General features: G+C 45.7%; 3 protein-coding genes across 5 annotated transcripts in view; all 3 read left to right on the top strand.

The window, feature by feature from the left end:
* Positions 1–106,917, top strand: part of Spata13 (spermatogenesis associated 13) — a 129,397-nt gene extending 22,480 nt beyond the window's left edge. The window contains exons 2-13 of one of the 3 annotated variants that reach the window (XM_057786343.1): positions 33,059–34,750; positions 47,321–47,683; positions 49,965–50,109; positions 89,971–90,107; positions 91,238–91,417; positions 91,739–91,924; positions 94,008–94,187; positions 95,626–95,858; positions 99,408–99,537; positions 101,478–101,850; positions 104,685–104,759; positions 106,367–106,917. In XM_057786343.1, coding sequence (XP_057642326.1) covers positions 33,200–34,750; positions 47,321–47,683; positions 49,965–50,109; positions 89,971–90,107; positions 91,238–91,417; positions 91,739–91,924; positions 94,008–94,187; positions 95,626–95,858; positions 99,408–99,537; positions 101,478–101,850; positions 104,685–104,759; positions 106,367–106,542 — 3,729 coding nt within the window. In that variant the 5' untranslated portion in view covers positions 33,059–33,199 and the 3' untranslated portion in view covers positions 106,543–106,917. Of the gene's footprint in view, positions 1–33,058; positions 34,751–47,320; positions 47,684–49,964; positions 50,110–77,225; positions 77,454–89,970; positions 90,108–91,237; positions 91,418–91,738; positions 91,925–94,007; positions 94,188–95,625; positions 95,859–99,407; positions 99,538–101,477; positions 101,851–104,684; positions 104,760–106,366 lie in introns of those variants that run through there. The other 2 variants (XM_057786344.1, XM_057786345.1) reach the window with 2 other exon arrangements.
* A 6,711-nt stretch (positions 106,918–113,628) lies between these two features.
* Positions 113,629–124,495, top strand: LOC130885097 (complement C1q and tumor necrosis factor-related protein 9). Its single transcript, XM_057786506.1, has 4 exons — positions 113,629–113,788; positions 118,808–118,994; positions 120,684–120,746; positions 123,535–124,495. The coding sequence occupies exons 2-4, from the start codon at positions 118,829–118,831 to the stop codon at positions 124,305–124,307; spliced, it is 1,002 nt and encodes a 333-aa protein (XP_057642489.1). The 5' UTR covers positions 113,629–113,788; positions 118,808–118,828; the 3' UTR covers positions 124,308–124,495.
* Positions 124,496–128,920: 4,425 nt separating this feature from the next.
* Mipep (mitochondrial intermediate peptidase) lies at positions 128,921–250,631 on the top strand. Its single transcript, XM_057786191.1, has 19 exons — positions 128,921–129,218; positions 131,546–131,719; positions 135,277–135,365; positions 136,922–137,008; positions 141,600–141,663; positions 145,718–145,900; positions 146,424–146,580; positions 151,139–151,187; positions 153,045–153,105; positions 158,189–158,241; positions 170,313–170,466; positions 171,831–171,908; positions 173,594–173,798; positions 175,053–175,162; positions 191,842–191,916; positions 195,903–196,022; positions 221,317–221,438; positions 224,280–224,353; positions 250,386–250,631. Exons 1-19 carry the CDS (start codon positions 129,033–129,035, stop codon positions 250,481–250,483), a joined length of 2,139 nt encoding a protein of 712 aa, XP_057642174.1. The 5' UTR covers positions 128,921–129,032; the 3' UTR covers positions 250,484–250,631.
* The last annotated feature ends 37,727 nt before the right edge of the window (positions 250,632–288,358 follow it).

Below are 288,358 nucleotides of genomic sequence, written 5' to 3'. Positions count from 1 at the left end.
TGCTGAAAATTAGGGATTGAGAACTGAAAGAGCTGAATGAAGTTATGACTTTTGTATTACCTCTGGAAATAATTGCTCCTTTAACTCAAAATCCATTAGTAGCCTAGGTATCATTTTTTGACATCATGATTATTAATGTCTTTTAACAAGCTCTCATTTCAGAAACATTCAGCAAATCACTGATTTTATTATAGTAGGCATGTTATTTTAGATATCAAATGATGTATTTGTTGAAGGTATCCAGTTGCCTTGGTTTAACTTAGAAGAATATATATATATATATATATATATATATATATGAGTTTTCTTTCATGACCCATGTATTAGTCCCAGTTCCTTGAAGAACAGAGTCTGCAGGTTGTATGCTTGTGTGGGCAGATAGGTGTGTATCCATCCTTATCTGGGGTTTTAAATGTTGGAATATTTTCATAAGCATAGTGAGATATGTCTTGGGGGTGGAACTCAAGCCTGAACGTCCAATTCAGTTCTGTTTGATAGACAGGTTGTACAATATAGCCCCAGAGTCATTTCAACCATTTTAATAATTTTATAACAAAGTTCATGATGTGGAATTCTGAACTGAGGTATGTATTAGTTTCTCTGTTGCTCGATAAAATGGCTGAGGCAGATTGCTTACAAAGAAAAAGGAGTTCACATAGTTGACAGTTGGGGAGGCTGAAAGTCCACACAGCTCAGGGCCTCTGGTGAGGCAGCATGGGCCATATCACCTCATGGTGGATCACCATGAGGGAAGCCAGAGAGACTGAGTGGGGCCAGGCCCAGGCTTTTAGAATGCTGCTTTCAGGAGAGCCAGCCCAGCTCCTGGGAGGAATTCCATAAGCCAGTGGTTCTCAACTTTAGTTTGCAACACCTGAGGTGGGGGTGGTGTGCAAATGTCCCGTTCACAGGGGTTGCATGTCAGATGTATATATTACAATTCATAACATTCATAACAGCAAAATTATCATTATACGGTAACAACAAAAGTAATTTTAGGGTTGTGGGTCACCGCAACAAGAGGAACTGTATTAAAGGGTCAGAGCGTTAGGGTGGCTGAGGACCCCTGACTTAAGCCCTCCTGAAGGCACAGCCCTCCTGGCCTTAGAAACTTTTCATCAGGCCCCACCTCTGAACGGTTCCACATCACCTCCAATCCCCCTACACTGGGAACAAGTTTCCAGCAAGGTGGGGAGGTGGCTGAAGGAGAGGCACTTATCTAAACTGTAACGTGATGCAGAGCTGTGTTCAAAAAGTTTCACATTGGGGGGTGTTTCTATTTCAGATTTACACATTCTGAAAACTCAGCAAGGTTGGGGAGTGTCAAGGAAGGAGAGAGAGAGACTGCGAAGTGCTGCTCAGCTTTGAAAAGTAAGCTTGTGGATTGTAGGGCCTCGGCAAGCTTAGAGTCAACAGGCTGGGTCAGTAGGCTGGGAGTCCTGGCTGCAGCTGATGTTTGAGCCTGGATACCAAAGGTAATGTCTTAGGGTTTCTGTTGCTGTGATGAAACACCATGACCAAAAAGCAAGCTGGGGAGGAAAAGGCTTATTTGGCTTACACTTCCATATTGCTGTTCATCAATGAAGGAAGTCAGGATAGGAACTCAAGTGGGGCAGGAACCTGGAGGCAGGAGCTGATGCAAGGGCCATGGAGGGGTGCATCTTACTGGCTTATCACTATGGCTTGCCTGCTCAGCCCGCTTTCTTATAGAACCCAGGACCACCAACTCAGGGATAACGCCACCTACAGTGGGCTGGGCCCTTCCCTTCAATAAATAATTGAGAAATTGCCTTACAGCTGGAGCTTATGGGGACCTTTTCATAACTGAGTTCCCTTCTTCCAGAAGACTCTAGCTTGTGTTACATTACCATACACCTAACCAGGACAGGTAATCTCAGGCTGAGTTCCCTGTGTTGAAGACTCTCAGGATTCCTCTTAAGGCCTCCCTCTGATTGGCCGAGGCCACTCACACCATCAAGGATAACCAGCTCTATTTAAAGTCTACAAACTTAACTGCCACTCACATTTTATCATGTCCTCAGCAGGGACATCTATCCAGGCTGGCATTGGACCAAGCAGGTGGGCACCCTGTTACCCTTTGCTCCTAGAGGAGGAGATGTGGACATTGCAAGCTATGCAAGGGCATGGTGTGGAGGACATCTTCCTTCATCTGCTGTGTGATGGAACTGGACAGAAGCAGGGAGTAGCTGCCAGGTGTGGGAATAGCACCAGGAGAAACAGATGCTGTGCCGGCAAATTGAAATTAGCCATACTCCACGCAAGTATTGTGACCTGTCAAAGAAACACAGTGGCTCATGCCACGCATGTGCTGGGGGCTGGTAAGTTGTCACAGAGAGAAGGATTTAGGTGAGGGAACAGTATCAAGGGTCTGGCAAAACCAATGCAGGAAACGTGAGGTTCCAGAACTGAATAAAACCAGAAGAGACTGGAGAGGTGGTTCAGGCAGAAAAGCGATTACCAGGCTGGGACCTGAGTTCTGTCCTCAGAACCAACATAAAAAGTTGTGTGCGGTGGCAATCCTAGCAGTTGGGAAGCTGAGAGAGAGGTAGATCTCCGGGCCAGTGAAGATCCTGTCTCAAAAAGAGTAATGGGGAGGGGAGGGGATTTGGGCTGGAGAGGTGGCTTAGTCGGTACAGTGCTAGCCGTATAAGCATGAAGACTGGCTTTTGCATCTCCAACACCAGATGAAAGCTGGGCACACTGGCGTATGTCTGTGAACCCCCAGATCGCATTGGCCAGCTAACCTAGCGGAATTTGTGTCCCAGGGTCAGTGAGAGATTGTCTTAAACGCTAAGGCAGAGAGTGCTGGGAGAAGACACTTAACAACTACTTCTGGCCTCCCTACAGATGTGCACCCCATATACATGTGCACACACCCCAGGAGCATAAACATAACACCTTGCCCCCCTTTACACACACAAAGATAGGTGGAGTTCCTCAGGAATGATATCCAAGGTTGTCCTCTGGCCCCCATAGGCACAGTAACCAGATATACATATGTGTGCCTGTAAACACCCCCACCCCACCCCCAGATACACACTACTCCCGGAATAGTATGCTGGGAGTGTGACCTCGTGGTTGAGGTTACCTAGCATACTTGAGGTTCTAGCTGGATCCCCAGCACTGGAAACAAAGCAAAACCACAATAAGCAAACTCTTCCAGTTATGTTGTCTGAGCCAAACTCCCAGCCCAAGTGACTCCACAATGACCTTGGGGTCTGAATCATGCTACCATGTCAGGCCTGGTGCTTTTAACCTTTCAAGATTTCTCAGCCTTCAGTCTTGAGGAGCTGAAAAAAGATAGTGATAATGCAGACTTGCTCGTTTTCTGCATGGAAAACACAAGCTTTAGAAGTGCTCTTCAGGGCCACAGTTTAGGGAGGAGAGCTGAAGCCAGTGAAACAGTCGGTGCATTGAGAAGAAAAAGGAAGACCAAGGAAGCCGAGTGCAGAGTTGGAGCTGGTAAAGCTAACAATCCATTGAGAAGAAAAAGGAAGACCCAGGAGGTTGAATGCAGAGCTGGACCTAGTGATGCCATCGACCCATTGAGAAGGAACAGGAAGACCAAAGGAGCTGAGCACATTTGGCTTTGGATATACTTGGGAAATGCTAATTGGCGCGTTCATGGAGAACCTGGTTACTTTTCTGTGCAGTCACTCGTACCATGCTGTTTAGTTAGTAGGGACTTAGTGGGGCTCAGTTGTGTGGGTGTAGGATTATGCAGACTGAGCAGCACTGCTGAAGAGACTTCTGTTCATCCTTCTGGAGGGGGCTGCTCCAGGGAACATTGGGTTGCATACAGTCTTCTTGACAGGAGGGACTTTTTCCAAGGTGGTGCCCCCTGTTCATCTGTTGTTATTAGACCCTGTACTGCCACCCACACAGCCAGCTCTCTTTGACTTACCAGGTCATTGCTGAAGGTCTTTGCTCTGCGGTTCCCAGCCCCTCTCGCCCATAGTCACTGTCCTTTGTCTCCACTCCTCTCTTTTCTGGAAGTCCAACGGGAGTGTGGGGTGCGGCTGCCTCACCAGGCCTGTATCTCCGAGGGCTTCGCATGACCGTTTGCCCGTTCAGATAGGAAAGCGATCGTGACTTACTCAGTGGTGTCTCCGTTTGCATAGCAGCAGCCATTGCTTGGGACATAGTCATCCTCTGCACCCTTGGCATTGTGGGTCTTTCCACCCTTCTCCCGAGTCTGCGTTGTGGAGGTGACACCTGCTATTCTAGCCCTCCTTTGGGCAGCCCCCCTTAAATATAGATGTCTCCCAGAACACTGGTCGTTTGTGTCTCTTCTGAGTCAAGACTTGAAATCCTGGTCGTTAGCATGTTTCAGGTGAAGGCCCTTGATGTTAACTTTAACTTCTACTGTTCCGTCCTCTCCCCAAGGCTAAGGCCCCTAAGAAGGGCACACTTAACCCAGACTCCAGAGCCTAGATATGGTCTCATCCGCTTCTAGTTATACTTGTGGGAAGGAGTGTCATGGAGAAAGAACTTCAGGATCTCCTAGAAGTCTTCCGTGTAGCTGAAACTAGCAGAAGGGATCCAGGGAACATGCGTTGCTCTCACACGTCAGTTTTTGTTTTGTTTTGTTTTTGTTGAGCAAAGCCTGCGTACTGTCCTTGCATGCAATGAGCACTCTGGAAGGTTTCTGAGAATTCCTGCAGGTAAGGGCTGGTGTGCAGGATGAAGAACTTGAGGACTGAGCTTTATCCAGGAAGGGACATTGGACATAATTCTGTGACATGGGCTGTCCAGAAAGACTTAGGACCTGGTAATGTAGACACTGGATGCGTAGACTGTAGAGTTGAAGCGTGGAATCAAGGTTGAGGAGAAGTAACCGAGCTCCGGGTAGAGAGTAACTTGGAGTGGACAGGAGGGAGTGGCCAAAAGACCTGCGTGTAGAGTGGGTGGAAAATGGGTGACTCAAGGGCAGGAAGATGGTTGACACACAGGCCTTTGTTGATTTGTGATAGTTTGTCAAGGCAGGGTTGTTGCTGCTGAGCTTGTTTTTCCTTTGTTATTGTGGTCTAGAAGTAATGCATCTTCAGTAATCACTTTAGATTTTCAGTTTGGTTGCTCTTTAGCCTGGTGTCATGTGGCCAGTTTTCTCTTTGCTGGGCTGCAAAAGCGGTCAGTCCCTCAATCATGAGGAAGAAGCGCTGATCCCTGCAGTGTTGTGTGCTTCAGAGTGGGCTGTCTAGTAGGGTCAGTGAAGGCAATACATTTTTAGCTTGGCATTTTTAACTTACGGTGGATTTTTTCAGGATACGTCCTCATGGTAAGTTGAGGAGTATTGGTGTTCTCGGGGCTGTAGGTATAGACAAAGATGGTGTGGAGAACTGCTTGTGTGTTGAAGAGAAAGCTTCTGCTGAACTTGGTGCTGCATGCTTCTAATCCCAGCACTCAGGAGACAGAAGCAGGTCAAGGCCAGCCTGGTCTACAGAACAAGTTCCTGGCCAGCCAGTACTACACAGAGAAACCTTGTCTTGAGGTGGGGGGGGGGGGGATACAAAAGAGAGAATGAGAGAAAGAAGGTTCTGTGTGGTTGGATTACAATGAAAGGGGTGAACCCTGGTGGAGATGTTCCCAGCTCAGAGGTGTCATTGCACCTGGAGCTGGGAATGAGATAGCGGCCACTCCAGCACATCGGTTCCTGCAAAAACAGAGTGCATTTGGATTCTCAAAATGGGCAGAGGAAACAAGATCAGGAATAGAGGAATAGCATGCAAATGAGAAGGCTCCACAGAGGTTGGTGCTTCAAGTGTCTAGAGAAGAACCAATAGCTATGACATCAGAGGTTTTTAGACAAGGCAGACTAGATTCTCTCTAAAGAGTCCATTTGGTTTGACACTTAGTAATGCATTGACAAAAATACCCCAGGCCTTCCAAGACTGAAGGGAACTAACTCAGTGATTCTGGCCACAAAGCTACTCATTGGCTAAACGATGATCCTTGGAGTTCTGCTGTGTGCCAGGCCCTGTGCTAGGGGTTGAAGCCGTTCTTTCAAACAGAACACTTATGGGGAGTTCCCAGGTAATGCACAGTAGGAAATGTGACCAGCAGTGTATGGTCAAGCTTCCTTGCAGGAATAGAACCCATGGCCTCTACATGTGTTGTATAATTATGTATTATAAAGGGATTTATTGAACAGTGGTGGTCTTCATGCTGGAGAGGTTGAGAACCGCAGTGGCTGCTCAGTCCAAGAAGTTGGGCTAGTTTGGTACTGAAGGCCTGGAGGCTTCTTGGACAGTCGCTGGTGTTGAACTCACTTTGAAAGGCCAAAGAGGCCAGAGTGTGAGGTTGGCGGAGCACAACAGCATTGGCAGGGGCACTGTGCGGAAGGCGTGGAGCTTGCTTCAAGGCCTGGCTGTCCTCTCTCATAGCTCTTTATCTGTCTTGTCCCCCAAACCATTGGACGGCATTGGCTACATTTGGGGCGTTTCTTTCCTCCCAGTTACTGTCTCTCATATCAGTCTTCTCTGAAAATACCTTCACAAACACACTGAGAAGTATGCTTCAGGAGACATCTCTCAATCCAGCCATGTTTACAGTCAAGACCAGCACCCCAACCCTACGATGGGGTGCTGATACCCTGTGATAAGTCTAAAAGGGAATTTGTTATAAGAACTCCAAAAACGCAGAAGACAGACCGGAGTTTGAAGAGTTTGTAAAAGAGACTCACCTCCCTCTCTTCAAGTCCCAGGTCCACTTTCCAATCTTTGAGTCCCAGGGCCAGTAGCACAGCCATCTGGACCTCAGTGGTCCTTTCTGCTCTACTGTGTGTGAACCCAGTAGCGGTGTCCAGAGACTTTGAAAGGCCTTTCGAACCAGAGATCCCAGACTCAAGTCTTCGGTGCTCCAGAAGGATGGTTAAATGTAAATTATGGAAGAAACTTGTCAATATATGCATTTTCAGATTTCTTACTAGAAATGTCCCAAACGACATCATTTAAAGTATTTGCCTGGAAGGGGACTGGGAGGAGGCATTGTTGGCTTGTTCATACAGCTAAATTAATGGAAACGTCTTTCTTGGGCCCTGTAAGAATGATATAGACATTGTAAGGGAACACTCCCCAGCTCTTTTCAGTACGGGGCACATGGTTGCAAGTGTGGAGAACCATTGGCAGCAAACTGCAGCTCACCGTGCAGAGAAACAAGATGGGGAGTTGCGATGGTGCTTTGTGTGTTCTTAGATGTGGTTCATATGAGGCTCCAGCCACTCCGTAGATAAGGATTAATGATTCTCCGTTCACCCTATTCAGATAGACTTTTGAAAGATGGTTTGTACAAGCCTGGGAGTTAACTAGTAACTGCATGGTGGGCTCCCTGAGGAATCTCACTGAAGCCCCTCCCCGCCGCCAGGGCTGACCTGATCCCTGCATTCATCTAGAAAGACAAGGATTTCCTTTAGCATGTGACACTGTGGCTGAACTGTTGTCCCTGGCAATTCCTAACCTGCTTTCTGCTACTTCATATGTGCATATTCTAGACATATCATACAAACAGAGTCATGAAGTGTGTGGCATTTTGCAGTTAGTGTCTTTTCTTTGGAATAATATTTTCTAGGTTCCTCTGTGAAGGATGTGGAGTACCTCCTATTTATAGAGGAAAATACTGTTTTATGGACAAATCCCAGAATTATTTACCCATCCATTGCTGATATTTGGTTTGTTTCTACCTTTTCATTGTTGTGGATATAATACTACTATAAACCTTGAAACACATGTTTTTGTGTCTTGTTAGATTTTCAGTTTTCTGGAGCCTGTCTTTAGAAGGGGAGTTGCTGGGTCACATGCTAACTATGTATTTGAGGACCTACCACTGTTTTCTCAAAGCGGCGGCACCATTTTCAATTCACATCACCAGGAGTAGGGAGCTCTGCCGTCTTCCAAGCCTGGCCAGCTCTTGGGGTTGTTGGGGATGATGTAGTTCGGCACCAGACTCTGTCGGGTGCTGGTCGTCTGTACGCGAGGTTTCATTTCCCTTTATCTGTCTCCCGAGTTACTGATTTTTTTGGCTTTACTTCAGTATCTCCTTTTACTACACTGGAAAAACGAGGGTGGAGAGAACAAGGGAGAACTCACACTGGTTAATGTAGATACATATTAACACTTGCTTACAAGTTATCAGAAAAGTCCGAGTGGGGAAAGGCTGAATTAATAACCTTAAGTAATGCTCCGGATTCATGGCTGACAAACCTGTAGGGCTGTAGGTGTATTCTTGGGTATTATGATAATACGTAAATTTTGTTTTCATTTGTGAATCTGTTAAAAATATAGCTGATATTTTACGTTCCACATTAGGTGGATGGCCGCTGTATGGGGAAAGCTGCAACTGCAGCTGCTAACACTGACACACCAAGAAACCTACTCAGGTCACAGCATGCAGTGCAGCGTTCAGAACATCTGGGGGGGGAGCATTTTCTATTAGCCTCTTATATCCGGCACATTGGGCGGGGTTGCCAGCTGGTACCTTGGTGTTGTTTCTGCAAAGTACCCAGCGAGGTCGATTAGAAGCAGGCACTCTCCCACAGGGCTCCAGACCTGACATAAAGTGGCCTGTTACAAGTAAGCAATGCTTTTAAGTGTTATTCTCCAGTCTTTGAGAACACACTGACACTTATATTGTCTGTTAAATTTAATACGCATATAGTAAGTACTATTTATTTTCGTATTAAAATCGTAACCTTCATAACATCTAATAGAAATAGCCGTTTCTTTCTCGAGCACATCACAAATGTTCTTCTTTGTGTAGAACAGATGTCTAGTGTTCTTTTCACGTTATCTGCTCACTTAATGCTTTGCAAGCCTTTGTTGATCCTGGCACTAGGCGTATCCAGATAGAAAGCTGTTGTTCCGCCCCTTGCAGAGCGTGCACGAAGCGCAAGGAAACAGCCCCGAGATGTGCTGCAGGAACTCCGTGCCCAGGAAACTGAACACACACAAGGATGCTTTGAGAGATCCGAAGGCAGGGTAATTGCAAATAAATCACTGGGGGTGACAGCTTTATAGGCAGCGGTTCTGACACTTCCTGTATGATGCTGGCCCAGATGCTCACTGACTCTGTCTCAATGTCACTAGGAATTGTGCATGGTAAGATCACACTGGGCATTTGTAGAACGAGGTGAGTTTTGAGAGACACTGTCGTGTGGTGAAGAAGTCAGATTTTGTTTTCCTACCGTGTGGTGGCCTTGGGTCCCTCTGTAGGTGTCTGTGACTTGGTGGACCTCATATATAGTGAAAGGTAACTGTAGTCGCAGTGGAACAGAAAATGTTTGGGTTGTTCCTGGTGTTTACATCTACAGAATTGATAAAACTGGATTGGTTTTTAAACATTTTTCATCTTTAGAAAAAAAAATTATGACTTATCTTTCTAGTCTTTAAAAATCATCCCTAACTGCTAAAACTATTTGTAACATTTGTATGATGAACAGGGAAAAATAACGGTGACGTAAACATTTTTGTCATCAAATGGTCTCAATAGAAATATTGCAAAGAAGGAAAGTGTGAGCTGACCAGTGGTGACTGAGAGGAGGACTTAACTGGCCAAAGTGCAGATTTCAAAATGTCACTGCATGGCTTCCCTGCAAGCATTTCGTGACCACGTGTCAGAGATTTACATAGATTAAGTTAACTCCTTAATGTGGATTCCACAGGATGTTAGCATTGGCTCCCAAGTCACTAAAGAGATTTATATATTCTGTTGGGAAATACTTGATAGAAATTGCCAATTTAGAAACAAAACTGGGTAATGTTCTTGTGGCTCTTATGGCAATCTTTCCTGAAGGGCAGAAGCTGTTGGCATCTCTAGTGGACAAAAAGGAAAATCCACAAATTAACTTGTAACCTGCCTAAATCACAGTGAATTAGCAAGTCAGAATAATGTGTGATCTCCTGGGGAGTGACACCAGCTTTGGGTAGATCAGCTCTACTGGCTCTGGTTTAGTGTTGGAAAATTAGCTGGCCATCCATCCACCCATCTATCGCCTGTGTTTTGGCTAATTTTAAAAATACATTATACATTAGAAGTAAAAAGTGGTCATTGATACCAACAGAATTCCTAGGAAGCTCAGAACTTCCACTGTTTCTTCAGTTCCCCCCCGGGGCAGAGTTTTCTCTTGGGCTGACATCCCCGAAAAACACATACAACTGGTTAGCCTTCATAGCCTTTGGGTTCTGTAGCCTCAGATTCAGCCAGCTGCAGATTGGAAATATTTGAGAAAAAGAACTATGAAGAACATTGACCTGACACCGATAGTTGAGAATGGTGATTCTGAGTGATTTGAAGTATACAGGACAGACAGCATGCCTGGCCTGATGCAAACGCTGTGCTAGTTGCCAGTAAGGGTTTACCATCTGTGGACTTCAGTACCAGGTGAGGGAGATGTCCGGAACCAGTCCCCCCAGATGTCCAGGTGGCTCAGTGTCTGCCTGGTGTGCACAAGGCCAGTGTTGAGTCCTGAGCCCTGCAGAACAGAACCCAGCTTTGTTCTTCCAGTCCCCCAGGGTCCCCTCTCCCCTTCTCTCCTCTCACCTCATTTGCCAGCTTCTCACTAGGAAACATAGCCATGGGAAGTTGTTATTGATTTATTTGGAGTGTCAATTTTTGTTGTTCTGGGCATCAAACCCGGCTTTGGACATGATGGGCAAGGACTCTACCCCTAAGATACATCTTCAGTCCTTTATTTTGACTTTTAAAGACAGGATATCACTGTGTAGCACAGGCTGTCCTCAAACTCAAGTGCTCTAGCCTCTGCCTCCTGAGTACCCATGTTTATACATTGTTTAGAAAGTTGGATTCTAGCAAAGTAGGAAGTGTGTGTGTGTGTGTGTGTGTGTGTGTGTGAAAGAGAGAGAAAAAGGGAGAGAGGGAGAGAGAGAGATTTATTTACAAATTTTAGACCCAGACAACACAGTCCACATGAGACTTTGACAGCTGTCTTGTTGAGCCTCCTTGGAGTTACTCTAGGGCTGCTGCTGCTCTTTTTCATTCTGCTGGCAGCCCATTATTGCTTTCCTAGGAAACGAGGGTTAGAATTGAAAACTGGACCGATGTCAGGCAAGCAGGTGAGGGCTGTTTTACACTCTGTTCTCATGCAAAAACCTGGGCAGTACTATGTGGGCCTGCCCCACATGCTGCCATTAGGATACAGGAACTAATGCAGGTTTTGGAATTCATCAAAGTTAAGTGAATTGCCAGTCACAGCAGCTCTCCAGTAATTACCAGAGGGCATCTGAGATGCCAGCCTCCTCCTCAGAGACTCAGTGCCTTTATGTTGTTTACAAAACGTTTTAATGTTTAGAGTATGTTTACATCTTTAGAATCACAAAATCTTACAGTTAGAAAAAAAGATCTCTGTAGTTTGCTGCACAGGTTGGTTTGTTAGAATCCATCCCACCCTTTGGCTCCACATTGGTCCCTCCGTCTTTAAGGTGGAAAGCCGAACCTTGCTGGACAGCATGTTTGTTTGTGAGCATCATTGACTGTTGGTTTTCAGTCACAGACTAAAACTGCCGTATCCTGACATTGATGTTGCCGGAGTGTACATCTCAATAAGAGCTCAGTCTCTCTTCCGGAGGAAACCATTGTACTTTGTCTACCCAGTGGCTGTAATTTGAAACCGAATGTTACGGTGGATGTGAGTGTCAAAACTGTTGTCCAAACCACTGTTGTGTCGGCCTTTGCTTCCTTTAAGCACTGGTGGCAGAGACGGAGGCAGGAGGATTTTGCGTTTAAGGCCAGGGTGAGCTACCTAGTAAGTTCCAGGCCAAGGAGGCAGGGGTGAGGGGAGAAACAGTAAATAAATAAAACAAATTATATTCTTGCTTGCTTGTTATTTTTTAAAGGCAAAGGTAAACGTAGAGATATCAAAGGGTGCAGGAGTCAAAGATTGTCGAGCCACTTATTTTCCCATTCTAAAAATATGTATCGTTACAACATGGATGAACTTCAGAAACACTGAGCCAAAGAGGGAGAGAACAAAGCCATGTGCTGTGCAGTCCAGAAGGTGCCTGTCCATGGAGACAGCAAGTAGCTCCGCTGTTGTCAGGGGCAGGAAGAGAAACCAGCTGAAGGGAGTAGGAGGAGACGGGAAAATAATAGATGCAGGATCTGAAGGAAGAGACCTGTCACCGTTTACCGTCGTTTGGTCTTCATCTCTTCGTGCACTCCATATTCATGGGAAGAAATTTCCGTGCAACCCGGGGGAGTGAGGTTCTCCCAAGAGATGTACACAGTGCGTCGTGCGTCCCTCTTTCTGGTAAAGCCGCTCACCTTGTTAGGGGTGGGGCTGGAGAAGGGAGGGGGAGGATACAACACAGGGGAGACACAGATTTGTGGAGGTGACTTTACCATCAAGATTCCAGAGGGGAACTTGGAGTTGCCAAGTGTCTTCTCCGTATCCTGAGCCCAGAATCGCCAGGACCACTTTGCAGAGGATGTGGCGTAAATCAGTGCCAGGACCGTTAGTCAAGCTGACGTCCTAGCTTTTCCCATACCTGTTCTCAGGATTTTACGCACAGTCTCACATGCTCAGGCTGAGCTTCGTCAAGTTTGTGTGTGTCATGGCTGACTCACTGGTCAAGGTTCTCTGGCTCCTGCATTGTTTTCCCTGAACCTGACTCTGTGTGCAGATTGCTGTGCGGGGTCTGAGGAGCATTGCGTGTGGATGAAGGATGAAGACTTCAGTGACACAGGCCACATTCTTACCTCATGACCAGTTCTGGAAAACAGGAAGTGGGGTAGGGAGATGGTGGGATGGCTCAGCAGGCAAAGGTACATGCTGCCAAGTCTGATGACCCAGGTTCAGTCCTGGGAACCCACTTGGTGTAAGGGTTATTTCTGGCTTCAAGTTCACTGTATGTACTGGTTCCGGGGCTGCACTTCTTTCTCTTAGACAGTATGTGAGAGAAGAAACCGGAAAGCAGTTCTTTATATTAGAAAGTTCATATGATTCAGAAGTTTGTGTTTTCGGTGCTGGGGGTGGAGCCATGGGCCTTGCACGCTCTCCTTGAGCTGTACCACAGCCTGAGACTTTCTGTCCTCATCCAAGTTCCATACAGTATTTACTGAGCTTCTCTTCGGTCAGACTCTGCAGTGTACGTCGCTGTGACTGGGGCTGACTGAGAGCCTGTCTTAGCAGTTTGCAGTCATACCGCGACTAGCCTTCTGTCGTGGGGAGTGTGTCCCGGGAATCCTGGCACATGTCATGGTTGAACGTGGGGTTCTCAGTACCAGGGTGGCAGCCAGAGAATTGCATTTCCCAAGACCGAAGCTCATAGGTGAGTTAGGATTACCAGGGATGCCGGCAGGGTTCAAGGTGAGGCAGACCACAGGGCTTGTCTGTGATAACAGCTAGCAGCAGTTACAGTCAATAAATAATACTGTTTAATCCTCACAGTGGGCCTCTGAGGTCTCTGTTGCTACCCCTGTTTAGCTGGTGGAAAAATTAAAGAAACAGCCTTCAGGAACATCCAAAATGAATTATGAATCCGATATAGTTTGGAAATTTTTAATAATAATTTAACTGGTAAGTTATTAAAACATTGTTTTGTGAGTTTTGTTTTAGGCAGACCCCGTAGTAAGGTCTGTTTAATGTAAGACACCGTTCTGAGCATTCTGCGGTGAGCGAGCCTTGGTCGTTCCGCTCACAACATTCCCCATTCCCATCTGCAGCTTCCTGGTTTTCCCAAACTGCGTCTCTGAATCTGGGAAACAGTGCATTCCCATTGTCCCCGCCCTTTCGTCTCTACACATTCGGTTCACTGGGTACTTCACGTAAGTGTACAATGTTTGCCTGTGTGGCTGTCTTATCTCTCCAAGCCACGCGGTTATCCATGCGTCAAAGTGCCTTTGCTTTCTTGGGATGAATGGCATTTTATTTTTAGTTTTGTCTGTCCGTCCGTCCGTCTGTCCGTCCATCCATCCATCCATCCATCCATGCACACTTGGGTCAAGTCTTTTGTTTGGTTATTACAAATTATGCTGCTGTAAACTCATGTCTACAGATGCCTGTTTTATCTCCTGTCCTCAGTTCATTTGGGAGTTTAGCTCCAGGAGAAGAATTGTGTTTGATTGTTTTTTGTTTTTGTTTTGTTTTGTTTTGAGGACCCTACAAAGTGGTCTTCATAGTGGCTATAACATTTCACATTCTCATCAGTGGTGCACAAGAATTCCAGCATTTCCATGTCTTCAACACTTAAAAAAATAGTAGTCATTGTAAATGGATGTGAGGTTGAAGGCGTCGGTGGTGTGTGTATATACGTACATACATACATACATACATAATACATACATGCAAGTCATATGAAAAGAATACATTTATGTGACTTTAAAGGTGAATCTCTGGTGCTGTAAGGGGGGTTTTCTCCTTCATAGCCCGAGGCAGTTTTAGTGGATTAAGAGAATACACTGGTCAGACTCCTTGGTGCAAATGGCAGCTCTAATCATTGCCTAGGATGTGATTTCAGGACTTAGAATTTTACCTCTGTAAAATGAAAGTGATAATACAGGATGTGGTAGCCTTACTTTTCTGTGTGACAAGTGACAAATCTAGTGCATGCTTGCAACTGCATAACACCGACCTGTTGTGTGGTGTGTGTGTGTGTGTGGTGTGTGTGTGTGTGTGTGTTTTCCACATCTGTGCTACATATCCCTATGGTAAAGTTTAATTTGTAACTAGGCACAGTTAGTTATTAACATTAATAAACATAACAATTACACCAATTACCGTCAGCATATTCTCTCTTACAGTCTTGTAGTAATCATGTTATGGTGTATCTGGTGAGCATCACTGTATCTCAGTATTGGGGTGCTGGTATCGCATATGACAAAGAAAGCTGTAAAATGTTTTCTTTAACTTAAGGCTTAGAAAAAAAGACAGCAAACATCAGGGTTGTCAAGCCCTGCGGTAAGAACTGATCCTCCATTTTCTACACGTGAAGTTACTAAGAGGGAGAGACTTCATCATGATTGCATACAGCTGAAACTGTAAAATTAAATGTCAGGCTAAGAAGGGGCCATTGCAGTTGTTTCTCTCTTTCTACCCATCCATCTGTCCGTCTGTCCCTCCCTCACCCCTTTCTCTGACAATCCATCTGTCTTACTATTGCAAAGTCTGTTTTTCCTGGTAGTCATATGAAAGGAGGGGGCTTATTGGCTTTGCAGAGGGGGATGCTGTGGAAGGGCAGGCAGTGGGAAAGTGGCAACCTTGTCTCTGTCAAAGCTGCCACAATTGTTTGAGTCTAAAATCTTTGTCCTCAGCCTGCAGGGAGGTGACTGTTGTCCTGTGAAGCTCAAAGTCACTGCATGTTTTCAGAATCAAAGACGTGGTACTGTCCCTCTGCAAATAGTGGGCAAGGCAACTGGATCCCAGGAAAGCATCCATCCTGCAGCAAGCAGGCGGACCCTCCAGGTTCCTCTTGGTTATGCATTGTGTTTCCCATATTGGCTGGAATGACTGTAGAATTGAGGTTGGAGTTAATTTCATCACCTCTAGTACTGCTAAGAAGCCAGTGAGCAAAACAAACAGAACCAGGGTCTAAGAGAGCTACTTTCCCTTCCTGTGGATGGTGACTCATGCTAGCTAATAAGTTATACTTTGGGAGACAGAAGCAGTAAGCAGTGTTGGGGCATCCCACATAAAGCTTCAATGGCCCGTAGGTTTAGCCCGACTTTCTTCTTTGTGGCAACCTGGTATCTCAGTGAGTCTTGACATAGGCCCTTGGTCAAAAGAAATACTGATGGTCCCACTACCTCTGTAGCTTTAATCAATTGTCTGGAAAAGGGCATTTCTAAGTGTAGAGAGAAAGGAAAATTAAGAACAAATTTGTTCAGAAATTATTGTGCATTTCCCTTTGAAGCCACTCCATTTGAAGAGGCTCCATCACTGAAGACTGGAGAATTGTAGTTTTCTTGTGGAACCTAAAGTTTGTTGACATACTTTCACCGAGGCACAGAGGTCCTGGAAATAAGATCATGAACTATATTTTCATTGCCTTTTTTGTTTTTGTTTGAGATGGTCTTACTCCATCACCCAGGTTGGCCTCTATCCTGTGATGCCTATCTTTCTGCAGCGTGAGTGCTGGGATCACTAGTGTGAACCATGTCTAGCATTTTTTTTTTTTGCCTTCTTGACAAGATTATCTTCTAGAGAGCATGTGACCTGTGACTTCTGGGGCCTTTGGCACCAACACAGCAGTGGGGACCATTGTGCTTAGTGGCCAATGTCGTTTGAGGAATCAGTTTGATGACCACAATATTACCCAGGATGGATATTGAAAACAGCCATCCTCTTGCTCTCTGAAGTGTCCTTTAGGCTTTTAGTCATCTCAGATGACCAGAGTGTAGGATTTTAGCTTCACTTTCTCTTTACTAAAAGGTGAGTGTGTTTTGATGGCCACACGCTTCAGGCGTGGATGTTGGGAGTTGGAGCAGCAGTCGCAGCCTAAGGTAACTTGACGAAGTAAAACCATGTGGTCTAGCAGCTAGTATCGGCACTGACACCATAGCCTGGGGGCTCCTCTCACCTGTGGGTCCCTGCGTGTTGGTTCATGCTGGGCTCCCTGCTTCAGGCTGCCTTTCTCTGCGTCCCTTCAGAGGTGGTCCTACGGCCACAGCATCAGTCTGCTCCTTCCGGTGCTGGTTGCTGTCTAAATGACAGAGCAACATGGGGGTCGGTGTCTCAGGTTTAGATAGCTGGTCAGTGTCAGGCCCAGGACATATCTGTGGCTACCTCCTGAGCACTCTCCTTGCAAGTTGTGAAAAACAATGCCTGCCCATCCGCCTACCCATCTATCTGTCCACCCACCCACTTACCTAAGTACCTACTTAGAATGGAGGTATGAGTTTTCCTGAGCTTTACTGATTAACAGTGAGCAAATCTACTGAGAGCTAGAGAGCTTGCTGATAGAGGGCTTGTTGGGTATGAGCAAGGCCTCCCCACTTCCTGCAAACCTCCAGCCCCTGGCGTTCACCATCCTGCTTTGAGTTGCCATGTGAGTGAGGTCTTGTAGGACTTGTCTTTCTCTCTGACACACTCCATCCATGTTCCCTGACCCATAGACACTTCAGTTGGTCTCGGATTCCTCCACCCGTTAGCACTTTGCTTGGGCTCACAGTCCCCGACCCGTAGGCACTCTGGTTGGTCCCACACTTCTCTACCTTTTAGCTCTTTGGCTGGTCCCACATCTTGGCTGTTTTGAGAAAGCAGTGAGCATGAGAGTGAAGACATACATCTCTTTAAAGAGCATCTCTTTACAGGTCTTTTGAGAGGTGGGCAGGAGAATGGCACCGTTGGTCTCCTGAGTTTTTTGAAGCACCTCCATACTCTTCTGTAAAAGCTATACCACCTTATCCTCCCAGCTGAGGCTCCTTTTCTTTATACATCCTTCTTAAGGTTTACTGTCTCTCAGAGTTTGAAGGTAGACTCCATGAGTGATGTGAAGAGTAGCTTCTAGTAGTTTTGATTTCTGATATTGAAAAGGTTTTTTTTTTTATAGATTTCTTGGCCATCTGTATCTCTTCCTTTAAAAAATATTTTTAATCTCATTTCTTTATTGTGTGTATGTGTGTGTGCATGTGCATGCATGCATGTGCTTACACATGTATACCATGGCATGCATAGGGAGGCAGAAGACAACTTTCCAGAGTTGGTTGTCTCCTTCTGCCATGTGGGTTCTGGAAGTTGAACTTAGGTCTGCAGCCTTGACTGAAGGCACATATGTGCTCTGAGCCACCTCGCTAGCCCACGTGTGTGTACTTTAGAGCACTATTAATCTGGTGTGGTGATGCACTCACATATCCTAGCCCTGAGAAAACAGAAGGATACTGAGTTCAAGACCAGCCTGGCTACAAGATGAGACCCTGATGAGACTGTGTCTCAAGAGAATAACAACAGATTAAAAAAGGAAAACTGTCTGTTCGGGTATTTTCCATTTTGAACTGTATTCACTTGGTAGCTATTGTAACCAATGAGTTGAACTCCATACAATTTTTTTCTTCCTTTCTCTTTCTGAAGCAGATCCCCTCTATGTGACTCCTCCTGTGCCATCCTCCAGATGCTGGGATTATAGGTGTGCCCCACACCTGACTGGGATTCCAGTTTTATGCTGAAGTCCTTTGTTTTCTTTTCGTCATGGAGACAGGGTCTCACCATGTAGATTTGTTTACCCTGGAACTCACTATGTAGACCATGTTGGCCTTGAACCCACAGAGATCTAGCTGCCTTTGTTCTGAGCACTGGGATCAGGACGTGTACCACCCTGCCAACCCCTTATGTTGAAATCTTTATTGATTGAAATGAGTTTGTGTATTCTATAGGGTTTGTTTTTTATTCTTTGGTGTGCAGTGTGCCGTTTTCCAACACCATTTTAATAAACAGCACTGTCTAGTCCCCATTTTTGGTGCTTTGTCAAGTATGCATGAGTGACTTAGTTTCTCCGCTCTCGTGATGGCTGGCGTTCATTGTCAACTTGACAGAATTTAGACTCACCTAGAAGCTCGACTACTAAGCGTGCCCATGCGAGATTGTCCTGATTACATTAATTGATGTGGGATAACCTATCTTAATTGTGGGTGAGATTATTCTCTGGCTGGGTCTCTGGATTGCGGAAGTGCAAAAAGGGAACGGAACAGGCCTGCATTCATCTCTCTGCTGATTGTGCATGGGTTGTGACTAGCTCTTGCTTTGGCTTCCCCTCCTGACACACTGTACCTTGACCTGGGAGCTGAAATAAACGTCCTACTGTGGGTTGCTAATGATTCTAATGCTTTGTCATAGCAACAGAGAAAGAAACTAGGGCAGCTCCCCACCCTGTGGTGCTGCTCGGTACGTCTGTTTCATGCCAGTATTATGATGTCTTAATTGTGATTTGAAATCAGGTAGTTTGATCTAAAAATAGCTTTGTCTATTCGGATTCCTTTTATGCTTGGTTGCATATGAATTTTCAGGTTTTCCCTCCATTGCTGTTGCAGAGATTATATGGACTATATAGATCACTTTGAGGAATATGAACATTTTTACTGTGTCAGTTTTTATAATAGTACTCTCATGTTTCTCCCATCTGTGTTCAACTCCTAGGTTAAATTTATTTTTAGTTTTTTTTGAAACTGCTCTTGCAAATAGGATATTTCTTGATTTCTCTATACATATAATTCATTATCTGCATATAACATATAGAAAGACTATTGATTTTCATATAGTGATTTCGTATACGGCAGCCCTGCAGTGATTATTCTTTCTAACAGTTTCAGCTGTAGTCTGTGTAGAGTTTTCTCTGCATGACATTGCAAGCCGGAATAATGCAACTTTTTTTCTGATTTTTTTTGAGACAGGTCCTCATATGACTTAGGTTGACCTGAACTCGCTATGTAGCCAAGGATGACCTTGAACTCCTGATTGTCTTGTTTCTAACCCCAAGTGTTGAGAGTGTAGATATGTACTGTCATGCCTGGCTGATTCATTAATTCTTATTGCTTGCCTAACTGTTTTAGGTAGGACTTTGATTATTATGTTGGCGTCGTAGAGCCTAGGCACTCTTGCCTTGTTCCTGGCCTCAGAGGGGTCGCTTGGTAGCTGTTAACTATTGAATTCATGGCTTGTTACACATGGCCTTTATAATGTTGGTGATTGATGTCTCGGATGACAAGTTTAATGTCATGTTTTTCTCATGAATGTTGCATTGCACTGAAGGCTTCCCTGCATATTGAGATGAACAGATGAATGTAAGATTATCCTGCACTTTGCTGAGGATCCATACTCACCCAGGGTATTGGCTTGCAGTTTTCTCCCAAGTCGGTATATTTAAAACTAGACTCTTTGCATGCCCCATCCCCTTCACTTGCATCCCAAAGGCCTCTGTGAGCCTGTGCACTACACCTTGGAACCTTGCCTGATGATAGACTCACTCCTGTCCCTGCCACGCTCTCGCTCTCTCTCTCTCTCTCTCTCTCTCTCTCTCTCTCTCTCTCTCACACACACACACACACACACACACACGTGTACACACTCAGGCATATGCACACGCATGCTCGTGTGCATGCACACACGCCTGCACACTCAGTCATATGCACACACATGCTCGTGTGCATATACATACACACACAATCCGGCTCAGGCCCTGTTGATGGCATCCCTTACCTCTAACTATGCTTTGACAGCCTTCAGTGCTGCTGTCCTATGACCTGCAGAGGTCATTGCTGCCTGACACTGTTGGATACTCCAGTGTCCTCTCCTTACCCACCTTCCTTCAGCTAGGGTCCGCTTCAGGCTGTTGGAGTTTGCAGTTGTCTGCTGTGACATCTGTGCAGATGAGGATGCTCACACTGTCCATACTGCCGGCATTACATATTCTTCCCCAGACACTCCGTAGTGGCTAGGATGGGTTTGCTGGCTGTTGTCCTCCTACCAGGCCTAATATCAGTATTGGTTCTAATGTCACATAGGCAAGGGAACCTAGCAAACATTTGGCATGTGATTGAGCAAGGACATGAACAACTGATATCTCACTTGAAGTTCGTTGTTGCTGAACAAGCAAGTCAGAGGAAGCTTACTTCAGCAGCACAGACAGTGCTCCTTCCTAAGCTGTTCCCTGGAGTGACAGCTGTCTTGGTTGTTACTGCAGGTGTCCTTACTGCCTATGGCCCTGAGCTGTTTATGTAACCACTCCAGGGGCTGCTGAGATAGCTGTCAGATCTCTCGATTCTCTTGCATCAGGACAGTTGGTCTAAGAGGGTCCATTGGGACCTAGAGACTGACTGCCATGTCATCCTAAGTCCTGAAGAGTGTGGAAAAGAAACAAGCCATCTAACTCTGATAATTTGGGGGTGAGGCAGATGATGCCAGGTTTTGTTTTTGTTTTTAATGAAATTTAAATATAATTCTATGGGCCACACTATCGGACATGTGTGCTTGTCCAGGTTGCCAGATATTGAACCAGTGAAAAGCCTGGCTTTGTCTGTTGGATGGGCAGGCAGAGGCTCAGGAAATTGCCACTTATGATCATTGCTCTTGGAGACTGCTGTCCTTTCGTTCAAAGAGGAACAACAGACAGCCATCAGCTCAATCCAGTTGGAGACAGCATGCACAGAAGATCTGGGCTGCAGGTTAGAGGAGCTAACATCACAGCAGTCTGACCTTTTCATGTGTGGGAGCCCACAACAGCACAGGAAAGTGCAGGCTCACCTCTGTATGTGGGCCTTTGTGGTTTTGCCTCTGTCTGTGATATTGAGGACAGATCCATAGTCTGAGAAATTGGGGAATGTGGCCACGTGTGTTAGGAAATCTGATGAGGGCTGAGAGCCCTAAGAGGATGCCAGAGACAAAGGTGCTGACTTAGTTACGGTTCTGTTGCTATGATGAGACACCATGACGGTGGCAACTCTTGTAAAGGAAAACACTTCATTGGGTTTGGCTTACAAGTGCAGCGGTTTCGTCAGTTAGCAACATGGCAGGAAGCATGGCAGTGCACAGGCAGATGTGGTGCTGGAGAAAGAGCCTAGAGTTCTAAGTCCACATCAGCAGGCAGTAGGAAGAGAGAGACACACTGGGCCCAGCTTGAGCATTTGAAACCTCAAAGCACAACCCCAGTGACACACCTCCAGCAAAGGCACACCCCTGATGCCACTCCCTAAGCATTCAAGTATGAATCTATTGGCCATTCTTACGCAGACTGCCACCCCTGCCACTTCAAGACTGTAAAGGGTCTCTGTCACACTGAGAAGAAAGAGGACATTGCTTCTCTTCCTTTCCATGTCTACTACCATTCTGACTTCTGCTGATCACGTCAGGTTCCTCTTTTTATAGAACAATGACAACTCACTTACTTTGGTGTATTACAAGTGAATAATTACCAAGAGATTAACCCTGTTACTATTAGTGTCTTAGTTTGGTTCTCTTTGGCTATGATATTATGGTAAAATACCTTGACAAACGCAACTTACTGGAGAAGGGGCTTATTTTGGCTCCCAGTCCATTATGGTGGAAGTTTGAGGATGTTGGTCACAATGCATACAGTCAGGAATGAGACAAGAGGATGGATGGTGATGCTGAGCCATCTCTGTCCTGTCTATGCAGTCTAGAACATCAGCCCAGGGAAAGCGGCCACCAGATGTAGGGTTGGTCTTCTCACTTAGTTAACATAACCCTCACAGGTGTGCTCCAGGGCTTGTTTCCCAGATGATGCTAAAGCCTGTAAGGTTGCAAATCATCATGATTAGAAAGTAGTCTAATTGCATTATGAATTTAGTCCAATTGGGGTGATAATATGAACATTTTGTGGTAAGGGGTATTTTAAAGTCTGAGCAATTTGACATATAGGTGTTTTGAATACGTATATTTCACAGTCTGATGACCTGAGTTTGGTTCCCAGAGCTCAGAGGGTGGAAGGAGAGATCTGTCTGTTGCAAGTCATCTTCTGGCCTCTGCCACGCGTTCACTGTCACAATGTACACACATGCACGCACGCACGCACACATGTGCATGCATGCATGCACACATACACACAATTAATTGGTTAAATATAAGAAAAGAAATAAGCAGTTCCTTTTTTGAAGGAAAGTAAGCAAGACACATCCGTAAGTGTGGATCTGGGTTCCTTGAGGGAGAGTCATGTGACTTAATACATGCGCAAGCTTTGATATTCCTTTTGTTTTTCTGACTACCTTTTATGGGAGTAGAATTCCTTTCCTGTGGTGGAATATAACACTGACAGTCTCCACCTCCCTTTCCTTTTCTTTACCTTGACGCAGAAGTGAAACATAAGTAGCAGTGGTCTTGCGGTTCCACCTTTGGACTAGCCCTGTAAGGTGAAATTTCCTCTCACAGTGCTGGGCAGTGGCAGCAGCCACCGCTTCCAGTCAGTTCCATGGCCATGAGAGGACATCCAGACCTCTGTGTCAAAGGATCATGTCAGTGGGATGCCACAGTGTAGCTGAGTCAGGAGCAAGCATGTCCTGCTTCATTAGGTGCCCATCAGAATGTTCTAGCTGCTGGATGCCAGTGCTGTCCCACCCAAGGAAGAGGGGTGTGTCCCTGTGCTGTTTGGGTGCCTCTAACAGGGCAAAGATGGGCAGTGTGGGCAAGGCACCGCGGATGGACAGTCTCAGATGAACAATAACAGAACCATAATGTGGAATCGAGCAGACACGGAGGCATGGGAAACATGCCCTTGCTGTGTTTACTAGAAGGTACTGGGATGGGGGAATGTTCTCTGGCAGGGTTTGGCCCTTCCTACTCATTATTGATTCATAGGATGTAGAGGAAAGAGCAGGTGCCCACCAAAGACAATGATGTGCCTTGGTCCATTGCCTGCCACTGTAACGGATACTGCAGGCCGGGAGATTATAAATGCTAAAGGTATATTCACCTCAGGCCAAGATGGAGGAGCAGCATCTAGACAATGAAGGCCTGAGTCAAGGGCTCTTGTCTGCATCCTAACATGGTGGGAGGCATCACATGGCAAGGGAGAAAGATGGAAGAATGCAAGGCCAAGTTTACACTCTCAGTGATAAGCTTACTTCCGTAGTTAGGGCCATTTATTCAGCAAGTCAGTCCATTTATGAGGGCATAGCCCTCGGTGTGTGATCAGTTCTCAGTCGCTTAGGCTGTTCCTCTGCGGGGTAAGTTGCTCTGTGAGGTTTGAAGGGCTCTACATTAGCAACTTCTCCTGCCACCGTGACAAGCCTGACAGAGGTGACTGAAGGGAGGGAGGATTGATTCTGGCTCACAGTCTCAAAGGATATAAGTCTGTCTTGGTCTAAGGAAGCCGTGACGGTAGGGCTGACTGCTGTCTCGGGTTGGAGCATGAGGCAGCAAATCATGTCACAGAGGCAGGCAAGAAGCAGGTATCATCTTCAAGACCTGCCCTCCACAACCCGTTTCTGCTTGTAAGACCACAGTCCCCAAAGCTCCGCAGAACACCATGCTGCCAACAGTGGATCAAGTGGGACATTTCACAGTCAGACCCTAATAGGGACATTGAAACCATAGCAACCCATGTAAGTGGTGTCCTTGATTGTTCACAGGGAGGACTCTGCATGCCTGGCACCTGGAATGGTGCCGGTACTGAGATACTCTAAGTAGCTAAACTCACTAGCAGCTCAGGGGCCCCTGTGGAAGCTACTGGCCGTGTGTCTTTATGGAGACAAAGTCTTGTGCTGCCTGTGAGTCCCTTTTTGTAGCACAGCTCTCCAAGGGGCAGACCCTGAGAGTTCTGTGTCAGTTTTCTTTCCTGTAACTTTCTCTTAATGGGGTGTTCCTTCTTTCCCAGTTTTCCCTGTGGTTGCGCCCCATTCGCTCTCTCAGTCAAAAAGATAAGAATGCCGCTTTCCCATTGGCTTCCAGGAGCTCTATGCTTGAACACAATGTCCCCAAGGAGGAGCTAGAGACCAGAAAGTGACCATAGATCTTCTTCTGCCCAACCAGGACATGTGGCAGGGGGAGGGGTGAGCTGCCAGGAGTTATGGGTGGCTGGTTCCCACTGGCTGTATTCATTGGTGTACCATTGCCCTCTGTCGTCAAGTGACTTCGGAAAGTCTGTGCCAAGAGTTGTGAAGGGCTCTGCTAGAAGACATGGAACCTGTCAGTTCCACCGGAGGAAGGCAGTTAGGCGTGACAACAGAAAGGGTCTTGGCTGTACAGTAGTGCTGGCATGGTGATCTGAGTTGCCGGGCTGCATAGCGGGAGCAGGGGTCTTTTCTTGATTCTGTCTTTTACAGTTGCAGAACATGTTGGAGGAGGGATAGCTTGTTTGTTCCCTGCTGCCTGGCTACCTTAGTCCCGAAATAATCACACAGAAACCATATTAATTAAATCACTGCTTGGCCCACTAGCTCTAACTTCTTATTGGCTAACTCTTACATATTAATTTAACCCATTTCTATTAATCTGTGTATTGCCACATGGCTGTGGCTTACCGGCTAAAGTTTCAATATGTCTGACTCTGGCCTCATCTCCATGATGTCTCTCTGACTCCGCCCAGCAAACAGCCTAACTTTCCCCACCTAGTTCTGTTCTGTCTTTGCCATAGGCTCAAAGCAGTTCTTTACTCATTAACCAATAAAAGCACCACTTAGACAGAAGGCCCTCCCATACCAAGAACACTTTGCTGTGATTGTCCCTGAACCATGGAGAAATAGCTTCCTTTACTCTTGGTCGAAAACCAAGCAGAGAGTCCATCTCTCGAACCGCAGACACAGAGACACAATTAGAACAAACAGCCAAGCCAAAACCCCTCAGAGATGTAAACGTGCTGGGGAAACACAGTGATGGTTCATGCTCCTATCAACAGTCATTCGTGTGTCCAGTCGAACTCTGGCTGGACTACTGTGCTGTTCCTCTTGGTCATTTCTGTGTCAGAGGCACCATCAGTCTGAGTGTGTGAGCCCACTGGCACATAGCCCCGGAGTCTGGCCACTCTGCCTCCAGCAAGTAGAGGTGTTGCTTCTGCTCCAGTGACCCTTCTAAGTGCCTCCAGGATGAAGGCCACCCATCTGGAAAAGCTCTCATTGCTCTGAGTGGTGGGACCAGGAGGCATAGGCACAGGCTTCACCGTGACATCTGTCTTGGCATTTGTGCAGGCCTTAGGTGGCCTTGGCTGGTAGCTGCTTCAGTTTTTTTGTTGTTGTTGTTGTTTTCCCCTGCTGTAAGGCAAGTGGAGAAACAGTGTGTAGCCTTGACAAGCCACTGGACAATTTTAGGGGACAGTTTTTCAAAATTATCTGAGGTGAAGGGGACAGAGCCAGGGCCTGTTCTGAGCTTTAGGGTTGGTACCCTGTGTGGCCAGCAAAGCACATACCCGCCTGCTTCTGTATCTCATGTCCACCTCTCTGAATCCCCTACTCCAGAGAGACAGCAGGGAGATTTTCTTTAGATCTAAAACTGACTTTTGAGCCGGGTGGTGGTGGCCCACACCTTTAATCCCAGCACTTGGGAGGCAGAGACAGGCGGATCTCTGTGAGTTCGAGGCCAGCCTGGTCTACAGAGTGAGTTCCTGGACAGCCAGGGCTACATAGTGAAACCCTGTCTAAAAACCAGAAACAAACAAACAAATAAACAACAAACAAACAAGCCTCCTCAAATCCATCTAAACCCTAACTTTTGAAATGCCCATTTTTTCCCATTCTTGCCATAAGAATGTCATTTAGCCCCATAACGTAGATAAGAAATACCTGGGGCCATGTCATACTTACATGAAATTTACACATTTTCCAAATGCACAATTATTCTGTCTTACCCAGTTACTCACAGTTTCATTTCTAACGCATAAACATTTAATTTCAATCATTGAATAGTTGGATAGTCACATGACTTTAGAAACCACCTGTCTTTACACTAGGGAGAATGCTGAGTCCCGGATCTACGGAAGGGACCTCCTTCCCTTCCTGAGCTGCTGGTGCATATGGGGTCCCATGAGCCTGGGAAGTAAACCACTTTGCCCCCTGGAATTAGAAACTCGAATGCATGTAGCTAGAGAAACATAGTAAATTGTGATAAAGTGAAAGAGTAGCTGTATTATATACGTCCAGTATAGATGGAATAACCTAAAATGCAATAAAAAATAAAATGAAACTTTTAGAAAGACACCCCCACCATGTAGGCACTTTCCTGTATGAAATACATTACTCATACGAGAGAAATACAACCAGTTCTCAAAATGTGAAATTTTAACTTCTGGCCTCTGACTTTGTTCTGAAAAGTGCTGAGACGACAGGAAGGTAAGAGCTCCGCTGTGGGAGAGGCACGTGCGCTTGTCCAGCCGGAACAAAGCGTCGCCATGGGCTTTTCATTCTCTGGGTCCCAAACTGAAATGAATTGCATGTGTTTGTGGTGAAGAACCATAATTAATGTTGTGAGATATTTAGAATTTTATTATTTATCTGAATGCATTTTAACTGCACATTTCTGCTTTTTCCCATTGCCAGCACAATCTATCTGTCTGTCTGTCTGTCTGTCTATCTATCTCTGTCTACCCACCCACCTACCTACCTACCTACCTGTCCATGGGGCCCATAGATGTGAGTTGTACTCCACCTTAACTAAAGATCAGAGAGCTTGAACTTATTTTTATTCTTTCAAAGTTGTTGGCAACAGGTGTGGCTGCAAACAAGATATCCTGATCTAGGGTGTGGTTACTTGGTATTTTGGACATTAAGACGGCCCATAGAGGCCGACTGCTGCACCCTCTCCACAGGTCAGAGAGTTCAAGTCTCTTCCTACCCCTTCATTTTAAACCAGGGAATGGCTGCCTACAGGATACTTGGTCTAAGATGTATTCGCTGCATATCCTGCTGAAAATATTAGAATGCTTAACTCAGGAAATAGTGGCTTGATGTCTCAAGTACTGAAGCAAATAATTGTTCTGGTTGTCCTTTGTGTCATGGTAAAGCAGTCTTTTGCCTCCTTCCCCCCGTTTTGAATTGGGGTGTATAAGCATATGGAAAATAAACGGGGATGGATTCAGTATTTACTGAGCTGCCCTCCTGGTTCTATCTTATGTCTCTGTGTTTCTTTCATATCTCTGTTCCTCCTACCTAATTTTTCTAACCCACAAACCCCTACCCTGGAATGTACAAACCTATTGAGACTGGACACCAACTCCTGTCTATCTTGGTGTTTTTGAGACAGCATCTCAGAATTTAGCCTAGGCTGGTCTAAAACTTGCTGTAAAACCTAGACTGGCCTCAGAGAGGGAGGAATAGCTATGTCAATAAAGTCAAGGCAAAGCACATGCCTCTTGAACAGGGCCGAAAGGCCTTTAGGTGTTTCCAACAGAGACGCCAGCACAGGGTTATGTGTATACAGTCGGGAATGGGGCAGATATGCTGCTGACCCCTAGGCTGGAGAAGAGAGGGGGTGGTCACTTGAACCCAAGAACTAAGAGCACCTGACAGGACCTGGGATATGATAGGACGGATGCCATCCACAGAGGTCCAAGGGCCTCCTTCCTCCCACGCTCAGGTCACCTCCCACAGTGAGTTCCCACTGACCAAACCTATCGGATGTCTTTAGTCATGGAAGTTAGGAACTGTGAGCCCCTGTGACCACAGCAGCGCTCACGGGAGAGCCATCTGAGAGTGGAAGAGGGCCAGCAGTGGGGAAGTCTGTGAGCTGGAGGTGTATACCTGAGGTGGAGAGCTCGCCTAGCTTGCACAGACCCGCAGGTTTTTGTTATTTATTTATTTAAAAATGAGCTCTATAAAACCTAAACAGAATGGAACCTGGCTGGGGTGAGGTCTGGAGTGCTACAGCCAACGACATGGTTTTCACTGACCACTCCACCTGCAGATCAGGAAGTACCTTAGTGACAGAGTGAAGGGGGAAGGGGGGAGCTGGATGCAAGATGGGCGGTAGCCAGGAGCCAAGCGTCCAGGAGAAAGGCGCCTCAGGCTAGTGATAAGGTAGCACGCTGTGCCACACTCCTGGAGCCAGGCAGGGATAGTCTCTGAGATTTGGTGACCACAGAGACCAGGGGAAGCAGTGGGGAGATTGTCTCCAGGTTCTGGTCAGTACGGGACAGTGCTGGACAAGATTCCAGGCCCACGACTGGCCTTGTGCTTCCCGCCCCCATCTAACAATCGAGACTCCTTAGATGCCGTTGAACCGTAAGTGCAGGGTGCTGTTTACATGCATGTAAGGGAAGTGCTTTCTTTAGCCCTTTTGTACTGCCAGCGTCTCTCCTCTTGTGCTTTGGGTAAGTAAAACAAGGATTGTTTGAACTCACAACTGCAATGCCACAACAGCCACTCTGATGGCTACTCAGTGACTCATGGGAGGGAAGGAAGGTGTTTGGCATGGGTAAGCCAGCCAGAGAGATGGTCTGTGCCCCAGCCAGGACAGAGAAGGGTGGTGTAAAATGCAAAGAAAAACCTATAAATTGTCTGCTTTTGGGATATTCCTTTTAACCACCTTTTGGTCACATTTGTGTGAACATAGCTGAAGATGTGGAAATGGATGGAGGGGTGGTGTTGCACTGTAGTGCTCATCCTCACTGGTTTTCTTTTTTATTTATTTATTTATTTATTTATTTATTTATTTATTTATTTATTAAAGATTTCTGCCTCCTCCCCGCCACCGCCTCCCATTTCCCTCCCCCTCCCCCAATCAAGTCCCCCTCCCTCATCATCACATAAGGGCATTAGATGTGCTCACGGGCAGTATCTGTAACCCAGAAAAGCCGGTCCCCACTTCTCCATTAACACTCCCGGTTCCAATGCATTTTCTACCAGTGTCGTGTTTTCTGCAATTTACATTTAGTCAGCGGGTTTTTTTTTTTTTAATCACTCATTTTCAAATTTCAGTTCTAATTTAAGTTTGCTGGCTACAGCTGCTTTTAGAGAATCCTCATTACAAGTGGGAAGAAATATTCCGCTGTAAAGTTCATTCACCCCGGAGTCCAGCTTGTGGGCCACTGGATTTCCCAATATTCCCATCTCACATTCTTTCTCGTAGCCTCTCTTCATAAGCCTCTCTGGCAGGGCTCCCATGATTGAGAAGGGCTGGTCATAAAGCCAGTAATTGAATTGCGGCCCTTGTTAGTTAATGGGGGTCAAGGCATCAGATCGAAATAATGCAACTTGGTGTGTTACTCAGAGATTCCAGGAAAGCTTTTATTTTTTCCTGTGATTTTCACTTTCCACTCTAAAGCGGTAAACAGCAGTGGCCTTGTTCAGCTCGCGCACAAACAGCGCATCGTCGTTCATCTTCTAAAGCTAAGCCCTCTACTGGCCTCACTGCAGAAGACTTTTAGAAAGTGCCCAGGCTGTTGCAAGTGTGCTATGGAGTCTGAATCTAAATTTACATATGTTTTAAAGTAAATACTTGACTAGTGTTGTAAAGACTTGCACATCTTCAATCTCGAAAACTACTGGTAGGCAGTGCCTGATGGTACTTCTTAGGTGGCCGAGGCTGGAGGATGGCTGTTCAGAGATAAACTTAGTGAGACCCTGGCAATAAATGGTAATAAAACAAATAGAAGCAAAACAGTATCAATGTGTTTGGGGGGTACTGGGATAGAGTTCAGTGGTGGAATGCTTGTCTAGTGTGCGTGAGGGAGGCTCTGATTTAATCACCAGTTAGAGCAAATAAGAGAAAACTCCCGCAGGCTATCATTGATGATCTGCCTCCTGACCAAGGAGGATGTCAGAAAAACTTGATACAGCTTCGTTTCAGGATACCCTGAGAAAGCTTAAGTGTGCAATTATACAGTTCTCACACCCAAAAGATACACAGATCTGTTCATATTCCTGGAGTCTCATTATGCTTTGGACATGTGGTGAGCCTCCAGCCCCGTGGAAGCACAAAACAAGCAATCTCCTTCACAGAGAAAGTGACCCCTGCAGCTGGCCTCAAAGAATTGGGTTTTCTATGCAGGGTATGTAGACCTATGGCCCCATTTCCCATGACTCCTAACACGTACTGCATTGGGCCACCCCTGCAGCTGCACCAATGTATCCAGTTTAGGACTTCCCCAACCTCAGCCTGAAAGCTGAGACCATTCACTTTGATTCACTGCCTCCCAGGCGGACTGTGTTCCCAGCTGCCCTGTGCTCATGCCCAGTCCCTCTCACCGTTTTGAATTCCTCATGGGGCCTGCCCTGCTGCTTGCCCCCAGCTGGGGATCATGACTTAATGAGTTGTTGATAGCTGGCTCTTGTTTTATAGGCGACAGCATGAGGCACAAGTTGCTGAGGTGGCTTCCTGGAGGTTGTGTGACAGTGGGTTTAGCATCTAGGCCTAGCCCCTGTGTCTTCTCAGGAGCATTTTCAAACTACCCAACACGCTTGCTTCTCTGTATCCCTTGAGACCTGAGGGTCCCCTTACCACAGGGTTTGTCCTGGAATAAAAAGGTCTTAGGGTGCCCTCTACTGGTGTCACTAACATCAGCCAAGCTATAAGGCGGGAATCCTGCTTTCCCTTGTGTGACCATTATTACTACTCAGTCTGCTGTCGGTTCTTGCCCTTGAAGGGACTTGGATACTTCACTATCTGGTTCATTTAGGATCCCGAGGGATGGAAATAAACATACTCCCCTGTTGCTGAGGATGGATGGATGAGCTAACAACTCTTGGCCCCTTTCAGACAGTTACAGATCTTACCTCCAGTTTCAGGGAGAGGATTCAAGACTCTGCTCTTGTGGCTTATTCAGATGCAACCCAGGGCTCCTCCTCACCCCCATGCTCTCACAGGCTCACCCCCTCCATTAGAATTCCCCACTGCAGAATGTACAGTAGGCCATCAGTATTCCTATCGGTAAAGGGCGGACAGTCAGAGTCAGTGGGGGCTCCCTTATCCCAGGCGGCATGGACCCTTTATCAGCTTTCCCTTGGCTCTCCCTCACAATCCTCCCTCACTGGGCACCATGCAGGGACCAAAAGGAAAAGAAAGTGGTGAAGTGGTGTGCAGGAGCAGGTAAAACATGCTGCCCTTCACGTACGATTAAGTTCAACTTGAAAGCGGTAAGCTAAATCAAACCTAACCTCGTTTCCTCAGCTGCCTTGACTGTATGTTGGAGGTAATGTCCTTGACTCGCATCTAAAAGCAGCTGGGATTTGATTTGTCAAGGTCGGGAGGGACTGGAATTGGAGGCAGATGCCCAGGGTGCAGATCCCAGCTGCGTCCCTGTCTCCCTATGCATTAGTTTAATGCAACCTTCAGAGAGGTTGGCTCAGGACCGCCAGACAAATGCTTCACCTGTCCATATGGCTCCATACAATTGTCTATACAGCAGAGTTCCTTCTGATGGCCTCAAACTTGTAAAGACCTCAGCATGGAGCCTGTCTCTGTGCTTGACCTTCATCAAAGGTCTAGAGACGGGATAAGCACTGTCTGAACTGCGTTCTTTTGTAGTTTCATAATCGGTCACTCAGTTATTAATTCATTTATTGGGAACAGAATGGCCATGGCATTTAAGCCATTCTGTGAAGGCCAAGAAAGTCTGAGCCAGACTTGTCTGATGGCAAAGGTTAAAGATGCAATGTTTTCACTTTGGGAAAATAGGTACTGCTGCAGAAAGGCACGGGCAGGGGCAATGGGCACGGGCAGGGGGAATGGGCACGGGCAGGGGGAATGGGAACGGGCAGGGGGAATGGGAACGAGCAGGGGGAATGGGCACGGGCAGGGGGAATGGGCACGGGCAGGGGGAATGGGCACGGGCAGGGGGAATGGGCACGGGCAGGGGCAATGGGCACGGGCAGGGGGAATGGGCACGGGCAGGGGCAATGGGCACGGACAGGGGGAATGGGCACGGGCAGGGGGAATGGGAATGGGCAGGGGGAATGGGAACGAGCAGGGGGAATGGGCACGGGCAGGGGGAATGGGCACGGGCAGGGGGAATGGGCACGGGCAGGGGGAATGGGCACAGTTGTGTTGTATAGGGGCTTGGATGTAAGAGGAAAGAAGGCATTTTATTCACATGTCTCTGAGTGTCTGATACTCCCATGAGTTTCTCCACATCACTTGAAGGACAGGTAGAGCTTTCTGGGTGTCGTCTGCACAGGCCCTTTCCTCGAGCTTCCCTGGCAAGGTGTGTTGGGCCACGAGTCCCTGTAACACCGTATGGCTCTCTCACTGGGATGCTAAAGTATGTTATAGCCTTCCTTAGACACTTGACCTCTGTCAGAATTCCCAGGAATCCGATAACCGGCTCCCTGTTCATTGCAGTGCTACCTTGCAGGCTGGTGTTTCAGCAGGCAGGCTTGGAAGTCACTGTGGGGTCAGTGTTTGATAATAAAAGATCCCTTCCAGCTCACACAGAGAACAAGGTCTCGCCATTTCCATGCCAGCATTCTCTCGGGATTTCAGGAGTCTGTTGAATGTTCATCCTTAGCTATCTATTTAATTCCTTATGTTAGGAATATATAGATTTGCATTCCTCCCATTCTTGCTGTGATGAAAAGTAAATTTTAAAGTAATTCTGAATTCATCAGTCTTGTCCTGGGCCATTCCTTTTTCTGCCATTAGCAATTGTTAGATTGAACGATCAGCCTCTGTAGAGGCGCCTCCTTGGGGACAATGGTTAAATGCAGGCTTTGTTTTGTGCTGCAGGCAGTAGCTGCGACTACGGATCCAGATGTACACAGCAGATGTGACAGCCAGGCTGGAGTCCTTGGAGATGAAGGTCTGGAGCTGGGACCTCTGGTCACGGGCGTGAATGGGGGTCTGAACCAGGCTGCCCACCCCAAGAACATGACAACAGCTCAGAATGGCCATGGGCAGGGTGCCACGGCCACTTGTTCAGTCTCCAACCTGAAGGCCCCCAAAATGGTGACATCCTCAGCATGTCAGAATGGAAGCTGCAAAAGCAGCCCAAGCAGCGACCCGGAAGCCGCGGAAACCAGGCTCAGCCCTTCCAAGCTGGTGCGTCTTTTCTCGGGGAATCGGAAGAGGATGAACGCCAACCCTGAGAGGCCCCGCTCGGTGGTCCTCGTGGGGAATTCTTCCACGTGGAATGCCCTGGCCTCCTTCCGTAAAATGGGATCTTTTAAAAGATTGAAATCCTCTGTCCTACAAGGAATTCAGAACCGGGAGGGGGGAGATGTTTCAAAGGAAGAACCAGCAGGAGACCCGGGAAGGGCTGCTCCCAATGGCACCATCGGCATCCTGGGAAAGGGCCTGGGCAGGTGCCCATCCTTGGTGCCTGCAGGGGATGGGACCGGGTCCGAATGCTCGGACCCTGAGGATACAGAGGATGCCTTCCAGAGGAGCACGCACCGCTCACGCAGCATTCGCAGAGCCTATGGCCTGGGCCGCATCAGCCTGCTGGACCTGGGGCGGCAGGCAGCACCGGAGCCCGCCCTGTGCGAGATCCACGTGAGCGACCCTGAGCCCATCCCTCTGCCGCGCAGAAGCAAGAGCATCGACAGCTTGAGCATCCTGAAAAGCTCCTTCAAGCGCAAGTCTGCGTCCAACCTCACGGAACTGATGGGCGACAGGCAGGTTCCCCCCAGGACCCTGAGCAGCTCATCCACTGACTCCGAGAAGCCAGGTGGCTCCCAGAGAAGGACCAGACGCTGGAGGAGCCCCATCAGGGCCAAGGACTTCGACCGGGTTTTAAGACTGGTGAGCACCGTCAAGGATGCAGCCTGGAAGAGGGAGGCCTCCAGGAGTATGGCTCCTAGCCCGGGCCCTGGCCCAGGGGATGTGAACCCGCCACTGGGGTCACGCAGCAGGCTACACGATGACTACTCGCGCCGCACCAGCAGCAGCGCGGAGCCAGATGCCAGGCGTGGTGACCCTTTATCCACACCCTGTATCCCTGCACCATGCGCGGCCACGCCCATCGTAGCTCAAGGACCCCACCTGGATGTGGACACTGCAGTCTTTCCCCTGGAAGCCAAAAGCACGCAGGCCCTGGGGAATGATGAACCTAGTGCCAGTAGCCCCTCACCAAGTCTCACAGACCCAGAGGGGTCGAGCCAAGCCTCCAGTGAGGCAACTGCTGGCAGCCAGCTTCCCTTGGACCCTGTACAGCTTCCCACCCCTCTGAGGCCCACCACGCCCAAACCCCAAAGCCCTCAGAGCCCAGGGAGTACTAAATGCCCTAGCCTAAGCGTGCTGTCCCTCAGCTCAGCAGACAGTGAAGAAAGGACTGAGGATGCTGCCCACAGGCAACCAGGACCAGTGTCCCTCCAGGATGCCGGACGAACCGCGTCTGGTGGTGAGGGAGGAGAAAGTAGTGACAGCTGTTTGCCCGCGACTCTCGATGGGGCCGCCAATCCGGAAGAGAGGAAGGAGGAGGTAAGGGTCCAGGTGGAGTCCCTCTGGTTGGTGCCAGTGTCAGGAGAGCTGCTTCTTAGTATTGCTCGGCCATTGTCCCAGAGATTTCCGAAGGCTACTGGTTCTGTCTGTGCCAAGTGATCACGTTGAATTTGCCGAGATGGAAGTTGTTAATTAATCTAGTTGTGGAGTACTTTCCCGTGCGCCTCTGTGGTAGGTGCTTACTTGGCAGGTACAAGGTCCCGGGTTTGATCCACAGCACCACACTTCCCCGAAAGGGAAACTTGAGCTCCCGTAAATTGAATTGCGAATGAATAGGATTCTTTAGTGTGGCGTTTACTTACTGAAGAGATGTTTGCTGAGTATCTGCGTGGGCTGCTAGGTTCTGGAGGTGAGGAATTAATGTGGCCCATTCCAGCATCTCAAAGTTCTCACACTTTGAAACAGTGTTATAACTCATATCATCTGTGTATTTTAAATTGTTGCCGTATCCTTTCCAACAGGGCCCTTGCAGATGCAGCTCTTTGTGATAGGGAACGTTACGTGTCTTGAGTCTTTTATTTCCTAGGAATGAGTTAGAAATGCGCAGCTCGGTACCTGTCAAGCCCAGGATGGTGCATCTTCCAAGAGATTTTAATATTGGCCATTGTGCGTATTTTTAGGGTAGAGCTCCAAGCAGCTCGCGGATCGAGTCAGCACACAGCTGTCAGTGTTCCTTTCACACCCTGTCAAGCATCTAGGCAATTTTACTTCACTGTGCAAATCTTACTTTATAAGAACACTCAGTAATATTTCCTTACATAGCTAAAGACAGAGTTGTGTCCATGTGTGTATATTGTAAATTGTTCTTGGCACATGTTCCTAAACTATGCTATAGCTGTGGATTGGTGCTTGGGATAGGGAGTTACCCCTTAGGAAATGTTCCCTCCTGCTAAGTCCTGGAGAGGGCCAGCGGATGAATGGTTGCACAGCTAGTTGGGTTTGCAAGCAGAAACCAGGGCAGCCTGTAGACTAGCTATTACAAATTTACTGAGATGAGGTCTTGCTCTGTAGCCCAAACTGGCCTCAAAGTCACAGTCCCAGGTGCTACCACACTTCCATACCTGGAAAATATCTATTTTTGACCTTTGCAGTCCAGAGACATCTAGATCTTAGAGCCTTCGGGAAAGGATGTAGAGAGTAAAATTACTACAGAGTGCTTGGGGAAGATCCAAACCAGATCTAAGGGCGCCCCATCAGCGGAAGTGTGGCTGTTCACTCTCTAGGCCCGAGGGCCAGGTTGCCTGTCAGAGCTGTTCAGTACTGAAGATGATTTGCTCATCTGCATACTTTAAAAAGAAGTGTGGATCCCTTGCAGGACACAGGCGGCCCTGGGAAGGAGTTCCAGCTCTGCTGACTTTGGGTTTTTATATTAGGCAAAGGCTTCATTCAATCCTGAGCATGCTTGTCAGTTTTGGATCTGTACCACAGAATGTTCTGGCCACTGGCTGCGTGTGGTTGCACACACGTGTAATCTCAGTGCCTGGGAGATAGAGGGAGGAGGGCTGTGACCCGACACCGCTCTGCTGTGTAGCATGGCGGCCTCAACAGAGAGTAGTATCTTGCTGGTGGTTGTGCTGGTTGAGACCAAAGATTTGGCAGTCCTATTGGACTCTGACAGGGGTTGCGTATCGTGTCAGAGACTGAGCACATCTCAAGATCGGAGGCAGAAAGAGAAGGGGTAAGTAAGACCACATAGTCCCCATCGAGGACATTCCCCAAGTGACCTCAGGACCTTCCACTAGGGTCTCCTAATACTTTTGCCCCAGAAACTGAGCTTTAGCTTTGGACCTTTGGAGGACATTGAACATCCAAATTGGCCTTTGTGAGACATCCTCAAGCAGACACCCCTGCCCCCATTTTCTGGAGGCCCACCACTCTAGTAAAGGATTTTCGTAAGTCTAGCAGGTTCTATATGTTAAAGGTAGGATTCTGAGGCTGAGGTAGATTGCTTCTTTCCTGTGCTGAGTGTGATCATCAGGACTATAAACCCAGCATGGTATCTCCTGCCCTGTAATCTCATCTCTTGAGAGGTAGAGACAGGAGAATCAGAAGTTTAAGGTAATCCTCAGTTACATGAAGCAAAGCAAAACAAAATTCAAAATAATTTGGGGAAAATTTTAAAATTTTTAAGTGTTTTAACCAGATTGCAATAAAAAGGAGCTGGGATCAGCAGGGGGTTGGAGGGGTGTCCGGCTATGCTGCTGTCATTTGCAAAACACAACCTCATCCTGCCACCTGGTGGCAAGTCTTGGTAAAGAACAGTGCTGGGTTCGTCATGACCCTAAAAATTATTCCTTGATTTAAAAATGCCATTCACACAGATCTGTAATCCCAGAGGGGCAGAGGCGGGGGGGGGGGGGATTTTGAGTTCGAGGCCAACCAGAGCTGCCTAGTAAGTTCTGTCTTAAAAACGTTCTGCCTTGAACACACGTTCAAGACCCAGGGCTGTCACTCTCTGGTAGAGTTCCTCCCCAGCACTCCAGACCGTGAGTTCCACCCTTGAACTTTGGAGATGGAGGCCTTCTGACATTTATTTGTTAACAGTGTTCCTCCTTCCGTAGAACAGTGCAGGATCCATAGTTCACGGTATTAGTATGGAATTTACAAAAGAAACACTGTCTTTCTGCCTGTCTACAGGGTAGAACCATTGACTATAAGTAATGAGTGCCAGCTCTGAGCCCTTCCCAGAGCTGGGGTGAATTTTTTGTAAATGCTTCTAGTTGATGGCATTCAGGTATCTTGGCAAACCGGGGAGTCTTGAACATCTCTGGGTCTCTGTTGTCCCTAAGTATGGAATAACCTGATAGAATTGCAGAAGCCACATAGTCTCTTATTTAAATGTTTACCTAACATCTTAACAGTTTCAAGATGATCATTTTAAGTATGTGTTTTGCCAACATGTATGTCTGTGTACCCTGTATGTGTCTGGTGTCTGAGGAGGCCTAAGGAGAATATTGGGTCTCCTGAAATGGGAGTTACAGATGGTTGTGAGTTGCCATATGGGTGCTGGGAATCGAACTGAGGTCCTTTGGTCCTCCAAAAGAGAAATAAGTTCTCTTAAACACTGAGCCATCTCTCCAGCCATGCTCCCTCAAATCTTTTTGTATATAACACTGCATTATACTTTGGCAAGAAGTTGAGAAATTCTTTCAATAATTAGATTGGTCGCACATTAGTATTTTTAATGAGACAGTATCTAATTTAGTTCAGGCTGACTTTGAGCTCACCATAAAACCTTGAACTTCTGACCCTCCTGCTTCTGCCTCCCAAGTGCTGGGATGACAGGAACATACACTGTTCCTGTGTATGTGCTGTTAGTAACCAAAGCTGACAGCTTCGTTCGTGGGAGGCAAGGTCTCTGCTACTGCCACCCCAGGCCTTTTATATCCTAAAATATATAAATGTTATATATGAAATGTTAAATATGAAAATGTTGTGTTTCATTCAGTGACCTCACCAAACCCAGTGTGTTTTGAATCTACCAGATGCAAGAGACTGAAGTCAGATAAAGCCTGGTAAGGCCTACAAACACCACTGAGATGTATGTGAGGATTGTCTAGCATGGAATAAATCCCACAAAAGACATAAAGACAATAAAAAGAAGAGTCATGGTTCTCATCCACTTGTATAAAATCGGTCCTGGTAGTATCAGATTTGATAAGGGTGACCACACTTGACTGACAGGAGTGGGGTTCCGGGAGGTGTAGTCGTCTGGGCAGGTAATGCAGACCCCTGTTACTGTAAAGAGCGAGGAGGGTGTCACTTGGTTTGATGTAATAAAGCCATCCAGCCGCAGATGCCATCCACAGTTGTGGTCAGGTCACCCACACTCCCAGCCCCATGCAGAGGCGCTGCGTTACCTGGTGAGTGCTGAGGAGCCAGGAATGTGTGAACAGAGAGACAAGCCAGGCTCCAAGCTCTGGAAATGAGATTTAGAAGGAAAAGCCCCAGAAGGAAAGTTGCCAGTTTATATAAAAATATCCTGAAGGTGATAAGCTGAGGTTGAGAGTGGACAGGAACTAAGGTGCGCTGAGGTTAACCTGGGCCTGTCACACAGGCTTCTGTGTGGTTAGCCCGGGCTAACAAGTCCCTCCACACAGGCTGCTGCGAAGGTAAGTGGGGTCACACACCTGACTTCCTGTGTCTGTCAGAGGCTTGCTTGTGCCTGGCGGTGCCAGGTGGCTGAACTGCTGTGTGCTTGGGGAACTGCAGATGGGCTAACTTTTGTGCAGGTGGATGGGTGGAGAAATGGCAGATAAGGTTGGTCAATAGGTCTGGATAAGATTAGAGAGGACCTGGCTTGGAGCGATAGAGCAATAGACGGTCCCTTACCCTGCAGGCATTGAGGAGTCAGGGAGAGCATGAGCAGAGACAGCAGGGGGACCTGTGGAATCAGGCTTCACTGAACCAGCTTTGGAGAGGAATGATAGCCCTCCTGAGTCTAATCCTGCGTGGAGAGGAGGAGGAAAACAGACAGCAAAGTCATTTAGCAGTTTCTATGCGCAGTGAGTCAGTGTGGGTGTTTATGGGGACAGAGGGTCAGTAGCCTTTTGCGCCACATGGGAAGTACTTTGTGTTGGCATGCCAGCCATCAAACAAGCCACGAACCTCGCAGACTGGGAAGCAAAAGGAAGGACCTCTTGAACACTAAGTACGCTGCTGCTAACATAAAATGTCCCTCCCGCTTAGAGCAGTAGAATCGTCCAGCAGGGAAACGGTGAATCCCGGCCAGCTTTCAGTGAGAATGAACGACTCTAGGGCCTGCTGAGGCCGCCGCGGCTGCGCAGTTCAGCGGAGGTGCATGGAACCTGGCCAGTCCGGCGATGTTGCTTCTGGGAGATTTTGACGGCTTAGAAGTTGTTTCACACAATCATTCCTACAACCAGGAAAATGTTACATCCACAGAAATGAACGTAGCGGGGCATGCGTGATGCTCTAGGTTTAATCCCCAGCACCTGTGAACAGGCATGGCGGTGCACCGCGTGGGAGGTGATCTGTTGCTGCTTACCGAGTTTAAGACCAGCCCGAACTACTTACAGTCCAGTGAAGGGAAGGAAGGCAGGCAGGCAGGAAACAAGCAAGGAAGGAAGCTGGCTAGTGAGATGGCTCAGCAGGCATTGGCACTTCTCACCAAGCCTGACCACCTGAGTTCTACCCCCAGAATCCTCATGGTGGAAGGAGAGAACCAGTTTCCACTGGTTGTCCTCTGACCTCCACACTTGAGCTACAGTACTCCTGTGTATATGCACATACATACAAATAGATAGTTTAAAAAAAAATCTGTGTTTAAAAAGAAAACAAAGGGAGAAATGTATTGATCCCAGAAAATCTGCTCAGGATTGACTTAGGCACCTTATGGAGGTGGAATTGGAAGCTTACTGCCTGTCACATCGACCTTGGATGTGGTTTCTTCTTTTAAGAAAGTGTTTGCATTTATTTATTGCATACCACAGCATACATGTGGCGGTCAGAGGACAGCTTGGGGGAGGACTCAGTGCTCGCCTTCCGCCACGTAGGTCCCGGGGCTCCAACTCAGGTGATCAGATGGCGCAGCAGGCTCCTTTGTTAGCTTACATTTGTTCTCTCCTCCTAAGAGGCTTTCAGCTATGCCCCTACCCTGCCCTGTTTCTCCTAGGAAAAACATCCAAAGTGAAAAGGGAACTGGACGTGGCAGTGCATGTCTGCCACCCCAGCACTCAAGGCTGAGGCAGGAGGATTGCCATAAATAGGACAGCCTGTTTACACATGGAGACCCTGCCCTTGAACCTCTATCCCCACTCCAGTCCAGCCCCCAAAAAGAAAGACAAGAAAGGAGTTGTTTGGAGAAACACAAAACTAGACACTCAGATCTGAAGTCCGTGTGAAACAGGCCTTTATTTGTATAAGGGAGTCATTTTCCAACTCGGTCTTTTCGAAAGTTGTTTCTATCTGTTGTGAAGTCCTTTGCTTGTTATTACACACAAAGATGCTCTCTCTTCAGTGACAGGTTTCACAGATTCTGTTGGACCCTTCGTGCTGACTGACTGGGACTCATGAACTTACAAACACCTCTAAACGGGAATGATGGCACAGGCCAGGGGCTCATGGGAGGCCAACCTGGACTGCATAGTGAGTTGCTGGCCAGCCTGGGCTACATGTGAGACCCTGTCCCACGAAAAAAATAAGAATGGCTTTCTAAATGATTTCTAAAAGCTGAAATCTGAAGAAATGCCGGCGTGCCTGCGCGTGTCAGGCTTCCATGACTTGTTTTTAGACTAGTTGGTGTCTGGTGAAATGCCATCAGAGAGGATGTGCCCTCTGAAAACTCCAGGCGCAAGCCTGTGGGGTGCACCTGTAGGCCCTGAGCTTGTGAAGACTGGAAGGCGGGAAGATCCTTGGAGCCCACGAGTCATAGGCCAACCCGGAAGCATAGGGGAAACTTCATTCCTAAATAAATAAAAATAAATAAACCTCAGGAAAAAAACAACGGGGGGAGAGGAAGGGATCAAAATCACACAGATGCTTTTCCTGAGCACAAGCCTCAACCCACCTTTTAAGATGTACACGGCACTTATTTATGGAGTAAGTGTTTTAATTTGGTGCATGGACGCTGTGTGATAATCCTAGCATGGTAACAAGCTGTTTCCGTTGCCTTTTCCATTTTATTTATTTTTTTCTTATTATTTGTTTAGTTATTTGAAATTGATTTGAATTCCCGATCTTGCTACCACACCTACCCTTTTGGGGGTAGGGGAACAATATTTTGCTATGTTACTCAGGCTGGCTTCAAGCTCTTGATTAAAGCACTTCTCCTACCCCAGCCTCCTAACTAACTGGGACCACTGTTAACTACTCCAGGCCCAGGGCACTGGGCCCAGCTTTAAAGGCATTTTTAATCATTGGCTGAAGTTACTTTTTTTTTCTCTCTCCCATCTACAGGATGGATAAAGGCGATTTACTCTGCCACTGAGTCATGCCCCCACCCCAGCATGTCATATTAATGTTATGAGTAGCATTAATTAACTTTTTAGTGACTAATATTAATACATGTTACACATTCTCATGTTTATGAAAACCTGGGCTAGGATGTGGCTCAGCATTCGAGTGCTTTGTCTGGCCCATGCCCGATCCTCAGCACTGGAAAGAATGTAGGATAATAATCACATTAATGTGAACCGTTGTCGTCATAGTACTGGGAAAGTTTTCTCTCAGCTACCAGCTTATTTAATTAGGGGCTCGAAAAGGCATAATAAGCCTTAACTGAACTCCTAAAATAGGAAAGGTCAATTTCAGTGTTCTTTTCTGGGGCCGGCTCTCACTGCTGGCTAAGAATGTGTTTCGTTGCCAGATTTCTCTCTCCTAAACTTTCCTGTGATAGATCAGAATGGAACTTCCTTTCTGGCTGGCAGGTGACAGGTGTACCATCTGCATATCAGACAATATATGTGGCTATCAGACGGTCTGTTTGGTAGAGGTGGGTGTCAAACATCGGCCATGTTTTCTCTGGTAGCCTGCTGCCTTGTGAGATTGGAAGGATGTGCCCCCTTCCTGTGCAACGGCACCTTACACCCAGGGAGAAATGTGTGGCTTGAGAAAAGGTGAAGCTACAAGGAAACTGGGAATTTGAGGGAAGTGTGTATTCCGGCCTTCATGCAGGGAGACTGTGCTCTGCATCCCTGTAAAGCAGGCTGTGGTCTCAACCCCTTTGGGGGTCCCCTATCAGACATCCTGCATACCAGATATTTACATTATGATTCATGACAGCAGCAACGTTATGGTTATGAAGTAGCAATGAAAATAATTTTATGGTTGGGAGTCACCACAACGTGAGGAACTGTGTTAAAGGGTCACAGTGTTGGGAAGGTTGGGAACCACTGCTGTAGATGGTCTTCCCTTTGTCTTCCATCTCCTTGGGTGTAGCTGAAGTCCTAACTTTGTCCGGGCCTATGGTTCTCCTTGAGCATTCTGGGAAGTAAGCTTGATACAATATGCATTTTCAGAAACCTGTGTCTCCATCAGTTTCTTTTTTAATCTTTAATTTCATTACGTGTTACATTTTCTTCTGAATTCCCCTGCTGTCTCAGCTAGCTAGACTTGCCTAACAAGGAACATGCAGCAAATGGCTAAAACAGCAGACAGTTCCCACCTCACAGGTATGGAAACCACAAGGTCAGAGTCAGAGTTTGGCAGTGACAATTTATGGCTTGTAAATGTGTCATTCCTTAACTGGGGACAGAGCTCAGCTGGTAGAATTTCTGCCTAGCACACTTTAATCCCAAGAGTTGGGGAGCGCAGGCAGAAACAGCAGAAGTTCAAGGTCATCCTCAGTGAAGTGTCAAGATTGACTCTAACTTGGGCTACTGAAACCCTGCTTCCAGGTAGATAAATCCCAGGAGGCACTATTGCATCTTTGAGAGCTTACTTCCTTTCTGTTTGTATCCAAATTTTCCTCTGCATATAAAGTCAACAGCCATTGGTTTAGAACCCACCTAATCCAGGGGGAGCCCAAAGCACAGTCACAGATCCATGGGGTGGGTAGGATTCCCTCTGTCTTGGGGCATTTACCAGCTAACCCTGTGTGTCTGGCCTTTGAGTAGACATTCTTTTAAGCATTTTTCTTTTTAATCACCTGTTAATAATTTCTTTTCACAGAAATGTTTCAAGCAAATAGTTTACATAGTCTTTTATTTCTGTAACTTAAAAAAAAAGCCTTATATAGGAAGAAAATATTGCTCACCGACTAGGAAGGCCACTTCAGAAGAGTTGAGAAAGGCAAGAGTTAAAAAGGGCAGTCCCACAGTGCAAGGTCTGTTTACAGAGGTTTATGACTTGGGTGTGACTTGGTCATTCAAGATTCAGAGCCTCTGAGAGACTTGAGTTGAGCCTGCTGGATTGGACCAGACAGAGTTCTGTGTGGCCATGTAGAACCCTGATCATAGTTTTTAAAAGACCTAAGAAACTCTGGAAAACATGGATATGGTCAACTGCCTGTTCCTCCAGTGTGTGTGTGGGCAGCCCCTGCCCATGGCTAAATCTCAGGTAGGTTCTCTCAACCTGGAGAGAAGGACGTTTGCTGGAGGGTATGTTTAAAATCCTAAGAAGGAGCCCGGTATTCTCCACTCTTCGAAGTGAACCTGGACAGTATTCTAGAAGCACAAAAGTTCTGCTTAAAACAAAAAGATTGTTTAGAATCGGTGCAGCTGTTAGCAGAGTCCTTGCCTGGCACGCCTAGTGTGCATAAGGGATCAGACTTGTCCATACGTAGCCAGTTCCACATTGGCATGGGAAGGAATCTGCCTCCTTTTGGCTGAGGAACTGCTTTTGAATGCTCACAGGAGGTTTCTCTTGAAATGGATGTTTCAGCTTGATGTGATACTTTGTAGCTAGATTTTGGGATCAGTGGGACATTTCTGTGCTGTTTAGAGGGTGGCTTCTTTTGTATCTTCAGCGAAAGTATGACGATGTAAATCCTTACAGTTGGAGTTCTTCTGTGCTGCCTGGTTTCAGACAGTAGCTGGCATAGAAGTGTGGCAGGAATACCTGCTAGGCTACTTTGACTGTTCCTACCTTGCCCAGCCGCAGTCACTTCCTGGTATATCTATTTTTGGCATTGGTAAGAAAATACAAGTCGCATGTTGCATAAGCATGAAACAAAGCTTCTAGCTATTAACAACAAAAATTTAAAACTTTAGAAAATAACTAACCATACATGCCTTTGTGAGTAGCTAGACTACACCATTCCTCAGATTTTGTGCTGTGCACTTGTTTTTCTAGCAAGATGCCTCTGACCCTTTTGAAATGACATCGTATAAATAGATTTATTCTTACTGTGTACTTAAGTAGTCTCTGTCAGATGATAGTGATTTGTTTCAGTCCCCCATCATAACCTGGTTTTCAAACAGAATTCAGGAAATGGTGTTAACGTTATGCTTTCTCCTTTGCCCGTGGTGATGTCAGGGAGGATGAAAACATGCGTATCTTCTCGTGGGTATGGGTATGAGCGAGTTCATGGAAAAATACCTCCGGTGGGTGGTGAGGATTAGCCGTTTCTCTACCATTTCCGTAGGGAAAGAAGGAGGGGAAGGAAGTTGAGTGGGAATGAGTGTCTTTTAGGAGAAATAGGTCTGTAGAAAAGTAAATGGGAAAACAAGGGTTGCGGTTCTCCCGCTCTCCAGCCGTGTAAGAAATGAGTGTGGGGGAGGAACCTTGGGACCACTGAATTCTTTGGGGAGACTGTTACAGGAAGGTAACTTTATAGGCAGGTATGGGGGTGACTTTTCTCAAATGTCTTGGGCTCACAGAACTCATAGAGTATAATCAGCCCTTTCACAGATGTCTTGAAGGTGCGGGACAGCGGCATAGACACAGGACACCTGAGTGGATGTGTGGCCCTGGGCAAACCAGTCAACTCCTCTCTCAGTGTTTCTAGCGTGAAGAACGAAGAGGTTGATGGAGAGTATCTGTACAGTCCAGCGTCTGCTTTAGCACAGGTGTTTGCTTTTCCGAGACAGGCTTTCTCTGTAGCTCTGGAGCCTGTCCTGGAACTCACTCTGTAGACCACGCTGGCCCCGAACTCACAGAGATCCGCCTCTCTCTGCCTCCTGAGTGCTGGGATTAAAGGTGTGTGCCACTGTCGCTCGGCTAGCACAGGTTTTTAGGTTGATGAACTGTACTTACTTATGGGGTCCAGCGTTTTAATTTGATTCAGGTATACTGTATCTTACTTTTTAATTTGGGAGTCTCACTATGTTATCTAGGCTGGCCCTGAACTCAGGTGTAATCTTAGTGAACACTGATACATGTCAGAGTGGAAACTAAACAAGTCTTCCTTTTAGAGCTCTTGTCACTGGCACGGGGTTTCTCTTCCTAAGTCTCTACCATTTAACTTTCTTCTTGCCCAGACTGTCTCACGGGCAGGGCAGGGCCAGGCGCCTGGGATTGCTGTGTCATCCCTTGGTCACCTGCATGCTCTGCTGCCCTCCCTGCCTTCCAGTGTAGACAACTCTGCCTACTCTGCATATCCCAGGCTCCTCCTTCAACCTGCGGCTTCATAGCCTGTGTGGCTTGTGTTTTTACAAAGTGAACAGGAACAAGCTAGATGGGTAACACTGCCCTATAATCTCAGCACTTGGGGCGCCTGGGGTAGGAAGATTGCTCAGACGGACACAGACAAACACACACAATGAAAGAGAGACAGAGAGTGTTGTGTGTGTGTGTGTGTGTGTGTGTGTGTGTGTGTGGCTGGGTACTTGAAGATGTCCAGGTTTCTTGAGTCTACTGCTGACAACCACCGCCTGTCTCTGGACCAGCCCCAGCCCCACTCCTTCCTGCATCCAAACTTTGGGGGATCTGCCAAGTAGACTGGTACCTATTTCCAGGCAGGGCAAGTCCGGGGCATGGCTACCCTGTGACCATTTTTGTGGAGTGACAACTGACTCTACCCGATAAGGCCTATCCTGCCAGAACTGCAATTTAACCACTTAACTGAGGTTACCCAACCAGCCCCTGGCCCTGACAGGGATGGATATGGAAGTCTGCCCAGTTCCAAACTGCATATTTTCCTGATTGCTTTTGAAGAAGTTTATAAAGCTGGGTGGGCCTGGTGGTGCATAGTTGTTACTCAGGAATGGTAGCTAGTAGGTTAGCCTGCCCTTCTCCTTCCCCCCAAAGATGGAAAGTGTATTTGAAGTATTAGAAGTGGTAGGTGTCTAACTTTTTTTTTTTCCTTTGGTTTTTCGAGGTAGGTGTCTAACTTGAAATCAGCACTAGGCACACCCTAGGCTTGATCCAGGAACTGCTACCAAAAAAGCGCTGCCTCTTTTAGAGTCACAAGATCTTGTCCTTGTTCTTTTGAAGTAGCCTTCTTTAGGTAGCCCAGGCTGGCTTGAATCCACCGTCCTTTTTCCCAAGCACTGGGATTACTGCGTGAACCACCATATTCAGCTGACGGTCATAGAGGATGGGGTTATGGTGGTTATCCTGTCTGAGAGCCAAGGTTAGCCCCGACTAGTCCAGGCCCACCCAGCTTGTTTGCAGTCTGGCAGTTTTAGGAACACTGCCTTGTTCAGTCCGCTCCCATTAGACCGACCATCACTCTGGGATGGGATCCTCAAGTGTTGAGCCCTCTGGGCCCTGGATGTAATCGCATAGCACCTTCTGTTTGACAGTAGCATCCGTACTGAAAAGAAGAGACTTCAAGGCAGTTGTGGGTCTTGTTACACACTTACTGATTACACACTCAGCATCTGGCTGCTGTGGCTAGCCTCCTGCTGTTTAAGCATATTTGGGAAATGCCCACCTTAGTTACACATTCATTTTATTGTAGACCTGCTGGCATTCTTAAATGTCTCACTGCAGCTCATCGCTGGTCCCCAAATGTCTCTTAAGCTATAGAGCTAATTCAGCCTGGAATGAAGTTCCGCTCATTTAATCCACAGCTGGGTGTGTTCTCGCTGTGTCTGGCACAGTTAGTTTAAGAAGCCTGGGCCTCTGCAGAGCGGGAGGGAGGTGGCAGCCATCGCTTGTACCTGCCTGCATCTCTGAGCTCACTCAGCCTGTTCATTTGCAAAGGTGGTGAATGAGGATGACTGGCAACAGGGCTCAGCCCAGGAGGAGGAGCAGACCGAGGCGGCCCGCGTCTCCAGGAGGAGATGGGGCTCAGGAAGGCGCACCCGGCCACGGCCGCTGTCTGACTACGGCCAGCTGGCTAGCCGAAGCTTGTCCATTCCTGAAGATGCCATTGCTGCAGACCCTCCAGGTGACGACCATGTGGACAGGATGCAGCCGTCAAGAGTGACCACCACTGGCCAGGACCCATGCGCCCCCTCAGGCTGTTCCAGGGCGGGCTGGAGGAGGCGACCTATATCTGTGATTGGAGGGGTCAGCTGCTATGGCAACACCCAGGCAGAAGATGTGGAGAACCTCTTGGTCCAAGTAAGAGCTGGTGTCTCCAACCGTGGCCAGCAGAGACCCTTGGCTCCTTGCCTCTGTCTTCCCTGCAGACTAAACTGGACACTGCGTTTCCTTCTGGGGAGGGTGGACCTCCGCACACCTTTTCCTCCTGACTTTGAAACTTGCTTGGATTCACACTAACAGTCCATTCTCTCATCGTCTGTTTTCCAGTCTCCTTTCCTGGAGCCTCAGCTAACAGCACAGACTTGTCACTTGTCTGAAAAGCTTGCGACCCGAGCCAGGGGACCATACCCTGGCTTTATCTAGCGTACTTGCTGAGGGAGTGACTGTTGAGCGACAAAGTGGCTTGTTGTTAGAATTCAGGCATAGGAGCAAAATAAAGATGAACTAGAAGGGGGTGGGGTGGATGTGGCTCAGTGATGGAGCATTTGCTTTCATGCATGGAGCCCTGTGTTCCTTCCACCCACGCCCAAAACAAAGCAGAAGACTGTGCTCAGAGAAGAATTGGTCTTCTGAACTATCACAGCTCTCTTCCTCTCCGTCCCCAGGCCTTCATCACACCTTCATCCACCACTCCTGGAAGGGGCGACCTCGGTAGGCTTGGAGCATGCTAGGCAGGCTCTCTACCATGCAGCAGCAGCAGCACCATTCCTAATTCTGCTTCTCAGTTGCAGTTTTGCTGAAGGTTTGACCATAAACACCATTGGTCCCTCAGCACATTTGGCAAATATTTCTTAAATGTGTAGTGAGCACTTTAAGGTTATGGAACATTCAAGTAAAGGCCTAGTTTTGGAGACACTCACACTTCTTTGTATATTTGGCCCAACTAATGCCATGCTCATGCTCAGATAGTCACAACGTAGTTTAAACAATAATTTATATGCTCAGTTTCATTTTGAAAGCCTGTTAGGTACTTTCTTAGGTTTCCTGTAAGAGTTCTCTGAAAAAGAAATTTGATTTTAGGCTTGGATTGTGCATTGCAGCACTTCCTGCCAGGGCCAACATGATGTCTTACTCGTACCAAATACTGAGGAACTCTAGTTTAATTCAGTGGATTGGAGTTCTGTGAATAAAGTGAAAAGCCCAGTGTGGTGGCGCATACCCGTGATCCCTCCAGATCATTCAGCTCTGCAGAGTTTGAGGCCAGAGTGGACTATGAGACCTTGCCTCAAAAACAAAAGAACACAAGCAAAAGTGAAGTTAAAGGTCTCTGAGATCCTTTCGTTTTAGGGTACCCCATTTGTTAGGAAATATTCCTAAACAAAAGCAAATTGCAATATATTTGAATGTATTATAATATATTAATATATTTGAATGCAAGACACAGTTGAGGTATAATCTGAGATACTTAGAACATACTTTTATTTCTGAACACCAAGATAGTATTGTGTGCAAACATGGTGGTTCTTGTCTCTAATTCTAGAACTGAAGAGGCTGAGGCAGAGGAATTGTGGGATTGAGGCTAGCCTGATCTACAGATATACAAACTAAGGGACAAAAGGAGAGCCAGCTCAGTGATTAATGATTCTTATTTCCCTTCTAGAACACTCGTGGGGGGCAGCTCACATCTGCCTGCAACTGCAGCACCAGGGGTCAGACACCTTCAGGCCTCTGCAGGCATCCACTTATAGGTGGCAGACATAACACACAGAGACATACACCTGTACATGTAAAATAAAATATTTTTAAATGATTTATTTATTTTTATATTATGTGCACTGGTGTTTTGCCTGTGTGTATGTCTGTGTGAGGGTGTCGGATTTCCTGGAATTAAAGTTACAGTGGTGAGCTGCCATGTAGGTGTTGGGAATTGAACTTGGGTCCTCAGAAATAGTAGCCACTGTTCTTAACCACTGAGCCATCTCTCCAGTCACCAAACAAACACAAAAAACAGCAAAGTAACACTGGAGATCTGTGACCATGTGTGTCTGTGTGCTGTGGCCCAGCCCTTGATTCCTCAGATCCTACTCTGGGCAACCTACCTCCTTAACTGTAGCTCACTGCTCTGCTGCTGTTTCGGCCTTGGCCTTCCTATCCCTCCAACGCCTCTCTCTCTTGTCACCACTGTGATGTTGCTCTTAACGGGGATAAAATGTGACTGAGCCATCACTGAGGCTCCTGTGGAAACCTTAGAACAGCTTATTGCCCCCGAGCTTGGCGCAGCCTGCTGCTGGTCGTGGGGTTTGCAGAAGCCACTCCACATCTGCCAGTGGCTTCATGGTGAGAATACAGAAACGTTCTGTGGCTCGCAGGAGCTGAGACTTCCTGGCACCTTCTCACAGCTCTTCACTTCCTTTCGCAGCCAGCAGCCAGGCCTCCCGTGCCTGCACACCAGGTCCCACCCTACAAGGCTGTCTCCGCCCGCCTCCGGCCCTTCACCTTCTCCCAGAGCACTCCCATCGGGCTGGACCGCGTGGGGCGCCGACGACAGATGAAAGCATCCACCGGTGAGTCTTGGGGCTCCCTCTGGACCCCGAAACCTTTAGTCTGGTGTCAGGGAGTCCGAGTCACCCAGGTGATTCTGCACTTTCTCCATCTTTCTTTCGGTCAGGGCAGTGCTTCAGTAGTTAACTGGGTTACTCTGAGTTTTAGACGCCAGCTCCTCCTCTTACGTCTCCACACCTAAGTTACTGCAGAGCCATCCCGGTGTAGAGATCTGGCTCTAGCGTGGAGGATGTTTTTGGTATGTTTGTTTGTTGAAGGCTGTAGGAACACCATGCCAGAGCTCACCTAGCTTCTGCCAGCCTCAGGGCTCCTCAGCTGGCCTGTGCAGCCCCATCTCCACCTGCATACTCGGTGGCACATGGGTGCCCACATTTCCCCCTCTTGTAAATACACCAGTCTCACTAAGATGGTCCCCCCGGCCCCAGTGCCCTCATCTTAACCATACCATCTACAAAGACTGTCTATTTCCATCTAGGTCACAACTGGGGACCTGGGGTGATGATGCCGTCGTCGTTTGGGGGGTTCAGTGCTTCAGTGGTTGTATCAAAGTCTCTCATGCCTGCATGTGCTCAGCTTCCAACAAAGACTAGAAGAGCTTGAAAGATGTTGTCAGGCTCTTAGGAATGGAGAGGGTTTCTCCTCAGCCCCTACACACAAGCACCCTATTTCATGATTTATGTGTTTTTTTTTTAATTAGAAAAAAAAAAAAGCAAAAACAAAAACCGTAGGGATCTTTGGTTTTAAAAACATCAAAACTAACTGACTTGTTTAAGAAAAGGGGGTGCGGACTAACTATGGTGTCCAATTGGTGGAGTACCTGCCCAGCCTTCACAAAGCCCTGCGCTCCATTCCTAGTACTACATGAAACCACGCACAGTGGTACATGCCCGACATCTCTGCACTTGGGAGATGGAAGCAGGAGAATCAGAAGTTCAAGGTCCTCCTCAGTTATATAATGAGTTTGAGGCTAACTTGGTCTACATGAGACCCTAACTGAATAGGGGGCAGGGTGGAAAGAGGAATATATTAGAAGGATGTCAGGTGCCCTGAGAACGACTGGAGAACTAGGTAGGTAGGACATGTATGATGCCAGGATTGCCCCCAGCAGTCATGGAACCTTAAGAAGCAGTGTTGCTGGGCACTGTCCCACCAGGGGAAGGGGGAGGCTAGCCTGTCCTGCCCTCCTGTCGTACTTCAAGAGTATGGAGGCTCTAGCTGTTTGAGCTCAGTGGCCTGTTCACCATGTGGGTGGTGTCCCCCTCCCTCTGCATTCGTGCAGGTATTTGGTTCCCTGCCGTCAGTGTGCGCCCAGGTGGTGTCAGGAGCAGACCCTCCTTGGCCTTCCTTGGCGTGGGTCCGCTCACACTTCCTCTCTCCCTCTGCAGTGAGCACTGACTGTGTCAGGAGAGCGATGAGCAGGACAGAGCTCCCTTCTTCCTTTAAAGCCCCGCGAGAGACAGTGAATCAGCAGGGAAGTGTTTAACAGAACAGGGACGCTCTGCAGGAGAAGACGGCAAGGTGGGGGATACTCATGTCCAAACTACCTCACCCCACAGTATCTGGTGCTGTACCTACCCCAGATACTATGGGAATGCCCCTCCTTCCTTGGAGATAACCCACAGGCTGGTGGCTGCATCAGACATCGCTAGGCCGACGGCCTTCGTCTGTGTGGTAATTCCTGCTTCCTCTCTGGCTGCTCGGGTGCCTTTCTGGTGTTTCTAACCCAAGCAACACAGAATCGTAGTAGAAAGTGGGGAAGGGAAAGACGTAGGTCTGTGAACTGGTGCACGTGCCTTCCATGATGTTGCAAAAAGAACATCTCTTCGGTTTCCTCTAGAGCCAGCCATAGGGTTTTGACTCGGCAACCCCTCTTCTGACTGTCTGCTGCCTGCCTCTCCCAGCACCTCTTACCTCACAGGGATGTGTCGGACAAAGTGGTCCTACTTCATTATCCATTATGTTCTTCTCTCTTTATCAAAAGTCAGTTTGCTTACAAAAACGTATAGTGCCTCAACTATGGGCCAGGACTATTGCCGTAATTTAGGGTACAACATTTCAGAGACTACACAGATGACTTCTGTATTCTTGGGTTTTATGTCCTCTGCGTTTACCTGCCACAGACTGGAAATACTGAGAAGACATATCTTTACTGAACATGCCCAGGCTCCTGTGCTTTGACCCTCACACATGCTGCACACTCCAGCCCTAGCCTTGTCATGACTAGACAGCTGAACAACTGTGCACGTGGTATTTACAGTGTACTAGTATTGTGAACCATCTAGAAATGATTTCAAGTATATAGGAGGATGTGTGTATGTTGGGTGTTAAGGTCATGCTATTTTAGGTAAAGGGGCTTGAGTATCCAGGGAGGAGCTTGGCATCCAAAGGGACTTGGATACAGAGGAGCCCTGTACATCCCAGCATTTGAATACATTCCTGATGAGATTCCCTACACCACTAGTGATATTTGTGGAGACTAGGAAAGGGCAGGAATGACACTGAGTAGCAACCTGGGCGATGAAGAGGTAGTGAGGTCCCCTAAAGCAGCAGCAGATAATACACAGAGGTTCAAAACGGAGGCCAGTGACTGAGCTCCGGAAACATGGCCAAAAGAGGGCGCTGTGGTTAGAGACAGTGGCTAAAGAGAAAGGCATCTCGTGCCTTGGGGTTCTAAGTACAATATGGAGTCATTGCCAACAGGAAAAACGGTGCATTCTGGTTTATGCTTCAATTAAAAACAACAGCAGAGCTGGACGTGGTGTCACAACCCTTTAATCCCAACACTCAGGAGGCAGAGGCAGGTAGAACTCTGAATTCGAGGCCAGCCTGGTCTGCAGAGTGAGTACTAGGACAGCCAGGGCTACACAGAGAAACCCTGTCTTGAAAAACAAAACAAAACACAGCAGTAAAGCCTGTATGTGTGTGCATGTGTGTCTGTGTCTGTGTGTGCGGTGTGTATGTAGGTGAGAACATGTGTGTGTGTGCATGTGTGTCTGTGTGTGTGTGCGGGCACAGCACACCCTAGGGTGCGTATGTAGGTGAGAACATGTGTGTGTGTGCATGTGTGTCTGTGTGTGTGTGCGGGCACAGCACACCCTAGGGTGTGTATGTAGGTGAGAACATGTGTGTGTGTGCATGTGTGTCTGTGTCTGTGTGTGTGCGGGCACAGCACACCCTAGGGTGCGTATGTAGGTGAGAACATGTGTGTGTGTGCATGTGTGTCTGTGTGTGTGTGTGTGCGGGCACAGCACACCCTAGGGTGTGTATGTAGGTGAGAACATGTGTGTGTGTGCATGTGTGTCTGTGCCTGTGTGTGCGGTGCGTATGTAGGTGAGAACATGTGTGTGTGTGCGCATGTGTGTCTGTGTGTGTGTGTGCGGGCACAGCACACCCTAGGGTGCGTATGTAGGTGAGAACATGTGTGTGTGTGCATGTGTGTCTGTGTGTGTGTGTGCGATGTGTATGTAGGTGAGAACAACTTGCACAGCTTGCAGGAGTCCGATCTTCATTTCCACTGTGAGTCCTGGGGATCAAACTCAAGTCGTCAGGTTTGGCAGGAGGTACCTTTCCCTTCTGAGCCATTTTACCAGCTCCTGGTTTGTGCTTTGTTTGGAAGGAAAGCATGGCCAGGCCTGTGTGGTCATGTGTGTGTCTAATCTCAGGAAGTTAGCCAAGTTACTGTGGGCTTTACAGTGAGTTCCAGGTCAGCCTGAGCTATATAGCAAAATCCTATCTCAATCAATGAATAAATAAATAAAACTTAAAGATTGAAAGCCAGAGAGCGAGTGAAGGAGAAAAGCAAGCACAGTAGTTTGGGATAAGGCGAATGAAGAGAAGAAAGATGGGCGTGAGGCTGCTGTGTGAGGCCCGCTGAGCACCCACAGTGGAGTGACCACAAAAGCCGCCAGCAGTTCCCGTGGGTGTTCATTTCCCTGCAGCGAGAGGAGGCCGAACTGATGAGCCCAGGCTCTGATTCAGCGGGCTAGAGCTGGGATGTCCCATGGAAGGACTTTTCCCCTTGGAGATGAAATGCAGTTAGACAGAGCAGTGCTAAGTGGGAGGAGGACATTTTGCAAGAGCAGCTGCCTCTGTGTTTACCCCTGGTTTCCGGCTGTGGCTTAGCATCCCCCAGTGACATGAGTCACAGGTTCACAGCATGTGCCCCTGCAGGGTATCATGGCAGCACCAGGGTGTGTCTCCAAGCTTCCCAGACCATTGGGTCTCGTTGAGGTGGTGTTGGGTGTGAGCCAGTCACTGGGAAGTTCTCGGTGGCATCTGGGAGACGCCATGGCTGTTTAGGAGACTTTAGTGAGACCAGCAAAGAGATGGGCGTAATCTGTGTCCAGCACAAGTAGCTTTTTCAGTGAGGACAAATCATTGCCCCTCTGTTATAAAAATGTCCATTGTAATCAGCTTCCCACAATAGCTGTCTGGTTCCTACAGAGAACCGTATCATTAGCTTTGGTGAGGACAGGCCCTGCGGTCTAGCTCAGGCTGGCACCCTTTCTGCAACTATGGCCTGGTGGGTGCTTTGTTTCTTAGTGAATCCACTGAGCCCCGCCTCATCAAGATGAAGAGAGAGGTTAGCTGATGCCGGCATCATGAGCATCATGCCCACATGCCTAGTAAACAGCATCTTTTGTGGTTCACTTTTCAAGCTTTGAAGGTCTTCTGTCAGTCACACTCCTGGCCCCACGTTGGGGGCCCAGTGTTATTGTCAAGCCATTAGCTTCCAAGCATCCATGTGTGCAAACTCACTCTGTCTGGAGAATTAAGATGCACCTCTTCCACTAAGGGTCACTCTGTGCTGGGTGCATAATAACCTGGTAAAGGATGCAAGGCTGTCAACAGGAAAACGGCTTACTTAGAATACCTGCCCAAAGATGACCTGCTGTGTGGGGACCCCAGATGCAGGGCCCTTGGTTTCCCTGTCACACTTGGCTGACCAACAGATTTTGTGCTTTATTAATCGTGTGACACTTTAATGGAGGTTAAAAAAAAGTTTTTGTTTATTGTTCCTTTCTAGGAACAGGAAAGCACTTTAGGTCTCTTTTCCCTGCACAGGTTGGACGTTAAACTAGATGCAGTTTTGCTCTGAGGGCACCTTTCCCTTCGTTCTAGGAAGGAGCCTGAGGACTCTCCTTAGTGGAACCAATCTCCATAGCAATTACATTCTCTCTTTCAGCGTGAGCCTTGGCTACAACATGAAACTTACTAGTGATGTTTTTCTCTCCAGACTGTGTGCGTCTGTTATTTCTTCCTGGCTCACTTGCTTTCTTGTATTGTAGACCTGCACATGCATTATTAGTACTAACCTTACCATAGATTCTACATTATACTGTCTTGAAGTTTTCTCCATCAAATAAACTAGTCCATTATTTTTCAACTTAGTCTCAGGCAAGTTCTTAGGACAAGGGCAGAAAGCATCCAGATTTGTTGCCACAGTAACACACGAATGGATTCTGGCTCAGTTGCTCTTAAAGCCTTTGCTGTTCTCTGAAACTTCTTGAGTCAGGCCTTTACGTTCTCATTGATCTTACCACCGCCACAAAGATGGACCACCAGGCTCTGCCTACAGTATTCAGCTGCTTTTCTAGTCCAGAGTCCCAAAGTCTTCCATATTCTCCCCAAAATCAGCACGCTCAGGTTCTTCATACCTACCCCACTCTTGGTACCAGCTTCTGTTTTAGTTACTCTTCTGTTTCTGTGATAAAATACCATATCCAAAAGCAATTTGTAGAAGAAAGAGTTTTATTCTGACTTACGATTCCATCATGGCAGCAGGAGCACACCTTCAGTAGCAAGCATAACACGGACAACGTGGAACAGGAACTGTGGACAGACTATGAACTCTCAAAGCCCACCCCACAGTGATGTGCCTCCTTCATCAAGGCTGCACCACCTCTCTAAACAGTACCACCTTCTGGGGACCAAGTGTTCAAATATTTGAGCCCATGGGGGACATTTATAACCACCTTAGATGTGTTTGGACTATGTACCAGAAAAGTTCTGAAATGGCCCCCAGCTTCATGAGCCTATGGGTTGAATACAGGTATTACCCAGATAGATGTGACTGGTTTAATCAGTTATGTTTGTTAATAGACTGTGTGGACATTGCATGGGTCCTGACAGCAGCAAGCCAGTTCATTTAAGAGATGGTTTTGAGGCTAGGCATGACAGGAGACACCTATAATCTCAGCACTAAAGGGGCAGGAGCATTGTGAGTTCAGTGACAGCCTGAGCTACACAGTGAAACCTGTCTCAAGAAGCGAGGACATAATGTAAAAGGACTGGGGCTGGAGAGATGGCTCAGTGGTTAAGAGCAACTCATTGCCCCACCGGATGCCACACGGCTGTCAGTTACTCTAGTCCCAGGGGATCCACTGCCCTCTTTTGGCCTTCATAGGCACTGCATTGCATGGTGCATAGACCTTCATGCAGGCCAACACCCATGCACATAAAATAAAAATCAAGAGTAAATTAAAACAAAAAAATTAAAGATAATTTTAAGAGCCAAATTCGAAGTTTTCATCGGGACTGAATGTTGACAGCATGAATCATTAGTTTTGTTAGCAGACGCAGTGATTGTTGGCTCTTGTGGGAGGGCTGGAGCGTCTAATCACCTTCAAAGGCCGATTTATCAGTTAACATCTAGGAAAGGCTTTTCTTTAGTGGAAGAATTGGAGAGAAAAGGCAACAGAATGAGGGGCAAAGATAGTCAGGAAACTTGTTGACAGTCCTGTACTTACTTAAGGTTTCACAAACGAGCCTGTGAGTGTCCATGCATGGGTGCGTGTGTACATGCATGGGTGCTTGTAAGAGCTCAAAACTCATTAACTGGGAGCCAGAGTGGCACACGCCTTTCATCCCAGCACTCGGTAGGCAGAAGCAGGTGGATCTCTGTGAGTTTGCCTGGTCTACAGAGTGAATTCTAGGACAGCTAGGGCTAAAAAAAAACCCTGTCTTCAAAAATCAAACAAAGCAAAAAGTCATTATTTAGGAACCTCCTGCCTTGGTTTTGTTTGTTTTTATTTTTTGTTTTCCTTCTGAGATAGTTCACTAAGTGTAGTGTAAGCTTGCTCACCAGCCAGGGGCCTATCTGCCTGCTCTTCTCTCAGTCCTGAACTTATAGCCATGTGGCTCTGTGCTTAGCTTTTCTTGACATGGATTCTGGGGATCCGACTCAGGTCCTCAGGCTTCCAGGTTAAGAACTTTACTGCCATAGCTATCTTCCCAGCAGCCCTTATTTCTAAGTCATTATTATATAAACACATTGAGAAGAGGTCGCTTGTTTGTTTCCCAGCCGCCCTGCAGCTCAGACCCAAAATAATCACATAGAAACTATATTATTTAAAACACTGCTTAGCCCATTAGCTCTTGTATTGCCATGTGGCTTTGGCTTACCGGCTAAAGTTCCAGCAGAGCTACATGGCTTCTCTCTGACTCCGCCTTCTTCTTCCCAGCATTCAGTTTAGTTTTCCCCGCCTAGCTAAATTCTGCCCTGCTATAGGTCCAAAGCAGTTTCTTTATTAACCAATGGTATTCACAGCATACAGAGGGGAATCCCACATCATATACATACTGAAATAATTTCTCCATGAAGTTAAATAAAAGATTTGTTTTATCTCTCATAACTTTTTACCGATGAGAAATACCTGAAATAAAATTTGAGAAATACAGGTCATCACTCAGTGAGTGCCTAAAAGCTTCTTTCTTCCTCCGTGGTCCTACATCAAAATCTGCACAAGTAGAACCGTCAATGCCCAGTGGTAGAGCACAGGCTTAGGGTGTGGGAAGCCCTGGGCTTCATCCCAGTCACCAAAGAAAGCACTGTATCTATGGCTACAACTTCCAGAGATGTGAGTGGTTGTGTGTCCACTTTTTTCTGTTGTTACTCTTGTTGTGAGGCATAGTCATGTTTAAACCTAAGCTGATCTCAAATTCAGGGATCCTTCTGTTTCTCCCCCTCAATTGCTGGGATTATAACTGTGCATGATCACACCCAGCTACCTAGCTTTCATTTTTTTCTTTTCTTTAAGAAACAAAGATCTGGGCCTTCTCAGTGTAGTGGTCTCTCTTCTCACACTGTTGCCAGGAGGGCTGTGTTCTCTCTAGCTCTGGGCCCTCTCCTCCTGTTCTGTTTAGAAGCTATCCTTATCTCTTGATGGCCTGAAGTACTGTGAAGGAAGGCCCCTGGGCAGTCCTGAGAACGCCTTTCTCCAGCATGGGTGTGGTGTTGGAGATAACGGAGTGAGGGCAGTGAATCACAGCGGCCCTTTAAGTGTCTTTCTAAAGTTCCTAGGTAAAAGTGCTGCGGTCAGCTGGGTGTGGTGGTACTGCCTGTGACTGCAGCACTCTAGAGGCTAAGGCAGGACAAGAGTTTAAGGCCAGTGTGGGCCAAATAGTGAAACTACCCTCTCTAGGATTCCAGGGATAGGTCCCAAGGCCTTGAGCATGCTCTGTCGCTGACCTACATTCCCAACCCTTTAATCTTTTTTTAGTTTGAGTGTCCCTCTCTGTTTCCGAGGCTAGCCTTGAACTGTTGTGTAGCCTGGAAAGCCCTTAAACTTATCATCCTGCCTCACAGCTGCCACGCCTGGCCTTCACACACCTCCTTTTAACACACCCCAGGGAAAATGTATTTATATTTCTGAGTCTGCCTAGCCCATATATTTTACCAAGTCATATTTGATACTTTAAAATTTTTATTCCAATTTGCTCTTACGATAAACTGTGTTCAAAAAAGAAGACTGTCTAGTTTCCTTAGTACCTGTGTGTGTGTGTGTGTGGGGGGGGTAATGTGTAAGTGTAGTACCTGAGGAGGCCAGGGCATTTCTCTGAGTTACAGGCATTGCTGAGCTACCCAATGAGAGTGGTAGGAACTGAACTTATGTCTCTAAAAAACGGTTAATGTGCCTTTTAGTGCTGGGCCATCACCTCAGTTGTGTTATATTTTTTAAAATCACTTTAGCAATTCAGCAGGACTCTTGCTTAAAACATGGGTTCTAAATGGGTGGTGGCAGCGAACACCTTTAATGCCAGCAGAGGCAGACGGAACTCTGTGAGTTCGAGGCCAGCCTGGTCTACAGAGTGAGTTCCAGGGCAGGCTCCAAAGCTACACAGAGAAAACTCTGTCTTGAAAAACAAAACAAAACGACAACAACAACAAAACTAACAAACAACAAAAAAACCCATGGGGTTCTATCCCCAGCATCTTTAAAAAATAAGTCGGTCAGTAAATCAGTGGCATGTTAAAGCAGCTGGTAGTAATGAGAGACAACAAAGGAAGAGTGAGGAGGTTAATTGGGAACAATAATAGCAACTATAGGAAAAAGATCTCCTGGAGGTGAGTTAACTTTTGTTTCTGTTTTCCACTGTTTTGAGAGAGAGGGTCTTATCGCATGTCCTCAGCCACTTCTGCTGCTGCATCCCTGCGCTGGGTCTAAGCACTTGCCATCGTGCTTGGCTTCTTTTCTGATCAAAACATGTAGTATTTCAATTATTTAATTAACTGTGTGTGCATGCATGGGGAGGCCAGAGGACAACTTACACAAGTTTGTTTTCTCTCTTTTCTGTGTGGGTCCCAGGGATTGAGCTCAAATTGTCAGCCCTGATGGTGAGCAAACCCTTCACCCGCTGAGTCATGTCAATAACCTTTTTTAAAAAAAAATAGGGGGAGGGTTGATTTTCAAGACAGGGTTTCTCTGTAGCTTTGAAGCCTTTCCTGGAACTAGCTCTTGTAGACCAGGCTGGCCTCGAACTCACAGAGATCCGCCTGCCTTTGTCTCCCTAGAGTGCTGGGATTAAAGGTGTGTGTCTGGCTTTTTTAAATTAAAAAAAAAAAAATTGAGATAGGACTCTCTCTGTAGCCCAGGCTGCCTCAAATTATATAGCTCGGATTGGCCTCACATTGACAACAGTCTTCCTGCTCTAACCTCCCAAGTGCTGGAATTATAAGTGTGAGCCACACACCCAGTGTGAACTGACTTTTTATGGCTTTATATAATCCTTCTAACTTACTCCAATAATCACTCAATTATTATTCTCTCTCTCTCTCTCTCTCTCTCTCTCTCTCTCTCTCTCTCTCTCTCTCTCTCTCTCTCTCTCTCTCTCTCACACACACACACACAGAATCAAACCACCAGGTGGAATCTGCCAGTCTCCCTTAGAAGACCATGCATTTCTAGCAACATTGTTGTAGACGTGAGTCATCACCACACACAGAGAAGCAACTGTAATTTCTGTCCTCCCTGCCCCACCCTGGGCCCGGGATCCAACCCAGTGCCCTGCATATCCCAGGCCAGTGCTTTACCACTGAGCCGTGTCCAGCCCTACAACTCCAATCCTTTCAAGGCACGATACAGATAAAGAACAACTCCTTCTGCAAAGGACACTCGAGTCAGATCACAGTTGTCCTTCCTGTCTGTGGGATCCACACCTACTAACTGAACAAGTCTCAGATAAAAACATAGGGAAGAAAAGGTGCGCGTAGATGGGACGGAAACCTTTCCCTCATCATTATTCTGTATGTTTACAGCCCAGGGTCATCCTTTCACACCGTGTTTGCACAGTTTGGGGAGCTGCAAGTCATCTAGGAGTGATTAAAATCTGGGACAGGCTGTGTATGGATTCTGTCTTAGGGATTTGAAAGTCCCAAGGGGCTGGATGTGGAGGGAGGTGGCCTACTGTGAAGCACACTGGCACAGCCAATGACTGGTGAGGGGAGGAGCCTTGAAAACCTGCTCTGCAGTTTTAAAAGGGCCGTGTTCAGCTGCCAGGAAGAAGTTGGATGCAGTAATACACACACATACACACGTATATACGTAATCCCAGCACTGGGAAAAGCTGAGAGAGCAGGAATCTGAGACTGACCCAAGTTCCATGGGGGCCCATTTCAAACAAATTGTGAAGGTATTACAGATGGACTGCAGTTGGTCACTGTTTTTATAACAGTCTATAAAAACAGTGCAATGCTAGAACTAAACATGGGAATAAGAATTACATTTTGAAAATGAATTTTTTTCTATTGTTTTTGGTTTGGTTTAGATTTTGGGGGCCAGTGTCTCACTGTGGAGCTGGACTAATCTGGAACTCACTGTGTAGGTCAGGCTGACCTTCTAACTGTCCCCTTCTGAGAGCTGGAGTTTAGCATATAGCACACTGCCTTTTGCCTTAATAAGAATGTGAAAACTATTTTTAAATTCTTTTCTTCAAGATTTTCTTTTTATTTTGTACAGATGTGTGTGGGTATATGTAGATGATTGTAGGCACCCAAAGGCATCATGTCCTCTTAGAACTGGAGTTGTAGGCAATTCTGAGCCTTGGGGCGTGGGTGCTGAGCATCGAACTCAGGTCCTCTGCAGGAGCAGTGCACTCTGCTACCCATCTAGACATCTCTCTAGCCTTTAAGAACCGTTTTAAAGACACTGTCCGCAATAAGTAAATAAATAAATAAACAGGTAGGTAGGTAGGTAGGTAGGAAGGAAGGAAGGAAGGAAGGAAGGAAGGAAGGAAAGAAAGAAAGAAAGAAAGAAAGAAAGAAAGAAAGAAAGGGCAGCATCTTCCACCACAGAAAACCTTATTGCTTCTCAAACAGTTGACGCAGCGGTTCCCCCGCTATTACCTACATGGAAAACTTGCCAGGAGCATGTGTCAGGGCCAGGAGCGTCTGAACATGTAGTGGGGGAGCTCCCGTGCCATCTTTCCGTGTGTACCTTGTGGGTGGGTCCGTAGTTACTGACACCTCCAAACTGGTGCTGGGTGTGACTTCTGACCAGAGTCTTCAGTTTTGGTTCTCCTCCCGAGATTCGGGGTGCCCAGCAGGGAAGCATGGACTTCGCCTTGTAGGAGCCCCGGGAGATGAAAGCCACCCATCTAGTGGGCACTTAGGACTGCTGAAAATTCCCTCTGATCCAACCTGCAGCAGGCTCCCTGTCCGACCCCTCCCTGGGCTCTGCTCCCTTCCTTGATCCCACCCTCTCGCGGCTGCTAGGCAACCTACCAGTGCCTCGCTTGACTGCATCAGGTGCTGAACATACACAGATTTAAGCTTGCTTTGTCTAAATAAGAAAATGTCCCAGGCCCTTTCCAGTGTTTAAGGACAAGTAGTTTCAAAATTCAATTGTGTAAATGCAGAGACGCTTGCATTTTCCCCCATTTTATAGTGACCCAACCGTACATATAACTCGGTACAAAAATTGGTGCACACGTTTTCTTTTCCCTAATTGAAGAACTGGTATCGGTTGTGAGATTACCTTGGTGTTGATTCCGTGTTTGGGATTGTTGATTGTGTGTTTTGAGACTGGGTCTCACTCTGTAGCCCCGGCTGGCCTGGGGACTGACAGAGGTATACCTGCCTCACACAGCACGGTGCCTGGCGCTGCATCCGGTTTTGTTTTTGTTATGATTGGTTGCTAAGTGTGAAACTGTCAGGAACCGCTATCTGACCTGCTGTGAGGGCCTGGTTGGTATCAGCTAGGGAAGTACCCTGGCTGCTCCAAGCCTTTCTAAGTTGAACTGATTTATTCTATTTTGTGGTGCTACTGTCTGTCTTCTGCCTCCTGTAACTGGAGAGGAATGCCAAGCCATACTCAAGGGGCCTGGGAGAGAGGCCAGGGCTAGGCCCGAAGCCTTTAATTTTGTTTGTTTTTCCATCTGTCTTATTTGGGTTTCATTTCCTTTTCCTTTCTCTCATTTTGCTTGTTTGTAAGTTAGATTTTAAATGTGCTGTGACTTCAAAGAAACTTCTTTTTTAAAAAATTGGGGCATGGTGATTGGTACACACCTGTAATCCTAGGCCTTGGGAAGTAGAGCCAGGAAGGTTAAGGACTCAAGGGTATCCTTGGCTACAGAGATTTGATTGGGCGATGTAAGACCCTGCCTCAAGAACCATTAAGAAACATTGTGTACATGTATAAGATTATCAAAGAATAAAATACTGATAAATTAATTAGACTGTTGTATTATGGACTGCGGGGCTGCGTCTCTGGCACCTGGCCGCCCGCATGGCTAGCTTATGCCCCGAAATAATTACACAGAAACTGTATTCTTTTAATCACTGCCTGGCCCATTAGTTCCAGCCTCTTATTGGCTAGCTCTTACATATTGATCTAACCCATTTCTAATATTCTGTGTAGTACCACGAGCTGGCTTACCAGGAAAGATCTTAACCTGCGTCTGTCTGGAGTGGGAGAATCATGGCGACTCCTGACTCGGCTTCTTTCTCCCAGCATTCTGTCTGTTTACTCCACCCACCTAAGGGTTGGCCTATCAAATGGGTCTAGGCAGTTTCTTTATTAATTAACCAATGAAAGCAACAGATTAGAAAGAGATCACTCCCACATCATTTCCCCTTTTTCTGTTTAAACAAAAAAGGTTTTCATTTTAACATAGTAAAATTACATATAACAAAACAGTTATCAAGCAATAATTACAGTTACAATATTTATATCTACTTTATCTTTTATCATAACTAAGAAAAACTATAACTAACCATTCTTCAACTCCATCAAAGACTCCAGAAGGATATAATATTACCTAAGTAAACAAGAAATCCAAAACTCTAGAAATGACAGAGACATCTCGCTGCCTGTACAGTCACCCAAAGTTCCTCTGTACCGTTGGGGCATCCATCTTTGACCTTCAGGCCCATAGTATCCAGCAGACATTTCCATGAAGCAGGAAATTCTAAAGCAGTTCAGTCACTATCTGCTGTGTCCTGCAGAATGTCTCGCAGATTCTTTTATGAGTCAGGAACCCCGAAAGACCATCTCACCTTTAGGCAAGTTCAGCAGTCCTCTTTCTGCGGGTTCTCTGTGTCCAGTTTATGCAACAGTTCAGGCAAGAGCAGTTTCTTGCCCAAATGGCTATCAAACTCCTTAAGGAGCCTCTTCGGTGCCCATCTTCCTCTTGAAGTAGATTGGTGCTGCCAGGAGCAGACGTGTCTCATTGTCATGAAAAGCCCTAAGTTATTAAAACACTTAAATGCCATATTCTGTAGCCTTTGAAAGATATGAAGAATGCCTATCTGAAATATATCTATGCATATCTAGAAAATCTAACATGACTACAAACTTTACTATTATCGATGATTATCCATTAACAACCTATATACATTACATTTTTAAATGAACTATACAATCACAATACCTTAATCAAGATTAGAAATATGCATATACATATAACAAAATTGACCTTCAAATCTATACCAATGCAAATTATTCATATCTATATCATATCCCCCTTTAAATGTAAAAGAACATTTATAAACCATATTTGGGAACGTGGGCGCAGTTTTTCTCTCCAAACTGCTTCCTGCTGAATGGGGGCGCTGTATTCAGATCTTTTATGGTGTAACCTGTGTGTCAGGGTCATCTCAGTCGGCAGTTGAGTGAAGTAATTTTCTGAAGGTGTTCACAGCAACCTTTCAGGAGGGCGTGGTCTATCATACCATATCGGGGTAGACACAATCCACAGAGTCTTATCCTCTGTGAAAACAAAAGAAGACCCTCTCCAAAGCATCATATCCTTAGACCCATATTCTGAAATCATAATACCCTTATATCCATTCTGGTTTAGCTTGGCAGCCCATATGATGAAATGTCTCTCTGCAGTTAGCTCCTTTACAGTCAAAAATTTTAAAGAAAACACAATAATACAAAGAATCCAGACTCTCTGTGAATTTTCCATTTCTATGTGGCTTATTTTTTTTATTTCTTTTAATCTATAACTATCTGTACTCTGTCTCTTTAAGGACTTTATCTCCCCTTTTTTAAGGGCATTAACTTTATTTTTTCTCTATTTTTTTTTCTCTCAAGCCTACGTACACTCATCCAACACTGTGACTCATTTATAGATCTTCTATGTCTGAAATCTGTTCTATTGTGAATCTGTAATTTTTTTAGTATCCAGGAGCACTTTGTTTTGTGGTTTTAAATCGCTAAGCGCTTAAGAATCTAAGCTGTGACATTCCTAGGTCAAAAACAGGTACTGCCTGCTTGCCCCGCCCAGTCCAACATGGCGGAGCTGCTCGTGCCTCTGATCCTTGCACATTTTACCAGTAGCGTGGTGGAGCTGCTTGTGCCTCTGAGCCGCAGCACAAAATGACTTCCTTTTAGGCACACAGTGAGTCTAGTTGCCATCAAACAAATCGTAGCACTTTACTCCAAATGCTCCATTTAAAAGCTCTGTCTCCGGCAAGAGCCAGACAGAGATTGCAATGGCGGCACAGTCCAGAAAGCCGGCATTTTAAAACAGCCAGTTTTTTTTCTGCTGCTGAGTCAGGGCAATTTCTTTGCGGCACGCAACCCACAAACAGCAAAAAGCTGTCTTAAATTCTCTCTCTGTCCTTTTTAAGCCCTCTCAGCTTTTACATGGCGTTTATTACCACGCTGGGCGCCACTCTGTTGTATTATGGACTGCGGGGCTGCGTCTCTGGCACCTGGCCGCCCGCATGGCTAGCTTATGCCCCGAAATAATTACACAGAAACTGTATTCTTTTAATCACTGCCTGGCCCATTAGTTCCAGCCTCTTATTGGCTAGCTCTTACATATTGATCTAACCCATTTCTAATATTCTGTGTAGTACCACGAGCTGGCTTACCAGGAAAGATCTTAACCTGCGTCTGTCTGGAGTGGGAGAATCATGGCGACTCCTGACTCGGCTTCTTTCTCCCAGCATTCTGTCTGTTTACTCCACCCACCTAAGGGTTGGCCTATCAAATGGGTCTAGGCAGTTTCTTTATTAATTAACCAATGAAAGCAACAGATTAGAAAGAGATCACTCCCACATCATTAGACAAACAAAAGTTAGGTGTATGGCTTCTGTGTATAATCTCAGCACTTGGGAAGCTGAGGCAGGAATGTTGTAAGGAGTAAAATCCATCTGACCAACAAGATGAGTGTCAGACGCTACCTCCACTGCCAGTATAAGGCTCCGCCAACCCCCAAAGCACAGGCCTGAGGAGATGGCCAAGTGGGTAAAGTGCCTACTGAGAAAGTATGAGGACTGGGGTTCAAGTTCCCAGAACCAGTATCACCCTTGGTGATGGTAGCGCATACGTCTCCAGTCCCAGTGCTCTTACAGGAAGATAGGAAGTGGGACAGGAGAGTCCCTGGAAGCTTAGGGGTCAGCTGGCCTGGCCTACATAGCGGGGGTGGGGACAGATGGGACACAGACGACAAGAGGTCCTGTCACAAAACAAGGTCGGTGAGAATTGACATCCCGTTTCCTCTGACCTCTGTCCATGTTGGTACTTCTTTCTGTTTGGGGTTTATTTGACAGTATTTTGTCCCTGCTGTGTATATGAGACCCCTTGCCGTAGACAGAGTTCTGGTTTGCTTTTTGTTGCCCTGATAATCAAGACCTTGACCAAAAGCAATTTGGGGAGGAAAGCATTTATTTGGCTTGCATAGTCCTGGTCAGAGTGTTTTGTTGGTGGTGGTGGCAGCGGTTTTCTGTTTGTTTGTTTTTTAGAGAACACAAGGTTGAATGTGTTTGGAAAGCGGCTTGAACCTGGGAGGAGGTGGGAGAGAGAATGAGTACGGTCAAAACACATGCTATGAACTTCTCAAAGCTGTGTTCTAAAAATGAGAGAAGAAGCTGTCTGTGCCTCAGCTGCCTGACCTGTGTCTCTGGGTTCACTGCGGTGCTGAGAAAATCATAACTGATGCATCATGGTGTGGATTAGGCAGGAAAGCTTGCGCAAGGGACGAGCCCAGTCCTGTGTCATCCTGACGACTGCTCCTGTACTGTCTGCAGCTGACCGGGCCACTCTGTGGGTCAGTGTCAGTGGTCAGTGACTAGCTCCCTGGAGGTGGGAAGGGTCAGCCCAAATTGCTCCTTGTGGGAGGACCTGAGCTTAAATAGCCTGGAGTCTTTGGCGGCCGGGAGGGTTTAGAAACCAATTTAAACCTGAGATTCAGCTACCAGAAGGGAGGAGAGCCTAGGCAGTCAGGAGTTGATCTGTGGCTTGAGCTGGAGGGAGGTGGTCAGATGTGCATTTAAGAGCCTTCGTTGGCTCTATTGCGAGTGGGAGGTGTCTCTTGCCTAATGAGGTTGCCACGTAGTTCAGACGTAGGAAAACTTAACACTAGTACTGGGGACGCGAAGAGCACGAAGGCTGAAGAATTGTCCGGATGCTGTGGGCGAGGGTGAAGTCCATGATGACATTGATGCCAGGGTGACTGGGAGCAGGTTCCCAGCCCCGTGTGTGGAACCGGAGCTAAGCTTAGTCTTTAGTAGGCCCCAGATCACAAGGCTCTGTAGTATGGGAGAGGGACCCAGGCTGAAGGTAAGGACTTCCTGGACCAGAGGTGGGGTGGGGCCAGGAAGAGAAATTCACAGAGACAGAAAATAGTCGGGATGAGTAGAGTCCCATGAGTTGGTTGGAGCTCCTCGATGTAAATGAGATGGAACATGGGCCCCAGTGGCTTGTGCCTGTGATTCTCAGATACTAGAAAGGCTGAGGCATTGCTTGCACCCAGGAATTGAAGATCAGCTGGGTACCACAGGGAAAATCCATTTCAAGAAAAGGTCAACAACAAGCCAGATGAATAATTGCAGTTAAGTGACTCAGGCCTGGAAGAGCTTGGTGACCTTGATTAAAGAGTCTTCAGGTTCTGCACTGGAGCAGGATGCTGCAACAGAAAGCTGGGGAGGGGTCCGGACATTAGGATTGCAGTTCTGACGTCAGGTAGAGTTTTCTGAACCCGGTTGATGATTTCCTCGTTTTATAATTGAAAATATCCTGTAAGTGCCAGGGATCAATTTGTAATGATTTTAAAAGCCTTCTAGCCCTGTGTGGCAGCGTCTGAAAGCTCGTTAACATGCATGGGCCGTTGTCCACCCTTGCTAAATGGTTTTAGTGCAAGTAACAACACGTGCATTTTAGGAGGTTTAGTCCCCCGAGGAGGCTGTGGCTCTGCTGTGGAGCTCACCCAGCACAAATAGTGAGGGACAGCCTTGATGTAGGGTTATGATGTCATCTCCTGGAATCATGAGATTTCATCTCCCGGTTTGTATTTCTAAAAGACGTTTATAGATTGATTGGCTATTGGGGAGACAGTCCGCTCAGTATTTTTTGCCCAGTTTTTGGCTTTTTGAGACAGGGTGTGTTTGTGTAGTTTTGAAGCCTGTCCTGGAGCTCACTCTGTAAATCAGGCTGGTCTCGAACTCAAAGAGATCTGCCTGCCTCTGCCTCTCGAGTGCTGGGATTAAGGGCGTGCACCACGACTGCCCAGCCGCCCAGTCTTCCTTTTGTTTGATATTTTTTGTTGTTGAATTGTTTCACTTAAAAAAATAATATACTCTGGATATTAACCCAGCTCCCCATGTTCCCTAAAGGATTTATTCCATAAGTGAGGGGATTTATTCCATAAGTGCTTACTGTTTGTGTCATATTTTATTTGATTTTTTTCCACTTAGATAAATTGAAATATGAAAAGCTATAGAATCGTATTTCTTTGTAAAAATCTGTGTGTATAGTTGTTTAGAATTCCATTTCTAAATATTTCAGAATTAATGGATCACATATTGATAATTTACTTTAAAACAGGCCACATGTTTCTGCTGTAGTTGGGTACAATTAGCAGAATAAAGTAATGCAGTTGAGGAGGGGAGACTGGCGCAGCTCACTTGGCATCATTCCGTCTGTCCTATCCACTGTTGGGATGATTTATGGTGAACAGACTTATGGGTCCAAAAACCGACATGGGATCCCGCGGCAAGTTGCTATCTCAGCATCTTAAATCATCAGTGAAGGGGGAATTGAGTCGATAAGCTCTGACTCAGATCCATTCTGGACAGGTCACCCTATTTACAGAGTGGCTTGGAGCTCTGTGCAGGACACCCAGATCCAGCTGAAGCTGTGTAGATACACTTTACACTCAGGGCGTTAGGGAGGAAACTCTCCTGACTCTTCTCCATGGATTCTTGGGATCCAGAACTTGAGTCACTGCATCATCATCCGTGGATTACCTAAAAGTTTATTACCCTGATAACAACCACTCAGTGTTTTATGAGAACAAAGGGCAAAAAGAAAGACAGTGTCCAGTGTTACGGAGTGTGGGGCACCTTTGTGGTTCCTTCAAGTATAACTTTTGACAGGGCATTGGGGTGCATGTCTGCAGTCTCAGTATGCCAGAGATGGTGAGTTTGAAACCAACCTGAGCTGGAAATGACTTGCCTAGCATGGTCTCCATTCCCTCAACCCCCCTAAATTCTTTTCGTTTGATTTTTGTTACCGTTATTATTTGGGGTAGGTCTGTCTGCTTTGGTTTATTCCTTGATTTTAAATTTTATTGTCATATAGCGAGTGACATATACTCAGGTGATGCAGCATTTATGTGGAGGTGGGAGGAAAATTTTTGGGGTTTGGATCTCTCCTACCACATGGGTTCCAGGGATCAAACTCAGGTTGTCAGGCCTTGTAGCAGGCAGCTTTACCCAGTGAGATTAATTCTCCTTGGGTAGCCCAAGATTGTCTTGAAGTTGCCCTCTAGTTTCTATCTCCCAAGCCCTGGAGCTACAGCATGCCCCCTATACCCATCCTGCTGGCATTACAGTGTGCCTTGCTATGCCCAGCCACACCTACATTTTCTTCGTACTGTTTCTCGAAAGCTTTTTTTGAATGAAGACTTGGAGCTGAGCACGGTGGTTCACACCTATAATTCCAGACCTTGGAACACTGAGACAGGAGAACTGCCAAAAATTAAAAGTTAACCCATACTGCAGAGAGAAACCCTGTCTCAAAGGGGATAAAAATGGAAATGTGAGATCCCGTCTCAGTTGTTGAGCCCCTAAAGAGGGTGACAGTAACTAGGCTGTAAGGAAGGTTGGTTAAGGCTGCCGTGACCCAAGCCCTGTCAGGTGTAGAGGTCATGTGTCCTTTCCCATGATCCCTTTCTCTGCCTGTGTTATACTGCATACCAAGGGATTATGGTATTGGCTCTACTTACTTGTACAACGGGATGAATCCATTTACTTATCTGTAGGCACGTCCTTGCTGTTAGTGTTTTGCTGGCTGCTAAGACTGCGTGGTATAATGCTGTCCCCAGCCCTGCTCTGAGATAGTGTGGATTCCACAGGGTCTGAGGAATCCAGAAATTGTGCTCCTTTGCAAAGAAAGGATTAGGAACAGGCCATAACTGCCGGAAGCTTGCTGCCTCCAGGCCGAGATTACATGAGCTCCAGTGGCCACTCACAGCTGGTATTTTGTGGCTTATCATTGCCTGTAATCAAGGGATTTAAACAGGAACAGAGCGTTCTGTCTCTGTCTCAGAAAAACATGATAGAGATTTTAACTTGTTATAATTATTGTTTTTATAAGGTACAGGTCTTGCTATGCGCGTAGCCCAGACTGGCCTTGAACTCTCAGTCCTCCTGCCTCAGTCTCCCCAGTGCTGGTTACAAGCTTGCATCCCCATGTTCACCCCAGCATTTAACACTGTCCCAGATTCTCATAGCTTTCTATCTTCTAGCAGTTAAAGCAGTCTCCGTTCAATGACTCGTGTTTCTTCTAGTCTTTGTAAAGTAGAATCAGAAAGGAAAACCTCAGAAGAGCCTGTGTAATTCCTGAGTTTCAGAAAGTGGAGAACTCACAGCAGGTGTGTGCAGGTCAGAGGACAACCTGGAGGAGTCAGGTCTCCCCTTCCATCATGTGGGTCCCCAGGATCAAACTCAGGTCGTCTGGCTTGGCAACAAACGTTCTTATCTGCCAAACCATCTTGCCACCCCCTTCCTGTTTCTAAAAATTGCATTTATTTTTGTGTGTGTGCACACACATGTGTCCACGCACCCACACGACACAGTGTACATGGAAGGCAGTGGACGGCCTAGGACAGTTCTTTCACTGTGTGAGCCCCGAAAATCAACCCCGGATCTAAGACAGTTCTGTGTTTGTTTCTGCATCAGTCTGAGTTCTAGTCGGTGTTTGTGGAGAGCAAGTGAAATATGAAAGGGAGGGAGATGGTGAGGTGGTGGGTGCCTTCATTTAAGTCATGCAGAGCAAACTTCCTGTGGCATGATGTGTCCAAGTCCACGTGACCCCGACGAGCTACAATGGCTTTGAAGGATCAGAGCGGCACTTTAGAGAGCACTTGGTTCTCAACCCTTTTCGTTCTCTTATTTTGAGATAGGCCCCATCAGGTTGACCTGGTTGGCCTTGAACTTCCAGCCGTCTTGCTTTTGCCTCCTGACTGCTGGGATTAAAGGACCATATTAGTTACTGTTCTGTTTTGTAATAATATAGAAGGAAGACTGTATTGGAGCTGATGGTTCTAGAGGGCTAAGAACCCATAATGAGAGGCAGGCATGGTAGCAAGCAGCAGGCATGGAGGCAGGAGCAGGAAGCTGAGAGATCACATCTTCAAACCCAGACATGAAGCTGAACTGGAAATAGGTGAGACTGTACACTATCAGAGCCCTCCACCGGTGACATACTTAATCCAGCAGGGCTGGGCCACCTAACCCTCCCTAAGCAACCCTGCCAGCTGGGCTCCAAGTGTCCAAGTGGGAGAGCGTTCTCATTTGAACCACCATCTTCCTCTCGCTTGCCCCCATGACCATAAAATACAAATACACTCAGTTCAACTTCAGAACCCCTTCCACAATCTCAGTGTTTAAAAGTCCAAAGTCTCTTCTGAGGCTGAAACCATCTCTTAAATATGCCCTCCAGTAAGATCAAAAGGCAAATTACACATTTCAACATATAATGAAAGCCACAGAGTACACGTTACCATTCCAAAAATGAGGAATGGGGACATAGTGGGCAAAACTGGACCATCGCAAGACTGAAATCTAGCAGGACAAATACCAAACCCTGCAGCTCCAAGTCCAGTGTCAAAGGGTTTAGATGGCTTCACCCCTTTGGCTCTGTTCCTTACAATCTCTCTTTCCTTTCTCCCTCTCTGGCTGGTTTCACTCCCTGCATGCAGTTCTCCCCTGCAAATGTCTCACAGCTCTGGCATCTTCAACATCTGGAGTCTCCCAGACTTCACTTTCCCCTCTTCGGACAGTAGCCTCTCACAGCTTCCCGCCTTCTCTAGGCCTTCTTGCTGAGGCCATCTTCCATGGCTCTCTGAAACCCTGGGGGAAGAACCAGTGCCCTTCACTCTCGAACCCTTCAGGCCTCTAAAACCATCACCACATGGACAACCCTGCCAAGTTTGGCTGCAGGTTTAGCAGGGATCCTGCCCCACTTGAATCTTATTAGTACAACCTTTTATACTTTTGCTTTCTAGGAGCAGATGGTGCCTTAGGCTCTCTTTTGGAAGTTTAGTTGGGTGGAGTCTTACCCTGAGGGTACCTTCCCCTAGGCTTCTTCAAGATGCTAATCTCAGGACAGCTTGCTTCTTTTCCAGTTTTGCCTTGGCTACAGCCTTAAGATTCCCAAGTGTTCTTTGTCTCTCCGAACTGCATATTCTGTGTTCCTTTCTGTCCTCCTGTGGACCCTCCATAAGCAATGTGTGTGTGTGTGTGTGTGTGTGTGTGTGTGTATGATGCTTATATATAGTGTATATATTATATATAATGCTTATATATAGTGCATATATATACACACACATACAGTCATCCCACAGACTCAATATTATGAAGTCTTGAAATGTCCTTCACCAGAGAAATTAGTCCACTACTTTTTAATTTATCTCAGATCACAGGGGAAAGATCGCCAGATTCTCCCCCCCCCCCACCTCACCCCCATCCCGAGACAGGGTTTCCCTGTAGCCCTGGCTGTCCTAGAACTCACTCTGGGTAAATCAGGCTTACCTTCAACCCGGAGGTACTGAGTTGACTCTGACTCCCTGAGTGAGTGCTGGGATTAAAGGCTTGCCCACAGCCAGATTCTTTGTCAGATATGCATAGCCTCTACTCAGTCGCTAGTATTTTTCCCTTCTGCAACCTCCTGAACTGGGCTTTTATCATCCATGTGGCTCTCAGCACCGCTGTCTCACTGCTGAGTAACCTGCTGGCACTGCTTCCAGCATTCAGCCACTGTTTTAGTCCAAAACTCTCCCATATTCTTCCAGAAAATAACAAGGTTTGCTTCTTCACATCAGTGGCCCACTTTCTGTTACCTGTTACCAGTTTCTTTACTGGTTCCTTTTCTGTTACTGTGCTAAGCTAACACAAGCAAAGTTTATTTTGGAGGTTAAGACTCCATCATGGAAAACTGAGGAACTAAAGCGAGCTGTAGCCAAGATGGAAGTAACTAGATTGGAGGAAAAGCAGCTGTATGATGCTGAACCCTCAAAAGGACGTTTGAATGTTAAGGGATTAGCCCCCTATACTCTGGGTCCCCTTGACCAGAAGTACAGTTGGAAATAGCTATGGAAACTGGAAAAACACTTCAAGATGGAGCCATACCCAGATCTCGAGGCTCGAAGGGTCCTGACCACCAAACTCAACCTGAAGGAGACTTGGTTTATCCAGCGTCCCTTGAAGCGGGAGATGCCCCCTCGCTTTGCTTGGTTATGGGAGTCTGGCCGCCATGACCCTCTTCCTTTGCTTCCCACAAAGCCCGCTGCTGCTGGCCACCAAGCTGGCAGTTCAGGCTCATTCCCATCAACTCCTCGGAGTCCTCAACCTGCTGTGAGCATGCTTGCTGATTTCCCATCCAGAGAGATTGTGGTCCCACAGGGTCATTCCAAACCCCCTTGCTGCCTCCTGGCTTCAGTGAACTCACCAAAGTGCTGGAGGCGGTCTAGAAACTGGGGGCTTGAGGGAGAAAGGGTCCATCCCTAAACACCTGGGTGCCAAGACAGATGGCACTGGACAGAAAAGGCATGGAAGATGACAAAGAGGAAGTCTCTGAGTCTCTAATGGGGGCCTCTGGGAGACCCCACAGTGCCCCACTCCACAGGGTCCCAGCTCAATGACTTCTGCCTCCTCTGGGCTGGGGATTGTGGTTCCATTTCTTTTAATACCCCTCAAAGGTTACCTGTACCCCAGACTAGCTATCAGCTCTCACTAAGTATCTAGAGCATAGAATGACCTTGATCTTCTTGTCTCTACTTCCCAAGGGCTGGTTACAGGTCTATACATGAGCATTTCCTTGCCTGTTAGCATTTGCTTGTTTTCTTTTATTTTTTTTTCCTGCCTACTAGTGCTTCTGTAATTGCTTTTTATGGACCTGTTTAGGGTTTCAGATCTGGGAGTGACAGACTGATGAAATTATTAATAAATAAAATTAATTTAAAATGCAAAATTGTCCATCATGGTGAGGAGGCATGGTGTCCAGTACAAGGCATGTCAGCAGGGGTTGGAGGCTGAGATACAAACACAAAAAAAGAAGCAGAGAGCAAACTGGACAAAACCCGTCCCCGGTGACATACTTCCATTATCAGGACTGCACCACCCAAACCTCCCCAAATGGTACCACCAGCTACCTGGTGACCAAGTGTTCAGATGTCCAGACCTGTGGGGTACGGTTCTCATTCAGACTCCCACAAAGCCTATACCACCATGACTAGCCTGCTTTCTCCAGATTTCTAAGTATTTGCTATCAGTGTGTGATTTGTGACTCCATTTCTATGCGTTCTTTCTTGACTTGGGGGTCCGCTGTGTTGCCTGCTATAGTAGTTTCCCAAAGGAATGAGTTTGTTTGTTGTTTTGTTTTTTTGTTTTTTTGTTTTTTCGAGACAGGGTTTCTGTGTAGTTTTTTGATGCCTGTCCCGGAACTAGCTCTTGTAGACCAGGCTGGCCTCGAACTCCCAGAGATCCGCCTGCCTCTGCCTCCCGAGTGCTGGGATTAAAGGCGTGCGCCACCACCGCCCGGTTTAGGAATGAGTTTGTGTGGAAGGACAAGACCTTAGTTTTCACTGTGCTTAATGTTTTGTTGGAGCATTGACAAATACAGACTGTAATCGCTGAATATTTTTTAAAAGCCTAAAAATCAAACCAGTTTGTTTTATGATACTTTCCCCCTCTGCATGTGTCATGTGCATGTGCACACACCTGAGCAAGCGTGCTTGCATGTATGGAGGCCAGAGCCCAACACGGGATATCTTCCTTGAACTCTCTTCACTTCAGTTTTGAGACTGGCTCTCTCATTGGTCTGAAGCTTGCACCCAAACCCCAGGCTTCACTCGCTAAGCACGTTCTCCCTCACTGATCCCGTCTTAAATCATCTTTTAAAAGGAGGATTTGAAACTGACTCTGTTTATGTCTGTTTCACCTTATTTTAGGTTGGTTTTGTTTTGTTTTAATATGTATTGGTATTCTGCTTACACATAAGTGTGTTGACCACATGTGTCCTTGGTACCCATGGAGGTCAAAAGAGGTCATCAGATGACCTGGACCTGGAGTTACAGATGGTTGTGAGCCACCATGTGGTTGCTGGGAATTGCACCTGGTTAACCTGGTTACCAAGTGAGGCAGCCAGTTCTCTTGGCCACTGAGCCACGTCTCCAACCCCTTATCTGATTTTTAATAAAACAAAATTTATTTTCAGTTGTTCTGGAGGCCAGGAATTTCAGTGTCCAGCTGCCAGCACCCAGTGATAACTTTCACTTTCCGGAAGCTCATATGGCTGCAGGTGTCACGTGACCAGAGCAATGGCCTGTGGGCTGTGGGTTTTTTTATTTGTTGTTAATTGTTTGTTTGCTTGTTTTTGAGACTGGCCTCTAAGTTGCTAACGGCTGAGGATGACCTTGAACTCTATTCCTCCTGTCCACCTTCCCAAGTGCTGGGTGTGGCGGTGTGTTACAGCTTTTTGAAACTATAATTGCCCTGGGAAGCTCTCCTTGGCAAATTTAGGGTAAGGAGAAAAGAGATAAATGGAAATAGCCTTAAATAATGAAACGTGCGACAGGGGTTACTAACTGGGCAGCCTCGCATTCTCAAGTACTATGATTTTTAATGTTTTCTTTATCTTTAGAGACAGTGTTTTGATCTATAGCACAGGCTGGCCTAGAATCACATTAGTCTTGCCTCTGCCTACCAAGTGTAGATATGAGCCACCACATCCTCCCTCCTTCCCTCCCTTCTTCCCTCTCTCTTTCTGTCTCTCTCTCTGTGTGTGTGTGTGTGTATGTGTTGCTAGTGATTAAACCCATAGCCTTACATTCGTAATTCCCACTGGGTACTGAGCTGCACTCTACGCTTTGGTACTGTTGGATTGATTTGTTTTGAGGCAAAATCTCACTACACATACGACAGGCTAGCTCTGTAGTACTGTTCTCCAGGGTGCAGGGTTTTTAGGTATAAACCTCCTGACCTACCTTGAGGCTGTGATTCCCCAGGGAACTGGATGTTACTGGGTTCCCCAGTTATCTACAAGCTGCAGGCTCAGGACAGCTAACCCTTAGAGTCCCAGGTCCTGCACTCTGCTGCAGGTGAGCAAGCAGTAGCCAGGTGGAAACTTGCTCTGGTCTAGTGCAGAAAGAACAGCAGTTGAGTTGCGCTCCCTTGGGTTTTCAACACAAGCTCACGGCTGCATTTTATCAGTTGCCTTTTTCATTTTTTTAATCCATATGTTGAGGGTGGTCATGTGACCACTGTTTCACATACGTCAACTCATTGTTCCTAAAGTTTAAAAAGGTAGGGACTTACTATCCAGAAGAAATGTAGGAAACACACTGTTGCTGACAGCTGTGTCGAAATGTCAAAGACCAACCTGCTAATTTCCCATTATTTGGAAAATACAGAAAAGCATGGCGGAAAGCTATTAAAAATAACTCACTGTTATTTAATGGCCCCTTCTTTAGAACAAAGCCCATATTTCACAATGTAGCAGGCACAAGTATTAACTTTCGTAGAGTAAGGCATTCACATACTATGTGTCTTATCTTTTTGTCTGTTTGTATTTTTTACCCATAAATCTTTTAAACAAAAGCCCCTTCTTCAATGATTCCATAAATTACAGTTACTATTATGTGGCATCATAACTCAAATTTTTGGCATTCCATGCTGTGAAATTCTAACTCCCGTTTGCTCAGCGACCTCTGTGCTCGCCTCCCTGAAGCAAACAATTTTGGGAAAGTGTTCTGCTGGGCTAAAGCAGCTCTGGAGGGTAGACTTAAAAGCCACACTTTTCGATCGCTGAGACAGCCACTGGCTCGCTCGCGCTCCGTTTAGAGTTTCCTCCCAAAAGTCAGCGCGTGGTGATGTCGCTGAAGCGACTAAGCCTGAGTCACTGGCAGCAGGCTGTTAGTTTCTGGGCAGCGCTGGCCAGGAGCACACACAGCGCTCCAGAGTTCCTGCGGCTGCCAGCCTGACCGGCCACCCTCCACCATGAGCTGAGGACCGCTTCCTGCGTCACACCCTCAACCTGCTGCGTGTGTTTAAACAGAAGGATGGTAGCCAGAGGAGAAATAGCAAGATTTTGGAGTCTGGAAAGCCTCCACATGGGTATGTGTGCGGTTCTCCTGGGGGCAGTGTTGTTGATTCCACTCTCTCTGAGCTGCAGCTCACAGTCTCCCTCCCCTTACCTACTCCTCTCTAATCCGGTGAGAGTGTACCTGGAAGGAAGGAAAGGGAAAATTTCATTGCTCCCGGGAGAGAAATTAATCTTGGGTGTGATAGAGTAAGAATAAAAAGTCAAGCGTGGACTGCCTTTTACGAGGGATGGGATCCGGTGTTTGTTGTGGGGTTGTTGCTGGGTTTTGTTTATGTTGCAGGAACTTTCTTTCTTTTAAAGGGGGATACCTGGGTGCCTGTGCGTAGAGACGGAGTGCTCCCTGCTGAGCTAGGGGGAGGGGCAAGGCCTGAAGCCCAGAGTTGGCTTTAGGTCGTTGCTGTTTGGAAAGCAGTCTGCCCTAGTGCAGTTTGTACGTGATGCTCGCTCCTGTAAGCCTTACTTGCTAATATTTCTTTTATCAGCAACTCGGCTAGAGTATTTCAATGTGAAAGCAGTGTTATTCTGGGAAGTTATAAATTGTAAACCGTGCATTCCTAAGGGCATAAGAGGGGAGGGGCGCGTCACAAGAAGACTTCTCCCCCGACTGCAGTGGGATGCTCTAAAAACAGAGCTTGTCTTTGGTCTTGCCTTAAATAGATGCCAGAAACGTGTGCTGAGATGAATGGGAGCTGCGCTTGACAGCTTGAAGGCAGGCCCGGGCAGCAGCGAGGCTGTCTGTAGCTGGTGCTTTCTTCACCAGCCGAGATAGGACAGGGATGTGGTTACAGCATCTGTCTCCAGCAGATTATCCCACAAGACGAGTGTGAGCGACAGGCTCAGTCATCTGTCATCAGACACGGCACAGCACAGTAGAGTCAGGATAGAGGGGTTAGGAGAAGAGGGATGAGGAGCCTCCCGTCCTGCAGCCCACTCCACCTTTTGTTGCCTGTCAGGAAGAGTGCCCTTCCCCTGTTGCACAGAACTCCAGAATCTTCCGTGGAGGCTTGTCCTTGGGGGAACGAATGGATGGGTACCCAGCCTCTGACCAACCTAGCTATAGAAGGTCAGCCACCAACTCCTCTGCTGTGCCACTGTGGATGGGTCTTGGCGTGCTGTGCCTGAGCACAAGGGAAATCCCAGCGAGCAGTGTGCTTCCTCGGAATAACAGTTGAGTCCCCATGGTGGATTGCTGCATAGGGCACTCCAAGAGGGCAGGAGAGGGGAGTGAACCCCAGGGTCAGCTGGAGGATGCTCCTGTCATTTGGTGTGACCCCCATTTTTTTATTTCCAGTTTTTGTTTTGTTTTTGTCTTTAAAGGTGGGGTCCCTTAGTTAAGGTGGAATCTCTTAGCCTACTCAGTCTATTCCTGAACTCAGGGTCTTTCTGCCTAACTGTCCTGAGGGCTGGGATTATATGCGTGATATACCACCACAGCTGGGTGATCTTGAGCCACAGCTTCCTCCTAGATAGATGAGTGGTGCTGATGATGATGATAATTCAGGACATTTGTTAGGTATTGGATACCATGCTGGATACAACCTGGCTTCCCTGATAGATTCCTCCAATCAGCAAGGTGGCAGTTGGACCTGGTCAGTGGTGGGGAATATCCAGGAGGGATAGCCCCTCAGGTGTGTCAGCCAGCAAGGATGGATGCAGACAGTCACCATCAAAACCAGGGACCCATGGAGATGGGACAGTTGGTTGAGGGGATAGCACACACTCCAGGGCATGTCATAGGTAAGGCCGAGACATGTTACAGGGCACAGAGAGGCCAAGCCCCTCTTGGCTACTGGCCCAGAGACAGGTACCCTGGGTGCCGGCTACCCAGGCCTCATCCCATCCCACCCCGTCTATTCACTTTACGGATGAGCACAATGAGCCAGTGTGGATGGCAGAGCTCCAGGCAAGCTGGCTGTGGTGGGGGTGGGAGTTGGACGGGAGATGTTCATTGGTAGCTTACTTGTTGAAACGGAAGACTTACCAAGCCATCTGCAGGGAAATGAATCTACTCTAGAACTTTGGAATGGCTGTGCCCACTAGTGATGGGACTCCTTCCTCTCAACTCTGGACACCCCGACATGTGACGTACAGGTGAGAGGGATGGGGAGAACTGTTTCTGAAAGATCCTTAGTCAGTACGAAAGGTTATCAGCGAGGGTGACCATGTCTGCTGCTGGGGTCTGTTTGGATCTTGTTGTTGGTCTGTTTGCTCCACCGATGCCAAGATAACTGTTTCTGGAGAATGGATTTCAAGGCAGCAGGACATAATAGCAATGGTTTAAACTTGAGTGTGAAAGGTATCTCGTGCTTTATTTGGTTCAGCCTGCAGCAGCGGCTCACAAATGAGTTCCTGTCGTTAATGTCTGCGAGACATAGCCGTGGACATAACTGAAATAGAACGGTAATAATGGGGTACAGGATATGAAAGACAGTTGTGTACATGTGGGGGGTATTTGGAAAGAAGAGAGCCAGATGTGGTTCTAGCACAGGTAAGAGGTGGCTATTGTAGGGGATCAAAGCAGAGATGAAAGACAGCTAGAAAATCGCTAAGAAGAGACAGCTGGACTTTAAAGAATGATTCAGAGCTCTGGGCTGTTTGGGGAGGGAAGCTTGCTCCTGGGCGGGAAGGAGCAAAACAGTTTCTCCCATCGGAGCAGGAACACTGGAACATTCCACAGCAGCAGCCCTTTTCCGTGGCTCTGCAACCTGTGGATGGAGTGGTGGGGTCAGGTCACAGACACATTGTAGAGCAGGTCCACAGGTGTGCTGTGGTGTGAGGGTAACCTGAACACACCCACTGCCTCTCAGTTCTGTCAGGCATCAAAGCCATTTGAGAGGCTTCGGGAAACACAGCTCCCACCTCAGTTCTGGCTCAAATGGCCAGAGAAAAAGGTGGGATCTTCATCTTTCGAAGCATTCTCCAGTGTGGCAGGGAGCCCTGAGGAAGAGCGGACCAGGTACCCCTGCCTGCAGCTCTGTGGGCATTGCTGGTTCCCTCTGTGGGTACAGAGGTGGCCTGGGACTGACTGTCTGGGAGAAGGGGCTGGGCCCACAATTTCAGCTGTAACCACAGCTGCCTGCCTGTGAGGCCATTTCCGCTTTTGAAGGGGGAAGCTGGAATAGCTTATCTCAGCCTGGAGGAAGTGGAGTGAGCAACAGGAGGGGTTCTGAAGTGTGTGTTTTTAACAGACTATTCTAAGTACGGGAATTTCCCCAAACAAAGCTCTGGGGAAATCCCCACCAGGAGCTGTCTGCTTGGGAAAGGGCATGGGTATTAACAAGTTTGTGGGTGACAGGCTGTCCCTTCCAGCTGGGTACTTCTCACCTCCACCCACCTCAGTTGGTGCCATCAGGGGTGTTTTTCTCAGTTATAGAAGAGAAAGCAAAGGCTCCAGACCTCATTGGGACCCAAACTATGCTCGTGGGACCAGGCAGTCCAGTGCTCTTAAACCCTGTGCAGCGTTGTGCAACAGTAAGCCAGCGAGCAAGAGTCTTGCTTGCCCCGAGAGAAGAGTCATGCCAGGCACCGCGGATGGGTTTGTTCTCCCGAGTACGGCCAGGAAGGGGGCACAAAACACGGTTCCAGTGCTGATGCTGTGACCAAACTCCCCTTTAGAATCAGCTGCCCCATCAGAAGTATAAACTTGGAGTTTACGCCGGGCAATGGTGGCGCACGCCTTTAATCCCAGCAGACAGAGGCAGGCGGATCTCTGTGAGTTCGAGACCAGCCTGGTCTACAGAGCAAGTTCCAGGATAGGCTCCAAAGCCACAGAGAAACCCTGTCTCGAAAAACCAACCCCCCCCCCAAAAAAAAAAAAAACCCTCAGAGTTTAGCAGCATGGCCTGCTGATTTGACGAGGAGCATATGTGCCATTCTTTGTTGGCTTTGAAGAAACCAACACCTTTTCTGATTAGGTTCATAACAGCTCCGTTACCAGTGGCCTTGTGAACCTAGGCATTGGCCCATTCTCTGTAGGTAGCACACAGCCTTCCAGGATCGCATCTGCCTGGAGGTTTGTCCGATGTCCACTAGAGGGTTGTTCCCTCATCTGAGAAGGTAACAGGCTTGGAGGTTAGACCATGTCTTCTGAAACCAACTTCTCGAGGCACTGTGTAAGGCAATTGGATATACAAATGGTACTCCAGGGAAACAACCTTCCTGAAAGTTTTTCAACAACCTTCCTGTCATGGTGGTTCAACTAGAGTGTTGTGAGCCACTATATTGTGTTTCTGGAACGGGTGGGCTCCTGAAAAATGTTCTTCTAGAATTGTCTCTGATACACAGACCTATCAAAAGATGAGGGTAGAGACTCTTGCAGTTAGCATGCTCAAGGCCCAGAGTTCAATCCCCAGTAGTGCAAAAAACTGAGAGAAGGAGATAGAGGTCTTCCTGAATTAGGCTGAAGCTTTAGTTAGCTAGTACTTAGAAATAGAATTTGTCTGCCCTGGCGGTGGATGAGACCTGAGAGTCTGGGTATCTTAAAGTGACTTTGGTTTGGGCAGCCCTGACTCCATATTTGCAGGATTGTTTTGCTGAGAGAGGAAGGATTAGTTTTCTCAGGGGATGAGCTCTGAAATGGTTATACAATTCCAAGCTGTCAGCCCTGAAATCGAATCAGTGCATAGGAGCAAACTAAACAGACTCACAAGGTTATGGTTATATTGTGGTTTTGTGTGTGTGTGTGTGTGTGTGTGTGTGTGTGTATGTGAGAGAGAGAGAGAGAGAGAGAGAGAGAGAGAGAGAGAGAGAGAGAAAGAGAGAGAGAGATACAGAGACAAAGATGATAATTAAAGAATAAGGCCATGAATTTGAGAGGGAGTTGGGAGACATGGGAAGGGACTACAGAGAGTGAGGAGTGATGTAGCTATGCTTGTTTTTGTTTTTAATAATTTATTTATTTTTAGTTTACTTGCATTGATGTTTTGCCTGCATGTATGTCTGTGTAAGAGTATCAGATCTTGAAGTTACAGACAGTTGTTTTGTTGAATTGAACCCAACTCCTCTGGAAGAGCAGTCAGTGCTCTTAACTACTGAACCAGCTCCCTTATGTTATAATAATAATAATAATAATAATAATAGAATGTCCCATGGAGAAAAAGTATCTTTTCCATACTTAATTTTTCAGCAAAAGAAATTATATAGCTAGCTGTGCCCGTGTGAGTTGGCAGCGGGGATGTAAACTGATGTAGCCACCTTAGAAAACAGTATGGAAGCTCATAAAAATCTTGCAGCAGAATGAGCTACCCCAGCACTATTCTGATTGGGTTCAGAACCCAAAGAACTGAAAACAAGGCTTCAAAGTGATGATGCGTGCACTCATGCAGACGGCAGCATTGTTCATAGTGGCCAGGAGGTGCAGGCACCCAGTGTGTCCATCCACATGGAAGCAGACAAGCAAACCGGAAAGGGAGGCACGCATGGCCTTAGGACAGAAGGGACTTCTGACTCGGGCAACGTGGACGGACCGTGCGTGTGTTATGCTAAGAGAAACACTTGCCACAGCAAGGCTCGTACGGCATGGGTCTGAACACAAACTTATCTGAAGTAGAGTCACAGACACAGGAAATAGAAAGGTGGTTGCCGAGGAGCGGGCAGGGGAGAGAAGGAGGAAAGGAAGTTAGCGTTTGTATAGGGTTTCAGTTTTGCAAGATGAAAGAGTTCCAGAGGTCCATACATAGCTGTCAGCACAACACTGCTCAACTGTGCTTTAAAGGGATTAAGCTGGAGTTTTTTTAAAATTACACCTTTAGCTGTTGGTGGTGGTATATGCGTATAATCTCAGCATCCGGGGAAAAAGAGGTAGATAGGAGGCAGCAACTGGGCTACAACATAGTGAGGCTTGTCTCTAAACACTCAGCCAAAACAAGCGATTCTCTTCTGATTTCTCTTAGTCTTGCTGAAGTACATTTTGAAAATTTATATTAGTTATTTAACAAAAAATGACTGTGAGTTAACAAGTCACCTTCACTAACTCCCATCGATGGCAGAGGAATTTGAAGCCTCTCGCAGCTTGGCTTGTAGAGAGTGACTGCAGAGATGCAAGGCCCGGCTGGGGAAGAGGTTGCCCACAGAGGTGGGCATGGGCTTCGGCAAACATCAGCTCATGCCAGGCTTTTCAGGTCCGCTTTTCCCATTAGCAGCATTCAGCTCTGCTGAAAATGATTCACGGCAAATGTCTGGCACCAACCACACCACTGGAGCAGAATGAAGTCGGCTTCATCCATCCCAGGAGGCCTTGGATGTTGCAGAAAAAAAAAACAAACCCTGTGGAGCTTCCTGTGAAAGCCTCAGACCAGGATTTTGAGTTTGCCGTGGAAGCAGCATAGAGCACGGGTAGGGAATGGGATGGGAGGCACGAAGGACTACCGTAGACGAAGACCAACTGCAGGGCTTTCCAGCCATCGTCTGAGGTGGGTGCTGGGCTGTGAGCCAGGAGACCTGGTGTCCATCCTAGCCTGGCCTGGCACAGTGTTGCTCAGTTATGCAACTTCTTGGAACCTTGCTTCCCCGCTAGCTATTAGGAAAGCATGAAATGTCTTCTGTACCAGGTGTTTTCATGGGGTGCAGGACATGCAGAAATAAAGCATCTACGCCTCACCCACGCGACTGGGAACTTAAGAGCCCTAGGGGTTAGGAGCGACACAGCTATCATTAAGGTTGTGGAGGGCGAAGAAGGAAGGTTTGTTGTTAAACACTGGGAGCCAGGGATAGGGTTCAGCAATTCCTGCTACTCCCAGAGCAGCGTAGAAGCATTGAAGTGTTGGTGCCAGTCCATGTTCACTGTCATACAGATTTTTCTATCTGGTTACCAGTTACGGGCATCACAGAGGTGGCCGTTGCTGCCCTGGAATGGGAGGGAGGAGATATAGGCCATTGAGGTCCCACCACACAGCGCCCAGTAAAGGAATATGCTGCACTCCGCAGAGTTTCCTTTTAATCATTTTGTTCATTGTTTATGCATGTGTACCTGGAGGACAGGGGACAACTTGTGAGTTCTCTGTATCCACCATGTGAGTCCTAGGGATAGAACTCAGGTCCTCGGGCCTCGCTGTGGGTGTCTTTACCACTGTGCCAGCCCCCAGTTTCATTTTAGAATGCTTTTAGTTACTTATACTGATTGATTGAGACAGGGTCTCCATACTTAGCTCAGATTGGCCCTTCAACTTGTGGCAATCATCTTGCCTCTGCCTGAAGATATGGTTTTCAAATGGGATGATCAAGAAGAAGGAGTCTTAAGAGAAGTGTCATGTGGGGCGGGGGACATCAGGATGCCATCAGAACCGGGGTGACAGGGTGTGGGCGTGTGGCGAACTTCGGGGCTTTGACTCTCCCCTGTGGCTCATGTGCAGAGACACAATTTGGATGAGGAGTGATGTAATTGCTGCCTGGAAACAGGAAGTGGGTGGGGTCAGGCAGGGAGACCAGCAAGGGGTAGCTGAGTGAGCCTGTTAGGATGACCCAGGCTAGTGTCCGGAGACAGGTGGGAGATGGCTGGGTTCTTATCCCCTTTGGAGGGGAAGACAGAGTCCACGTTGGCTGTGAAAGGCAGGAGAGGAAGAATGGCCTTGGCGTATATAAAACATGAAAATCTGCTCCCCTTACAGATGGCGGGACTCAACTTGAAAGGGGCCCAGTGTCTTTGCCTATGGTTCTTTAGCCGTAAAGTGAAGCTGGCCCAGCAGTAATCATGTAATTGACATGTAATCATACCTGCCCTGCAGCTTACACCTGTGTACCCATGTGGGATGGATGTAGAGAGGTTGGCGTGGTCCTCTCTGCCAGGATTGGCCATCTCGCTATCATTCTAGGCATCTTTCCCTACATGTTACATGTCTTCTGCCTCTAGCCACGCCCATCCCAGTCAGCTGGTGAGGAGCCAAAGTCAGTGTACCTGGGGTCATGGAAGTCACCTTGCTTCTGTGGTACTCAGCAAGAGCTCACTGTGGTGCTGAGTCTGTCCCATGATCCACTTCATTCTCGTAAGCATTTATGGCCGTGGCTCAGAGGTCGTTTGACCTTTTGTCCTTGTCACTTTGCGTCCCTGTCTCCTGTGAAGTCTGGCCCTCTTTCCAGTGAATCCCTTATATTAGACTCCTGTGAATTATGGGTTGTAGATGGTAGCTGCTGGCTTAAAAAAAGTAAAAAAAGTAAAAAAAAAAAAAAAAAAGACTGATTTTCCCAGCAACAGGCAGATCGGGTGGCAGGGTTCTCACTGGGCCAACATCGTTCACTGGTTCTTTGAGGGAGAAAGTGTCGTTTTTAGGACTTTCCTCTGACTGAGCTTTCTTTTCTTTTTCTTCTTTTTTTGTTTTTAAAATCTGGCTCAGCCACCACTGAAATGTGATAAGGAGAAATGGGGCTGGTGGTGTTGGGCAGCGCCAGGTCACTGCTGGCTGACAGCCAAAGGTTCCTGGGCCCCAGCCAGACCAAGGGTTTGTCTATGCGCAGCTCCCCCACGATCGTTAGAACCTTTTAGCTGTGAACCCGGGTGAGCCCCACCAGGTCTCACTGTAGGCCGCTATCTCCCCTGCAGACCCCCACTACCCCCTCAACCCCCCACCTCCCCACCCCCGCCTCAGGTTCACAAAGGCTTTTATCTCTACTGCTGTCTGTGGTGCCTGAGACGCTGACTTACACATGCAGAAAACCTGTTCTCGTTTCCTGAAGGCTTCCTTCCTTAGAATCCCACATACTTACACACAGGGTTGTGTAATAGATCACGTACTAGTGCACCTGTCCACTCCGCACCTGCAAGGCCTGTGACCACAGAAGGGGGGTGGAAGGTAAGACTGAAAAGGAACAGACACTGTCCTGTGGCCTCAAGTGTGTTTCTCAGACAGCTGAGGTCTGACTTCCTCAAGACCTCATTCCCCGCCTCCTCATCCCCCCCCCCCCCCCCCGCATCCCTTCGTCCCTGAAGGGAGGGGGAAGCTTGCAGGTGCTGAGGCCTGACATTGCACATGTACCCCTTATGGCTACCCCTGCCCTCCTGCCTGCTGCCTGCCCTTTGCCTGAGGAGTCAGAAGGACACCAGATTCAGGACACCGCAGGAACTCCTAAGAGTGTTTCTGAGAGTTCAAGTTCAGGAACACCTTGACTCACTCCCTGAGGTACTTCCAAGGCAGCTCACTACTTTGTGGCCAGAACTTGTCTGATTGCCATCAGGGATGGGAGCTGAGGCTTGGAGGAAGGGACTAGATGCTGCAGGCAGCCAGCAGCCACTGGAGGCCAGAGTCCAGCTCAGCTGCACCACGTCAGCTTGTCCAGAATTCATGGACTCACCAGCATCTGGGGCCTCAGCAGCACTGGTGTATATAGCTGGGCACAGGCTCTGAACTGGCTCTGAAAGTGGGGTCGCTAAAGCAACACTGTGGGTTTGCAGGTGTCAGGGGACCCCAGCCTCAGGAAGCAAGGCAAGAAAGCATGGACCTGTGAGCGGGTCCAGCCAGGTCAGATGCTGATGGAAGAAACTGAGTTGAGTTTAGGCTCATGGGATGGGGCGAGCCAGGGTTGGGTGGCTGCCGCAGAGGAGCCTCCTTCACACCACACTGCTTCTTCCTATGATACCGCTTTTACCAGTCCTTCCAGAGCCTTGTTGAGCTCATCTTCGTTTGCTTCCCACCTGAGCAGGATATCCAACACTCACGGACACCGGCTCTGCTCCCCTTTGCCCAGGGTGATACCTTGTTGCCCTTCACTGCAGCAGCCTCCTCTGTCCTCAGCCCTCCTACCTTTTCTGTTTCAGCAGAGTCATTCAGTCCTCCCCGTGGCACAGTCTGCCAAAATCATCTTTCTGAAACTTGCAGTGTAAAGGGACCCTAGACTACAAACTTATTGTCCCCTGACTGAAAGCATTGAAAGGAGACAATTGGTATCACGTTCCCATGACCCAGCTCTTGGCCAAGGTAGGAGAATATGAGTTCCAGACCAGTCTGGGCTATGTGTAGTGAGACCAGTCATAAGACCACACACTGCAAAAGGCATTCATGGTTTTCTGTGGCTCTGGGAGTCTCCTGCCTTCCCATTCTCCTCTTTCCTTACCCAGAGGACCCCTGGCCACAGAAGACACATTTGTGGATACATGTGATGTCGGATTCCCTCTGTATGTGTGAATATGTTTATTCACCATTGGTTAATAAAGAAGCTGCTTCTGGGGCCGGAGAGATGGCTCAGTGGTTAAGAGCACTGGCTGCTCTTCCAGAGGTCCCGAGTTCAATTCTCAGCAACCACATGATGGCTCACAACCATCCATAATGAGATCTGGCACCCTCTTCTGGCATGCGGGCATACATGGAGGCAGAATGTTGTATACATAATAAATAAATAAAACCTTGAAGAAAAAAAAAGAAGCTGCTTTGGCCTATACCAAGGCAGAATATAGCCAGGATGGAAGAGACATAGAGAGAAAGTAGGCAGAGTCAAGGAGATGCCATGTAGTTGCCAAAGGAGACAGATGCTAGATCCTTACCAGTAAGCCACAACCATGTCCTGAAACATAGATTAATAGAAATGGGTTAATTTAAGATGTAAGAGTTAGCTAGGAATATGCCTGAATCACTGGCAGTGATTGTGTATAGCAGTGTTGTAATTGCTATAGTTTCTGTGTGATTATTTTGGGTCCGGGCAGCCGGGATAGAAACGTGCAGCCTCCTAGTACATAAGTGAAACCTCAGACCAAATCTGGCATATGCTGTGTTTTCTTCTTTGTGCTCTGGGCACAAGGTTCAGATGAGCAATAGTAATAAAGAAATTCAACAGTAATGACAAACATAGACTGTCGGAATCAAGGGTACTTACCTAGCATGCATTGAGTGTTGGGTCTCTCTGTGGTACCTTAAGTAGAAGCCAGTAGGCAGACATTGGGGTTATTTCTGAAAATTTCCATTTAGTTTTTTTACAACCATATTTATAAGAAATGGATATCCTTGGAAGTGAAGACCAAAATGGAACCCCCATATTTTTATCAATTATTTTTTAAAAGTTTTTTTATATTATAATACAATTAACATAATTTCCTCTTCCCTCCAAACACTCCCATAGACCCCTCTTTGCTCTCTTTCAAATTTAAGACTTTTTCATTAATGTGTATATACACATTATATTCCTAAACGCATACATACAACCTGTTCAGTCTGTATAGTGTTACTTGTGTGTATGTTTGCAGGGCTGACCGTCTGATACTGGATAACCAATGGATGTGCTCCCCCTGGGGAGGACTGCATCTCCCACTCCCGGCATTCCTTAGCTGTCTGTAGTTCTTCATGTAGGGGTGAGGCCTCACAGGTTTCCCCATCCACTGTTTTTTGTCCTTTTCTGCTCATTTTGGGTGGTCATGTTGGTGGCACTTTATGTGTATCTTGGTTATTACTAGGAAACACGGGTCCACAGCAAGCTTCCTACCCCTCTTCCACGATGTTCCCTGAGCCTTAGGTGCAGGAGTGTTTTCTGGATTTCATGGGACTGGGCTTCACAACTCTATGTTTCTATTGGTTGTGGTTTTCTGTATTGGTCTCTGTCTGTTGCCAAGAGACGTTCCTTGCTGGGGAGTGAAGACTGCACCTTTCTGTGGGTGTAAGGCGAATATTTAGTGTGGATTTAGGAATTATGCTGTCTGAGTGAAGTGGAGGTGTGTGTTCTCCTCCAGCACCCATGACGTCCCTCGCTCTGGCTACTGCCTCCATATCTGAAGCTCCCTTTCTGTTGTCCTGGTGAAGATGCCCACAGTTTCCATTTCTGATACTGAGCACCATTCCTTGTGGGTCGGTGACCTGAGAGGAAGATCGGCCCACGCTGACTCCATGGACACCTCTGGCCTTGGTTTTCTGTTCCCTTATGGGCTGTAGAAGAGTATGTTTTAAAGAGTGATGAAATTCTCACGCTGTTTATGCTTCATGACTATCAACAGTGATGACATTCTCACGCTCTTTACTTCAGGAATATCAACACATTGCTTGAGAACGTTATTATGTTCCTGTTCCTTTTCGTTTTAAATGAGGTCTCACTCAGTAACTTAGGTTGGCCTCTAAGCCATGGTGATCCTCCTGCCTCAGCCCAGGTCCAGGAATCCCAGCTATGAACCCTCGTAGTTGACCGTTACCTGTATTCTTTATATCCACTCTGGAGTGGATTTCCCACTACATCACACGTAATTCCCTCTCCCTCGACTCCCAGTAACTGTTGGCAGTATCGCCAAAGGCGCTGGGGCACTGAACTCTAGCTGCCCTTGGCACCAGCTGCCACCTCAGGGTTAGGGTTTCACAGGGAATTTCCTAACACTTCCCTACTCTGGGTGAGAGAAGATGGCCATTTTCCATGAGGAGTGTTCCTAGTGGCCAGCTGTTTGACCCTATAAATGGATTGCTGTTAGCTGTATCTTGCCCTGTCACCCTGGCTCATTGGGAACTCGCTGTATCCCCAGATTTGCGCTGTTCCTCTACTTTTGCCTCTTGAGTGCTGAGATCCCAGGCGTGAGCGAGCCCCCATGCCCGCATCTTTGAAAACATGTCTTCTCTGGCTTCTCCCCGGCAGTCTCTTCAGATGGAGGTGCAGAGTCTTCGGCCTTAGTGGATGACAATGGCAGCGAGGAGGACTTCAGCTATGAAGAGCTCTGCCAGGCCAACCCTCGGTACCTGCAGCCAGGCGGGGAGCAGCTGGCCATCAACGAGGTACTGGGATCCCACACGTACCAAATACTCGATTCTCAAGGCTGTGGCCCTCTGATTAGTTTTTAGTGTGCCCTGAAGCCCGCGGCTCTGGCTAGCTGGTCTTCGACACTGAGTTTCTGTCATTGTCCAGTACGCGTCTGTAACTGACGGTCCTCCCCGTACGCGCTAAGGTAAAGGGTGCCGGCCTTCAGGGCTGGCTTCTCAGCTTTTTCAATGCGTCCATTGTCTCAGGTGCTCCTCACAGCTGATCTCTGAGGTAAAAGGAAAACACTTGTCTGTATTTTAACAGACACCCTGAGGTAAAGACTTGGAATCACACTGGACCTGGTGGTATGTGTGTGATGCCAACGACTCTGAAAGCTGAGGCAGGAGGCTCGAGTTCAAGGCCTCCAGAGGCTGCTCACGGAGACCCTGTCTTACATAAGGGCAGGGTAGTTCAGTCACAGAGTGCACAGGTCTCTGGGTTCTAGCTCCAGCACTTCAGAGGAAAAGGTGAAGTGATTTTCCTACTACAAATGGCAGAGCTATGATCTATGTGTCCCTTATTCCCAGTCAGGTTTTGTTGTCTTCCTATTACATTGCATTAACCCTCCACTCCCCTTTTGGTGGCTCAGGTGATACTCTACACTTCATTATGTGATTACTTCCTGTTAGATGGGCTTGTAGGAGTATTCTGGGCCTCGCTACAAAAGGCTAAGTAAGCACTGACGTACGACAGCTAGGTGTAGTAAACACATGCTCCCTTTGACTTGGATGACTTAACCACGGTGGAGCACCATTGTCAGTCAAGAGGTTTCAACACTTTTGCTTTTTGAGACAGCCTTGCTGTATGACCCAGGCTAGCCTTGGACTGGTGATCCTCCTGTCTCATACTCCTATGTGCTGGGATTACAGATAGTTGTCACCACCCTCAGCACGTATTGACACCTTTTTAAGGTTGATCTGAGTTTCCCTTTAAGAACAGGTCACAAGCACCTACCTGATGCTGTGTTCCTCGCCTTATTTCATATGACTAATTTACCTGGACAGCACAAGCCCTTCCAGACAGAGTAGAAGGCAGCGCGCCACCCTGAGAAAGCATACCTAGCACGTGGCTGAATGCTAAGCTTGCTCTCCCGTCTCCGTTGCAGCTCATCAGCGATGGCAGCGTGGTCTGTGCAGAAGCACTGTGGGACCATGTGACTATGGATGACCAGGAACTGGGCTTCAAGGCTGGGGATGTTATCCAGGTCCTGGAAGCCTCTAACAAGGACTGGTGGTGGGGCCGGAATGAAGATAAAGAGGCCTGGTTCCCTGCGAGCTTTGTGAGGGTGAGTGTGGCCCTCTGTGTTTTCCAGGGGGTGTTCTTGGGAAGGGACCTGTAGAGGCGATTGAGGCACCTGGGCCTAGCTCTTTTGTCAGTGTGTTTAATATCACACATAAGCCGGACCTGTAGGAAGTAAGGCGGTTATAGTGAGGATCTTAATGAAAGCAAACAAGCTACTTGGCATTGGTGCTGCCCATGGATATTTATCAAAGGCACCCTGCCTTGATAACTCGGCACAGAGAGCAGGCGTCGAGGAGGTCTTTGCCTTGCTTCTGCTACTGCCCCCGCTTCCCTAAGCCACCTGCCTCCTGTGTGTTTCCTGTAGCTTCGAGTTAACCAAGAGGAGCTGCCCGAGAGCTGCAGCAGCTCCCATGGGGAAGAGCAGGATGAAGACAGCAGCAAGGCCCGCCACAAGCACCCTGAGAGCCAGCAGCAGATGCGCACCAACGTCATCCAGGAGATCATGAACACCGAGCGCGTGTACATCAAGCACCTCAAGGACATCTGCGAGGTACGTGCCAGTCAGAGGCGGCCACCTCCTCCAACCCCATGCGTCTCCTTAGATCCCTAGACAGGATGCCCAGTCATTTCCATGCAGATAAAAATGTGGTCCTATTTGGTGATGTTGCCCTGGTGTTTTCAGTGATAATTGGTAGACACGGTAGCGGAGAGCCAGAGAGACAGTGTGACTGTGTAGCGATTCCTGGGATTATGGACACCGGCCACCATGTCTAGCTGTTATTCAGTAGTTTCGTCCTGGTTTCAGAGACCAAGCCATTAATAGATGTGAGGCTGGCAGTTTCCTCCAAACTGGCTTTCAGTTCCCGGATCAGGTGAGCGATGTCGCTCTGAATGCTGATGTCAGCACTGCCCCTTCAGCTGTGATCGCTCAGTGCTAGAGTCAAGCTTAAGTCAGGACAAGTTCAATCATGGATGAATTGGCTGCATAGCCTGCCACTGCTCACCTCTGATCTGTACAAGTGTGGTGACTGAAGTGGCTTCAGGCTGCCGTTTCAGGAGAGTCACAGCTTCCGCCTAAGCATGGCCAGGCCCCGACCATGGACTGGCCTAATGCCCGGCCCAGCTCAGCTCCCCACAGTGTTCTCACTGGGCACACATCCTCTTAGTTGCCTATCCCAGATGAGGAAGAAACCTTGAAGTTAAGAGGCAGGGTTGTCAGACATTGTGACCCTGAGCTCACACTCTGCATCAGCACAGTAAATAGAGGAATTGAGGGACTGGGGTGCCGTACTTATGCACATGCCCGAGCCCCTGAGTTTGGATCCTCAGCATCCACATAAAAGCTGGCTACGGCAGCATGTGTCTCTGATCCCAGAGGCAGAGATGGACAGGTCCCAGGACCTCTCTGGCCAAGCAATCCTGTCAAAACTGTGAGCCCCAGTTTAGTGAGAGGTCCTGTCTAAAAACAAAACAAACAAACAAACAAACAAACAAAAAACACCAAAAAACAAAGGTGGACGGTGATTGAGGTCACATATAACTGAATGGGCAAGCCTACCAACACACTCATGTACAACACATGCATGTCCAGACTTCGCCACATATATGAAAAAGAAAGTGGTTTATATACTAAATGGTCTGTTTATTCTGTTTAAGTGTGTTGTGCTACTTTGGAAGTAATTGTTCCGTGCACATGTAGCCTTTCCTTCCTGTGTCACTAACTGTCCCAAGCCAGAGCACAGCCCTGACAACATGCATAAAGAAGGAGTAGTTAGCCCTCTTACAAGGACGCAGACTGAGGAAGCACAGACTTGTGCTATGGAATGAAAGCAGGTAAGGACGGAGTCCTTGGTGTGGATTTTCTTGGGTCTTTGCTGTGGTTTGATAGATCAAAACCACACTGGCTTGACAGAAAGCCTTCACACACTGACCTCCCCCATGTCCCTGGCCTGGAGAATTAGAATCTAGTAAAGGAGGCAACGTGAAGCCAGGCATGGGCACACTAATCTGTAATCCCAGCAGTGGGTAGGTGCAGACAGGTGGATCACGGCCCTTCGATCAGCCAGCCTAGTCTACTTGGAGAGTTCCAGGCCAGGAAGGACTTGGCCTCAAACAAAAAGGACAATGCCTGAGGAAGAGCACCCACGGTTGTCCTCTGACCCTGATATGAACGCACACGCGCCCCCACAAAACCACGAATGCACATACAGACATCACACACTGTGGCAATGTGAATTTTTAGGCTCTGCCATTTGAAACTCACTTCTGGAAACTTGAAATCCATGTGAAGCTTTTCACTTTGGTTTTGGTTTTAGAATATCTCCGGTGAATTGTAGTTGTAGATGTGTGATTGTCTGATTAGGGCCTTGCAGAGATAAAAATCATTTTCTCCCATTGAAATTCACTCCAGCTTAGGAATAGTGCCCCACACCTGTCGTCCAGCACACAGGAGTTTGTGTCAGGAGGACTGGAAGTTTGGGACCAGCCTGAGCTACCTGTGAGACCCTATCCTGAAAATAGAATAAAATTCAGCCCAAGACCTTGGCATGGAGCCAAAGCACAAATAGAAACAACAAACTGTATTGTTCAAGTATCTCCAAACAAATAAAACCGTTTGCTTTTGTTCTCTGCAGGGCTATATCCGACAGTGTCGTAAGCACACGGGGATGTTCACGGTTGCGCAGCTAGCCACTATTTTTGGAAACATCGAAGACATTTACAAATTCCAAAGAAAGTTTCTGAAAGACCTTGAGAAACAGTACAACAAAGAGGAACCTCACTTAAGCGAGATAGGATCCTGCTTTCTTCAGCACGTATGTCACTGTCCCTCCAGTAACCCCATCCGGTCAGACAATAGCATAGAAAGGCACCTCCGCCAGAAACACTCCAGAGCTTTCTTCCCTTGGCTCACGTACTGCCTTTAGGTAGATGGGAATTCCCTTTTCTAGAGGGTGAGTGATCTAAGGTCATGTGCTCACAGGCAAATGGTACACAGCCTCGGAGTTTCTCTGGTGGTGACATGAGTTATTGGTCCTTGCTATTTAGATTGACTATAACTGACAATAAAAGATTTTAAAGATTTTATTTCTCTACTTAGAGAATAGTTTAGGTAGTGCTAACAGTGGCAGCAATGTCCCCTCACTTCCTGGGTGCTGGACCTCATGATTTTCTAGAGGCAGGGAACTATAGCTGAAGCGGTGGATAAGCCTTCATTTACTGAGCATGGTGTTTCCAAAGGAAAGCAGGCAGGAATGGTTCCCTGAGTATCCAGGTATCTTCAAGACACTAAAGACCGGTGTGGCCAGAGCAGCCTAGGCTTGTGGTTGAGAAGCTCAGGAGAGACTTTGGGGGTAAGCAAATGCAGGGCAAGAATGCGCAGCTGAATGGCCTCAATGGCAAGAGAGACTTAACTGCTCTCATTGCCGTGGTTAGCCCTGTCAGGTGCTGGCCCAGAAGCCAAGAAAAGGAGCCTTGCTAAAAAGGGTGTTTTCCAGGAAAGTCTGGCAGGGCTGGTTGTGCCAACAAAGAGCAGTGGTCTACAACACCTGCGTTGTAGAGTTAGCAGGCAGGGTGGGGAAGTCACATGGGGGGCTGGGCCAAGTCTGCATGGTGGAGCAGGGGAAGCAGGAAGGAAGGGCAACCGTGGGTGCATGGCCCAGCAGCTGACACTGGAGGGAAGGCGGTGGCCAGGGATGTAGGCTTGAACCCAGTGACAGGGCTTTCAAAGCGGTGTCCATCCAGTCTTGAGGAATAGGGGGCAGAGGAAAGCGTGCAGCTCCAAGCCCAGGAGAGCAGGCAGCAAGAGAAGGGCAGCAGTGTGGCTGCACCTCAGAATGAGAAGTCTGCGAGAAGGGAAGTGGGCAGCGGCCTTTCTGTTGGAGAAGGAGTACCACGTGGAAGCCAGGCCCAAGGGTTAGGCAGTGTGCCAGCAGCATGTGGTACCTCCAAGCCAGAGTTTATAACTGGAAGGAAGGGACCAGAATGGAGAGCCAGACCTCAGAGCATTGGTCCCCCTCTGCCGTAGGCTTGGACTGGAGTGCACCCAGGGGGTAGGGTCTCCGATCCCTCTACCCACCCTTAAAGAAAACCCAGTTATCAACCACCCACAAATGAGCTTCCTACTGACCAGGCGCGAAAGCCACTGCCAAGCGTGCATTGCCCTTGGGGTGTTGGCCTGTCCTCCCTCTTCTCCAGGAGTGTCCTCACAGATGGCTCAGGGCCACTGACTGACAAGGCTGCCTTCCCTTCCAGCAAGAGGGCTTTGCCATCTACTCTGAGTACTGCAACAACCACCCGGGTGCCTGCGTGGAGCTGTCCAACCTCATGAAGCAGAGCAAGTACCGGCACTTCTTCGAGGCCTGCCGCCTGCTTCAGCAGATGATCGACATTGCCTTGGATGGCTTCCTCCTCACGCCCGTGCAAAAGATCTGCAAATACCCGCTGCAGCTGGCCGAGCTGCTCAAGTACACCACACAGGAGCACAGGTGAGACAAGGGCCGCCCAGGGACCATGAGACTGAGCTCCAGCCAGCCTGATGCTTCTGGCAGAGACGGTACTGGTGCTGGTGCTGGGGGTGGGGGTCCTTGTGGTGGTGCTGATGGTACTGGTGGTGGTGGTGCGGTAGCCTTGCCATTCTGCCACTGAACTTCATGGATGAAGTTCTCAGACGTTTACAGTGTTTATCACTGTAACAAGATATAGGAAGATATTCTGTGAAATCCAGAAATAGAAAAGCAAAATAATTTTTTGTTTGTTTGTTTGTTTTTGTTTTTTGAGACAGGGTTTCTCTTTGTAGCTTTGGAGCCTATCCTGGAACACACTCTGTAGACCAGGCTGGCCTCAAACTCACAGAATCTGCTTGCCTCTGCCTGTCTTCCAAGTTCTGTCTCCCAAGACCACCACCATTGCCCATTATACAAAAGAATTCTTAGGCTGGTTTTGTGAGTGCATGGAGGGTTGGTTTTGTTGTCATTGCTGTTTAATTTAAATTTGCATTTGGATTTTTTTGAAATGGATCTTTTTAAAAATATTTATTTATTTATTATGTATACAATATTCTGTCTGTGTGTATGCCTGCTGGCCAGAAGAGGGCACCAGACCTCATTACAGATGGTTGTGAGCCACCATGTGGTTGCCGGGAATTGAACTCAGGATCTTTGGAAGAGCAGGCAATGCTCTTAACCTCTGAGCCATCTCTCCAGCCCCCGATGGATCTTGAAATATAGCCAAAGTTCATCACGATCCTACCTGTTTCCTGCTAGGGTTATAGGCAAGCACATCACACTTTGCACAGGAATTTTCACTTAGGTGTTATTTGGTACAATTTACAAATATTATGTTAATACCTTTGTAGTTATTTAGTGGTAAATCAGTTTTTAGTTTTGAAAGAAATAGATAAGACTACAGCAGTCCCCTTTATTTTGGGGGGATCTGTTTCTAGATCCCAGGGGATACCTAAAACTATGAGCAGAACTGCATCCCCACATGTGTATGTAGGTGTATATGTGTATATATACACATAGTCTTTTCCTGATGTATACACACCTATAAAAAGATAAAAACTGCTCATAGTGGCTCACACCTATAATCTCATCACTTTGGGAAACTGGCAGGAGGATTGCTGTTGGTTCAAGGCCATCCTGGGCTACATAGAGTTTTAGAATAGCCTGAACTACAGATACAATTCTGTCTCAAAAGGAAAAGATATTTACAAATAAGATACTGTAAGAGATTAACAGTAACTACTAAGGTAACAGTTACAGCAGTATATTGTTAGAGTCTTCGGTTCAGCGTTGCTAGACTGTAGCTGGCAATGGGTAACTGGGGTTCAGCAAATGGAACTGGATAGAGGAATGGAGGAGGGTGAGTCTGGGTAAGGGTGAGAGTGACCCCTGAAGAGTTGGAAAGTGGCTCACTTCTGTCCTGAGCCTCTGGCAGAGACAGGCAGAAGATCAAAGTGGTGGGGGCTACTGAACAGACCCTAGTTAGGGTGAAGGCTTAAAGAATTAGACCCCCAAGGGAATAAGGAGGAAGAGGTTTGTTGGAATGAATAAAAGAGAAAGACAACTGTGTAGGATCTTTCTGTCTTGGATGTGGCTATCAGAAGAGCTTAGTGGAGAAAAATAAGGAAGTCAGGAGAACCTCAGTTTGTAGAGGCTAAACACTAACTACTGAAGGTCTCATAGTAGTGACTTGTAGATGGAGACCGCGTGTTCGTTTCCCAGTTGCCCAGACCCAAACAATCACACAGAAACTATTAATTACAATACGGTTTGTCCAATAGCTTAGGTGTATTCCTAGCTAGCATCTTAAACTAACCCATTTCTATTAATCTGTATCACCATGAGGCCGTGGCCTACCTGGTAAGGTTCCGGCGTGTCCTTCTCCTTTGGCAACTACATGGGATCTCCCTGACTCTGCCTACTCTCTCTCTATATCTGTGTTGGGATTTCCTGCCTGACTTTATGCTAAGCCATTGGCCAAAGCAGCTTTATTCATTAAGCAATAAAAGCAACACATACACAGAAGGATCTCCCACAGCAGTGATTTGGAGAAAATAATGAGAGAACTGAGAAGTGAAGCAAAGCCTTCTGAAAAGATGGCACGGGAGCACAATGCTTTCCAAGGTGGGCAGCTGTGACCACGCACACTGCAAGAAGGACTTCACGCTTTAGAATGTTCTGAGTATTTTATCATGGGGGTACAACCTGCACGGCACAGCACACATGTGGAGGTCAGAGGGCAACTTTATGGTGTCAGTTCTCCCCTTCCCTCTTTATCTGGGTTCCAGGGTTTGCATAGCAGACACCTCCACTCTCTGAATCATTGCTCAGATGCCTGACTTTTCTCTTTGGAGAACGTTTTTTCCTGTGAGCATTTGCAGATTTTGATTATTTTTAAATTTATCACACCTATTTATTTATTTATTTTTGAGGCAAGGTGCTGTTAAGGTGAATCTGGCTGGCTTTGAACTTGAAGAAATCCTGTATCTAGAAATACTGCCTATATCCCCCAAGTAGTGCTAATATTATAGGCATTCACTATCACACTTGTTCCAGTTTGTGTGTGTGTATGTGTGTGTGTGTGTGTGTGCACGCACGTGGGGGGTAGGGGGGACCAAGACTCATATGTAGCCGAGGCTAACCTCAAACTAATTCTCGATCCTCCTGCCCTGGCTGCTCGTGTGCTGAATGACAGGTACGCATCACCAGAACCAACTTTGAGAAATATTCAAAAGAAGATGACATTGAGACTCTTCCTTTTTTTTGTTAAAGTAAAATGGGGAGAAGGAATATTCTAGAAAAAAAGAAGCAACAACAAAGCCTCCTAGTTTCTGCTGCTTTTGGGGGGCCTTTTAGAAAATACATCATCCCTTTTCTTTGGGGGCTCCCAAGTCTTAGGCAGTTCTACCTCATGCTTGTCTTGCCTCTTGCTCTGCCTTGAGAATAGGCCCCCGGAGGCAGGACCTGCCTTGTGGACAGTCCTGCAGACTTTCTGGCAGTCAGTGCTCCTGTGTGTGTCCACAGCTTCTTAACAGTTTTAGAGGCGTGGCCTGTGGGGCTGCCGGAAGACCATCATACTTTATTGCTTACAGTCTTTCATGTCCCTTCCTGAACAAGTAAAAGATGAGACTTGATGTGGATAATTACTCTCAAAAAGCAACTAGTGGTTTTCGAGCAGCTTTATATAGCAGAAGTGGTTATGTTAAATCAAGTCAGAGATGAAGGCAGTTCTCTGTGCTAATGGAAATAATTCAAAGCTGCTATGACAAACAGTAGGCTTCTGTGACATTTACTTTCATTCATGGTGATTTCTGGGAAATCAACGACAACATTCTTACTCCAGAAGAATTGTGAATTGTGTTCTCTCAGCTCACTTAACCTGTGCAGACTATGGTCTATTCATCGGGAAAAATGGATCTTACTCTGTGCCTTGTCTAGACTATTAGCATACAGACCGGGGTCCGAGCACACTGTCAGCCCTCCTTTGTGAGTTGCGTGTCCTACAGTTGAAATGTATTCCCCATTTTGCAGCGATTACAACAATATCAAGGCAGCCTACGAGGCCATGAAGAATGTGGCCTGCTTGATCAACGAACGCAAGCGCAAGCTGGAGAGCATTGACAAGATTGCCCGCTGGCAGGTGTCCATCGTAGGCTGGGAGGTGAGTGGCGCTCGCATAGGCGGAGTGGCTCACCGCTCCTGTACCTTGGACCCAGTGACAGCATCCTTTAGCATTCTGTGTTCTGGCTTTAATGGTTTACGTTCTGATAATGGTCTGTGTAGTCAGAAGGATTTTGATAAGCCTAAAAGTCAATTGCCTTATTTATATACAGTGCCTACAAAGAAGTAGGGTCTGAGTAGGTAAGATAGCTCAGAAGGTAAAGGTGCCAACCAGAAATAACATGAGTTTAATCCCCAGCGTCTACATGGTAAAAGAAGAGAAATGAACCCTGCAGGTTGTCCTCCAGCTACCACACGGGAATGGTGACACACTCGGCCCATACACAGAAACTTAAGCACACACAAAATAAATAAATAAATAAAGGCAGTTAATTAGATTTGTGCTATTTGGGCTTTCTTGTTGTCTTTTCGAGATAGGGTTTCCTCTATGTAGCTCTGGCTGTTCTGGAACTCACTCTGTAGACAAGACTGGCCTCGACCCTATCTCTGCCTTCTGGGTGCTGGGATTAAAGGTGTGAGCCACCACTGCCTGTCTTTAAAAATAATTTTTTTAAAAGTCATTACTCTGTTGCTTAGAGTCTGGTCCCCCTGACATGGAGAGCCAGTTCGATCCAAAGCAAAGGCCCCGGTTCTACACAGTCACAAAACACGGTGGTAGAGTATAGGAACTTGAGTCATAATGACATATTTGAGTCCTGTATGATCCAAGCAGATATTCTCTTATCGTCTTTAAGGAGAAAAATATTACTCTTTAGGTTACATGATAGTTAAGTAATAGTACAATTAACCCTACTTGATAGGGCCCATAGTAAAGGCCTGATGAGTGTATACCCTTATTTATTGCATGAGCACACAGGGAAAGGTGTAAGCACCTCATCCAAGGCCACATAGCTAGAGCGTGGCAGAGCTGGGTTCCAGCCCAGGATTCCGGCAGACTGCATGTCCGTGCCCATCATGTGTGCTAAAGCACAGCAGCTAAGAAAACTGGTGCCGTTCAGATTGCCGCTGAACCGGGTTAGGTTTGCCTGCATCTACCAGCCGCTCAGAACTGGCTTTCAGGACTGAGAAGGTACGGGGTGAGTGAGGGCAGGAATTTGGCTGAAGTTAATGAGGGCAGGGACAGCTGAAGAGACGTACTCTTCCTCCAGAGCCCTGACATACCTCTGTCATCACTGCTGATCCCTTGTTTTTTTAAGTGAAGAATCTGGGGCACAGAATTGCTGTAGGAAAGGAAATAGAAGCAATATTTTGGAGCCAAGAACTTTTGTGTCCAAAACATGCTGAGTATTATTGAGATTAGAGAGAAATGAAAAATTTTAAATGAAGGCCAGCTTCATACCAAATTTGCTAGGGTGATGCTGGCATCCATCCACTCTAGATATTATAAAGGGGCGGTTTTTCCAACATTTAGAATGTTATGGCCTAACGTTAGAAAGAATCAAACATTAGGTCATTTCATCAGAATTTACTAATTTCTTACTGGCAGCCTGACCTTTTATTTCCAGGACCCTAAGCTGCCCCGGGGAGTGGGTATACACCTGACTCGGGAGGTAATTCCATTATACCATATCCCTGTACAATGCAACCTCTGCTTCTCCCTTTTCTGAAGTCAGGCTTTATTAGCTCCTGCTGCAGATGTTGGCTGGATTCCATTACTTTAGTGTGTGGTTTTTTTAGATCAGGAAGACACTTCAAGTAACACAGAGGAAATAAAGAGCAGCAAAGAGGTATTTCAGGACAAGGGATCCAGGAAGTGAGGGTCTGAATGGCCTCTGAGGCCCTGCCCGTGTGTAGGGCAGCAATGCCTGGCCATAGGGAGCTGGAATATTCTAGAAAGACTGTAGCAGAGGCCCCTTCTTTGTGTCTGCTACTGGACACAATTTGGTTCAGACAACTCACAATGTAATTGCATTCTCTCAGGGCCTGGACATCCTAGACCGAAGCTCCGAGTTGATTCATTCGGGGGAACTGACCAAAATCACCAGGCAGGGCAAGACCCAGCAGCGGATCTTCTTCCTCTTCGACCACCAGCTGGTGTCCTGCAAGAAGGACCTGCTGCGCAGGGACATGCTGTACTACAAGGGCCGCATGGACATGGACGAGGTGGAGCTTGTGGACGTGGAGGACGGGCGGGACAAGGACTGGAACCTCAGCATGCGGAATGCCTTCAAGTTGGTCAGCAGAACCACAGATGAGGTGCACCTGTTTTGCGCCAGAAAGCAGGAAGACAAGGCCAGGTGGCTGCAGGCCTATGCCGACGAGAGGCAGCGGGTACAGGAAGACCAGCAAATGGGTGAGTCCCCTCAGCCTCCATCCATCGCTGGCCTCTTCTGTTCAGTCACTCCCTGAAGAGCCAACTCTGTGGACGGGGCTGCAGGCACATGCTTCCGGGAGCAGTAGTCTAGATGGCCCCTCACCCCCTAGGAATTGCTGGTTCCCTTGATTCCCGTTTTACAGACGGCCCAGCTTGGTGTGGTGCCAGGGACTGACCATATGATGGTGGCACACATGTGCCCCTCACCCAACCAGTAAACACATTAGATGATCCTTTTTTTCATGTTGCATGTATGTATGTGGTATATTTGTTCCTGGTGGGGTGATGCGTATGGAGGTCAGAAGAGGACATCTAGGGACCTGCTGTGTCCTTCCCTGCCTTTTTCACTCGTGATGGGTCTTACTAAACCTGGAGCTAGGCTAGCTGCCAGCAAGACCCAGCAATCTTCTTGTCTCAATCCCCCTACAGCATTGGTTACAGGTGCACACGAGTACACCAGCTTTTTACATGAGCACTGGGGATTTGAACTCAGGACTTCAGACTTGTACAGCACACACTCTTTATCCACCCCCAAGCAGTCATCTTCCTAGCCCGGAAATGCCAGAAAATGGACTTCCCCTTCATCAGCACTGCTGCAAAGCACTCTAAATTCGCCTCACTGCCTGGGTCAGTTCAGACACAGCTCCTAATATGCCTCCCCCATCTCTGGCATCCATAGAACCTGCACATGAGTAAGCTCATGCTTCTGATAGTCAGTAGTATCCTTGTGCGGACTGAGCATCCGCGGTCCCCAAATCAAAATCCTTCTGAGTGTCAGTGTGGAAAATTCCATGCTTCAGCATCATGTGAGGGACCCACTTAAAATACAGATGCCCCAAAAGTACAGTTTGGAGATAATTCCAGGGTGTGTGGAAGGGATCTACGAAACATAACCAAATCCTGTGTTTAGACGTTGGTCTCATCACTAAGATACCTTATATATTGTGTATGTGAAAATATTAGAAAATCTAGCGTGTAGCCTGATCTGGTCCCACACATTTCAGACAAGGGGAACTTAACCTGTACTTTGGTGTGTCACCCCAACTTCTGCTGGCCTTTTGATCTCATGAGAAGGAAGCTGCCGGGTGGCGTTAACCAGTGCAGCACTCACAGTTTTTATGTCTGAGCTCCAGAGACACCCACACAGACTGGGATTGTGAGCACACACTGTCAGATGTGAGCTGTGGTGCCCAGATCGGGGGTACACAGGGATAAGACGAGTGAGAAATGGCTGTGGTGCTCAGATCCCAAGGATTGTGTATCTGGGCCAGTACTGCCCTGCTGCATCTGAGCCCAAGGGGCTTTAAGGGTGATCCCTATGTCTCCTGTATAAGCCACTACCTTCAGACTTGGCCATAGATTCTGCTGTTGGAACTAGAAAGTGTCCTAGGATCCTATGTTGAGAGCTCTTAGACATCCATCAGGCTATCTTGCCATTAAAAGTAAGAATTTCTTCCGGAGACCTTCGGAGCTCAGACCAGTGTGAGGTCAGGTAGCTCCCAGCCTCACAGATGGTCGTCTACTCTGTGTGACTGTTCTTTAGACCCAAGGGAACCGGAACCCCAGTAGCTGCCGTGCATAGACTGCTGACCGGCAGACTCTGTCGCAATAAAGCTTGTCATGAAATCCTTCTCAGAAGTGTGTAGGTAGTTACCAAAATGTGAGGTGAGGTTACTCAGTCGGTAACCCTGTCTGCCGCGGCTAGAGAAGCGGCAAGCTAGAATGCTTGCTCTCCCCCTGCTTTCTCAGTCGTTCACACTGTCTGGTGTGACTAGAAGCACCCAGGTCAGAATGCTTGCTCTCCTGCAGCTTGCTCAGTCATTCACACTGTCTGATGTGACTAGAAGCACCCCAGTTGGAATGCTTGCTCCCCCCATCTTGCTCAGTCGTTCATACTGTCTGCCGTGGCTATAGTCAGATGCTTGCACTCCTTTCGCTGAGCGTCCATGATGATCACGCAGGCATCCTAAACACTTCCAGCTCTGTTCTGCAGCTTGCGTGTGTCTTTTGCTTTGTGTTCAGTGTGGATAGGTCCTCAGGCTGGGCCTGGAGCAAGACCCTAATCTCTATGTCTGAGTATGGGGTGGGAAGGACGCTCCGCCAGTCAGAAAGACATTGGGTATGTGACTGCAGGAAGCCAGGGAAGCAGAGCCTACTTAGAAGATAGGTTGGAAACAGAGACAAGGGGCACCCCGAGCTGTGGAGGTAGAGTGTGGCTCAGCTCTGCTGCAGTGCTGCACGGCTCCTCACCTCAGGAGAAGCAGTCACCCCAGCCCCGGCAGCAGCTTCTCTGCTGTTTTTCTCTGCCCTCTCTCCAGGTACAGTTTGTTTTCACATAGTTGGCCCACCGTGGGTATGTAGACGGTAGATGGCATTTCAGTCCACACTGCAGGGCTACGATGCAGAGCTCCAACCTGAGGCTTCAGGCGAGTAGAATCTCAACCCGCAGAGCTCCGGGCTCCTGTGAGCAGCAGCCTTAGGCCTCTTTGCCTTGGGCTTTCTTCCCAGAGTTCAGCGCTTTAGACCTGCAATTACAGTAGCTTCCCTGTGGACATTGGCCCCGGGCGTGTCGGTCTTGAGATATCAGGGTCTGTGTCTCATGACAGTAGCACCTCATAGCACACATGCGCCAAAACACCCGGGTTCAGAGGTTATTGTGAGGTACCTGGTGACACCCGTGGCGTCTTTTCCTCTCAGGGTTCTTTGATCCAGTCTGTAGAGAACACCTTGGCACTGGTCTATGTAGTACACACTTTGTTTTGACAATGTTTTCCCGGGTTCTGAGTATGGACCACCTCTGTTTCCAAATCCAGGAATGGAAATCCCAGAAAATCAAAAGAAACTCGCCATGTTGAATGCCCAGAAAGCCGGACATGGGAAATCTAAAGGTAAGGTTGGTGGAGGCTTTGCCTCCTTCCTGTGGCTCTTGTGATAATATGGAGGCAGTGTCCACAGAGAACCTTCTCCAACACTGGCTGGACAGAGAAAGCCAGGGACACTAAAGGAACAGACCCAAATTGACATGCAGGTGGAGAGTCTTTCAGGTTTGCATGCAGGTGCATGAAACACTTTGGACAGCAGCAGAGGCCTTCATGCCTCCTAGCCCTGCCAGTGCACCCTGTTCGGGGGCGGGGGGGGGGAGCAAGGGGGTTATGGTACCACTTAGCTGCCAGCCATCTTTGGTTTGAGGAGGACTCTCTAGTAACGAAGTGCTTGCCCGCTAGAGGTGACTGCGTACCAGGCGTTTTCTTTTGGGCCAGCAACCACTTCTCAAATCATGACAGGGAGACGTACTATTAGTTATGAATGCTCGGCCTCGCTTAGGCTTGTTTCTGGCTAGGTCTTTCAAGTTAACCTGTTTCTCTTTATTTAACTTTTGCCTCGGAGCTTTTTATCTTCCTCCCCTCTGTATAACTTACCTTCATTGCTTCTGTCTGTCTGTCTGTCTGTCTGCTGCCTGACTGGCTCTGAGTGTCTCCCTTCCTTTCTCCCTCACTCTCTCTTTTCTTCTTCTCTCTTCGAGCCTAGCTCTCTCCTCCGATTTATTCTTTTTGCCCGCCAGCCCCGCCATTCCTCCCTCCCTTCCTCTCTCCCTCCTTCCCTCCTCTCTCTCTCTCTCTCTCTCTCTCTCTCTCTCTCTCTCTCTCTCTCTCTCTCTCTCTCTCTCTCTCTCTCCCCTCCAGCTATTGGCCATTCAGCTTTTTATTAGACCAATCAGGTGCCTTAGGCAAGTAAGGTGAAACAAAGGCTTCTTTAAAGAAACAAACACATGTTTACATAATTAAACAAATGCAGCATAAACAAACTGCAACACACCTTTGCCTACTTAAAGTAACGTTTCACAACACAGCTGTACCGCAGTCCAGCGAGGTGAGGCAGGGTCTCGACACTGTGCGTCAGTGGGTGAGAAGACCCTAGGCTTCTCTAGTGTGCTTCCCCACTGTGCACACTAGAGTAACTTGGCAGTGACGCAGAAGCACCCGCGACCAGGCCACGTCCGTCAGGGTCCTGGTGCTCACACTCAGAGTCCCCAGGGTAGATAGTGCCAGTGAATGTCACCTCACCTGTTCTCGTGACACCCTGGTACCGTTACTCCTGTTTTAGAGAGTAGGGAACGCAGAGAAATCAAAGAATTTCCCTCCAAATATTCATGGCCAGTCAGTGTGGAGCAGCATTTGGGCCAAGGGAGTGTTAACTTCAGGCCTTGGTTTGAGCATTGTCACTACTTAGCCATCCATACCAGGAGCTCAGTTCTGATTCTTCCCTGACCTCCCTGGCGGTGAAAGGTGATCCATTCCATCTCCGGGCTTCCTTCCTATGAGAGTTTGGGGGAGTCTCCATGACGTAACCTTTGCTGACCCCACACCGGCTATCCGAAAGTCTTGTTGCTTAGGACAGTTTCTTAGATGGCTTTTTGATTTCTGTGAATCAGCTAAGTACTTCAAGCCCCAGTGTGGCTTTTAATTGATTGGTCTGTCTGTCCTTCCTGAATTAGGCTACAGCAGCTGCCCCGTGGCCCCGCCCCACCAGAGCCTGCCGCCCGTTCACCAGCGCCACATCACCGTGCCTACCAGCATCCCGCAGCAGCAAGTCTTCGCCTTGGCCGAGCCCAAGAGGAAACCGTCACTCTTCTGGCACACTTTCCACAAACTAACCCCCTTCAGAAAATGAATCTCACTCAGGGTGTGCCTCTGAGGTCTGTGGGGAGGAAGGCCAGGTTCGTCTCTTCGGTGTGGTGTCCAGTGTGGTGCTGCACACTTCTTTGGGAATCAGTGACGAGGAGAAGGAGTTGAACTCATCTTTGATCTTGAGAGGCCATGATGCCCTCGTGGAAAGAAGGGCACCGTGAAGCACTGCTCTGTCCTACACTGGAAGCCGAGGTGCACACTCTCGGGTGGCCGGGATGTGGGGACCAGGCTTCTCTCTGCATGGGGACAGCTGACCCAGTGGTCTTGTGAGTTTACCACTGATGGTCACACCCCTGTTGCAGTTCCAGACAGTTCCAAGAGCCTGTCAGTCCCTTGGGAACAACTAGATTAAGGATGTCTTCTGTGTTTGTTCTTTTTTTTTTTTTTTTTTTTTTTTGGTTTTTCGAGACAGGGTTTCTCTGTGGTTTTGGAGCCTGTCCTGGAACTAGCTCTTGTAGACCAGGCTGGTCCTGAACTCACAGAGATCCGCCTGCCTCTGCCTCCCGAGTGCTGGGATTAAAGGCATGCGCCACCGCCGCCCGGCTGTCTTCTGTGTTTGTTCTTAAGCATTGATGGAGATTGGTAGGATTTTGGCAGCCACAGGATGGCCTGGGTCAGGTCAGGCCTGGGAGAGACAGGAGGCACCTGTTGCCCTGGCAACGTGGGACATGATAGCATCCTCAAAGCCGCGTGCTACTTTCCTGACCAGAGGGAAGAGCACTGCCAGCTTCTTTGTCCCTCTCACCTCCTCCGGCAGAGGTCCTGTCTGCTCACAGCACCACCTAAGAAGCTGCCGTTCACAGAAATAGTGGTGAGGTGAAAATTGTTGCAAGTTTGATAACATGAGAATGGGCACCCGCGCATCTTCAGCAGCCATTTGCAGTTTCTTCATCAGTGAGGTGATGAAGACACAGAGGTTCCACAGAGAAAGCGAGAGACAAAGCGTCCTGCTTCCTGGGATGTGGAGACACCTGTCACATGACCTTGAAACAGTAGTACAAGGGCCGTGTCATCTGGATGTTGACGCCTTCGCTCTGAGAGACAGTTTAATGAGGGTCACACAGGCTGACGCCCACAGAGAGTAACCTCCCTTTGTTGACACTGTGGAGTTTGTTGAAAATGCTTTTTAACCAGATGTAAGGAAGACTGGTTCTACATTTTAATCGACACAGAGAGCTGGCAGGGAGGGGTCCCGCTGTGCAGCTTGTGCCTTTGTTTGGACAGGCTTGTTCTTCCTTGCGGTTCCTGCAAGGTTCTCCTCGCTCCTCGGCTCTTGCTTGAGAACAAACAAGTCTGCAGTGTTAGAGATGAAGATGTTGGTCCATCGGCACAGCCCCTCCACCCGGTCTGCCCCAGCTAGTGCTGTGCCTAAAGCTACTGACCTCACAGCAAGTCACCTTGACCCCGGACCTGGATTTGCCTCAACCCTGCTGTGCACCCTGGGTGTGTTCACTTAGAGGCAACACTGCTGGGGATTGTGGTCAGAAGCCCCACAGCTGGGCTGTTTCTGTGTGTCATGAAGTGGTTCAGTGCATAGAATGTGTGTGTGTGTGTGTGTGTGTGTGTGTGTGTTAGAGAGACAGAGAGAGCGAGTGAGAGAATCCTTGAATAGATGGCTCAGCTTAGCAGCGCTTCTATAACTGACAGGTTGTTTTTGTATTTTACTAACTGAATGCAATGATATATTTTGGAAATTATACTTGGTGTGCTTTCTCTGCTACACTGTGTCTGTCCAGCATTTTCAGCAGTTGTGCTGTTAATACGTGAACTTATTTGAGGAAGTGAAGAGAGACTTTTGGTCCTGTTTATATTCACTGAGGATTCAACTTGAGTCTCACTGCAGACTTCATTTGCTGTTACAGTGAATGACAGTGAAGAAGTAATACGTTAAGTTTGTGACCGGTCCTGATATATTTCCCAGCTGCCCTAACTTCCGGTTCCCACCTACCTTCACAGACCTCCTAACAATCCTGAATCAAGGTCAAGACCTGGGCCGGCCCCAGGCAATTTTATACAGTGTGAGAAGTGTTTGATCAAATGTCTGACCCAGATGAATCTTACTTGGGATTTCTGGGTGATTTTGAAAACTAATGTGTTTTTAAAATATATAATAGCCTTTTGACTTTGTAAAAAAATCTGTATGTCTATATAAATTTTATTACCAAATACCTGAGTTCTACAAAAAGTGGAAGACCTTAAGTATTATTTTTAGTTCTCCAAACTTCCTTCTTGATTTGAGGCTTATGCTCTACTTTGAAAGGAAGAAAAGAGAAACTGCACCATGGAGCCTCTTCCCGGAATGGTGTCTGAGGCTCATGAATGTTCCCTCCCTCTCCCTAAATGGCCAAAACAGTTTGTGATTTCCATTTTAATGATTTCATTTGTTTTGTCTTTAGCATTTCAGAATTTGCCAGCTCTTTTGATACAGTTGAGAGGGCCTCCCTGGTTTAGATTATATATGACCACCATGTGGTAGGTGAAAGGTGATCATAAATAATACTTGAAAGTGTAGAGAAAGAAGGAACATTCCAGGCTCTGTCTCAAGAGTAAAAGGGAGTGGCAGACAGCTAGTCAGGCTCTCAAGAGACATATGGTAGACCTGCTTCTGCAGGTGGGAACCATCACCACTACAGAACGCCATTTCTAAATACTGTGCCTTTTAATATCCAAGCCATTCAAGACTGATTCCACATCCTACGTTACTATTTTTACATACAAAGCAAAAATGTATTTAATTTGAAATCTGGTTCCCAGGGGAAGTCTTTTGTGAGCGCCTGTGATCCAGCATCGTGTGCATGTGGAGTATTGGACCTGGATATTTCTCAGGACGGGTCAGTCCTGTTTCCAGTTGGAGTTTCCTGGAGCCCAGGGCATGGCTTCTGCATTTTGTCTTCATCACAGATAGGAAAAGCAGAAGTGTCCCTCAGGCCAGTGCCAAGAAGTGTGAGTCAGTGTCTTTCAGCAGCGTAAAGCCAGGATGCTGGGTGCAGTGTGCCCACAAATGGTTCCTTCTCAGGATCCAGGGAAGGGAAGTTTGAAGGACTTGGGACAAAGTAAGTAGCAACTTCTAGCTCGTCTTGGGAGGAGGGGAGTCAGCTTATATAATGTATGTAAATTTGCTTAACCATCCCACGTACTTCATTATTACCTTCATGGTCTCTTAGGCATGACCGTTATATTTAGAAAGTACTTTGAGCCACTTCTGTAATTTAATAATTGGTCCCTTTTGGGAGGTACACGTTGGTGCCCAGTGTGCGTGAATTGCTGACTTCTTGGCTATGTTTTTGGTGAAAACTAATCCACATTGGGGTGCTGTGGTCTGTGTAAGTCAAGTGCTACTCTTCAGAGGGTGAGTTGACTTTGACACTGAAATAGGACCTGTGTGCAAGATGTGCATTTTTTGCTAAATGAAGGGTTTTTTTGTTGTTATTTTTAAAAAATAGGTATTTGATTTCTTGTAAATGCTGTGAATCTCTATTTGTCATTTTGTATCTGTATATTAAAATACTTTGCCAAACTGGTCCTAGTGATGCATCTCCGTATAAAGTAAGCCACATTGTACAAAAAGAGGCGGGACTGGGGCATACACAGCACCCTGCATTTGCTTCTCGGTCCTGTGTAAAACAGTGTGGGTATAAAACAGTATGGAAGCACAGGTTGGTAATCCCAGCACTTGGGAGGTGTGCAGGTTTTCCCTGGCTACATAAGGAGGTCAAGGTCAACCTAAACCTAACCTAAACCATGGTCTCAAGAAGAACTTTAAGGGCTGCGGTTGCTGGAGCTTACAGATCCTTTATTGCTCCTACCTTGGCGCTTCTTCCTAAAGACTCCTTCCAGTTGGGAGGGAGGGAATCACTGGAGCCGGGGGTGGGGGGGTGGGGGGGGTGGGGGGGGTGGGGGGGGTGGGGGGGTGGGATGCTGGAGAAAGGCTCTGAGGAGAATAGAGAGAAGGGCCATTGGACTTCCAAAGCCATTAATCTAGGAGCCAGAAAGGGCAAATGACAGTTTGGGTGTTTCTGTTACCCTTTTGTGGGTTTGGAAGTGTAATGGGGAGTTGCCCTACCCCCACCTCCAAGGTCCAGCAGGTGCTCTACCAGAGTGACAGCCCAGCCCTGGAAGGCCCAATCTGTTGCAGCAATTTCCCATTAATGGTGGGATGTGGGTGACCAGGTCTCTATGTCTCTGAGTGGCCAGAGCTGCTGGCAAGACCCTTCACTGGGAGGTGAGTTTTTGGCCTTGACCTCCCTCTCCCAGGGTGTGGGGTGAATAAGAATTTCCTCTTCTCATTAGCAAGCTCAGAAAATCCCAGTAAACAGCCCATTGTTTGCTGTGACTAATCCGAAAAGGGTTCCTCGGAGTTGCCAAGGCTGCCTCCTGCCTTCTGTGGACTCCCAGCAGCATCTGTCCCCTTGTACCCTGCTCACCTCTCTCTGGGCTCCGCTGGGTGAAAGGGTGACAAGTGGCAACTTGGTGGCCCAGCATGGTTCCATACGTAGAAGGGAGCATAAGTGGAAGGCTCAGTATTTTATTCTAGAAGAGTTGGGGTGGGAGGAGGGGGAAACAAGCATGTATTAGTTGGCTGCTGTATGCACAGGAGACCACGTCCCTACACAGGAAGATGTGGCTGGAAAACCCTATAGAAATACGATGAAGTCCATCCTTGCATCAATGGTGCCAGAAATGCGATGTAGGCACATGACAGCTCCTGGAACGGAGTCCTGTCCCCGACAAACATTCAGGCCAGGACTCAACTCCTAAGGACTTCACAGAGGTCCAAGGCCCTGTAGGATTCTGTGGATCAACGCATGGCTTCTGCTGAGTCAGCTGGGACCAGGTGGTCTCTTTGGAGCTGGATGTTAACGGATGACTCAGACCCTGTGGCACTGCTTTCAGGTGGCATTCCCTAATGTGGCCAAATGACTCAAGGCCAGCTGTTGCCAGTATTGTGGACACAGGTTACAGTGAAAAGAGAAATCTGAAACCAGGCAGAGGGATGCCCCGGGAGATAACCTAGCAGACTTTGCAGTGATCCCAGCAGGTCTTGGGGAAGGGGAGTGACTGGTGACCGAGTCTTCTCCTTATGCAAAGAATGAGTTGGAGTGCCACAAACAGGCAAAGGAGTAGTGTAAACAGTGGACCAGGCACCCTGTCAAACCCCTGATTCTGCTAGGGCTAGAAATACAGCTGGAGAGAATTCCAAATGGTCAGGGGAACAAAGGGGACTGTGTCAGCTTGAAGCTGGGTGACCCACAGAGGTTCCTCTAGCAACCAGCTGCACTACCCACAAATGAAGGAACTTTGAGGCCTGGCTGTGCCAGAATGCCTAAAGAAGCCAGAGCTAGCTCAGTGGATGCTACCAAATCCAATTCCACCTTCTCCTGGGTAAGGCGCTGGGGCTGCTTGCTGTGCTGCTGAGGGCACATCGGGTGTGGGTTGCTGTGCTAAGGTGAGACATCCCAGTACCTGCATACCCAGGTGGCTGCTACGGTAGACCTCCTGCCCTTCTCAACCTAGCATCCTCTCATGTTCTAGAAACTTGTGTTTGTCTCTACCCTTCTCAGGAGGAGCAAGGTGTGGCTGATGGCAGCTGAAGCATGCTCGAGGAATGGATTGCAAGGTGCAGCGCACAGCAGCTGCAGCATGCTCAAAGAATGATTGCAAGGTGCAACCCACAACAGCTGCAGCGTGCTCGAGGAATGATTGCAAGGTGCAACCACGATGGCTGCAGCATGCTCAAGGAGTGACTGCAAGGTGTGGCCCACGGCAGCTGCAGCATGCTCGAGAAATGACTGCAAGGTGCAACCCACGGCGGCTACAGTGTGCTCCTCCATGGGCTGAAAAGCAAATGGAAGGACAAAGTCCTCATCTGCTCTGTGCGTGGTCTAAACTAACTACTCAGATGTTGGAAGGGTCTGGTTGGGCCATGGTAACACCGCATCGGACACACCAACAGTTGAAATTCGGGGTTCTTGAAGGGAAGAGCAACTGTCAGGTCCAAAGAGAACCCTGATTTCCTCCCAAAGCAGTGGATAACCTAAGACAATAGTGTTTGCTCTGCTCAGGCTGGCCTATAGAGGGAACAGCATTCCTCAGGAAATCATGAAAGGGGTTTCTGTCAGCCTGAAAGGTCCGTTTCCCTTGGCATATGCCTGTGGTCACATATCAAAGCCTTCTAGACTCCTCAAGTCCCTAGCCACATGTACCTGTTGTACATTTCAAAGCCTTCTGGAGAAAACTTTTTCCCCTGGTTTTTTGAGAAAAGTCTCCTTGTGTAATCCTGGCTGTCCTGGAACTTTCTCTGTAGACCAGTTCTCTTGAACTCATGAAGATCCACTTGCCTCTGCCTCCTGAGTGCTGGGATTAAAGGTGTGCACCACCACTGCCCCCACCCCCCCTTTTAAACTTAGGACTGAACCCAAGGCATTGTGAGTGCTGGGCAAGCGCTATACCACTGAGCTATTAAATACCCAACCGGGAGAAAATAACTTTATTTTACAGTTTACTATATTTTAAGGGCTGAGCTGGTCATTGGGAGTGTCCGGCCTTATCTAGTACTTTAGAAGTCGCAAGGACTCAGAGCAACCTCCTGACCACACTAACCCCCAAAGCACACCTGAAGGCCTTTGTCTTCTGACTATCAAAGTGTCTGGCAGAGATGTGAATGCCAAGGAGAGGATTAGCTGAGTGGTAGGATGCCCTTGATTTTACTTTTGCCCTTGATGGAAGCCACAGGCCATAGAACCGAATCATTTGAAAGTTCCAAGTAAACAAAAGTAATCCTGATGGTCTTCGATGCAAAGGCCACCCAGTTACTATCACGGCCATTTGTGTCATTTCTGTGTCTGTCACCCCACAGGGGACTCAAGGTCAGTGAGAAGCTGCTGTTCACATTAAGGAAAGAAACCTGCAATGAGGATCCATCCGTTCTCTCATATCCCACCTGCTGGAACACCTGGAGTCCCCTCATTTTACCTCAGAGGACAGAAGAAAGGGGCAAAGCTTTCCACACCCAGGGGTGCTCCAGAGAAATGCCACCCGACCCCAGTGCTGCTGTGATTTTTGAAGCTCGTCCAAGACCTCTTGTGCCTCCCTCCGTCCCCTCCCCTTCCTGCTATTTTGCGGTTATGTCCACTGGGGAGTTGTACGGCAGGAAGGCATGATTTTATTTACCGTGTGTGGCCTCCTTATTCTCACAGTGTCCGTGTGCAGCCTAGGACTTCAGGGTTCAGGTAAGAAAGCCGGAGAGGATTTTTTTTTCATGTTGAGTTGAAGGTGCCTGGGTTCCGAGGTAGCCAGGTGTCTTTAAAAGCTCTGGGTGAGAAGAGAGGTGATCTGCTTCTAAAATGTTTTTCTAAAGGGCAGACAGGTGTGGTGATTCATACTTGTAATACCACATCGGAGAGGCTGGCACAGAAGGTTTGATACAGACTCACGATGGAGTGAGTTCAAGTCAGTCTGCCTAGGCTTTAGTACGAGACTCTCTCTCTCTCTCTCTCTCTCTCTCTCTCTCTCTCTCTCTCTCTCTCTCTCTCTCTCTGTTACACACACACACACACATACACACACGGGACGGGGGTGGGATGGTGGCGCTAAACAGGAGAGAAAAATCAAAGATTTTCACTTGCCAGAATTCTGCAATCCTGGGCCTCGGAGGAGGCATGAAAAGCAAAAACAAATAGGATAAATCACAAGAATAGCAGCCCTTCGTAGAAAAGCTCACAGGTGATCAGCCACATGCTTCAATGAGTCTGTTTTAATAGTTACATCTCTGCTAATTTATATGGTCTGTAAAAGCCTCAATGTGTGTCGAGGAAAAGAGAAATGCTGTGACATTGTGCAGAATATATGAGAGAAGCAAATAAAGCCAGCTTAGTGAGGAGGGACACCGTGATGTCATCCCTCATGCTTTATGCTCAAGCAAGCCGGGCCTCAGTAAAGGCTGCTCACAAGCTGGCCCGGTGTAGCGCACCCGCCATCCAGCACTTGGAATGCTGAGGCAGGAGGGTCATGAGTTCTAAGCTGCCCTGAGTGGCGTCAGAAAGACCTTGCCTGGAAAAAGTCAGGCTGTTCTCCCAATTTCTGTCAAACGTTAGTATTTGGGGCTTCGTAAGGACTTTGAAGTGTTTGAGGGGACATAAGGAACCTGAAACGTTCTTCCCCTTGACTGTGAATTAGAGGAAATTAATCAGAAGAGGCACCACAAGTAGCTTTTTTTTTTAAACGTGGGTGGGTGTTATGCCAGCACTGTCTCTCTGTACCACCTTGGAAGCCAGGAGAGAGTCGCATCATCTGGAACTCGAGTTACAGATGGTTGTGAGCAGCCTGTGGGTGCTGGGTATTTAACCCAGGTCCTCTGGAAGCCCAAGCTCTTAAGCACTGAGCCGTCTCCACCCTGCCAGGTGGGTTTTTATGGAGAGGTTGGGACGTGAGGGGGGACGCTGGTAAAACACAAGAGGACTCGGTGTAGAATCTACCAGTCACCCGTGAGCTTAGCAGCAGAAGCCGCTGCAGATAACTCATGGATGTGGCTCTAAGAAAACTCAACTTCCTGAAGTGGAGTGCATTCCTGACTGAGAGGGAAACAGCTGGGATTCCTCTTCCAGAAATACTTTCTGTATCCCATAATACTCTGCAGCTTCCTCTAGAGGGTGACACAGTTTTTTGGACGTCACTCAGGTTAAGAGCACTGTGGGTAGCATTCAGTTTGCAGCACCCACATCTGGCAGCCTATAACTCCAACTTCCTTGGGCATCTGATGCTCTGGGCTCCAAAGGTCTTTACGTTCATATGTGTGCACTCGTGCATGCACACACCACAATTAAAAATAATTAAAAATAGCTACAAGTGTGTAATTAACACTACAAAGACATTTCCCACAGGAAAGTCTCTTACCTTGTCATTCTAATTATTAACATGTTGGGTTATTTGCATATATTTCTAGTTTTTGATAATATGCATGCATCAATATCTTCATAAGGTGCCTGTTATTTTAGTCTCTAAACACCACTTTAAAAATTCTTTAAACCTCTATTTTATTTTTTGCACGTCTGTGTGTATATGTGCTTGTTGTGTGGATACCCTCAGAGGCCAGAAAGAGGACTCATAAGTTCAGAAGCAGTTGTGAGCTACTCACTGTAGGTGCTGGGAGCTGAACTCGAGTCCTCTGCGTGAGCAGCAAGAGAACTTTACTGCTGAGCTATCTCTCCAGCCCCCATTTTAGTCTTTTATGATTGGCTGGGTCTTTTGAGACAGAATCTCATCCGTACTCAAACTGATCTTGAACTCATCATCCTTCTGCCTCCAGGCATCTCTTACATATGTCACCAATCACGATAGCTCTTTCAGTGCTTACTTTGGTCCCACTCCCTATGTCTGTTGTTAGCCATTACATAATGTGCCCTTCCCCCCCTTAACAGATGATGCTGCAGGTACCTTCAGCACACAGATCTTGCTTTATTATGAATAATTATAGAGATGGCACTCCTGGATCAAAGGGACAGACACCCCCCTCATTTTTTTCTCTTTCTTTCTTTCTTTCTTTCTTTCTTTCTTTCTTTCTTTCTTTCTTTCTTTCTTTCTTTCTTTCTTTCTTTCTTGCCTTTCCAGAGGCTTATGAACATCTATGTTACTGCAGACGGTACATAAGAATCTGGGATCTGAGGGTGGTATTAGCCTGTGTGTTCTTCTGTGTTTTGTTTCACTCTTAATTCTTCAAAGAGCTGCCTTCACAACGTCCTTGCCTTCAGCCATTGCTGTTCAATCTGCTGCTCTATCCTATACTGGGGATATAATGTTGAAAATACAGTCAGATGACCTGTGACCTTGTGCCAGTGCAGAACCCCTGCCAGGCGGCACCCGAGGGAGAGGTAGTGTGGCACTTTGCATACTCACCGGGTTGGTTCCTCATTGGCATCTCATGGACTCAAACCCCGCAGGGACTTGCATGCTGATCCTGTTGTGGGGAGCAGTTTGCCAGCCATTCTTCCCCTCTCACCCGGATCTCAGCTCCAACCTGAGGCTGAAGGCAGATTAAAAACAAAAACAATTACAAAGAGGCGGGAAGCCAAGTAAGAGGGCCAGTGTCCCCAGAGGAAAGGAGTTGGATTATCACAGCAGGCTCCCGTGTCTTTTTGCTGTAGCCTTGGTGGTTAAGCCAAGAACTCGTACATCACACAAGTGTTCTAGCACTGAGCTGAAGCCACAGCCCCAGTGTTGATGTTTGGTACATTGCTGTTAATGCCACATAATTTCTGTTATATGTGTATAACGCTGGGATGGGACTCAGGGCCCCGCATGCGCGAGGCAGCCTTTCTACAATTGAGTCACTTCCTCTGCTTTAATGTTTTACTGTCTTTTATCGTGAGCAAACATATACATAAATTCAAACTTACCAGTTGAGCCGTCTTAAGTGTATGACTGAGTAGCAATGAGTACATTCACAGCATCCTGTAGCCGTCCCCATCGTAGATCTGCAGAGGTTTCATCTTCCCCAGAACAGCACCTCCTCCCTTTCAGTTCCTGGCACCCGCTATGTTGCCTTCTCCATGAGTTGGACCACTTTGCATGCTTTAAATAAGACTCACACAGATTTAACTTTCAGTCCCGGATTTTGTCACCACTTAATGTCTTTGAGGTTCATCCATGATGCCGCATGGGCCGGAATTTTCTGCCTTTCTGGGGGCCAAATGGCATTCCACTGTATTTATACACTACATATTCTATCCTCTATGGCCTCGTGAGCTGCTCCCCCTTGTGGCCTCTGTGGACATTGCTGCCAGGAACAGAGCTGTAGGCAGAAGTTTCTTTCTTTCTTTCTTCTTTTTTTTTTTTCGAGACAGGGTTTCTCTGTGGCTTTGGAGCCTGTCCTGGAACTAGCTCTGTAGACCAGGCTGGTCTCGAACTCACAGAGATCTGCCTGCCTCTGCCTCCCAAGTGCTGGGATTAAAGGCGTGCGCCACCACCCGCCGGGCTTAGGCAGAAGTTTCTATCCTGCTAGCAGCTACCAAATAAACACACAGAGGCTTAATATTACAAACTTGGCCAATAGCTCAGGCTTGTTACTAGCTAACTCTTACACTTTGAATTAACACATTTTTCATTTCTTATGTACCCTCCATATGGATTAGTACCTTTTCTCGGTACAGCATGCCCAACTTGCTTCTCTCTGTCTCTCTGCTGGGGACTCCAAACTCCACTCTTCTCCTTCCCAGTATTCTCAGTTTGGCTCTCCCTCCTAACTTTATTCAGTTCTGCTATTGGCCAGTCAGTTTCTTTATTAAGCCAATCACAGCGACAAATCTTTACCATGTACAAAGGGATTATTCTACAGAACAGAGCTTGTTCAAGTCTCTCAGTTTTTGTTATTATTGTTTTGTTTTTGTTTTTCTTTGGCTCTGGTCCCAGGAAAAGAATTGCTGGTTCAGATGGTAATTCTATGTGAGCATTATTATTTGTAGTGTGCTTTTTCATCTATATTGTGGCCAAATTTAGTCTTTACATCAGCTCCATGAGATAAGAAAACATTTTTCTCTGGCTCAAAAAAGTGGCTCACTCAAATTGAAATAATAAATTTGAGTCTCTGCAACTCAAAACTTGTTTTCCACATTTTACTGACTATTAAAAGTGGTCCCAGCCGTGTGTTACCACCTGAGGACAATATGCCTTTCTTTTCTCTCTTCTTTCCCTTCTTCCTCCTCCCTCTCTCCCTCCCTCCCTCCCTCCCTCCCTCCCTCCCTCCCTCCCTCCCCTCTCTTTCTCAACAATAGAGTCTCACTATATAGCTCAGGTTGACCTAGAACTTAAGATTTTTTTCTCAGCCTTCTGAGTGCTGGGATTATAGGCATGTGCCACTCTGTCAGGCTTGGTGATAGCTTGGTCAGGTGCCTGGTTTCTGTTTTTTTGCTCCGACTATCGGACACGTAAGATCATGTTCAAGCCTTTGTCAGTGCAGAGAGAAAAGGCCAAGTCACTCCCCAGCAACCATGTCCATATCAGAGAACAAAGCCTGTCCCATCACAGAGAGGAGAGCCTGTGTCCATGCCCAGAGACCAAGGCTTGTCCTATCGCAGACAGCAGAGCCTGTGTCCATGCCCAGAGACGGCCTGTCCCATAGCAGAGAGGAGAACCTGTGTCCATGCCCAGAGACCAAGGCCTGTCCCATCGCAGAGATGAGGGCCTGTGTCCATGTCCAGCAACTATATCTACACACAGCGACCAGGCATTTTTCAGTTTCTGTTTTCCTCTTTCAGCCCAGTCCCTGTCATCTGATCATGAAGATTTGGTGGCTCCTTCTGGTTATGGGCTCATGTGCAAAGAGTGCATACTCCCAGGACACCTGCCGGCAAGGGCACTCTGGCATTCCGGGGAATCCAGGTCACAATGGCCTCCCGGGAAGAGATGGACGAGATGGCTCCAAGGGTGACAAAGGAGACACAGGTACTGAACGTGTAGCTTCTTACTGCCTCGTCCCTCTCTTCCTGCTGGTATACCGTTCCCCCTGCCCACGGAGCCCCCACCCACCACTGTTCCCATCTTGTCCCTTTGTCATTGAGCTACTTCCCCAGCTTGGTCAAAACGGATTTCTTAAAAACACATGTGTTCTGGTGACCCATGCCTTTAATCCCAAAACTCAGGAGGCAGAAGCAGATGGGTCTCTGTGAGTTAAAGGCCAACCTGAACTATATACTGAGTTCCAGGACAGCCAGAGATACATAATAGAGAGACCCTGTCTCAAAAAACAAACAAACAAACAATAAAAAGAAAACAAACAAAAGTATCTCTTTCTCTCCTTTTCCATTTAGTTCATATATATATATTCTACTCAATGTGCTATTTCTTTGGAGAATGATGTTAATGCGGGCTGCTTGGGAGGAAAATCTGCTGCTTCTTTACCTGGTACTCTGAGGATGCGCTCTGTGTGTGTATGTTTTGTTGTTTTGTTTTGTTTTGTTTTGTTTAGACAGGGTTTCTCTGTGTAGCTTTGGAGCCTTCCCTGGATCTTGCTCTGTAGACCAGGCTGGTCTTGAACTTACAGAGATCTACCTGCCTCTGTCTCTGCCTCCTGAGTGCTGGGAGTAAAGGTGTGCACCACCATTGCCCAGCTCGCTGTGTGTTTTATATAATCAACACACAATTAGTACAGTGTCCATAACATACATTCAGTTGTTCAGGTAGATGTTAAAGCTCTAGTCTGTATAAAAACTTTGAGATATACAGAATACAAGAATTGGGAACTAAGCAGGGAGAAAGAGAAATTTGGTAGGAAGGCTCAGGCTTCAGGGTGGTGTAGACAAGGAGTGGGAGATAATGGAGAGGAGGCTGCTTTGGGGAAAACCTCCCACTTGGTGGTTCAATGGGACTCAGGGCTTGCTTGGCGTAACAGCAGGCTCTATGATAGATGCAAACCAACCTGTGTCTCTTTCCAGTCCTGAGAGTTGAAGGCTGTCCCAGCTGCTTGTCACCCCACAACTACAATGGTAGGGTTTAAGTTTTGGGGTCTTGGCTGGTTTGAGTGAGACAGAACCTGGAGTAAACCATGACTTTGTGAGCTCTTTTGTCACCATAGTGTGGCCGTTACATGGTGGCCTGCTCCCAGACTCAAGATGGTGTATGACTAGTAGATCCCTTGTGTCCCATCCCAGCTTGTTCTGTGGTCTTTACCACTGTCTACCATGCCTTTCCTTCCTCAACAGTCATAGCATGGAGTTCTCTGATGCTTCACTGCATCTGGAGAGCCTTCTGCTCCACTCTTCGAGTGAATGGTGGAAAGGGATCGGAATGAGAGATGCGCCTAACACCTCCCACCTTCAGATTACTTCCAAGTCCAAATCCCGAGACAGACTTGCAGCATGGCCCTCTGAGTTTCAGTTTGCCCTGCTTCAAGCTCCTTGGGCACCCCACAGATGGGTGTTCAGGAAGTCACCAACGCGTTTCATAACCTGCTCATCCTACATGATCCAACAGCCTGGATACTCACTAACAGTTGCTACCTCTACCTCCACTGGTGGAAAAGGAGGCAGGCTGGGGCACTCCAGGACTTCCCATATCAACCACCCCTGGAGACTCATAGCTGGGAGATTGGAACTGGCCTCTCAACTCTTCTCTGCTTTCTTCCCTTCCACCTAGGAGAACCAGGACATCCCGGAGACCCAGGGAAGGATGGAATTCGTGGAGAGAAAGGAGAACCAGGTCAGTGGTGACTGCATCGTCCCTTGCACAGTGCTCTGACACAAGGCTGGACCTACAGCAGCCGTTCCGCACTGCTGTGAACTGATCTGTCTGGTGCTTCCAGGATGAACCGCTGTATAAGTCAAGGTTCTCTGAAGGGGCAGAACTGGTAGCATGATTGTATAAAAATATAAACACAGGGGGTGGGGTGGGGATTTCAAACTGTGGCCTGTGTAGTCCAACGATGGCTGTCTCCCAACAGGGAGGCTGAGAATCTGTTTTTCATTTTATGAGCCTGGATGTCTCAGCAGTCCCAGTCTGGTTCTAGAGTCCTGGGGAATTCCTAAAGAGCTGTTGATCCTCAGTCTATCTTGGAATAGTGAAGAGGTAGATTCTAAGACTAGCAAAGGAATGGGCCAGCAGCAGGGTGGAAAGGTTTGCCAGCTAGAACAAGGGCAAACAGGAAAAAAGCAAAAGCTTCTTTCTCCATGTCAATCGCAATGGGCTGATGACAAAAGGTGTGGCCCAAACTTAGGGTGGGTTTTCCTGCCTCAAATGATCCAATCAAGACAATCTCTTACTGGGTTTGGTGGTGCATGCCTTTGACCCCAGCATTTGGGAGGCAGGCAGATCTCTGTGAGTTAGAGGCCAACCTGGTCTACAGAGTGCGTTCAGGACAGCCTGGGCTACAGAGAGAAATGCTGTCTCAAGAAACAAGCAAACAAGAAAGACAGAGAGAGAAGGAGGCAGGGAGGGAGGGAAGGAAAGAAGAAGGGAGAGAGGAGGAGGAGGAGGAGGAGAAGGAGGAGAGAGACAGAGAGAGAGAGAGAGAGAGAGAGACAGAGAGAGAGAGAGAGAGAGAGAGAGAGAGAGAGAGAGAGAGAGAGAATCCCTCATAGGTAGGCCCAGATGTTTGGGTTTTAGTTGACTCTAGATATATTCAAATTGATAAGCAAGATAAGCCACCACAGCCACCAATATATTCTCTCTCTTCAATAGTTACAGGTGCATGCTGGGATAAGTAAACTTCTGGAAATGTCCAAATGGATATTAATCTCAGCTTTGTGGGTCATGGGATCTTCCCCGTGCACCAAAAGGCAGCCTCAGCTGCCACACAAACAGGTGTTGCCATGTTCTGGGGCAGCTGTGGCTGAAAGATCAGTATTTGCATTTTATATACTTTTTGCATAGTATGGAGCCCTGCCTTGTTTTCCCCAGCACTGGGAATTAAACATTGAAATTCATGCATGCTAAACAAATGGTGTGCCACAGCCTTCTTTTCAAAAACATTTATAAACATATATTAATTATAGATAATGTCTCCGCTGTGACATTTTCATACTTGGACATAATGTTTCAGTCACATTCATCCCACTACCCTCTCTTGGCCAGTTCCACAGATCCCTTTCTGCTGCTGCTGCTGCTGCTGCTGTTTCTGCTTCTCTCCTGTCTGTTTTCTTTCTTGTATATGTGACCCAATGAGTTCATTAGGGAATCTATAGGCACATGGGTGAGACTGTGCTTGTGGGAGCAGGAGACCCTTACTAATAGCTAACTGCTGAAGAAAGTGTGTCTCCGTCTTCATCACACACTGACTGCATAATCAGTTGAGAGACAGATCGGGGCAGCAGGCCACAGTGTGCTGACCTCTGACTGGGTGGGTGAGCACCAAGGAGGAAAGTCCTACTTCACTCAATGCATCTGGCCCTGCTCCAGGGAGAAAGTGGCACTTGAGTAGGGCCCTGGGTTACTGGTGACTGGTACTTTCCCAGAATTAATTGCAACCTGAAGGGTAGGGAGTAACCAATGGAGAAAGACGGCTGTAATGTCAAATACATGTAACTCATTCTGGGGATTAATCTAAGGCTTTTTATGAAAATAGAAGAGTTCTATAAATTGGGTAGCATCACTGTTCCAGCTCGGTAGATGAGGGGCAGATGTGGTGGGGGCTCACTGTCTGCTTGTCCTGTATGTCCACACATGCTGGGGTTGGAGAAAGGCTAGCTAATGTTCTGGGGTAAGCCCAGGCTCTCTGCTCATGAGCACCACTGCCTCCCAGTACAGGCAGAGGGAGTGAACGGTGTGGAGTGTTCATGTAGACCGAGGAAAACTGGGGCAGAAAGGCAGACAAGGGCTCCACAGTTGGCAGGCATGGGGGCCACAATGAATGTCTGATTCCAGGTCCACTCCTCGAGGGACTGTCACTTGCCTAGGACTGAGGCCCTGTGACGCAGCAGTCTGGATTGTTCTGCTCCTTGTCATAGTCTCCTTCAATGATGTGTGCTTTCCCCTTGTTTCTGGCTCAACATGGGACACTTTGGTGGCACGGTTGTCAATACTCAGATGAGCCCTGGTACTGACTAAAGCATGCTTTTGGAGGCTGGGGATGTGGCTCCGTTGGTAGAGTGCTTGCTTAGCATGCTCGAGGTCCTGGGTTCTATTCCTGGCACTGCATAAACTGGGAGTGGTCAAACACAGCTATAGTCCCAGCACCCAGGAACTGCAAACAGGAGGATCAGTTCAATATCATCCAGTCACTCTTGGTTATAGTGAAGTTGAAGCCATCCTGGGCTACATAAGACCCTGTTTTGTTTTTTTTAAATTTATTTATTTATTTATGGGTTTGTGTGTGTGTGCTTACACGTGCATTTCCCTGCATGCAGTTTGGGAGTTTGTGACTTTTCAGACTCTGAGCAGATCTTGAACCCACACACCGCTTTGTCTCAATTAAATGCTTAGTGATAGGAACTCCAACATTGCTCACGAGGAAATGTATCCTAAAACACCTTCATTATCTTTCTCCCTTCAGGAGCAGATGGAAGAGTTGAAGCAAAAGGCATCAAAGGTGATCCAGGTTCCAGAGGATCCCCAGGGAAGCATGGCCCGAAGGGATCCATTGGCCCTACAGGAGAACAAGGGCTGCCCGGAGAGACTGGCCCGCAGGGGCAGAAGGGAGATAAAGGCGATGTGGGCCCCACTGGTCCAGAAGGACTGATGGGCAGTACTGGACCACTGGGCCCCAAGGGCTTACCTGGTCCAATGGGCCCCATTGGCAAACCAGGTCCTAAGGGAGAAGCCGGACCCATGGGCCCCCAGGGGGAGCCGGGAGTCAGAGGGATGAGAGGCTGGAAAGGCGATCGAGGAGAGAAAGGGAAAGTGGGTGAGGCTCCCATCTTGCCTAAGAGTGCCTTCACTGTGGGTCTCACGGTGATCAGCAAGTTCCCTCCTCCTGATGTGCCCATTAAATTCGATAAGATCCTGTACAATGAACTGAACCATTACAACGTGGCGACGGGGAAATTCACCTGCCACGTGGCCGGTGTCTATTACTTCACCTACCACATCACTGTTTTTTCCAGGAATGTACAGGTCTCTTTGGTCAAAAATGGGGCAAAAGTCCTGCATACCAAGGATGGTTACATGAGCTCTGAGGACCAGGCCTCTGGTGGCATCGTGCTGGAGCTGAAGCTCGGGGACGAGGTGTGGATGCAGGTGATGGGAGGAGAGAGGTTTAATGGCTTGTTTGCAGATGAGGACGATGACACCACCTTCACTGGCTTCCTTCTGTTCAGCAGCTCTTGACACAGTGGACTCTGCACATGGGCCTCACTGAAGGCTCTGCTGGTGGACATGGTGCCCCCAGAGCTAGCTCGGGGATGGTGGGATGTGACTGTGTCCATTCTTCCAATTATTGCGTCCATCCTAAAGTGTAGATGTGGGAAGCTAAGCCTACAAAGTCAGTCATTCGAACACATTCATAATAAACTAACTCAGAGACACCGACTGTGGACCAGTATCCCGTTAAGGCAAGAGATCAAAGCACTTCCTCTTAGTGTCATGGAACCAAGAGGGAGTCCAGATTTGAATTCTCTACTTCGTGTTGTGTGTCTTCCGTCCTCCCTGTCTGTTTGCTCTGAGTCTGAATCTGTGTCTGCTTGAAGGCTGACTTGTGAATCTGTCCCTGTCCCCAGCAGAGGGCTGTGCTCTCTCTCTTATTAGAAGCACAGAAATCATCATATGGAGAAGGGAATGAGGGATGCTTTATAGAAATCTTTATCAGAGTGTCACAAGGGATTAAGTCACTGACTCCAGCTGCTCCCAACTGACCCAGATAACAAATGAACACTATTAACGGGGGGCAGGGAAGGGGGAGAAAGAGAGACAGAGATAGAGACTGAACGTGGAATGGACTTTTGAAACCTTAAAGCCCACTCCCAGTGGCACACTTACTTAAACAAGGTCACACCTCCTAATCCTTCCCAAACAGTTCCATCAACTGGGAACCAAGTATTCAAACATATGAGCCTAAGGGGGGGCATTCTCATTCAAACTACAACAATGTAAGGAATATTTTTTAATCATGATGCCTTGCCATAATTGTATGAAATTTAAAAGCAATCTCTCTCTCTCTCAAGACAGAGTCACTCTAGTTAATCGTGGCTGTTCTGGAACTTTCTCTGTAGACCAGGTTGGCCTTGAACTCAGAGATCTGCCTGCCTCACGAGTGCATCAGCACACCTGGCTTAGGGCTCTCTTAAAGAGTAAAAGAATAAACAGTGGCCCTGTTTGTTGTAATTAATTTTCCACACTGGAGAAGGAACCCAGGGTTCCTTGCTAGGCAAATTCCCTGCCACAGAGCTCTGTCCTCAGCCTGTTTGTTACAATGTATTTAAGACATCACCATTCCTGAACCCAAGGCATCCTTTGCTTGTGTGTTTGCAGCGGGAAGAGTTTAGAAGAGTTCTGATGTCCCTTTCCTGCTCTAAGGGCCATATTGTGACTTCTAATATTAGGGGAAAGTAAGAGAAAGTGAGATGGGATTATGGCTGAGTGGGTAGAGCATTTGCATGGTATGCATAGGTTCCATTCTCAGTACTGAAAAAAAAAAACCTACTTCCTCCATTTAATGACTAGCTGCATTGCATGACACCCCAGGAGGCTACTCAATACAATGATGGGGACCTTGTTTCCTACTTAGGTGTCTATGCTACACAACTCAAGGAATAGTTGGAACGAATCTATAATAACTTTTTAGGTCACTTAAACCACTTAACCGAGGTGGGTGGTTTAAGATATCAGAATGTAGCTGGGCAGTGGTGGTGGCGCACGCCTTTAATCCCAGTACTCGGGAGGCAGAGGCGGGCGGATCTCTGTGAGCTTGAGGTCAGTCTGGTCTACAGAGTGAGTTCCAGGACAGACTGCAAAGCTACATAGAGAAACCCTGTCTTGAAAAAAACCCAACAAAACAAAACAAAGATATGAGAATGTACCCTGTCACAGTGTCACAGTTCTGGAAGCAGAAATGGGAGGTCCATGTGTCAGCAAGATTGAGACTAAGTCCCTGAAGTTAGATCCTTTCCTGCCATTTCCAGCTTCTAACAGCTCCTGGCGTCCCTTGGTTTGAAACACATCACTTCAGGGGCTCTGGCTATAGTTCTACACAGGGTTCCCTTTGTAACTGCACATGTCCAATTTTTCCTCTTCTAAAGAGGACATCAGTCGTACTGATTCAGGCCCATCCCAATCTGATTACATCTGTAAAGATTCTACCCAAATAAGAGCCGATTGGCAGGTACCAAAGATTAGCACTTTTATGTGTCTTATAAGGAGACACGATAGTCTGCCCTCTGAACTTGCCTCCAAGTTTATGTCCTTCCTATGTCCTAGAGATCAATAAACCCTACCCTAACATCCTTGATTTCATCTTTATCACGTATGCCCCAAAATGACATCATTTAAGCCATTTAAACCAACAACAGGAGAGACCTATTATGTGATATATCCTGGGGCATAATCTATCCAGATGGAAACCTTCAGTCTGACAAGTTATTTGCTTGCAAAGTACAGCAGTGGGAGAGGCATAAGATGCCTGCTAAAGGGAGAAAGGGAAAGGCAAAAAGGGCTCACAAGTTCCAAGGGATTCTGAAACCCAGCAGAGAAAATATTAGTGTCTGAAATACTCAATCTTGCCACAACACTTCCGTTCTCTATGTGATCTTATTGCAGGGCTCTTTGAGTATGTTTTAGGTAGACAGGGTATCTGGCAGTGACGGTGAACTGTTCACACGTATCCACAACTCATGCGCTCATTGGAACACACGTGCTTCTCGTGCTGGTTTCCAAACCCTGGCTGTGACAGTTAGCTGTCATGGTCAACTTGACTGAATTTAGAAGCTACCGGGAGACACACCTCTGGTCAAGACTGCGAAGGCTTTTCCAGAAAGGTTTAGTTGGAGAGAAACGACCTGCCTTGAAGAGGGTGATACCCTTCCACAGGCTGGGATCCCAGCCAGAAGAGAAAGGAATGAAGGAAGTGGTAAACTGAGTACGAGCACTCCTCTTTCTCTGCTTCCCATCTCTCCCATTGCAGGGAAAATCATGACGTCACCACTGTAAGCTACTCTTGCTTCAACTCTGTGTGTGTGTGTGTGTTTGTGAACTTCTGATCCTCCTAATTCTACCTCCCACAGACTGAGAAACCCATAATCCTTTATCTTTTTGTAATTTATATATTTTTATTTTATGTGCATTGGTGTTTTGCCTGCATGTATGTCTGTATGAGGGTATCAGATCTTGGAGTTACAGATAGCTGTGAGTTGCCATGTGGGTGTTAGGAATCGAACCCAGGTCCTCTGAAAGAGCTGTCAGTGCTCTCAACCTCCAAGCCATCTCTCTAGTCCCATAATCCCTTTCCTATGCACTGGCTCCCCACTTTTACCCATAGCAATCTCTCAAGGAAAAGCCAAGTTCCTAATAACAAAATCCTTATTTCTGGGCATGGTGGCTCCTGTCTGGAGTCCCAGGTGTCAGGATGACAAGGCAGGGTTACAGTCAATATGAAGTCAGACTGGGTTACATGGTGGTTACATGGTTACAAAGTGAGACCCTGTCTACAAACCAAACACAGCATCTTCAAACTTTTCATTTCTTCCCTACCACAGTCTATAAAGCAGACATGACTGCCACCCCATATGACACCTTCTGCAGGAGAGATGCCTGCACCTGAGAAAGAAAAGCTCTGGTTCTGGCAGAGTCCAGTACCCTGACCCACAGTGGTGGGCCTGGCTTCCTCCGGAGAAGGCTAGCACTGTCAAAAGACTTCCTCAAGCCACCCACCATTCCTTCTTTCCCAGCTAGTCGCTCACAATTTCCTGTTGCCTTCCCTCTCAGCCTCTGGCCTCTCATTTCTGCAGTCCGATTGATATTATTTGGGGAGTCCTGTCTATACTAATTTAGATTTCAGGCTATTATAGTGAAAGGCTAGGAGTTGACAGACTCCCAGGTAGGCAAACAGATAGGGAGAGGGGCCATGCCCGTGTAATGACGGTGGTGAATCTCCAAGAAGGCCAGTTTCTTCCCCAATCTTCAGCTTTTATCTCCCACCATCAGGTCCCCTGCTGATGGACAGGCTCAATCAAGTCAAGACTGGGTCAGGACAGGTCACATTCCAGTTCTGGGCCAACCAAGCACCCTAGCTTTCTTTGAACTGACCAACCTTAAATCGGGAGGAAAACCCTTCAGAGGCTTTAAACTCCCGCAGGCCTTGAGATTGGATTTTCGCTTTCCAAGTCCAAGCAGAGGGTCTTTATCTCTGTGTGTCTGTGGCACATGTGTTTTCTCACCTTCGGTAAACACTGCTCATCAACTGCTATTCTGTCTGCGGTGCTTGCGATGTCTCTGCTGCTACATGTTTCCTGCCTTTCAAATTTTCCGACTGGCAGAGACAACGAACCCCCCAAGACCCTATAAACTGTATCATTTCAAGGCCCCTAGAAGGTATCAATGGTTTCAAAGATCAAAACAGATGAAGATTCTCTATAGTTAATTCACGTGGTTACACACAACCTTAGCTGATATGCGTGTGCGCAAATGTAGGTGTGACTTCACTCTCTTTTGGAGCCGACAAATTTCTTGGATTCCGACTGCATGTGGCTTCTCCTGGATCCTTCCACGCGCTGCCACTGGGTCTCCTCTGAGAAGGCTACAAGAAGTCACATGCATTCCCGGCACCAGTAAGACTTCCAATTCCCGACTAGACTTTTCTCCCTGAGCTCCAGTAACACGGAGGGCAAGGCAAACGCAGGACGTTCCTTCCTCCAGACACACGAGGGCGCTACGAAACTCCGGGTGCTCAGACGGCGCCGGGACGACGCTCTTGCTTGAGAGTCAACGCGCTCTCCTCCGGGCGCCGACAGGGCTGCGCGAGCGTCACGTGCCGCGGCGTGGGCCGCTGCCTTGGAAACGCAGGCGCGCGCTTCCTGAACCCGGGCAGAGCAGGGACCCGGGAGGGTGCTGCTGGTGGCCGTCATGCTGCGGTACGGTCGCAGACTGTGCGGCCTGGGAGCCGGAGCGGCTCTGCGGGGACCTGCGGGCCGAGGCGGCCTGCTCAGCGGAGGTCGCGCCCGGGGAGTCAGCACCAGCTGGTCCCCGGTGGGCGCCGCCTTCAATGTCAAGCCCCAGGGTCGCCGGTGGGACCTGCTGGGAGAGCGCCAGGTGAGCGTGCCGTGGGTCTGGGCAGCGCGGGCTCCGCCTCTTGCTGCAAGGGGACTGTGCCGGGATAAGCTCTCGGGCTGCTGTCCCGCTGGCTTCCCACTCAGCCCTCCCAAGGTCGCTTTTTTTCTTCTTCTTCTGACTTTAGAGTTTACACTTGTCTTTGGGTTTGTAATGACACTCTTCCATTGAAAACTCCATCACACCTTAGTTGTCCATTTCAAGCTGCTTTGAAATAACTTGTTGAACCCGGCATGGTGGCTCCTGCTTGTAAGGCTCTCTTGATGGGTAAAGGCGAAAGGGTTCAAAGGACAGTCCTTTTGCTCCAAACCGAGTTTGAGACGAACCTGAGTTACCTAAGAACCTGTGTTAAAAAGGAAAGCAACGCTGGGCGGTGGTGGTGCACGCCTTTAATCCCAGCACTGGGCAGGCAGAGGCAGGCGGGTCTACAAGAGTTCCAGGACTGTTGCACAGAGAAACACACACACACACACACACACACACACACACGGAAAGCAACAACAGAACACTATGGAAGAAAATCAGACTTGGAGTTGATTGCTTAACCAGACAGAATTGCCTGTGGTGGTGTTGGACACTTGATAATGAATGAGGGAAAGGCAGGGAAGATTGGGGGTGGATTGTCCAATGGATTCCATTATTTTGTATTTGCAGATTTTGTCCTAAAGGGTAAGGGTTATTTTTGCCTTTTAGCTTCTCCCTGTTGGGCGGCTTTCTGAAGACAAGTCTGCGATATAGTTGCATTGCATTTTGTGGTGTGAACACCTTTGTGTTTAGTTTGGTCTCTTTGAAAGTTCTTTCTGTATAAAATGCTGGTATTAATGGAGTCGGTGGTAGATCTGCCTCAGTGCTGAGCCAAAAGATGTGACAAGTAAGCTTGGTTTAGAGCGGATGAGAGATAACTGATTTCAACCGCATTTTTAAACAATCATTTATTGTGTGAGTGTGTGTGCACGTGCGTGCACGCGAATGTGAATGAGTGCAAGTGTGGCTGGGTGCAGGCCAGAGGACAATTTTTAGATGTCTGTTGCCTTTTTTTTAAATGCATAGACTTTAGGTACAGTAGGTTTTCAAGTTGGAGAATTTTTTTTTAAGTATTTTTATTACATCTGTTCCCCACCTGTGCGTGTGTTTATGTGTATGTGTGTACACGTGTATGCATATGCACATGCAGAGGTCATAGGACTTCCAGGGGTAGGCTCTTTCCTTGCATCATGTGAAATTATGTCATTAACCTTGACCATTGTGCTTGGTGACAACGGCTTTTATCCACTGAACCATTGGTTTGTTTGTTTTTCAAGGTTGGGGTCTTACTTGTATATTCCTGGCTGGCCTGGAATTTGTTAAGTGCCAGAATTCAGTTGTGTCATTATATTCCAAATGTTTTCTCTTAAAGCATATTTCTGGGTGGATGGTAGCACCCACATATACTCTTAGCATTTTGGCTGCTTGGACCAGAGGAACTGAGGTTCCAGGCCGCTGTCCCAGGAAACAAAAGGAACTGTAAAGCATATTCCGTATCTGTAAAAGGAGAATGTACTCCTGACAAGAGAACCTGTGTAAAGTACGTGGCACGTTCTGGCGTAGGTCGTGTTAGATGTCGGCTCTCTGCTTTCCTGGAGGGCTCGAGGGCTCATACTTGAACTGCCTTTTAAAGAATTTTTTTAAATGGTTATTTCTGTTTGGTTAGAGATTTTTTTCTTTATTAAAATACTGGCGTGCCTTAGTTTCAGCCAGTGACTGGGTTTGGTATGTGAAGTCCGCTTGTGAGTCGGCTGTCCTCTGTTTTTAGAGTGGACATGTGTGGAGACTTTGCTCTATGAGAGGCACGGTCCTTGGCCTTCACACATGCTTACTGCTCTGGTATGTTTCCATGCTGTCGGGTGGGTACGGCAGCCTCAGTATAGCCTGGGAGGAATGATCATGTGACCAAGGATGTAAGCTGATTATGGTTATCATTAACATCTGTTTTGTGCTGTCTGCATGCCGGGCGCTGGTGTAAATTTAGTTAAACCTTTGAATCTTCATGTAGTCCCAGCCATCTTCTCACGGAGCCGCAGCTCTGGCAGCTTGACCTATGCTATTTGCTTCTTTCTGAAAAGGAAGGAAGGGGTGAAGAATACATAAAATTTGAAAACATTTTTAGTATAGTTCTGTGTGGTGTAACAGGAAGAGGGACACTGCTCCCCGGAGCACAGATGTGGATAATCTAGATACCAACTGAAGTCAGGGCTTCCTGCAACAGTTGTTCTAGGGAAAAAAACTGTAAGTTCTGGCTATAAACTAGAAATGTTATTTTGGACTTTTAGGGTCTTTTTGGAGTTCCTGAGCTCAGCACTCCTGAAGGATTCCATGTTGCTCAGAAGGAGGCTTTGAGGAAGACGGAATGGCTGGTGGAGCAAGCATGTACCACACCTCCCGGGCCACAGACGGTCCTCATCTTTGATGAGCTCTCGGATTGCCTGTGCAGAGTGGCCGACTTGGTGAGTCTTAGAAACACAAACAAAGATGTGTGTGAGTGCAGGCACATGCGTGCAACTGGTGCGTGTGTGTGTGTGTGAGTGCAGGCAAATGTGTGCCACTGATGTATGTGTGTGTGTGAGTGAGTGTAGGCACATGCATGCTACCTATGAGTGTGTGTGTGTGTGTGAGTGAGGGCAGGCACATGCATACAACTGATAGTATGTGTGAAGGGCAGAGGAAAACTCTCACAAGTCTGTCCTTTCCTGCCACCTTATAGGTAGAATCCATGACTGAAACTTAGGTCACCAGGCCTGCAAGCCTGCCTTGCTGAGCCATCTTGCCAAAAAAAGGGCCCAAACTTTATTACTTGTATCAGTGAAGGTGATTTGTGGCACGCAGACTCCAAATTAGTGATGGTTCAGAATCTGCTGTAGTTCCGACCTATGTAGAATTTTCCTCAATGTTCATTCAGTGTTGAGGTTACTGAATACAAAGCACTGCCCTAGTCACCAGGACGAGTTAAAAAGCATCAGCTTTGCCCGAGTTAGGTGATGTTCTAGTGTTCATTGTTTTTTTTAGAAGAATTGGGGAGTGCCTCAGTGGTAGCCTCATCTGGATTAACTGCTTTAATCCCTTCTGACTATCTTCATCTACCTCTAGCAGCCACTAATCTCTGTCCCCCGCCCCCAGCCCCGTGTTTGTTTGTGTTGATGGGGGTCTCACTGTGTAGCCTAGGCTGCCCTAGAACTCACTATGTGGTTCAAGCTGGCCGTGACTCCTTCAGTGTCCTAGCTTCCCAAGTGTTGGGACTGTCGTGCCTGGCATAGTCTGTAGTCCACTTTGACAGTCACTCTCAGTTCTGTCTCTCCTAGAATATATAGGGCCGGATACACATTTGCCACCAGCCTCTCCCATTTGGCCAAATACACCCTCGTTCTTGTTCCTTTCCCTGTATAGAACATTTCTTTCCGCTCACACCCTTGAGTTGAGCAGTTCCGCATTTCAGATGCCAATACATTCCCTTTGGTCTCCCTAGATTTTAAAGGAAAATGGCTAAACTGTTTGTTGTAAAGGGTTTTGCCCAGGTGTGATGTTTTGGGCACTGACTTTCACTGTGCAGTTCATGGGGCCTGCTTCCTCAGTGGTGGAGACATCATGGACATGCCCTGCCCAGAGGTCCTGTGCTTTGCCATCTTCCTGTGTCCTTAGTGGACATCTTAAAGGTGGATCTGTGCAGTGGGCGTGTCTCTGTCATCAGTAGACATCTTAAAGGTGGATCTGTGCAGGGGGCGTGTCTGTCATTAGTGGACATCTTAGGGGCAGATCTGTGCAGTGGGCATGTCTCTGTCGTCAGTGGACATCTTAAAGGTGGATCTGTGCAGGGGGCGTGTCTGTTGTCAGTGGACATCTTAAAGGTGGATCTGTGCAGGGGCGTGTCTCTGTCGTCAGTGGACATCTTAAAGGTGGATCTGTGCAGGGGGCGTGTCTCACAGTCCAGTCTACTCTGACAGCGCTCTAGTTCTGGAGACCACCTAATTTGTTGTCTTAGTCTGCATCCTCATTAAGTGGTACTCTAAAATTTTCTCCTACATTTTTTTGTTTTTCTCTTCATGTCTCATGTTTTGAGCTTTAAAACTATTTATGAAGTATAACAGTGTCTTGTTTAAAAACTATTTTTATCCAGGTGCAGTATTACATGCTAGAATGCCGGCACTTGGGAACCCAAGGCAGGCAGATCATGAGCTCGAGGTCAGTGTGGGCCTCATAGTGAAATGCTGTCTCACAATGACAGCAAACTATAAGAGAAACCAAACAGATCACAATGTAATTTATTTGTATAATTTTCTGCATAAATAATTCAAAAAATGTCTTTTTTAATTTTTAAGGTATTTTCTGCCTGTTTGATCTGTACCATTGTAAGGCAAGAATTTCATAAACTGCCAGGAAATGGACGTTTTGGTTTTTCTTTTTCTTTTATGAACTAGGACTGTTGTCTTTGTTATCTCTACACAAGCTTTTAGCTAATGGGGCTGCAGTGCTGGTGCAGTCACTAGTGTGAGGACCCGACTCACTCCCCAGCTCCATGTAAGGAGCCAGCGTCGTCATGCATACCTGTAGCCCCAGCACTGGGGAGGTAGAGACAGGAGGATTGCTCCGGGCTCAGTGAGAGACACTGTCTCTAATGCAAGGTAGAGAAGAAATTGAGGAAGAGATCTGGTATTAACTTCTGGCCATAGTGCCCACATCCAGATACAGGAACATTCACACAAACACACACACACACACACACACACGTTTTGATTCTTCATATTGTGTAGCATGTAGAAAGGCAATTTGTAAAATAAGTTGTACATGTTACCCAGCTCATTTTTTTTGAATGCCTTAGTAGTAATATTATGATGACCTAATGTACCAGATGTGCCAAACTAGGGATTTAAATGTCTTTGCATCGAATGTTATCTGATAATAAAATTCAGAAATTTTACCTTGTGATGGTTTTTTTTTTTTTTTTTTTGTTTTGTTTTTTTTTTGTTTTTTGAGACAGGGTTTCTCTGTGGCTGTGGAGCCTGTCCTAGAACTAGCTCTGTAGACCAGGCTGGCCTCGAACTCACAGAGATCCGCCTGCGTCTGCCTCCCAAGTGCTGGGATTAAAGGCGTGCGCCACCACCGCCCGGCCTTGTGATGGTTTTTGTTTTACTTTTTAAGACAAAGTCTCCCTATGTAGTGCAAACTGACTTGGAACTTTCGATCATTCTGCCTTAGTATTCTGAGTGCTGGGATTATGGGTATGTTCCACCACGCCTGACTCCCTTGGGCTGGTTTTGTTTCATGTTGTAGTCATATGGTCATTCTGTTGTGCATGGAGAATAACGAAGATGTGGAGTATCTCATAGTTCCTGCATTTGCTTACCCACCTGTAGGTTTCTTTTGCAGTGCACTGCAATTAACATGAATGCTTGCTTTATATGGTTTCCTAGTTTTTTTTCCCTTTAAATCCTTGATTAAATTATCCTGGTTGGCACAGCGGAAACAGTATGGTTGTGTACTGTTCTAGATGAGGATCAGTAACTCATATTTCCCTCTTTTAAAAGGCCTATAAAGAGAATGTGTTCCCCCTTCCCCGCCAAACCTAGGATGTTAAATTGCTTTTGAAATTAGGTGTCATTTTAACAATGTGCCCCAAGTGGTTTTCTGGATCTGAGTCAGCCTGGGAATGCCACACTCCAGTTTGAGTTCCAAAGTTTTAAAATGTTCAAGACCAAGGTCTGCTCATTGGAATTATAAGATAGGAAAGGTTTGCTGGTTACTCATTTGAAGGTGAAAACCTTATAAAATGAAGTTCATGAAGGTATATGCTCGAGAATGAAACAAACTTGGTACCAAGGAACTTCAGAGTTCGCAAACATCTAGAAAGAATCTAAAGAATCTGCTTGGTCTCAGTAGAGCCAAATTCAGTGAGGAAATTGACAGTCCAAGCTGAGTGGCACATCCTAAATCTGGCTTTGTTTGCACCCTTGATGATAGAATCCAGTGTTCCATCAAAATTGCTCTTGGTTTTGTCTTTCCCCTTTGTTAGGCAGACTTTGTGAAAATTGGACACCCTGAGCCCGCATTCAGAGAGGCTGCAGAAGAGGCCTGCAGGAGTATCGGCACCATGGTGGAAAAGTAAGTTTCCTCCACCCCAGAGTGGCTGTGTGTGTAGTACTTGTCACTCCCTTGGCAGGTGGGAGGGCGTGTGTGATCTGGCAGCCCAGGAGCGTGGGATCGGGAGGGCTGGGACTGGTCCCCCTTCAGTACTGCTGGGGTATTCACCTGTCCTCACTCTCCTTTGTCTGTAATTGACTAATTGAGCCAACTGCTAGGGTTTCTGTGTGTGAAAATGGAAGTAAGTGTGAGATGCTTAAAAGGTGTCAGGCACACAGGGACATATGGTAATGTATGATGTTAAAAATGCTGGTTGGTTCTTGTCGGGTACCTCAATTGATGGCAGATTACCATATGTCCCTGTGTGCTGGCACAGCCCTTCGCTGGGGCTGGGAGAGTTGGTTCTGCTGCTTACTGGCCACTACAGCAGAAGAGCTGGTCCAGCCCCTCAAGGGAGAGATGGCCCTACACTCCGGAGAGATGGCCCTACACTCCGGAGAGATGGCCCCATCCCCATCACAGATGTGGAAAAGCTGGCTCTGGTGGCATGGGCAGAAAAGAGCTGGCTCTACCCCTTGCCTGAGGGGGCAGTCCCAGTGACCTGACTGACGAAAACAGCTACCACCCAGATTCACATCCAGGGCCTTGTGTTGGCCCACCAGCATCTACCCCATCTGTGGCCTGCTGGAGCTTGTGAAGGGACTGGTCCTGAAGAACCATAGCCACAGGGTCTCTGTGACTTGGGACAATGGATGTCTGAGAGGACTTTCGGTGAGGGTCAAATATTGTTGGTGTACCAGAAACCAGAGGCCTTGAACCAGGCCAGCAGTTCATTGCAATGAACATTTGCACGTAAGAATCGTAGACTGGATGGTGTGAGGGATATTGACCCTTCTCCAGGATCTACTATGTGGGAGTGGATTCTACTCTAGGCCAGGTCCTAAGGCTGACCTTGAGGGTGCCAGGGCCTTGGGCACCTAGGGAGAGGACAGTGGTGCTACAGGTTGGACTTGCATGGGTCATGGCTTTTTGTTCCCGGTTTTGGCCCAGAGCAGGCGGCTACACTGGTTTGTTAGTGAGGAATGCACCTACGGTCCAATTCAGTCCTCACGACAGCCCAACATTATAGTGCCACAGTTGACCAGCGGCATGGGACAGTGACTGCACTCCATGTCCTGAGCTGTCCTGTCCAGGCGGGCCTGTCCTCTTATCCTCATAGGTACAGTTGGCCTGAGTTCCCGGGTGCTGAGCTGAGGTTTTAAGGAAACCTTGCTATTGGCTCAGCCTTCCTTTCCACCACACCTGCCTCTGTCCTGTCTGTCCTCCCTACTCCAGCTGCCTTCCCAGTCTAAATTTACCTTCACGGGGATGGTTTAGGACCTTTGACATTTTGCTTAAGGGATTGGCTGTCTCTATATTGAACAGTTTCTAAGTATGGCTGTTTTTCCTGGTTCAAAAGAAGATACAAAAAAATTACTCCCCAGTTTTGGGGTCTGGGCACACTTTTCTCTTGATATAGAGTAAACTTTTTAAGAATGGATTAGAAGATCACATGTTTTTATTCATGGTCTGTCTAGGTTGAATACGAATGTGGAATTATATCAGAGTCTGCAGAAATTACTAGATGATAAGAAGCTAATGGATTCCCTTGATGCAGAAACCAGGTACTCGCCATTCATTCATTTCCTTCTGACTGACTACAGGCCAGGCTGGAGAGCCCTCTGGCCCTCTGGGTTGAGATTTCAGTACCCATGTCTCCTGAGCTTTCCTGAGACTCACCCGCACTATGTCTTCTCTTACACCATGTCTGTCTGGGTCATCCTCTTATTTATTTCCTGGATGGCTCTCAAGATCCTTAAAATGATGAGCTCTGGCTCATTAGATTACAATTATTCATTATAATTAGAGGCCTGATGCTAGCTTAGTACACAGGAGTACTTGATATATGATCTTAGAATCTTATTTCTTTGCTTAAAATTTTCTATAAGGTAAATATAGGACCAGTGAGAGGCCCAGTAGGTGAGAGTATTTGCTGGTAAGGCTGAAGATCTGAGTACAATCCCTGGGATCCACATGGTGGAAAGACAAAACTGACTCCTGGAAGTTGTTCTCTGACCTCCCTACTCATGCTGTAAGAGGTGTATACACACACACACACACACATGGATACACACACATACATCCATGCAAAATAAATAAATGAAATCTAATAATAAGGTAGGTATGGTAGGCTCATCATTTATTTGCTTATGATATTGGTGTCATAACATAGAAATTATTTTCTTCACCCATTTGTCCTCTTCTTGTTTATGGGACATTTCCATTCTGTGATTACCTAATTCCCTCTTTCTGCTTCCATCTCCTTGTTTGTCCCTATAAGTAGTTTGCCACTCCAGCTATAGCTTTATTCCATGGAGGTTCCTTGGGAATGTGGAACCTCACTTTCAGTTCAGTGGATGCACTGTGGGGATGAGTGCTGGGGACTTGACCTCAGCTGCCCCAAGTGTGCAGGGCCCTGGTCTTGCTTCTTCCCATTGCCGCTGCAGTTCAGAGCCTTAGTGGAGCCAGCTGTGTCATCTCAGGAGGCGTGAGATCTGGCCTGTGAACTTATGGCTGTCCTGTGTCTAAAGAAGGGTTTTCTGCTGTACTTAGAGTGAATTTGAAGTTGTAAAAGAAGACTCCAGACTAGGCTGGGAAATATGTGATGAAGTAACAAAAGGTCTTGAACCAGATTTTTCAAACTACACATAAAAATCCTGTGTTTGGCAGTGGCTTTCTGCTTCAGTTAGAATATTCTCGGAGATAACGGAGGGATGGAGGAACTGCAGCCAGACTGCACAGTGTGAGGTAGGGGAGTCATTTCACATCAGGGGAGAGCCTGACTTTAGCAAATGGTGCCTGGCCAGTGGCCTTTCTGGGAAAAGAGAATTGTTCCAACAAAGATTGAATAACTTTTAAAAATTAAACATGGTATTTTGCATTATAATCCCAGATATTCATGAGGCTAAGGCAGGAGGATCCAAGCTCAAGGGCTTGCTGAGCTGCAGAGTGAGTTCAAGGCCAACCTTGATAACTTAAAAGATCCTGTCACAAGATAGAAAGTCAAACAGTTGTGACAGCAGCAAAACCCGGGCCGGCTCAGTAGTGAGCTGGCGCTTAGTGTGCGCGAGCTCTGTATCCAGACAGTCAGCCGTCTGTCAGTAGTCTGAGAAAGAGAAATAATTAAAGCATAGCTCTCTTGGGCTGTGGAAGGCCTTTCTTGACTTGATACCAAAAGGAGAGATTGACTGGATTATGTAACGAGTACAAACTTTTTATGGCCAAACTTTTCCATATAGAAAGGTCAGAATATGTAAATGAGACATTAGTTACATGTCAGACAGAAGAAGAGTATATGCAGAAATGGGGACAGAATTTGTTTTTGTGAAAGTCTCATTTCACAAGATAAGGAATAGGAACAGATGCCCACTAAGTTTACACTGTTTGTTAAACTCTTGACACCATAGTTGAGTCCTGGTTCCATTTGTAAAAAGGGCTAAGGGAGCAAAAAACAAGGGTAAAAAAATACATATAAAATTTTGTTTTTTGTTTGCTTGGATTTTGAGACAGGGTCTCATGCACCCATGCTGCTCTTGAACTGCTTATGCCTCCTCCTCAAATGTGGGGTTACAGTGTGTGCCACCATGCCCAGATGCACGTAGGTTTTCAAAAATTACAACAGTTACAGGAATGTAGGAAATATTTAGTCCATACAACAGAACCTAGCACAAACATGCAAAGTTGTATTTTTTCATGGATGCATTGATTTTAAAGCTTTGTTTCTGAAGAATATTTAAATATAAGAAGGTATTCAGTGTTTGTGATGGAATAGTCTAAGAAAAAATGAATTCATAAATTTTTACAGTAAAGTGATACCATAAAATATTTTTTTTTTGTTGTTGTTGTTGCTTGTTTGTTTTTTTCAAGGCAGGGTTTCTCTGGGTAACAGTCCTGGCTGTCCTGGAATAAGCTCTGTAGACCAGGCTGGCCTCGAACTCACAGAGATCCACCTGCCTCTGCCCCCTGAGGGCTGGGATTAAAGGTGTGTGCCACCATCTCCAGGAGGTCATGAAATATTTTTGCTTAAAGTGATACCATGACATATTTTTGCTTAAAACACCTTTGTTTAAGGAGAGAGTTCTGTGTATTTATTGTACTTAGAAAAGGCAGATGATATGAGCTGGGAATGAGACCAGTTAGGGACTCCAGTGCAGTTTCTGCACTGTTTAAGAAGGCATACCAATGACGGAATTGTTAACACAATCTATTTACCTATTTATTTTGAGACAGGCTCTAGAACTGCCTATTAGTCCAGTACGGCTCAAGCTTGTAATCCTTTTATCTCTCTTTCCCAAATCCTGGAGCTACAGGTTTCCCAGATGCCCTGCAAGGCTCCTGAAGTTTTAGAATTTTAGATCTTGGGCTGAGTTCAGCTCACTGCTAAAGAACTGGCCTGGTATATATATGCAAGGCCCTGAGTGTGACCATGTGTCAGGAGCCGTGTCCCCCCAAAATTTACAGGAAGCACCGTCGTGAGGAGTTTTTGTAGAGGGCTTCACTTTCTAATTGTATTGAGAATAGTCTTATTGACCAAGCCTATCCCACACCCAAATTAACTGTTAATAGAAAGCTATCTGCTAGCGGAACCTGCCTCACATTCCAGACTATCTAGAGAACTAGGTGTGTCACCTTGTGACTTCCCGACCAAGGAATCGTGACCTGATCGGACTACGTAACGGGCGTGGACCACGTGGCAAGACCCCGTGCCCCAGCCCCCCAAGCTCCCCATTCAGGGGCTATATAAGCTGTAACCATGACCCTAATAAACGGAGGCTTTGACAAATACGCTTAGCCTCCTTCCTGCTTATCAGCCTATGTCTTTCAGGTGGTGCCTCTCCATGACCCTGGAATAACTGGCCAGCCAGGCGGGTTACAAACCCTAGACAGAGTAACCCGTCGAGGCAGCTACAACCATGGGGCTGGCAGGTGGGAAGATGTTTAGAATAATGTTAATTCTGTTCATTCAGTGAACTGGGTACGGTGGGGCTCGCCCATGATCCCAGCACTCAGGAGGCTGAGGCAGGAGGATCACAAGTTTGAAGCCAGCTTGGACTGTATAAAGCAAGATTCTACCTTATAAAGTAAAAACAGCAATAAGTTAATAAGTAGAATAGTATGATACAGCAATCGGGAAAATAAATATATCCATTTCGAAATATCAAAGCCAAAAGAAAATACCAAATGCTCCATTAGTCTACCACTAGAAACGGATACAATTAAAGCAAACAAACAAACAAACAAAAAACATAAAAAACCATGTCGTTTGTCATAACCAGAACCTGGAAACAACCTAAATGCCCCTCGACTGAAGAATGGTTAAGGAAAATGTGGTATATTTACACAATGGAATACTACACAGTAGAAAAAAAATTAACGACATCTTGAGTTTTGCAGGAAAATGGATGGAGCTAGAAAACACTATTTTGAGTGAGGTAACCCAGACACAGAAAGACAATTATCACATGTACTCACTCATAGGTGGTTTTTAAACATAAAGCAAAGAAAACCAGCCTACAAACCACAATCCCAGAGAATTTAGATAACAATGCGAACACTAAAAGAGATTTACATAGATCTAATCTACGTGGGAAGTAGAAAGTAGAAAAAGACAAGATCTCCAGAGTAAATTGGGAGCAGGGAACCTTGGGGGAGGGTTGGGGAGGGAGGGGAGAGGTAGGGAGAGGAGCAGAGAAAATGTAGAGCTCAATAAAAATCAATAACGAACAAACAAAGAACAAACCATGCCATTGATAGGAAAGCCGTTAATTGGCTTCAAGCCAGAAGCAACAGAGAGCTACTGTGCTGCTCCAGCTGCAGGGAAGAGGAGAATGCATGCAGGGGCCTTGAGAAGCTGTCCAAGTGTGAACTGATCCTGTTCTTAGCTGCTTGGGTTTGAATGGAGTTGAAATAATTATGATGTTAGCTTTCCCGGCTTACGTGCTAAACTAGTAGGGCCTCAGTTAACTGGAATTGTATCTGTCTCTGAGATACTAAACTCTTTGTTTCAGATAAATAAACAAATTGTGGGTATGCTTAGCTGTGTGTTGAAATAGTTTTTATAGTAAATTTCAGAAGTCCCGATTAGAACATAAAAACCGATTTTTTTTTGTTTGTGATTTTAATGAGTTCCTGTAACTTGTGCTCACTGTTTTTTAGGCGAGTGGCAGAATTATTTATGTTTGATTTTGAAATCAGTGGAATCCATCTAGATGAAGAAAAGGTAAATATTTTTCTTACCTTTTAAAAATATGCTTTTAAATGTATTTATTATATGCTGTATGAGTTGCCCTGCGTTTGTGTACGTGAACCATGTCATGGTCTTGGAGGTCAGGAGAGGGTTTCAGAGCCCCTGGCAGCAGTTACAGATGGTTGTGAACCACCATGTGGGTGCTGGGAACCAATCCCTGGGCCTCTGCAATAGCAACAAGTGCTCTTAACCTTCTTTCTGTCCCTATCTTTTCTTTCTTGAAACAGGGTCTATTTAGCCTCAGCTGGCCTGGAACTGGCTACATAGACTAGGCTGGCCTCAAACTCACTCTGCCTCTCTAGTTCTAGGATTAAAGGTGTGTGCTACCACACGGCACTTTTATTTGCTTGTTTATTTATTTAGAGAGCAGGTCTTTTATAGCCCAGGTTAACTCTAATCTTGCTATGTAGTTGAGGATGAACTTGAACTTCCTGTTTTTCTCCAGGCGAGAGCTGAAGGTTGAGCTCAGGGTCTCCTGTGTGCCAGAGCAAATGCTCTACCCACTGAGTCAGCTCTTTTCTTTTTTTGAGAACAGGGTTGGCCTTGAGCTTGCAGTTTGGCCTAGGCTGGCCTTGAATTCCTGGCCTTCCTGCCTTCCCCTCCTACTAGGATCACAGGCCTGTGCCACCAGAGCAGGCCTTCAGCTGGTTTTGACCAGTGTTATCACTAGGATTTCGTTGTTAGAGCCCTTGGGTGCCACTTGACTGGGTAAACTCTTAGGACTTTTTTCTCTTGTCATAAAATTCTTCTGTAGGTGATATCTAAATGTGAGCTCTCTGGAAGCTGGCCCATCACCCCGGGAATCCAGAATGAACGGCAACACAGCTAGAGTGTTAGGTATCGTGAATGAGGCTGGGATCTGAGATGGAGAGGAGGAGGCTGCTGACAGAGGTGTCTGTTCACACCTGTGTGCCTGGTGGGCCCACACCCTTGCTCTGACAGCAGCGGTGTCGGTGTGACCCACAGTGTGTTCAGTCTGGCTGTCCCTCGTGTATAATGGATGTGGAAGTAAAGTAGCTCACTCAGGCTCTCAGCTTTGGTGCCAGGAGTTCTCACACTGGCCTCTGCTGTCCAAACTGAGGCCCTGGGGTGGTACAACTCAGAGTTGGGGTACAGGAGTGACTAGATGTCATCAAGAGTGGCTCCCCATGCCTCCTCTGCTTGCCAATGGTCTTATTATTATTTTTTAAAGATAGCTCCGTCCATCCTAATAAGTGCAGTGAATGCAGAGGTTTTATCTAGGAGCAGAGGTTGGTTTAGCAGAATGTCTTGGGAAGTGTGTGGCCTTCTTGGGCAGGTGCAGCCAGTCTTCCATGGCTGAGACTTCTCCATCTGGATCAACCAACTTCAGATTAAGGACATTCAGGAAAAGATGTGTCTGCATGGGACTGAGAGGAGACTTTTCTAAACAATACTTTTGTGCTCTCACCTGGCCTTTATATTGGTTTATGCTTCCTGTGTGATTGAGCGATGCTCCAAAGTTGATGGAAGGAGGTGCCTAGGCTCCATGCAAATGCAGACGGACGAACTGTGGGTATTGCTGTCTCAGGTAGGGGGATTTTGGCACCAGTCAATACCAAGGAACAATTATATTCCACATCTGATAGACAGGTCTTTATCTTTCTGTTTGTCTCTCCCTCTTCTTCATTTTTTTTTTTCTCAGACACTGTATCCATTTTGTAGCCCAAGCTGGCCTTGAATTTGTGATGATCCTCCTGCTTCAGACTCCTGAGTGCTGGGATCACTTGTGTGAACTGGTTTTGAACTTGTGGGCTCAAGCACTTCTCCTGCCTTAGTTTCCTGTGAATAGCTTACCTGTGGCTCCAGGTGTCTCTAGTAGTATCGCAGGGTGCTTGGAGTCCGATCCCTGCGCTGTTTGGGAATGATGAAATGATACGCTCGAAAGAGCGCTGGAGTCAGAAAGTCAACTATATTTCATTTTCCAGAGGTTTTAGCACTTGATAAAATTTGAGGGATGACTAATTTTATTACAGTGTGCTTTATTTTTATTTATTTACAAAAGAGCTCTGGGAAAAATTTTAGAGCTAAATTTTTAGATGTTGTTCATCATTTTTGCTATTCCACTGACGACCACTAGATGGTAATACATTGCTGCAAGAGAAGTCTGGACTAAGAAGGCATTGGAGGTGCGGGAAACCTGTATTTCCCAGTGAAGTTTGTCTTTTCTATATTGAAAAGTTTAGGTTATTATTTTACATTTACTTTTTTTTTGAGACAGGAGTCTTGTTATATAACCCGGACTGGCATTAAACTTGCAATATAGTCCAGGCTGACTTTTGAACATTCAAAATGCGTGCCTTAGCATTCGCCAGTGCTGAGATTATATGTGTGTATCACCATACCTGGTTTACTTATTTTCAACTTTCTTCTTATTATTATTCTTTTTTTTTTTTTTTTTTTTTTTTTTTGAGACAGGGTCTCATGTAGCCCAGAGTGGCATGGAATCACTATGTCGCTGAGGCTGACATTGGACTTCTTTTTTTTTTTTTTTAAAGATTTATTTTTATTTATTATGTGTACAGTACGTCTGCATGTATGCCTGCAGGCCAGCAGAGGGCACCAGATTTCATTACAGATGGTTGTGAGCCACCATGTGGTTGCTGGGAATTGAACTCAGGACCTCCTGAAGAGCAGTCAGTACTCTTAACCTCTGAGCCATCTCTCCAGCCCTGACATTGGACTTCTAATCTTCTGGTTTCCATTTCCTGTGTGCTGGGATTGCACTCATCCAGTTTGTGCAGTGCTGAGGACCAAGCTTAGGGTTCTGTGTGTGGCAGACAAGCACTCGGCTGAGATACACCACCCCAGTCCTTTTCAGCTTCTTGCCAAATACATCTTACAGATGTGTCTGAAAAAAACTAGGGATGCTTAGTAGTTTTTTAAAGGTGGGTTCTAAGATTACCTGGAGTCCACCATAAGCCAGTCTTCAGCCTGACTTGTTTTTCCTCTAATAGACCTCAGAGATTCCATAGGGTATAGTTTATATTTCGTCTTCAAATATTTGTGGTGCATGCTGGGAATGAGACTCGGCAGGTAGAGAGAGCGCTTGCCTGACGTGCACGAGCCCCCGCGTTCAGTCCTCAGCACTGCATAAACCAAGGATGATGGAGCAAAGCTTGTACTCCCACGTTCCCTGGGGCTGGGATCTGCGCATAGATGGAGGCAGGAGGATCTGAGGCTTAGGTTATCCTCAGCTGTATAGCCAGCCGGGGTTGCACGAGACTCTCGAAAAGTTTTCTTTTTGAGGCAACTCTTTTGACCGTGGGCCTACAGAAACTCCTCCATGGAGATTGTGCTCTGGAGACGTGCTCTGGAGCTTACATGCCGGTGCCAGCCCCAGCCCCAGCCCCAGCCCCAGCCTTGTTATTCTTGACTGTGAGGAACTGGTCCATGTACCACACACTAGGGACCTAGTGTAGAGTGCAGCTCTGCCCCACAGGCCTCTGCCTGCCTCTTGTCTGTCTGTCTGTCTGTCTGTCTGTCTGTCTGTCTATCTATCTATCTATCCTATTTTGAGGCAGGATCTGCGCAAGCCTGAGCCAGTGGTCCTCTTGCCATAGCGTCCTGAGGCTAGCATAGCAGGCATATACCCTGTGCCCTTCTTGAGTCTGCTGTAAAGGACTCTGTTGCTGTCATTCTGTAGGATATGTGTGTGAGTCAGAGCCTCTGAACTGAACCTCTCAGGTGTTACTACTGTTTTGTGAAGAACTGTTTCTCATTTCCCTTCCCCCTCTGCCTTTTAGTCTAGTCTTGTAAGATTCAACACCTTTGTAATCTACTTTTCAAATACTTAATTTTCTTTATTTCACAAATACTATAAAAGCGCTACTGAAGAGGTGTAACCAGGTGTAACTGGTGTTGACTGACTTAATGAAGGTTTTGGAGGGCAGAGGATTACACTAAAGTGTTCTGTATCAACAATTCAGATGTTGATTTCCTCCCATTATTGACTATTTGTGAAATGCTAATTTACATCACTTTTAAATACCTTTCCTCCCACTTGTAGCGCAGAAGAGCAGTGGATCTCAATGTTAAGATCCTGGATTTGAGCAGTGCCTTTCTTATGGGAACCAACTTTCCCAACAAGATACAGAAGCATCTCTTGCCAGAGCACATTCGGCACCACTTTGCCCGCGATGGGAGTTACGTTGTCATTGGCGGTCTACATGCAGAAGCCTCGGATGACTTGGTAGGAGTTCTCCATTGCTTGTTGTTCAGCTCCCGTCTGAACACCAATAGATGTGTATTACTGCCGTTTCATCTCCGTAATCATTAGGAACCTGTTATTATAGACTTAAGTGTTGTTGCTGTTGCATTACTAAGTAGCTCTGAAAATTTAATTTGTGCCACAGTTAATTCCACAAATGCTTTGAATATGGGAAGCAGTTAAAATTCATGTCTCTCAAGGAATTCATTGACTAGTGACCTTTAAGGTCACATCGTAGTCACTTTTAGGGCGAGAAGTGCTTTCTGGCACAGAAACAGAAGCATTGGCAAATTGACCTCCCAGAGCCCTGCCCCATGTGCAGCTGTATCTCATAAGAGCACTGTATAAAGCACTCTAGACCCGGTGTGACTGTTCCTTTCCTTGGGAAGCCATGACTAGCTCTGGGAAACCTGGGAGTATTGGCCTGGGTGGGGGTTGTGTAGGATTTTGAGCCATGCTATTATCTTTGACTTTCTCTTCTTTCCCTCTCCCTCTCTAACTACAGGTTCGGGAAGCTGCTTATAAAATTTTTCTTTATCCCAATGCTGGTCAGTTGAAATGTCTAGAAGAATTGCTAAGCAGCAGAGATCTTCTGGCAAACTTAGTAGGTTATCCTACATTTTCCCACAGAGCCCTCCAGGGAACCATAGCTCAGACTCCAGGTGAGTCCATTTATCCAACTTCTAAGAACAAATAGGACTTGGAGGAAACAGCATTTCTCCTAAGTGGGTGGGTGGGTGGATCGACAGTGCTGGAGAGCCATCCCAGGGCACTATGCTCCCAGCCCAGAACTTTTGAATTTAAATACACACACACACACACACACACACACACACACACACACACACACGACATTTGCTTTGAAGCCCAGCCTATCTTTGAACTCAAGATCTTGCCTGAGCTTCCTAGATGCTGGAATTATAGCATGAACTACCATGTCCAACAGTGTCTTGCTTTTAATACATTAGAGAACCATTTAATAGAACTTATCTTTAGAGTTAGTAATTTGCCCTATATTGTGTGTAGGTGCTGAGAGCAAGTCAAATCTAATTTTTCACTTGTTCATTTAAACTAATTTTATTCTGACTCGGCCCAGTGTCCTCAGATTAGTTGGGAGTGAGAGGATGAGGGGTGATGTCATAACCAAGCCCAGTCCTGTGCAGGAAGGTCCCTACTAGGTGAGCAGGGAAGTGGGATTGGACAAACTGACCTTGCGCTGGGCTAAGGTACCTAGGAAAGAATGTCAGGCACAGGGAGTGATGGGAATACAGATGAGCTTTTCAGAGGCATCTTAGCATTTGATAATTGAGGTAGTGAATCATCAGCAGGGTGCCGAAGATGGTGGAGCCCTTAGAGTCTAGGTGCACTTTGGAGGTGTTCTGGAGAGGGAGGGGAGGACTGCACAGTTTCCTGCACAGCGCGCACACATGCTGTTGTAGAAAGAGGGAGCCCTGGGAAAGACCTGTAGAGGAGTTCCCAGCCTTCCTGTGTATCCCCTCTTTTCCCAACACGCTCCTTCTTACCTTAAAGCTCTTTACGTTTTTCTCACTCTTCCCTATACAGTCTCTTCCCTCAACCTGGCACACTCCTGGCCTGGGTGCCCTTGCTCAGATTTGCAGCTTTTCAGGGCTGAGCCCCAGACCTCTTCCATGATAAATTTCCAAAACTGATGTGCTCTTTCTGCTTTCCTTGGACTTTGCCCTTGAACCTTTAAAGCACTTACTTTTATTTTTATTTACTTTTTTCTGCCCATTATGGAACTCAGGGCCTCACACATGCTAGGCATCTTCTCGGTCACCAAGCTTATCTAAGTCAGCTCTTGACTGGTTTCATATAACCTAATTTCTAAATTGATGTTGTATGAATTATATATATTACATATATATTTATTTTGTATTTTTTATTTTCTGTTTTTGAGTTTCAAACTGTTGAGAATGACCTTGAATTCCTGATCCTCCCGCCTCTACCTGCCTAGAGGCAGACTGCAGGAGTGTGCTACAACGCTCGGTTTTATTTTGTGTTTTTTGTAGGTACTGTTCTATCAGTGGGGTTAAAATGTAGTATTTTTACTTTTATACTGTATAAAATAATATTATTAGAATGTTACTTATTGTTACTGTATTATATGTCATTTAACTCCTCACCAGTGGGAATCAGGAGCCTGCTTTGATTCAAGATACAGTCAAGATGCTGTTATCTTGAAAGTGGCCACTGTGGGGGGCTGGAAAGATGGCTCAGTGGTAAAGAGCACTGGCTGCTCTTCCAGAGGTCCTGAGTTCAATTCCCAACACCCATATGGCAGCTCACAACTGTCTGTAACTCCAGTTTCAGGGCACCTGACTCTTACACCAATGAACATAAAATAGTAATAATAATAATAATAAATGATAAAATGAATTTTTAAAAGAGTGGCCACTGTAGATACATGGCTATGGGGGCCAAGGACTCTGAGATGATTAAGTTGAAATATTTCCTTAAAGGCTTGGGGCTGTATAAGGTCACTGAGAGAGTACACTGTAAGGAACGGCTGGCTCTGGGCTGCTCTGGGTTCAGGCTGTGCGCAAGAGCCACAGTGCTTTGGGGAGGAGTGGGACAGCAAGTAAGAAGGAAAGGACGCAATGTGTCCTTCAGGAAGCCACTTGGAGAGGCCTGAGGAGAGCCCTGTGGCCGCCGGTCAGTGTGGAGAGGACTGGGGACTAGCCCTTGGCACAGTTGGGTTTATTAGGGTTCACTGGACTCAGTCGTTCACCAGATCCCCCAGTGGCAAGCAAGTGGTTGGCAGTCATGTGCAGTGTGACCTGTGTCCTTAAAGACTTAAGGCTTACTGCCAGACGGTTAGTACAGGCAACAGCACCATGGAATTTTAGAAGGTGATCAGATGGTGCGTGAGTTTCAGGATGGTGATGATATTGAAGGAGTGGCGAGTCTTCACTGAGAGCCACGCAGGAGAGAAGTGAGGTTACTCTGGCTGTCCATTTGGTGACTCAATTAGAGGCAACCATGTAGTGAGCGAGCATTGGGTTTACTTTTAGGGAGTTTCACATCCAGTAATGTGTGTGTGTGTGCGCGCGCGCGCGCGCGTGTTCACGTGTGTGCATATGTATGTGTGGGGCTGAGGTAGAGATGTTGGGTACCTTCCTCAGTTGCTTTCCACCTTTCCACCTTTTTTTTTTTTGAGACATGATCTCTCCCCGATCCTAGACTTCACCATTTGGCTTTGGCTGTGAGCAGGAAGCCCCAGGGAACAGCATGTCTGCACCTTCCCAGGGTTGGGGTTATCAGCCAGTGCTCCTACAGCTGTTTGTTTTTCTCCCATGGATTTTGGAGGCTGGACCACTGGTCCTCATGCCCACATGGCAGGCACTTCCCTGACCCCTCCGTATCCTCGTAGTCCTTTTAGTATATGTTTCCAGATTCTTTGCGTATCACCAGAAAAACAAAATGGGCAACCGAGTAAAGCATGGCGGTGTGGAAGTCAGATGCATATGTAGAGATTTACTTGGAACTGCTGTCTGTGGTAGCTGGGTGATGGGAAGAGGTTCAGATGCAGACTTTTGTCTCCTTTCAGTTTCTGACGCAGTTGGCTTGGCACACGAGACCGAATCTGAGACTTCTAAAGATGACAGGGCAAGGAACTGCGGCTGTGGTTTAGGTTAACCCCACTCCCTGCTTAGCGTTTCATTTCACTCGGAAAGGAGATAGCTTCAAGAGAGGGCAACAAATTAAACCCATAGAGAAAATCATCTGGAAAAAATGATCTGGAAAAACATCTGAAAAAGGCGATGTTTGTGGCTGACTGAAACACACATAAAAGCACTGCAAGGCGTTTGGGGGCAGAAGGCGCCATGGGACACGGGACACTCCCGTGGGAAAGGCGGGTTTACTCTTGTTCTCCTGGAGCCTCGCTGTGCTGCCCTGGCTGAAGAGCTGCAGTTAGTACCAGAGTCTGCCTACAGGGCCTTGGGTAGTGCTGCTTGGGGTCGGTACCTAGTAGGGTTTTACATTGTCTGTAAATGGCAAAAGTGGCCAAGGGAAACTATGCTTTTTAAAGTTGAGTTTTTGGTGAACCGTTTTTCTACACTGTACTGATATTATTTATATTTTTGTTAGCGAACATTATATGGTGATGGGTTTTAGGGCCTCATTTTTGTTTAAATACACCGTGAACTTTGACCCTTTTCGCTCTCCATTGTCCTCTCTCATCCTTTTCCCCTACTGCGCATCCCCTTACTCTTGGCTATGATCAAAATGCGTTCTGAATGTGTGAAACTCTCAAGGAATAAGCTAAAACTTTTAAATGACAATCTCTAGTTTGATCCAGATTCCTGAAAACGACACACTTTCTCTCACACACACACACAAACACACACACACACACACATACACGGAACATTATTGTTTCATCTGTTGATGGACAGCCTGGCAGTTCTGGACTGTTCTGTGATTTGGCTGCTGTGAGTGGGTGATCGTTGCTGTGGCACACTGACTGAGTCCTTTGGGCAGCACACAGGGCTGGTGGTTGGGCAGTAAGGTGGTCCCTTCAGGTTCTGAGGTCCCTCCACTGATTTCTAGAGTAGCTGTACATTACATTGCCACTGGCAGTGAACAGAGACTCCTCCCTGCCCATCCTTGCCAGAATCTGTTGGGTTTTTTTTTTTTTTTGTGTGTGTGTGTGTGTTTGTTTTTCTAATAACAGCCATTCTGATTAGAGTGGGGATGGAATTTCAGTGTAGATTTTCATTTCCCTGGTGGCTAGGGCTGTTGAGCAATTTTGAGACAAGGCCTCCCTTTGAAGCTGGACTGGGCTGACCTTGACTCCTGCCGCAGTATCACAGTATCACGTGAGCTGAGATTACTGGCATGCCCTGGTTTTTAGGACCAAGCCAGATTCTAGCCATCCTGAAATTTAGTAATTTCATATGTCTCTGACACTTTCCATACATTTGGATGGGAATTTTTTTCCCTTTTGCTTTCCATTAATGCTCTTAACATTGGGTGTAATCTGAGGCTTTGGATAAGTACTCCGTAAGTTTAATTTGTTTTTTTACACGAGATAATCAGTGTCAGAAATAATTCCAAGCATATGGAGGCTACTCTGCCTACCCAAATCATCTCTCTGGGGAAACTAGATGTGTGATGACCCTCACAGTACAATTTTGACATGTATATCCATGTGATTTCACATAATTGAAGTTATTTTCTTTTGGATTTCATCTTTAGAGACTGTCATGCAGTTCCTTGAGAAACTATCTGACAAACTCTCGGAAAGGTTAGTTGGTATTGTATTTACTATTTTAGTTGTGCAGTCAGCTTGAGAGTGTGGTGTGAGTACATGTATGTTTGTATGTGTGCAAAACCAAGTATGTGTTTGTGTATGCAGGTACACAAACACACATGTGCATGTGGAGACTTGAAGTTGATGACAGGTGCCCTCTTCTCTCACTCTCTTCCTTATGCACTGAGACACGTTGTCTCACTTGAACCCAGGCTTGCCAGTTCGGGTAGTCTAGCTACCAGCTTGCTCCAGGGACACTGCATCTCCTCTTAAATGTCTGCTTGGCATGCATGTGGGTCCTGGGGATCCAAACTCTGCTCCTCACCCTTGTGCACCTTCTGAGGTGTCTCTCCAATTTCTGCAGTTAAATTTGTTTTAAAAATTAATAAGTAATTTACTAAGAATGTAAGCTTAATGTTAGGTCTTTTAGTGAGGGGTTGTCCCTTTTTGAAAAGATGTTGAGAGCAGCCTCCCCTAAGATACCAGTCTCAACAACTTAGCTAGTTCTCCTTGTTGACCCACTTCCTTTAACAACCCCTCATTCATACCTATTTAACCGCCTTTCCAAAGTGTTCTTGAAAGCATTTGTCTTAAACTGTCCCCTAATTATGACACACTCACAGTGTCACATGTCTTTTGGGGCCTGGATGTCTCAGGGGAGCCTGGATGCAGTGGGTCTCCTGGATTTGGATTTCTTTTTTTTAAAGATTCTCTGCTTTGGGGTTTTTAATGCCAAGCTGCATTTTCCTTTCTGCCCCACACCCCGTGGTGGTCTCATTTGTACCTTGCTGTTCTCTCTGTCCTTCCTTCCGGTCCCTTACCTTAAGTCCCTGTCCTCAGTGGGCTCTCTTCCAGCACTTGGAGAAGGGTTCCAGGAAGAGGTATGCCATGGTTTGGGAACCCAGGCAAAGGTGGCCCCTTATCTGCCTCACAATGCAGTGTAGCTTCTTTTGCCATTTTTGATCATAGGAACATATTATGTGTGCTCAGATTTCTGTTTGGGATTTTTAAAAATGGTTTATTTTATGTGCTGAGTGTTTCATCTGCATATATGTGTGTGCACTGTGTGCATGCCTGGTGTCTGTGGAGGCCAGCAGAGGGCCTCAGATCTGATGTGAGTAGCTGTTGGGTGCTGGGAACTGAACCCAGATCCTCTGGAGGGATCGTACGTACATGCTCTAGACCTCCAGAGCCACTTCTCCAGGCCCATCTGTTAGGATTTTAAATTTGTGCTTTTGAGTCCCTTTTTAATTTGGCTCAGCTTTGTCCCTTCTAACATCTTTTACTGCCAGTGTTGAGGAAACGTCAATTAAGAAGTGTCTTAGTTTTCTCACTGTTGCATGAAAGGGTCTCCGTTTATGTATAGCTATAGATTGTATTTTCAGCAAATATACCTTCATAAGTTTGTAGTTTTATATGTGTGTGTATGTATGCATGTTGATTCTAAAAGACACTTCCTGTTACTGCCTAGAGTTTTTCTGTAGGGAAAAGTGATGACTAGCAGTTGTGCATATAACCCATATGGATGTTTTATAGAGAGGAACTTGTTAGTTTCCTGCATTTTGGGTGCTAGTTTAGAGACTTTTAGAGTCTGCTGATGAATCTTTACTTGGTTTTGCTTCCCAAGCTTTAGTACTTTCAAGGCTTGTATCCACATGTGCGTAAGGTGGAATTTGTGTTGACATTAGATCTATGTAGTTGCATATGACACTTGAGTAAAAGTTAGGTTAACACAGTTTGCTTTTGTGGTAAGACAGACCTAATTTTATTATGACTGTTGGAAAGGTTATAGAGTTATTCTTATTGCAGTTACTAATTTTTTTCTTAAGTAACAATAGACTTGTTTTGCAGAGCTGCAAAAGATTTTGAGATGATGAGAGACATGAAGATGAAACTAAATCCTCAAAATTCTGTAAGTTAAATAAGTTGGATTTTTTTAAAGTAATGTAAACACAATTTCAACTAAAAGCATTATTTCTTTATTCTAGAACCTTTATTTTAAAGTTTTATTTTCAAATTTTTAATTTGTTCTTTGCAGTTTTATATATATGTATAAGTAATTTGATCATTTTTCCCTTCCCCATTAGTCTCTTATTCCTTCCCACCAAACCCCTTCCTTTCCCATCAAGTCCTCCTCACGTCTTTTGTGTATGTGTTCCACCGCACCCGACTAGGGTGCCCATATGAGCACGGGTGGTGGGTTATTTATTTACTTCAGCCAGGGCAGCGTGCCAGGAGAATATGGCTCCTCTCCTCCCCCAGCACCCATTAATTGCCTGTAGCTCGTTAGGGAGAGGTGGGGCCTTATTAGCCCCTCATCAGTCATCAACATGAAGTCATCTTCATCAATATGAAGGAATATGGATGGGCCCACTCCTGGGCAAGTCTTGTGCAGGAAAAGCCACTGTTGCTGTGAGTTCATGGGCGCAGCAAACAGTCATGTCAGAAAGACAGCGTTTACAGCACCCCTTGCTTTACATTCCTTCCAGCCAGCCCCCTTCCACGATGTCCCAAGCCTTGGAGAAGGGCTGTATAGATGTTCCATTGGAGGCCGAACATCCAGCAATCACTTTCTCTCAGCACTTTGACCACTGAGGAGTCTCTGCAGTAATTATCAGCTGCTGTAAGCAGAAGCTTCCAATAGAGGCTGAGGGCAGTGCTAGTCCATGCATATAAACATAATGTGTAGAGTGTGGTTTGATATTGTTTCTGTTTAGTAACCATAGTAGGTTCTGCCATAGGGCCTGTGACTTCTGCAGACATGGCTTCTGACTAATTAGGTTACAGTACCAGACATGCGCTGCTGTGGCATGGCCTCAGATCCAGTCAGGAACACTTGGTTACTCCCATAATTGTCATGCCTCCATTACATACCTGGGTACATATTGTTGTTTCTGGGATTTCTTAGGATTTCCTGGAAGTCTCTGTAGTCTTTTTAATGTTGGTCTTTCTTAGTGAATTTGGTATTGAAGTATTTCATATATAGATCCTAATTTGAGGTTACCTAGAAACTCAGCATTTTTATCAATTAGTTGGTGTGTGTGTACATTTATGAATATATATATTAACAGAAATGTATTTGTGAAGCACTTCCTTGTGTTCTACATCAAGTCAGCTTCCCATCTCAAGGTGGCCTTTGATAAAGCTGAATGGAGGCTTGATTAGCAGGTGGCAGTTGGAACCTCATACCTCCAGCGCTTGCTGTATCATATGGTCCAAGTGGTAGAGCAGGTGGTGCACATTGGCCCGGACCTTCTCGAGGCCCCACTCACAGCTGGTGTGGTTACGGATCTCTTGGTGTATGGGCCAGAGTAACATTATCCAGGTGAGGAACGTGTGTCTCCAGAACCTAATCAGGCCCGCTAAGCTTTGTGTCCTTTCTTGGTGGTTGGAGGGCCCGGGTGCAGTAATTATCCTTCGCCTTGGAAGGAATGTCTCTGCATGCCCCACACCACTGGGCTCCTGAGAATTTCACTGAGGTAGAAGGCCCTTCAATTTTGGTTGGGTTTATTTCCCATCCTCTGATGTGCATATTCATTACCAACAAGTCCAAAATTGTTGCTACCTCCTGCTCACTTGAACCAGTCAACAGAATATCATCAATCTGGTGGTATTTTGTGGAAAAGACAGATGACCAAGAGCCTTTGAGCTAAGTTATGACACAGGGTTGGAAAATTAACATCCCATTATCTCTATGTGTTATTTTCAGTCATAAGGTCATATGATCTCATAGTGTAGAGCAAGTGTCCTTGTGACCAGAATGTTGCCCAGGCACTTGGGATGTTCTGAAGTGATAGGGTTGCAGACATTAGGATCCTTGTCCATGTGGCTCAAAGGAACCACAGGCTTTCTGCAGTTGTCTGCAACATTCTTTGGTAGGTGTTAGTGTTGGTGAGTCTCAACTTGATAGTACCTGTCAGGGCTGTACCCAGGGAAATATAAAGAAAGGAGCCTTGTAGACTTGAGAACGATGACAGTTTCCCGCCTTACCCACTAAGAAAGAGATGATACATTGCTGGGCTGGATAGACTTAGGGTAGCAGCCATCTGGGATCTTGCTATGGCTGTATCTGACCTGGCAGCTAACGTCAGTCATCTACATCTGTGCAGTGGTGGGCACAGCCACGTAGGATTTCAGATCAGAATCCAAAGAATTAAAAATCTCTTAAAGAAAGCTAATTCAGTCAAAGCTGATGTACCTTGCACCTTCCCCCTCAACATTTTTGTATGGCTGATGGATGCAGGTAGCTGCGCAAATACTGGTGAAGTCCTGATCTTCTCAGGAGGCTCCGTTCTGGCCAGTGGGACCACTGCTCAGCCTGCTGCTCCAGCTGCCAGCTGCACTCACTACTGGTTCCTGAAGTTTAGTTCCTGACCTGAAGCATCACCACAGAACTCAGCCCCACATACCAATCTAAACCTGGTTGAGGCCTGTTCTTGAGTTTCATTGTGCCCTGGAAGTGGTTCCCACTCCTATTGTTCCTGCAGCTTACCTCAAGAGCCTTATCCTCCCCTCCCCTTCCCATGCTCATGACCACAATCTTGGCTAGCTCATTACAGTTGTTCTACTCCCCTCAAAAGTATACTTGTCTTAGTTAGGGTTTCTCTTGCTATGAAGAGACACCGTGACCATGGCAACTCTTATAAAGGAAAAACATTTAATTGGGGTGGCTTACCTTTCAGAGGTTTAGTTCATTGTCATCATGGTGAGACATGGCCGTGTGCAGGCAGACGTGGTGCTGGAGCTGAAAGTCCTTACATCTTGACTGAGGCAACAGGAAGTAGTCTGTTCCACTGAGTGTGGTTTGAGCATATATGACACCTCAAAGCCCGCCTCCACAGTGACACACTTCCTCCAATAAGACCACACCTACTCCAACAAGGCCACACCTCCTAATAGTGCCACTTTGGGGGTCATTTCTTTGAAACCACCTCAGTACTGGGTTTAGTACGCTTAGCCCAGTGTGGGCAGAGCAGGTACTATGCACTTACCTGAACTCTGAGTGAATGAACCAATAAGTGACTAGATTGCCATGGTCCCTTAAAGCACACATCTGGTTTTGTCACTCTGTTTAAAACCCTTCACCAACTGCTGCCCTTGTCATTGCACTACTGATGTCTTCCCGTGTTTTCCCCAGCCACTCAGGATCTGGCCTGCCTCCTGTATCCAGGGCAGCATGGCTGTCCTCGCTCAGGCGCTGTCCTTCTCCCCTACACCCGGGGTGGCATGGCTGTCCTCGCTGAGGGCTGTCCTTCTCCCCTACACCCGGGGTGGCATGGCTGTCCTCGCTCACTTCTGCCCCGCGTTCTTTGTTCGTCAGCTCTTGCTGGTCGTTATGTGCCCGTCCCTTGGATATGCTGTGGGAGGGAGCTTCCAGCCACTCTTGGTGCCACAGGAAGGCCTCTCCTTTCTCACCTTGATTAACTGCTGCCGTCTCCAGACTTTTGGGCTTTTCTTCCTCCAAAACAGCCCTGAGCCCAGCCCTTGATCTGAAACTTCTTAGAGCTGATGCTGTGCCTTAGGCGTATAATGAATTTTATGAGTTCTTTTTTATTTTTTCTTTGTTTATTTAGAAAACACCTTTCTTCTGGGCTGTGGTTTTGGGTGAGCTATGTGAAAGGGTGCGTGTGTACTTGTGTGGAAGCCAGTGGTCAACCTCACGTGTCATTTCTTTTGAACTGTTCATCTTGTTTTTTGAGAGAGGGTTGCTCAGTGGTTCAGCCAAGCTGGCTGGCCAGCCTCAGCCTTAGGCATCTTCCTGACTTCTCTTTCCCAGTGGGATCACAAGCATGCACTACTACACTCGCTCTTTACGTGTGTTCTGGGGAGTGAATTCAGGTCCTTACTCTTTCATAGCAAGCACTGTTACCAAGCTCTCCCCATCCCCATCCTGTGATAGTATGCTGTGCTCTCGCAAGCCTCTTTGCCTTCCTATACCATCTCCTCTACTATGGCCGATGTCTGCTTATGCCATCTACATATGGTGCGTGGTCATCGGCTGGAGGTGCTGGAGCTGGGAACCGAGTCAGGAATACCGTCCCTACCCTTCAGGGGCTCTTGGAAGAGAGACCATGAATTTGTACTTTTACATCGCCACACATGCTGTGCCCAAAGTGCCATCGTGCCATGTGGGAAGGAGCACCTACTCTCTCAGGGGAAGTACCGAGCTGAAACTTGGAAGGGGGAGAGCCACAGGACAGCTGGCATGCTGAACCCTTACCAGAGCCAGGTGTTGTGCCTGTGTGGGAGGTGCTGTTGACTCAGTGAGTGACCGCCATGCAGCAGGCTCTGTGCACAGGCAGGACCAATGTGGAAGGATCCTCACCCTCCTGCAGCATGCAGTCTGGTAACTTGACCCCTGGTGGCTTTCAGCATCCTGCACTGGCTACCACAGCACTGTTAGTGCTTCTATTATTATTTTTTTCTTTTTTTGAGATAGAATTTGACTTTTTAGCTCAGGACCTTCAAATTCGGAGTTCTGCCCAGCCTCTGAGGGCGGGATTGAAAGCCTGAGCCCCCATGGGCTGTTCTTTTACCACCTCCTTAAGACAGTTTCTTTGCCGAGACTGGAGTTGTTTCTGCCTCATTTACATTTTAAATTACTGCTCTAATTTTGGGGCCATACCCCAACCTTCTTGTTTAGCTTTACAAAGCACACTTATCTCATTTTACTACCTGTAGTGTATGGATTCATATCTGGGATATGCTTTGAGAAAACTTTGATTCTGGCTGGTTTAACCCATTAATGTTGACTTTTGTTGATTACACTTTCGAATGCCATTTACCTTTGCCCCAGATTTTGGGTTGTGCCTTATTTGTACCCTTCTATGTTTTGAATACAGAGAATTCAAAATGTGCCATGCCATTGTTTTTAAATTCTTTTTTCTCATAAATGTTAAAAATAACTGGTTTATCTTTTATAAACTGACCAGGTTTCTGATAAAAAATAATGAGCTAGTGAACAGCTCTGCTGACAGTGAACCATTCCCTTTCAGGAACTAATGCCCTGGGACGCCCCCTACTACAGCGGTGTGATTCGTGCAGAGAGGTAAGCTTCCCTAAAGACCCCTGCGGGAAGGGAGACGGGAGTTAATGTCCTGAGCACTCGGTGCACTGGTGACTCAGCTGCTCAGGTGCCTATCACACAGCTGCCTTCCCCGAGATACAGTGCTCTCTGAGGGCAGAGCTGCCTTCCCCGAGACACAGCTCATGTAGTCTTACTTGCAGTGTCTTAATCTGATCCTTGTGTGACTTTGCCTGTCCTTAATTCTCTGGGCACTACTGTCTCATAAATGTATTTGTTTCTTTATAACGCCATTAATAAGCACATTTATTTATTATTTGTTCATTTATTTGCATGTGTGTATATGGGGAAGAGCAGACAGTCAGCACACATGGTGGTTAGAGGACAGCTACTTGCAGGAGTCAGTTCTCTCCATTCTGTGGGTCCTGGGGCTTGAACTCAGGACGTCAGACCTGGCAACAGGCACCTGCACTCACTGGGCCATCCTGCTGGCCTGCTGTTCCTACTTTAAAGCTCTGAGGAACACATGCACTGAGTTTTCAGGAACCACGAACTCTTTGTTAGCTCTTCAAGCCCATGTCAACACCAAATAAAATCATTTTATTTGTAATTGTAAATATACAATGAGAATTTTGGGAAGACAGTGTCATAATATTTTGAATGGCATTCAGAGAGTTTTTCACTTACATATTTATTTGTATTTATTTGAGTGTGTCTGTGCATATGCTATGTCACATGTGTGGGGCTCAGAGGACAACTTGAAGGAGTCTTTTCTCACCTTGTGATTGAACTCATAATGAGTGTTTTGACCTGCTAAGCCATTTTGCCAACCCTAAGTGGCTCTTGTTTTAACCTGGTATATTTGTTTTGTTGTTTTGTTTTGTTTTTTTGAGACAGGATTTCTCTGTGTAGTCCTGCTGTCCTGGAACTCACTCTGTAAACCAGAATGGCATTGAACTCAGAGATCCACCTGCCTCTGCCTCCCAGGTGCAGATTTGTTTAATGCAGTATAGCCTTTAGGGGTCTGGTTATACATGCTTGGTCAATCTTCCAGCCCAGCTCTACTGGGAACAGTGGGAGCAGTGGTACCTGCCTGAGAGCAGAGGAGCTCTGGCTGGTTTGTCCGACTGTTAATGCAGTAAACGAAGCAGGACATGAGATGGGAGTGTTTCAGAGGATTTATAAGGTGGCGTCCGTCCATCCTCGTGCCATCTGTTTTAATAATTTACAGGGTCGAGCTCAGGCTAGACTCTCAACAGTGTGGGCAAAGAAAGTAGGCACAGAGGTACCGGTAATGGATGAGAAGGGAAGAGGACACTGTGGTTTGGATTTGAGGCTAGGAGATGGGACAAAATGAAGAGGTCTAAAGCCTTGTTGAAGTCACCCACTTTCAGCGCACTTAGGTGTGTGGTTTACATGGAGTGGCAAGCAGAACTGACTTTCTTTGTGGTCAGTCTTTCTTGAAGCTAACCACAGGGGCTCGTTTGCGTTACATGAAAACTTCAGACGTGTTTGTGTTCCAGGGTTCTCACTTAGCTGCCTGAAGAAGACAAGCAGCCTGTTTGGAAGTAGGCAGAGAATTAGTGTGTGTTAGGACTGCCCAGACTGATGTGGGGAGACAGCAGCCCATGAAGGACTGTGGCTGTTTGCTTTTTCAGTTAGGTTCTTCTGAGAAATTAGGTCTTTCAAGTTTGAAGAGATAGGAAAAATATCTGAAATTGTTTTATTTGAAATTAAAATTTACTTTTGAATAGGCAGTGCATTTATATGGTTTAAAGCATCAGAACAATGGTAAAAAGATGTTCAATAGGAAATGCTGGCCCCATCCCTACCCTGACCCTCAGGGCCGTTTTCTGGCCGTTTCCTAGAGTTATTTAATCTGCCCTGTCAGCACTTGGGTTTTGCTATTCGTGCCTTGGCAGGCCTTGTCTCTTTTTCTGCTAGCAGCAAGCTCCTGTGACCTGGGTGTGTGTGCTGCTGCTTTGCATCAGAATGTCTTCAGAAGGGCAGTTTCCTATTATCTACTCATGCTAAGCCTCAAAAATCTCACGAGTAGTCACATAATAAAAAAAAGTATGTTTCACATAAAATTACACAGAAAACAGTGGACTTCTGTTTAGTGTGTGAAATCTCATCTTTGTTGGTGGAGACATAGTGACCTTGGTAGTTTAATTTTTTTTTTAAATGGACCTTTATTACAAAATTATGAAAAGTTTCAAAATAAGCATAAAAAGAATAAAGTAAGTAGCTTCCTGACGTTCACCTCTGGGGTCTAGTGAGCGTAAGCTGTGCTGGTTTTTTCTTCCGCCCCCTCTTGATTTCTGTGTTGCTGTTTTGTCCTTCCTTCCTTGTCCTACTACATTACCTACATACCTTCTGGTCAGTCTCAGATTCTGTTTATATGCTCACATGTTCACATCTCTGAAGAACGGACGTCTTACGGACCTTCAGCATCATTACCTAGTGCTGATCTGTTATCTCTACCTAGTCCACCATAGTTTCCTGATGGTGTGTGTATTCAGTGAGGACACTGAAGCAGTCGGCTTCTCAGGAGGAAAGGTTGGGTTTTGCTCCAGTTTTGGAGACTCCAGTATGTGGTCCATGGGCCTCTCTGATTTGGGGTCTGCAGCCAGGCAGTGCATCATAGTGGGGGGCACATAGTGGAAGGGCTGCTCACTTCACAGCAGTTGGGAGGCAGATAGAGTCAGGAGGGTGGGGCCCTAATGCTCTATTTAATGATATACCCCCGGTGAAGTAGCTTCCCTCCGTCGGGCCCCACTTCATGCAGATTCCACTGTTTCCAGACAGCACTACTGTGGTCTAGAAGTCTAAGCCTTCAACACGTGGGCTTTTGGTGGCATTGAGGATCAACATGGTGACAGTACCTAATCTGCTTTTGCCTGTTAGTTTGTTGAATTAGGATCCAGGCAAGGCCTGCATGCTCTAGTGTCCACACCTCCACCCACCCCTTGTTTGCTTAGCTTATGCAGGAGTTTACATCACCCAGTAATGGTCTAAGGAGGGTCTGGGCTGTTCTCAGGGACTTGGAAAAGTTCCTATGCAAATGCCACCCTGGCCATCACCTTTTGTCATTTTCTCCCAAGGCTCCTGAGGACTGCTTCCTGCTTGTTGCCTTCTTCTGGCTGTCACCCTATTGCTGTTGCTCTTTAGCTTTCTGGCCCCTGGCAGAGCTGGCCCGCAACTCAGCATCTTTTCCGCTGTCCTCTGAAGCAAAGAAGCGGAGTAGCAGATAGTCACAAGCAGATATCTCCTTGCTCTCTCTGCTGGGTTCTGCCACTTGTGTCATCTCCTTTGCTGGCAATGCCCTTTGTCCCTACAGTCAGCTCTGCTGGCTCTCCTTCCTTCCTGCTGCTCGAGGATGATGATAGAATTAAACTTTCTTTGTCTGGTACTCATTTCTGTGGGGTTTGCACTGTGGAGGAAAACTGCACACAGGTAGCAAAAGCTGGGCCCCATTGGTGGCTTCTGAAGACAGAGTGGGGCTAGATGGCCCTGGTGGTCCCTTAGAGTAGAGGGAAGGGCTGGTCTTGTTCTTTTTCAGTGTTATGTGTTAACTGAGAAGCAAGCTGTCCTGGCGTGACAGTTTCTCCACTGAGCCTTCTGTAGTTAACCAGAGAAGATGACAGCTGTTGGTGTGGGGTCTCCTGCTGTGGAGCTCCAAAGCCATCATCAGCTGTAACTGTCATCAGGCTTCGTGACTCCTGATGACAAACACTCTGTTCCACACGCATGATAGCGTTAATTGCTCCCTGGGCAGTGCTGTGTTGTAAGCTGTACTTTCCAAGTGTGCATGTTCCTAGCACAAGTCTCCTCAGGTAGGCCGCCTTGGTGGCTCTGAAGAGCGCCTCCGAGAGCCTGTGCTGCTAAAGCCTGCAGTGTCACGCTTGCTCTTCACTGAGTGAGTGCAGCAACGCAGAAGCCTTTGCGTCTCTGAGGTTTCAGCCCAGGTTCATGGACCACACTCTTAGTAATTCAGTGCCAAGCTTTTTGAAATACCCAAGTGCTCTGTCTGTCTTTCCTTTCACCCCTTTCTCTTCTCCCCCCTCCCTTCCCTTGATTCATTTTTTTAAATACTCAAATTATAATGAGGAACTTTCCGGTTGAATATCTCTTCAGTGCTCATTTAGCCCTGCTGTCCCAGAGGGGCTTTGATATAATGCTAAGTTAGGTTGGTTTTGTTGTGGTGCTGGGATTCTACCCACGTGCTTGGGCATGCTGGATGTAAACTGTACCAACTGAGCCACACTAACCTCAAATTCTGTTGTTTCTAATAAAGATGAAATTATATTTGTACTTTTGTACTGTGTTGGTTTGTTGCAAATTGAACCCCTTATGCAGTATCTGCAAAGCAAGCAGTCTTGCATCACAGACCTGTAGTGAGCAGAGAAAGGGGCGGCTCTTAGGTAGTGGAGCATTTCTGAACTTTGTTCTGGTGGGCCCCCATTTAACTGTGTCTTCTGCAGAGGAAGCAGAGAGCTCTTGACAGTCGTGTTTCTGGAGCCACACCAAGGGAATTTTTTTGCAAAATCAATAGAAAACTGAAGGTTCTGGGATGGTGGTACATACCTGTGCCCCAGCTATGCTGGAGAGCTGGGTAATGCGGTGAGAGACAGTGTTAGGGAGGGGGAAAGGCCAGCAGGATGAAGGTGGGGGAGAGAGGGAGTGGAGGTGGGGGATGGGAGGGACTTTGCTAGAATTTGCAGTGACATCTGGTGTGTCACAACCAGAATCTCAGCACGACGAGATATTATTGTTTGCATTGGCCATGGTTCTGGTATACTGGAAGGGTTCAGGGTCGTGTGTTGTACCCCTAATGAGTCTCTGTGGTAGAGAAGATTTCTCCATGGATTATATATGGGAATTAAGGAAGCTGTGGATAGAGGCATTGCAGGTATGTGTAACAGGCAAGCCTTGACCAGTAATGCCCCATAAAGGCAGGCACAGCGATCATATGCAGAGCCTGGCCTGACCGACCATAGACCTACTATCCTCAGGGTAGGGAGACCAGTGACATACAATAGTCAGCACATCACACTGTAGTACCAGTGTGAACTGAGTTCTGTGAATGGTGTTCTTTTGGCTACCACTTAGCCTGTATAAAGGACCGCTCAGATCCTTGTAGTACTATGGATAACGTGAAGCTTTCTGTAGGTGCTGCATTCTGGCTCACTGTCCTTTGGTATGAGTCCCAGAGCAAGGGGAGGAGGTAGCTGAGCGAGGTCAAGGGCATCTGATGTTCTCACCTCTTGCACTGTACCCCACCTTGCTTCCCTTCTCCCTCTCCAGCCTTTGAGCTCCTTCACCAGGAGCTTCCTTCTGAGCTGCTCTTGGTGGCTCTCTGATCGCCATCATTCCTCTCTGGGCCAAAGGGTAGAATTAGCAGCAGCCACCGTGTTTGTGCCAGGGCTCTTTCCCACTGGCCCTGTGTCCTTTGCCATAGTCTGATCATTATGGCTACAGCCTCACTTTCTGGGACACAGCCCATGAATGTTTACTATTAGTAATATGTAAACCAGTTTATGATGCCGGTTCTTTGACCACGATGTGTTTCTTCTTAGAGTTGGCAAGCTCTGATGAGGAGAGGGAAGCACTGGGTTTCCCATTGCTTTCTTTCCTGTGGCAGTGATCATGGTGGCAGTGTGCTGGTCCTGCCCCCACCCTCCTTTACTTACATTGGAGCCTGGGAAGTGTTTCCCATTTTCCTGGTGTGAAAGTCAAGACCCCAGAAGCCTAAAGTACAGAACCAGAAGGATCCCATGTTCCAATTTCAAGCTTAGGGCTTGTGGTGGTTTGAATGAGAATGGCCCCCATAATCTCATATATTTGAACCATTTGTCCCTAGTTAGTGAAATTGTTTAGGAAGGATTAGTAGGTGTGGCCTTGTTGGAGGAGGTGTGAAATTTCAAAGCCCGCCTCCAGGTCCGGTCTCACTCTGCAGATAAGCTATAAACTCTCCTCTATTGCCCGCACTCCATGCCTGCCTGCCTGCCTGCCTGCTGCCATGCTCCCCACCATGATGGTCATGGACTCATCCTCTGAAACTGTAAGCAAGCCCACAATTAAATGCTTTCTTCTATAAGTTGCCTTGGTCATGGTGTTGCATCACAGCAGTAGAACTGTAACTAAGGGCTCTTCTTTCTGTTGTCACCAGCTTCCTTGGGCCTTTGTTTCCTCAGGTGTAATTCTTGTCCCATCTGTGCCATGAGATTAGATAAGGAATAAGAGAAGGTGCCCCGTAGATTGAAAGCACTGTGGATAGGTGCGGTGACATCAGACCACTGCAGATCCAGTTTCTCCAGTGGTTCTTCTGACTCGGAGTCTTTCTTTTGGCCAGTCTTCCTGCGTACCTTCTGTGAGCTTGTAAGCTCCTTCCTCAGGTCCTGGAGAGCTTGTGGTCCTCTCCCATTTCTGTCCTGGCAAACTTCTCCCCAGCAGGAGTCTATGCTGGAGGCCTGTTCTCTCTAGTCTTGGTGGTCTCATGGAGTCCTGTCAGTCTCCCAGCTAAGACTTTCATGTTTTCAGGGTGGGCTGTTATGTAGCAGACCTACAGGAGAAAAATGTCCATAATTCTGTTTGCCTGAAGAATCCTTTGTTCTCCAGTTTTGATGGATAACTTTATTCAATGTAGAATTCTTGATTAGTGGTTTTTTTCCCCTGTTGACATTTTTAGTATTTCAACCCACATTTTCTAACTACATGGTTTTTGAGTAGTCCATGTAATTCTTATCCTTGTTTCTTGGTAGGAAAGATGTCCCCCGTCCCCCACCCCCGTTTTTAAAAGCAAGGTTTGCTTTTGATTTTTCTCTGGTTAAATATGCTGTAGTAATTAAATGTGGCAGGGAAAGGCCTACCTGTTGATGTTCTCTGCTCTCTTCTGTTTTTTCCATTTTGGTGCCTGGTGGGTTTTGTTTGCTATTTTATTTAGGTTTTTATTGTTTTTGAGATATCTCTTGCGGGGAGGGGTGCCGACATGTGCTAGCCGCTAGTGTTTTTTCATTTGGGAACTTGTCAGCCATTTGACAAACATTTTCTTCTATTGTTCTCATTATTTATACTTCACAACTCCGTAGTTATCCTGCAAATCTTGGATAGTCTTATCTATTTTTCATTCTTTTCTTTCTCCGTATTTCTGTTTTATTTTCCCCCAAAGTCAGAGTTTCACTGCATAGCCCAGGCTTGCCTTCCACAACTTGTGTTCCCCATGCCTCTGCTTTCAGAATGCAGCTTTATGCCCTGGCGTTTCTGGTTTAAATGCCTCTGTTGACATTGCTTCTAGCTCCGTGATTCTTTGCTCAACAGTTCTAAGTCCGTGAGCCGTTTTGCGGCACTCGTCATTCCTGTCACAGTGTTTTCAGTCTCCGCCATATCTTTTGATCTGAAGTTCCTTCTTTCTGCATACGTTAGCCATCTGTTCCGGTGACGTTCTCTACTTTTTCCTTTAGAGACCGTAAGATGTTAATTATAATTGTTTCATAGCCCTGTCTGTCCAGGTCCACACCCCTCCCTGCTGTGTCTGAGACAGGCTCTAGCATTGCTTTGTCTCCTCCTATTGCTGATGCAATAATAACAAATTGAAAAGACTAGTGAAAACGAGGCAGTTTTGAACATTCCCTTCTGCAGAAAGGGAACTAGCATAGAAAACTGTGAAAGTGCGATGTGATGATGGTTTTTAAAGTCGCACTCCACACAGGAAATCCCTAGCCTCTTTGTAAGCCAGAATTTGTCTCCTCTCCAGATTGCTCATCTTATTCAGGACAAAAATGCCATATCTGATGAATAATTTAGGATTTAAGACTGCCTGTTTTCTGACGGGGGCTCAGTCACATAGCAGACTGGCTGCGACTCTCCTGCTCTGAGAGATCTGAGACAAGCGGGCACCAGCCACCAGCAAGGGCGTGCTTATCTCAAGACTCTGATGAACTCCGAGCACGCCTCATACTGCAAATGGATCATGACACTCTGTATCTCTCCTACAGAAACCATCAGGCATTTAGCCTGTAAAGAGAAAAATGCCATTCAGCTAACACGTCAGCAGGTCCAGCTCAGGATTGGGCACTCCATGCTTTGGGCCCTGGTGAGGACATTGAGTACAGCAGCTGAGCTTTTGAAGTCTGTGAGTGGCTTGAGTCCTTGGGTGACCTCCACAATGTCTCCCAGCCTCTCCCTTCCTGGGAGATGAGTCTGGAGACTGTATTTCTACATCATTTCTACCCCTCAGCTCCCTGCTCTTTGCTTGTGTTTTGAGGGCAGGCCACAGTAAGAGCAGAATGTTCTAGCAGTATTTCAGGATTCCTTTTCTTCTCCCACTACTGGCAGGAGGCATTTTTCTCCATGTTAACTTTGGGAACTGCAGGGCTCCTGGAAGTAAACACGCAAGTGTAGGGTACTGTACAAGACTAGGGAGTTGTGGCTCACTACCTGTCTCTCCTCTTTTGGGGAGGTCGTTTGCTGTGTAACCTGGGCGCTGCAGGGCCCTGCTGCTCTTCCATTTGTTCAGCTCTCGCTGTTAGCTGTGGTGGTGGCTTTGGGCTCCTCGAGTGTCTGACCAGAAGCCTGGCGCTTCCTTCCTTCTCACCAGGTATTTCTTCTCCTGGCTCATGGTGTTCCTCTCTAAGCAGTGGTGGCTCTGTCTGTGCTGTCTCCTTCCACCCCTTCTCTCTGCAGGTCCTGGGAGCTGCCCTTGATCAGATGGTGATCACTTGGCCATGGCCTCTGCTGGGCCAGCAACACCTCCTTGTTGGTCCTGAAGGTCTCAGGTTTCATGGCTGCTTTAAAGGTGTGCCTTCGAATTGTACGGTTCCTTCCTCCTCCCACAGTCTTTCTTCTCTGGCATCCAGGGCAAACTCGCCTTTTCCTCTGTGCACGGTTGTGTGTGTCCTAGGCAGTCTGGCTCTCAGTTCTTCCCATAGCCTCAGTCACACAGTCCTGCCTCCTCTGCATCTCACAGGAGAGCAGACTAACATGTCTTTCCCATTGCCTGATGTTCCCTAGCACTTCAGCCCCTCATCAGCTGGCCACCTGAAGCTGCGGAGGAGCCCTCTCTACTCTTCCTGCTCTCGTACAACCTGTTTCTCACATTGTCCAGCCTGCGCCATTCCAGGCCTCATCTCTGACTGCATCACAGGCAGTCCCTGAGACAGGATGTGCAGTGTTGTAACTTCTGTTTACATGTATTCATTCTTATTTCAACTCACAAACAACTTCTTTGAGCTTTTGATGTGGTGGAATAATAATAGCACATACATATGATTTATAGATGCTTTGCAGTGAGGCTGAGTCCCCAAGTCACTTTGTTGATGGAGTCCAGCAGTTCACAGAGTACAGCCTGCAGAATGCGTGCCTACTTCCTCAGCATTCTCTCTGCTCTCCACCCCCTCCTCCTCACTCCATGTTATCTTCATACCCTTTTCTGTTTCTCTTTGCATCATGAATGATGCATGTTTAGCCACATCATGTCATCATATTTCGGTCATGCTGCTGCTTCCGCTCATTTCCGAGTGTGAATTCCTCCCTGGTTCTCCCTGTGCTCTACAAGCAGATCCCCTTCTCACCCTGTGGACTACTTGTCCATCATTTGTTCCCACGTCTGTTGAGCACCAGCTCTAAACTTGCTGCTCCAGATTCAGCACACGCTGTTGTAGCTCCTCATTCCTGCTCCGACTCTGGGCAGCAGCCTTGCGTGAGGACTCCACTCCAGTGTCACTCTGAGCACCCAAATTCTGCTTTCGTGGATGATAGATCAGAAACCATGTTGTATGTTTAGATTTCATTACCAAATCTGTTTGGTGCAATTTAAATTTACTCTTGTGTCCAGATATTCTATGTAGCATTAATTTTTATTTTATATAAAATTATATAGTTATATATATACACATGTTTATATTTTATATAGAATATATAGTTAGAGTGAGAAAGTAGAAGTGTAATGAGCATCTACATTTTTCCTCAAGTTATTATTTTTGACTGTGGCTATAAATTTTGGCCTAATATGATGATTCAGAAATAAACATTTGAATGATGTATTTGCATCCGCTTGGTTATGTTGGAATACATAGAGCATATAAAATATTATTTGGGGTGGGGCTGAGAGATGGCTCAGCGGTTAAGAGCATTGCCTGCTCTTTCAAAGGTCCTGAGTTCAATTCCCAGCAACCACATGGTGCCTCACAACCATCTGTAATGAGGTCTGGTGCCCTCTTCTGGCCTTCAGGCATACACACAGACAGAATATTGTATATATAATAAATAAGTAAATATAAAAAAATATTATTTGGGGATGAAAGTAACTGTGCTTACCAGTTACGCTACCTATAAGATGTGTATAGTCACAGAATATATGCATTTTAATATGATATCTCTGGCATTTTTTCCATAAACAAATGTTTTTCCGGTTGTGAACTTTAAAATGACTTAGCATGTTTTAAATTTTATTTAGTTTTTGTTCAATATTTTTGTATACAACTCTTTTTTTTTTTTTTTTTTTTTTTTTGGTTTTTCGAGACAGGGTTTCTCTGTGGTTTTGGAGCCTCTCCTGGAACTAGCTCTTGTAGACCAGGCTGGCCTCTAACTCACAGAGATCCGCCTGCCTCTGCCTCCCGAGTGCTGGGATTAAAGGCGTGCACCACCACCAGCCGGCCACAACTCATCCTTTTTAAATGACGTATTTTATAAAGTGAGGCCCTTATGATTGACACTGTTCACATTTTGCATATAAATATGTATTAAAGAATGTGTGTGTGGCTGGGTCACTGAAACTAAATAATGAGGTCATTGAAAGCTTAAACATAGAAGAGGTCAAGATTAAGGAATGATGGGCCAGTGAGATGACTCAGTAGGTAAAGGTGCCCTAGAGACCCCAGCAGGAGGAAAGAACCAATTCCTAAAAGTTGTCCTCTGATCTCTGCTGGCATGCTGTGGCACGTCACATGCTCTCTTTTGTGTTCTCTCTTCTCCTCCCTCCTTTTCTGCCGACATACAAATAAACATACTCTAATAAAACATACTCACAGACTAATAAAAAATACACTTAGTACAGGGACCACATCTACCCTGGTTACTATAGTACTATTGATGCTAGAAATAGAAGATGCTCATCTTTCTAAAGAAAAGGGAGTTGAGTAGTGCTCAAATGATAGAAATATGGTGGTCCCTTGGTGTCATGGGGGGTGACCATGGCTCCTTGTGGATGTGCAAATCCAGTAGTAGAATGGCCTCCTGTTTGCATGGGCCCTGGCACGGCCTCCCAGAGACTTTACCTGTCTCCTTACACTACCTGGTTCAGTGGTCATTATCCTTAGTTGTCTGTAGGATAAGGAGAAAAAAAAAAACATTAACAAAAATAGTTCATACATGTAGGAAATTAGTGACATTCTGAGTGAATGTGTCTTGTTTGACATGGCCCTGTCAAGGACCAGTTCGTCAGCCCTATGAGAGCGGCAAAGGCTTCCCCAGGTTAGGCTCAAAGGGATGTGGGCAGTGTATGCAGAAAGGTCCACCATAGCTTTCTCCCTCAGGATATTTATGGCCTAGAGACTGTGCCTACAAAGACTAGCTAAGTCTGTCTCCTCGTTCTGCTGTATTTGGTAACCCCCACCTCCTTGTTTATCTGTATGTAATAACCCACCTCCTTGTTCAGCTGTATGCAATAACCCTGCCTTCCTGCTCAACTATATAGAATACACACGCTGAGCTTTTGAGGTGCTATGGCTTCTCCATCAGAGAGCCCAGGCTACCCAATCCCAGCTTTTTTGAATGTATGTTCTTTCTTCCTTTTCTCATTGCCCTAGTCAGGCAGGGTTCTAGGATCCAAGCCTTGCAAGAATGGGGCTCACACAAGTTCCAAAACCCAGTCCATACAGCTGACATATCCTCTACTCCCCACCCACCCACGTGTTTTCCGCTGCAGTTGTTTGAGTTGCTGGATGCAGAACTAGAGACTACAGACTGCCAACTGTACCCTCTATCTGTGAATTATTTTTTGCCACTCTGGTCTTAAGTATAAATGAACAGTTAACTGAATATACCTTCTGGAAGTAAATTGAAGAAACACTGTTGACCTCTCTTCCTTCTCTTAGGTATAATATTGAGCCCAGTTTATATTGCCCGTTTTTCTCCCTTGGAGCTTGCATGGAAGGCCTGAACATCTTATTTAACAAACTGTTGGGCATCACCTTGTATGCAGAGCAGCCTGCAAAAGGAGAGGTGTGGTGTGATGATGTCCGGAAACTGGTAAGCCTGCCCCGGCTGTGTCAGTGAATCCCAGCAGTTTCTCCTTTGAGGTAATTGTATTCTGACAGAGCGCCCCAGCTCATTTCTCTTTCATAAAAAGTTCAAGCACCACTTCTGATTTAGACCTTGCATAAAGGACCTAAACGTAGAACAGCCAATTTTGTTCTCCCAAACAAGTGTTCTTAGGAACCGGGTAAACCGCAGATTTTCCTTCACACCCTTCGATACGGTCATGAGCTCTACTTGTAAACAGTTATTCCTGACTATATAATGTCAACACCTGTCCCTTTGTAGTTCCCGCATGCATTGTTCCCCTTCTTGTCAGTCTCTTTCATGGGTTTGCAGTGGTCTTTGCATCAGACATTAATTTTATCCCGTGTCTGATTTATTTGATTTTGGTGACAACTTCAAGCCTGATGTTTCGCCTTTCTCCTATTAAGACCCACTTTACTTGGGGTGTGAATATTTAAAATTTTTTTTTCAGGAGGTTTTGTGACTTTCTTGCCCTCATATTAATTTATCCCATAGGTTTCATGGGGCAGTGACGTTTATCTCTTGCTTGCATGATGGCTATGCTTACTTCACTGTGTGCCCAGTCATGTCAGCTGCCTTGCTGCCCCTTGGCTATGTTTTGGGCTTGGGATAGGTATGAAGCAGTTCAAGCTAGGAGAGCTCTATCTCTGTTGTTACCCACAAAAGACCCCGTCATGTTACTAACTTCCTAGACGGTACAGGTTAGGGAAAAGTCAGCATGTAGTAAAAGGAAAAGCCAGTAACAGGCTAGAGGATAGATGCAGGTGGTGCCTGAGCCTTCTGGGGTAGCATCAGGTCCATGGTGTTCATTGTCATCTCCTGGGTGCTTGCCACACGAGTGGTGAATGAATATACTTGCTTGAAAATTTAGAACAATAAAGTGGAGCTCACTCTCGTAGAATCACTAAGTTCAGAAAAACAGACAGGATGGAGCCGAGTGACTGCATAGGGAACAGAGTTGTGTCCAAACGCTTGTATCAATTGCATAAGATAGGAAAGGAAAAGAATTTGCCACTAACATTGTCAAGCCAGCCTTTCGGGTTGTTTTGAGAACAGCCCTCTGTGCAGAGCTGTGGCTGCTGCAGTTAATGCAGAGGAGGGGCACATGGAACACGGGGCCCCAAGGAGGATGTGTTCTCCTGATCATGGGATTCTCAAGTCAAATGATTCAGAGCTGGGGCAAAATAGGTGAAGAACTTGAACAAGTTGGGATGTAAAATGTAATTAAAATAATCATGGGTGGCTATGAGTATTTAATATACAGGGCCTTGTGTTCTGTTTTGGGAGTTTTGGTGAGATCATTGACCATTGAATTTGAACTTGTATTCTAGGCTGTTGTTCATGAATCTGAAGGGTTGCTGGGGTACATTTACTGTGATTTTTTCCAGCGAGCAAACAAGCCACATCAGGTAAGCCTTCTTTTTACAAGCTGCCTTGTCTAAAAGTGGCCAGCAGTTTATCAGTATGAATGTGAACTTTATATGTCATTTGTATAATATCTGAAGGCACTAAAGCGTTACTAAGTATGTAAATGTGAACTAGGATGGAATTTGACAGTAAAAAGGTCATGAGGAGAACTGCATGGACTCATATGTGCTGTTTGAATCTGGAATATGATATTAACTAAACTAATAATTAGGATTGGTGACTTTTTACAAGCTCTTAATTTTGAAAACCAGCACATAAACACTTTGTATATTCACACCTTTTAATGTTCACTCCAGCCTTCTGAACTAGGCTTTAACACTAAGGGAAACTAAGGCCAATGAAGTTTTGCACTTGCCCAGGACACAGTTCTTAGGTCTTCACCCTAAAATTCTGTCTGGAGCCCCAGCTCTCAGCCCCACTCTGTGACAGACACTTGTCCTACTTAGCACTGTCAACCTGACACAGCCTAGAAGAGTTTCAGTTGAGTAATTGTCTTCTTTACCAGGTTCATCTGTGGACATGTCTGGGCGGGATTGTCTTGAATGCTAATTGGTATAGAAGAGCCCAGCCCTCTGTGGTTGGTCCCATCCCTAGCCAGGTGGTCTTGGGCTGTATAAGAAAGCAGAGTGAGTAAGCTAGCAAGCAGTGTTACTGCATGGTCTTTCTGCTTCAGTTCCTGTCCTGACCTCCCTCAGTGACAAACCTGAAAGTGCAGGCTAAGTGTTTTCCCCCAGCTGCTGGGCCCTTGGAAGCTGTTTTGCTGCCAGTTAGTTCATGGTGTGGGAAGCACACAGCTTGCTTTGCTTCTTTCGTGTGCGCTAGATTTCCCCACAGGCCACCTTTAGCATTTTCATGCAGCTCGTTGGGAAATACCATGACTTTAGGTTACCAATTACAATAATAACAACTAAAAAAACAAACAAAAAAATTGTTTTTTGTCATTTAGTAGTGATCCACAGTTTCCAAAGCGTTTGAACAGAAGTGAGCCTGGGAGGTGGGCTCAGACTGGGATTTGACAGGTAGCAGTCCACATTCTGTAGATCAGGTTTATGGTGGTAGATTGCTTTCCTTGGTGAATTGTTTAGGAATAAACGAGAGGACCAGAGGACAAGTCAACAGTCTCTACGTCCCGTCTTTCCTGCTTTCTTGAGTGGGTGGCAGTTTAAGGATTCCCAGCCCTGGCCTCTGACAATCAGCTGGGTTCAGACCCAAGCGGCAACATATCCAGCTAGTGTGTTTGGATGCAGAATTTGACATTTCAGTTGTCTGTCCCCATGTCCTTGTGAAGGAGTGATAGTATGTCTGCTCCAGACTCTGGCTACCCAGGAGGAAGGATGGCAGACTGAAAGACTTTCTGTTGCTTGCCTGACGCACAGCAGGACCATCAGCGCTTCTTCCCACCCACTGCTAACACTTGTGTGTGGGTCTCAGCTCTTCAGTGCCTGTACCCAGCACTGGACACGTCAGGGCAATGCATGCTTTTGGAGTTGGCTGAGTGAATTCAGTTAGTAGCTTAAAGATTAAGGTTTTAGAAAAAAATAAATATATAGGATAAAAATTGAGTACGTTATAAATCTGAACTCACATATTTCTGTAGAGTTTTATATCTAGGCTTGTTCTTTAGAGTGTCCAACACCTTTGTCTCTGCTTATTTGCCGTCTCAAAGGACTGCCACTTCACCATCCGAGGGGGCAGATTAAAGGAAGATGGAAGCTATCAGCTCCCAGTCGTCGTTCTGATGCTGAATCTTCCTCATTCCTCCAGGGACTCCCCCACCTTATTAACTCCTGGGATGATGGAGAATCTCTTCCATGAGATGGGACATGCCATGCATTCAATGCTTGGACGAACTCGGTACCAGCATGTCACTGGTGAGGAAGGCTTGTTCCGGGAGTCTGTGATGATTTCTAGTGTCTGGCCATTGCTTCCTAAGTCTTTCATCTCAGATGAGTTTCTAGGTCCTTTCCTGCTGCTCTCTCAACGGGAGGAAGACTCAGTTGTCAGTCTTGAACTTTTGCACGTTTATATTCTATGATGTCCCAGGGAACTTACACTTGTGTGTATGTAAGATTAGGGGCGTGTCATCTCAGTCGCTGGCACAGTTACAAGTGAAAATTCCTTTTCATTTATAAAACTTCATGGATTTTGTTACGAAACAAAATAGTTTCTTAAAAGTATGAAGTATCTTTTACCTGTGCTACTACTGTGCAATATTTTAATTATGCTTCATGAACTTTAATGATGCCTGATGACATTGAGGATTTTATTCTTAGCTTTCTTGTCTCTTAAATTTTTTGTTTTATTTTGTTTTAAATTTTTTGGAGACAAAGTCTCTAGTAACCTAGGCAGGGCTTGAACTCACTGTATAACTCAGACTGGACTTGAACTCCTCATCTTCTTGCCTCCACCTCCTAGTTACTGGGAATACAGGTGTGCACTACACACCTGGCTCCACTTCGTCTGTAGTCTCCAGCTCACTACTCTCAATGGTCAGCATTTGGTCACCGAGTGAGGTGTTGGCATCCCTTGCTTATTAACAGATCTGAACACACAGAACGTGGGCAAGGAAAAGATGTTTGAAAAGAGTGTGCGTGGGTTGACTGGAACAATACGGTGTCACCAAGAGGGTCTTAGGGGATTTGTTTCCTTAAGGAACTTTGAATTTAAAATATTGATTTTTCTTTCCAAGGATTGACTTTGTAACAAAGCAGGAAGCAGCTTAAATAAAGCCCTTTGAAAACATGGAGGCTAAAAGCATTTGGTAATGGAATTCATTGAATTAAATACAAATGCCTTAATTGTTGTAAGAGGGTTTAATTTGTATTTCATGTCAAGCTGGTATAGCAGAAGACAAGCTATGTGCAGAGGGTGTGAGCTCTTGCTTTGTAAGATGTTTTGGCAGCTGAGCAAATACTTTGTTTTACTTTTTATATAAAGAAAAAATATAGGATTATAATAAACTTTTCTGCAAATATGTACAAATATATTATAGAAGTAAAATATTGATTCAATAAATTAAAGCTTATCATAGTTCATCAGAAGTACAAATAGAAGTTTAAAAACTGCACATAATATGAAAGACAAATATGTTGATTTAACTCCTATTTTTCTTCTCCCCATTTTAGGGACCAGGTGCCCGACAGACTTTGCGGAAGTTCCATCTATTCTAATGGAGTACTTTTCAAATGACTACCGGGTAGTCAGCCAGTTTGCCAGGCATTATCAGACGGGGCAGGTAGGGACCGGACCACTAATGCAGGCTAATCCTTCCTAATCCAGAAATCCAGAATTGAAAACTGAACACTTACACAGTTACAAGTAGACAGTCACAGACCTGAAATCAGGCAGCAGGTCATAGTCAAAACCCAACACACAAAACAAAATGCCTCTTAAAGTGGTCTCCCTGTATATTTGTAAGGTAACACTTCTCTTCATCAGCGGTTCTGTTAAGAGTTGGGTTCTATTCCTAAACTGTGTTAGCTGTGTATGTGCAAACACCATCAACCTGAAAAAGCTCAGAATCTGAGCTAGCAGGTCTGGTTACAGGCATTGTGGATAAGTGGATCTGCTACTGTGTTGTGCGCTGGGGTGCCATGATTGGCTTTTGTGGTCTCCTGCATAATGTTGAACATTTTTTGCTTCTTTCCTTTGTTTTCTCAGGCACCACCCCTCAAGCTGTCAAATCTTATTCCCAGCACATAGTCATATACAGAAAACTAGGTACCCTTTATCTGCTGCCAAGTCATCTGCTCTTGTTCCCATCTACAAGGAAAGCCCCATGTCCCTACTTTGCCCTGCTGTTTACTGCTTGGACATTCAAGCTTGTCTCACTGCAGAGAGCTTTGCTTCCAGACATTTGTGTCTTTGCTTGAATTGTTTTCTTAGCAACTTTATTATCTGAATGCTATGAAATCTGGAAATTCCTTAATTCAAGTTTGTGTGTGCATGTGTGTGTCTGATGCATTGCAATTTTAAACAACTTCCAAGTTAGCAGGAGAGTCCCCACGAGTATGACTGATGGTGTGTTGCCCCTGAATGACCCACATGTCTTTTTGTCTTGTTTTTGTTGTTGTCCTGTGGTGCTGGGGATCTAGCACACAGCCTTGCTAGCCACGTGATCTGCCATTGAGCAACATCCCTACCCACTGTCCCATGCTCATTGGAAAATACATTCTTGTCCTCTGAGCATTTCCCATCATAGTGTGCCCTGCTTCACATTGCTCTTTGCATCTCTTGGCCCCAGACTTTTTGCTACCCCTGGGGTGGGAGAGAGAGAAAGGAATTAATTGAGTTAGGAGGGAATGAAGGGTGGATCCCACCTTTGTTTTCATCCCCTTCTGACTGTCAGATGTGGATGTGACTTAATTGTCTTTTGAGGGCTTGATTCTATTTTCATCAACTCTTGAAGAGCAGATGTATTTCTAGGTAGCTAATCTGAATGAGTCTTCATTATAATCTAGTATAATTATTAAAATGGCAAAATTAAAGGTGCTGTTGCGGAGAGTTGTTTGGGGATTATGTAGGTGTGGTCAATGGTGTGGCAGCACATACTCCTGCGAACAGTGCGGCCATCCATAGCTGCATGCTGGGGTTTGAGTGTGCTAGGAATTTAGTAATTGCTTTCTTCATGAGGTCTGTGGAGTAGATCCACGTGCTGCGTACCCAGGACAGCAGACAGCAGGGAAAAGCCCGCTCAGACTGCAGGGCTCAGACTGCCTAAGAGTGCAGGGCGTGACTAGAAGAGGATAGTGAATACCTGAGGTCTTGGAGAAGGGTGTAGGAAGGAGGCTCTGCACCAGCTCTCACTAGCCCTGTCTGTTCTGTTAAGGGCAGGCTAAGGATGTGACGCCTCAGCCAGGAAGTTCCGACTGAGTTTATGCTTCATGCCAGTCTCTACGTCCCACAGTTACAGGTAAAAGTCAGGCAGTATCCAAGCCTCTTGCCTTCAGTTCCTGAGGCCAAGACAAGATGAGCCGTTTTGGCTAGAAAGAACCCCCCCCCCCCCAAGGCCTGAAAGTCCTCACAAGAGCTTGTGGAAGACTTGGGGGTACAGGTAGCAGGAATGGGGGAAAAGGCCTGTGGTGAAGGACTCAGGTAAGCAGGAATAACCTAATGAGGGAGGAAGTGAGGAAAGTCTTCACGGGGGGGGGGGGGGGGAGGCGGGATGACATCAACAAATGATTACTTTTCAGGAGTGTCCCTGGCATCAAGAAGTGACAGGTGGGGATGACTGGTCTGGAGTCTAAGGGAACAGTTGACTACGTGAACTGTACAGAGTTCTGAGAAGCAGGCTGGGAGCATTGCATATCTGAGGGCATTTTGTATGAGCAGGCCCAGCTCATCTTTCCTCCCTCTGGCCTGCCTGCGCTTGTCTGGAAGCTGCTCCTGTGTATACACTCTTCTTCTCTACACATGCCCTGCGTAGTGTACACTGGACTTTGCTGCTCCCATTCCTGGGCGCCTACTGCTCCTGGCCACTGACTTACACACAGCTCCGCCCCACTTGCTGGCTTCCCCAGATGCTACCTTTAAACTGTGGCCTCAATCAGCCCTTAGCTGTGAGGGCTGGAAGGTCTCTAGGTGGGTGATAAGGGTGATCCTGACCACTGTTTTCCAGCTTAGGGATGACAGTGTGGGGTGGGGCAGTCTTGTGGGATTTCCTAGAAGGACAAGGCCCCAGAGGCCTGGAAAGCCTCACGAGTAGAGAACTTAAGATAGCAGGGATGGCCAGAGAATAGGGCCGAAGGGGGAGAGAAGACTAGTCAGGGAAACTCCTTTAAATAGTGAAGTCAAAGGTGGACATTCCATGTCAGAGGACTCCATACAGCTGAAGTTTAAAGAGAAGTTGCCAGGTTCTTATTTGGATGTATTAGTGTGTGACATTGTTGTCTGGAAGGCGTTAACAATACAAACTTAAAATCTAGAAGTTAAAAGGGCCCTTCCAGTGTGTGGGACCAATGGCAAAGTGATGTCTGGAGGAAGGGAAATTAGTCACCAGAGGAGGGAAAACAGAAGGTGCAAGCCAGTGACGCAGGACTGAGAACAAAGGTCCCCAGGTAGCTCAGAAGGACATGAAATTTTCAGAGTCACGGTGGTTTTGTGGTTTTGTTTTTTGTTGCTTTTCTTGGCATGTGTGTGCGTGTGTGAAATCTTTGGTCCAAATTCATCAATGGCACTAATGTCAATTTCAAACAAACAGAGGAATGGAGAGGGCCCAGAGCCACTGCACAGCAGGTGGGGGAATATTCAACAAAGGGAGGGGGTCCCTCAGGAAGAAGAGTCCTTTCAGAAGCTAAGCATGGGGTAATTCCAGCATTTAGGAGGGAGAGTCACGGGTATTGGGAGTTCAAGACAAGCCTAGAGACCCTATCTCAGAAAAAAGAAAAAGCCCCTTGAAGAAGATAGATGCAAAAAAACAGCAGTAGGCCTCGAATGCACTCCAAGGTAGACACGCTTCAGGGAAGTATTAACCTGCTTTGGATTAATTTCACACTCAGACTCAGAAGTCATGTCCAGTGCCCTTCAGGACTTGCCGACACAGTCTAAGGAATTTAAAGTAATTTTGTGATTTCATGGAGAATACAAAGCATGCCCACAGGCAAGAGACATATAAATCAATGCTCTTAGATCCTCAGAGGGCTCGCCTCTTCTTGTTCTAACTAAGACGCCCTGTGGCTGATCCCCACCTCCTTTTATTTTAAGGGCAGTTCTAGCCTTAAGAATACGGAGTTAATTACTAAATCCAACTCTGTATAAATAAATGACAGATGAGCTCAGGACAGTGTCTTCATGTCTAATTTCCTGTCCAGTTTCTTTCAGGGAAGGATCTAGCCTCCTTCTACGAGGCATATTCTAGAAAGTTTGCAGAGTCCACGATAATCTTTCAGGAATTCACAAACATTGACTAGATGGGAGTGCAGCCAGTGAATTCCTTAAGCTGGAAGAATTAGACATTGGCTTTTGTGATTGATAGGTGCTGTGCACAGATCAGGTGACAAACACTGGAGGCGTTCATTTGACAGAGTCCCCACAAATTCATCACCTCTTGGATCACGTTTGGGGACCTGTGGCACGGAATGTCCCTCTCCTCTATGCTTATTGGTTCCAGCCTTTGGTTTTTTACATATACTGTGTGAAGTATAGATCACCTATAGGCAGCCCATGCTTCTGGGGGCTTGCTCTTTATCCTCAGTAAACCTTTCTAATAGGTAACATCCTTTTCCTCTGAAGCGGCTGTCCTTTGTTGTTTACCCAACTGTATTTAATGGCTGATGTGTCTCCCTACCCCCAAATCCATCATAAAATCACAAGCAGTCTTCATAATTACGGGGTTCTTAGACTCGTGAAGATAGTCTTAGCTTCTACACCCAATATTAAAAATATTAAGCATTTCTGGACTTGATTCCTGACCTCTGACCTGCTCCCAAAACACCTCCCTAGGAAGTGAGATGTGCCCAGAGTTTTCCTTTCTTTCTCTACCAATTCCTAAATGGCAGGATCACTTTGTACCATCTTAGGGATTGTAATCTTTTCATATCAGGCTTTAGGTAAAATTTTTAAATTGAGCCCAAGGGTAGTGGTTAGGGTTAGGGTTTCCTTTGTTCCAAGATTCTTTCCCCATCCCACTTTTTCAGAGTAGATTTTTTTTTTTAAGCCAGGACTCTGACTGAATTGAAGTAGCCAAGTTCCTAGGTAGACCAGATAGCTGCTGTACACTCTGTGTGCAACAGTAATCCCCCATTTCCAAGTTTTTAGTTTGTAGATTATATTATCATTGACATTCAAACTGCCTTGCTCGGAGCAGGGCGGTTTTCCTTCCTCCAGTGACCTGTCACCTAAGGGACAGTCAATGCACTGTGCTCTGTCTTACCTGTAAGTCGTCCTGGTAGGATTTCTACTCACTCTGCTGCTCCAGCTTTATAATAAACTCAGTGCCATATGACCAGTTCGCCTCAATTTGTTCCTCAAAAATTTTGTCTGTTCCTTGGCCCTTGTGTGTTTTCTAGAGATTGTGGAATCAAGTTAGTTTTTTTAAGTATAAGAATTCAGTATTTGTATGTCTGCACCAGCATATTTGTGTATATGATGTATCTGTGCCATATACTAGTGCCAGGATTGAGTCTTCAAATTCATGACTATGGCATAGCTTTTCACTTATCAGGTCTCTTAGGAGTATTGGAATAAAGTTTTAGTGTTTTCTTCCTAAGGCCTTAGCCAACTCTTGCCAGACTTAGTTCTAAAATCTTCAGCTTTCATACTGCTATAAATATCTTCAGCAACCTGGTTCTAATAACCTGCCTGTTGACTTTGAAAGGCCTCTGTGGTAGTTTGAATGTAACTGGTCCCCATAATCTCATAGGGAGTGACACTTTTAGGAGGTGTGGCTTTGTTGGAGTGGGTATGGCCTTATTGGAGGAAGTGTGTAACTGTTGGGGGCGGGTTTTGAGATTTCCTATGCTCAAGATACTGTAGCCTAGTGTATCAGTCAACTTTCTGTTGCCTGCAAGATGGAGAACTCTCAGCTACTACTCCAGCACCACGTCTGGCTGCATACCACCATGCTCCCCACCATGGTGATGATGGACTAAATCTCTAAAACTAGCCACCCTCATTAAATGTTTTCTTTTAAGAGTTGCATGGTCATGGTGTCTCTTCACAGCAGTAAAAACCCTAACTAAGCAGCCTCTTCATCAGTTACTTCTACTGAGACTGTGTTTTGTTTTCTTTCTAATCCACATATCTCTTGTTTCTTTTTCTTGCCTCATTCCATTTTTTGAGTAGAAGCTGTATATGAATATACTTGCCTTGATCCTGATTGATGTTTTTGTTTGCTTGTTTTTGTTCATCCTGGTTTTTAAAGGACTGTCCCTACTGTTTTATCATGAAGGAAGGCACTTATTATTGGTTTGGTAGAGATCCAGGAAAAGTAAATTCCTTCCTATTTTTAGCTTACAGAGTTTTGCTTTTTATTATTATTTTTTTAAACCATTAATTATTGCCATATTCTACCAGATTTTTCCCCCACATGTCTTGCGGAATTCAATAGTGATTATAAAGTGTTAAGAACTAGCAGTAAGGCCCTTTTAAATTCTAGTATTAAACAGCTTTGGTATTGAATTTCTATTTTTTTTTAACACAGAACTGACTTGCTTGTATTTTTTGAGTAGAGGAGATTTGGGTTTATGAGAGAGATCAGCTAATGACTTTTGTTTCTTTGGTATTGAGTATAGGCCAGTATCTAAAATGAGCTGGTGTGTTAGTGTGTGTTCCTTCTTCTGTTCTCTATGTGTGTGCATGCATGGGCCTGTGTGTGTGTGTGTGTTCAATAAAGCTATAATCATCTGTTTCATAAGGCTTTGTCAAAGTTCATCTCTAAAGCCATTTATGATTTACTTTCTCTGTGGAAAGATTTTTAGAATGTGGTTCTTTAGTAGTCATTGAGCTCCTTGGATGGACTTTCTTCTTAGTAAGCTTGCTAAGTTGTAATTTTCTAGAAATTTAACCCAAGTTCTTAAGTTTATTGGCATAGTTATTTATAGTATTCTTTTATCTTTCATTTTCAGCTTCATCTGTAATTATATTCCTTTCCACATACTTAGTATTGTTTTTCTCCTTTTTTTTCTTTATTGATCTTGGCAGGTGTTTGTCCATCTTATTAATATTTTCAAAGAGGAAATGCTGAGTCTTTTCTGTTTGGTTTGAGTTCACTGATTACTTTTTTTTTTTTTAATATAATCTCATTACGTAGACTTCATTAGCCTTTGCACTCACTTTGTAGACCAGGCTGGCCTTGAACTCATTGAGGTCAACCTGCCCCTTCCTCCCAAGTGCTGGAATTAAAGGCATGTGCCTCAGCTTCCCTGATTTGTTAAGATGGCATTTAGTCATTTAGACTTATATAATTTACACATTTACACTGCATGCTTTCTGCTTAAAATTTCATAATGTGGAACAGGGTCAAGGTCTAAGATGCCCCAGATGTCATCATTTCTCTGCTTTCTACTTTCTCTAGGCTCCATAAAATTGAATAATTATCATTCTATGATTCATATTTAGACTAAAGTCTTCAATGGTGCCCAGTAAACAGAGTGCATTCATGACATGCAAGGGAAGTTGGGTAATTCTACAGTGTTTTCCTTTGGTCTGTAACTGTGTCTGACTGAGTGAGTGCTGGGAGTCGGTGCTAGCAAAGCTCTGTACTTCAGTACGATAGTGGGTGCCCTGTACTGCTGGAGACCTGTGAGGACCCTTTCACCCAGGCAACAGACTGGGCCTCAGAGATGGGGTTACAGAAATGTAAATTGAAGCCACTGGACATATGAGTGTTTATGGCATGGATAAGTTAATGAAATACTAGAACAGGACCCTCTGTTGGATGCCTGACAGAACCATGGGCATTTGGGCGGGGTAATGAACCACCAGCCGAGATGTATAACTCCTAAGTTTATAGTCAGCTTTAGTGTTTTTTTCTTTTATCATTGAGTCATTGAAAGCTGGTCTCAAATTTTCAGAAAGAAGCATAAACACTTTTGTTTTAAAATAAAAAACAATGATAATCATAGAAAAATCCAAATTGAATGACCATAATAAACGAAATGACTGTAGTTATTGGCAAGCTATTTTTAATTGTTGAAATAACATGTGCACCATGTTCCCATTTATCAATGGCAAAAAGTGGAATGGGGGAATCTCTGTCTATCTCTCTCTCTCTCTCTCTCTCTCTCTCTCTCTCTCTCTCTCTCTCTATCTCTCTCTCTCTCTCTATCTCTCTACTTTTGTATATTTCAAAGCTGAACCTTGGATTTGAAATTTACTAGCACAGTGCTGCAAGCAGCACTGTTCATGGCGTTTCCAGCATGAGACAGTCACCTGGGCACTGAAGGTGTGGTTTGACTCAGCTCCGCATGGGCTGGCAGGAGGAGCCTTGGACATCTGTGGTATGGCAAGGGGCAAGGCACAGTCCTTTCCTCAGTGCACCTGGGTGCCCTTTGCTGATCTCCCTCAACCAGCATGGTTAGAAATGGGCTCCCAGGGAAGTTACCAGAACATTTGGAAGTCCATGCCAGTTTGGGGGAGGCCAGTGCCAAGGTGGACCTAGAGAGGCTGAAAGGAAAAGAACATGGGTTCACACACAGGATACAGTAGTATGCAGGTTAGCAGGGCGTCATCCTTGTGTGCATGCCTTTGTTTCTTTAAGGAGTTTTATGTTTAGAGTATTTTCTTTTCTTAGTTAGAAGTGTGCATGTAATTGCTTTAATCATTTCCAAATAAGTGCTTTGAATCACTCGAATTTTCAGACTATGGATAGGACTGAGGACAAGAGACCCAAGTACTCTTGGGGAAGAGGCATACCCTGCAGCAAGGATGGCAGGGAATCTGCAGCAGGGGGCTTGACTGATCTGCTGGTGAGCTGGACCTGCTTCCACCACAGAGGGGTGGCCAGACAGGATCCCTGAAAGTCAGTGGGCCCCAGGCCAAGGCCAGGGCCAGGGATAGAGCTCCCTGGATTCCATCCATTGAGTAGATGAAAGGTTAGGTTATACACCTAACCCACTTACATTTTTTTTAAATAAGGCTTTGAGAATTATGCATGCATGCAGTGCATTTTGATCATATATTCACATGTACCCTCCTCTCCCAACTCCTCCAGGTCTAACCCGCTTTTCCAGATGACACATGTAAGGACCTTTAGAGATAAGGGTATTCAGCGTACTGTTTGTGGAACATTTAGAACTGAAACTTTTATTACATTTCTTAGATTTGGTGTGCACGTGTGTACATACTTGCGCAGAGGTCAGAGGGCAACCTGTAAGAGTGAGTTCTCCTTCCATTGTGGTTCACAGGGTCATCAGATTTGGCAGCAGGAGCTTTTATCTGCATAGCCATCTTGGCCCCTAGGATTTAACTTTTTACTAATTTTGTCTTTTCTTTTGGTTTCCCAATAGAAGTAGAAAATACACTCTTTATCTCAGATAAAATATGTGCCAAGTAGAAATTTATAGTTGTTGATCTGGAATGTTGGAATTACATGTTTTGAAGATCAGAATTTTCTGTGTGGTTTGAAATGAAAATGCTTTAAATACTGCAGACCTTTTAGTTTTAAAACAAACTTTGTGAGTTCTGGCCAAATGCTCTTTAGTGAAGCATGTTCCCATGTCCACATGTTCATGAAGTACTGTGTACTTTAGGAGATGGTCAAGTTTTGCTCTCAGACCAGTTTGTCTGACGTGATGAGTGTCAGCCTTCATGCCTTGCTGGAGCTTCCAGGAACGGCCTGGTGTACTCATGGAGCTACTGGAGCTCGGCTTTCTAGTCTGCTGGGTTGCTTAGAGCTAAATTTATTGTGAAAAGTGTAGGAATTGGGAGAAACATCTTTTTATATGCCACCTTCAATTCTGGCCTCATTTGATTTTCCTACTGACATTTTCCCTACTTTCACGTTGCTATCCATTAATTATGCTAATCGTGTATTTGAGTGCACACTGTAATCCCTGTGTTTTGTATTGCTACTACTAACACTTCTGGGGAGAATTTGTTGGGGTATTAATTTAAAAAATGAAAAACTTTGTATGGGAATGGCCTTGTCATTGGGTAGCAGGATGCTTTGATTGTAGGGTTGGATTTTGAAATGGCACAGCTACCACCCTCTCCACATCTTCACCTTCATGTGATGCAGTTAGCAGGATTATGTTTTATCTGATATTTTAAAGAAAAGTACAGTTATTTAGAAAACCCAACAAGGCAAACTTTCTTCAGAGGGTCCAACTGCAGTGGAGTTTTACAGTAGGAGAGAGATTCTGGTCAGATCACCTCCAAATACAGAAGGACTTGGGCTTGTATAGGGCAGAGGGCTAGGGCAGGGTGTGATCTCCTCTGCCTGTGTCTCCCTGTGATCTCTGTCCTGTCTTTCTGTGTGATCTCCGTGTGATCTCTGTCCTGTCTCTCCATGTGATCTCCTCTGCCTGTGTCTCCATGTGATCTCTGTCTTATCTCTCCATGTGATCTCCCCTGCCTGTGTCTCCATGTGATCTCTGTCTTATCTCTCCATGTGATCTCCCCTGCCTGTGTCTCCATGTGATCTCTGTCTTATCTCTCCATGTGATCTCCCCTGCCTGTGTCTCCATGTGATCTCCCCTGCCTGTGTCTCCATGTGATCTCCCCTGCCTGTGTCTCCACGTGATCTCCCCTGCCTGTGTCTCCACGTGATCTCCCCTGCCTGTCTCTCCATGTGATCTCCCCTGCCTGTGTCTCCATGTGATCTCTTCTGCACACATCCCCACCATCTTTCACTGTCTACACGGAAGCTCTCACTATTAGGACCATCTATTCTTGGACTGCTAATTTCTAAAAGTGTGGTCCAAATTAATTTTCTGTCTTTATAAAACACCCAGCCTCAGAGACCTTTTTGTAGCAACAGAAAACAGTAACATGTTGACTAAGCAGGATTCTTCTAAAAGTGGACAATGCCTAAATTAACATGGAAACTTAAATTTAGACAGAACTTGAGCTGAGAGAACCCTTGTTGTCTTCCCCTCACTAACCACAGTAGCACCTTCTACTAGCAGTTTGTTGGATGAATGGATGAGGCATCCTTCTATTTTTAGCATCTGATCATTTTCTTTTCTTTGAATTGGAAGTCTTCTCCATCTAAGGCTCACTCATGTACTGCACAGTGGCTGGGCATCATGCGAAGGTGCAGAGGTCTACAGATGAGCCGAAGGGATGAAGTTTGTATGTGAGTGTCGGTGGGACTAGTACAGCTGAGTACTTTAAGGCCAGGTGCTGTGTTCTACAGGAAATGACATTAAGTGGCATGCTTGATCCTGAACCCAAGGAAGCTGAAATAATAAAACTGTCTGTTTGGCTCTCAATAGTGTTTTTTGTTTTTTTGTTTTTTGTTTTTTTAATATTAAGATGGGCTAGAGTGTAAGTTCCCAGAGACCCGAGATTTCTGTCTGTTTTTCTTGACCCAAAACTGTACTGTCAAGGAAGGACAGGCTGTCAGCAGACACTTGTTCAATGAACTATCTCTTGGCGAAAGCCCGAGTCGGGTGTGGTACTGAGCACACTGTCTTGTTACACATGCTGAGGCATTGCCGGCGTCTCCATGCATGCCTTTAATAGTTCAGACATGCTGATCCTTTCTCAGATTTTGCCACCTTCCTGTCAGGAATGCCTTTTTGATGAAACATTGACCCGTTGGGTGTGTCCCACCCTCCAACCACGTAGTAAGCTCCGTGGGTTCCCTGCTGTGACTGCAGGAAGAGGCAGCTAACACATTCCAGCTCTTCTTGAGCCACAGGACCTTATAGTATCTGAGTCTAAGGATGCAGACCAGCCCACTAAATTGACTGCTACAGCAGGCATGAGAGGCCAAATGACATTCTAGCTGAGAGGAAAGCACGGGGTGTGTGTGTGTGTGTGTGTCAGTGTCACAGGCCACTTTTTTTTTCGAAGATTTATTTATTATGTATACAATGTTCAGCCTCCATGTATGCCCGCACACCAGAAGAGGGCGCCAGATATCATTACAGATGGTTGTGAGCCACCCTGTGGTTGCTGGGAATTGAACTCAGGACGTCTGGAAGAAACAGCCACCAGGCCAGTTTTTATTGACCCCTACCAGTAATCATGAAACCACAGGGAGCAGCAGTAAACCACAGTAGCTGCCTCTTCCTTGGCACCTGTTGTGCTAAAGCTGACATACTCAGTCTTTGAAAATCATTGCTTGTTTCTTGTAGCATCTAACCTGTCTGGTTTGGTTTATTCTAGGTGTGCGTGTGTGCATTCCTGATGTGAAGCTATGATAAAAGGGATAATTTCCCTGACTTCATTCTCAGCAAGTTCATTATTTGTATATAGAAAATCTGCTGTCACCACACACACACACAAACACACACAACAGTGTGTTCTCGTGACCTCTCCTCCTACTTGCTGTATACATGTAATTCCCTCTCTTCCTCTGGTTTATGCATGTGTCTCTGTGTGTGCAGGTGCACATGTATGTGTGTGCATATGTGTGTGGAGGACAGAAGTTGTTGAATGGTGTGTCCCATTGTTCTCCTCCTTATTTTTAAGATAGAGTCTTCACTGAACTCACTGATTGGCTAACCTGGGATTATATGTGTGTGGTGCCAAACCCAGTTTTTTGCGTGAATGCTGGAGGTATGAAGGGACCGCAGGCTTTCTTGTCTGTGAGGCAGAACAGTTTACCCACTCAGACATGTACCCAGTGTACCCAGTAGCAAAGCTGCCAGTTCTTATGTATTGATTTTGTATCCTGCTACATGGCTGAAAGTGTTCATCAAGTCTAAGAGTTTCCTGATGGAGTCTTGAGGGTCTTTTAAGGATAGGATCAAGTCATTTGCAAATAGGGATGATTTGACCCCTTCCCTTCCTGTTTTCTTCCTCTTGTCATACATTCTAAGACTCTGATCATTATTCCAAGTAAGAGCAGTGAGAGTGGGCTCCTTTGTCTCCTGATTATAGTTCCAGTGCTTTTTAGTTTTCTTGTTTAAGTATGTTTGTGACTGATTGAGGTATGTTACTTCTGTTGATTGGGATTCCCCTCTGTATGCTGTGAATATGTTTTATTACCATTGGCTAATAAAGAAGCTGCTTTGGCCTATGGCAGGGCAGAGTAAAGCAAAGCCAGGCAGGAAATCTAAACAGATATGTAGAGAGAGTAGGCAGAGTCAAGGAGACACCATGTAGCTGCCGAAGGAGACAGATGCCAGAACTTTCGGTAGGCCACAGCCTCATGGTGATACTTACGTAGATTAATAAAAATGGGTTAATTTAAGATGTAAGAGCTAGATAAAAATATGCCCAAGCCAACAGTCAAACAGTGTCATTAGTATTGTTTCTGTGTGATTATTTGGGTCTGGGTGGCTGGGAAAGAAAGAGCAGTCTCCATCTACATTCTGTTCCTAGGATCCCTGGGGCTTTTATCATGAAGGAATGTAAAATTTTGTCAACGGTCTTTTTTGCAAATCTATTTGAAATGATTATGTGATTTCTGTCTTTACATGTGATTTGCACATGTTGATCAGCCTTCCATCCATGAATGAAACAAACTTGGCCATGGTATATTACTTTTTTAATATACTCTTAAATTCAATTTTCAGGTATCTTACTGGGAATTTTTATGTCTATGCTCCTTGGTAGAATTGATTTATGCATTTCTCTTTTAGTCTCCATTTCACTAATTTCTTATCTTCATATTTGCTGTTACCCACTGCATTTGAGTTTTCGTCTTCCTTTTCTAAGACCTTGATGTACATGATTAGGTTATTAGAAATCCTTCTGTCTGTTGTTTGTTTTTTAAGAAAGTGCTCACAGGTATGAACTTCCCTTTTAGAAATGACTTAGTTGTATCTTAAAGGTTCTGGTAAGTTATGCTTTCATTTTCATCTGACTGTAGGAGCTGTAATTTCTATAGTAACAGTGATCATTCAAGAGTCTACTGTTCGGACGGACCCCTTGGGTACTTATGCGGTTTTCGTTTTTTATTATTGAGCTCTGGTTTTATTTTACAGTGCTCAGAAAAGATACATGAAATTATCTTGGTTCTTTTGTGTCGATGAGACTGTCTTTCTGACCTAAATTGTGGATTGTTTTAGAGGGAGTTGGATGGGTTGCTGAGATTGCCTTTCCATCTGTGGGTGGACTATTGGGTAGTCCGTGGGCTCCATTCGACTCCATTATTTCTACTCTGACTTTTCAGTCACAAGTCCTCTGTGAAGATGAGGGTGTGCATCGAAGTCACCTCCAGTTGTAGTATCAGTGTCCCTCTGGCATTTTATGTCTAATAGTGTTTGTTTTATGAAATAAGGAGCCCCAACATTCGGTGAATGGATATTTACAGTTGTTAGGAGCTTCTTGATGAATTATCCCACTAATTAATTTGTAGTGAGCTTCTTTACTAAAATTTTATCTTGAAGTCTACTTTGTTCGATATAAGAATGGCTATCTATGCCAGCTAGCTTGTGCCTTCTGTTTGCTTGATAGTGACTTCTGGCTCTTAGTCTGCAGGTGCTTTGCTTGTGAGGTATAGTTCTTGAAGACAAAGATCCCACTAGAATCTTGATCTTTTGTTCCAGTCAGCTAGTCTGTATCTTTATTGATAAGTAGAGGCCACTTACATTTAAGGCTATTATGGGAGATTTCTACTAATCTCTGATTTTGTTGTTTTTTTTCTGTTTTAATTGTCTGTTGCTTTTTTTTCTACTAGTTTGCTGATGACTGTGTTGGACGTGATGAGTTTTTTCTACTTCTCCTTTCGTTTTTCCTTCTTGTGAAATTTTTTTCCATGTTCTTGTAACCAAAACTTTTTCCTTCCTCTTTATATTGAAATGAATATTCATTTAAATATTTTGCAGTGCTGGTTTGTTTGTTTATCATTAACTGCCTTAGTTTTAGCTTGATTTGAAATGTCCTTTCTCTGTTTTCAGGTTAACTTTTTGGAGCCGCTGTTTGGGGTGGCGGCAGCTTGCTCAGAGCTTGCAGTATGTCTCTTCATGTCTTCCTGGCCTTTGGGGGTGCTGCTTCAAATGCTGCTGGAGTCAGCACCTTTCCATGGCAGCCTTAAATGCTGTTCTTTTTTATTTCTGACACCTTGACGTGGAGAAGTTCTTCCTTGTCTATGTCTATTTAGGTTCTGAAGGCCTCTCGTGGTTGAACTTTTTGCTACAATTTTATTGACTAAATATTCTGTGCTTTTAGCATTTATCTCGGCACCTTCTCCATCCTGTGCATTCTTAGGTTTGGTCTCTCGGTCAGCTGCAGAACTTCTTGGGTGTTCTGGTCATGCTTCCTGTTTGTCCTCCCACGCACACTTCGTTTTTTCTCAGTCTAGTGTTTCTTTGACCTGCTCCTTCCGTCCCGATCGTCTTTCTTCTGTTTAGTCAAGTCTATTGGCAATGCTTTTCACTATTGTTTATTTCATTCATTTCTTTTTTATTTCTGAGGTTTTAATTATTTGATTTTTTTCCCTTCAAAATCGGTTTCCTTGTTGAAGTTTTTTTTCCTTGTTTCCAGTATTTTCATTCATATTGCTGAGTTTCTCATGAATTTGGCTTTCTTTCCCTTCTCTATGGCTGACTTGAATGGAATTCATATTTGCTTGTGTCCCTTTTCAGGTCACTGGTGATTTTTACATTTCAACTTTTGAATCTTCACCCAGCATTTAACCTTGTCTTGTTTTTGAATGGAGTCTCTGAGGAGTTTGGCTCTTCTGAAGCAGTTATGTTGCCTTGCTTCTCCCATGTTTCCTGTGTTCCTGTGTTGTGCTTTGTGCATCTCTTGGTTTGCCTGCCTTCTAATTTTATTTGGGGATCCTCTTACTGTCCAATCAAGATGGCTGAATCCTCAGGACCACTCAGACAGGAGAGAACAACCACAGCATTGGTATCTGCGTGGCCAAAGGACTTGTCTTCCTGCTTTCAAGACCTCCGAGATCTTAATCTCCCTGCTGGAGGGTGACACTTGAGTTTGAGGTTGTACAGCAGAGGACAGATGGTGGCTCCGGAGGCTGATCCACTGGCCCTTGACCTTAGGATGAAGGGCTGTCAAACTCGGTGTCACCCTCAGTTATGATGTCTTAGTTGCTTTTCTGTCCCTGTGATAAAATATGCTGGCAGAAGCACTTAAGAGTGATAGGGCTGTTCCGGCCTGCAGTCCCTGAGGGCTGTGGACCATCATGGCAGGGAGATACGGCAGCAGAAGCTGAATGAGGATATAGAGCCTCAAGGCCCCTAGTGACCCACTTCCCCAGCAAGGTCCCACCTCCTAAGAGCTTCAGAGTCTTCCCAGGCAATGCCACCGGCTGGAAGCCAAATGCTCAAACACGTGAGGGCACGAGGGACTTTTCACATTGGAAACATTGTATCGCCTGCCATTTCCCATCTCTGTCTTTGTGAATCCCTGGTGCTTTCTCTTCTTCATTAGGAATAGAGTCAGTTCTTTCTTACTCTCCTTCTTCTCTTTAACCGAGTCACAGGAGAGTTGGCTTTTCTTATGGGGGTGGAAAGTGAAGAAAAGCCTCCATGTTTGTGTGAGTTGTGGGTTCCTACTGTAGTTTTCACTTTAGTGAGTCAGAGGAGCAGTTCTTGTGTCTGTGTGGTCCATCAGAGTCTGGGATGCAGATGGTAAACTGTGGATGAGCCACACTCTGATTGCTAAACTGCCCCCTTCTGCCTCTGCTTCCTTAGATGATATGTTTCTCTGCAGAAAGGATTTTAGCTTTCTTCAGTAAATATCATAATAATTACTTTAAAGACTTAGAAAAGTACTTCAACTACGTTAATCATTTTTCCCCCAAGAATATAAGTGTCGTAGGATAGATCTAATTAGTCCCTAGAGAAAGCCTTAAATAATACAGGGACTACACACTGTGCCCACGCTCTCCTATTCTTCCAGGTTGGAAAGATAAGAACCTGAAGTTTATCCTCACACTGATTTTCCAGGGTGTCGGCTAGCTCTAACACGGGGTAGCACTGTGGGTTAGTATTTATCTCAGCACTTTAATCTTTTGGGCTCATTGTCAGTTATTATGTGTACTTGAAAGTTAAGAGAGCACTTGAACACACTTGCTGGAAACAAAGGAAGAGAAGTATTCCCTTTGGGGTTTAAATAGATTTGAAAGATCAGTGCCAATACTGTCATTCCCTCTAATCCTGTTTTTTCATGTGCAAACCCTTATTTGACAGTTCTTCTTAAAATTAAATGGAATGTCTTCAGCCATGTTATCTTGTCAACTAAAATATTCAAAAGGTACTTTTACACTATAATGAGATCTGCCATTCTTTTTTTCCCTATTTGATGTTATTTTTGAATTCCTTGACCCTGAAGTATACTTATCGCAGTCACTTATTAAGCAGTGTACCAACATATATTTTGTTTTGTTTTATAAAGCCACTGCCGAAAGCTATGGTGTCTCGCCTCTGCGAATCTAAGAAGGTTTGTGCGGCTGCAGAAATGCAACTTCAGGTATGTGTGCATGCTTCATGCTAATATTTCCCAGTTATTATCCCATATATGTACACAACTTTAAATTCCTGCCAGTGCTTTACATTTATTACAATAATTATGCTTCTGAACACCTTTCATCTCAGTTCAAAGAACTTGGCCAGAATTGACTCATGAAATTCTCACACTATCCTTATGAGGTACATGTGAAATATGAAATATGGTCATTTCCCATTTTTATCAAGGAAATCATTAAAACCTCAAAGGGCTACAGAACCAACCATATATATATATTGTTACTCACTTTTTGTCTTTCAAAACAAATTGTGGTCCTCCATGTGAAGCTTAAACAGTAATTACCATTAGATTTAGGATAACATTTATAGACAATTTCTGGGTTACCAGATGAAGACAGAACAGTTTTATGAGCCATCTGGATGCCAGGTCTGTTAGCAGATGTTCAGCTGTTTGTAGTTCCTGAGATTGCTTGTGGCGGTGTTCTGTCCTTATATGCTGATAGTTGTGCGCCTGCATGCTCGCCTTTCATCTCGGCAGTGCTCTGTCGTGGCCCAGGCAGCTCTTTCAGGCAGACGCTATTCTGTAGTTGCTTTCAGTTTTTAAAGAATTCCCTACCAGTACCCCGAAAAAACAAGTCCAGTCCCTAGAAAGCAGTAAATGAGCTCTGTTGTTGTCTCTCGGTGTGTTTCCAGCTAGGAGGGCAGTGTAGTGCTGGAGCATGCACAGGCCCTGGCTTGAGTCCCTGATTCTTCAGTGAGGAGGACAGCTGTATGGACATAACCGTGAATCTTCAGTATTCAGTGGCCATGAATGTGAATACAATTAAAAATGATTTTTTAAATGGTATTACCTGGGGGAAGGTCCTTTTATAACTCTGTTTTGATTTTGAGACATGACCTTGAATGTGACCCTCAACAAGTATGTGCACCCCTGGCACTGCGCCTTTTGATTTGCCTCTACATGTCTCTTAGAGCTTTGTTTTTGAACACCCGTCCATCCCAACGATTTTATTTTAAATTAGAAACTAATAAACCTGAGAGGCGGAGCCATTCCTGACAATGCAGGTGCTCTATCCCGCTCCTAACTGGTGCTGTGCAGACCAGGAGGTAGAAAGAAAGGGAACCGTTGTGTGTTCTGAGGCAGTGTAGACAGTATTTTAGAATATGTGAAACTCCTTTCACCATGCATGATGGAGGAAGGTCATTGGCTAATAAAGAAACTGCCTTGGCCCATTTGCTTGGCCAGCCTTTAGGTGGGTGGAGTAAACAGAACAGAATGCTGGGAGGAAGAGGAAGTGAGCTCAGATGCAGGGCAGCTCCTCTCAGAGCCAGATGTGATGAAGCAACCGCTAGGTCAGACATGCTGAATCTTTCCTGGTAAGACTGGTGCTACACAGATTATTAGAGATGGGTTGATCGGGATTTGAGAATTAGCCAGTAAGGGCTAGAGCTAATAGACCAAGCAGTGTTTATATGAATACAGTTTGTGTGTTGTTATTTCGGGGCATAAGCTAGCCAGGCGGCCGGGAGCCGGGGCGGCAGGAACGCAGCCCGCAACTCCCCACTACACATGCACTGTTTAACAAATAGGCTGAGTACTTTTGCGTGGTGTAAGGATGGGGTTCCAGGAGTGCAGCTGCTGGATGAGCAGTGCATTAGTCCAGGAGTGCAGCTGCTGCATGAGCAGTGCATTAGTTCAGGAGTGCAGCTGCTGCATGAGCAGTGCATTAGTTCAGGAGTGCAGCTGCTGGATAACCAGTGTGTTAGTTCCAGGAGTGCAGCTGCTGGATGACCAGTGCATTAGTGCAGGAGTGCAGCTGCTGGATAAACAGTGCATTTGTTGCCTTTTGATTGCCGTGATAAAACACCATGATCAAAGACACTTTAAGGAAGAGATTTTATTTTGGCTTACAGTTGCAGAGAGGTAAGCATAGAGGCACGTTTCTCAGAAAATTAGGAAACAACCTACCTCAAGACCCAGCGATACCACTTTTGGGTATATACCCAAAGGATGCATAATTGTTCCCCAAGGACATGTGCTCAGCTATGTTCATAGCAGCATGGTTTGTCATAGCCAGAACCTGGAAACAACCTAAAGGCCCCTCAACCGAAGAATGGATAAAGAAAATGTGGTACATTTACATAATGGAGTACTACACAGCAGAGAAAAATAATGACATCTTGAAATTTGCAGGCAAATGGATGGAGCTAAGAAACAGCATATTGAGTGAGATAACCCAGACCCAGAAAGATAAATATAATATGTACTCACTCATAAGTGGTTTTAAGATATAAAGCAGAGAAAACCAGCCTACAAATCATAACCCTGGAGAACCTAGACAACACTGAAGACCCTAAGAGAGACATACATGGATCTAATCTACATGGGAAGTAGAAAAAGACAAGATCTCCTGAGTAAATTGGGAGCATGGGGGCCATGGCAGAGGAGAGAAAAATATATAGCTCAATAAAAACAATAAAAGAATGAAAAGCAGAGGCACATCCGCGAAGAGCAGGCATGGTGGCCGGAGAAGGAAGCTGAGAGATTACATCTTGAACTGCAAGCACGAAGCAGAAAGAATGAACTAGAAATGATATGCAGTCTTTTAAATTCTCAAAGCCCACCTCCAATGACACACTTCTTCCAACAAGGCCACACCTGAATCTCCCAAAACAGTGCCACCAAACTGGGGACCAAGTGTTTTTAAAAGTCCACATTTGCATCGTTTTTAAAAGGCATAATTGAAGAAACAAAGCTCCTGAGTTCTAGCTGTTTGTAGCATGGACAAAAAGTGTGCTGCTCAGGGTAAAACTAAGTTTCTGTTCATAATCATTTGCCGCATCAGGTGGAACTTCTTTGGTTATTGTTACCCATTGTTACTCATGACAGAACTGAGAGAGCTGTGTTTAGCTGTGTGTTTAGATTACCAGCTAGGGAACATAATGTTTATATTCAGAAATGTCTCTATTTTTCCAGGGAAGGCTTAACTTAGCTTTATAATTCACAAGCATAATTCTATATGTAGGTGAAGCCAGCGGCCAGAGGTCGTTTACATGTTGTCTTTTATCCAAACTAATCCTTACCTCTTTCAAGTCAGCAGCTGCACATTCCCGGCAAATTCCGTTTCTCGGCCAGAAAGATGCACCTCAGCTGTAACTGCATGTCAAACTCTTCTCTTTAAGTAAAGCACTTCACTTTGTTAGGAGGCGAATTCACACCATTAGGACTCAGGCGAGCAGGTCAGATGTCCTGGTGAAAGCCTACTTTTCTCTCCTTAGACTTAGTTCTCAGCGCTCTCTAAACTGCAGGTTTGGTGCTCACATTTCCCTGATGCTGCTTTCTTCTGTTTTGTTTCCCAGCTGCTCTCCTGCTCTGGGGAGGGGACGGTCCTCCTGCCCCTCCCCCCACTGCAGCTGCTTCCTTTGTTCTCGCAAAGATATGAGGTCTGCTGTGACCCTTGCTCCGAACCCTACAACAGCTGCATCAGGCTTTATCACTTCTGCACTCAGGGCGTGTACATACTTTTCACATCTTCTTCTAGCCAACTGTACCCACACAGTGACCTTTCACCTCTAGATACAACACAGGGTTCTGGCCACTTCACACCTCTCATTTATGCTCTACCAGGATCCAGGAAGAAACCAAACAGGATTTATTAGATTCAGGGGGCTACAACCTATAATTCTGATTTTTTTTTTACATATTTTTAACTGCATAATTTCAATTTTGTGACCACAAATTTAATGATGGATAAGATTCAAAACTGAACAACAACTCATATTATAAAAAGCTTCAGAGGACCCTTTAAGCTTTTGACTGGTCATATATGTGGTACAGAGTATGTCTCAGATAACACATGTTTATATTTGTGAGTCTTCTCAGCTGTGGTTCATAATTGTCATTCTGGTGCTCTTACAACATCTTTGACTGGCCACATCTTAAATACAGGATGGACTACCAAAGCTAAACAGAGGTTTCTGTCTGCCTAGGTCTTTTATGCCGCCCTGGATCAAATCTACCATGGCCAGCATCCCCTGAGGAAGTCGACCACAGACATCCTCATGGAAACGCAAGAGCACTTCTATGGCTTGCCCTATGTTCCTGACACTGTGAGTCTGCGTTTTAATTCAGTTCGTTCTAGACTGGCTCTGCTTATTTCTCTAGATTCCATCATTACCCTTTGGAGGACTTGGGATCCCTACGTGTGTGTTGAGGTTGTGTGTGGCCAGATGTTAGGAACGTCCTGGCTCATCTAATACTCCGTGCATGATTTTCTTTCTTCTCTCAGTGCTTACCAGATTCCTAGGAAAGTGGGTGTTAGTCAATATTCTCTTTACTTTTTATAAAGCCACACATATATATTATAATTTGTATAATATAATGTCTTTATACATATGATGAGACTCTAATATAGTGTTCACTGCAAAGGGAACTAACATTTACTAAGTATCTTACATTGTACTAAGGACTGTATTCTTTTTCGAGACAGGGTTTCTCTGTGGTTTTGGAGCCTGTCCTGGAAGTAGCTCTTGTAGACCAGGCTGGTCTCGAACTCACAGAGATCCGCCTGCCTCTGCCTCCCGAGTGCTGGGATTAAAGGCATGCGCCACCACCGCCCGGCCTGTATTTATTCTTTATATCCTGTCTTATTTAGTGCCCTGTTGGACTGGAAGGTAGGAGTCTCTTTGTTGTTTCCAAGTTCTAGGTGCTTGACTTTACCTCACTGTTTTGGAGAAAGGACTAAACTTCATTCTTAAACCAGCCCGGTCTGTTAAATATTCTCATTGGAGCTTGTATTGAGGTCATCCCTAGGATTAAATAGTGATGTGTTGGGATTGAAAGCCTTTGACCTTTACAGTACTCCATGTCGTTGGTTTCTTATTGTCTCAGAAGCTGAAAGTTCTAAAGGTACAGAATTCCCTCGAGAGTGCCCCTCACCAACTGCAGCACTCAGGACAGTGCGACTTGCGCCTTACCTGGGCAGCACAATAGAGCTGACCCTGTTGACAGGGATGCAGGTGACCTGGCCCAGTGAATGTGCATGGGAGATCTGGCCCCACCCCTTAGCTACCATGCAGTACAATGGGTGAGGGAGAGATGCTGTCCCCCATCCCCTGCTCTTTGCTGCCTGTGGCAGGTGGGAGAGCTGGCCATGAGGTCATGAGAGTGGGAGAGCTGACCCTGCCCTTCCCCGGTTGCAGCACTCAGGAAAGCCGGCCTACACTTTGCCTGGGCAGTGCAGTAGGGTGGGAGAGCAGGAGAGCTGTCCCCGCTCCTCGCTGCCTGCTGCACGGGGTGAGCTGCTGGAGCAGTGCTGGAGAGCTGGCCCAGGTGGTGACGATGAGGGAAAGCTGCCAGGCTGACCAACCCAGCTGCCGCCCAGGCCCAGAATCAGGGCTTTGAGTTAGCCCACCCCAGCACCCACCTCATCTATGAACTGCTGGGGCATGTGAAGGGCGGGGCCTGCAGATCCAGAGCTGTGGGACCTCCATGACACAAGGCAACAATGGGATATCCACGAGGAGTCCCAGTGAGGGCCCAGCATTAATAGTGTGGCAGAAGCCAGAGGCCTTGAACCAGACCAATGACTCATTACAATGAACATTTACAAGTCAAGATGTATGGACTTAAAAAATAAACATACACACAGAATGCTGATCACACTACCCCCACCCTTGTGGTGTATACATATGCATATGTGGTGTCTGTGCTAAGCACGAGTACTGCCACTAGGCTACTGGCAAGTTCAGCTCCATGTAGATACAGCATAACCAGTAAGGAGTGTGTCCTAAATAAACCTAGACTGGGTTAGGAGGGCCGGGCGCTCTCTAAACCGACAGAACTTCACTGTGGCTGGAGGACACGTCTCCGTCTTCATTACCTTTCTATGGCTGTGATAAAACAGCGCCACCTAGGCAGCTTTTGAAAGAAAGCATTTATTTGAGCTGACAGCTCAGAGAATTAGAGTCCATGGTGGCCGAGTGAGGGAGCCACTGAGGTCTCACACCCACAGCCACAAGGCGGAGAGGGGAGCACACTGGAACTGCACGAGTCTTTTTAAGATCCGAAAGCCCACTCCTAGTAACACTTTCTCCAAAAAGCACACACCTCCTGAGAACCAAGTATTCAAATATGTGAGCGTGTGGAGGCCATTCTTATTCAAACCATCCTGTTCCGTTCCATAGACTTACAGTCATAATGCAAAATGCATTTAGTCCAACTTTAAAATCTCCCTTAGCCTTCCATAGTCTCAACATTCTCTTCTGAGATTCAAGAAATTTCCTAATTGTAACCCCTGTAAAATGAAAAAGCAAATTGCATATTCCCAACATATAGTGGCACAGAATATAACGCCATGCTAAGGGGAAGAAAGGGCATAGTGAGGAAATACTGGACCAAAGCAAAACTGAAGCCCAGCAGGGCAAACACTGGTCCGTAGCTCCATGTCTGATGTTAAAGGGCTTAGATGGCTCTGCCCTTGCAGCTCTGCACACTTCTCTCTCTCAGGCTGGTCCACTCTTGCACCCAGCTTTTCTTGGCAGTTGCCAATGGCTCCGACACATCTTCACTTTCACAGCTCATGCGGTAGGGTCTCCACGCAGACGGCCCTGCCATGCAGCTGTCCTCACTGCTTCTCCTTAACTGTAGAGGAAGATTCCACAACCCCTTTACTCACATATCTATCACTTTAGTCACATGTGACTAAACCGGGAACCACATGGATGGCACTGCCAAGTCTGACTACCCACTTGGGGTGAGCATTGGCACCCTTGACTCACACATCAGCTTTGATTTGTTGTTGATTTTTAGGAGCAGAAAATTTCTTAGACTTTTTCACCAGTTGGAATTTTATCTGCGTGACTTCTTTCCCTGGGGACACCACTCCCTTTATTCCATTTCCGATCAGGCCTCTCCTTTATCTCCCCCATCTCTTTTAACATAAGCCTTGGCTCCAATATTCAATTTCCTACTGCACGTTTAAAAAAGATTTATTTATTATGTATACAGTGTTCTGCCTGCATGTGTGCCTGCAAGCCAGAAGAGGGCACCAGCTCTTGTTACAGATGGTTGTGAGCCACCATGTGGTTACTGGGAATTGAACTCTACCTCTGGAAGATCAGCCAGTGCTCTTAACCTCTGAGCCATCCCTCCAGCTCCCTACTGTACTTTTAAACTGTATATTTTGTTTATCTCCCCTCACCCCCCACATGTTCTTTTTCACTGTAGACCTATGTAAGAGTAATTACTAACAATCATGTAATGGAGTCAATATTAGGCTTTCTTAAAACCTCCTCCACCAGGGAAATTAGTCCATTGCTTTTAGCCTCAGGAAAATTCTTCAGACAAGGGCAAAAAGCAGCCACATTCTTTCTCCAAATATTGAAGAATGGTTTTTAACCAATGCTAACATTCTCTGAAGCATCTTGAACTGGTCCTCATCTGTCCACACTGCTCTTAGCACTGCAGTCTTCCCAGCTCCTGCTAGAATGGCCCATTAAGCTCTGCTTAAGAGTTTTCAGCTGCTTTCCTAGTCCAAGGTCCAGAGTCTCCCATAGCAAGGTCACTCCCTCTGTCTTAGTTATCTGCACACCATGACCGTAACCGAGGCAAGAGAAAATGTTTGATTGGGTTAGCAGTTCCGGAGGGTTAGATCCATGATGGTGGAATAAAGGAACAACACAGAGCAAAAGGCAAGGGGGCACCCTGGGAATGATGTGAGGCCTTTGAAACCTCACTCCCAGTGACACCCCTCCTTTAACCAGACCACACTTCTAACCTTTCTCAAATAGTCCACCAGCTGGTAATCAAAGGCTCAGATATATTAAGCCTGTGAGGGCCATTCTCATTCAAATCACCACCGCTCATCTGTTTTTCTTTTTTAAGTTTCCTTTTTAAAATAGGTGGCGTGAAAACATGAAGGTTGTGATGTCTAGAAGACACTACTCAGCCCTCTGATGTTGCTGTGCTTGCTATGAATATTCAGATTTCTTGCCAGCGCATGTCTCCTGTGTGTCCTTGTGTATAGTGCAGGGATTCAAATCCCAAACCAATGACTAGGGGACACCCGATGGCAAGGACTGTGATGTCCATGGTATAAAACAGCACCCAGACCACATATAAGAGGTCTGAAAACCAGACTTCTGTCTCACACTGTACATAAAGCATTAAGCAGATTGGGCCCAAATGTGGGAGTATGGGTGCGAGAGGATGACATTCCCACAGCCTTTTATTCTCACGGAACTGAACACCTTAGATACAATCCACAGGCATTAAATGTAAAGCAGAAAACTGACAAATTTAACTGCACTTAAACTGAAAGATAAAAATCATAAGTTTAATATAAAGTAAGCCAGTCTACTCTTACCAGAAATGGAAAACTAAGGTATAGAAGTAGATATTTCCATGCACCCCTTTCCTTTTTTCCCTTTTTATTGTAAAAAGCATAAAATTTGACATGCTAGAAAAGATGCATTTTTAAAACACTTTGAAAGGACACAAGACACAAGCATGTAGTAAACCACATGAAGCGGCCTCCATATTGACCAGAAATGCTGACTAAAACCATATCCTGTTACTGTTTTATTCTGGCTTGGTAAAAAGTATGCCAGCTAAAATACCAAGTTGGAAAGGCCGTGGCATCACAGGACTGTGACACTATGGCCGGACACAAAGTGTTCCCCATTCAGAGAGAGTTAGGCATTATCCACTAACATTGATGTGGGCACTCCTGTGGCCAGCGCTCATCACTTCTGTTCTACGTAGACAACATGCTGTGTTTTCCCTGCTAGGTGTTCTCTCAGTTCCAGGAGCTAAACACAGGATTTAGACCAAGTTGTGAATGTTTTTGATGAGGATTTGAGTGGGGAAGACCCTGTGAAAAGCCCAGGCTATCATCAGCAGGGAAATGAAAAGCACTATACAGAAGGGTACACTAGGGATAGAGCTGCTGAATCCCAGGCAATGAGCTGAAGTCAAAACAAGCGAGTTTCTTAAGAATCAAGCTGAGTAGAACTTCCATACGGAGTTCACAGCCAGGTAAACGTGAGCATCACGGAGGAGCACATGCACAGGAAGGCTGTAAAGGACTGAAGGGAAGTCACACACAATGCAGTAGCTGCCACTCTGGCTAAGGAATGGAACTGTGTACACTGTAGCAGTGTTTACGGATTAAATCGGTGGGTGTGGCAAGTCGGCCATTCCACTTTATTAATCAAAATGTAGTCTTGCTATTCAGAAAAATCTTAAAAATTACTGAAAGGTGATTTTGTTTCTTCTGTATGGGGTGAAAGCAAAGAGTATGTTTTGAGAGACCCATTCTAGGGTGCCCTGTGTCCTGGCAAAACGCTGGTGGTGTGAACCAGGACAGTGGTTGCCATGTACAGGATGGTGCAGAAGCAGAGGTGAGCTCTGAGGCTGGACCACATGTGTAGGTCGGGGCAATAGCCAGGGAGACGGAGCCCGTGGCTGGCAACAGCCGTGTGGGATGAAAGACAGCGTCATAGCAGCTTCACAGTGTTCCCCAGCGGCTCATTTCTAGGAATTATTTGTCTTAAATAGCCAGTCACTCCATGAAATAAAATAGTAAGAAAAAAAATTAAATGATAACCTAGAGAAATGGCTTGCAGAATCCATACAAAATATCTGGATGCTTACAGTGTGATCTCAGCCTTTAGGCAGTGATCACAGAGGTCTCAACCATCTGTGGGGAGATACTCTGCACCGGCTTCACAGCCCAGGTCTCTCCCGTGAGACCCCCCCAGAATCCACAGTACACAGAGCAGGGTCCGCTAGCCAAAGAGGTCTTCACAGATCGGTGTCTGCCTAGCGAGCCTCGGTATGACGTGCTTGGCAAAACTGAACTCAGATCACTGTAACTGTTGGCATGACTGTCTTTGTTCCTTGTGAAGTGCGGTGCCGACTCTGAGTAAGCACCTTATTGTGCCAGCGTTTCATTAATATTTATACGAGTGCTAAACCTCCGTGTAAAACACAGAAAGTTAATTTGCACTTGACTTGTTTTTCCATGTAGCAGTTTGATGCTGGGAATCCAAAAGTCTTGCTCAACAGGTTAGAGGGCGATTTTAAACCATATCCCACAGGCTGATTTTCTGTTGTATTCTGTCTCTTAATGGGTGGTGTTTGTTGCTTTTTTAGAAAAGATATTTTCATTTTGAAATTATATGGTATGTGTGGCAATGTGAGTGTAGACACCCTCAGAGTCTGGAAGAAAGTTTCAGACCCTCTGGAGCTGGAGTAAGGAGTATGTGTTAGCACCCTTCCTTATGTGCAGTGCACACTCCTAACCCTGAACCATGTCTCCAGTCTTGTTGCTTATTTGAGTCCCTGAGTCCTCCTAAGGGTCTTCTGTTTCTAAGTGATTGTACCTTTCTTCCATTTTAACCCAGATTGTATACAGTGTTACATTTTTGTTCTAGGGTTCTAGATTTGTATCTTTGTTGTTGTGTTTTGAGACAAGGTCTCTGTATAGCCCAGGCCGTTCTGAAGCTCATGCATTCCTGTCTCAGCCACTGAGAACTAAGATTACAGGCGTGTGCCGGCTACCACACTGACTGGGTTTGTGTCTCTGCGCTCTCACTTGCTCAGAAGTAGAGGAGGGCTAGCAGGTCTAGGAAAGTTCTGGAGAGCTCATGTAACCTGTCCCTCTCAGCTGACCCTAGTGAGTGTTTTCAGGGGTAGACCGTGAACAGATGGCTGCCACATGGGAAAGTACATGGGCATTATGGCTGGAGCTGGTGCTTTAACGCATCTGTTTATCAGTGGGTGGTAAAGTGGTGTTTCCAGAACAGCTCTTCTTGGACCAGCAGTGTTCCTAAAAGAAGAGGTGACTTTTTCTTTTACAAGAGGTTCCTGTAGGCTTCCATATCCTTGTCTAAGCAAGAGTGGCCCAGTCTCTCCCTGCTGTGCCAGGCTAACCCTCCCTGAGTAGAACTGAAATGAAACAGCAGGAAAAAGAAGGCACAGGAGAGCATTCCGAGAGCCCGGCTCAGCTATCACCGTACCTCAGTGCTGGCAGGTGTGGCCTGGGAGGTGGTGACGAATGGGGAGAGTCGAAGTGACACAGCTTGACCACCTTAGCCCTCAATCAGAGAAACGTGGAGTCTACGAGGAATGACTACCTAGTGTAACATAGAAATTTGTTAAGTTTGTGCACATGACTACAGGGAATCCAGGTGTTGGGTCATCATATGTGTATCACAGGACATAGGTCCAAACATGAGCTCTGTGGATTGGGAAATTACCACCTAGGGATCTGCAGTTAGCTGTGGGGGCTGTGCTGGGGAGCTGAGGGTAAAAGACAAGTTGATGATACTGCTGATGGGCAGGAGTGTCTATCAGAGGGACACTAGCTCAGCCAGCATGATCGCACATCTCCTTCTCATGGGGACAGCCATTTCTCGGTACCAACGGAGCCCCCAATTTTGAACATACTATTTTCCTGTATACTTCTACTCCCACAATCCCAACAGTATAATGTTCTGCTCTTTATTATGTTAGGGTTACATTGGCTGGATGGTGTGGCTTGAAAATTGTTTATAGAGTGCTTGCTTTGAAATGTGGTCTCTGATTCTCAAGGAGAACATAATAAATGAAGGCTCACCATACAATTTTTGTGTGATCTGAAGGCTTCCCACGTTGGAACTGCTTGATTTGGGAAGCAGATTCCTAAACTGACATTTCTGTGGCCATGATTGTATGTTCAAGGGAAAGTAGCTGCTCACTTGCCAGTTGGAAAGTGGTGTGCAGAGGTGCTAAAGGAGATGCATGGCTGCTGCCCCAGACTCTCAACTCCCAACCTTCCTGATTCTGGGGCCAGCAGGGAGAGGGCACGGAGAGGACTTGTGAGACAGCCAGGCTGTGCTGTGTGGCCTGCCTCAGCTTTTTCAGAGTGGGGCTTAGCACACATGCACCATCATAACCCACTATGAAATTTTTTTCTGTTTACATGATGGTTTTTTATGAACTTTTTGTTGAGTTATTTGTGTAAAGCATGAGAATAATATAGAAAGAGCTATATGAAAATGGAAATGGATATTTGTTCAGTTAAGCACATTAAATTGTCTTCAAATTTTAGTATAGCTAAAATATGTACAGCTTTTCACAGATAATTTCACAAGTGAATGAATTAATTTATTGGTGCTGGCACTGGAACCCAGGGCATCCACTCTGCCCTGAGCCCCACCCCAGCCTCGATGTCACCATCAGTTCCAATATTAATATGAATTGCCATCACTGCCTATCGGACTTAGCAGCAGGCAGCAATGGCTTCCTTTTTTTTTTTTTTTTTTAGTTTTTATTTTATATTATGGATGAAGCATGACTATAAGGAATAGTTGCCAATTAAATAATTTTTACCATCTATATTAAAGGGTTTTTGAATTTCTTTTTATATTAATGACTTTTAAAATAAGGCCGGTGAAAGAAACCATGACCACACAAGGTCTTCACGGAGATGTGTGAAGCCCACTTCCCTCCTTTGCTGCTTTTGTCTCACACTTGCTAGGAGATTGTTAGAGAAGGACCGAGACACTTTACATGTGTGTAGAATAGATTGCCAGCTGGGCATGGTGGCTCACCCCTGTAATCCTAGCACTTGGATGCAGAGGCAGGAGCATTGTTGTGAGTGTGAGGCCATCTTGGACTCACTGTGACTCTCTTTCTCCTCCTGTGTGTGTGTGTGTGTGTGCGTGCATGCATGTGCGCTCGAATGTGCACTGTGAGAGAAGTGCCCTATGTCTACCTTTTTCTTGGGAGTAGTCAATTAAAATTCTGTGGTGAAACGTTTGCTTGGGAAAGTTCCGTCTCCTCCCACCCCTTTGTTCCAGGCCCCCCGCGAATGGCCAGTCTGAATGAGGTGAAGGGCTTGCTTGGGTAGAACTACCTCTGAATATCTAATCCTGCCAAGCAAGTGAAGTGTTAAAGAACACCGGTGCTCACTTATCTTTGCTTTCTTTATCATCAATACAGAGCCGTCTGGTGCACATCTAGAAACACCTAAGTGGTTAATGGTGTGTTGAATTCCTTCCCTCTTTGGCTACATAAACAACTGAGAACTGTTTGCCTTGCCTGACACGCTAGATTTACTATGGCTTCTAACTAAAACACACACGTGTTGTAAACTGGAACGCTAAGCTCCCGAGTCACTCATTTTCTGAAGCCTTCCATGGCTTCAGCTTGTGGGAGAATTGCAGCTCTAGATGCCACCCGTTTAAAACACGTAATTGTCTGGTTGTTTTTATAATAGTCCTGTGAGCCAAGTCACCAGTGTTCATTTTAGTCTCGGTTTCTGTGAGTAGTGCTGCCCCCCTTTTGGCCTGTAATTTGCTGCAGCTTGGATATAATGAACTGTCCAGTATATTAGAAGCTTTGTGCTTTGAGCGATGCTCATGTATTTCTATTTCTGGCAGCCTTTATTCTGGTGACTCCAAGGTCAACCACGGTATCAGCCACAGGGATGTGCCCAGAACATAGAGCATCCGTTGCTTATGAAATGGGCATGCAGAGGGGCTCCTGCAAATGCCTAAGGATTTCTGGGCCATCCTCAGAGCCTCTAAGCTGCCTGCTTGGCACAGTAAGAAGGGCTCTGACTGAGTGCACTAACTGGGCATTTTAAGGGCATTTTCAGAAGGTAATATGTGCATTTGATTGAGAGTTTCTAAGCTTTGAAAGGCACCCACAGCATCAAGTCTCCCTTGCTTCTGATCCTTAGCTCTTCCCCTTGATTTGTTTCTTTAATTGTAATGCTCCAGTTTTTCACTAACGAGCACATATTCCTCATAAACTCAGAAAGGCAAGAACACCTATACCCTTCCCCATTTGCTCTTTGTTTCCCGTGCCATTAGAGGGCAACAGCTCTTTGAAGTGACGTTTGTCACAAGCGTTCAGCTTGTCTTAGTTCTGGATGTAGCATACACAGCCCCAAAGCTGGGGCCTTGGGATGTGTCCTCGTGTCCTCTTCCTAAAAGAGCCTGGAACTTCTGCTGCTGCAGAAGAGCCCTGTCCTCTATAGCAGTAAGCATGCATTGCCAGCTACCCTGCAGACATGCCCTGGGATGCATTAAAGATAGATATCTGGAAGATTAAGCGTTCATAAATTAACAAATGAGAATGGTTGAAGCCCTGGCCACAGTAGGATGGTACTGGGAGGTGAGGCCTCAAGGGCTTGCTTCTTAGGTCATGAGCTGGAACACTTTGAAGGCGCAGGTGTCTTTGGAATGGTTGAGCTTCCTGTGCTCGTCATCTGCAGTTGCCTTGTGAAGACAATCTTAACCAGGTGCAAGTCCTCATGCACACCGCCAGTAACTGAACTGTGGTCTCCCAGCTTGCAGGGAGAGTGCCTGCGGCTTAGGCTCTCCTGTTTGTGCCAGTTTCTCCAGCAGCCTGGACAGCTGAGACGGAAAGTTCAGATTAGTCTGAGTAGCTTTACACTGTTTCTGTTTTGTATGGAGTGGAATGCTTACCTGCTCATCAAAGATGTGGTCCTCTCTTCCCCACTGTGCTTTCCCAGACCCTGCATTTCTGTGGGATTAGTGCTTTACTTCAGCTCAGATCCTGTCCCAGAACCCCATTCTCTGGCTCCTAACCTTTGTTCAAGGCTTGGACTCATTTTATATTCTAGAAGACCTGCAAGTGACCCTGTGGCACAAATGTCTTTGTGCACATAACTGCTTTAACCTTTGTTATACTCCTAAGAGCAGGAGGGCTGGGTAAAGGTGCACACAGCTTGTGTTCCACATTGCACAGATCTCATGCAGAGTTTTCCCTTGATGGCCCTAGTAACTGACTTTGATTTTTGACAGTACTGTAACTTAACAGCTTTTGGCCTGCTGCCTTCTATTACTATTGAAACTGACATCTCTCCTGACGGTCTTTCCCTGTCTTCATAGAGAAGGTGTTAAGAGTCTTACCAGTTCTTAGTTTCCCATGTTTATGTTGGTCATCTTTTTGCTAGGAATATTAATATCTTGTCCTTAATATTTTTTGTATATATTGACTCAGGTTCTTTCATAATTCTCTTAACATTCAAAAAGCTTTATTTTTGTTGGATTGGCTTGTGTGTCTTGTTAACTCTAGTAAGAGCTATCCGAATTTTTTATAGTTCTGTCACACTTGAAAAATACTTCTTGGCATTGCGCAACCCTGTCTGGAAAACAAAAAACAAAGACTTCCTTTGTAGTTATTATTATTATTATTATTATTATTATTATTGTGTGTGTGTGCGCGCACGTGCACGCAATACATGCATGTGTGTGACTGCATGTGTGCGTGCACACGTGTGTGTGTGTCATGTGTGTGTGCATGCATGTACGGACCACATGAATGCAGTGCTTACAGAGGCCAGAAAGAGGATGATGGATCCCTGGAGCTGGAGTTAAATGCAGTTGTAAGCAGCCTAATGTGGGTGCTGAGAAACTTGGTCCTCTAGAACACAATAAGTACTCTCAACTGCTGAGCCACCTCTCAGCCCAAAGACTTCTTAATGCAAACTATTTGCCTGTAGTTTCCTTCAACATTCTTAAAATTTTATTCATTTCTCTCAAATCTTGATGTGAATAACTTTTGGTCTGAGATTTGGAGCCAGCTCTAGTTTATCTCTCTGGTTTATTAATCACTCATCTTTCCCATATGCAAAGGTCTTCTTTGTTAGAACTTTGTAGATTTTTTTTGGTGTACACTAAGGTTTATTTTGTTTCTGAGCTTGCCAAGTCAGAGGTTCTTGCTTAGGCTGCAGACCCATGTGTGTAAGCTGTGTTAGTTTTCCGTACAGCTGCCTTGTTTACCTGCCTAGTCCTCTCACGCTGCCATGTATTCATCATGTTCTTGGAAGTCTCTCATGTCATCTGTTTGTTTATTTATCTGTTTACTTTCTCCTTCTTTGAACTAGGTCTTGCTGTCCTTCCTAAGGTTTGCATATTCCCATTTGTCCTAGACTGGTGCAAATGACTTGAACTTTCAAAATAAGGCTTACATAATAATGAAAAAAGATGATTATTCTTATTATGTTTAGGTTTTAATGGGATGTTTCTTGTTTGACCTACAAATTGGAAGGCTAGTGGCTATATTTGAGGGAAGAGAAGATTCCAAGTGTAGAGTGGTTTATTCTATTGTCGAAGACAATAATAAAGAAGTGATGTGTGGCCACTGTGTCCTCCAGAGCACCACAGCACATGTAGGGGCTCCTCTGAGCCTGAGTTTAATCAGACCTGGTGTGATGCAGGAGTCACGTGGAGTGTAGAGCACTATCAAGTGAATGGTTGGTGTTGATCATCAGCTTGACAGGGCCTAGGAGATAAAGCTCTTGCATATTCGTGAGGGAATTTCTAGACTGGGTTAATTTAGGAAAAGAGCCACTGTAAGTGTGGGTAGTACCATCCTATGGGCTGAGGTGTCCTGGATTGAATAAAAAGAAGAGCTGACCACCGGAGTTCATCTCTCTCAACTTCCTGACTGTGATGGTGGTCAGCACTTCATGTTCCTGCTGCCATGCCTTCCCCACCGTGCCCAACTGTACCCCAAACTGTGAGTCACAATCAACCTTTCCTTCCTAAAGGTGTTTCCATTGTATTTTTTTTTTTTTTTTTTTTTTTTTTTGCGGCTGATAGAGCAGGAAATCTATGTGATGCTGACATAGCCTAAACAGCACAGATGGATGTTAGGCGGTGTCACTGTTGGCAGTAGAATATTCGAGGTACAGCTTGAGAGGGGAATTTAAATGATAAACATAGTGCATGTAGAAACTAGATTAATCAGTTGCTCACAGAAAGGGTCAGAACAGGGAAAGAAAGCAGGCTGACTCCAGTGGGGATCTCACTGTGTGTTCAGCCTGTTGTCCCCAGGGATTTGATAGTGGTCTCTGCTTTTCAAGAATAGCCACTTGCCAGGCCACCAGAGGTCCCTTTGCAGTGCCCAGCTAGTTGTTTAAGTGGCTCTCTGGCCGGCCTGTGCCCTCTCCACTTGTAGCGTGTGTGGCGGCTAACTAGAGGAGCGCTGGGATGGCGGCTCTCTCGAACACAGCCTTCAGATCCTGACTTAGCACTGATGCAATCTTTCTTTGCACATGTGTATGTTTTCCTGTCCCCGGGAAGCTTTGAAATAGTCTCTGATTTATGGGGAGTGAAAAGTGAACCAAACTTTCTCGGAACATGCAGAAAAACTCAGACACTTAAAAGCCAGAATGAAATAGCATTTGAAATGATTTATACAATCACAGCAGAAACTTTTTCCACTTACCCAAAGTACAGTCTAAATACTTCCACATCACGGAGTCCTTTAAATGGAGGCAAGGTCTGTCTATAAATCAAGCGTAGTTTACATTCTCAGACCCACTTCTAGCTCATTTCCCCCCTTGAAACCTAGAGCATCCTCCAAACAGTCGTGTATCAAGTTAAAGCGAAGGTGAAGCACAGAAAAGATTCTGGAGAGCAAAGAGTGGCTGCAGCTGTAGTTCAGAGGGTCACAGCGCTGACTGACCCAGCTCACGTTCATGGAGGTGTTCAGCCGAGAGCTTTGTCTGCTGTTCTCACAGATCTCAGAGTCCTCATGCTTGATCCACACTATATTTTGTTTTGTTTTGTTTTTCAAGACAGGGTTTCTCTGTGTAGCCCTGGGTGTCCTGGAACTCAGTCTGTAGACCAGACTGGACTTGAACTCAGAGATCACCTGCCTCTGCCTCTCGAGTGCTGGGATTAAAGGCCTGTGCCACCAGGACTGGCGATCCAGACTGTCTTCTAGTAACTTCTCACTTGAAATAAGGTACTAGCACCGTGTTCCTCTCCCTCAGCTTCCCCCATAGTGATACTCCTCACAGCCCTGGTGTGTCATCAGAGGAAGACCAGCCGTGGTGTTGCCAGCTCAGTAGTCTGAATTAGTTCATCATGACAACTTATGAAACGTACTGGTTTAGTTTCGAGGATTGAATAGCTTAGAGTGTCTATTTTTAAAAAGGAATGTGATTTTGTTCTATTTAGATGAGAATCAAATTGTATGTGGCTAGGAGTAGTAGAGTACCATGGAACGTCTGCATCCCATTAGGGTGTTAGGAGGGCATCGGGGCCTGAAGGTGCTGACTGCAGAGAGCCATAGAGGCCCTTTCTGTTTGGGCTGCTTGCTGATGGCTGGAATCGGTATATGCTGTAACATCACTCATTTTTAAGGTTTCTGCTTCCTGTTGATCTTTTTCATTTTCTTTCTTTCTCTTCTTTGGTAGCATTATTATTATGTGGGGTTTTTTTGTTTTTCTTTTTTTTTTTTTTTTTTGTGGTGGTGGACTGTCGTTCGAGACAACATTTTTCTGTAGCTTTGGTGCCTGTCCAGGAACTCTCTCTGTAGACCACACAGAGATCCACCTGTCTCTGCCTCTGGAATGCTGGGATTAAAATTAAAGGTGTGCACCACCACCGCCCGGCATATTATTATACTTATTTAAGCGTTTTGACCAAATGCTGAAACAAAGTGCCACAGATGTGAGCTCACCCTGACTTTGTACTCAGCCCTTTTCTGTCTCTTCCAGAGCTGGGCATGACCCCTCTATTGTTTTCACTAGTCACTCTAGAAAGTGGTCCGCAGTTTGAAAACTTGTGTGTTAACTGTCTTGGTCCATGATTTTCTTTTTCTTTCTTAAGTCATAAAACATTTCTCAGACAGACCAGTTTTAGACCTAAATTATTTAGGAAAACCGAACCACAGCTCATACTTAGTCTCAGCATGCCTATTTCCCTCGTGTGTTTTATGTCTTTTGACAGACATTGCCCAGGACACGTGTGGTGTTGAGAACTCGGCATGGGAGGGGAAGTGTGTGTATTCATGGAGTCAGAATGGCATTTCATCTGAGTGTAATTATTTCTAACTCGGATTTCACCCTGTGCTAACCATGGTGCGTAGGTTATGTCTGCAGAGAGGTGTGTACACAGTTCCGGAGGCCGTGGGGCCCTTAGAAAGTTTGAGCTTGGTAAGCCGGGTCCTGACTGCAGCAGGGATGGCGCTGTGGAGAGATAACTATAGCTCTAACATGGAGGGTAGGCAAGGTGTGTGTGTGCGCGTGTACGTGTGCGTGTGTATGTGTGAGAATAGGTGTGTCAGTTCATGGAAATGAACTTGAGAGACCGCAGAAGTAAACCCATTCATTTTTGGTCAGTTTATTATTAAAGACTCGCAAAACTCCTTGGGAAAATAATTGTCTTTTACAGAATAGTGATGGGTCAACTGGATGCCCACGTGTAAGGGTGAGCTTGAATTGCTGCATATTTTTGCATATAAAGATTTGCTTCAAACAGAGCAGAGAACTCGATTTAGGAGTTAAAACTAAATGCTGCTAGAAGAGAGATATGGGTCTACATAGTCTTCACCTCGGATTAGACAATTGTTTCTAGATTTGACACCAGCAAGCAACCAGAGACCACAGATAACTTGGACTCATTGATACTTTAGGAAATTCTATGCTAAAGGCATTCCCATGAAGGTGAAGTGACAACACACAGTGCATGGAATATGTGTCTGACGAGCGTTTACTGTCTGGAGTGTACAAAGAGCTCTGGTAGCAATTGAAAGGCAAATAACCCACTTTTTAAAATGAGCAAAGGATTTCAGGAGCTGCTTCTCTAAGGAAGATAATAGAATGCCAGTAAATACATAACACTCAAGGTCATTGGTTAAGAAAATTCAAATCAAGAACCCAGCGAAGAGGTACCCTTTCTCTGTGCACTAGTTGGTTTGTAAGTTGATCATCACTGGGATACCTGGCTGGACATAAACAATTCAAAAGAAAGCTTTGCCTTACCTCAGAGTTTCTGTCTATGGGCTGACTCCATTGTTTCTGAACTGTGGTGAGGCTGAACATTATAGTATAGAAACTGTATGGAGCAAGGCAGGCTACCTCATGACAGACAGGGGCTAGAGACAAGGTGCATCTTCACAGGGCATACTGTCGGTGAACTACTCCAACCTGGCCCCACATCCTGTACCTTCTCATCACCTCCCAGTAACGTCATCCTGTTGTAACCCACCAGTGGTTTAATCTGTGGATTAGGTTAGAATCACAGGAGCCAATCACTTCCCTTAATCCATCAGCTGATGTCCAGTATGTGAGGCTAGGGGAGACATTTCATATTCACACCACACAGGATGGAAGTGGGGGCGTGTTGATGTGGATAAGGAGAAATTCGTGCTCTCCTCCCTGCCAGTGGGCGTGCAGAATGTGTAGCAGCTTTGGCAAGCAGCCTGGCAGTTCTTCAAAAAGTAAACATGCCAGATTACCCAGCAATTCCATTCCTAGGTTGAGTGTTTTTGTGTTTTTTTTTCTCAAAAGAATCAAAAATAATATGGACACCCCAAATTTTACATGTCTTCATAGCAACATTATCCCTGAATTCAAAGGTGGAAAGCAGTCCAGATATCCTTAAGTGTGTACATGGGTAAATATGAGTGCTGCATGTATCTACACAACGGAGTATTAGTCTGGCATGAAAATAATGAAGGATTGATGCATATTACATCATGGGAAATCCTTGAAAACACTGTGTTCAATAGGAGAAGGCACTCACAAAGGCTCATGTTGTGATCTCTTGGGAAAAGGTCTGTCTAGACTAAGTTAATTCTTTTGAGTCAGGAAAGGGTTCAGTTGTTTTCAGAGACCAGGGGAGGAAGAATGGAGAGGACTGGCCCCTAGTGGATGTAGGGATCTCAGTGAATGATGATAGATAAGCTTTGTAGTTTGAGAGAGAGGCTGTGTGACTGAGACTAGACTAAGAGTCACGGAGCTGCACACTCTGAAGTGAATTACGGGGATATGACTTTCATCTCAGTTAAAAGTCAATGCTGGTGGACTGGCACAGAGAAACATACAGACAGTGAGAAACCTTGGAACACCCAGTCCTAAACGGGATGTCTCCATCAAATGCCTCCCCCCAGGGTTCATGGTGAAGAGGAGGTGGAAAGAGCCCTATCTGACAACTTGAGATGGAAGACATCGCAGAGATAAGGCCTCTAGACTCAAGAGAACGACACTCGCTCATATGAACAGATTTTGATAGCATGTGCCGGGCCTTCACGGGAGGGCCCAGTGCTGAGAGGGAAAGTGAATACAAGTCCCCATCTCTAACCCAGAAACTTTCTCAGTTGATAACTGCTCACAAATGAAAATTAGTTTTAGTTTTCTCTAGTGAGTTCACATTTAAGGTAAGCTCCATGCCCAGCAGTAGATGGCCGACACAATATGGACTCAGTCGTGGTTCTGAAGGTCTTTTTCCTCTCGCACAGTGCTTTGTCTGTGCGTGGCTTTAACCTCATGGATCTTTTGCCTACATATTATGGTCTCTGATTTTGTTTTATGGGTTTTCTGTGTGTAAGTGTTTCAGTAGCTGTATTTCTTATTGTGCTTTTCTTTGATACTTTTTCTGTTCTTCTATTTATCTTATTATTTTAGATACCTGTTTGTATTTTAATGAGAAAAAAGGGGTGAATTTGGGTGAGTTTGGAAGTGAAGAGGATCTGGGAACAGTTGGAGAAGAGGAAACCATAATCAGAACATTGTATTAAAAAAATCTATTTTCTATAGAAAAAATTGGTCACCAAGCAGGTATGGATCAGATTTGAAACCAGGTGGTCTTCTGTGTTTCTGATGCGGTAATGTGCTACTTTGACTATGCCCTTGGCTAGAAGTACAGAGTTGAGTGCTACATGAATAACTTGATGAAGTAGCCAGGGCCCGAAAGCTAGCTGTGCCACTTATGATCTTGTGCTGTGTTCTTAATCTCCACAACAATCTATTTTTCCTCATTGGCAAAATCAGACAATAAAGCATCAAAAGTGGGGGGGAAAGTCAATGTTGACATAATACTTGGAGCAGAGAAAACTCTCAAGGGTGACACTCGGTGGCCTTAAGTTGTTCCCATGAATGACACCGAATTGCTGCGGACGTCAGAGAGACCTGACTTCTGAGGGGTGCTGGTCTCAGTGTCACATGGGAACCTAAAGCTCTCGACTCATGTCCTGCGCATCTCACTTGCTGACCTTTGGGAGATTACATCAGGGGCTTCTGAATCTAAGCATAGAAGAAACTGCCCAGTTTTCTTAGACGGCTTCCTACGGAGCAGAGCACACAGTGTTTCGCCCTGCTGCTGCTGTTAGGACACTGCTGTCTGTGTGTATTGATCTAATGGTATTGGCCCCTCATCTCACCCCTTAACAACCCCACTAACGAGCTGCCCGGCGTTACTCAGGCGCTGCTTATGTCTCCGCCTCAGCTATAACAGTTTCTGCTCTTGTGGGAAAGGGATTGTACAAGCCATTACTTAAGGAATTTTGGACATTCTTCAGAGGAGACAGTCAGGGAGGATTGATGACACGATGATAGAAAGCAGGCGGCCCTGGTAATTTCAGTGGATCAGTCGCGTGTTTCATTTCTGGCAGTCCTGCCATGCGGGATGCAGGTAGTAACAGGATCTGCAGATGACAGACTGTTGCCGCCCTGGGCGACACTTGAGAATGCGCAGTTAATAAACTTCTGGAATGCCTTCTCGGCATGACAGGTGGAGGCAGTGGCCATGCAGTTCCAGGGCCGAGGATGTTTTTATCGTCCACTGAACTCAGTTTCATCACCAGGACACATGGGTCTCAGAGATCCTGCTCCAGGTTGCAGGCGGCTAGCTCGGTCCTCGTCTGTAGTGTGTCATGGAGCATGAGTGGGAGGCTCTTTCAGCAGGATAAGTAGAAAGCAAGTCTAGAAAGCTGCGGCTTCCCAGCCGGGGAACTATAAGCCACATTTAAAGCTACTAGGTGAAGGTGAGAGGTTAAGTGTGGACAGTGGAGACACTCAGAACTCAAATGAGGCCATGTGACTGTCCTGCATCCTTCAGGACCACAAGTGTACCTCATTCTGGCCATGAGGTTAATACAGTTGATAATGGCATTCTTTTTTTTTTATGTCTATTTTTGAAACAACCTATTTCACATACCAATCCCAGTTCCTTCTCCCTCCTGTCCTCCCACTCCTCCAATCTTCTACTTACCCCACCCCTATCCACTCCTCAGAGAGGGTGAGGCCTCCCATGGGGAGTCAACAAAGCCTGACACAATCACTTGAGGCAGGAGCAAGACCCCTCCTCCTGTATCTAGGTCTTGGCCCCTTTGCTCATAATATCGCTCCTCCCTCTCTGTGACTGGACTCCAGGAGCTTGGTCCAGTGTTTAGCTGTGGATCTCTGCATCTGCTTCCATCAGTTACTGGATGAAGGTTCTGTGATGACAATTAAGATAGTCATCAATCTGATTACAGGGGAAAGGCAGTTCAGGCCCCCTCTCCACTATTGCTTAGATTCTTAGCTGGGGTCGTCCTTGTGGTTTCCTGGGAGTTTCCTTAGAGCCTAGTTTCTTGCTAACCCCACAATGACTCCTTTCAAGATAACTCTTTCCTTGTTTCCCTCTCTGTCCTTTACCCAACTTGATCTTCCCGATTCCTCATTTTCCTCCCTGCTCCCCTGTTCCCCACCCCACTTCCCTACCACCCATCCCCTCCCTCTCCTCTGCCAATTCACTAAGGAGATCTTGTCTACTTCCCCTTCCCGGGGCTCCATCTATGTCTCTATTGGGATTCTCCTTGTTTCTTGTCTTCTCTGAGGTTGTGGACTATAGGCTGGTTATCCTTTGTTTTATGCATTTTCTTCATTCTGATTTGTCATAGAAATTTGTCTGTAGAAATTCAGAAGTGGGGTGTGGGGTATGCGGTAAGTTACATTACTTATATCCTGATATCCTTGTAACTTTAGTGATTGTGGAGATTTAGATATAGGAATTGGACTGACACGTGTAAATTGTATATGAAAGGCAGGTATTTATGTCTGATTCTTTATGACATTTACTGTTCGCTGTGTGGATACTTACTGCAGAAAGTGCTGGTAACAAGACACAAAGAAGTCTCAGCGTGCTGCCTGTGTGCAGCAGGCTTGCAGGTGACAACACCATAATCTTTGGGGGACAACACCATGTACAAAACTGTTGCAGAGTATTTGTTTACACTGTGAAGATGTGTCACCCTGATTGGTGTACAGAAGAACTGAATGGTCAATAGGTAGGCGTGAGAGGATAGACAGGATTTCTGGGGAGGAAGAGGAATCTCTGTGTGTGGATTGTGCCAGCGAGACACTGAAGAGGTCAAACATATGGTACAGAGCAGAGATAACCGAGCAGCATGGCAGAACATAGATTAACAAAAGCAGGTCAATTTAAGGTATAAGAGCTACTGGGACAAATCTGAGCTAGTGGCCAAACTTTTATAATTGATAAGAAGTCTCCATGTCGATATTTGGGGCTGGCTGTCCAAAGATAGTCTGACAAGAGAGCTCGCTACACAGAGCAGCCCTATGAGGCAGTGTAATGCTGTCATATCTGCAAGGGAAGATTCAGGAAGGATGTCCCATGTAACAGAGTCACCTCAATGACATCCAGCACCATTGTCATATTCTGTCAACTGAAACCAGGAGCAAAGTCTTGTTCACCAAGGGTTGACGGGCAGATGGCACCATCTGTGATTGTGCCCGGGGGCGTGACTGTTTTATTTAGTCCCTACTTATTACGATATGAAAATTTTCATTTTCTCTTTGGGCATTATTGTGTCGGGTTTGGGGGAAAATGTCAGAAAATCTTTTTGTTATTTTGAAAAGTGTGTGTGTGTGTGTGTGTGTGTGTGTGTGTATGTATGCGCGCGTGTCGGCACTCATGCCACAGCACACATAGAGAGGTCAGAGGATAACTTGCAGAAGTCAGTTACTTCCACATGATGGTCCCATAGATTGGAAATCAGGCTGTCAGGCTCGACGTCAGCTGCTTTAACTCACTGGAGCCATCTCACCAGAGATCTTTCTTGTCTGGAGTTCCACCCTCAGCTATTCACAAGAGCCAGTCTCAATAAAACAGAGGCACACAACAAAAACCTTACATATAAAAAAAGTATATGGGATCCAAATTTGTTTTTTGCACCATAGCATCCTCTTGTCTGTAATAGGAACTTAATAGTTCCAGGGTTGCTCATCTGTAACATCACATTGACCATGTCTGTAGTTCAAGAAGCCCATAGTGTCTGTCTAGCCAGTCACCATGGGATTCCTGTTGTGCTCCTGCAGGACTATGTGAGCTCAGACCCGACACAGCAAGTGCTCCGGGTGCGTGGTACACACCGGAAGCAGAGCGCCGTGCTCTCCTGCAGCTTGTATGTTCTAGTGATAGGTTGTCTTCTGGTGTGTTTTAGGTTACACATCCACATATACCAGGAAATGAAATGGTGTCTGCTATATTTGACAGTAAATTAAGAGAAAAGATGAGTTTCATTGTTGAACATTTATCCCATGGCTAACAAGTGCTGACTGCACAAAGTTCCTCATCCAAGTTCCAAAGGGACAGAAGTAAATAATCACGATACCCTGTTTGTTCCTGGAAGGCTGTGGAGTCAGAGAAGGGTAAATAAGGGTCCCCTCGCCTCCACTCTGCAAGGTCTGCTGCAGGTCGCAGTGTCCATGCTTTCGCTGCACTGTTCACCAGCAGGTGGGATCCTGGGTCATCTTGGGCCAGTGTGAACAGTCACAAGTCTGTGTCACTGGTCCTTCAGTACTGTGTGTGCTGTGTGTTTTGGAAACAGTGAGGGAAGATGAGATTTAAGGGGGAAATGACACCTTACTCCAAAGAACTGCAGCCTCATTCCAGAAAGAATAATGTCTTTCATTTATTTTTTTGATGAAAGAGTTAAATGGAAACAAGAATTTAATATTAGGTTGAATTAGCAGGAATCTAGTAATTGTATTCAAACAGCAGTGAAATTGCAGGTCTTATCCACGAGTTTACAAACCTCTGATGAAAGGTGTCAGGTAGGCATAATTTCTTTAGTGTGTCTGCAGGTAAAAGAAAGGTTTAGAACCAAACTCAAGGCTGTAATCAGAGCGAGAGAGCAATAAAGCTGACTCCACAGTGCAGGTGGCTATCCCCACACTCCTGACATCTCTCTCCTGTTTTAAAAGGTCTTGTTTTTATTGTGACGTTTATATGGGGCTCACCTGAATTGAAACTAAGGAACTTGGACATTTCTTAGCTCAGCTACGTTGCTGTGAAGTAAGTCTGCCTTGGAGCTAGAACTAAGCAGTACTCAGCAGGCATCCACACACTTGCTCTGCCGTGACTGTGAAGCTCGTTCTGCCAGAACAAAAGACAAAACCCATTGGGCCCTGTGAAATGTTAGATCTCTGTCCTGGTGAAGTGTCAACACTAAAGGGGCAAGCATGTTCTGCCAGAAGGCTCATCACAGTCTTGTGCTCGCTGAGAAACTCCCAGTGTAGATTAAGATTCCAGCATGCCATAAAAGCATGAAGGCTCCCCTTCCAAGTACAGCAGATGATACAGAACTCTGTGTGCATTCTCAATGAATTCCGGGGGCCCGCCCTTTTGGCAGATTATAGCTAGTCAAAGTTAGCTGTGCTGAAATTTGACCACAAATGGTCCTGGGCTCCTTGTTTTAAAGAACACTGTGGGGGCAGGGAAGATGAGTGTGAGGACTCACACCCACACAAAGCTCGCTTGGCAGCACATGTCTCTTATTCCCGTGATGGGGAAGTAGCAGCAGGGATCCAGTAGTCTACTTGACAAGCTCCCGGCCAAGAGACACCCTGTCTCAAAAATGCAGGTAGCAGACAACTGCAGAAGACACCTGATGTTGACTTCTAGACTTTAGACACACACAAATACACACACCACACATATCCACATACATACCACACATACCACACCACACACACACACCACACACACCACACACATACACACATACCCACCACACACACACACATACCCACCACACACACCCACATACCCACACATACACACACCACACCCACACCCACACACACCCTACTTTGTCTGAGCAAGGCCCATAGTCAGGCCTCTCTCATTTGCCTCCCTGCTGCAAGGGGCTTACGTGGCAGGAAGCTGAGGGGCTGCGATTCTAGTGATTTCCCAGCAATAGTGTAGCCTCCCACAGACTCGGGCAGCCTCACTTCAGAGTGCTTGTTCTTGTTACGTGCTGTTGTGAGGATTGTACCTGAGCCTAGGGGAGGACATGCCTTGTGCTGGGTACAGCAGGCCTGGTCACTGTAACAGCGACGCAGGATGGCAGCAAGGGCACTTGTGTAGTCTGCATAGTGGTCAGGAGGCATCAGAGCCCTTGTGCCAACTGACTGTATGCCTCATTGCTGGATGTTGCCCTCAAGGATGGTTCCACAAGACACTGCCAGGGACACACTAGACAAAGCCTTCTCCTTTGGGGCATGACCTGCACACTGTCTGCCCTATTCCTAATCATGTCTTTTTGTAGAAAAGGGAGAGTAGACACTGAGGATTGCATTCCAAGCAGGTTGGGATACTTCTGCATACACCTGTGCAGCACCTGTCCATTCCAGGCAGAGTAATCACCTCAAAAGAGGTGGAAATTGTGTAACTAGCACATGACCATGGCTTTTAAATTGTGAGCAGGGCATGGGGCTCATAGTGTCCTGAGACTTACCACGCCTTTGTGATAAAGGGACCATCATTTTAGATATCTTGGTTTCTTTATGTATTAACTAGAATTTGCTTATCTAGTTCATAGCAAATGACAAGGTTGTAAGAATTACAGTTTACTTATCCTTTATGTCTCAGGGAATATAAGACTTGTTAAAGAATGATTCTACAAGAAAAAAAAGGGCTTCATTTAAAAAATTTTAGGCCACATAAATATATGCTTGAAGAAAGTGTAAAATTGTGTCAGGAAACTGGGTGTGTGGTGCACGCCTTTAATCCCAGCAGTCAGAAGACAGAGGCAGGCAGATCTCTGGGAGGCCATCCTGGTCAGCAGAGTGAGTTCCAGGATAGCCAGGGCTACACAGAGAAACCTTGTCTCAAAAAAAAAAAAAAAAAAGTGTCAGAAAACTGCAGCCCCCTTTTTCTTTCTGTGGCAGTGCTCACATCTGCTTCTATTGGTCAGAAATGCTGTCCAGTGAGCTTAGGTGCCTGCCCTCGCAGAAGTCTTTCGTAAAATAGCTGCTCTCTGCCCTCAAGTGGACGCCTCCACATTTCTCTTTCAGTTGCCCACAACTGGTCTGGCCTCTGTTCCTCCACTGACCCTCCTGCTGCTCCCACTGAGTTGTCCCCTCAGGCTTCATTAGACATCATATACATCCTACAGTGACAAACTACAGGCAGAACAGCCAGCTGGCTGCTTCCTCCTCTTCAAGGTCAGCAGATAAGCTGGGCTCCAGGAACAGGTTCAGAGTTGTCTTCTGCATTCTGATGTTCAAGGTCAGCAGATAAGCAGGGCTCCAGGAGCAGGTCCAGAGTCGTCTTCTGCATTCTGACTGTCTGCAGCACCCGCCATGCTGCCTGGGACGTACCCCGTGGTCTTTTCTGAAAGACTCTCTCTATGCAGCAAAGATCCCATAATTCTATCCTCTGTGCCTTTTAGCTTTGACATAAAATGATAAGAAATACCATAAAGTGACATAATAGAAATGTGAGCACATTTGGCTTTAGGAAAACCCCCTCAGAAATGAGGTCACATAGCAAACAGTGGTTACAGTGTCAGATACCAAGAATAAGTCAACTCATGACATTGTATTCTTTCTAGGTTATCATATGAAATAAAATGTACTAAGTAATTAAACTCAATGAAAAAAATTGGCTAAGAGAATTTAATTAAACAGTTAAACATATTTTGTATGCTAACGATGCGTTCACCTGAGGTGAAGTTGTTCTCAGGTACCTTCATCACTTAGGCCCCAGACTGGGTCCTCTAAACACGGAAGTGTCTTAGCAGTGGCCGACCCCTCGAGGCTGAAGGCAGGCTGTCAGCTTATCTTTTTCTGAGGCCATGCCTTGTACTGCAAATGGAACCTTCTCTGTGTACAGAGATCTTTATCTGTATACATGTCTCAAGTATACATTTTGGGCTGGAGAAAATAGTTCAGAGGTTAAGAAAACGTGCTCTTGCAGAGAACCTGGGTTTGATTCCTGGCACTTGGGTGGTGACTCACAACCACCTGTATCTCTAGTTCCAGGGGCTCTAATGCCTCTCCGTGGGTACAAGGCATAAATGTGGTACACATACATGCAGGCAAAACTCTCACACATAAAGTTAAATAAATCTTAACATATTTCAGATCCAGCCACATTCTGAGGCTTATAATCTCAATCTATTCACACACATTTGAGGGGGGCCTGAGTGAGCCCATAATAGTCTACAGATACGACAATACTGACATTGTGAGTGACGTAACTGGGGTGGGTTTGAGTTGGAACATCTAAGCTCTGTGTGTATGCTGCACTGTGTCCTCTCAGATGCTGTTCTCAGCTCCTGTGCTGTCTTTCTTTTTGGCAGGCTTGGCAGCTGAGGTTCAGCCACCTCGTGGGATATGGCGCCAAATATTACTCATACCTGATGTCCAGGGCTGTGGCGTCCATGGTCTGGAAGGAGTGCTTCCTACAGGATCCTTTTAACAGGTAACAACGGTAGGATGGGTGGGGCAATTTATGAAACATCCTCTCCATAATCCATAAGACGCAACACACAAACACACACACACACACACACACACTCTGCACCCAGTGTCCTGGCAGTGGGTGGGACACTGTGACCCATCTCTTATTAGACCTCTTTCTCCAGTGGGCCCTTCTATCTCCTGATGTGACCATGAACTTTCCCTCACTGTGCAGCTCTGAAGCCTTCTGTGGGACTTGCCTGGTATCCTTGGTTGTAGAGGGGACTCTGTGTGAGGTCCCCAGCATCTGCCCAGAGCAGGCTTGGGCTTCCTTTCTATGCAGCCCCCTGCTGCCTGCAGCTTCCCCAGGCTTTCTTGCCAAAGCCTGTGTGACTAGGGACACCCTATTCCTCTCTCCTATCCACTACAAGACTTGTCTGTCTTCCTCACCTAGAGCAGCACCGGCCTATGCCATTAACACCCAGTTTGTTTCTGGAAATGGACCTTCTTCCGGCTTTGAATGCCTTCTGTTTCTGGCGAAATTGTCCATACGGAAAATGGGCAGTCCTGAAGAGGGGCCTGTTTTCCTGTTCGCCTTGACTTGGGTCCTTTCCTGGCAGCCACTCACTGCCCCTTGAGCAGCGCAAGTGCCTCGGTCCACCGCCTCTCATCACTCCCTGCTGTGTGACCTCTGAGGGGTCCCTGGAAACCTTCCCATGTGTCCTCCAATTGGATGGATGACCAGTGATTTAGACCAGCATTGACGGTTCTGACAGAATTTCCAAGACCTGACTTTCTGGGCCACTCTCAGGAGCACAGGATCAGCAGAGGAGCAGCAAATATGCCCCTTGTAGTTAGAGTTTGAAAGTGGGAGGAGCATCAGATCCACCCCTTACCAGAACTGTCAGACCTGGCCATAAAGTGCTCGGGTGAGGGCTAGTGGCCCATCTTCTGGCCAAGGTCTAGAAGGTGTAGGCCTTGTTTGGGCCAAGAAGAGCAGGACATCTTATGTTGTGTCTCTGTTTGAGTTCCTCCTGGTGTCCTCACAGGACCTTGTAGCAGTAGGAACCCGGAGGACCTGTGACTCTGACCTCAAGATTCCTTCGAAGGAGCTTCATTTGTAAGCAAACCAGTAATTACAGCCTGATGTCATAGTTGCTTAGAGCACTTTGTCTTCTCATCACCTAAGTGAGATATCTCTGACACTCCTCAGTAGTTCCAGGAGATGGCTGTCAGCTCAGCACCCTGCCTGTTCACACAGCCTCAGCTCCATGTGGCTTCCAGCAGCTGCAGAGCTGGCTCTCCATCAGAGCACACCGGGGCTCATGAGATGGGTGACAGCTAGCAGAGGACCAAGAGGATTCTGGGCTCTCCCACCCCACCTGCTTGTCTCTGGACACTCCCTGTGCACGACCTCAGCTTTCCCCCAGTTTCACAGATTCAGATAATCTCAGAAGTTAGTAATCACATTCAGTCCAGAATCTTCTCAACTTGGATCTGACGTCATAAGTTTTTTTTCTATTTTTTACAGCTTGATACCCACGTTTCACTTTGTCCCCAGCCCCGTGCATAATGCAGACACTTGGTCTGCTTTACAGACTTTATTATTCTAAAGGGTCTTCAGCCAGCTTGACTACAGGAAATCAAGTAAAAAGTAGCTCTTTACTGAAGATTTCTATAAAATAGACAAAATTTCATCTTGTTTGAAGGATCTATACTTTAATAGAAAACCACATGCTAATAAAAACATATCTCCAAATATTTCTCTGTTGGTTATATGTGAATTCTTGCCTAGACACGTAGCTGCTGTACTTTTACGATCATGTAAAAGTTAGCTTGTAAAAGTTCTCTCTGGACTAGGAAATTCCTAAACTCTGTCAAAGAGTCCTTTTTTCTTTCTCTTGTGTTTGGTTTTGGTCTTTTGTTTTGTTTGAGGCAGGTGGTACAGGCTGCCCTGGAACTCATGATTCTCTCTCTTCAGTGTCCAGAGTTAGGCTTACAGGTTCTGCACTAAAGAATCCGAATTGAGAGCCAGACACTGGGTCTCCTTGGCACACAGGACTCCAGAGCAGAGGCATGCCAGGGAGAGGCCAAAGAGGAAGGCTTTGATTTGAGGGAAGGGTGTTATTGCCCACGGCCAGAAGGAGGGACACTACCTCCTCTTCACACCAAGGTCAGAGGTTAGCGAAGCCTCTTTACACCTTGCCCTGCCTCTGTGTGAGTTTCCTGCTTTGCCTTAGTGCTCATGTTAGGGTGCTGTTCATGGTCATGTTTTATTCATGATGTAATGCTGCTTAGAAGTCCAAGTCACCAGCACCCAGGTGTAGTGGCGTAGACCTGTAATCCCAGTGCCAGGAAGGTACAGATAGGAACATCCCAGAGCTCGCTAGCCAACCAGTCTAGCTGAATCAGTGAGAAAGACTGTCTCAAAAATAGGGTAGAGAATCATTGAGAAATCAATCGCCTGAGGTTGACCTCTGACCTCCACATACTCATACACTTGCACATGCCACCTTCATGTACATGTGCTTCATGAACACACACACACACAAGTTAGGACAGAATTACCTGTTATGCACAAAAAGCTTGCAGAGCGAGTAGGATGAAAGTAATACCAGGGGTGTAGTTAGTGGTAGGACATTCTCCTAGCATGTACAAGGCCTTGGCTCAGTCACCAGTACCATGCCAGAAAGCTTACCTAATCTCATTAAACTGTGTAGTTGGTTGTGTTAAAAGAACTATAATTTGCATAAAACATTAAACACTAAATACCTTATTTTAAAGTGTCCCCCAGAGCTCAAGACGTATAGATAGAGCCACACAGACTGTGTGAGCCGGTGTGTTAACAGAATCTTTTCCCCAGGGCCGCCGGGGAACGGTACCGCAGAGAGATGTTAGCCCATGGTGGAGGCAAGGAGCCCATGCTCATGGTTCAAGGTAAAGTATAGCCCACACTACCTCCTCTTCTGCGACTCGGGGTTTGTTTTATAGTCTGCATGGGGTATGTGATACAGAGTCTGCTTTCAGAATGTTGGTAATTCTCTATAGAAAACAGTTAACTTGCCAAAGTCCCAGGAAATATGCCTTTAGCTCTTGACAGGGCATAGTGGAGGGCTTACTTTTGTCTGCATTTTCCTGTTATTTTAGCCCAAAGAATTCATGCATTTATTCCTTTTTTTTTATTCTGAGAAACCCAAAGCTTAAGGTTAGAGATTTGATCTATTGAAAAAAATTAGAACCCAATTAAAGCATCTTTTTAAATATTATTTTATATTGATTATTTGGAAATTTCACACCTTGCATCCCAATCCCGCTCACCTCCCAGTCTTCCCATGTCTGTCCCCCTCCCCCCATGACCCCTACCAAAAAAAAAAGTCCATTTTGTGTGGTCCTTGTAGTCCTTGGAGCATGGTCAAATTCCTAGTGGCCAGCCTCCTGCACAAATGGCAGAATCCATCAGCTGATGAGAGCCCTGTGGTAGCCAGAACAGTCGCCTGCACTGCAGCATTGTGGTCCACCAGGGAGCCCAGGGACATTAATATGGATTCAGGCAGCAGCCCCAACCACAGGCCTCCGCCAGGGGTTCAGTGATAGTGCTGGTCACAGACATTAGCATGGCCCTTGGCTGCATCAGGACTCATGAGCCACTCATGGCCCTCAGTGATTGCATGGACCACATGCCTCAACATGGTACTCACATCGGCATGGCTCCCCAAGGCAGCGAAGCCTGAGGACATCACCAGTGTCAGTATTCATTGCAGTGTGGGCAGCAGCATGGGCAACAAACACCACATGGCCTCTGGTTCACAGTGGTTCTTCTAGGAGGTCCAAGCCAGAAGGTGAACCTTTCCTCATCTCAGGCTTCCATCATTGCCCAGAGCTGGGATGGGGAGGGGGGTTGTCATGACCAGGTAGCAGGTTCGGTGGCTGAGTTGACATCTATGTAAGCTTCATACGGCATCCTGCGACCTGCTCCTTTTTGCTCTTTCCTACCCCTCTGTCACATATGTTTTGTTGTAGTGATACTTGGACGTCTACTGGCCGCATGTGGCCCCATGGCCCCAGGAGGCCTAAAGCATCTTTTAATAGTATCAAAATTAGTTCTTGTTTTCCTATATTGACAAATATTAATTTATGGAAATTTTAATTGTAGGTGGGAGTGACTGTCATGAATTTTCATGGAATGTCCTCAACAAGTGTTATAGGGAGATGTGCTTCTTATTGGACACTCTCAGTATATTGGTAGTTATAATTATAGCTAAGCCTTTGACTGACTGTAATGAAATTACCCTGGGAAGTGACTCCCAGCATTTGCAGAGTGCTATTTTATTGTTCTGGTAGTAACTATTCTAAAGTGTCCTCGTGCCTACTGTTGACGCTAAGCCCAGATCCTTGTATTTGATTCTTCCTGTGTTCTTTATGCATGTGAGTAGCAGTGTTCACCAGGCCTGCTTGTAAGTTCCAGGGGTAGAGGAGTGAAAGACGCCAAGGCAGACACTGCTCCTGCGAGCCTGTGTTCATTTGATCAATCTGCCTGTGTTGGTTGAGTTGTTGAGGTCTAGGCTCCCTCTCCACTCAATGCTTGATGACATTACGGTATTGTGCATCGGTGAACAAGTCCAAATTGCGTGCTTTTAATGAAGAGCATATGCTAATCTTGCCTCAGTGTCCTCCTTGATCTCTCTTGGCCCTTCTTGATCTTTGCTACATCTAGAACTGCTTGTGTGTGACTTTTTCCTTGCAATAGGGTCTGACTCTGTTGCCCTGCTTTTAAACTGAAGCAGCCCTTCTCCTTTAGCCTTCCAGATAGCTAGTACAGAAGGCACGCACTACCACATGCCTGGCTAGAACTGTTTTAAAGGGCTCTCACATGGTAGTTAATTTAATCTCCTTAGGAATCCTCTGAGGCATGAACCGTCATCATCTCCTTTTATAGATGATGAAGCAGACCAGACTCCCTGCTTCTGTTGGGAGTAGTGAACAGAAGAGCCACGATTCAAGTCTGGCCCTCAGCAAAGACCAAGCTTTTCAGGAGCCCGAGAACAGGCTCCAGGCAGAGAGACATGAATTGGCTCTGATAGTAGGCAGTGGATTACATACGGGTAGTACCCAGTCCTGTGTAGACAGCCCATTTCATTGGAGAAACTGCTTGCTTGTGGTGATAGTTTGTGTGTATGTGACATCTGTGCTTCCCTGGGCTCTAAATGCTGTCTCACATGGACATTAATTTCAGCACTGTTCAGCACAAGTCAAACTTAGTTCATGGTTCTCTTAACTGCTCGTATTTTCCACTCTGCCCCGAACCATAGCACACCCTCCTCCTACAAATTTTGTGCTTTATCTGAAACATTTTTTGAGCTAAAAAAGATAATTTTTTTGCACTCAAATTCTCATTCTCATGAGAGAAAAACAAGTCTATGGTTTGCGCTACAGCTGTAGAATTTAGATTCCAGTTAGCACCAACAGTAGACCTACTCTGCTTGTACAGTATTTCATATTTCTCTTCATATTTTCCCACCAGATACTATTATTGATTCATAAGGTATATTACATGAGTGGGGGGGGGTCTGCAGAGAGGTCACAACATCTGTTGTAACTCAGGAGTTGGATTTATAAGACAAGACCCACAATGGCTACTCACTTGTGTGTCTACACGCAAAACAGGATGTCAGATGCTGGCATTTTAGCCTTGACTTTGGGGCACCCCTGGGCTTCACTAATAGGGTTGCTGAGCTTTGTGGTGTATAAGTGAAGCACTTGGTGGAGACCATCTTCTTTCTCCCACAGTCTCTTGTCCACCCTCCTCCAAGATTGCAGTAGGTAGATAGCCAGAGGACAAGTAGGAGATGCTTTGATATCAGTTCACTATCGACTGACAGGCTTTGCATGGGACAAGCGAGACAGATTGCAGGTAGGGTTTAAATGAAACAGATTGCAGGTGCTGTGAACTCTCAGCAGTGGTATGCTAGATAAGATATATGCTGAGAAGTGTTAATGCTCAGAGCTTTTTGGGGGTGTGGCAGGGACTTCTGGGTGCCCGCAGAAAGCAGTCCCTTGCAGAGCAAGTTTGCAGACGTAGCAGGGTCAGCTGGTCACCTGACTCCAGCCAATCTTGGTCTTGACCCTAGAAGTAGCTGCACTGACAAATCCCTTTGTCTGCTGCCCCTGGTCCTATCTAGAAGGCAATCTTTCTAGTTCCCTCCCTGAGGCAGAAACCCTGGAGGAGTCTGTACTCTCTATTGAGGGGATTGCTAGGAGCTGGGCTCTGAAGCCTTCTCTCTTGGCCCCCACAACTGCTTTGGTTCTCCAGCTTCAGACTGCGTGAATTTATATAGCTAGCTGCTAAGGTGGGCCCTGTCTACCTGAATATGGGCATGCAAATAAGATGAGGAACTAGGACCAGTCAAGGAAGAGCTGTCAAATGTGGTGCTTAGAGAAGAAGCCTGAACCTGCCAGAATTTGCCAGAAACCTGTAGTCAGGTCCGCAAGTCTCTGCCTTTGCAAAGGCAGGGACGGTCATCAGGACTTTGTGACTGCTCCTGGTTGCTACAGTGTACTCTGCAGAATGCTTTCTGCTTGCTTGCTGTGTTTCAGCTGGGATGCTTCCGTAACTTGGGGTGGGGATGGGAGTTTTGTTCCTTTGCCTCACCTGCAGCTGCACTAAGGGTTTTCAGTAGCTGAGCCTGCTCTGTCTCCTTTGCCCTCAGGGCTTGAGCATACAAAGTTGGGGACCATATAACTCCTCAAAGCATATTTGACTTAGTTGGCTTTACTTACTTAGGAAAAGTTCCATTTTCTTAGATATTTTATATATTTAACTGTTTCTAAATATGACGAAGAAGATAAATAGCATGCTTTTCTCAGACTCTGTACTTCTCTGATTAAACCTGGCCTTCATTTGCTACTCTGAGGGGAAAAATGAGTTTCTAGTATAGCCCTGCACATTTCTCAGGGGCCTTATGCCTCTGTGTGGTGTCAGAGACCCGGATTGGGCACTCTCAGAGAGCTCGGAGGTGCCTCTTTTTTTTTTTTTTTTTTTTTTTTTGGTTTTTCGAGACAGGGTTTCTCTGTGGTTTTGGAGCCTGTCCTGGAACTAGCTCTTGTAGACCAGGCTGGTCTCGAACTCACAGAGATCCGCCTGCCTCTGCCTCCCAAGTGCTGGGATTAAAGGCGTGCGCCACCACCGCCCGGCTTCGGAGGTGCCTCTTGAATCATCAGGAACACACTGCTCTTGAAAAGCAGGTGCACTGGAGATCCACAGTGAGCCATCTGCTTAGCCACTCAGTCCCTCCGGCATTCGCAGCCCCTGGAGACAGACCACAGTGACCTGCAGCCCACCCAAGAGAGCCCCAAGAGCTCACAGTGGTGTCTTTCTTCTGTCTCATCAGGGAAAGCCCACTGCTAGGCAGTCATGTCTCTGCTGCCCCAGCTGCCAGGCATCGGCACAGCGCCCAGTGGTTCTCACGGGGGACAGCTGGCTGTCCTGAGACTGGGCCTTTCCCCTCCGTGACCATGCAGCATGGTAAAATCAGGTTTCCCCACTGAAGAAGTGTGGCAGAACAGAACTGGATTTTCCTTTTCTGGAACTGCCATTGTATCTTGACAAAGTCGGTCTCCCTCAGTAAGATAAAATGAAATTTGACTTGAAAATACCCTCCCTTCTACAGTCTTGTGAAGGGGTATGTGTGGCACTCATGCGTGTAGTAATGGTCAGAGCTTCCCAGACAGGTGGACCTTGTGGATCTTTAAATGCATTCATAGATCATATAAAGAAGCGTATCACAAGCGCCGTATTTATTGACGAAGCCCCCCAATTGAAAATGGTGTGGCTCTCTGGTTGCCATTCTAGGTAAGGCCACATCCCCTCTGCTTTGTGTGAGTGAAGGTTCTGGCTTTGCCTCCTACACCCTGCTGAGTTTCTGTGTTACATTCAGTGTCAAATTTCTGAGTACTTTTGCCTAAGATGAAACACAAAGATACGGCGTTTTCATTCACATTGCTGTCCTGTAAGATCCATATTGGAATGTTTTTCTTAAGTTGTACTGTGGTGAGCATGAACCAGAGCTCACTTTCCTTACTGTCGTTTTAGAATATATATATAGTTTTCTATAAAGATCAAGAGCCCTGGGCCGGCGAGTATCTGGCCAGGGGAAATCTGTCCTTCCTGGGTTGCCCTGCTGTTTCCCAGCAGCAAGAAGAACAGCCCTGAGTGCTGGAGTGTTGGAAGAGAGGGCACTTGTTGGTTCCCGGCCGCTTACCCCTGAAATAATCACACAGAAACTGTATTAATTAAATCACTGGTTGGCCCATTAGCTCTAGCTTCTTATTGGCTAACTCTTACATCTTAATTTAATCTGTATATTAATCTGTATATTGCCACGTGGCAGTGGCTTACCAGCAAAGTTTCAGCATGTCTGACCCTGGCAGTGGCTCCATGGCTTCCCTCTGACTCCGCCCTTCTTTCTCCCAGCATTCAGTTCCATCTTCCCCGCCTACCTAAGTTCTACCCTGCTATAGGTCCAAAGCAGCTTCTTTATTCATTAATGGTCATCAAGCACACAGAGGGGACTCCCACATCACTGGAGAGGTGGAGACTTTGTCAGCAGTTTGCCCCTCATGCAAGCCAGCACCCCATCCTCCCTAAGACTTAGTCCTATGCTTGTATTTGCTGTGCCTTTGCTGAGTTTTTGGGTTCAGACTTTATTTCATTTTTCGTAGTTTTTACTAATTACTAAATGGTCACCATGCAAGGTCTTTTTTTGTGTGTCACCTCCCTTAGTTCCCTGTAACAAGAGTCTCTGTTTCTATAAAGAAACCTAGCCAAGGTTCACATCCTTCCACTGCTGTCTCCCTGCAGGATCTCTGAGCTGAATGATCTATAGATGGGGGGTTTGTAGCATCAGCCTCAGGGGCTCCTGTTTCCCCCAAGTCTGTGTCATCTGCTCTTTTTGTGGTGTTACAGCCTAGGATCGCCATTGCCATTTAGAGTCTCCTCTGGCCTCTGAATCTGTAGGAAACCCTCCTTCCTCTGGCCTCCTATGAGCACTTTCTACTCCGTGACAAAGCCTCCCACTTCCTTACCCATGTAGAAGCAGGAGTGACCACAGTGGCCCTAGAGGAAAGACTGGCCAGAGCCCTGAACCTACAAACCTATGTGCTCTGAGTTTGGCCCCTTCTACCAACAACCTCGGCTTTATTTTGATGTCTCTATGACCAAGAGCAGTTTGCAGTGATAACTGACAGTGTTCTAGAAATCAGATAAGAGGAAAAATAGCAGATAAATGAGTCAATTCTCAGGAAACTGAAACTCCTTTCCCAAGTGACTCACAGGACCAATGTCTAGAAGCCCGCAAGGCCTGACCTTAAGCTGATTAAAATTCATTTACTACTTAGTATTTCTGCAGATCTTTATAGAGACAAAAATGCACCCACTTTGCCATAATTATTCTGAATCATCTCTTCTAGCACATTAGATATTATTTATGTTCACAAAAACAAACCAAAGGATTATGGCTTAGACTCCCAAAGGTCACCCCAAAGAGATTAATAAAAGCAATCAACTCTGATAGTTACCCTTTCTTAAAAGACCTTTGAGGACCAGGCATGGAAGACTCCCAGCACCAAGATGTAGGTCACACTATCTACCTAAACTTGGGTTCATACCATCTACTTAAAGACAGATTTACACCATCCACCCAGATATGGGTTCATACCATCCTCCTAGATACTGAGTCACACCATCCACCCAGACATAGGTTTCCACTGTCCACCCAGAAACAAGTTCATACTATCTTCCCAGACACGAGTTGACCCCATCCTCCCAAACAGAACCTCACATCATCCCCCCAGAGACAGGTCTACAGCATTCATGCAGACATGGGTTCACTCCATCCCCCCTGAAATGGAACCAGAGCTCTTTGGGGGAAATGGCTGATTCTAGACCCAGAATGGGGACGACTCTGGAAGTGATCCAGGAACATCTTCAATGCCACAAAGTGAGTGTGCCCAAAAGCACAGTCAGGAGTGGTAAGTGTGTCAGCAGCAGTGAGCTTGCTGACAGAGCCCTCAGTGGCCAAAACCAGGAATCTGAGCACCTCAATCAATAAATAGTCTCATGCCAAGGTAAAACCCGGAACCTCAACTGTGGATCTATGGGTCCACACTGACACGGATGATGGAAGAACTGAGTGGACAGAGCAGACGTATTCCCTGGAGAGGACTGATCATCATGTGTGTAATTTTTCTCTCAGTAAATGGCACCCCCCCACTTCAGTCTGTATGGTGTGAACCCACACACACAACCCAGATACTGTGGGAGAGGAACAGGGGAACTTTACTCACAAGTTTGGCAAATGGCTGGCATCTCATCCAGATGGTGATTAATTGTGAGGGCACTGTGTCCTTGAAGAGAGGTGTGCGGCCTCCATGATGTCTATTCCAAAATCACATGGTGAATTTGATCCTGAGTAGATAAGATAACTCCAACTGGAAAAACCTTCTGCCTCAGACCTGGGCAGCGCTCAGCAAGCCTGTTAAGGTTGTGGATAAGGAGGGACATGGGAGCCTGCAGAGACAAAACTAGTGCAAGGTGTTCTGGGTGGGACTTGGGACAGAAAAAGGCACTAGATAAAAACTGAGGTGATGAGAAGGCAGCACATATTTCGTCAGTCCCACTCTATTGGCCTTTTTAGTTGTAAGAAATATGCCATCACAGCATAAAATGCTGACCACAGGGAACTGGCTAGCCCTGGACCGTATCGGGCTCTGTACAGCCCAAGATTGCCATAAATATGGATGGCCTGCTTGTGATTAGACTGAGGCTGTGATTGGGGCCACATCTTTCTGCTCTCTGGCAGCCATTCCCACTGTGGCAGGGTGGGGGAAGCAGAGGCACACAGGTTCAGTTAGAGTGACGTGAAACAAATGCCACCGGGGAGAGCAGGTGCTGTGGGGACCGTGGACATTGGGTGTACTTCTGATGGTATCCCTTGGCTGTCCAGGGCAGATGCCTAAGCAGAAGGCCATGGTAAAGGTTAAGTTAAATAAACCCCTGGCTGTTGGAGAATGGGCATTTGGCAGGAAAAATATAAACTGAAAATATTCATGAAATAGATTCAGCATGTCCTGGGATTTGACAATGAAGTGAGGGAGTAAGGTAAAGCTCCAGGCTTTGACCCTAAAGAGGTCATCATGTTGTTATGGTAACAGAGAACTGTGGGATACAGGTGAGCCAGCAGAGTACAATATACAGACACTGCAATGGAGACAAAGAAGCCAGCGCTAGGTCTGTGGATCAGTCACAGTGTGGAGTTCAGAGCATGGAGCTCCAAACCACGAAGATTCAACCCCTGTGTTGCTGAAGGAACCCGGATGGAACTGGCTCTTAGTCACCCTGCAGTGGGAACCTATGTTTTCAGAAGTTAGGTTCATTTCCCAGTTACATAGCTCCTGTTGACCAAATGGCACATTTACTCAAATTGGGGCAGAATGTTTAGTCTGCTTTAAAAGTTTGGTGTCTTACTGATGCATCATCCAGGTATTGAGTGTTATTTTGTTGTTGTTGGTTTTCATTTTGTTTGATAATACAATTACTAACCTAACACAACATAACCAAACGTGCTTATTGTTTGGTTTTGCTGCTGGTGTAGTTTGTACAAAAGAAACATGATGACAGTCAAGGACCCATAAGCCCTGTCTGTCAGCAGAAATACAACTGATGTCTGAAGTAGGAAAGCTAAATAAACAGTCATTATTCAACACCAGCTTGATTGATTTTCCCTGTTGTCAAAATGTATATGTGGCTATTTAGGAGAGGTGTTTTACATGGATTTTAGCACTGAAAATTAGTAGTTATTATTTCCAGTTTTAAAAACATGCAGTTAACTTTTAATCATGCAGCCCGATTAATCCACCAATATTGGCATCATGGCAGGAAGCTGACGTGCTCAGTAGGTACATGCTGCCTTTGGATGGCTATTATTCCCACGTTTATTTTTTAATGTCTGTTTGCTTTTTAATTTTTTAATCAAGTGGAATTTTCAAGAAGAGATAAGCTTTACCATAGGACAAATTCTGCCTGTCTGAGCCAGCATGCATGCTCCCGGGGATGGAGGCCCAGCTTTGGCAGATGCCAGATCATGCTCAGAGGCCCAGAACCCGGTTCCTAATTGCCTGCCCTGAAGTGTACTGTAGCGACTTAGGAAACCCCCTCACATAGAGAATTAAACATGAAGAGCTAAGATGATTTTAGTGATAATGTTTTTTGTTTTTTTTGTTTTTTTTTTTAAACCTAGGTCTTAATGTGTGGTGTATGTTGGCTTGGAGGTAGTCCTATCTCCCAAGTCTGTTGTCATGCCTGGCTAGGATCAGGTGCTTTTAAAAATTTTTATCTTGTCAAGCAAGACTGATGCTGGAAGTAAATCATTCTGATGACCTGTGACAGGTTATTCAGGAGTTCCCATAGATTGTGTTCCTCTCTGTAGTGAGGGAGGCCTCTCCTATCTTTGAACCACCTTACCCTTTTTCTTCTGACATAATGTCCTCTAGATTGCTTTATTTTGGTCTCTGCAAAGTCCGAGCTCTCTGAGCGTCGTGTTCCTGGTCCTATCTACAGCCTTATCATAGGACTCCGTGAGAGCCTCTGGTAGAGATTTGTTAAATGTATGACTTTAACGTTTGAACATGCAATGTCCCCTCAGGCTCCTGTTTGCATGCTTGGTTCCTAGTTGGTGATGCTATTTAGGGAGCTGCAGGAAGCAGGCCACAGGGAGTGGTTATTGGGGGATAGCAGAGACCCTGGTTTTTCTGTTTTCTGTATCTTGTAGTAAGCAACCCTCTTTCACCACCACTCCTGCCGTTGTCCCAAGTGCAAGGGGCTAAGCTACCACAAATTGAACCTTGGAAGCTGACTCTGCTTGTCAGCCCTGCCTATCCTTGCTTCTGCCTCGCTATTGGCCATTCCGCTCTTTATTAAACCATCAGGTGTTTTAGACAGGCACAGTAACACAGCTTCACAGAGTTAAACAATGGAGCGTAATCAAAAGTAACATACCCCACATTCCACATTTTCAGTATTCACATATCAGTTGATGGAGATCTGGGCTGCTTCCAATTTCTAGCTGTTATGAATAGAGCAGCAATGAACATGAATGAGTCAGTATTTCCATAGTAAGGCATAGATTCTTTTGGTTATATGCCCAAAAGTAGTATAGCTGGATCTTGTGGTATATCAATTTTCAACTTTTTGAGGAACCTCTACACTGATTTCCATAGGGACTGGACCAGTTTGCACTCCCATCAGCAATAAATAAGTGTTCCGCTTTCCTCACATCCCCCTAGCATGTGCTGTCATGTGCTTTATTGATCAAGGCCATTGTGATAGGGTGCAGTGTGTTGTTTCAGTTCTTTTTTCAATAGTCTGTTGACAATTGCTTAATGTCCTCATATGTGGTCAGTTTTGGAAAAGGTTCCATGGGTCACTGAGAAGAAAGTATATTCTTTATTGTTGGGTGAAATACTCTGTAGACATCTGATAGGTCTGCTGGATTTATGACATTATTTGACTTCAGCATTTCTCTGTTCTGTTTTAGTCTGGATGGCCTGTCTGTTGGTGACTGTGGAGAATTGAAGTTACCCACTACCCATGTGTAAGAGAGAGTCAGTGTGTGATTTTAGCTGTAGTTGTGTTTCTGTTATGAACTTGAGTGCCCTTGTGGTTGGTCCTTAAGTGTTTAGAATTAAAGTCTCTTCTTGGTGGATTTTTACTTTGTGAGTATGTAGTTTTCTTTCCTGTCTCTTCTAATCAGTTTTGGTTTGAAGTCTATTGTGTCAGCTATTAAAATAGCTACATGAACTTGCTTCTTGGGTTCATTTGCTTAGAATACCTTTTCCATCCTTTTCCCCTGAGGTGGCGACTGTCCTTGATGACTAGGTATGTTTCTTGGGTACAGCAGAAGGATGGATCCTGTGTTCTAATCAAAACTGTTAGTCTGTGTCTTTTTGCTGGGTAGTTGAGACCGTTAATGTTAGTAGTTACCAATGATCAGTATTTATTGATTTCTGTTATTTTATTCCTATATGGTGGTCCCCTCCCCCCCTTTTTAAGCCAACCATACTGTGAATGTTTATTCCTTGTGTCTTCTTGAATGTACCTAATCTGATTGGTAGATTGAAATTGCCAAATTTGGTTTTATTGTGGAATGTTTTCGTTCTCTATCTATTGAATCACAATGTCAATCAGTAGTTTCATTGGGTTCAGTAATCTGGGCTATTATCTGTGGTCCCTTCGAGTTTGTGGAACATCTGTCCAGGCCCTTCTGGCTTCCAGAGTCTCCATTACAGTGGTTCTCAGCCTTCCTAATGCTACGACCCTTTAATACAGTTCCTCATGTTGTGACCCCCACCCATGAAATTATTACCATTGCTATATCATAACCATAATTTTAATGCTGTTATGAATTATAACATAAATGTCTGTGTTTTCTGATGGTCTGAGGCTACCCCCCTGGAAAGGGCCGGTTGACCCCAATGGGGTTGCGACTCACAGGTTGAGAACCATGGCTCCATTGGGTATTATTTGAATGAGCCTGGCTTTATATGTTACTTTATCATTTTCCCCTTACAGCTTTTCCTTTGTTCTGTGTGTTTAGTGTTTTGGTTAGTATTGGTTAGTATGTGTTATAGGCAGGGGTTTCTTTTCTGGTCCTGTCTGTTTGGTGTTCTGTATGCTTCTTGTATTAGACCTCTCCTTCTTTAGATTGGAGAAATTTTATTCTATTATTTTGTTAAAAAAAAAATATTTCCTGAGCTTTTGACCTGAGTTTCTCCTTCTTCCTCTATTCCTATTATTTGTAGCTTTGATCCTTTCATGGTGTCCCAGGTTTTCTGGCTATTTTGTGACTGGATATTTTTTAGGCTTGAAATTCTCCTTGAGTGAGGTGTTCAGTTCTACCTTGTCTCCAGCACCTGGCATCTCTCTTGCATTCCTTCACTGTGTTGGCGAGGCTTGCCTCTGAGGTTTTGTATGACATGCTGAGCCTTTCATTTCCAGTTTCATCTCGACTTGGATTTTCTTTAGCGATTTTATTGTTTTGTTAAATTCTACTTTCATGTCTTGAAATGTTTTTATTTCGTTCAGTTGTTTTTGTTTTCAGTCTTCGTTAAAGAAGGTATTTATTCATATTCTCTTTAAGGTCCTTAAGTATATTCATAAAGGCTGTTTTGACGTCCTTGTCTTGTGTTTCTGGCAAATTATCTTTTCACTACCTATCACAATAGGGTTGCTGGCTTCTGGAGGAGGCGTGGTCTCAGTTCTTCATATTGGTGACATTTGTGCTGAGGTCTAAGCATCTGGAGTTATGGTGTTTGAAGTGTTTCTTGGTGTCACAGCCAGTCTTATTTTTGTTGGGTGGGAGTTCTAGTCTTTGGTTGCTGTTGCCCACGCTGGGTCCCAGCCAAGTGTAACAGCTGTGGAGTCCCTAGGTCCCACCCAAGTGTGGCGGCTATGGGGTCCCTGGTAGGGAGCAGGTCATTGAGAGGAATCACAACAGAATGGAGATGCGCTAGAAGGGAAAGCTGCGAGGAGCAGCAGGAAAGAACTAGGGGAACCCTGGGTTTGCACCAACAGCCCACATCCCAGGAGGATGGAGGTAGGTTGGGAGGAGGGGCTGCAGGCAGGTTGAGGCCAGTCTAAGGGTTGAGCATTGAGACACTGAATGGAAGACAGGAAAGAGGATAAAGGATCCTACCAGAGTCACAGGCTCGTGTAGCAGCTGTGATAGAGGTTCTGAGCCTTGGTAGAACCGGAACCACAAAGGAATGGAGACGGGCAAAATTTGGAAAGACTGAAAGGGACCCCCAGGAATAACTAAGGGACCCTGAGTCGGAACCAGGAGCAACTATGTGTTTTTCTGAGACAGGGTCTCACTCTGTAGCCTCCTTCCTCAGCTTCTCCATGGCTGGGATTGCAGGTGTGAGCTAGCATATGCCACTCCCTGTAACTGACATTAACCAAGTTTACTTCATTTCATTGCTGAGATTTGAACCTGGGGCCTTCACTTGATAGGTAAGTATGCCAGTGATCCGCACTTACAGATCCACCCAGTTGGCATCTCTTTTGCTTCCCCCTCCAAGTGCATGGGATGTACTATATGAATGTGCCATTTTGCCCTGCTAGAACTTGAACTGCTCACCTGTAAATGCTCTGTAAATTGTGGCAGACAGGGTTTTCACTGAACCAGCTAAAGTGGCGGGCTGGCAAGCCCTAGGGATGCACTGTGCCCATCGGTCCAGTGCTGGCATTACAAGCCCATGCCCCTAAACCTGGGTTTACATGGGTGCTGGGGATTAAACTCGGGTCTTCACGCTTTTGCGGCAAGCATTTTACCAACTGGGCATCTCTCTAGGCCACAGATGGTATTGTTTGGGGGGTGGAGTTTGACACAGGGTCTCTCTTACACAGAGATCCGCCTGCCTCTCCTTCCGGAGTACCAGGATTAAAGGTGTGTTCCACTGTGCCCAGTTCCCAGATGCCATTCTTTTATTGTTTTTATTGAGCTATACATATTTCTCCACTCTCCTCCCTTCCTCCTCCTCCCCCTCTACCCTCTCTCATGCCCTCCATGCTCCCAACTTACTCAGGAGATGTTGTCTTTTTCTCCTTCCTATGTAGATCCATTTATGTCTCTCTTAGGGTCCTCTGTTGTCTAGGTTCTCTGGGATTATGAATTGTAGGCTGGTTTTTCTTTGCTTTATGTCTAAAAGCCACTTGTGAGTGAGTACATATTATATTTGTCTTTTGGGGTCTGGGTTATCTCACTTAGTATAGTTTTTTTCTAGATCTATCCACTTGCCTGCAAATTTCAAGATGTCATTATTTTTTATAGTTGTGTAATATTACATTGTGTAACCTACCACATTTTTTTTTATTCATTCTCTGGTTGAGGGGCACCAGATGTCATTCTTTTTTTTTTTTTTTTTTTTTTTTTTTGGTTTTTCGAGACAAGGTTTCTCTGTGGTTTTGGAGCCTGTCCTGGAACTAGCTCTTGTAGACCAGGCTGGTCTCGAACTCACAGAGATCCACCTGCCTCTGCCTCCCGAGTGCTGGGATTAAAGGCGTGCGCCACCACCGCCCGGCAGATGTCATTCTTAATATGAGGTTGGGACTGTACATTATGGACAGTAACATTAGAAAAGAGTCACAGTTTGCTTGCCCAGCTCTTGAGGCCTTGAGCTTCTGAGTGGACTGATGCTGGGCATACACCAATAGAACACTTAGAACATCAGCTGCAATAGGGCACTCAGCATGCAGAGAAGAGTTTAGCTTAGGAAGTGAAACTTGTCACCTGGAGAGCTGGTTCATCATTTAAGAGCAAATACTGCTCTTGCAGAGAACCCAACTTTGATTCCCAGCACTCGTGGCAGGTGGCTCACACCTGCCTATAACTCCTCAACCACCTGAGCGCAGTGCGCACACACATAAGCATAATTAGAAATAAAATAATTCTTTTTAAAAGAAATTGAAACTAACATTTGCTAGCCACCTCCTGTTGGAAGTGTTGCCACAGAGCACTGGGGTAGGAAGAGTCCGACAGTCGGCACAGGCTGTATTCTAGTGTATGTCTCTCGGGTGTGGTGCAACATTAATGATAATGAATTTGGATTATGAAATTGGCGATATGCATACATATTTCACACTAATGTGAGATTTCCATTAAAATAATAAATACCGTGTATACTGATTTTTCCAAGCATTAATGTTTTTAATTGGATCTTAGCAAATGGTCTGACTGTGTTTTTAGAGTTGAGTGTGTAGGGAGAGTTACAAAAGTAGCAAAGGTGATGAGAAGAGTCGCAGTAATTCTTTGAACAGTATAGGGTGTTTAGTAATTCACTGGCCTCAAGTCACCCAGTAGCAAGGACAGAACTTGGATTTCAACTGCAGAGCTGACTCACCTTGCGTGGGCTGGTAATTCCTTCAGCGTCTTTTTCAGGTTCTACCAGGCAGTCCTTGCCTTGGGAGTAGCTGCCCGCATGTTCCACTGTATTTTTCCCCTCATTCCTTTGTAATTTCTGGTAATTGAGTTTCCTCATCAGAAATACGTTATGCTGGGAAAGATGCTGTTGAGCTCTCCGAGACCAGCCTGCACAGTGGTCCGCCAGCTAGAAAGGAGATACCTCTCTCGCCTTACCTACAGGGAAATGACCTTACAGTGAAATCGGATATGCCAAGTGTGAGTGCAGGACGTGGCTCCTGAAGCATGCTCGCTGGTGGGAACCTCCTTTTCTTGAACAGCGTTTACCTAGGAGTAAGTAAAGACACGTGTCATGACACCAGATCTAGAGTTGGGAACACTGGGCTTATGACATAGTTTCAGTAATAAAGGAGGATGGTAGCCTAGCATAATAACTAAGTAAATAGACTCCTTCCTTTTTTCTTATTCGGTTATTCACCCAGCATAGCCTCAGAAATAGCTGAGAGCTTTAAGGAAGGAAAGAAATGAAAGAGAGCACCTGCGTTCTCAAGGAAGGCTGAGGCCTAACTTTGGTTACGGGTGCTGGGTTTTTTAAGAGGGTGTGTCTTTATTTAATGTGTGGGCATGTTGGCCTCGGGAAGACATTGAGCTTCAAAAAGCAAAATGTTTTGTAACCCAGAAATGTAATTGTGAGTAGAATTATTATATGTGTTGATGGAATGGGACCTGACTAGTGTGCACCCAGCACGTGTGGGTTGTACTTGCTGGGCCTGCGTCTGTTGAGAGTTCAGAGGCCCCACATGAGCACAGCCGTGACTCCACGAGACCAGCCCGTGTGAGCAGGGGTGGATGCTCATGCAGCCTAGGGAGCAGGCAGCTCTCCAGTTCAAAGGAAGAGAGGAACTTGACTTGCTGGCAGCTTACTGCTGGTGGCGGTCTGATTTCCTCAGGAAGCTGATGGTAGATAGTGGGGATCCACCTTCAGCTAAAGGTGTGGGTTAGCCACCGCCTACTATCAAGGAGGAACTTCAAAGTGGGGAAGGTGAGCCACACAGTTGCCCCAGGCTTGGGAGAGACAGACTTGGAATGGGAATTCCAATCTCATAAAAGTCACTAAACAGCTCTCAGGCGTCAGGCAGCCTTTGTAGCTATAGTTCCCAATTGGTCTGAACTGAGTTTGGCACATATAATTATTTTGGCATAAAAAGTAGCCATTAACTATTACAGAGGACTTTTAGAATTAGTCATGGTATTGCAGATGGATGTTCAGACCTCCTCAGAGTTCCTGTGTCTTTGTAAAGTATTCTGCTTTTCTGTAATGTTGGGTTAGCATTTCATCGGATGAACCATGTGCTGCATTGGAGTGAGCACTTTTGATCTCTCCTGTTTCGGCTGTGGTCAAGTATACATAATATAAGATCGACTGTGTGTGTTTGTGGGGTGGGATGCGCATGAGCAGTGGCCGGAGGCCGATAGTCAGTGTTTCATCATTCACTAGTCAGCTCTTTTTTTTTTTTTTTTTTTTTTTTTGGAGGCAGGGTCTCTCACTGAACCTGAAACTCAGCAATTCAGCAAATCTGGCTGGCCAGTAAGCTCCAGGGACCCACCTGTCCCTGCTCCAAGTTTCTAGGCGGATACTGAGGACGTGAGCTTGTGTCCTCACGCTTGCACTACCCGAGTATCTTCCCAGCCCCAAACCCACCACTTTAACCATTTCAGCTTACTGTTCAAAAGTGTTAGTGTTTACAAAGTTGTGTGTTGTCCCCAGTGTCCTTTTCTAGAGTTTTCCCATCACCCCAGTGATGTGTTCTTAAGAAATCTTTTATTATAGCTATATCAGGTCATCAGTTGAGGTGACTTTAGTAACATCTTTTTGTTTGTTTACTTTATTAAGTAGTTAGCTATCTGATTTTTTTTTTTTTTGAGCAGATAGCAAGAAGCAGAAAAAAGTAAAATAAGCAGTGATTCATGAGCTGGATAATTCGCTTGTGATTATACGTTTTGTGGTAATAACCTAAACACTTAATCACAGAACAGTTTCCTGAAGTCCAGCTTGTGCAAAAATAATGGGCGGCCTCGTCCGTCAACTCTTGAACTGGGAAGTAGGTTTTCAAGCCCCGGAGGCTGAGGGTCACTGTCACAGTTAGTCGTCTTTCTCCTGCATTAAACACAACTGCATTTAACTGTGTGACAGCCTAGCAAAACAGGTGCCCTTAAGCCAATTTCCTAAACTTCGCGACTACTAAACTCTGGCGTTTTTGCATTTCCTTGGGTTGCTTCTGGCAGGATGGAGGCTTACTGACATTAGGTGTCTGGTCCACAGGTCCTTATCTAGTTGCTCAACCAAGGCTAACTAATTACTTCCCAGATACTCGCTGTATTGTCAGAGTACATTGCTTTGTTTGGAGACCTCCAAAGTGTATTTAGAAAAGGAAGAATACAATTATTTTTTCTCTCTGTTCCTCTTTCGTGTGTTTCAAAAGAAAAATGCCTACACAAAAGAAAGTTAGACTGGCATCTTAAGTCACAAAATGCCATGGGAAGCTGGGTAATGTCCCATTCATCCCCACACCCAAACCTGCCCAGCACCTCTGTAGTTACCTGGTAGTTTCTGTGTTGACTTTCTGAACTGACCTGCTGGCCTGACAGTCATTTCTTTTTGGAGCTTGCTGCTCCCACCAGTTCACCAGCTTCCCCCTAAGTAAGTGGCATCTCAAGTAGGACAGCTCTGCTGGAATTCAATCAGCTGAGGTGGAAGTGCTTCTTCAGCTGACCTGGTGGCTGTTTGTCCTGCAGTCTTGCTCTCTGGACACTGCCTCTCCTGATCGGTATCCGGCCGTCAGAGCTCCAGGGTCTTCTGTCTCCAGGGAGTGCACGTCCACCCCACAAACTACTCCTGCACCCACAAAGTCCACAAATAGAAAATGTCCTTGCCTGACTTGATAGGCGAAGAACCAATTCTAGGAAGACCCACGGTCTGTAGAGATCACCCCACCCCATGTCCCCCTGGACGAAGCTTGATGACCGTCTCCTGCCACTCTCTGGCGCTCTCTTCCCTACCTTTAGCAGAAGAGCTCTGTGTCCATATGGGGATGGGATGGGTAGGGATAGAGAGCAGATTAGCCTTCAGAACTCGCTCACCTGTCACTGGACCTTCCTCCTAGCAGAAAGGCAGCTTCGTTTGGATGGAAATTGCCTTCTGCATGTAGAACACGCTCAGCAGTTACCCCGAAACTCCTCATCTCCTAGATCTTGTCAGCTCTTGTAACTGGCCTGTGAACTGGCAATCTCTGTGACAGAGACAACTCTGACTTCTAAAGAAAAATAGGTCTTTGGGGAGCCATGCAGAAGAAGTTGTAGAAGTGGAGAAGTGAACGCTCTTGGCACCCTCAGGGCCTGGAGCTTGGTGTTTTGGCAGAGAGCCCAGTTCCGGAGGCACTGGCCCCTATGCAGCAGCCATCCAGTCTACTGAGCATCACTTGTGAATACTCATGGCACCCTCTCAGGCCCCCAGTGTCTCTGCTCACCAGTGGGGCCTTTCCATGGGGTGGCAGCTCCCTCCGGCTCCTGCTGGACTGAGGTTTGCTCATAGTTCTCACACACAGAGAACAAGCAGGTGGACACAGGAACAAACCATGCAAGAAATGTTTCTAGACTCCCATGCTTGAGTCACCCAGCCATTGCCCTCCTGCCTGCTCTTGTTCATTGTTCTCTCCTGCTTCTTCTTTTCTAAATAAGAATACTGGGGGCTGGAGAGGTGGCTCAGTGGTTAAGAGCACTGCCTGCTCTTCCAAAGGTCCTGAGTTCAATTCCCAGCAACCACATGGTGACTCACAACCATCTGTAATGAGGTCTGGTGCCCTCTTCTGGCCTGCAGACATACACACAGACAGAATATTGTATACATAATAAATAAATAAATAAATAAATAAATAAATAAATAAATAAATAAAATTTCTAAATAAGAATACTGTTCCAGCCAGGAGGTGGTGGCGCATGCCTTTAATCCCAGCACTCGGGAGGCAGAGGCAAGCGGATCTCTGTGAGTTTGAGGCCAGCCTGGTCTAGAAAAGCTAGTTCCAGGACAGGAACCAAAAAGCTACGGAGAAACCCTGTCTCAAAAAAAAAAAAAAAAAAATACTGTTCCAGCCTTACACGGACCCACAGTGTCTTCATAGGCTCTGGCTTCCCCAGTGCCCTCTGACCTGCCCTTCCCAACCCCTGCACAGATTTTTAGATATTTCCATTGAAATCTGACCATTTTAGGTTTATTTTCAACTACCTTGTCCTTGCTCTGAGAACTTGGCATTTGATGTTCCAAACAATTCTGTTTTTTTTTTAAATGGTTATGATTGTTTCCTATTGTTGTTGGAAAGCTCTTTCATGGTTTAAATAGATGCACATCTTTCGTGCCTAGTAATTTTCAACAATAGCCGCCAGCTGAGGACAGCTGCATCTTATTCCAGACTCATGTCCTCTTCTGGTCTCTTGGGGCTGGCCATTCTATATTTGAGCAAGATGCAGATCCTGGGACACTGGTTTTGATGCAGGGTCTGGGGTCCCAGGATCAAGCATTTGCGTTTCTTGAGCCAGGCATGTAGCTCATGGTAGACCTCTTGTCTAGTAGGTGAGGGCCCTGGATTCAACTCATCCAGAACTACAAAAACAAAAAATAATGATAAGTCACATTTCTAACAGCTTCCCCGATTGACACCAGTAAGAGCGTTCTCAACTTTTAAACCTCACGAATCCTATAAGACAGAGTCTCAGGATTTTATAAATAATATCTTCCTAATAGGTAGTTCACGTTGGGTTCTTTGGCATAAATATCAGAAGTGAATGAACAAGTGGGTGGAAAACCCCTTACACAGGTTCTCTTTTTAGGTTCTTCACTGATCCTCCTTTGTCTTTCATTAACCTTGTACGAAACACAAACACATTTAATTTATTCTTTGTTTGGTGTTGAACTAGATTCAAAGGGGAGAAGTAACTCTTTAACTTCTCTTTCAAGGCTTAACTGAATTCTAATGTGTTTAATTGCCGGTAATCCCCTGCATTCTCTAACCCATACACACACCATTTCACCCCAGGCACTTAGTAAAGGAGCCAGAGCAAAGTTCTGCCTCTGCAGGGCTGGCTGGTTCAGAAGCTTACACATGCCAGCAGCCAGGCAGCTGCTTTCAACCATGTTTGCAAATAGAAGCATTAGCTGTGTACCCAGAAGGGCATTCACGGGCCTCTGTGTGGCTGTTTTAAATGTCTGGCTAGATTGTGTATGTGCAGTCACAGCATGCGCTTTGCTTGGACAAGTGTTGTATACCTCATTGGTGAGGGATAGATGCATGTTTAAGTAACATTCCCCAAGCACAGAAGGCTTCTGCTGCAAGGACTTGTCACAGATACGTGAGGACATCCAGAAAATACCCAGAGGCTCAGAACAGTTAGATGCTTTTTTTCCCTATCTACAAGACAGTCCCAGCCACAAACAAGCATTCAACACGTGCCCTGATGGGACAAGGCCTTGCATCATGGGCTGTCCTTCCTAGTCTCCCAAATGTTCCCTTGTGGCCATTACCACCCTGCTGCTCTGCCAGCCAGCACAAACCAGTTTTTTCTGTCTGGTCTCCTTTGAGGTAGTCACAGTTGGTTGCTCGTATTGTGCTTCTAGAGCAGCAGTGTGGCTGCCCACACCTAATGGGTGTTCTGGCTGGGACAATGCTTTGTTGTGTGTAGGGTCACGTGCAACATCAAGAAGTCAGTCGCAAGTGTTCAGGGTTTCTCCACACGTTTAACACATTAAGGATGCTGATCATTAATTGTGGCATTTTTAGGAGGGATATTGTCTCAGAATATGGGTTCTGGATTCAAGAAAACCAACAGGAACCATGAGAACTGGGTGGCCTCTCCACTGCTTGAGGGACCTGTCTCTGGTTTATGGTCAGCCTTGAAACCATATACACACAAACAGCCTCAGCAGGTTCTATTAATATATGTTTGCGCATACAGATGCACATGTATGTGTATAACAAATAAAGAAAAAGAGGCTAAAAACTTGAGAGTGGAGAGCACCTGGGAGGGGTCAGAGGGCTGGTAACTGGGTGGAGCTGGAGGGAAGAAGAGGGGTTTCTATTTCAATTTAAAACATTCAAAGTAGGGCTGGAGAGATTGTCGCGGCCACCCTCGTCCCGCAAGGATGACGCAACCACCGGAGCTCTTCTCACTGCAGTTTTATTCAGGACCTTTTGACAATTGTAAAATCTCTCTCTCTCTCTCACTCACTCACTCACTCACTCACTCACTCACTCACTCACTCTCACTCTCACTCTGTCCCTCTCCCTCTCTCTCCTCCTCTCTTCCAGGGCAAACCTCTCCCAGCCCTTAAGTAGGCATGGGCTACCAATCCTGGATTGCCAGGTGGGCATTGCTCATAGGTCCACGCATATGCAAGCAGCTGACAATCATTACGTGATAAGAGCATAAGTCAGGTCTTAGCCATAATTAGGAGCTGATTATCAGATGTGGTTTCACGCAGCTCGCTATAAGAGATGGCTCAGCGGTTAAGAGCATTGCCTGCTCTTCCAAAGGTCCTGAGTTCAATTCCCAGCAACCACATGGTGGCTCACAACCATCTATAATGAGATCTGGTGCCCTCTTCTGGCCTGCAGACATACACACAGACAGAATATTGCATACATAATAAATAAATATTTTAAAAAAATAAAACATTCAAAGTAAAATACACTTAGTGGTAGCGCATGCCTCAGGGAGGCAGAGGCAGGTGGATCTGTGTAAATTCGAGGTCAGCCTGATCTACAGAGCTAATACCAGGACAGGCTCCAAAGCTATACAGAGAAATCCTGTCTCAAAAAACAAAAACAAAATCAAAACAAACAAACAAACAAAAAACCAACAGCAACGACAAAAAAATGCGCTGAAAAAAAAAGAGCCAGGATATTAATGCTTTTAACATCATGCCTGGCACTCAGTGCCCACTCCATTTTGAATGGCTCTTCCTTAGCAAGCCCATTCTACTTCTGTATCTACCCCTGTGAGCCATCTCTGCCTCCACTCTTTTCAACCCAGGGTAGCAGGCACTAGAGAGTGGCACAAGGTGCATTTTGGAAACCTGCCTGCTGCAACAATCAGTTCTGGAATTGACTTGATATCATAATTTATTTAGTTAGACCCAGAATAATTGCCCTGTCTTTCAAGGTTGTTAAACAGGTACTAGAAATAGACCAGCAAGGATGCAAGTGTTCTGGCTTACACTGTCATTTGTTGGCCTATTTGCCTCTCAGGTAAAATGAGAAAAATAAATTGGAACATTCTTACTTAATGGTCATTGGATGTTGCTTGACCCTCAAAGATGGTCAGGTATATGAGACTCAATATCATAGTTTCTTTTGTGAGCTGGGATGGGTGCACAGTGTGTGTCTGAATGCAGCTGTGACCTTATTTTCTTGCCGTTATTATTTTTCTCTTCAGTTCTGACACAGTCGGTCCTTACTTGCTTGCATCCACACCCCTCGTGGCAGTTTCCACAGAGAGCTGTGCTGTCAACTCTCCTCAATCCAGGGCCTCCTAAGAAACTGCAGAGCTACTGTCACCCTTTCCAAATTAAGACATAAAGACAAAGGGAACATTTTTGACCATTTTTTTGGCAGACACAAGTGTTCCTACAGGTTTTTAGGTAGATAGGTAGATACTGCTTTGGTTTGCTTCCTGTTGCTATGAGGGAAAACCAACCAAAAACCAGGTAGGGAAGAGAGTTTATTTTTCCTTCAGTTTGGAGTTTTTCATGGAGGGAAGTTAGGGCAGGAGCTCAGACCCAGACCCAGAGGCAGGAAGTGCAGCAGAGACCATTCATCTGGCTTTCTGATAACTCCCCGGGGTGGCACTGCTCACAGAGGGCTGGGCCCTCCCACAAATCCCACATCTGTCATTAATCAAGAAAATTCCCCACAGACTTTACAGGCCAGTCTGGTGGTGGAATTTGTCTCAGATGAGGGTCCCTCTTCCCAGGTGACATTAGCTTGTGTTGAATTGACAAAAAACTAACCAGGACATATATCTAAGAGCCAACTTTCGTTTTTCTTATTTGTGAAACTGTCTCAAACATTGGGTTTGTCTTTAATTCTCTGTGTAGAATTGGTTCATGTTGATACTTGCAAAGCCCTTCTGTGTTGAATTTGATCCTTTGATTGGAGCTGCTGTGTGCCCAGAAGCTCCTTCCTGATCCTTCAAGTCCCAAGTTCTTCGTACACTTTCATCTTCAACAGTCACATTTCAAACGAAGTCATCAGACCTCACAAACTATTTTGAGGAAAACCCGAGCTGTTTGTATTTCTCTCCTGTTGCCACAGTCACCTTTGAGGCGCAGGAACGGTGTAGGATGGGCAGGGCAGTGAGCTGGCACGGGATGGGTACTGAGTATCTCTGTTCCAAGGATGAGACCAGATCACCTTGATGCTGGCAGGTTGTTGGGTTGAACTGGTCCACTTCAAAGACAAAGGTTGGTCATCTTTACCTGTGTAGGTTGGCTCTGAATAAATGGTTTTACCCCCTGACAGTTACAGTCATTTAATTTTAAATGAGCAGTTACGTAATTATAGAAATATTCAGATATTAAAATAAAATGTATAATTGATTGAAAGCCATGTTTAAAGATTTTCCTACAAATGGGCTCTGCATCAAGAAAGCTGGCACCCAGGGAAGGTGTGTACACACTGCTGTCCAATCAGGTGGGCACCCAGGGAAGGTGTGTACACACCGCTGTCCAATCAGGTGGCACCCAGGGAAGGTGTGTACACACCGCTGTCCAATCAGGTGGGCACCCAGGGAAGGTGTGTACACACCGCTGTCCAATCAGGTGGCACCCAGGGAAGGTGTGTACACACCGCTGTCCAATCAGGTGGCACCCAGGGAAGGTGTGTACACACCGCTGTCCAATCAGGTGGCACCCAGGGAAGGTGTGTACACACCACTGTCCAATCAGGTGGGCTCTACTCATAGCACTGCCGGCATTGGAAGGTGCAAAGCTGAGCACCAGAGTGTCTGCTTTCATCCTATAAAGAATATGATGCTTCGACTTTCAGTTGTACAAACAAAGGCACAGCGCAATTTTCTGTCCATGTTTCCTTACGATGGAGCTATTTAAATCTGAATTTGAAAGAGAAGAAAAACAATCTGTAGCTCAAAATGAAAATACTATTATCGTTCTCAGCCAGCCATGCCTAGTCAGCAGATCCCGCGTGTTGGGAGCTGGTTTTCCTTCCCTGTGTCGCACCCTGCTTACAGTGCATGGGGAGGGGACGATAGTGGTGCTCATTTGTGTTTTAATAAATAGAGCTTGCCTGAAGATCAGAGAGCAAAGCAGCCATACTAGTCAGCTTTACAGGCCAGGGAGTGGTGGCACACACCTTTAATCCCAGGACTCGAGACAGAGGCAGATTGATCTGAGTTCAAGGCCAACCTGGGCTACACAAGATTGAATCCCAACACTTGGGATCACACACTTTTAATCCCAGCACTAGGGAGGTGGAGACAGGAGTGATGTGGCTATAAAGGGGAAGAGACAGGAACTCAGTGGAGTGTGGAGTCTGAGGATTCGAGGAGACAGGATCTTGCCCCTTTGGTCTGAAGATTTGGTAGAGGTAAAAGGTCTCTCTGGTAGTTGGTTGCTTTGCTTTTCTGATCTTCAGGTTGAACCCCAATATTTGTCTCTGGGTTTTTATTATTCATGCTGTAAATGAATGCATTCCTGACTGTAGACCTGAACCACCCCTGCCATCCCAGGCCTTCTCACTGCTGACTGCAGCCTAGACATCACATGACTGTTCTCTGCTACTCTCATTGGCCTGTGGTTGTTCACTCAGTCTTGTCCTTCCTGCCCAGTTGATTTCCTCTTCTGGTCCTCTGCTGCTCTGGTTCAGAGCCTCAGTTGTCCCCATGCCCTCTTCCAGCCTCATCCTGCATCCCAGACAAGTTGGGAGACAACAGACACTTTTGTAGGTTCCCACGATTGTACCTCTCTCCTAAAAGGCACAAGTTTGGAACTAAGTGTTCTTTTTCATTGGTAATTTTTCAGTTATTTCTGTTTAGTTTTTGAGATTATAATTACATCATCTCCCCTTCCCTTTCCTCTCCAGACCCTCCCTTAAACCTCTCCTTGCTGTTTCCAATTCATGGCCTCTTATTTTCATTGTTGTTATATACATATGTGCATATGTATATACATACATATTTCTAAATATAACCTGTTCAATCTGTATAATGTTACTTTCATGTATGTTTTCAAGGTAGAATTTGGTATTTAATAATGATAAAAAAAAATTTTTTTAGGCATCACCATTGTTCTATTCAATAGATTCACCTCATGCACACGAGTGTCATTGAATTATTATCCAGGTAGAGAACAAAACCATCGCTCTAGAATATCCCCTCATGTCCTATCCCTATTGCTTAGCAACTGGACCACTCAGTTTTGACCAGACCCATTTTGAACATCACATAACAGAGTCTATCAGCTGTCTTCTGGGTGAGGCGGGTTCTTGAGACCTTCAGAATTCTGCAAATCTGAGACATCTTCCCTTCTGGGGCTGGGGAATGTGGAGGGACTCAGATTCAAGATTTTTGCAGAAGAACTGATGCCTTGTTGGGTTTGGAGTGTGCAGGATGTGCTTGGAACCCCACCAATAATCAGATGACTGAAACCCTAGCTTACCCTGGTCAGCAGTTCTCAACAATTCAGTCTGGTAACATCGTTCCCGGTGGACAGTAATAGCTACAGAAGCAGAATTGCTTGGGAAATGCATTTGGGCCTAAGTCTCTCAGCCAGATGTTGTGTAAAGAATAAAATGCTTTGAAGTCAGGAACAGCTTCAGGTCACACGCTACCTGTGACTTATGTAATGACTTCTCATGTGGGATTAGAAGCCACAGTTGTCCTGCCTCTGGTGTCTCTGCGTGCTAACTGACCCTCCTGTTGCTTGGCCGCAGGCATGCTGCAGAAGTGTCCCTCCATTGATGACTTCGTGGGCGCCCTCGTTTCTGACTTGAATCTGGACTTTGAAACTTTCTTCATGGATTCTAAATAGCAGAAGCATAGCTCGTGCGGATAAGAAACTCGTCACCAGATCTCGATCATACAGCTACGACAGCTCCATCCAACTTCAGTTCACTGAGGAAATATTTCCTGACAAGCCTTAAACTGACGGAACTGGGAATAAATGTTTTTGAATCACACTGTGTCTCACCTGCTTGGCAGTGTTCTAAGCATTTTTTTAGTCTATTGTGAACCACAGAAGTTTCTAGTTGTAGAGTGCCAGTGTTCCCAGCTTGGTGGCTGTGTCCAGACTGCTGCCTTGTTGCTGTCTAATTGAATGCATTAGAAACGCTGCAGAAAACTAAATTGTTGCAAGTTAGGACAATTTAAAGAGTTCTCAAAAAGATCACACCTATTTTTTAAGGGAGGACTGGCATTTCTTAAGACCCCTGTCCTAGTGTCTGGGAAGTCAGCTGCAGCAACCAAGAAGCCAGACAAAGTATTGCCACTGACATGCGTCTTCCAGGGTGTTTAGGTTCTATTGATGGGCTCAGAACTGGGAGGATGTGGACTCGAGCTTTGCTGTCTTGACTGAAGGTCAGGCAGTGAGCACATAAGGAGCCGGGTTCGAGCCTCATCTGTCATTCCCCAAAACCCACAGCTTATGCTGGTGTCTACTGAGCCACTGCGTATTGCGAAAACTGGGAGAGAAATCATTTCGTGGACGTGAGGTGTTTTCCCACCATTAAAGTCAAGCAGCTAACTGTAGCCCTTTCGCTCTAAAATGGCATCTGGTAGTACGTACCTCTTCCTGCTTCTGCATGGCCAGTGGCAACAGAAAGGATACGTTCACTGCACTCAGACTCTAGAAGCTTCCTACAAGCTCATCAGACAGAATGGTATCCTCAGTGACCTGCTGACCTGGGCCCCTGCAAGAAAGTGCTGACCTTCTCACCTGCCCACATGTGTGTGCACATGCAGTTCTGGATCAATGGGAAAGAAAGTGGTTGGCGCTCTGAGGCCAGCTTCCTCACAGCCAGGATGGTGCAGTGTTGTCTAGTCTGAGGCTCTACACACCAACCCTAGGAGGCACCTGGAGCCTGTTTAGAGTCTGGCAGGAGCCTGGAAGCTGGAGGATGGATTGGGTGGTGTTGGTGACAGAATGGGCTCCAGTGCCAATGCCTGGAGGGGTGGAGCCCAATCCCACCCTGTTTATTCTCCTTATCTGATCTGGTCCTTGCAGACTTGCACTCACAGAGGCCGGCTCTGTTCTGGGAAACACCCTGGAGGCATCAAGCTGTTGTCAGCTGCAGGGCCATCTGATGATGTAACAGGCTCTATGGTGTCCCTGGGGTGCCAAGTCCCTGTGTCTTCACCAGTGTTCCTTTCGCCAGATATGTGGGCTAGTCAGGGGAGTTGAGGCAGATTGGGGAAAGCAAGGATGGTCCCTTTTAAGAGCTGCTTCTGGTTCCTGGAGGACTTTGCAACTGTTACAGCTGCTTACTAACCATATGAAGAAAGAGTCTGCCCAAGTGAGGAGACTGGAAGGCCAGTCAGAAGGAAGGGAAGGGATTTAGGAAAGGGGAGGGTCCTGGGATCCTGTAAAATGTCCCCCTGAGCCCACTTGGTTCTCTGAGACTGTCATTTCACTATCTCAGTGCTTTGGTCTTTTCTACACACAATTCCGTGTCCATCCCACAGAACAAAACATTAGTACCCTACTTATCCCCCATCCCACAATCTCCACAGCTATGGTACTTAACTAGGATTTGAAGACCCACCCAAGATGGATATAACTGACTGAAATTGTGATGGACTCTAGATGGATGGCTGACAAATCCGGCACTCGGAGCTGCCTCATAGAAGGAAAGGACCTCTGGCTGTGATGAGCACAACCAGGTCTCCCAGCTGGCTCTTCTGTTTCTTTGGGGGACTGGCCAAAGTAGGGAGCCTGATCTTTGAGGGACTAATGACTTTGAATTCATAAATCTAAACAGCTCTCCACACTCCTCAGTAATTGGAGGAACCAAGATAGGGTTCAGTTTGGGAGGGGAAAATACGAACCCTACTACACCATCCTAGAGAAAATAGGCATATTGCTAGGACCCTTTCATCCTAGCCCTAAAATGTCTGGTTGATCTTTTTTGTCTCCACAATGCTTGGGTAACTTTCTTTTTTGTTTTTTCCTTTGAGGTTAGATATTTATTCAGTGGGTTATGAAGGGGAAGGGAAAAGGGGAGAAGAGAGAGAAGGGAGAGACAGAAGGAGGGAGGGGAGAAGTGGAGAGAGTGCCTCTTGGAGAGGGAGATGGAAAAGAGATGGGCGACTTTCTTCATGAAAGCCTGACATGATACATGAAAAATGAACACCCCTTAGTGGACCATCAGTACTTCGCCCAGACCCTCCCAACCACCCCTCTGCGGTCCCCTTTCTCTTGGCTTATTCCTTATCTTACTTAAGGTTTTCTATTGCCATGAAAAGACACCATGACCACAGCAAATCTTATAAATAAAAACATTTAATCAAGGTGGCCACTTAGACTGTCAGAGTTTCGGTCCATTATCATTGGGATGGAGAGCATGGCAGCATGCAGACAGATGTGCTGGAGCTGAGAGAGCTACATCTTGGTTGAGAGCAACAGGAAGTCCACTGACTGTCTCACTGAGTGAAGCTTGAGAAAAGACCTCAAAGCCTGCCTCCACAGTGACACACTTCCTCCAACAAGACTACACATACTCTAACAAGGCCAGACTTCCAATAGCGCCACTCCCTTTAGGGGCCTTTTCTTTCCGACCACGACAGTCCTCATTTGTCTCCCTTTTCCCAGTTCTTCTTTTTCACCTCAGTCTTTGCCCACTTTACCAGCTTTAGATCTTTTCAACAAGACCAAAGAAATCACAAAGTGGAGATAGTAAGTACCATTACAGTAGCTAATAGCCTTGACAGATACCAGATTAGCCTGAGGACACTTGTCTGACAGCCTCTGAGCTTCCTTCCCATCAGCAGCCTCCACGGCCACCAGCAGCTTACCTCAATTTACAAAGCCAATGGGATTTTCACCATGGGAAGGAACAGGTGGGGCCCTGTAGAAGGCAGGGCAGGTAGTGAAACTGGAGGGAGGAGTCTCTTGGCCCTAATTGTTACTGAATGGGAAGCAAAGAAGGCGAATGTCCTGAATGAATGTCACTGTGTCCCATCCAAAACACGAGCCAGAGACGAGACTGGCTCCCTGAGTCACTGAACTCAGAAGTCAGGCCAAGTGGACCAGGAGTGTTCAAGTGGAGATCAAACTCAGAACATTCCAAATGTAGTAAGGCCTGAGTATTATTGCGAAACATCATATGGTCCATGCCAAACCTTGCTCTTCTGTCATTCTTCCTGGGTCCCATCCGGTTTGTCACATGTTAGCCCTTTAAACGCTACTGTCAGTAGGTTAGTTCTGGGTCCCATCTAATTTTGACATGTTTGGGTTTTAAGTAGCTCATAAGACAGCAAATAAAAAGCAAACTGTGCTTACCCCACTACAGGAGGCAGCAGAAATGGTCTTTGCCCCTGTGTAGCCTAACTCTGGGCAGGATGACAGTGGCCCCTGAGCAGCCCGGGGAGTGGGGAGAAGGGAAGCAGGGATTGGTCTTCAGCTCATTCCAGCCTAAACTCTCTGAAACTTGACCTCCCGACCACATGAGAGGCATTCCTAGAACTCTAGAATCATCTGAAATATTTGAGGTCAGATGGAAGATTCCCCCAAACAATACGGTCGCCGTAGGTCACTGCTTGATGGCATTCAGTTGTCAAATGTAGGACAAGAGTGAGGCCAGGGGCTGGAGAGATGGCTCAGCGGTTAAGAGCATTGCCTGCTCTTCCAAAGGTCCTGAGTTCAATTCCCAGCAACCACATGGTGGCTCACAACCATCTGTAATGAGGTCTGGTGCCCTCTTCTGGACTTCAGGCATACACGCAGAAAGAATATTGTATACATAATAAATAAATAAATATTATAAAAAAAAAAAAAAAAGAGTGAGGCCAGACCCCAATCCAAACTTGTGACTTGAGGTCCCAGCACTGCCTGGGTGTCGTTCCCCGCAGGTCTCCCGGTGTTGTAATATGAGCGGCGGGATTGCGTCCCCAGGCACCCGGCCGCCCGCATGGCTAGCTTATGCCCCAAAATAATTACACGGAAACTGTATTCTTTTGATCACTGCCTGGCCCATTAGTTCCAGCCTCTTATTGGCTAGCTCTTACATATTGATCTAACCCATTTCTAATATTCTGTGTAGTACCATGAGCTGGCTTACCAGGAAAGATCTTAACCTGCGTCTGTCTGGAGTGGGAGAATCATGGCGACTCCTCACTCGGCTTCTTTCTCCCAGCATTCTGTTCTGTTTACTCCACCCACTTAAGGGCTGGCCTATAAATGGGCTAAGGCAGTTTTCTTTATTAGTTAACCAATGAAAGCAACAGATAAAATACAAGAACCACCTCCATCATCCCGGTGACTTCCCTCCCTCCTTACAGGGTCACTCAAAGCCCCCCCCCCTCCCCCCCCCGCTCCTGTGCGCTCAGTCTCATGATTCCTATACAGATGCACCTGACTGAATATGGTGAAAGAGTCCATCAACCCACCATAAACTAAGATAGCTTCAGTGGAAAATGAATTTAACATACATAGCCTGCCCAGCATCCTTGCTTAGCCTGGTCCAACTTAAATGCTCTCGAGATACTTTGGTGGCCTACAGTTAGGAGACAAAGCCATCTAACAAGAAATTGATTTTATAATATGGTGTTGAATGTCAAATGTAGTTTGTTGAATACAACACTGAAAATGGAAAACAGACGGGTTTTCCAGCCTACCCTCCATGGCCGGCTGGAGTGCAATGTTCACATTGTCAGTCCTAAGAGCCAATGTCATTTCCTTTATAGCACTCACGGGTACCAAAAGTGCCTATTTGTCAGCTTAGGAGCTGATTATGTCTCATCTGCATCCAAGTCCAGTTGTGTTTGTTAATGTGGTGGGGCCATGCAGAAGGATTTACCAAAGATTCCCTGTGCGCTAGCCCTCAGTTCCCCCAAGCCCACAGCAAGCATGCTTTCACATAGCATCTGGGGTGGGGAACAGCTGGGGAGCAGGGGGCCAGCGGTCCCAGGTGGTTAGTGGAATGTGTGGACAGCAGGCATGCTGCTGTTGAAATCTCGAGTGGAGTTTCCTAAGCCCAGTTCGTTTATCAGCTCTTTAGGGGGAGATGGAGCCCTTCTCCCTTGCCTTTCTCCTATAAGGACTGGGGCTTATAGACTCTCCCGGGGAAATTGCCATCCTGGTAAGTGGTCCTTTCAAGACGGCTTGCCTTGCTGGGGTGCCTTACTCCCCTTGACTTCACTTTGGGGAAACCTTCATGGAGTGAAGGCAGTTACAGGAAATGGTTGAGGGAAGTCACATGACAGGTGTCTTCAAAGAGGCCATGAGACACGGAGCTGATCCTTCTTCCTCATGAACCTGGAACTTGTATCAGGTCGGGGCAAGAGCTAGTGTGGCTGCCAGGGCCTGCAGCATCCCGAGCCTTCACAGCATCCACTCGAGCCCAAAGCACATGCCCACCCTCCTCACAGATCACCACCCATCCAGAGTGGCAGCAGCTCAGCTTACAGCTTACAGAGCACCCAGCAGGTGGAAGTGTCCTGGGGAGCAGGGTAGAGGTCTCTGGGTTTTTAAAAAAGTAGTTGATTTGTTGAGCCAGCCCTAACTAGAGAGTAAGACAGTCCCAACTAGAGTGATGTATGTCCCATTCTGTGGACATTTCTGTGTCCCTCCGACATCACTGTCATTGTCAGTGGTGGAAGAGTACTGCCCAGGGGTACAGAGGAGCTGCTGGGAAGGGCACAGGGATTCTGGCTTGCTGGTTCTGATGCTCCAAGAGGCTATTATGGCCAGGAACACAGACCGTAGTGTAGAGATGACATTCCTGAATCTTATTTGTCCCATGTCCTGTGATCTCCTGGACTATAACTGACCACTTGGAGTATTGAGTTCTGCTGAAGGACTTCATGAGTCCTCTGATGTCAGCTGTAGGCGGCCGGGGTGGGGCTCAGCGGCAGCTGTGCCAGACTGGGCTCCCTCCCCAGCACCACAAACAATGAAGCATCCTCCCCCTTTTCTTTGATGGCTAATTTTACCATCGTGTGGTGATACTATATTTTTGGAGAGCTCTTGTTTCCTCCTCAGCTGTCATAGTATCTGCTTATTTTGAGCCAAGTAATTCAACGCTGACATTTGTTTTTTGTTTGTTCTTTTGGCCACAAGTAAACACACACTTAAGCAATAGCTTCCTTCTGCTGTTGAATTATGCAATCTAGAAATACCAGAGGGCTTTAATTTTAGTTTTTGTAGACTATGTAATTGCAAAATACTTTCACATACAATGATGAAAAGTGATAGAATCTTAAGTGGGGGGAGGGAGAGATGTTTCTCATTGAACGCTCTTCCTCGTGTCCTCAGCTGGCCTCCTGCCACCTGGTCCCACTCAAGGCTGAAGGAATTCCTCCAGGTGCTCTGCACGCAGGACAGAATTGACAACCAATCCCTGGAGTCTGAAGAGTACAGTTGGCTCTAGGCATCCAGGGGGCCTAGTACCGCTAGCAAGGGCACAGGCACCTGAGTTCCTCACATAGAACGTGGCAGCATTTGCCTAGAAGCTACATACAGCCTCCTGGGTGCACAGGTAACACCAGCACGGCGCAGATGTGGCCCAGACACTCGCCATGTGGCATGGGCACCTGTTCAGGGCAGAAATGGTTCCATATGAATACTCTGTCTGCAGCTGGCTGGGCCTGGCGTGTGGAACGCATGTGCAGAGAAACTGTGCCAGGCTGACATACAAAACCTCAAAAGCACTTGGGGAGGTAGGTGCTGTGTGAGGAAATGGTTTTATTTTTATGTATATGGTTGTTTTCCCACATGAATGTGTGTGTGCCACAGAGACCAGAACAGGGCTTCGGGTCACTTAGAACTGGAATTACAGAGAGTTGTGAGCCACCTTGTGGGTGCTGGGAACCAAACCTGGGTCCTCTGGAAGAGCAGTCAGTGCTCTTAACCACCAAGTCATCTCTCCAGCCTGAGATACAGGTAGGTTTTAATCCTATTTTACGGATGATGTAGCTGGGGCCCAGTGAAGTCAAATGGCCTTTAAGGGAGGAGGGGCACACAGTTTCCAGCTCAGTGTGGGTCCAGTATCTGTGGAGTTCATCCCCATGTTGGATTTCATGCCCAGAAATGTTGTGGCCTGTGCTTTGGGGGCCCTTCTCCCTCCTGCATTCCTCTGCCTGGGTGGCCTGGGCACCTGATCCCTCCTGTTAACCTACCATTCACACCAGGGTGGCCGCACTTCTCATTGCCTTCTGGGGTCAGAGGGTCAGAGACCTGGAAATCAACTCTCATTCCCATCGCCTGCCAAGGTCAACCCTCAGTACAGGCGCTTACACAGAGGGGCTCCATCAGGACCAACCTAATGCCAGGAATACTCTTTTTTTTTCTCTGCAACCCACATGTAACTGCCTGTCTGGGGCTGACATCAGCAGACAGGTGATGGTCGCTTGGCATCAGCCTGACTCCTGGTGAGTGACCTCGGGAACTATGGGGCTGGATTTCCTGGCTCCTCTCCCCATCCCATCAGGCTCACCTGTGCCACTCTCCTCTCTGACCCTCCGACTTGCCATTCTGTCTTCTGTTGCATTCTGCTCTTCTCTCTGCTGGGCAGGAGATACATCTCAGGAAGTCATAGGAAGAGCAGGTGAGCCGAGCGTGTTGACAGGGGAAATAGCCCCATCACGAAGTCTCCCCCAGAGGCAGGATCTTGGTGAGTGAGGCTGGGAAGAGAACTGGAGCCTTTTTGCATTCCCATAAAGTGTACAACAGTGGCAGATAGTGAAGATGCGTCCCTTTCCCATGGTACACACCCTGGGTCCGCAGAGGACATTATCACCCATTGTAGAGGCGCCATCACATGGACCTGAGGCTTCCCTGGTGTCCACTGTGGCTTTGCTGCCTTTTTGTCCAGATCTGCAGGCCTCATTGTCGCGGTCTCCTTTGCCCAAGAGCTACCTCCGCAGCCACCCACCACTCACCAGGCTTTGTTAGCTACGTCTGAAGCCAGGTGCCCATGCCAGTCCCTCTGTGGTCACTCTCGCCAGTCCCCGCCAATCCACGTGTTCTGCTCTTTCTGAGGGCCATGGCTAAGGTTCTGTGGGGCTCAGGGGGAGTCCTCCAGCTGGCTTAGACCATGGTTTGCTGTTTCAGCTACATAATTCAGAATGCTTTGTGTTTCATGTGGCTGTTCCAGCCATATCGGATTGCATGCTCCTGTATAAATTCCTGCCCTTTCCTCTCTCCCCTGGGGCCTCTCCATGTTTGCGTGTCCAGTACTCTATCTCCCTGGCGTTAATAACTGTTTTGGGTTTGTATCCTCCTTAGGGTAAATAGTTCTCATTTTTTCCACACTGGACCTCCTCTGGTTTTCTTCCTTTAATTCTTGCCTCTTGCTTCTTCTAGTATTAGACTCTTTGAGTGGGAGGCCGATTAGTTTCAGTTGATGGTCAGCTGCCCACCCCAGTCCTCTCAAGAGGGAGGCGACTATCCCAAAGATAATTAACTTGGGGCCGATGGCCTCCTGCTGTCTCCTGTCTCACAGTGAGTGAGGCCTTGTTCAAGTGGTCCAGGTTCTGCCGGCTGATGCTGGTGAAAGCATGTGCGGCCCCGACTACTCCTGAGACTGCAGTGACTTCCCTGTGTTCTTGACAAAGCATTGTAGTATTGCAGGGAGACTTGGGCCTCATCACTAGGCTATCTCGTTACGCATATGCAACCATGGCTAAGCCTGAAAAAGAACGTATCTCCTTTGCAGGATGTAAGTTATTATTATACTTAGAAGTGATTACCTTAGTCCATTCTCTGTTGCTACAACAAAATACTCCAGGCTGGACGCTTTATAAAGAGGTTTGCCGATCTCAGTTTTCTGAAGTGTGAAGGGTGTGGTGTTGACATTCCTACTGATGGATACTAGCCATTTATCTCAAGACCCCGAGGTCTTTGGATTCAGGTGCAGTTGGGCCTTACCAGGCTTGGAACATCGTTCCTGGTCCAGGGGCGGCCTTTCATCCCCAGCATCTCATCTGACCTGGACGATAGTTTACAAGTGGTTCTACCTAAGGGTGTCATCTCTCAGCGAACTGACCTCAGTGCCACTCATCCCTGGGTGCAGGTACTCCAGGGAAACATCACCTCTACAGGACAATTGGAACTGAACACCTACAGTGACGGCAGTCCCTGGCGACACCTCAAAGACCTGCCCCTGTGTTGGTTTTTGAGATAGTAGGTCACAGGGTCAGTGGTGATGACCCTGTGAAAATCGTTGTTTCCTTTCCAGGTCTCGATCTTCCCACAACAGTATTAGGATAATGTCCTTTCCAACCTGGATTTATTCTGTAAGTCTAAAGTAGTGGGGCGGGATACTCCTTCATCTTCCCCCAGAGTTTGGTGGATTTTCAAAAAATTCTCAAATTGGTTGCATTTTGAGCATCCCTAACCTGGAAACCAAAATTTTCAAAAGCCCCAAAATCCAAAACTTTTTTAATTCTGCAGTGACACCCCCAGTAGAAACTCCATATCTCATGTCAGTTACAGTTCATACCCACACACGCTACAGACACAGCATAGAGTTTTACCGTCTTAGTTATGGTTTCTGTTGCTGTGAAGAGATACCATGACCATGGCAAGTCTTATAAAGGAAAACATTTAACTGAGGTAGTTCACTTCAGTTTCAGAAGTTCAGCCCATTATCATGATGGCGGAGATCATGGCTGTGTGCAGGCAGACACGGTGCTGGCTGCATCTTGGTCAGAAGGTGACAGGAAGTGGGCTGTGACACTGAATGAAGCTTAAGCAAAAGAAGCCTCAAAGCCCACCCCCACTGTGATGCACTTTCTTCAACAAGGCCACACCTACTTCAGCAAGGCCACATCTCCCAAGAGGACCACTCCCTATGAGTTTATAGGGGTCAATTACATTCAAACTATCATAGTCACCATCAGACTGTGTGCACATATTTCATGTGAAATACAGGCAAGCATCATATTTGAGTTCCCCAGGTATCTTATTATACATATGCAAACATTCCAAAATTTAAACAAAATCAAACAAACAAAAAAACAAACCCAAATTCCAAATACTCCTGGTCTTAAGCATTTCAGATTGTCAACACTCTGCCAATCCTTTCTCTAAGTACCAACCTTGCTGGTTTTGAAAATGAATGGTCTGAAACCTTGTAAGGTGCAAAAAAGACAAGATTCCCAGACTCTCTTGGTCATTCTGTGCAGGTTCCCTGTTTTCTATACCCTTCCAATTTCTTCTCCTGTTGTTGCTCCATCAGCAGCCATGGCTGTCCTTGGGGCTTCTTGTTGTTTGTAGGATGAGGAAAGAAGGACCCAGAGCCAAGGTGATCAAGGATCTATGGGTAACAAAATAGATTCTGGCCTGAGACCTAGCTACAGTCATGTCATCAAGTTCTCCCAGCTCCAGGGACTCTTCAGCATCCTTAAATCTGCTTCCTGCTGCTTTGGCTAACCTAGAAACTATTGAGTTAAGTTAATTGAAAGACGTGTTCCTCCTTATTTCGAAGTTACAGTGATCTGAGAAACTTTATGAAGTTTCCAAACTCCATGAAGTCAGAGCTCCCTAGGCAGGAGCACAGGGCTCCTGGGGACAGGCTGTCCTGTACTTTACTTGTAGTAACAAGTCAGGGGATGCAGGGGAGACCAAGGGTGAGTAGGGAAGGTAAAACTAGTATTCCATCAGTGAGCGCCCTTTTGGATTGTACACGTGTCCATCAGAGGTTACAGGAGGACACATGTTACACCTTGACACATACTTCCCCCTTGTCCTTGTGTGCTGGCTAGTTTTATGTCATCTTGGCACAAGCTGGAGTCATTTGGGCAAAGGAACTGCCAATTAAGAAAATGCCTCCATAAGATCAGCCTGTAGGCAAGTCTATAGTGTATTTTATTAGGTAGTGATTGATGTGGGAGGGCCCTACCACTGTGGGCAGTACCACCCTGGGCCTGTTGTCTTGGATGGCATAAAAAAGCAGGCCGAGCAAGCACGAGAAGCAGGCCAGTAAACAGCACCCCACATTGGCTTCTGATTCAGTTCCTGCCTTCAGGTGCCTGCCCTGGGTGAGTTTACACAAGTAAAACATTTGAGGGATCATCATTTGCAGTTAAGGAGAGACACTGAGTCCAGGAGTGTGGCAGAAGGGCATGAGGGCCCTGAGAAGCCATTGCACAGAGCTGTGCAAGTGCAATCTGGATTGCTTTGGAGACCCCAAGACATTAGAGGTGCCAGAGCCATGGGATGTCTACCATGGAGAGCTGCTTACAGGGAGTGAGACCAGCCCAAGAGAGAAAAGTGGGTTGCAGTCAGCAGAGCTGGAAGGGCAGAGCCATCTAAGCTACTTGACATCAGGCCTGGAGCTTCAGCATCGGAGTTCTGTCCTGTTGCTTTCGTCCAGTATTCCTCACTGTGTCTCTTTTCTCCCTTTCTGAATGGCAATGTCTGTTCTGTGCATTGTACATTGAATGTATGTCATTTGATTTTGATTTCCCAGGGCGTTACAGGTAAGAGGTGCTATTTGTCTCAGAAGAGACTTTGGACTTTGAAAGGATGTTGAGGCCACAAAAGTGTGGGAATTTTGAAGTTTGATTAAATGCATTTTGCATTATAACATGGCCATAAGCCCGGGGGGGGGGGGGGACGCAGGGAATGGAATGTGGTGACCTGAATGGAAAGAACCCCATATGCTCATATATTTGAAAGCTTGATCCTCAGTTAGTGGAACTGTTTGGGAAGGATTAGGAGGTGTGAACTTGTTTGAGGAGGTGTATTGCCCAAATGGACTTTGAGATTTCAGAAGAACTCATAGCATTCCTCAGTCTCTGTCTTTGTCTCTGCCTCTCTCTGTCTTTGTCTCTGCCTTGTGGTGGGGAGCAAGATGTGAGCTATTTCTTTGCTCCACCATCATGGACTCCAACCTTCTGAAATCAAAAGTCAAATAAAAGTATTTCTTTTATAAGTTACTGTGGTCATGAATGTTTTATCATAGCCAAGAAGTCATGAAAGAAGTTTGACAGTCTAAATTTAATTCCCAGGACCCACATAAAGATTAAAATAGAAAACTGACTCCACAAAGATGTCCTCTGAACTCTACACATAAACCTTGGTACAAGCTCGCACAGTAGACATACCTCATGAACACACATGCATATGATAATAAATATTAAAGATAAATTAAAATACATAAATTTTACTGGGTGTTCTATAGATTGTCCGTTGACTCCAATAATCTCCCAGGTAAGGAAAGTTCTGGATGGTCTGTGCTAGCTAAATTATCCCTAAACAGATCAAGCTGGGTATGTGGCACACATCTGTACTATGCTTGGAAGGCAGAGGCAGGAGGACCACTACCCCCAACCATAATGAGACATCACATCTCAAAATGACAACAACAGATTTAAAAACCAAATAAGAAAACAAAGCCAATAGCACTGGGAATGAAAAGGGACAGCTGAGAGCCTGATCTTCACTGACTAGTTACTGAAACCTACTTCAGGGGACCACCCAAGGTGCAGAGGAAGGGTTGCTGTTGGAAAGTTTTAAAAATTCAAGTATTTTAGCAAGGCTAGTTTGAAAGCAGTCATCAATCTCAAGGAATATGACGCCAGCAGGGGGTCATGAAACTGCTACTTCCCAGCCCGCTCAAGTCTTGCAAGAGAAGCTCTGGGACCCTCCTGTGGCAGAGGTGTGACCTAATGAAATGAACTATATAAGGCCACGTGCCAGAACATACTGAAATCTGGCAGGTACTGTAGAAGATTCTGGAAATTCCTAGAACACTATATTAAGTTTCAAGATGATTGATGTGATCAACTTTAACTTTACTCACAAGCCTCACTGGGTTACAACTGGGTTACAAATTAACCTATAAAGCATCAGACAGTATCCTCTCCAGCAAAAATGGGACAAACTGAGCTGCAGAACCCTTCATGGTGGTGGCAATGAGAGCAGACAGCTGTTACTCTCTTAGAGTATGCCAGCTCTCCGGTGAGAATTTCGCCATCTCTGAGCTCTTTTGCTCAGAGAGCTGGTGAATTTGTGGTTTCCCAGAAGCCAAACTAGTCTCCACAATGTTTAAAAAGCCTAAGTGGACTGCAGGTTTGGGTGTTTTGGAGAAACCCCATTGTCCTATCCCATAGTGCCATTTCCTCCTAGAGACACCTGCTAGCAATGCATGCTGCCACTATAAAATAAATTCCGGAAATGTAAACTTCTATTTCAGAATCTAAAAATGACCAGAGAGCCTGACTGAGGGGAAAGAAGAGATTAAAAAAGAAGCAAAGAAGGGAAAGGGAAGGGAAAGGCACCCAGGGGTCAGTGCTGCTGTGTGCACAATTTGCCCATCCAGTCTCTGGCAGATCAAACCCACGGACCTCTGGGGGGGAGGGGCTGCAAGGTTTTTTTTTTTTTAAGTTATTTTATTCTTGTATTATAAAACATGTGTGTGCTAAAGTTTTGATAGCATGCATTGCAAGGTAATATGAATATCTCCCAGAAGTTGACACCGTGCAAAACATAGCCAGACCAACAATCAGGATTTCAAATTGTCATAAATGGTGAGAGTAGACAAGGTTCTAACTGAAGGAGTTGGAATTTGGTGACACTTACTATGACTTCGTGTGACATGCATAGTAACTCTGTGTGACACTCATAGTGATTGTGTGTGTCCTCACAATAACTTTGTATCCTCACAATGATGTTCTGTGGCACAATGACTATGTGCTCCTCATGATGGCTTTGTGTGTACCCTCAAGATAACGTTTTGTATTCTTACAATGACACTGTATGACATAATGGCTGTGTGTCCTTAGAATGACTTTGTGTGACTATGTGACTCTGTATATCCTTGGATGACTGTGTGCTATACCCAAAATGACTTTGTGCCCTTCAAAATGACTTTGTGTACCATCACAATGATGGTACGCCCTCACAATGACTTGTTGACCCTTGCAATGACTCAGTGTGCCCTCACAATAACTTGTGTGCCCTTATAATAACCCTGTGTGTCTTCACAATGACTCTGCATGACCTTCAAAATGATACTGTATGCCCTTACAATGACCCTATGTACCCTAATAATGAATTATGTACCCTAATAATGATTCCGTGTGCACTTACACTTTGTGTCACGCCACAATGACTAAGTGTGTCTTCACACGGACTATGTGTGACCTTCACAATGACTGTGTGTCCTTCTAAATGACTGAGTGCCTTCACAGACTCTATGTGCCTTCACAATGACACTGTGTGACATTTACAATGATGTTGTGTGAGCTTTACAGTGACAATGTATAGCCCTCACAATGACGTATGCTACCATATTAACTCTATGTGACCCTCAATGATTTTATGTACAATCAAAATGATTCATGTAACCTTCGCATTGACTCTATAACCCTCAGAGTGACTTGTATGTCCTCATAAGAACTCTGTGTCCCCTCACAAAGCCTCAGCATAACTTTCCATATTACTTTGTGTTCCCACTCAGTGACTCAGTGTGCCCTAATAATGACTCTGTGTGACTCTCATGGTGACTTTATATGTCATCACAATGACTCTGTGCCTTCACAGTCACTATGTATGACCTTCACAATGACTGTGTGCCCTGTACAATGAAGGCAAGCCCTCACAATGACTTTGCATGGCCTCACAATGACGTGTGTGCCTTCACGACAATCTTGTGCCCTCAAACAATGACTCTGTGTGCCTTTCTCAAGGAATCTGTGTGCCCTTCACAATGACTTCTGTGTGCCATAATGACTCTGAGTGTCCCTCACAGTGACTATGGACCCTCACAGTGACTCTGGGTGGGCTGTACTATGGCTTTGTGCAGTAACTTGTGTGCCCTCATAGTGAATCTTTGTCTCCTCACAAAACCTCAGTGTAGCTTTCATAATGACTTTGCACGCCCTCCCAAGGATTCTATATGACCTTCACATTGTATGCCCTCACAATGCCTCTGTACTGTTACTATGACTTGGGTGCCCTGACAGTAACTTCATGTGACTTTCACAATGACTCTCTGTGATCTTCAGAAAGAATTGTGTTGCCTTACAGTGACATTGCATGACCTCTTAATGAGTTTGTGTGCCTTCACAATGATTTTTTTGTGACCCACAAAGACTTTATGTGATCTCACATTGATTTTATGTGTTCTTCACAGTGACTCTTTTAGATGCCCACAATGGCTTTGTGTAACCTCCACAATCACAAATTGTGCACTCAAAATCTGGACCCTCATTATGATGTTGTGTATCCATGAAATGACTCTGTATCTCACAGAGACTTTGTGTGACCTTCTTATTGACTTATTAGGTGTCCTCACAATGATATATGTGACTTTCACAGTGCCTGTGTTAATTACTATCACAAGGATTTTTGGTGCCCTCACAATGACTTTTGTGCTATCACAATGACTCTGTGTCCCCCCCAAAGACTGTGACTTCTAAAGCCATTCTCTATTATGTTCACACAGACTGATTGTCATGAACACAATGATTCACTATGCTCTGATGATGACTATGCATGACCTCATATGTGTAGGAATGCACTCATGTTGATTCTGTGATCTTTGCATGATTCTGAGTGACCCTCATAATGAGATTATATGTCCTGAAATTGACTATGTGGCTTTCACCATGACTCTTTATGATCCTAATAATTACCTGTATGCCCTTGAAATGACATTGTATGACCCCACAGTAATTTAGTGGGCACCTGACATAGGCTTCATGCTCTCACAATAACTTTGTGCTCTCTCACCATCACTTGGTGTGATTCTTTGTGGCCCTCACAATGAGTTTGTATCCTCACAGTGGCTTCGTGTGTTCCTCACTATGACTCTGTGATGCTCACAGTGATTTTGTGTGACCATCACAATGATATTTTATGTACTTACAGTGACCTCTGAGCCATCATAATGAGTCTTTTTATCAACAAAATGAATGAGTGGCATCACAGTAACTCAGTGTGACCCTCACAATGACTTGGTGTGCCCTTACAATGTATTTGTTTGACTTTCACATTGACTTATGTGTGTGCACAGTGAGTTTGTGCTCCTTCACAAGAACTTTGTGGCTACTGAACATTGACCTATATGCCCTCACAATGACTTTGGCTTTCTTCACATTGACTCTGTATGACCTTCACAACAATTCACTGTGAGGTTCACAGGACTTATTACTATGCTCACATAATCCTAAGTGCTGTCACAATGAGTATGTGTGACCTTTACTCTAATACTGTGTAACTCTTTCCATGGCATTTGCCTCACAATGACTCAGTGACTATCATGATGTGATCATACACCCACAAAATGACTCTATGTGACCTTCATAATGACTCTCTTGATCCTTATAATGACTTACATGCCCTCAAAATGATGTTGTATGACCTCAAATTACTTTCTGGGCCCCTTGGGTCTTCACAATGACCTTGTCTGCCCCCTCCCCCCACACACAATGATTCTTTGTTTCCCTCACCATGAGTCTGTGGTTGTAACAGTACTTTATGTGCTGTCACAGTGACAAATTCTTCCTTGGCACTTTGTACACCATTCACAGTGAATCCTTGTAAGCCACACTGTAACTTCAGGTGCTTTCACAATGACACAGTGTCACTCATGCCCTTATAATGTCTCTGTGTGACCATCTCAATTACTTTGTATACCCTCACAATGAGTTTGTGTACCACAAAAATGACTCTATATATGACCTCCACAATGTCACTTTGTAACTTACATGATGGCGTATGTGTCAACAAATGACTTTGTATACATTCATAGTGACTCTATGTGCTCTAACAATGACTCTGTGTAGTGTGACTTCCTTGTGGATTCCCTCAATGACACTGTGACTTCACAATAACATTATGTAACCTTCATAATGTCTTTTTGTGCCACACAATGAGAACTCTCATAATAACTATGTGTGCCCTCACGATAAGCCTGTGTAACCATAGCAATGATTTTATATATTCTCACAATAAATTGTATGCTCTGATAGGACTCTATATGACCTTAAAAATAACTCTGACTTCACAGTGACTGTGTGACATTCACAATGATATATTGTCATTCATATGGTGGGTCTTTGTGCCTTCACCGTGACACTGTGTGAACTTCACAATGAATCTGAGTGACTGCTGTAGGAAATCCTTCAACCAGTAGCCTTTAAGTTACCAGCCCACTTGGGCATGATTTCTTATACTATAAATGTCAATGTAAAGCATACTCTCCCTCTCTCTTCCAACTTCTGAATTCAGTTGCTGTTTCCCATTCTAGCAGAGGACTGTGATCTGTTAGTCTACCCCTAAATAAATAACCCTTTATTATACTCAGTTCTGAGCTAGTGTGGGATTTCTTTAAGCGTCCACCTTCATCTAGTGCCCCACGTGGATCATAACTCCACACCTATCAGGTGTACCAGTCTAAAAGACCCAAAAGGTCCATGGCAATAACCCTTTATTATACTCAGTTCTGAGCTAGTGTGGGATTTCTTTAAGCGTCCACCTTCATCTGGTGCCCCATGTGGATCATAACTCCACACCTATCAGGTGTACCAGTCTAAAAGACCCAAAAGGTCCATGGCCCAGAAGGTCTCCCATTCCCTCTTGTTTTCACCCACTAAGTGGTTTTTCATAAAACCCTGCCACAGTGGAACTAAGTGTGTGCAGAGACTTGGAAATTTCCCAAGATCATGTCCATCCCCCCCTACTGCTCCATTCCCTGCCCTGTGGCAACTTGCACAGCTTCTGGTTTGTGCTTCCTGCTCCTGAGTTCTAGGCTCCTTATCCGTGTATGGAACTGATTTAATTGCTTTTAATTTGTCAAGCAATGCATATTTGTCAGTATTTAACCAGGGTGCATAATTACAGTGAAAGTATATTAAATCGTTGTGAATGTTACATGGAGTAATTGAGATGGCACACAGAGTCATTGTGTGGGCATACTGTGTTATTGTGGGGACACACAGTGTCTTTCTAAGGGCACACTATTCAATGTGAAGGTACACAAAGTCATTGTGTAGCATGAACAGACATTATTGTGATGTTCACAAAGAGTCATCATGAGGTTTCACAAAGCCATTCTGATGTCATACAAGGTCAATATGAGGGTCACGTGGAGCCATTTTGATGGTCAAACAAAATCATTGTAAAGGTCACACAAAGTCAATGTGAGGACACAGAAACTTTTGGGGGGCACATAAATTATGTGAATTTATTGTTAGGGCACACATATAGTCATTCGAGGACAAATAGAAATGTTCTGAGTGTCACAGTATGTCATTATGAATATCACACAGAATCGTTGTGAAGGTCATATGGAATCATCATGAATGTCACACAGCCATTATGAGGGCACATAAGTTATGGTGAGGATGTTCAAAATCATTGTAAAAGTCACATCGAGGGCTGGAGAGATGGCTCAGAGGTTAAGAGCACTTCCCAGCAACCACATGGTGGCTCACAGCCATCTATAGTGAGATCTGATGCCCTCTTCTGGCATGCAAGCAAACATGGAAGGAATGTTGTATACATAATAAATAAATAAATTTTAAAAAAAGTCACATCGAGTCTTTGGGGTGGCATACAGAGACATTGTGTTAGCTGAAAAGACAATGTGAGGTCACCAAAAGTCATTGTGATGGTTACTCAGTGATTGTGAGACTCACTCAGAATTCTTGTGGATGCCCAACAAGTCACTGGAAGAACATATAATATCACTGTGAAGTTCACACAGAGTCAGTGAAATTGTCACACAGTCATTGTAGTGTCAAATATAGTCACTATGAAAGTGGACAGGTCATTGTGAGAGTATTCAATGTCAGTGTAAAAATCACAAAATCACTGAAGTAACACCGGGTCAGGGTATGGGAACACAGAATCATTATGAGGATACAGAAGTCTGTAGTGATATTTTATTTGTGTTTTAATAAATAAAGCTTGCCTGAAGATCAGAGTGCAGTGGTACGTCACTAGAGGCTAGGGAGTGGTGGCACACACCTTTAATCCCAGGACTCAAGGCCACTCTGAGCTGTGTGAGATTGAATCTGTCCAAAATAGAAATAGAATGCGCAAAAAGATGCTCCCAGCACTAGAGAGTGACATGCCTTTAATCCCAGCACTGGGGAGGTGGAGACAGGAGTGATATGGTTGGGCAGAGAGAGGTATTTAAGGCAGGAGGAGACAAGAGCTCATTGCAGTCTGAGGTTCAGTGGCGAGCACTGCAGTCTTTAGTCATGCTAAGGATAGGATCACTCCTTTGTCTAAACCTTGGTAGAGGTAAGAACTCTCTAGTGGCTTGCCTGCTTTTTTTTTTCTGATCTTCAGCTTGAACTCCATTTTTCTGTCTCTGGGTTTCTATTAGTCATGCTACAGAAGTCACTTTAAATGCACCCAAAGTCATGAAATTCACAAGAGTCCTTGATGAGCGTCATAAAGAGACATTGAGAAGAGCATATAAAGTCATTGTGATTACACAAAACCTCATTATGTGGGTAACAAGGATTCATTACAAAGGAAGGAAAATAAAGTCAATGTTAGATGACAAGTTTATTTTGAAGTCACACAAACTCTTTGTGACTGCATATAAGTCATTCTCGATGTACAAACAAACAATGTGAAAGTCAAAAAAATCATTGTAAGGCCATGCAAAATTATTTTGAGTATCACACTGTGTTACTGTGAGGTCACTATTCAATGTGTTGGCAAAGTCATTTTGAGTTCTCAAAAGTTACTTGAATCAAAAGATGCCACTGTGAAAGTCATACAGTTGTTGAGAGCATCACTGTCATGGTGAAGAAAACACAAAGTCATTGCAAGGGTACAAACATCAATGTTGTCATTGTGAGGGCATGAAAGTCACTATGAGAATCACAGAGAGACATTGTGAAGGCTGCATAGAGTGAATTTTAAGGCGTTCAGTCTTATTGGGAAGGTCACTCAGAGTCATTGTGTGTAAACACTTACTCATATGAGGCTACACAAGCCATTGTGAGAGCACATAGGATTATTGAATGCATCACAGTAAGTCATTGTGAACATCACACTGGATCATTTGAAGGTGAAGGTCACAGAGCCATTGTGAATGTCATACACAGTCATTATGAAAGTAAACAAGTCATTGGGAAGGTCACATACAGTCTCTGTGAGGTCATGCAGAGTCATTGTGTGGGCATGCAGAGTCACTGTGGGGACATATAGAATCATAACAAATCATTGTGAAGGTCACACAGAGTCATTGTGAGCACATCATGTCATTATGAAGCTCACACTGAGGCTTTTGGATGCTTACAAGGTCATTTTTAAGGCTACACAATTATGCTGAGGGTGTACAGAGTCATCATGAAGGTCGCATGAATTCATTCTGGTGGGACACAGAGTCACTGCATGGGAACACATTGTTATTGTGAAGGTAAATCCATAATTATTGGGTGCACACTAATCTTGTGTGTGCAGTTATTGTGAATCACATAAAATATCACTGTGAGTGAACATAAAGTTATTGCACAGAATCATTGTGAAGATCAGACAAGGTCAATGCGAGGACATAGCCTCAGTGTGAGGACCCCAAGAGTCATTGTGAGGGTTTACATATTCATTATGAATGTCACACTGGATCTTTTAATGCACATAATTGGTGTGAACATCTAATGAGTAATTATGGCGGTTACAATTATGAGTTGCTGTGAGGGAAACATACTCATTTGAGGACAGACACACACAGTGATGTTGAGGGCAATTAGAAATATTCTGAGTCTCACGCCATGTCACTGTGCACATCATACAGAATCAATGTTAAGGTCCCACAGAGTCATCATCAGTATCACAGAACCTTTATGAAGGCTAACAAGTTATTGGGAGAATATACAAATGCTGTGGGATAATTCTTTAATACACTGTAAAGATTTGTCACTCATATTGGTTTAATAAAATGCTGAATGGCCAGTAGCCGGCAGGAAGTATAGGCGGGGCAGGCAGACTAGGAGAATTCTGGGAAGAGGAAAGGCAGAGACACAGTCACCAGCCAGATACAGAGGAAGCAAGATGAAAATGCATTACTGAGAAAGGGTATCAAGCCAGAATGCTAAACATAGATAAGAATTGTGGGTTAATTTAAGTTGTAAGAGCTAGTTAATAAGAAGTCTGATCTAAGAGGCCAGTTTATAATTAATATAAGCTTCTGTGTGCTTTGGGGGGGCTGAATAACTGCAGGACTTGGCGAGACAGAAACTTCTGCCTACATACAAAGTCATTGTGAAGTTCACAGAGTACCTACAAAAACTCATAGAATCATTGCGACAGCTACACAATCATTGTGAAAGCACACAATATCCTTGTGAGGATCACACAAAATCATCATATGGGCACACAGACTAATTATTAGTGCCTAAAAGTAACTATGATTGCACATGATGTCATTGAGAAGGTCAGACAAAACCATCATGAACCTCATCACAAAGAGCGATGGGAAAAATGTGAAGTGATTTGAAAGTACACAGGCTCATTGTGAGGGTCACAAAGATTCGCTTGGAAGGGCGAACAAACTCAATGTGAGAGAAACCTCATTGTGAGGGTATATGGGTCGCTGTTAGGTGTATAAAAGGTTATTGTGAAGGAACAGGAACTCATTGTAAGTGTAGTCAAGACATTCTGAAGAGCACAGTGAACAGTCAAGGGAAATCATTGTGAGATCACATTTAGTTACTCTGACATCACACACTCGTTGTGTTGGCAAAAAGAAACATTTTAAGGCCTCAGATATACAATCACTATTTGTAAAGGTCACACAGTTAATATGGGCATCACAAAGAGTCATTGGGAAGAACACATAAAATCATTGTGAGATCACACAAAGTTGTAATGTCTACTACAAAGAATTATTGTGGAGGGCATACAAAGCCATTGTGACAAAACACAAAATCATTGGTAGGACCCACAAAGTCATTGTGATAGCATGTATTTCATAATCACAATGAAGGTCACCGAGAACTATATTGAGGGCACAGACCTCATAGTGACTATCAATCACAGAGTCATTTTGAAGGTCACACGGAGTCATTAGAGGGTACACAATGTCATGGGGAGGATCCACTAGACAGACTGAAGGTCACACAAAGCCACTGTTAAAGTGGCTTTTTTGAGAGCTCACAGGGTCATTGTAGGGGCACACAATAATAGTGAGGCCATGCAAGTCATTATAAAGGTCACATTGAGTCGCTGTATTGATACAGTCATGTAAGCACACTGTCATTGTGAGTGAACACAGCATTATCCTTAGGGAACACTAGTACTTTTGAGGATAGAAAAAGAAAGTGTCCTCTTTGTTCATATTTTCACTCCTCCCACTCTTCAACTGGACTTTGGGAGCTCAGTTCAGTGCTCTGATTCTGGTCTCTGCCTCTGTTTCCATCAGTTCCTGGATGAAGAGTCTATGATGATATTTAAGATATTCATCAGTCTGACTACAGGGCAAGGCCAGTTTGAGCACCCTCTCCTCTATTGTCTGGAGTCTTAGCTGGTGTCATCTTTGTGGATTCCTGGGAATTTCTCTAGAGCCAGGTTTCTTGCTAAGCCTATAATGGCTCCCTCAATCAAGATATCTCTTTCGTTGCTCTCATCTCTATCCTTCCTCCATTTTTGACTATCCCATTCCCTCAAGTTCTCCTCCACCTCCCCTTCTACCCTCCCTTCTCCCCCGCACCCCCATGCTCTCAATTTTGTCAGGAGATCTTGTCTATTTTGATTTTCTAGGTGGATCTATATATGTTTTTCTTAGGGTTCACCTTGTTGCTTAGCTTCTCTAGGATCATGAACTATAGGCTCAATATCCTATGTGTACAGCTAGTATCCACTTATGAGTGAATACATACCATATTCATCTGTTTGAGTCTGGGTTACCTCACTCAGAATGGTATTTTCTAGCTCCATACATTTGCATGCAAATTTTAAGATGTCATTGATTTTTAGCACTGAGTAGCACATATGTAAATGTGCCACATTTTCTTTATCCATTCATTGGTTGATGGACATCCAGATTGTTTCCAGGTTTTAGCTATTACAAATAATGCTTTTATGAACATAGTTGAACAAGTGTGTTTGTAGCATGATTGAGCATCTTTGGGGTATATGCCCAAGAGTGGAATTGCTGGATCCTGGGGTAGATTGATTCCCAATTTTCTGAGAAATTGCCAAACTGATTTCCAAAGTGTTTGGACAAGTTTGCATTCCCACCAGCAAAGGATGAATATCCCCCTTACTCCACATCCTCTCCAGCATAAGCTAGCATTGGCGTTTTTGATCTTAAAACATTCTGACTGGTGTAAAATGGTATCTCAGAGTTGTTTTGATTTGCATTTCCCTCATGACTAAGGATGTTGAACATTTCCTTAAGTGTGTTTTGGCCATTTGAGATTCTTCTGTTGAGAATTCTCTGTTTAGTCCTGTACCCCATTTTTTAATTGGGTTATTTGGAATTTTGAAGTCTAATATCTTGAGTTCTTTATATATTTTGGAGATCATTCCTTTGTCTAATGTGGGATTGGTGAAGATCATTTTCTATTCAGTAGGCTGTCTTTTTGTCTTATTGACTGTGTCCTTTGTTTTATAGAAGGTTCTCAGTTTCAGGAGGTCCCATTTATTTATTGTTGCTCTGAGTGTCTTCACTACTGGGGTTATATTTAGGAAGTGATCTCCTGTGCTCATGCTTTGCAGGCTACTTCCCACTTTCTCTTCTATTAGGTTCAGTGTGGTCAGATTTATATTGAGGTCTTTAATCCATTTGGACTTGAGTTTTGTGCATGGGGATAGATATGGATCTATTTTCATTCTTCTAGATGTGACATCTAGTTATGCCATCACCAGATGCTTTCTTGTATCCATTATATAATTTTAGCTTCTTTGTCAAAAATCAGGTGTTCATAGGTGTGTGGATTAATATCTGGGACTTCGATTCAATTCCATTGGTCAATGTCTCTGTTTTTATGCCAATACCAAGCTGTTTTCATTACTGTAGATCTGTAATAGAGCTCAATGTCAGGGATGGTTATGCTTCCAGAAGTTCCTTTATTGTATAGGATTGTTTTGGCTATCCTGGGTTTTTTGCTTTTTCACATGAAGTTGATTATTGTTCTTTCAAGGTCTGTGAGGCATTGTGTTGGGATTTTGATGGGGGTTGCATTGAATCTATAAATTGCTTTTGGTAGGATTGCCATTTTTATTATGTTGATCCTACCTATCCAAGAACATGGGAGATCTCTCCATTTTCTGCTATCCTCTTCAATTTTTTTCTTCAAAGACTTAAATTTCTTGTCGAATAGGTCTTTTACTTCTTTGGTTAGTGTTACCCCAAGATATTTTATGTTATTTATGGTTATTGTAAAAGGTGATGATTCTCTGATTTTTTTTCTAAGTTTCTTTGTCATGTTTTATATAGGAAGGCTATGTATTTTTTTTAGTTGATCTTGTATCCTGCCACATTACTGAAAGTATTTATCAGCTATAGGAGTTTCCTGGTAGAGTTTTTGGGGTCACTTATATATACTATCATATCATCTGCAAATAATGAAAATTTGATTTCTTCTTTCCAATTTTAATTCCCTTGATCTCTTTTTGTTGCCTTATTGCTATAACCAGAACTTCAAGAACTATGTTGTATAAATATGGAGAGAGTGGACAGCCTTGTCTTGTTCCTGACTTTAGTGGAATCACTTTGAGTTTTTCTCCATTTAATTTGATGTTGGCTGTCGGTTTGCTGTATATTGCTTTTATTATGTTTAGATATGTTCCTTGTATCCCCGATTTCTCCAAGAGGTGCTGGATTTTGTTGAATGCTTCTTCAGCATCTAATGAGATGATCGTATTTTTTTCTTTCAGTTTATTTATACAATGGATTACATTGGTAGATTTTCATATGTTGCAGCATCCCTGCATTTCTGGGATGAAGATGACTTGATCATGGTGGATGATTTTTCTGATGTGTTTTTGGATTTGGTTTGCCAGTATTTTATTGAGTATTTTTGCATCTATGTTCTTTTTGTTTTGTTTTGTTTTGTTTTTGTTTTTTTGTTTTGTTTTGTTTTGTTTTTTTTCGAGACAGGGTTTCTCTGTGGTTTTGGAGCCTGACTGGAACTAGCTCTTGTAGACCAGGCTGGTCTCGAACTCACAGAGATCCGCCTGCCTCTGCCTCCTGAGTGCTGGGATTAAAGGCGTGCGCCACCACCGCCCGGCTGCATCTATGTTCTTGAGTGAGAGTGGTCTGTAATTCTCATTCTTGATTGGGTCTTTGTGTGGTTTCAGTATCAGGGCAACTGTAGCCTCAAAAAAAGAGTTTGGCAATGTTCTTTCTGTTTCTACTATGTGGAATACTTTGAGGAGTATAGATAGTAGCTCTTCTTGGAAGTTCTGGTAGAATTCTGCACTAAAACCATCCTGCCCTGGGCTTTTTTTGGTTGGAAGGCTTTTGGTGACATCTTTTTTTTCTTGCACTTTATAGGTCTATTTAAATTGCTCACCTGGTCTTGATTTAATTTTGGTATATGGTATCTATCTAGAAAATTGTCCGTTTCTTTTATGTTTTCCAGTTTTGTGGAGTAAAGTTTTTCGTAGTATGACCTAATGATTATTTGGATTTCCTCAGTGTCTGTTGTTATGTTCCCCTTTTCATTTCTGATTTTGTTAATTTGGATGTTCTTTCTCTGCCTTTTGATTAGTTTGGATAAGGATTTGCCTATCTTTTTGATTTTCTCAGAGAACCAGCTCTTTGTTTCATTGATCCTTTGTATTGTTTTCTTTGTTTTTATTTTTATTAATTTCAGCCTTCAATTTGATTATTTCCTGTCTTCTCCTTTTGGGTGAGTCTGTTTTTGTTCTACAGCTTTCAGGTGTGCTGTTAAGTCACTAATGTGAGCTTTCTCCCTTACTTTAAGTAGGCGCTTAGTGCTATGAACTTTCCTCTTAGCACTGCTTTCATAGTATCCCATAGGTTTGGGCACATGATGCCTTCATTTTCGTTGAATTCTAGGAAGTCTTTAATTTCTTTCTTATTTCTTCCTTGATCCAGGGGTGGTTCAATAGTTCACTGTTCAATTTCCATGAGTTTGTAGGCTTTCTGAAAATAGTGTTGTTGTTAAATTCTTACTTTAAACCATGGTGACCTGATAAGATACAGGGGGTTACTCCAATTTTTTTTTGTATCTATAGAGGTTTGCTTTGTTACCAAGTATGTGATCAATTTTAGAGAAGGTTCTATGAGGTGCTGAGAAGAAGGCATATTATTTTGTGTTTGGCTGGAATGTTCTATATATGTCTGTTAAGTCCATTTCAGTCATGACATCTGTTAGTTCTCTTGTCTGTTCCATTTCTGTCTGGTTGAGCTGTCCATTGGCAAGAGTGGAGTCTTGAAGTTTTCTACTATTAGTGTGTGGGGTTTGATGTGCGATTTAAGCTTTAGTGATGTTTCTTTTACATATGTGGGTATTCTTGTATTAGGGATATAGATGTTTAGGATTGAGACTTCATCTTGATGGATTGTTCCTGTTATGAGTATAAAGTGTCCCTCTCCATATCTTCTGATTGATTTTAGTTTGAAGTCTATTTTATTAGATATTAGGATAGTTACACCTGCTTGCTTCTTAGGTCCATTTGATTGGAAAAATCCCAAGTGACCAAATATCTTAGTTAGAGTTTCTATTGTTGTGAAGAGACACCATGAACAAGGCAATTCTTATAAAGGAAAACATTTCATAGGGACTGGAATACAGTTCAGAGGTTTAACCTATTATTTTCATGGTAGGAAGCATGGCAGTGTGCAAGCAGACATGATTCTGTGGAAGGGGTGGAGAATTCTACGTCTGGGTTGGCAGGCAGCAGGAAGTGAACTGACTTGAGCTTCTGAGAGCTTAAAGCCCACTCCCAGTGACACACTTCCTCCGATAAAGCCACCCCTACTCCAACAAGGCCACACTTCCTAATAGTGCCATTCCCTATGGACCTATGGGGGCCATTTTCTTTCAAATCACTGCACCAAGCACTCTAGTGTATACGCCTGTGGGGGCCAATTTCACACAAACTTACACACTCACTATTACTGTGTTAGGGTCAATATGTGAGGGTAGTTATAGTACTGTTTTTTTTTTTTTTAAGAACTTGTGTATCCTGGCGTTTTTGTCCATAAATGTTTAGAACTGCAATATTTTCTTAGTGAAATTTTCCATAAATGAGTATGATAATCTTCTCCATCTATTCTGATTAGTTTTGATTAGAAGTCTATTGTGTAAGATATTAAAATAGCTATACCTTCTTTCTTTTATTGAGTCCATTTGTTTGGAATATATTTGCCACTTTTTTTAAGATTTATTTATTTATTATGTGTACAACATTCTGCCTTGATGTATGCCCACACACCAGAGGAGGGCGCCAGATCTTAGTACAGATGGTTGTGAGCCACCATGTGGTTGCTGGGAATTGAACTCAGGACCTCTGGAAGAGCAGTCAGTGCTCTTAACCTCTGAGCCATCTCTCCAGCCCCTATTTCCCACTTTTTTTTAACTCTGAGATGATGTCAGTACTTGATAGCGAAGTATGTTTCTTAGATGTAGCAGAAAATGGATTATTTTACTGAGGAATTGAGACCATTAATATTGAGAGTTATCAGTAAGCAGTGTTTATTGATTCCTGTTATTTTATTGTTATGATGTGGTCCCTTCAACGCTCCCACTTGATTTAGTGGTCTGGGATTATTTTATTTATTTTATTATTGTTTTATTGGGTGGTTAATCTTTCTAGACCAGTTTTTCTTCTACTGCTTTCTAGATAGCTCAAGTGGCAAATAAATAGTGCTTAAACTTGTTTTTTATTGTTGAATGTTCTTTTTTGATTATTATAATTTAATTGTTTTGCTAGGTATAGTAACTGTCTGGGCTGGTATCTGTAGTTTCTTAGAGTTTTTAGGACATCCACCCAGGTACTTCTGGCTTTCAGAGCCTCCACTGGGAAGTCGAGTGTTATTCTAATGGTCTTCCTTTATTATAATACGGGGTCTTTCTCCCTTTTGTTAATATTTCTTTGTTCTGTATGCTTGGTACTTTAGTTATTATGTATCATGGGGGTTTCTTTTCTGGTCCTATACATTTTGTGTTCTGTATGCTTTTTGTACCTTGATAGGCACCTCCTTCTTTTGTTGGAAACATTTTCTTTTCTTTTTTTTTTTTTTGTTTTTTTTTTGTTTTTTTTTTGGTTTTTCGAGACAGGGTTTCTCTGTGGCTTTGGAGCCTGTCCTGGAACTAGCTCTGTAGACCAGGCTGGTCTCGAACTCACAGAGATCTGCCTGCCTCTGCCTCCCAAGTGCTGGGATTAAAGGCGTGCGCCACCACCGCCCAGCCTGTTGGAAACATTTTCTATGATTTTTTGTCTGAGCTGGGCAGTGGTGGCACACACTTTTAATCCCAGCACTAGGGATGCAGAGGCAGGTGGATCTCGGTGAACTTAAGGCCAGAATGGTCAGCAAGACCTAGTTCTAGGATAGGCTCCAAAGCTACAGAGAAATGTGGGCCCATATTTCGGTTTGGCACAGTAGCCATTAGCCTGGTCTGAGCTAGGCACATAGCTCTGCAGACAAGCTGTCGCTTCCTTAACAAAAGTCAGGATGTGCTGCTCCTAGTTTCTTTTGTTAGAATGTGGATTACCTGAGGAGAGATGTTGGCTAAAGCTGATGACTCAAGAGTTTCAGAGGTTCGGTGCTTCCTTCCTTTTGTAACTAAGAGGATGTCTTATAGAGATGCTAATTCATGGCCTACCTGACTGCTAGATGCGGACATGACCTAAGCCCAGGCACCTGGTTGCCTAGGAGACAGCCTAATGGGTTTCCCCCCACTGAATGTAGATATAAGATGTTCCGAGAATAAAGAGGGAAGGCTGGCTTTTCCAAGATGACCTTGTAAGCTGTGTCAGTTTTATTCCTCGCGACTCCGTTTCAGCCGGTTTAGGGAATCTATGTTAGACCCACTTGGGCTCTGACAAGAAACCCTGTCTTAAAAAAAGTATTTTCTGTGCCTTTTGCCTTATTTCTTCTCCTTTCTCAATTTCTGTTACTTGTAGATTTTGCTTTCTCATAGTGTCCCAGATTTTTCTGAATAGTTTGGGCCTGTGTGTGTGTGTGTGTGTGTGTGTGTGTGTGTGTGTGTGTGTGTGTGAGTCTCTGTGTCTGTGTATCTGTGTGTATATATATGTGCATGTGTGTGTGTGTGTATTCATATATATTTAGCATTTCCTTTGACTGAGGTATCCATTTCTTCTGTCTTGTTTTAAAAACCTGAAATTCTCTCTTCCATTCCTTTTAATATGTTGATGAGGCTTACCTCTGAGGGTTTTGTTTGAAAATTTAGGAAATTTTCCATGTCCAGTTTTATGTCATTTTGGGTTTTCTTTAATAATTCTATTTCTACTTCCATGTCTTAAACTGTTTTTTTATTATTTCATCCCACTGTTTGTTTTTACAGACTTTTAAGGGATTAAATTAAGAGATTTATTCAGATCCTCTTTAAAGTTCTTGAACATGTTTATAAAGGTTATTTTGAAGTCCTTGTCTTGTGCTTCAGCTATATTACATTTCTCGGGCCTACTGTTGTAGGGTCACAGGGTTCTGGTGGAAGTGTATTGTTTGCCTGTTCATGTTCGTGATTCTGGGCTGGTGTCTAGGCATCTGGAGTTATGATGATTGAGGTGAATCTCCATGTTGATATCTGGTCTTTTCTTTGTTGGATGGATGTCCCATTCCTTGGTTTCTGTTACTTTCTCTGCATTTTACAGAAGTGTGGATATGGGTTCCCTGAGGGGGGCTGGGAGAAAAGGTTGAGGAGGGGCTTCAGGAAAGAGCTGGGAGGATCCTTTACAACAAGAGGTGGAGTCCCAAGAGAGCTGGAGTCCATAGCGAAGAGGCTCCTGCAGTGGGTTGGAGTAGGATAAAGATGAGGCAGAGATGAAAGGAATAGGGGAGGCTGGGTCTGTACCAAGAGTGTGAGTCTGTGGTGAAGAGGGCTGAGGTGTGAGGAGGCACCTGCAAGCAGACCACTACGGGGCTGAGGGTAAGGATGGAAAGAACCTAAGAGAGGACAATTGGTAGTGAGAATCAACTACATAAGTCCCAGCCTGCTGTGGCCACTGTGAGTCACAGGCAGAAAGTGTTTCTAGGTATCTGTGGCTGACAAAAATGATAGGGAATGAGTTAGAAGGGATGGTTTAGAGGGTCTGTGGGAAGAGTCAAGGCTGGGTCCACACCAAGGGTTGGTGAAGTCCTTAGGGAATGGCATGAGTTTGTTGTAATTGGTATGGCAGGCCGCTTCCAGTTGCCCGGCTGCTGGCTCCCAGCTAGCTTTATCCGAAATAATTACATGGAAACTGTATTCATTTAAAACACTGCCTGGCCCATTAGCTCTAGCCTCTTCTTGGCTAACTCTCACATCTTAATTAACCCATTTCTAATAAATCTGTGTATCACCACATGACTGTGGCTTACCAGCAAGATTCTAGCCTACGTCCATCTTGGGCCGGAGAGCCATGGCATCTGCCTGACTCTGCTTTCTTTCTCCCAGCATTCTGTTTGGTCTACTCTGCCTATCTAAGCTGCTGTCCTATCAAAAGGCCAAGGCAGTTTCTTTATTTGACCAATGAAAGTAACATATAGACAGAAGGCTCTCCTACTCCATGACTTGGTATTATTTCACAATTGCCACGTGTGACCATCACAATTACTTTTGTGACACTCACAATAACTTATGGGCTTTCACAAAGATTTTGTGTTACCTCACAATAAATTGTGTGTCCTCGTAATGATTCTGTGTGGACTAATTATGACTCTGTATGTTCTTCACAATGACTCTGTGTGATAGTCACAATGACTCAAATTGACATTTATTATGTTTTTATTTTCTTTCACAATAACAATGTGCCCTGACAATGACTCATTGTGACCTTCATAGTAAGGAGTGTAATCTCAAGATGACTCTAGGTGACTTTTAGAATGGCACTAGTTACCTCATAACAACTTGTATGCCCTCAAAGTGACTGGGGTGTCCCCACAGTGACTTCACGTTCCTTCACAATTACTTTGTATAGCCTTCATGATGATTCTTTGAGATTCATGAAACAACTTTATGCCTCCTTAATGACTGTGTGCACCTCATAATGACTCATTTGAATGCTCACAATCGTTTTCTGTGATGTTTGCAATGACATCTTTTGTACTTATGATGATTTCTGTGCCCTCATACTCAATGTGCCTTCATAAAGACTGAGTATGAGTGGCCTCACAATGACTCTGTATTAACCTCACAATGATTTTGTTGTTCTCACCATGACCTTGTGTGACTTCATAATGATTTTGTATAACCTTCACAATCATCTTTTGTATACTTAAATACGACTTTGTATATCCTTTATAATGACTCTTGGTGAAGTTCACAATTATTTCTGTGGCTTCACAATGATTTGGTGTGCCTCCACAATGACTTTGTTTGCCTTCACAATGATTTTGAGACTTCACAATGACGTTGTATAAGTTCATAATGACATGTGACCTTCACAGTGGTTTTATTTCTTACCATACTTTTGGACCCTCACAATGACTCTTTGTGACCTTCACAATCACTGTTATCATCACAATGATTTTTGATCTCCTAATAATCACCCGAGTTTCATCACTATAACTCAATATTCCATCACAATGGTTTTTGTGACATTACCCATGACTTTGGATAGCCTCACAATTAGTCATGTTCCATCATAGTAACCCTGTGTGCCCTCACAAAAACCTGTTTGACCTTCATAATGATTTAATGTGCCTTGACAATGACTGTGTGTGACCTCAAAATAAGTCTTTGTGATTCTCACAGTGACTTCTTTGCCCTCACCATGACTTTATGTGACTTCACAATGACTTTGTGTGCCCTTTACAGTAATTTTGTGATCTCCAAAATGACTCTTTGTGATGCCCACAATATGATACCCATAATTACTTGTGTCATCACCATGACTTTGTGTGCTTTCACAATGATTTTGAGACCCTCACAATAATTTAATTTTTTTTAACAATGACTATGTGACCTTGTGACTTCCTCACAATGAGTTGAGTCTCCTCATAAGGACTTGGTGTGACACTCATTATGCCTCTGTGTGATACTTAAATGTCTTATTGTGAGACACACAGTGATTTTATGTGCCCTCACAATAACTCAGTGTGACCTTCACAATGAGAATGATACTGTTTGACCTTCAGAACGATTCTGTGTACAATAACAATGATTTATGTGGCATCACAATGAGGTTGCATGACCTTGTCTGAATCTCAGAATGGCTCTATAATAATCATAATAACTGTGTGATCTTCACAATAACTTGTGTGCCCTCACAGTGACTTTGTGAGCTCATCATAACTCTTTGTGACCACCAGAACAATATTGTGTGTGCTTCACAATAGCTTTGTGTGCCCTCACAATTACTCTGTGTGACCTTCATAATGACTTTGTGTATGTCCACAATGTAGTGTGATCTTTATAGTGACTTTATATACCCTCACATTTACTTATGCTCCATCTTGGTGACTCTGTCCTCCCAAAACCTCAGTGTGACCTTCAAAATGACTTTGTGTGCTGTGACAGTGACTCTGTGTGACCTTTACAGTGACTCTTAGGACTGTTACAATGATTCATTTGTCCTTCATAATGATTCTTTGTGACCCTCACAATGTGTATGCTCTTCAGTGACACTTTGTGATGCTCACAATGATATGTGCAATCTATAGTGATTTTGTGTATGGTATTAAACAGGATTCTTTAGAAAAACAGAATGGATAGAATGATGTTTATAAAGGGTATTTATTAGAATGTCTCACATGCTGTTGTCCAGCTAGTCCATCCTTAGCTGTTTCCCAAAGGAAATTCCAAGAATCCAATAGTTGTTTAATTCATGTGGTGGTTTGAATGAAACTGGCTCCCAACAGAGAGAAGTGTGCTGAAGTCAACAAAACTGAAAGGAGTTGGAGATCTGTAGAACACTTTGACATCAGACATGGAGAAGCAGAGTTTGGTGCTTGCCCAGCTGGTTTTCAGTCTAGTATTTTCTCATTGTGATCTCATTCATCCGCTTTGGGATGGCAATATATAATCTGTGTCATTGTATGTTGGAAGACTGTGATCTGCTTTATGATTTTGATTTTACAGGATTACAGCTAAGAGACTGCCATGAGACTAAGAGACTTTGAACTTTTAAACATTGTTGAGACTTTGATAGACTATGGATATTTTTGAAGTTGAACTGAATGAAGTTTTATATTATGTAGGGGCCTGGGAGTAAAATCTGCTGGTTTGTATGAAAATGGCCCCCATAGTCTGATAGAGAGCAGCACTACCAGGGGGTGTGGCCTTGTTGGAGGTAGTGTGTCACTGGGGGTGGACTTTGAAGTTTCAAATTCTCAAGCCAGGCCCAGTGTCAGTCTTTCTCCCTGCTGCCTGCTGATCCAGATATAGAACTCTTGGCTTCTTCTCCAGCACCATGTCTGCCTGCATGCCACCATGCTTTTCACCATGATGATAACAGATTAAACCTCTGACCCTGTAAGCTAGCCCCAACTAAATATTGTCATTTGTAAGAGTTGTCATGATCTTGGCATGGCTTCCCAGCAATAGAAACCCCAAGACAGTCCACAAGGTTTATGTCTCAGCTGCTCTTCGGGATACCTTGGGATCCTGCAGCAGTACTTACTAATATTGGTAAAGGAATGCCCCAGCAACAGGATAAATGAATTTGTCATTGGATAGCAAGAGAAAGCAGACAAATGCGAGATCTTCCTTCTTCCATGTCCTTTATATAGAAGGCATGGCATAGATTTAAGGTGGGTCTTTCAAACTCAAATGACCCAATCAAAAGGTATATTCTCAAGATGTATTCAGCTGTTTGGATTTTAGTTAATTCCAGATATAATCATACTGACAACCAAGAATAGTTATCACATGTGCCTTCACAGTGGCTTTGTGTGTTCTGTGCAATGATTCTTTGTGACCCTCACAACGACATTGTCTTTTTTCACAATGACATGGTGTGAACATCACAATGACTTCCTTGTGACTCTCAAAGTGAGTAATGTGCTTTCAAATGACTTTGTGTATCTTCACAGTGACTTTATGTCAGCCTCACGTATGTGATCTTCACAATGATTCTTTGTGAGCCTCACAATGGCTATGCACGTCCTCACAATGACTTTGTGTTCCCTTAAAAATGACTTTTTGTGATGCACATAATGACCTTGTGTGACTTCACAATGATATCTTGTGTTTTTACAATGACTCTGTGTTTCCCTAACAACTGGCTCTTTGTAACCCTCACAGCGACTTTTTGTATACTGTGGTGGTTTGAGTAGGACAGGTTTCCCATAGGTTCATATATTTGAATGTTTGGTTTCACAGTTTATAGAATTGTTTGAGAAAGATTAGGAGATGTGGCCTTGGAGAAGGTGTGTCACTGGAGGTGGACTTTTACACAAGGCCCAATCTTGCTCTCTCTCTGTCTGGAACATGTGATTCAGATGTGAGCTCTCAGCTACCCTTCTAGCTCCACACCTACCTATTTGTTGTCACACTCCCTGCCATGATGATCATGGACAAACCTCTGAAACTGTAAGCTAGTCCCCAATTAAATGCTTTCTTATGTAAGCTGTTTTGGTCATGGTATTTCTTCACAGTAATAGAACAGTAACTAAAACAAATACCCTCACAATGACTCTATGTGATACCCACAGTGACCCTGTATGACCTTCACAATGACCCTGTGTAATTTCACAATGACCCTTGTGACCTTCACAATGACCCTTGTGACCTTCACAATGACCCTGTGTGAGCTTCACAATGACCCTGTGTAATCTTCACAATGACCCTTGTGACCTTCACAATGACCCTGTGTGAGCTTCATAATAACTCAGTTTTAAAGCCATATTTATTTGCTTTATATGCTTTCACAATGACTCAGTGTAAACTTCACAAATGGGTATGGGGACCCTCATAATGACTGTATGACCTGCACACTGACTTTATGCTCTTTCCATGACTTGTGGACCTTTATAATGACTTCATATGACCTCACAATGTCTCTGTGTCCTTACAATGACTATGTGACCTTCACAATGACTTTGTATGTATACTCTCACAATGAATCCCTTAACAATGACTTATTTTGATGTTCATAATAATTCTAAGCACCCTAATAATGACTATGAGTGGCCTGATATGAGTGTTGGAGATCTCACTTTGACACTGTGTGACCTTCTCAATAACACAGTTTGACACTCACAATGACTTTGTGTTCCCTAACAATGACTCACCGTGACCCTTGACAAGGAGTATGGGTGCTCTCACAATAAATCTGCATAAATTTCTTAATGATTGGCTACCTTTACAAAGACTGTGTGACTGTCATACTGACTCTGTGTGACCTTCACAATGAGTAATGTGTCCTCAAATTGACTCTAAGGGAATTTCACAATAACCATAGTGACCCTCATAATGAATTACTTGTGTGCCCTCACAATGATTGTGCATGCCTTTATAATGACTTTTGGACCCATAACATTACTTGTATGCCCTCATGATTTTGTCTTCATTCAAAATGAGATTGTATATAATCATTCTTTGATATCCACAAAATAACCATGTGTCTTCACAGTGATTGTTTGTGGTCTTCACAATGACTCTTTGTGATGTTCACAATGACTTTGTATGACTTTCACAGTGATATCTTGTGTATACATAATGACTTCTATACCTTCATAATGACTCTGTGCCCACAAAAGAGCTCTGTGTGATTTCACAGCACTCACTGTGACCTTTACAATGACTTCGCATAGCCTCACAATGATTGGTCTGTGCTCATAATGATTGTATGCTCACAATGTGATACTCACAATGACTTACTGATGCTCAAAATGTTTGTATGTGCCTTCACAATGACTTGTCTAATTTCTTATGAGTATATGTGTCCTCACAGTGACTTTGTGTGACCTTCACCATGACTTGGTGTAGCCTTCACAATGACTTTGAATGACCTTCACAATTTTGTTTGTGTTACTACATTGACTTCTGTGCCCTTATAATGACTCTCTTTGCCATCACAGTGACTCTGTATGAGTCATAATGGCATTGTGTGCTCTCTCAGGACTTTGTGTATTCCCCCTGCCCCACATGGCTTTTACATTCAGAGTAATTTGTGTGCACCATTGATGAATCTGTGTGCCCTTCACAGTTACTCTGTGTGCCCTCATGGTGATTATGTACGTCACCACAATCTGTGTGATATTGAATGACATTTTGTGATCCTCACAATGACTTACGTGTCCTCATTAATGACTTCATGGTCTCCTGACAATGACTCTTTGTGACCCTTACAATGATGTTGCAAGCCTTTCGTAATGATGTTTTGTGCCATCACAGTGACTTCATGTGTCCTCATGATTATATGTGACACCATGACACTTTGTGATCTTCACAATGACTTGTGTGCCCCAATTATGATAGTGTGTGACCTTCACAGTAATTTTTGTGTGCTTTCACAGTGAATCTGTGTCCTTCATGAGTTCTTGAGTGACACAATGAGTTTGTGTCCCCTTACAATGATTCTATATGTACTCAAAATGACTGTGTGTGACCTTACAATTACTATGTGTGCCCTCATACTTACTCTGTGACTTTCACAATTACTCTGAACATTTAAATCACTTGTGTGCCCTCACAGTAACTTTGTATGTCCTCACAATGACTCATAGTGCCCTTGCTGGGAGCTTGCATTAACTTCACAATGAATGTGTCTTCACTATAATTTATGTGCCCTCCTAATGACTGTGCTTTCACAGAGCCTCAGTGTGACCTTCACAATGACTTTGTGTGCCACCACAGTGACTCTGTGTGAGCCTTACAATGACTCTTTGTGATACAGTGACTTGTGTGATCTTCAAATGACTTGTATGCTCTTCAGAATGACTGTATGTGCTACTCACAATGACACCTTGTGAGTTTTACAATGACATCATGTACCCTCAGTGACTTCTGTGCCCTCATAATGATGCTCTATGCCCACACAAGGACTTTGTGTGGTCTCATAATGACTTTGTTATTTCCTGTTAATGATGTTGTTATTCCCTCAAATGAACTGTCTCATCATAACTCTTTGTGTCATGCACATGCTTTCTGTATGACCTTAACAGTGACTTTGTGTGAGATGCACAATGAGTTATTGTGATGCTCCCAATGATTTTATGTGCCCTCACAATGACTATGTATGAACAGACAGGCAATGAGTGTGTCCTTACAATGACTCTGTAATTTACAAAATTGCATTGTGTTCTTTCTCAAAGACACTGTGTTATCTTCACAAGGGCTTTGTTCACCATTATAATGACAATATGTGGTATTCACAATGACTATGTATGACCTTCACAATGAGTCTTTGTGACTTCACAATGATTTACATGCCTTCAAAATGAGGCTGTGCACCCTTACAATGACTCTTTGTGATCTTTATCATACCATACTCTCACAATAAAATTTGACTGTGATTGTGACTTTGACAATGACTTTGTTTGACTTCACAATGACTCTGTGTGGCCTCACAATGACATTGTGTGACCTCATAATGAGTTTATATGCCCTAAGAATGATTATGTCTGGCTTTCACAGTGACTGTGTAACTATCACTATATCTCTATATGACCTTGACAATGACTCTGTGTGATCTTCC

Source organism: Chionomys nivalis, chromosome 12 (genome assembly GCF_950005125.1).
Source record: "Chionomys nivalis chromosome 12, mChiNiv1.1, whole genome shotgun sequence".
Classification (NCBI taxonomy): Eukaryota; Metazoa; Chordata; class Mammalia; order Rodentia; family Cricetidae; genus Chionomys; species Chionomys nivalis.
This window is presented reverse-complemented; position numbering and strand designations above follow the sequence as displayed.

Bases quoted from the DNA above. Each gene is read 5' to 3' on its own strand.
- LOC130885097 (XM_057786506.1), top strand. From the start codon at position 118,829: ATGAAGATTTGGTGGCTCCTTCTGGTTATGGGCTCATGTGCAAAGAGT. The intron at 118,995-120,683 runs GTACTGAACGTG...CCTTCCACCTAG, and splicing joins GGGTGACAAAGGAGACACAG to GAGAACCAGGACATCCCGGA. The intron at 120,747-123,534 runs GTCAGTGGTGAC...TTCTCCCTTCAG, and splicing joins TGGAGAGAAAGGAGAACCAG to GAGCAGATGGAAGAGTTGAA.
- Mipep (XM_057786191.1), top strand. From the start codon at position 129,033: ATGCTGCGGTACGGTCGCAGACTGTGCGGCCTGGGAGCCGGAGCGGCT. The intron at 191,917-195,902 runs GTATGTGTGCAT...CTGTCTGCCTAG, and splicing joins CTGCAGAAATGCAACTTCAG to GTCTTTTATGCCGCCCTGGA. The intron at 221,439-224,279 runs GTAACAACGGTA...TCTTTTCCCCAG, and splicing joins CTACAGGATCCTTTTAACAG to GGCCGCCGGGGAACGGTACC.